Here is a 243,793-nt window from a genome sequence, read left to right on the forward strand (position 1 = left end):
TAGCACTATAAACTTCTCTCTTAACACTGCTTTTGTTTTCATTGCATTCCAGATATTTTGGTAGTTTATATGGCTATTTTGTACCAGCACCATGCTGTTTTGGTTTCTGTAGCCTTATATACTTTGAAGTTGGGTAATGTGATGCTTTCAGCTTTGTTCTTTTTGTTTAGGATTATCTTGGCTATTGAGGATCTTTTTTGGTTCCATATGAATTTTAGATAGTTTTTTCTAATTCTGTGAAAAATAACATTGGCAGTTTGATAGGAATAGCATTGACTCTGTAGATTGCTTTGTGCAGTTGGACCATTTTAATGATATTCTTTCAATCCATGAGCATGGAATGTCTTTCCATTTGGTAGTGTCATCTGTGATTTCTTTCAGCAGTGTTTTGGATTTCTCCTTGTAGATATATTTTATCTCCTTGGTTTTTGTATTTCTAAGTATTTTATTTTTGGGTGGCTATTGTAATTGAGATTGTATTCTTTATTTGGCTCTCAGCTTGAACATTATTGGTGTCTAGAAATGCTAATGCCTGTTGAAATTGATTTTGTAGCCTGAAACTTTAGTGAGGTCATTTATCGGTTATAGGAGCCTTTTGGTGGAATCTTTAGAGTTTTCTAGGTATAGAATCATATCATCAGCAAAGAGACATATTTTGACTTCTTTTTCTATTTGGATGCTTTTTATTTCTTTCTCTTGTCTTATTGCTCTGGCTAGGACTTCTATTACTATGTTGAATAGGAGTGGTGAGAGAGGGGAGCCTTGTCTTCTTCCTGTTCTTAAGGGGAGTACATTCAGCTTTTGCCCATCCAGTATGATGTTGGCAGTGGGTTTATCATAGATGGCTCTAATTATTTTGAGATAAGTTCCTTTGATGCCTAGTCTGTTGAGCATTCTTATTATGAAGGGATGTTGGATTTTATCAAAAACTTTTCCCTGCATCTATTGAGATAATCATATGGTTTTTGTTTTTAATTTTCTTTTTTTCTTTTTTTTTTTGAGACAGAGTCTCGCTCTGTCACCCAGACTGGAGTGCAGTGGTGCAATCTCAGCTCACTGCAAGCTCCGCCTCCTGGGTTCACGCCATTCTCCTGCCTCAGCCTCCCGAGTAGCTGGGACTACAGGCACCCGCCACCATGCCCAGCTAATGTTTTTGTATTTTTAGTAGAGACAGGGTTTCACTGGAGTGGTGAATCTCAGGCATATGTATAATGAAAACATTCCTCAGGTGATTCTGATGCAAAACTCATTAAAAATCACATTTCTAGAGGTAACAAAATAAACCCTCAGGAACACTCTTGGTCCTGTAGGGAAGTCAAAGATGGCTTCCATCCACCCTTCTTGGTTCTTAGGCTGAGCTGTGAATTAAATTGACATAACACAGATTCACAGGAAAAAAGGTATACAAATTCATTATGTGCAGAGGCGGGGGCACAGTGGGGCAGAGGCATCACATGAAAGAAAAAAGAATACCCAAAACTCAGTGGGATCTGGAAGCTTATATACCCTCTTCAGTGGGGTGAGGGGATGTAGGCAACTTAGAGTGGAGTAAATGAGTTTTGAGGAAGGTGAATGGGCCATCAGAAGTGTAGTTGCGGTCTGTGACCAAGTTTGTCTATGCATGGTTTGCCAACCCCAGTCTCCTCTGCTGTGATGTGAGCCAGTCTTCCCTGGTTGATGACAACTGAGTTCCTTCTGGAGGATCTCTCTGTAGGCCGATAAGGAAAGCAGATAGAGGGAGCTTAGAGACAGCCCCTCCCTGCATTTGCTGTTCTCCAAGTACCCTCAGTTTGAAGTAATCAGCATATGAAAGTGGCATATTTTGAGATGGCATTTCCTGCTCTCAGGTAATAAAAGTTGTTTTTGAGCATCCCTCTTCCTGATATAGGTACTTTATTAATGTAGATTTCCTTTATAGATGTAAATTTATTTTGCAATAGAACAGCTTTTCAAGGACTCCTGTGACTGCAGTTTCTCAGAATAACCAGTTTGAAATACGTCAAAGAAGTATATTTTCAGGTGGCATATTCTGGTCTCCTATAGTCATATTTTGTGGTGTTGTGTCTTAAGTCCCAGCAGTTCCCCATAACAAAGCTGAGAATTGGGATGCCACATTCAGTCCTGTTTTTAATCCTGTTCTTCACATTCCTGCTTCATTTACCTCACCAAAATGGAAAGGGTATAAGTTTCAAATTCTAGAACCATGAGTTCAGATTCTGGCTCTGCTGTTTACTACCTTTGTGACTGTGGGACATTACTCTCTCTCTTTAGTATACACTGGAGCTAATGAGAGAATTGTGTTAATCCATTTTGCATTGCTATAAAGGAATGCCTGAGACTGGGTAATTAATAAAGAAAAGTAGTTTGTTTGGCTCATGGTTCTGTGGGCTGTGCAAGCATGGCACCAGCATCTGCTCAGCTTCTGGTGAGGCCTCAGGAAGCTTTCACTCATTGCAGAGAGTGGAGGGGGAGCAAAGGTGTCACGTGGTGAGAGAGAGGGGGGCGGGAAATGCCAGCCTCCCTTAAAATACCATTCCTGCTTGAACTAATAGAATGAGAACTCATCATTAGTGCAGGGAGGGCACCAAGCCATTCATGAGGGATCTGCCCTCATGACCCAAACACCTCCCACTAGGCCCCACCTCCAACACTGGGGATCACATTTCAACATGAGATTTGGAAGGGATAAGCATCCAAACTGTATCAAGGATCTACCTCTTAAAGTTGTGGTGAGTATGAAATGAATGATGTACATACAGTGCCAGCACATGGCAGGTGCTCAGTAACATTTGCTCCCTTCCTTGGCAGGGAATGGTGTCTGGACCCAGAGAATAACTGGATCTTCAAGGAAGGAAGAGAAATCTTCAGAAGAACATGGATTTTCCCCACTGGTAGTTAGTTGTCTCTTCCATATCCAGAAATAACTTGAACACGTTAGACGGGGCCACTGTGCATAGGTAAATTTTGACTATCTATTGTCTGGCTCAGTGAAAAACATTTAATGTTAACTGTTTTTAAAATCTGAAAAGCCTATGGGGCAGAGGGTGTAACAATGACTGATTAAGATTATGTTAATAGAAACAGATCCCAATGAAGTCCCCAAGAGAGGGTTCTTGGATCTCACACAAGAAAGAATTTGAGGCGAATCCATACAGTAAAGTGAAAGCAAGTTTATTAAGAAGGTAGAGGAATAAAAGAATGGTGGCTGGGCGCAGTGGCTCATGCCTGAAATCCCAGCACTTTGGGAGACCAAGGTGGGCAGATCTCCTGAGGCCAGGAGTTCAGGACCAGCCTGGCCAACATGATGAAACTCTGTCTCCACTAAAAATACAAAAAATTAATTTTGGTGGGTGCCTATAATCCTCTCTACTTGGGAGGCTGAGGCACAAGAATCTCTTGAACCCGGGAGGTGGAGGCTGCAGTGAGCTGAGATCGTGCCACTGCACTCCAGCCTGGGCAAAAGAGTGAGACTTCATTTCCCCTCCCCCCCACCAAAAAAAAAAAAAGAGAGAGAGAGAGCTAGACTGTCTAAGATGCAGTCATCTAAGTGGCATTACCAGGGCTTCTAAGTGAAGGCAGATACTTCTTGATTATATGCTAAAAAATGGTGGTTTCTTGAGTTTTCTGGGAAAGGGGTGGGAAATTTCCAGAACTGAGGGTTCCTCCCTTTTTTAGACCATGTAGGGTAACTTCCTGATATTGCCATGGCGTTTGTAAATTGTCATGGTGCTGGTAGAAGTGTCTTTTAGCATGCTAACGCATTATAATTAGTGTATAATAAGCCATGAGGATGACCAGAGATCACTCTCATCGTCATCTTAGTTCTAGTGGGTTTTGGCTGGCTTCTTTTCTGCAACCTGTTTTATTGGCAAGGTCTTTATGACCTGTATCTTGTGCCGACCTCCTATTTCATCCTGTGACTTAGAATGCCTAACCTCCTGGAAATACAGCCCAGTAGGTCTCAGCTTTCTTTTACCCAGCCTCTATACAAGATGGAGTCACTCTGGTTTAAATGCCTCTGACAATTACATAGGGTTGTGTTTTTAATCCACTAGCTACTCTTGCTGGAGCTTTTTCTGCTGATTACTCAAATTGCTGACCTTTGAGCTGGATCTCACTCCTTTCCTTAAAGGTTCCACAGGGCAGGACTTTGTGTCCCATAAAAATACTAGGCAGCCTGGTGATGCTCTGTAACCAAAACGCCTACCCCAGGCTCTGGACAGGATTTGGCATGTGTGATAGAACCTAAATGTTCATTTTCTGAGAAGACCACAGGAAAGGAAATAACAAATGGTTCAACATGTTAATTTTGTTTTTTTCTTTTATTTATTTATTTTTGATTGTTTTCTTTTTATTTATTTATTTATTATTATTATACTTTAAGTTTTAGGGTACATGTGCACAATGTGCAGGTTAGTTACATATGTATACATGTGCCATGCTGGTGCACTGCACCCACCAACTCGTCATCTAGCATTAGGTAAATCTCCCAATGCTATCCCTCCCCCCTCCCCCCACCCCAAAAGAGACCCCAGAGTGTGATGTTCCCCTTCCTGTGTCCATGTGTTCCCATTGTTCAATTCCCACCTATGAGTGAGAATATGCAGTGTTTGGTTTTTTGTTCTTGCGATAGTTTACTGAGAATGATGATTTCCAATTTCATCCATGTCCCTACAAAGGACATGAACTCATCCTTTTTTATGGCTGCATAGTATTCCATGGTGTATATGTGCCACATTTTCTTAATCCAGTCTATCATTGTTGGACATTTGGGTTGGTTCCAAGTCTTTGCTATTGTGAATAATGCCGCAATAAACATACATGTGCATGTGTCTTTATAGCAGCATGATTTATAGTCCTTTGGGTATATACTCAGTAATGGGATGGCTGGGTCAAATGGTATTTCTAGTTCTAGATCCCTGAGGAATCGCCACACTGACTTGCACAATGGTTGAACTAGTTTACAGTCTCACCAACAGTGTAAAAGTGTTCCTATTTCTCCACATCCTCTCCAGCCCCTGTTGTTTCCTGACTTTTTAATGATTGCCATTCTAACTGGTGTGAGATGGTATCTCATTGTGGTTTTGATTTGCATTTCTCTGATGGCCAGTGATGGTGAGCATTTTTTCATGTGTTTTTTGGCTGCATAAATGTCTTCTTTTGAGAAGTGTCTGTTCATGTCCTTCGCCCACTTTTTGATGGGGTTGTTTGTTTTTTTCTTGTAAATTTGTTTGAGTTCTTTGTAGATTCTGGATATTAGCCCTTTGTCAGATGAGTAGGTTGCGAAAATTTTCTCCCATTTTGTAGGTAGCCTGTTCACTCTGATGGTAGTTTGTTTTGCTGTGCAGAAGCTCTTTAGTTTAATGAGATCCCATTTGTCAATTTTGTCTTTTGTTGCCATTGCTTTTGGTGTTTTAGACATGAAGTCCTTGCCCATGCCTATGTCCTGAATGGTAATGCCTAGGTTTTCTTCTAGGGTTTTTATGGTTTTAGGCCTAACGTTTAAGTCTTTAATCCATCTTGAATTGATTTTTGTATAAGGTGTAAGGAAGGGATCCAGTTTCAGCTTTCTACATATGGCTAGCCAGTTTTCCCAGCACCATTTATTAAATAGGGAATCCTTTCCCCATTGCTTGTTTTTCTCAGGTTTGTCAAAGATCAGATAGTTGTAGATATGCGGTGTTATTTCTGAGCGCTCTGTTCTGTTCCATTGATGTATATCTCTGTTTTGGTACCAGTACCATGCTGTTTAGGTTACTGTAGCCTTGTAGTATAGTTTGAAGTCAGGTAGTGTGATGCCTCCAGCTTTATTCTTTTGGCTTAGGATTGACTTGGTGATGCAGGCTCTTTTTTGGTTCCATATGAACTTTGAAGTAGTTTTTTCCAATTCTGTGAAGAAAGTCATTGGTAGCTTGATGGGGGTGGCATTGAATCTGTAAATTTCCTTGGGCAGTATGGCCATTTTCATGAGATTGATTCTTCCTACCCATGAGCATGGAATGTTCTTCCATTTGTTTGTATCCTCTTTTATTTCCTTGAGCAGTGGTTTGTAGTTCTCCTTGAAGAGGTCCTTCACATCCCTTGTAAGTTGGATTCCTAGGCATTTTATTCTCTTTGAAGCAATTGTGAATGGGAGTTCACTCATGATTTGGCTCTCTGTTTGTTTGTTGTTGGTGTATAATAATGCTTGTGATTTTTGTACATTGATTTTGTATCCTGAGACTTTGCTGAAGTTGCTTATCAGCTTAAGGAGATTTTGGGCTGAGACAATGGGGTTTTCTAGATATACAGTCATGTCGTCTGCAAACAGGGACAATTTGACTTCCTCTTTTCCTAATTGAATACCCTTTATTTCCTTCTCCTGCCTAATTGGCCTGGCCAGAACTTCCAACACTATGTTGAATAGGAGTGGTGAGAGAGGGCATCTCCATCTTGTGCCAGTTTTCAAAGGGAATGCTTCCAGTTTTTGCCCATTCAGTATGATATTGGCTGTGGGTTTGTCATAGATAGCTCTTACTATTTTGAGATATGTCCCATCAATACCTAATTTATTGAGAGTTTTTAGCATGAAGCGTTGTTGAATTTTGTCAAAGGCCTTTTCTGCATCTATTGAGATAATCATGTGGTTTTTGTCTGTGATTCTGTTTATATGCTGGATTACATTTATTGATTTGCGTATATTGAACCAGCCTTGCATCCCAGGGCTGAAGCCCACTTGATCATGGTGGATAAGCTTTTTTGATGTGCTGCTGGATTCAGTTTGCCAGTATTTTATTGAGGATTTTTGCATCAGTGTTCATCAAGGATGTTGGTCTAAAATTCCCTTTTTTGGTTGTGTCTCTGCCTGGCTTTGGTATCAGGATGATGCTGGCCTCAGAAAATGAGTTAGGGAGGATTCCCTCTTTTTCTATTGATTGGAATAGTTTCAGAAGGAATGGTACCAGTTCCTCCTTGTACCTCTGGTAGAATTTGGCTGTGAATCCATCTGGTCCTGGACTCTTTTTGGTTGGTAAGCTATTGATTATTGCCACAATTTCAGCTCCTGTTATTGGTCTATTCAGAGATGCAACTTCTTCCTGGTTTAGTCTTGGGAGAGTGTATGTGTCGAGGAATTTATCCATTTCTTCTAGATTTTCTAATTTATTTGCGTAGAGGTGTTTGTAGTATTCTCTGATGGTAGTTTGTATTTCTGTGGGATCGGTGGTGATATCCCCTTTATCATTTTTTATTGCGTCTATTTGATTCTTCTCTCTTTTTTTCTTTATTAGTCTTGCTAGTGGTCTATCTATTTTGTTGATCCTTTCAAAAAACCAGCTCCTGGATTCATTAATTTTTTGAAGGGTTTTTGTGTCTCTATTTCCTTCAGTTCTGCTCTGATATTAGTTATTTCTTGCCTTCTGCTAGCTTTTGAATGTGTTTGCTCTTGCTTTTCTAGTTCTTTTAATTGTCATGTTAGGGTGTCAATTTTAGATCTTTCCTGCTTTCTCTTATGGGCATTTAGTGCTATAAATTTCCCTCTACACACTGCTTTGTATGTGTCCCAGAGATTCTGGCATGTTGTGTCTTTGTTCTCGTTGGTTTCAAAGAACATCTTTATTTCTGCCTTCATTTCGTTATGTACCCAGTAGTCATTCAGGAGCAGGTTGTTCAGTTTCCATGTAGTTGAGCAATTTTGAGTGAGATTCTTAATCCTGAGTTCTAGTTTGATTGCACTGTGGTCTGAGAGATAGTTTGTTATAATTTCTGTTCTTTTACATTTGCTGAGGAGAGCTTTACTTCCAAGTATGTGATCAATTTTGGAATAGGTGTGGTGTGGTGCTGAAAAAAATGTATATTCTGTTGATTTGGGGTGGAGAGTTCTGTAGATGTCTATTAGGTCCACTTGGTGCTGAGCTGAGTTCAATTCCTGGGTATCCTTGTTGACTTCCTGTTTCGTTGATCTGTCTAATGTTGACAGTGGGGTGTTAAAGTCTCCCATTATTAATGTGTGGGAGTCTAAGTCTCTTTGTAGGTCACTCAGGACTTGCTTTATGAATCTGGGTGCTCCTGTATTGGGTGCATATATATTTAGGTTAGTTAGCTCTTCTTGTTGAATTGTTCCCTTTACCATTATGTAATGGCCTTCTTTGTCTCTTTTGATCTTTGTTGGTTTAAAGTCTGTTTTATCAGAGACTAGGATTGCAACCCCTGCCTTTTTTTGTTTTCCATTTGCTTGGTAGATCTTCCTCCATCCTTTTATTTGGAGCCTGTGTGTGTCTCTGCATGTGAGATGGGTTTCCTGAATACAGCACACTGATGGGTCTTGACTCTTTATCCAATTTGCCAGTCTGTGTCTTTTAATTGGAGCATTTAGTCCATTTACATTTAAAGTTAATATTGTTATGTGTGAATTTGATCCTGTCATTATGATGTTAGCTGGTTATTTTGCTCATTAGTTCATGCAGTTTCTTCCTAGTCTCAATGGTCTTTACAATTTGGCATGATTTTGCAGCGGCTGGTACCAGTTGTTCCTTTCCATGTTTAGCACTTCCTTCAGGAGCTCTTTTAGGGCAGGCCTGGTGGTGACAAAATCTCTCAGCATTTGCTTGTCTGTAAAGTATTTTATTTCTCCTTCACTTATGAAGCTTAGTTTGGCTGGATATGAAATTCTGGGTTGAAAATTCTTTTCTTTAAGAATGTTGAATATTGGCCCCCACTCTCTTCTGGCTTGTAGAGTTTCTGCCGAGAGATCCGCTGTTAGTCTGATGGGTTTCCCTTTGAGGGTAACCCGACCTTTCTCTCTGGCTGCCCTTAACATTTTTTCCTTCATTTCAACTTTGGTGAATCTGACAATTATGTGTCTTGGAGTTGCTCTTCTCGAGGAGTATCTTTGTGGCGTTCTCTGTACTTCCTGAATCTGAATGTTGGCCTGCCTTGCTAGATTGGGGAAGTTCTCCTGGATAATATCCTGCAGAGTGTTTTCCAACTTGGTTCCATTCTCCCCGTCACTTTCAGGTACACCAATCAGACGTAGATTTGGTCTTTTCACATAGTCCCATATGTCTTGGAGGGTTTGCTCATTTCTTTTTATTCTTTTTTCTCTAAACTTCCCTTCTCACTTCATTTCATTCACTTCATCTTCCATCGCTGATACCCTTTCTTCCAGTTGATTGCATCAGCTCCTGAGGCTTCTGCATTCTTCATGTAGTTCTCCAGCCTTGGTTTTCAGCTCCATCAGCTCCTTTAAGCACTTCTCTGTATTGGTTATTCTAGTTAAACATTCTTCTAAACTTTTTTCAAAGTTTTCAACTTCTTTGCCTTTGGTTTGAATTTCCTCCCGTAGCTCAGAGTAATTTGATCGTCTGAAGCCTTCTTCTCTCAGCTCGTCAAAGTCATTCTCCCTCCAGCTTTGTTCCGTTGCTGGTGAGGAACTGTGTTCCTTTGGAGGAGGAGAGGTGCTCTGCTTTTTAGAGTTTCCAGTTTTTCTGCTCTGTTTTTTCCCCATCTTTGTGGTTTTATCTACTTTTGGTCTTTGATGATGGTGATGTACAGATGGGTTTTTGGTGTGGATGTCCTTTCTGTTTGTTAGTTTTCCTTCTAACAGACAGGACCCTCAGCTGCAGGTCTGTTGGAGTACCCGGCCGTTTTTTTTTCTTTTAGACAGAGTCTTGCTCTGTTGCCCAGGCTGAAGTGCTGTGGCCCGATCTCTGCTCACTGCAACCTCTGCCTCTTGGGTTCAAGCGATTCTCCTGCCTCAGCCCCCCGAGTAGCTGGAATTACAGGCATGTGCCACCATACCCGGCAATTTTTTTTTGTATTTTTAGTAGAGACGGGGTTTCACCATATTGGTCAGGCTGGTCTTGAACTCCTGACCTCATGATCCACCCACCACGGCCTCCCAAAGTGCTGGGATTATAGGTGTGAACCACCTCACCTGGCCTAATTTCTTCTTTAGCTGGGGAAAAAGAAGTATTTAAAAACACTTGAATTGAATTGAATGGAATTTGGCCCATAGCCAAAGGGCCCTAGCACAGCTATTCCCATCTTTTTTGAGGCAATCAGAATTCAAATACAGTTGGGCCTCCACATTTGTGGGCTCTGCATCCACATCTACATCCAGGTATTCAACTGACTTTTGATTGAAAATAGTTGAGGAAAAAAAAAAAGGATTATTTTATCTGTCCTGAAAATGTACAAACTTTTTGTTGTCATTATTCCCTAAATAATACAATATAGCAACTATTTACATAGCATTTACTTTGTATTAGGCATTATAAGCAATCTAGAGATTATTTAAAGTATATGGGAGGATGTGTATAAGTTATATGCAAATACTATACTATTTTATATTGGAGACCTGAGCATCTGTAAATTTTGGTGCCTGTGAGGATCCTGGAACCAATCCTCTGTGGATACCGAGATACAACTGTGTAACTCAAGATATAAACCCTTCTTTCCCACAGGAGAAGCAGGACTATAAAGATCTATGAAGATGGGGAATATAGTATTAGGGAATAATTTGTTTCTAAAAACAGCAGCAACATAATCAATAGTCTAGACCAGAAGTGTTTAGTGAGATGTATCCCTAGACTTTTATTTCCTCTTGTGTAAGCTCAGTTTTAATTTTAAGCAAACCAATTTTTCAAATTATGTGGAGGCTTCTGTTTAATCTTTTATTTTGCAATTTAAAAATTGATGTATAAATTCTTAAAAGAAGATATACAAATGGCCAACAGACCTGTGAAAAAATGCTCAACATCACTAACGATCAGGGAAATGCTAATCGAAACCACAAGGTGATAACTCCTTACTCCTGCAAGAATGGCCATAATCAAAAAAAATCAAAAAACAGATGTTGGTGTGGATGTGGTGATCAGGGAACACTTCTACACTGCTGGTGGGAATGTAAACTAGTACAACCACTATGGAAAACAGTGTGGAGATTCCTTAAAGAATTTAAAAGTAGAGTTACCATTTGATCCAGCAATCCCACTACTGAGTATCTACCCAGAGGAAAAGAAGTCATTATACGAAAAAGATACTTGCACACTCATGTTTATAGCAGCACAATTTGCAATTGCAAAATCGTGGAACCAACCCAAATGCCCATCAATCGATGAGTGGATAAAGAAACTGTGGTATATATACTCGATGGAGTACTACTCAGCCATAAAAAGGAATGAATTAATGGCATTTGCAGCGATCTGGATGAGATTGGAGATTATTATTCTAAGTGAAGTAACACAGGACTGGAAAACCAAAACATTCTATGTTCTCACTGATATGTGGGAGCTAAGCTATGAGGACACAGTGGCATAAGAATGATGCAGTGGACTTTGGGAACTCAGTGGGAGAGGGTGGGAAGGGGATGAGGGATAAAAGACCACAAATTGGGTGCCGTGTATACTACTCAGGTGATGGATTCATCAAAATCTCACAAAGCACCACTAAAGAACTTACTTGTGTAACCAAATACCACCTGTACCCCAATAACCTATTGAATAAATAAATAAATAAATAAAAATAAATTCCAGATGGGAATTCCAGACACTTCTTAAAAATAAAATAAAATAAAATGAAATAAAATTGAAGTATAATCCACATAACATAAAATTAACCACTATAAAATAAACAATTCAGTGGCATTTAGTACACTCACAATGTTATGCAACCACCAATTACATCAAGTTCCAAAACATTTTCATCATCCCATTAAGCAGTGTCTTAGTCATCTTTCACTGCTATAACAAAATACCATAGACTGGGTGACATAAATGACAGACATTTATTTCTCACAGTTCTGGAGACTGGGAAGTTCAAGATCAGGGTGCTGGTGTGGTAAGGTTCTTGCTGAAGGCCCTCTTCCTGGCTTGCAGATGGCTGCCCTCTTGCTGTATGGGAGGAAAAATAATTTTCTTCTCCACCCTTCTGGAGATCTTAGCTGGACTCTGTAAAAAAGATAAATTAACAAGAGAAAAACAAACAAAGTTTAATAACATGTATACCTCCTGTATACTTAGGAGTTGACCCAGAATGATGAGTAAATCTCTAGAGATGATCTCAAAGAGTTGTCTTAGACTTTAGGCCTAAATACCATCATTCTCTGAGATAAAGAAAGAAGGGTGTGTGGGGCTGGGTGCAGTGGCTCATGTCTGTAACCTCAACACTTTGGGAGGCTGAGGCTGGAGGACCGCTTGAGCCCAGGAGTTTGAGATCAGCCTGGGCAACACAGGGAGACCCTGTTTCTACAAAAAATTAAAAAATATATTAGCCAGGCTTGGTGGCATATGCTTGTGGTTCCAGCTACTTAGGAGGCTGAGGTGGGAGAATTGCTTGTGCCCAGGAGGTTGAGGCTGCAGTGAGCCATGATCATGCTGCTACACTCTAGCCTGGGTAACAGAATGAGACCTTGTCTCAAAAAAATGAAGGAAGGAGGGAAGGAAGGAAGGAAGGAAGGAAGGAAGGAAGGAAGGAAGGAAGGAAGGAAATGCCTCATTAAGAGATGGCCAAAAAAGCATCTTAAAACAAGGGTAAAGTTTCTTACACAGATTTAAGTCAATACTTTCTCCATTGATTGAGTCTCTAGTGATTTAGTTTAGTCATATTTTTCCTGATACAGAGAGGGAGATACCCTTACCAATGGAGATTTCCTTTATACATGCAAACTTCTCTTACAAAAGGGTAACTTTTCAGAACTTCTCTTGTGTCTAGCTTATCAAAATAACCAGTCCATATAATCTTATGCCCAAAGTACATATTCTTATCTCCTGCAATCATATTTTGGGATGGCATGTCCTGAACCCCATATTGCTATGTCTTTATATGGCAAAGGGAAAGCAAATACCAGTCTCTTCCTAATCTTATAGGGACACTAAGCCAATCATAAGGGCCTGCTCTGGACTGAATGTTTGTGTCCCTCCAAAATTCATATGTTGAAACCCCAATTCCTAGTGCGATGGTATTTGGAGGTGGAAGAAGTAATTAGGTTATCAAGGTGCAGCCCTCATGGATGGGATTAATGCCCTTAGAAGAAGAAACACAAGAGAGATGGTCTCTATTTCTATCATGTGAGGATACTATAAGAAGAGAATCATTTGCACCAGACGGCAAATATGCCAGCACCTTTATCTTGGACTTTACAACCTCTAGAACGGTTGGTTGTTTAAGCCACTCAGTCTATGTTAATTTGTTTTAGCAGTCCTAGTAATTAAGAAAGGACTACCCTCATGTCCTCCTCTAAACCTTGTTACCTCCTAAAGGACCCATCTCCAAATACCGTCACATAGGGGGCTAAGGCTTCAATATGTGGATTTTGGGGGGACACAGACATTCAGTATATGACAAACAGTCATTCCCCATTCTCCCTTACTCCAGCAACCACCATTTGCTTTTTTGTATCTATGGATTTTCCTACTGGGGATATTTAATAAAAAAGGAATCATACAGTATGCGGCCTTTTGTGACTGTCTTCTTTCACTTAACGTAATGTTTTTAAGGGTTATCCGTGTTTTAGCATGTATCTGCAGTTCATTCTTTTTTATTGCCAAATAATATTCCATTCCTTCACTTCATCCGTTCATCATCAGTCAATAGACATTTTGATGTTTTTGGCTATTGTGAATAATGCAGTTATTAATATTCATGTACAAATTAATAAGTGTACATATATTTTAATTCTCTTGGGTATATATGTAAAAATGAAATTTCTGGGTCATATAATTCTATATTTAACTAGTTGAGGAAATGCCAATTTTTTTTCCTTAATGCCAAAATGGCTGCACCATTTTACATTCTTGCCATCACTGTATTATGAAGATTCTAGTTTCTCTACATCCTCATCAATGGTTGTTAGTCTCCTTTTTAAAAAAAAAATAGCTATTCTAGTGCATATAAAGTGGTATCTCATTGAGGTTTTGATTTGCATTTCCCCTGCTTTTTCTTTGTTTAAGTAGGGTCTTGCTCTGTTGCCCAGGCTGGTCTTGAACTACTGGCCTCGAGCAATCATCCTGCCATGGCCTCCCAAAGTGCTGGGAGTACAGGCATGAGGCATTGTGCCCACTCTGCATTTCCCATTGGCTAATGGTGTTAAGTATGTTTGTATGTGATTACTGGCCATTTGTATATCTCCTTTGGAGAAATGTCTATTCCAATCACTCGTGCATTTAAAAATAGGGTTATTTGTCATCTTGTTGTTGAAGAATTCTCTCTATATTTTATTTTACTTTCACTTAAAAAATTTTTTTTTGAGACAGGGCCTCACTCTATCACCCAGGTTCAAGTACAGTGGCATGATCATAGTTCCCTGCAGCCTCAAAAGGATTGTCCCACCTCAGCTTCCTGAGTAGCCGGGAGTACAGGCACATGCCACCACATACGCAACTAATTTTTAATTTTTTTATAGACATAGGGGCTTGCTATGTTGTCCAGGCTAGTCTGAAACTCCTGGCCTAAAGTGGTCCTTCTGACTTGGTCTCCCAAAATGCTGGGATTACAGGTGTGAGCCACTGTGCCTGGTTCTATATATTTTGGATACTAGACCCCTATTAGATATATGATTTGCGAATGTTTGTTCTCATTCTGTGGTTTGTCTTTTCACTTTCTTGAGATAGTGTCCTTCGGTGCCAAAAGCTTTTAATTTGATAAAGTCCAACCTATGTGTATTTTTTCTTTGGTTGCTTAGATGACTCGCTTTTGCTGCTTGTTGTACGTTGGGCCTTTCCTTTTTAAGTGACTTTTCTGAACGAATTCTGTAACGTCTGTATTCTTTGTCATGTGTGGTAACTGAAGTTTCTGTTCTATGAGCTTAGTGGTCACCTAATGATTGGACAGAGATTTTCTTAGACACCTGGAACTAAAAATTCTTCCATTTTTTTCTAAGGGCTCTGTGTGTGTTGAGGCATGCCTTCAAAACTCAGCCTAGCACAGCTTACAACTTTGCCTTGGGCTTCACTTTCTTTTTGTACAGAGTCTCAGGGTCAGCCAAAAGTAAGAGCCTTTTTACGTCTTTCTTGAGTATGTGCACAGCTCTGGGCAAGCATGTAGCTTTCTAGATTCCCAGAAATATGTGGAAGTGTTTTAAAGCTTTTCATTCCCCATTCTTTCTCTTCAAGTTTTGAGGTCAGTCTATTGTTTGCCCAACTATTATTCATTGCCTTTGGCAATAATGATTAAAACTTTTGCCTATAATTGTTTTTGACAAATGCCCCCCTGGTTAGCAGCTTTAGCTTTAACAGTAGGTAAGTATTGAGTCAAGTAAGATAAAGATAAGGCTTTCAAGCAGTCTTCCAGGAAGTCACCAGATAGGTTACATAATGACAAATTTTTTGTGAATACAGTTAATCCACTTCCAGTGGTGCTGGGAATATAGGCTATTATTTCCAAGACTACTGCTGGGCCTGGGAGAAGGGCTTGCACTAGGGTAAATTGAAACCCCACAATGCTTGTTGTTCTTACAGTTTTGTTTTGTTTTTTTTTTTTTCCGAGACGGAGTCTCACTCTGTCACCAGGCTGGAGTGCAGTGGTGCCATCTCAGCTCACTACAACCTCCGCCTCCTGGGTTCAAGCGATTCTCCTGCCTCAGCCTTCTGAGTAGCTGGGACTATGCCACATGCCACCACACCTGGTTAGTTTTTGTATTTTTAGTAGAGACGGGGTTTCACCATGTTAGCCAGGATGGTCTCGATCTCTTGACCTTGTGATCCACCTGCCTTGGCCTCCCAAAGTGCTGGGATTACAGGTGTGAGCCACCACGCCTGGCCCTTACCTAGTTTTTTTTGAATAAGTTCTTATATTACTCAATCTCTGGCTAATTTCCAGAGTTCCAAAAAAGTTAATGTTGAAAGATTTTGACAGTTTATTTTTTGTTGCTTTCATAGGGGGCAAAACTCCTGAGTTTCTTACTCTGCCATTTTTCCTGATGTTCTATTTAATCTTGAATAATCATACTCACACTGGATTTTTGAGGATGTTCTGCAGTATTTCAAACACTTTCATATCCATCTTCTCATTTTATTCTTATAGTAAACTTTGTAGCTGAGAAGTAAACATCCCTTTTATGGAGGAGAAATGTAAGGTGTCCTGCAGGCAGTTACTCTGTCTTCTGTGTGCCCCAGCTTCTCTATCATATCATCCCATTAATTTAGATTAATTTTTTATAGCTAGACAATAAACTCCAAACAGAATAGATAATGTTATTGTCTCCTTGAGACCAAGCACATAGCATAGCTTTTATTCTAGAACAGAGTACATGTTTTGGAATTTAAAAATGAATAAAAAATAAAGTTTAATGTTTAAGACCTCTTTCCTGATGAAATAATTTGTGTCCTGCAGTGTTAGACCTGAAAGTGTCCTCAGGGGCTACATGGGGAGGAAATAGATTGCACAGGACTTAGCTTCCTATCTCAATGTTTCAACAGAACCATTCCCCCTTTAGTCATCTCTCTCCTAATGTTCATTTGACAAATATTAATGGAGCTCCTACTATGAGTCTGGCCTGATAAAAGAAGTTACAAAGAGAAATTAGGAAAGCAGAGACCTTGTCATGGAATTTACATTGATGAGAGAGAAAATAAAAATGAAAAAACATATAATTTCAAGTGGAAATAAATGATAAAAAAATAAAGCAGAACAAGGTAGGAAGGCACTGGGGAACACAAAATGATTTTAGATAGGGTTATCAGAGGTGTCCTCTCTGAGGTGATATTTAAGCAAAGATATGAATGAAATGAAGGTCAGGTCATCTGAAGATATGGGGGAAATGTTCCAAGCAGGGGAAGCAGCAGGTGGCAAGACCCTGAGTTGGGAGTGAGTTAGCATGATTCAGGAATGACAAGACCACAGTGGCAGAGGTGGGATGAACAAGGGCAGAGTGCCATAGGAGAGAGTGGTAGAGATCAACATGGTGGGGCCATGCCGTATTTTGCAAGTCAGTGCTGCTACGTTAGATTTGTCTTGAACAAATAGTATTTTGGCTAAAGTAAAAGTTTGAAAAGCACAAATTTTATGTTAAAATTTATTATTATATATTTACTTGCTCCTTCCTTCCCTTTCTCCTTGTCTCCCTCCCTCTCACCTTTCCTTCCTTCCTCCCTCCCTTCCTCCCTCCTTCCCTCCCTCCCTTCCTTCCTTCTTTCCTTCCTTCCTTCTTTCCTTCCTTCCCTCCCTCCCTCCCTCCCTTCTGTTCTTTTCTTTCTTTTTATTTATCTTCCCTACCAACAGAGTCTAGATCATGTCTTCTTTACCTGTGATTAACACAGGACCTGGCACATAGAGGGTAATCAAATGATATTTTTCTGAATGAGTGAGAAAATTGAGACCCAGAGAGGCCAAGTAGCATTTTTAAGGCCACCCAGATAGTGACAGAACAAAATCCAGATTTGTGTTTAGCTCATCTTCTGTCACTTTACCACATCAGTTGCATGGAATTAAAAACAGATCCAAAGATTTTATAATTAGTGTATGTGGTTTGTTTTCTGTTACTGACTCCAAGTATAATCTAGTCACACAATCACACGGCTAAGACATTAGTGAAAGACGATTATTGTTTCATTGGGTTAAGGAGAAAGGTTTCCTGGTGACAGTTAGCATCAAAGATATACTGTGTTATAAAGAACCACAGGGTGTGATTGAGGTAGGATGGAGGAGGGACTGCTCTATTGGTACAGTGTCCTGTATCAGGGAGGGATAGTTTGGTTGCAGTCTTTCCTTAATTAGAGGAGGAGAGATAAGGGGAAAATATCATCAAGAAAATGAAAAGTTTTCAAAGTAGAAAATGCCACATTTTCTACTTTGCAGATGCAAAGGCCAGGAAGCAGACAGAGTCAGAAAACAAATTGTCTAGAATGACCCATAGTGCTCTGGAGTACTTTAATGTGATTGGCCAAGGCTTGAAGCATCTCTTCTGGCAGCAGCCCAAGAAGTCATCCATGTCTCCATGTGATGTGCAGAAAATTCAGGCAGATCCAGAACCTGAAATAGATCTGGAAAGCCAGAACACATGTGCTGAGACTGAGAGTAGCCCCACCTCCCACCCCACAGCTCTGAATCAGTTCCTGCAACAAATCCAAGTACCATTCAAGATGAAGACAAGACAAATTTTTATGGCAGGCAGGGCAAGCCAGAGGCCTCAAAGGAAAGTCTCAAAATCAGTAGGGTATACGGCCAGGATATGGCAGCTATCAAGCAGTCAAGCCAACCTAGGTTTTCTTCATCTGTGACTAATGCTCCTACCAGCTCAGCTGTGGTGGAAATAGCTTGTGCTGCTGCTACATGTCAATCAGGAGAGGAGGCAACTGCAGAATAGATGGAGCATTTGGAAGTAAGCACTCTTGCTCAGATCTCTAGTGCAGTGTCCACCAACACTGATGGCAACATCCACCCAGGTCTCATCGATGGAACACTAGGTGCTCAGTGCACAAAAGCTGCTATTGCTGCCCTGCAAGAGGAGATCCTGAAGCTGACAGAATAGATTGACATTGTACCAACAGCCCAAAGGATGACGTTGACAAGTACCTAATGCTTGCCAATAGTGCAGGCAAGCAACAGGTGGTCCACATCAAACAGGTCTCTGAGAAGAACCTGAAATCTTCCCAAACCATCTTTCATCTGCAAAAACAAGCTTGAGGACTACCACTGGAAGTTTCAGAAGGTGGAGCAGAATGGGTTCTGTGGCAACCAAAGGACATCTTCAGGAATATGCACCAGGGTCTAAAGCATATGGGAGCAAAGCTGATCGGCTTCAGTGAGAGTGTGGTTAATGGTGTCAAAGTAGGCTTTCTGGCTTCTCCTAGGCCACTCATTCAGTGATAGGGGCTGTGTCTCAAAGCCCAGGGAACTCACTTCATTGATTTGGAACAAATTTAGCAGTGCAGAAGACATCTCTAACCTGGTGTCACAAAGAATCATGCAGTTTTAGAGCTAGAAGGGACCTTAGAGATTATGCCAAAGCTGAATCTGAGAGAAGGTAAGCAAGTTTCACACCATCATACAGATAACGAGTAGAAATGTGAACTGTGTACTCTAGCCTTCCATGTTGGGTCCTCTTCATTTAAGTGAATATAGAATGGTGGAATGTAAAATGAGATGTAAATGATCATCCACTGGCAAGCTGAATTGATAAAGCACAGGCTTTAAAATAAGGCCAAGTATTGATCCAATGGACAAAATCTGGGCCACTGCTAGTGCTTAATATGTCTCTGTGCAAACTAGAAAAGGATGCCCCTTCTACTAGATGAACTCGGGCCACAGAAAGGCTATCTATCAGCATGGCATGAGGCACATGGGCTGAGCTTCAGTCCCCATTCATCTTCCTGTCTGCATTTTGTATGGGCTGCACTCTGCACTGCCTTACCCAGCAGACTGGCAGAATGGGGGCAGTTTCAGGGAAGCCTTAGCAGACTGGAGGAGAGTGCAGAGTGGTTCATTAGCAAGGAGTTAACTAATTTTCCAACTTCTGTAGCTCCAGGAAAGATCAGTCTGTTCCCCAAATATCTCTCCCACTCACCATCAGGCTACTACAATTCTACCATAGAAGGTCAATCCTAAGGCTTATAGCTTGATCAACGTAATAAATGAAAAACATCCTTTGTAAAATATCGGGGGAACCCGCCCCCAATATTTCAACTTAGGTTCTTTCTGTTTTCCATAAGTGTTGGCTGGCTGAGAAATAAAGAGAAAGAGTACAAAGAGAGGAATTTTACAGCTGGGCCTCCAGGGGTGACATCACGTATTGGTAGGACCATGTTGCCCACCTGAGCCTTAAATCCAGCAAGTTTTATTAAGGATTTCAAAAGAGGAGGGGGTGCAAGAACAGGGGGTAGGTCACAAGATCCCATGCTTCAAAGGGCAAAAAGGAGAACAAAGATCACATGCTTCTGAGGAAACAGGACAAAGGCAAATTCAGAACTACTGATAAGGGTCTATGTTCAGCTGTGCACATATTGTCTTGATAAACATCTTAAACAACGGAAAACAGGGCTCGAGAGCAGAGAACTGGTCTGACCTCAAATTTGCCAGGGTGGGGTTTTTTCCCCACCCTAATAAGCCTGAGGGTACTGCAGGAGACCAGGGCATATTTCATTCCTTATCTCAAACGCATAAGACAGACACTCCCAGAGCGGCCGTTTATAGAACTCCCCCCAGGAATGCATTCCTTTCCCAGGGTCTTAATTATTAATATTCCTTGCTAGGAAAAGAATTTAGTGATATCTTCCCTACTTGCACATCCGTTTATAGGCTCTCTGCAAGAAGAAAACCATGGCTTTATTCTGCTCAACCCTGCAGGCAGTCAGACCTTATGGTTGTCTTTCCTTGTTCCTTGAAAATTGCTGTTATTATATTTTTTTTCAAGATGCACTGATTTCATATTGTTCAAACACACATGTTTTACAATCAATTTGTACAGTTAACACAATAGTGATCCTGAGGTGAGGTACATTCTCAGCTTATGAAGATAACAGGATTAAGAGATTAAAGTAAAAACAGGCATAAGAAATTATAAAAGTATTAATTTTGGGAACTGATAAATGTCCATATTAAAATGAAATCTTCACAATTTATGTTCCTCTGCCGTGGCTCCAGCTGGTCCCTCCATTCGGGGTCCCTATCTTCCCACAACAGTAAAACAACTGGTAATAACAAGTATTAGAGAAGACGAGTTGTGGAGTCACAGTTGATAATCTTTAAAAACTGGCAGCAAATCAATATTTACCAGTAGGTAAGAAATTGAGGTATATCCATACAATGGAACACTACATTGAGCAACTAAAAAGAAAGAGGTAAATCCATTATATATGCAATGGTATAGACAGGATACACATTGATAAGTAAATAAAGCAAACTGCAGAAAATAATATAACATATATATTTATTTAAGACATGGTCTTGCTCTGTCACCCAGGCTGGAGTGCAGTGGTGTGATCAAGGCTCACTGCAGCCCCAACTTCCCAGGCTCAAGCAATCCTCCCACCTTAGCCTTCCAAGTAGCTAGTTTTTATTTTCAGTAGAGACAAGGTCTTGCTATGCTGCCCTGGCTGGTCTCAAGCTCCTGGGCTCAAACAACCAGGCCTTGGCTGCCCAAAGTGCTGGTATTACAGGTGTGAGCCACTGTGCCCAACCTACTTTTTTGTTTAATAGAAGTATATAACATATGTATATACAATCTCCCTGATATATATATATATATACACACACACACACAAAATCCCCCAATTTGTTCACTTCACTGACGTACAAAATGAGATCACATTCCTTTTACCATTTGGTGTCAATGCCACTGAGCCTGTAAGTCAACCCATTATAAGAACTACCTTCTTGTTTTCACAGTGTCCTCCCAGGAAAACGCCAAGATTCTCCAAGACACTTTCATATCCTAAGCCCTGTTCTGTTTGTTCTTGTGTAGTAAATTGGCAAATTTGGCAGTACAGAAGACATCTCTAACCTGATGTCACAAAGAATCATGTCTGGCCCATACAAAGTATTCTAACTAACCATGTAAGCCACTAGAATGTTAAACTAATGCTCTGGCACTGAGGTGGGTATCTTGAGCATTTGTGACTTTACAGTTTATTATCTGTATTGGTTAAAATATATATGAACATATGCTAATATCACATTAATGAATTCTGTAAAAGGTTATTTTAAGACACTCTGTATTTAGAAAAATACCTATACCAAAACTGCTAATAGTGGAATTAGTAATAAAGGTGTGAGAAATTTTGTTTTTTATATTTCATATGGTTTGAAATTGTTTTTACAATACATATGACTTTTGTGACTACAGACAAAACTTGAAGACATTGTGTGTGTGTGTGTGTGAAGCCATTCTTGCATTACTCTAAATAAATACCTGAGACTGGGTAATAAGAAAAGATGTTTAATTGGCTCACAGTTCTGCAGGCTCTATAGGGAACAGAGTGGCGTGTGCTCCTAGGGGGGCCTCAGGAGCTTCCAATCATGGCAGAAGGCAAAGGGGGAGCACTCTGGCACATCACATGGCAAAAGCAGGAGTAAGAGGGAGTGGGGAGATGCCACACAACTTTAAAGCACCAAATCTCACAAGAACAGCACCAAGAGAATGGTGCTAAACCATTCGTGAGAAATTCACCCCTATGATTCAGTTTCCTCCCACTAGGTCCCATTTCCAACATGGGGGATTACAATTTGACATGAGATTTAGAGAGGACACCTATCCAAATTATATCACATTGAAAATATATACATCATGTACTATGCCGAGTTAAACATTACACGCACACACACACACACACACATCCTTGTTCATGAAGATAGTATTTGATGCTGTGACAAAGAGAAAGAGAAAGAGAGAAAGCAGGCACAGGTGAGCAGGAGCCCTGGACACACCTGAGCTTGGATAAGATGACAGCATCGACAAGGAAAAAGCTGATGAAAAGGCCAGGGAGTTGAGGGCAAGGTGCTTCCATACAAAGTGGTATTTTTGTCTTAGCAATTTCAACTCTTTATTCAAACCCTTCTTACTAAGTGGTGGCTTCCATTCTACTTTACATACTTTACAGAAAGTCTTAGTCCTTTTTGTCTCAATATTCCCAGTCCTCTCGTTTTCACAGTGCTCTGTAATTACTGGTTAATAAACATTGAAGGTGGTTTCATTAGGCCAACTGTATTGCTACAGCCTGGCTTTTGGCCAGTAATAAAAGGGGCTTTGGCATGTATTTCACTCCTTCCCAATATACACATGCATGCACACACACACATACACATGCACATGCAACTTGAAAATGATCTGAATGTAAGACAAGTTTTGAAATTTATTCAATACACCACATGAAAGACTAATTACGCATTTTAAAGTAAAATCTCCTAGGTGTAATTTGAATTCATCCTTCTCCTGAGCATGTCTCTTTTCAAGTACAGGCGGTCAGCACAGAACTCAGACACTTGACTTGACTTCAAATGATGTCACCTTCTTGGCCCGGTACCTCTGACTGTTTTCCTGGCAGCAGCTCAAACAAATGTCAGGCAGATCTAAAATCAGAAAAGGGGAAAATGGTTGTGTGGAATCAACTGCATCAACCTAGATTTATTACAAAGCAACTCTAGGCAGAATGCAGTAAAGGCTGAAGAATCTGAAAAAGCTCAAGATACTTCCAAAGTTACAGTGTTTATTTGAATTCTTAATTCAATTCACTAATCCAGTTTCCATGTTTACAGTTTATGTTCTTGGCTAACTTGATAGACAAAATGGTATCTCATTGTTTTTAGGTGGCATTTCTTTGATTACTGGTAAAGATAAGCATTTTAAAATACATTGTATTGTTATTTGTATTTATTTTGTGTTAATTGTCTATTTGTGTATTTTGCCCATTGTCTTTTGAGATATGAGTGTTTTCCTTATTAGAATGTAACATTACTTCATATATTAAGGATGTTGACCTTTTGTTTGCTATATCCATCATATTTTTTTTGGGTTTGACATTTATCTTTTAGTTTTGTTTATGATTTTGCTGACTTCCAAATGTTTGCATTTTAATGCAGAAATATCTATCAATCTTCTCCTTTGGAATATAATCTATTGCTTTTTTTGTGCATAGTAAAGCCTTCACCACTCTGAAATCAGATAAATGTTTATCAATATTTTCTTTCAGTTTTTGACTTTTTTTTCAATTGCTTATTTCCTTTCCTCCATAGTAAGACCCTTGGATTCCAACTATAGATAATAATAGGAAGTATCATAATTATTTATTTGCTTTATTCAAAAATACATATACAATACTCCTGAAATACAAATATTAATACTATCAATCCCCATATGATTATTGAAAACAGTCTGAAATATTTTTGAATATGCCCTCTTCATTATCTCTCAGTTTTTAAATAGTTATTATCTATATTGACATAGTGTAAAGCTGTTACATACTCTACTTTCTCTCTCTCTCTTTTTCAATTTTTATTTTAGATTCAGGGGGTACATGGGCAGGTTTGTTACCTAGGTATTTTGTGTGATGCTGAGGTTTGGAGTATGAATGATCTCATCACCCAGGTACTGAGCATAGTATCCAACAGTTAGTTTTTCAATCCTTGTCCCCCTCTCTCCCTTCCCCTGAGTAGTCCCCCGTGTCTATTGTTGCCATCTTTATAGCCATCAGTATCCAATGTTTAGCTCCCCAGCTTTTGACTTTTGGAATTTAACCCTTTAATCTTTCCACATTGCATTTTGGACTATAGCATGAGAGAAAATCTAAATAAATAATTTTCCCTAAGAGTTGAGTCCTCTATTTATTATTAGTTACTTCATCCTTTTTTCATTTATGAGAGTTAAAGCATTACACAAATAATATAAGTTCATTTTAAAAATCAGAAAATGCAGATAGTTGAAAGGACGAGAAAAACACTTGCATTTTCTTTCCACTCTGAGTGAATGTTAGCAGTTTGCTTTGTCCCTCCAGACCTTTTCTTCTATGGATACATTTCCCTCCAAATGGAATCATATTGCAATATGGTTTTGCAACCTGATGTTTTTCCATCCCGTAATATATCGTGACTATCTTTCCATGCCAATCAATATACCTTTGCAGCACCGTGTCCTAATGAACGTTTCCTTGAGATCTACTATACTTTCAAAAAAGTACACATTTCATAAGTATACAGCAGGGTGAATTTTTACCAGCTGAATACCTCCTTGTCATGAGCTACCAGATCAAAAAACAGAATATTTTTAGCACCTGAAAAGCCTCCTGAATGTCTCTTTCTAGTCACCTTTCTCTCCCAAGAGTAGCCACTGTCCTCCTATACTGACATTTAATAGCATAGATCCCATTCTTTTAAAAACAATTTTGTAGAGATAGGCTCTCACTCTGTTGCCCAGGCTGGTCTTGAACTCCTGCTCAAGCGATCCTCCCACTTTGGCCTCCCAAGGTTCTGGGATTACAGGCATGAGTCACCCGCCCAGCCTCACAGCCCCATTTTTGATAGCTATGTGGTGTTCCATCACACATATATGTATCATAACATACTTGGCATAAGTTAAACTGTATTCCCCAAAAGACTATGTTGAAATCCTAACCCCTAGTACCTGTGAATGTAACCTTATTTAGAAATAGGGTATTTGCAGATGTAATTGGGTTAAGTTGAGGTCATTAGAGTGGGTCATAACTCAATATGACCCATGTCCTTGTAAGAGAAAGAGGCCATCTGAAGACAGGGGCGATGCAGCTGTACGCGGAGGAAGGCCACAGGTGGATGGCACCCCCAGGAGCTAGGAAGAGACAAAGAAGGGTTCTGCCCAGAGCTCAGAGGAAGCATGCCTTTGTTGATACCTTGATTTTGAACTTCAGCCTCTAGAAATATGCGAGAATACATTTCTGTTGTGTTAAGTCACTCCATTGTTATGGCAGCTCTAGGAAACTAATACACTATTTAACCCAATTCTGAATGATTTGGGGTTTTTCTAACATTTACAGTCTTATATATGAATACCTCTTTAATTTTTTTACTTAGAAGAAACTGTAAGCATGGACTATCCGTATCAAAGAATGATAGTGGGAAATATTACTCAAAAGACAATGGATATGAATCACCAAATTGCTACCTTTAAGTGTTGTACTCTGTGATACAGGTAGTATAGGCTGCTTCTTCTCTAATGCATTCTCCTGCAACTCCAGTCTCACCAGGATTCCCTGGACTGAGGGTACCACGGACCTACACACAGAGATAACTGACTCCTGCTTCCATCTACATAATGCAGAAAATCCCAATCCCTTATCACTGGGAGTCTCTGGGGAGTTTATATCCATGTTTTTAAATAATTCTGTTACATTCTTTCCCTCCTGCCCAACCCCTCAACACATCCTCTTATAAAGACTTTTGGGGGCCTGCTTGCGCTACTTTCCCTAAGACTGCACCAAGTCAGTAGCAAAGACCCATCTCATGCCTTCAAAAGCTGTGACCTCAAGGTGCCAGGGCACTGTGGCATTTCACGTGGCCTTCAGTGCATTAAAATCAGGCCATATTTCTCAAGGAGGGGACTTTCCTTCCCCCTCTGCACCAGAAGCCCCAAGCAGCACTACCTGTGTTCTCCTGTCTCCCAGAGTCCCACTGCCCATGACCCTGCCACCACTGGACTTAGTCAGGAAGACCAGAATCTGAGGCAGACACCATGTGTGGGCTCTGTCTCTGACCTTCACCTGTCTCCTCAACTGTCTCCATATAAAATACTCCAGAATGGCGATTCCACTGAGCTATCAGACTTCACGCCCAGGCATATCCGGATCTTGACACCAGGTACATCTTATATTTACACTCATTATTTCTTATATTTTGATATTAATAGGGCAAATTTCCTCCTAATGCTCTTCTTTTACAAAACATTCTTGTAAGCTATTACCTGTTTATTCTTGTTGATAAACATATGAATAGTTTGCCAACTTCCAAAATAATCCCATGGAAAATATGTTTGGGGCAGAATTAGGCGAGTGAAACTAATGAAAGAGTTAACATTGTTTAGGTGTTTGGGTCCCCATCAGGAAGGAGGGGCGTGTGTCTGTACCTATCTGAGTCTTCCTTCATACCTCCTCCTTGGGGTGTGGGGAAGTGGAGAGGACCAGCAGAGAGCGGCCCACCGGATCAGCTGAGTGGGCTTTGGGAGACCAGTCAAGCTTACTGGCTCGCACGCTGCAGAGGTAATTGGAAAAGGAAGCAGGATGAGTTCTAAGCCAGCTCTGGCATCTTCCAGGAATCCTTTATTTCTTTCATAGCATTAGATGAGTGTATGCTGGAGTTCAAATCTGATGAAAGCAGAAAATAAGCTGATTTAGTAAATTTGTCAGACAGGAGAAACTGTGGCTGGACTCTGGAGCCAAGGATCATGGAAAGGAGGGCAAAGTGAGGACAGGTAGATATGCATTGTGAGCATGGTGGGCCAGAGGAGTGCAGGGCGGGGGCTGGATTCTTATGGGAGCTCTGAGACTGGGATTCTTATGCGAGCTCTGAAATCCACCGGTACATTGGGCCGGTAGTTTCCCCGTTTGAAAATCTGTTGGCTCCTTTCTCAACATGCATGTTCACCGAATGACCTCTAAGGCCCTCCTTGAATCGAGTTTCTCTGAGGTATTAGAGTCGACACATGCAACAGGACTTGCATGGCTGAAGAAAAGCCCTAAGCCCTAAGATGTTAAAAATGTCCACGTCTGAACCCAAGGGGCATAATTATAGAATAAAATGATGAAAAAGCGAGAACTCAAAAGGCCTTTGGGATGATTCTTGCCAGTGGAATAGGAAAGAAAAAAATCCAAAGTAGCCCATGGACATCATTTAGAGTGGATGAACCTCTGCAAAGGAAGTACTTCCCAAACCAGTTATTTTGATCACGTGTGGCCAGGACTCCCTGGGATAGCAAATTCTCTCAGATATTATGGATCTCTCTGTGGGCAGGGTGAGGCAAGGCACTTCTGACTCTTGGGCCCACAGAATCTAATCACAGAGAAAATTTCCAGGCTTTTGGCATCCTTAGGGCAACAAGTTAAACAATTTTATCAATGGAGTTCCAGATTGTGTGTGTGTGGGGCGGGGGGAGAGAAAGACGGTTTTGCTCTGTCACCCAGGCAGGAGTGCAGTGATGCCATCACAGCTCACAGCAGCCTTGACCTCCCAAGCTCAAGTGATTCTCTTACCTCAGAGTAGCTGGGACTAAAGGCGTGCTCCACCACGCCTTACTAATTTTTGTATTTTTTTTAGAGACAGATCCTACTATGTTGCCTAGGCTGGTGTCAAACTCCTGGGCTCAAGCGAATCTCCTGCTTTGGCCTCCCCAAGGGTTGGATTAGAGGCATGTGCCAGGATCAGATTTTGTTTTCCTTTCTTAAAAAAAAAAAAAATGAGTGCCAGATTTTGCTTTAAGCCAAGTTAGCCCTGGTTTAACTCTGTCACAGAGACAAATCATTAAAATTCTAATAGGATTAACTCCTCAGAGGGCCCCAGACAGATGCTTGTTTCTCAGATAGAGGAGGAGGTGGGAGGGACAGAAAATAACATGCAGTCACCCAAACCGTTCTGAGTCCCCAGCAGGGCTTGCAGTGCAGAGAGCCTGACAGACTGCATCCACTCCCATTATTCCACTTCCCCTAAGGAGGTGCTAGGCCAATAAATCACCCCGGTTATGCCCTTCCTGACTCTGTCCCGAGAAGTTATCCACCACCTCCCTACACTGAAGGTCAAACGTATCTTCATTGTGGCTAAATTCATTGTTAGCCTCAACTACCATTTCCTGCCAGATCTTTGAAGTGGAAAAGGAAAATTCTAAGTTCTGTGTGGTAGTCAGCCTCCAAGATGACCTCCATGTTAGCCTCCAGTGGTTCCACCTCTTGGCATTCACACACCTGTGTGGCTCCCTTTCCACATTGTACCAGGGTTTGTTTTGTGATGAACAGCATATAGCACACGTAGGAGAGTTTCACTGCCGCATTGTGAAGTCACCCAGGAAACCTAGAGCTATGCCCACATGGTAAGGAACTAAAGTCTCCAGCAATAGCCAGTAAAACACTGAGGCCTGGCAACAACCACATAAGTAAGCTTTGAGGTGCATCCTCCCTCACTTGAACACTCAGATGAGACTGCAGCCCTGGCTGATAGCTTGACTCCAATATCATGACAGACCTAGAGGTTGGGATCACCCAACTCAGCCACTCCCAGATTCTTAACCCTCAGAATCTATGAGATAATATATTTGTTTTAAGTTGCTATGTTTTGGGATGATTTGTTATGCAGTATTAGATAGTGAATGCATTCCGTGATGCCTCATCAATTCTAGAGGCTATGAATTTTATCACAATCATTCATATCAAACCAGTATTGTTTTTTATTTTTGAGTAGAGACAAATGCAGTCAGGAAGACATATGCTACATGGAATGACAAATGAACGTTTTGTATCTTGTGCCTAGCTCTGTTGTAAGTTCTTAGATTCTCAAACTCACTTGATAATAATAATTGCCTGGAGCTGGGTGCAGTGGCTCACACCTGTAATCCCAGCACTTTGGGAGGCCAAGGTGGGAGGGTTGCTTAAAGCCAGGAGTTCGAGACCAGCCTGAGCAACATAATGAGGCCACATCTCTACAAAAAAACCTGAAAAACTTAGCTGGGCATAATGGCATGCACCTGCAGTCATAGCTACCCTGAAAGGCTGTGGTGGGAGGATGGCTTGAGCCCAGGAGGTTGAGGCTGCAGTGAGCTATGATTGTGCCACTGCACTCCAACCTGGGTGACAGAGTGAGACCCTGACTCTAAAGAAAGAAAATCACTTGGGGTGCTGCTTAAACATTTAGATTTCTAGGCCCCTTCCCTTGGTTTGAAGTGGGACTTAAGAATCAGTAGGTTCAACTACCACTCCAGATAATTCATATAATCAGGCAAGTCTGAAAAACATTGCAGAATAGGATGCAAAAATGAATGAGACATAGCTCCTTCTCAGAAAGAGTGCAAGATGGAAAGCAAATTGGTGCACAAAAGTGCATTTAAAGAGAACCAACAAGACGTAAGGAAGACATGAAAACCATTGGAGGAATTAAGGAGTGCCTCCTGGAAGAAATGACATGTGAGCAAAGTCTCAAGATTAGTTACGACCCCATACGAGGCCAGATATAGAAAGAATCACCAAGGAATAGTAATAGCTGGCATTTCTCAGGTGCCTGCTAGGTGCCAGGCATTGTGCTAAGCATTTAACCCACCATATTTTATTTAATCCTCACCACAACCTTATGAAGTAGAAGCTATTGTAATTCCTAATTTCAAAAGAGAAAGGCTAGGTTTTGGTTACCACACTGCCCAAGGTGACACCGTTCACATGTGCAGAGCTAGGTAGAAAGGAGGCGGTACTCCTTATCTTATGCTCTTTCCCACTGTCCTCTTCCACCTTCCAGGTGACATGAGCCTCAGAGATGTGTAACAGCTGTGACATTTTTGCAAATGACAGGAGAAAGTGTCCAGGGAGGTATATGGGCCAGGGGAAGAAACTGCATGAAGTATTGGAACTTGGCAGTGATTTCCTAGTGCAAGCTCAACTCATTCATTTTGTAAATGAGGAAAGAGAACCCCAGAGAAGGTATATGACTTGCCTAAAGTCATATACATTTTGTACCTTTAGTATATTTTGATAGTGGCAAAATGTACTAAAGATCCAGATCCCAGGCAGCACTCTCTTTCCACTACAGAAAACTGGAGGCCAACATCGTATAGGCCTTTGTGGATGCCTTGCTAAGGAAGTCCGAGCTATGCTATAGGAGATACATTCAGTCATGGGCTACATAATGACGTTTTGATCAAAGATGAACCACATATATGATGGTGGTGCCATAAGATTATAATACCATATTTTTACTGTACCTTTTCTATGTTTAGATATGTTTACCATTATATTACCATTGCCTATAGTATTCAGTATAGTAGCATACTGTTCCAATTTGTAGCCTAGGAGCACTAGGCTATACCATACAGACTAGGTGTATAGTAGGTTATACCATCTAGGTTTGTGTTAAGTACACTCTATGATAGTCACACAATGAAATTGCCTAATGATGCATTTCTCAGAACATATCCTCATTGCTAAGTGATGCATGGCTGCATATGTAAAATACACATAACATAAAATTCACCATGTTAACTGTTTAAGTTACAATTCAGTGACATTAATGCATTGACAATGTTGTGCAACCATCACCACTATCCATTGCCAGAACTTTTTCATCATCCCAAACGGAAACTCTGAACCCATCAGATAATAATCTCCTATTCCCCCTCCCCCTCATCCCTTGGTAACAATCATTCTACCTTCTGACTTTATGAATTTGCCTATTTTAGGTATCTTATATATGTGGAATCATTCAATATTTGTTTTTTATGATAGGCTTATTTAATTTAGCATCATGTTTTCAAGATTCACCCATGTTGTAGCATGTGTCAGTACACCATTCCTTTTTTCCCCATTTTCTCATTGTGGTAAAGTGAAAAAAAATATTTACCATTGTAACAGTTTTTACATATACAGTTCAGTGGTATTAAGTACATTCAGATTGTTGTGCAACCATTACCACTCTCCATCTTCATAATTATTTTCATTTTGCAAAACTGAAACTTTGTACCAATTAAACAATAGCTCCCCATTCCTTCTTCCCCAAGACCTAGGCAACCATCATCCTACTTTTTGTCTCTATGAATTTGACTACTCTAGCTACCTCATGTAAGTGGAATCATATAGTATTTGTCTTTTGTGACTGGCTTATTTCACTTAGCACAATGTCTTCAAGGTATATCCGTGTTGTAGCATGTGTCAGAATTTCATTCCATTTGAAGGCTGAATAATATTGCATTCTGTGTATATACGCACACACATACACATGAAGGGGCTTCAAAAATTTGGGGAGCATGCATATTATGAAAAAAGTAAGCATGGATTTCAATTTTTGTTTGCACCCAAATAAACTCGTACTCATTTGTTACAACATGTCTGAACAGGATCTAGTTTGAGTCACTAAGAAGGATAAGATATCAGTTTGAAAAGAGCCCCTCTCAGAGGAACATGAATTCTGAAAAATTGAAGCAACGGCAAACATGAAATTTATGGTGAAGCTTGGGTGGAAGAATGGTGAAATCACTGATACTTTACGAAGAGCTTTTTGTGGGCAATGACCCAAAGATATCAGCGGTTTACAAGTGGATACTCATTTCAGGAAGGGACGAGAGGATGTTGAAGATGAAGTCTGCAGCAGCAGACCATCCACATAATTTGTGAGAAAAAAATTAACCTTATTCATGCCCTAATTGAAGAGGACTGATGATTAACAGCATAAACATAACCAACACCACAGACACCTCAGTTGGTTGAACTTACTCATTTCTGACTGGCAGATTAAAGTTGAGCACACTTTCCACTTGATGGGTGCCAAAATTGTTGTGACCAGATCAGCTGTAGACAAGAATAGAGCTTTCAATGGAAATACGAAACAAGCGGGATCAAGATCATGAAAGATTTCTTTGAAGAACTGTAATAACAGAAAAAACAGGCTTTACAAGTGTGATCCAGAAGACAAAGCACAATCAAAGCAATGGCTACCAAGAGGTGGAAGTGGTTCAGACAAAGCAAAAGCAAACTAATCAAGAGCAAAGGTCATAGCAATAGTTTTTGGGGGATGCTCACAGTATTTTGCATGTGATTTTCTGTAGAGGGCCAAAGAATGAAATATCTGCTTATTATGAGGGTATTTTGAGAAATTAGCCAAAGCTTTAGCAGAAAAAATGCCTGAAAAAGCTCCACCAAAGAGTCCTTCTCCACCATGACAATACTACTGCTCATTCCTCTAATTGAACAAGGGCAATTATTAGCCATCCTTCTTACCATCCTGATTTGGCTCTTTCTGACTTCATTTCCTAATCTTAAAAAGTCTTTAAGGAGCAGCTATTTTTCTTACGTTAATAATGTAAAAAAAAAGGGCTTCATTGACATGGTTAAGTTCCCAGGACCCATGCCAGGCCTGGTGGCTCATGCTTGTAATCCCAGCATTTTGGGAGGCTGAGGTGAGAGGATTGCTTGAGGCCAGGAGTTTGAGACCAGCCTGAGCAACCTAGCCAGACCCTGTTTTAACAAAAAAATAAAAATAAATAAATAAAATAGAAAAATTCCCAGGATCCTTAGTCCTTTAGAGATGGACTAAATGTCTGCCATCATTACAAAAGCATCTTGAACGTGATGGAGCTTATGCTGAGAGCTAAAGTTTATGTATTTTTATCTTTTAATTCCATTTTCCCACAAACTTTTGGAAGTTCCCATGTGAGTGTATGTGTGTATGTGGAGCATTTTGTTTGTCCCTTCATCATTGATGGACATTTGGATTGTTTCCATGTTTTCGCTATGGTGAATAATGCTGCTATGAACATGGATGTACAAACATGCCTTTGAGACCCTGTGTATTAGTTCACTTGCACACTGCTGATAAAGACATACCGGAAACTGGGAACAAAAGGAGGTTTAATTGGACTTACAGTTCCACATGACTGGGGAGGCCTCAGAATCAAGGCAGGAGGTGAAAGGCATTCCTTACGTGGTAGCATCAAGAGGAAACTGAGGGAGAAGCAAAAGTGGAAACCCCTGATAAACCCACAGGATCTCGTCAGGCTTATTCACTATCACGAGAATAGCATGGGAAAAACAGGCTCCCATGATTCAATTACCTTCCCCTGGGTCCCTCCCACAATACGTGGGAATTCTGGGAGATACAATTCAAGTTGAGATTTGGGTGGGGACACAGCCAAACCGTATCACCCTGCTTTTAATTTTTTGGGTTAGACACCCGGAAGTGGAAACACTCGATCATATGGTAATTGTATTTTTTAACTTTTTGAGGAAACCCTATACTGTTTTCTACAGTGGCTTCACCATTTTACTTTCCTACCGACAGTGCACAGGGTTCCAGTTTCTCCACATTCTCACCAACACTTGTTATCATTTCTTTTTACAGCTGGATAATATTCTATTGCATGTATATACTATATGTATTTTGTTAATCCACTTAGCTGATGGACATTTGGGTTGTTTCTGTCTTTTGGCTACTGTGAATAGTGCTGCCATGAACATCAGTGTATGTGTGTCCCTGCTTTCAATAGTTTGGGGTTACATACCTTGGAGTGGGATTGCGGGACTATATGCCTCACGTTTTGAGGAATCTATGGGCTTGTAAAGGTAGACTGTGCTCTGTAAGTCAGCGCTGTCCGTCCCAGCCTTCTAAGCAGACATCCCTGGGCGGGGGTCCTTCCTCTCTCCAGTGTGCTACCCCGCCCCCTTGTTTGCTCTCCAGAAAGCACTTCTCTGAGCCTCTTTTACGGAGAGGTAGGGCAGCTGGCAACAAAGATGGCCCTGGTGTCCGTTCAGGCTGGCCCAGGGGACCAGGTTGGGGCCGGCCCCTGAGTGTCCCCTGAGGAGGTGTGTGAGCAGCGGGGGAGGCTCCTCGGTCCTTTGCAAGCTCGCGGCTGAGCGGGGCCGTGTCCGTCCACTCCGACGGCGCTGGGCTGCCAAGGTGAGCCGCCGAGGAGCCCCGTGCCCCGAGGCGGGCACAGCCGCCCTGCATGGGTGCCCCCGGCGCGGGATTGACGCAGAGCCCTGCCCGGAGCCCCAGCGACCCCGTTCCTGCCCCAGGCGGCCGTTCCGAAGCCTGAGCCGGGCAACGCGCAGCCCGCCTGGCCCGGCTCCCTCCCGCGCGTCCTCGTCGCGAGCTGCCGCCTGGGAGCTCCAGACGCTCCCGCCCAGGGCGATCCGGACGCTCCCGCCCAGGGCGATCCCGGCCTCTGCAGCCCAGCTGGCGACACGCCTCGCCAAGAGCCCGCACCTCGGCGCCTCACGGCCACCGGAGGCGGGGACAGGGAGTCCGGCGCGGGCCGGGTCGGGGGATCTGCAGCGGCGGCGCGAAGGTAACTCCCCCGCCAGAGCCGGGAAAGAGCCCCGAGCAGAGGAGGAAGGGAGCGGGGACCTGCCCTTCGCCTGCCGGCTTCTGGAAGAAGCGTCTCCTGATCCGGCCCCGGAATAAGAAACCCGGACCTTGCCTGCCGGGCTCCGCGATGCCGCAGGTACAGAGCGCGCCCTCCCGGGGAGGATGCTCCAGGGACCCCGCGCTGCACTGGCTGCGGCCGTGGGGTGCGGCGGCTTCTGAGTGAAGAGGGGACTTTGCCAGGGATTCACTCCTGTGAGTTTCTTCAGGAGAGCCAGGCTTCCCCTCCTCTGTCCTTAGGGGAAGCTGCCCAGGCTCCAGGGAGAAAGTTGGGAGCAGGCGGGGGACTTGCCAGCAGGGGTTTGTGAGAGAGGCTTCTAGCGATCGAGAGGTCACCAGGTGGGGGTAGGATTGGGGTTCCCCTCTGAACGGTGAGAATAAAGGAGAAAAGACCTCTGGACAATCATCCTTAATCTCGTGACGCCCTCCTCTCCACCCCCGAAGCTTCTGTATTCTTTGCTTTTAAACACTACTTTGACCCTTCAGGTAGCATGCTTGTAGGGGTACCCCTCCAGGAGTGGCATGCCTCTGCGACCCACGGGACCTGCAAGGAGTGGGGCTTGTCCCGCCTGGGTTCCAAGCCTGCCCCCCTCCTTCTTTTCAGCTGAGTTCTGCCTCTCCTCCCTGAGTGGGCAGAGGGCAAGGGCTGAGCCAGACAGAATTGAGAGCTCGGAGGAAGGAAAAAATCAGGGTAAGGAGTTAGGACAGAGAGGCAGCAATGGGGCTGAGCCTCACTGGGGCGCAGAGGGACTTTAAACTTGGCCCCAAGAAGACAGGCTCCAGATGTTTTGCCTCGGAGGAATATGGAGAGCAGGCTTTCCTGGGGGTGGGGAGGTGGGGTCCTGGGCATCTTCCTCATCTTCCTTTCCCAGGAAAACTCTGGCTTGCATTCTTCCCTCTGTTCTCCTGACATTTGTTTTAGGGTGCTCTCCAGACCTCAGCCCTCCTTCTACGTCCCACTCCCTGGTCTGATGTCTTCAGGGTTTGGGAGGGACTGCAGGGAGAGAGCAGGGGACAGGGGGACTCTGGCTGCCTCCCTGTCCCCACCAGGGCAGCTGACACCCCCCTAGACCCCTCACCCCAGCCCCATTATGTGGTGTGGTGGAGTCCCTGTATCAGGATTTCGCTCCCCTTCCTTGCAGCTGACAGAGGAGGCCTGAGAGCGCAGTAGTAACTCCTTGCAGTTCTAGGGTGTAACACTCTCCTCCAGGGAGCTCCAGGCTGTGCAGACATTATTGATCTCCTGCCTGGCAGAAGTTGAACCTCTGAGTGTTTAAGCTATTTACCCCTGGACACTCAACCAGCCAAGGAAAAATTTTGCTCTAGCGTCCCCATTCTCATCACTTGGTTAGTCACAGGCTGTGACTTTACCCTACAGCCTCTGTCTGGGGACAGGCCTTCATAAATGCTGTTCCCAGCTTCTAGGGTCATAGCAGGTTCTAATGTGGGAACAGGAAGTCCAGCAAATAGTGAGGAAGGTGGCTGCTCTATGGCTCTGTGATTTTAGAGCCATGTTCTGCCAGAAGAGCAAGGAGAGCAGACAGGCTTGTCTGAAAGCCCTCCCTCTTAAATAGCATTTAAAGAAATTTCTTTCTCTTCAGCCTCCCCACACTCCCAACTTTTGTCCTTGAGAAAAGGTGCAACACTTCTGAGTCTTCAGTGGAACAGAAATAAACTGAGCCAGTGCTTGATTGTCTCTATAGCAATCCACCCTTCCCTAATTGAGTATGTGGTTTTCATTCATTTTCTCTCATTGGTTCCTTTATTTCCACTCCATCACCCTATGTTCACTCTGGGCAGGGAGCTAATAGGTCTGCTTAGGTTACAGGGTGGTTTTGAATTTGGCCAGCTTTACTGCAACATATAGCCAACTGTTTGTATGTCTTTCAAAGGTTTAGAATGGAGCTCAGATACCATACCCCAAAGATGCTGGCAGAGACATTCTGACTCATTAAGGGAGAGCTGGCTGATAGCAGAGAGGGGTGACATCAGCCTTGCAGACATTGCCCTGGGGAATTCTGAGCAGTGTTGCTCACAGCACCACCTGGCCAGATGGAGACCACCATGGGGTTCATGGATGACAATGCCACCAACACTTCCACCAGCTTCCTTTCTGTGCTCAACCCTCATGGAGCCCATGCCACTTCCTTCCCATTCAACTTCAGCTACAGCGACTATGATATGCCTTTGGATGAAGATGAGGATGTGACCAATTCCAGGACGTTCTTTGCTGCCAAGATTGTCATTGGGATGGCCCTGGTGGGCATCATGCTGGTCTGCGGCATTGGAAACTTCATCTTTATCGCTGCCCTGGTCCGCTACAAGAAACTGCGCAACCTCACCAACCTGCTCATCGCCAACCTGGCCATCTCTGACTTCCTGGTGGCCATTGTCTGCTGCCCCTTTGAGATGGACTACTATGTGGTGCGCCAGCTCTCCTGGGAGCACGGCCACGTCCTGTGCACCTCTGTCAACTACCTGCGCACTGTCTCTCTCTATGTCTCCACCAATGCCCTGCTGGCCATCGCCATTGACAGGTGAGTGCAGCAGCAGTGGGGACAACAAAGGCGGTCAGGGAGGAAGGGGCATTGGAATTGCCCCCTCCTGTACTGCAGTTGCAGATTGATGAGAGGTGTCTCTATTCCCCCTAGATGTGGTTGCATGGGGGACTCAAAAGCTTGCCCATTGACTGACAGTGAGAAGAGTTCTCCTTTTCCAGCTTTGTTCAGACAGAAGACAGCAGAGCCCTCTAGAGTTGGGTGATGGGAAGCTTTTGATCTCCCTTGCTATGGATGTTTTCCTAGATATTACACCTTTCAAGGTCTAGAGTAGACAGGTAAGAGGAGATATCGAGGGAAACTTTAAGCGTCAGGCAGTTACCTCTTGAGTCAATGTGGAAATCTTGAAGGAGGTTTCTATCTCATCAAGACTTCCTCTACTAAAATATGACCTTCTAGCATCATCTGTTTTTAAATAAGATTCAAGGATTTATGACTGGCTGTGGTAAACAGTTCAAGCCTATAATCCCAGCAATTTGGGAGGCCGAGATAGGAGGAGCATTTGAGGCCAGGAGTTCGAGACCAGCATGGGCAACATATCCAGACCTCACCTTTTGAAAAAATTAAAAAATTAGCTGAGCGTGGTGGTGTGTGCCTGTAGTCCTAGCTAGTTGAGAGGCTGAGGCAGGAGGATCACTTGAGCCCAGGAATTCCAGGCTGCAGTGAGCTATGTTCATGCCACTGTGCTCCAGCCTGGGTGACAGAGGGAGACCTTGTCTCTAAAAAATAAATAAATAAATAAAAATAAAAAGATTGAGGGATTTGTTTTGAAAAAAAAGGGAACATATGTTTATTTACTTTTTGTTGTTGCATTAATCACTTTGCACCTTTTAGTCCATTTGCACAGATAGTGCAGAAGACCTGTTTCTGGTGATCGCAAATAAAATCAGTAAGAGCAGCCTCTGCATATCTTTCTTCAACTTAGTCTCTTCCTTTAGTGTAAACTTGTGCTAATGGGCCAGGCTGGTCTTTGTTCCTCGGGGGACAATCTTTGCTAGCTCCTCTGCCCACAGCTGGACTGTCATTACAAAGCACCTGGTTACAGTCTAGAGACAATTATCCTGAGGATCAAATCAGGCTTCTGTGTACTTGGATCTGAACAGCCTGTCTCTCTCCTTTAACCCAGAGAGCCTGAGGCATACATGCTCTCCCTGTTCTCTGGCCTCAAGGATCTGAGGGGGTTTGACCTGGCCCTCACAGTCAGGACAGTGTTCTAGGGAGGAGCACAGCTAAGAGAGCTTGTTTTCTGAGACCGTAGGCAGGGCGACCAGGGGTGGGATGACCGAAAAGGATAACCTGAAAAAAGGGGGTTACCAAGGAACCTCTGTCTATAAAACCGCTGAGGGGTGGAAACTCTGCCTCCCTTCTCTAGGGAAGGACATCAGGAAGTTAGCAGCTTACATAGCCCTTGGTCTGTCCCCGTAGATCCTTGCAGAGTGCTACTTCTTCTTGGCCAAATTCCCTCCACTGAATCACAGAGCCCTGCAGCTTTTCATTTACCTGGAGGCCAAATTCCCTCCACTGAATCAAAGAGCCCTGCAGCTTTTCATTTACCTGGACAAGGACCCCGCATGAACCCACTGAAGGAGCAGGAGGGGAGCAGTCAAGTAGAGTATCTACTTCGTAGGTTCCTTTCAAAGCTGCCAAGGAAGAGCTCCAGGGACTTTGTCTCTGAACTTTTTTGAAAGTAGAAGCCGCCACCTTCTCTCTTAGCCCATGAACAGGACAAAGCATACAGAGTCATTTCCTGAAGTTTCATACTAGCGAGAAACTACATGTGCTCAGCTACTAAAAGCAGGGTAGGGTGCCTCCTGTGGAGTGGGACCCTACTCCCCGGATGAGATCCATTTTACCACTTGAACGGAGTAACAATGGTAGGAGGAAGTAGCTTCAAGGGGAAAGGAAGCCAGGATACACTAAGGGGCATTGGGTTATTTGGAACATGTAAGAGTGATATCTATGTCAATCAGTCAGTCTCCATCTACTGAACTTCTTCAAGCTTATAACCTCCTTTCATACCAAACAGAGCTTGTCTGAAATACTGCAAGCATTTCTCTTGCAGTGTGAGTTTACACAAAGGAAATTAGATACAATAAGAAAGATGAATTAGAAAAAATGCTTTGCACCGTGGGAGCTTCTATGGTTGAGTGGGGTTATGATAGGAAGCTTGTACCCAGACCTCAAGGAAAGCACCATGTGCCTTCACAGGGCTGCCCAATGGTCTTGGTGGATGAATGGCTGCACCAATGCCCATTCTTTTATTGATGTTTGTGATCTTTGCTGCAATTATTTTTATTTGTATGTGTTGTTACCATCTAATTGTGGTCTAGGAATCATTAATTTTTCTCTGGTCTCACGTGTTGTTCAGGATTTGATCAGTTGGGAGCAACTAATTTTTATCTTGGTTTATAACAGATCTACTTAGTTGTAAAAATGTCTTTATTTTTGCTTAATGAAATTTCTGTAGCCATGTTGGCAGTTATTCTGCCTGGGTTTAAGTACCAGCTGTATTGTGTGTTGGGTATTATGTTAGTTATTTGACCTCTCTCTGCCTCAGTTTTCTCGCCTACAAAATGAGGATAAAAAGAAAGCCTATTGTATTGGGTTGCTTTGAGGATTGAATGAAATAAATATATTTAATTTCTTAGAACAATATTCAAAACAGTAAGCAATAAATAAACAGTGGATATGATAATTCTTAAATTAACCCTTATAGGAATGTCTACAACAAAAAAGCAGGTAAACTAATGAACATTTCTGACACACTAACCTTTTTGCTTTCATTGAAATTATTGTTTTTATGATGTGATTTAAAAAAAATACAAGATTTTTACAAAATGCCAGAACAGAACTATTTATCATCTACCTGCTTGTATTTGTCTATATTATTGGTTCCATTGTTCTCCGAGGCATCTAACCTAGAAGAAAGTCTCCTTTGTCCTGGCTGCTCTCCCTTCTTTACCAGCATTCATTCAACCTCCAGGTCTTGGCAATACCCGTTTGTTCATTCAGGGCTGGTATCCTAGTCTCCTCTTGGTCTTCCTGCCTTCAGTGTTTCTTGGATCTGCCCATCTGTCAACGCTACTCCCCTGACAATCCATCCTAAACTTTCATTCATTCATTCATTTAAACAATCCATTTTTATAGAGTAACTGTGATGTGACAGATGCTATTGCAAGCACTGGAGATACGACAGTGAATAAGACAAAAAAAACTCCTTGCTTTCCTGGAGCTTATAACCAAAGGATGGAGAGAGATCCAGTCAGGCAAACACAAAAGGAAGGTAATTTCAGAAGCAAGAAATACTCTGAACAAAAGAAGTACACAGGTAAAATGTCGAGGGTGGCTGAGGGTGGGACCTATTCTAGGTGAGTAGTCAAGAGAAGGGTCTCCGAGGAGAGGCCTTTGAACTGGCTTCTGAATGACACAGGGGGAAAGAGCCTGCCTTGGGAAGACAGGGAGCAAGCATCCCAGACAAGGGGGATTGTAAGTGAAAAGGCCCAGAGGCAGGAACAAACCAGATGGGTTCTACAAACAGAGGAACAGAGAGAAGCCTCCATGTGGCCCGAGGGAAGTAAGCAAGGCTGCAGCCAAATTAATCTTCTGTCTTGTACGTGTCTCCACTCTCCTGCTTAAAAACAAAAAACCAAACACCGCATATTCTCACTCATAGGTGGGAATTGAACAATGAGATCACATGGACACAGGAAGGGGAATATCACACTCTGGGGACTGTTGTGGGGTGGGGGGAGGGGGGAGGGATAGCATTGGGAGATATACCTAATGCTAGATGACGAGTTAGTGGGTGCAGTGCACCAGCATGGCACATGTATACATATGTAACTAACCTGCACAATGTGCACATGTACCCTAAAACTTAAAGTATAAAAAAAAAAGACCTCTAATAACTCCATTGTCTACAAAGTATGGCTCAAACTCTTTCACCTGTTCTTCCAAACTTTTATTATCTAGCCCCAGACTGCTTCCCAGTCTCATGGTTAAACATATTTATGTCCTGTTTTCCCAAAAATAGTTGCAATCTTTCTGAGAACTGTCCCCATGGCTTTTTATATATTAAAAATAAATTTTTTTAGAGATGAGATCTTGCTATGCTGCCCAGGCTAGTCTTGAACTAGTCTCAAGTAATTATTGTGCCCCGACCTCCCAAAGTGTTGGGATTACAGGTGTGAGCCACTGTGTCCAGCCAGCTTTTTACATGTCTATTCACCCAGCGCTAGGCACTCAATGAGGGTGAAGTTGCACCAAAATCCTGTTAGGTACTCAGAATTCACAGAGAGTAAAAGGTTATAAAAGAAGTAAGACATAATCACAGCTCTTGGGGGGCTGACCATCTAGAGTTGGGGGTAGGGTGGGACCAGGGAGAACTAACACTTACAAAACAGTTAAAGAATAAGTAAAGGATAAATTTTAAATAACATTTAGAGAAGGGTGAGATCATTTTGTGCCGGAGTAGTCAGAGGAGGCTTCATGGAGGAGGTGGATTTCTAACTGTCCTTCAACAAATGAAGATCAACAAAGGAGAGGAAAGTTTTCCCAAGAGAGTGGGTAGAACAGTGTGTGGAAAAGCCTAGAGGTGGGATTGCCTGAAGTGAATTTGAGGTACTTTAGAGAGGGATGTCAGGTATGGGTAAGAAACACAAGGACAGTAGAGATCAGAAAGAATAGAATCTATTCCAGAAGGTCTCAACAGCCAGGCAGAGGGAGTCAGACCTGAGGGCAGGAGGAAAATGAGGCCAGGTGTGGTGGCTCACGCCTGTAATCCTTGCACTTTGGGAGCCCTAGGCGGGAAGATCCCTTGAGCTCAGGAGTTCAAGATCAGCCTGGGCAACATAGGTAGATCCTGTCTCTACAAAAGAAAAAAAAAATTTACCGGGCATGGTGGCATGTGCCTGTAGTCCCAGCTACTCAGGAGGCTGGGGTGGGAGGAACCCTTGGGCCCAGGAGATAGAAGCTGCAGTGAGCTGTTATCATGCCACTGCACTCCAGCCAGCCTCGGTGACAGAGCAAGATCCTGTCTTTTAAAAAGACAAAACAAAACAAAAAAGGATCATGAGAGACCTCTGCCCCAGCCACAGGTATGGGTTTCCTTTTGATGTGGAGACACTAAGATCCCACAGCGTGTGGGGGCTCCAGAGAACTTCTCTTTTACCCAGAGTCCTGAGGAAACTGGCCAGAAAAGTACCTGTGAAGAAGCTCTCTTCTTCTGTCTTGATGAAGCTAAGGCCTGAGTAATCTCACCCAACCTTAGGAAGCACAGAAACCTCCTGGTGAGCTCATTAGTCAGGGCCACTGGCCTGAGGATCAGGTTGTGTTATCTCTGCCCATCCCATGACTAGCCTAGTAGCTGCTGAGACCACTGTTACCATGATTTGATCTGGGGCTTGGTCCTGGGAACGGAGACAGAGCCCAAATACTTCTTTTCCAGCCCATTATTATCACAGTTATTGCCTGGACCATCTCTTTGTCTAGCAGCCTTTATTCCTTGTTCTCTGGGAACTGTTAGCTCTACATGAATCTGGACCTAAGCCACTGTAGTGGCAGACACACAGGGCAAGCCAAGGGCATACATATAAGCAGAGAAAAGCAGCCGCCAGATGTCAGACCCCTTCTTAGAACACCAATAGTTAGAAACCAACTGTGATGGAGAGGAAAGAGGAGAAGGGCTGCTGGGATGCCAGGAAGGCAAGAGGAGGGGGCATCATTTTGCTCTTGGATGAAAGAAGAGGGGGTAAATAGCATTCAGAGAGGCCACTGGCTTTGCAGCAAGATGTGGGTCTGAGTCATTGTTCTGTTGATATCTAGTTGTATGGCTTTTTGGCAGGTTATTTAACTTCCCCAAGCCTCAGTTTTCTCATCTATAGAGTGGACATTGTCACTGTCTTACCTATTTAGTAGGGTTGGAATTATCTAGTGAAAAAGTGGATTTGAAAATGCTCTGTAAATTGTAAACTTCTTTACAAACATAAGCAAACACAACATTACTAATGCTAGAGTTCTGGAGTTCTGGTCCTAGCATTGACAAAGCTGATGGAAATTCTTGAAATCATTTTCTGCAATTTACCTATTTGTAAATATATCAGGAAGGCCTCTTGCACAGCTCATGGCACTAATTCTGCGGATGGAGTTGGGGTGATGTCAGAGAGACCCAGAATGAAATGACTATCTGATAGGTAGTCACAGATTACCCTGAAGATTAGTTTTGATGTGTAGAGTTTATCCTATAAAATAGAAAGGAGGAGAGGACTTGCAAATTGAGTGTTTGCCAATAACAGGTAAAAGAAAATTGCTGTGTATACAGAATAGCTCTGGGAAAAAATACATTTTAAAATGCTAGTAATTCCTTGTATATTAATAGCTTACTGTTGCTATGTGCAGTGTCTCACTGGCGCCTCATAGCATCTAGGTGATATTCCCATTTTACAGATGAGGGAAGTGAACCTACAGGGATAAGAAAAATGACTCAGATTCATAGAGCAACTTTCTGGCAAAGCTGGGATTAGATTTGTGGTCTTCTGAGTCTTAGGTGGTTGTTCCTTCCCACATTTATTGAAAACACACTCTGTGTTTGAAGCATCATAAAGGCTTAGGTAGCTACTATCGGGAAAAGGAATAGAATTATGTGGTGAAAATTCTTATAGTGAATAAATATGAAATAGGAAATTTCTTTCTCAGAGTAATCAGTGGAATGTGGTGGGGTAGACAGACAGCAATGGAGCCAGTGAGAGCAGAATGTCTTAACTCTCCATTTTCATTGTGAGTCAGGGCGAGTTTGAGGCTCTGGTTACATCAGGAGCACCGCGATCTTAATGAAGGGCCCACACTCGTGCATTGACAATGGCATTGCCAACACCCTGCAGACATTTCCCTTTTTTCCCTCTGGCACTCGGGAGATTGGCTAGAGTGCCAGGGATGGCAGTCGGCCGGGCGTCCAGAGTGGGCGCAACCCATCCTACTTTATTTAACATCTGGGGCTAGAAGAGCTGGAGCCTCACTCCTGTGAACTCTCTAAAGGATGCTCAATAGGCTTGACTGCCCAGGCTGTGGGGGAGGGACAGAAAGAGCAGAAATACAGTCAGGAAAAAAAAAAATAAGTAAGAATGAACCTTTCTTCAAATCAAAATTCCAAGGAAGATAACTTCATAGGGATTGGTTTCAAAGGAAACAACCGGTTTGGCTTTCCTTCAGGCCCCCTTCACGTTTGCTCTGGGCTCTACCTGGAATAAGTTCTGGACACGTGAGACTGTGTTTGTTTCCACTGTTGACCAGTCAATCCCCTCCCACTTCACTCCCCATCTCTCTCCTTCCCCAACTTCCACCCTCTGCCAGCCACGGGACGTCTTCCAGGAAACCGGAGCTCTCTGCATAAGCTGTGTGCGTTCTCTCTCGGAAAGAGGCTATCAGCTCTCATGCCGCACAATGACTCATTTCCCCCCTAGAAAGTGCTCTCTCTTTGTGTTCCTGGACCACTGTGGTAACAGCAATGTGGGTTTTTTTTTGAAAGGACAAAAGCAGTATCTTTTTACTGTCTGGTGCTTTGCGGTTAGAAAAAAAAATACATTCACGTATATTCTCAATTGATTTTCACATCAATCCTGTGAGGTAGGGTTAAATGTTTTCTATCAAGGAAGGGTCCTGTGGTCTGTGACCTTGAGAAAGTCACTCATCTCTCACTGCCTTCCATTTTTCCACCTGAAAATGACACACATGGCCACATGCTTTTCCTCCTCCTTTGCATGCAAAGCAACAATTTTTAGAATGTAGAATGAAGAAAAACCTTTGCCCACTGTTTCCATTGGAAAGGGCAGATTCTCCCAACTCTTTGAATTATCTTGCCCTTTTAGCTCTAAACTGAGAGGTAATTAGAATGAACAGCCCAAGAACAGGAAGGAGCTGGGAACAGTGCCAGGCTAGAAACCGATGGGAGGAATTATTATATTTAATACTAATTGTTATCATTTTGAGTACCTATTAGGCTTAAAACTGTGCCAGGCATAGTGCATACATTATCACATTTAATATTTAACAGCCAACAATACTTGTGCAGATAAGGAAACTAAGGGTCAGAGCATCAACAAAACTTGGCTGAGGTTGCATAGCTAATTAGAGATGACATTGGGGTTTGCTTCAAGTTGACCTTTTGCAGAAGCCCACGTACCATTGGGAGTTTCCTCCACACATACCATTTTGTTGCTCCTTAGAATGCTGCAAAATGAAATAGCAGGTTTGCTTGAGCCCAGGAGTTTGAGACTAGCCTGGGCAGCATACGGAGACTCTACCTCTACAAAAAATAAAAATAAAAAATTAGCGCGTGTGGTGCATTGCACCTCTAGTCCCAGCTACTTGGGAGGCTGAGGTGGGAGGATTGCTTGGGCCTAGGAGTTCGAGGCTGCAGTGAGCTATGATCATGCCACTGCACTCACTGCACTCCAGCCTGGGTGACAGAGCAAAACCCTGTTTCAAAAAAAAAAAAAAAAAGATTATCCAGCACTTCTTTCTCACAGTGGCTGCCTCCACTTGTGTTCTTGCCCTAGGTATCTGGCTATTGTCCATCCGCTGAGACCACGGATGAAGTGCCAAACAGCCACTGGCCTGATTGCCTTGGTGTGGACGGTGTCCATCCTGATCGCCATCCCTTCCGCCTACTTCACCACCGAGACGGTCCTCGTCATTGTCAAGAGCCAGGAAAAGATCTTCTGCGGCCAGATCTGGCCTGTGGACCAGCAGCTCTACTACAAGTCCTACTTCCTCTTTATCTTTGGCATAGAATTCGTGGGCCCCGTGGTCACCATGACCCTGTGCTATGCCAGGATCTCCCGGGAGCTCTGGTTCAAGGCGGTCCCTGGATTCCAGACAGAGCAGATCCGCAAGAGGCTGCGCTGCCGCAGGAAGACGGTCCTGGTGCTCATGTGCATCCTCACCGCCTACGTGCTATGCTGGGCGCCCTTCTACGGCTTCACCATCGTGCGCGACTTCTTCCCCACCGTGTTTGTGAAGGAGAAGCACTACCTCACTGCCTTCTACATCGTCGAGTGCATCGCCATGAGCAACAGCATGATCAACACTCTGTGCTTCGTGACCGTCAAGAACGACACCGTCAAGTACTTCAAAAAGATCATGTTGCTCCACTGGAAGGCTTCTTACAATGGCGGTAAGTCCAGTGCAGACCTGGACCTCAAGACAATTGGGATGCCTGCCACCGAAGAGGTGGACTGCATCAGACTAAAATAACCCCCTGGACTTTGCAAAGTTTAAACACAAAGCAGGGTCCTGTGGACACTGACTAGTGTGCTTGGATGCACATCAACCTGGAACTTTTTGTTTGCTGCAGAGGGTAAAGTAAATGGACCACTCTGTGAGCAATGTTTTCAAGGAGCTCAGAGTTTCTAAAATGCATGTGACCAGACACTATCAACAGTGGCATTTGCTGAATGTCTAATTTACACGCCAGTAGGTACTGGTAAAACCTATATATGTTGATGACATTTAGTTGGCAAAATGAAATTGGAATTAAACCAAGGAAAATGTGGTGGTGTAGATAGAAATAAGGGAGTTTCCACAAAAGAACTGGAGTAGGTATCTAGGATTGCAGTACATGTGTTCGTAGTGTGAGAGTATCTCTGGGACTATTCTTGCACTGGACTTCATGCCTAACATTTGCAAGGCTGGAGCAAGAATACGAAAGGGACTCTAGGCTCCTTCTGTAGCCCTTATCCTCTCATCTTTCATGGCGAGGGGCCTTGCATGCATGTGCACGGACATCCCAGTATTCATGGCCAAGTTCTGTGCAAACTCTTCCTCCCACACTGCTCTATGGCCACCCTCAGGCCCAGGGCTCTGCACATAGGTGGTAAGGCTCTTCATCAGAAGGACTGGCTTGGCGAAGAAGACACATAGACCCTGGATGCCATTTGGACAGGGAATTATGGGGTTCTGGGTACCTGGAGTAAGTCCAGAGGGGGAAGCCTGGATTCAGGGTAAGCATGTCCCCTGGCTCCATGGACTTTTTGCCTTCAGTGAGAAGGGAGATGCAAGTGGAGGAGACTCAGAACGGGAAGGCAAAACTGGAAGCATGCAGGGCTCAATGCAGCTCAGGTGTGGCAGGGGCTCAGGCTCTCCAGGTATACAGATGATACCGTTCCCACCTGTTATTTCATTTGGACCAATTAGGCTTCCCCTTAAGTCCTTCCCTTCCCTCTCACGCCTCCATGCTTGTGAAGCATAGAATCTTTGAAAATGGACACAATACCTCCTGGATGTGGCCTTCATTCATTTTTCTGTTTTCACCAGCTCTCAAATGTGAGTGATGAAGAGTTCCCTCCTAACCAGACAGCATGGTAAGGTATCCTCATCGATATGATTTGAGGGCAAGATATCCTTATTACTGGCACCTGAATCCCATCCTAGTCTTTGTTCCTTTGGATTAAGACTTGCTTTGCTTCTAAAATAGGGGTCCTCTTAGGAGGGATAAGCCACACGTTTCTAGTCCTCAGCGTGAATGAAGTCATGTGATCCAGTGGCAGGGGATGCAGGTCAGATGCATCTTCCAGAAGTCTGGGCACCCAGGAAAGAAGGGGACACACAGATAGGTAGTGTCAGACCAAACAATGAGCTTCAGTGACCCCATAGGTTGTTGAAGACTCATCCCACTTTCTAACCTGCCTCCTTTGTTTGATGTTTTGAGTTTTGGAGTTTGGTATTTTGGAGTTGGAAGATCTGAGAGCCAGACTTGACTCTGTCAACTGTGTAGCCCTGGGCAAAGCCTCTCCGAGGGGACAAAGGTAACACCTTTGTCCTTCTGTGGTACCTTCTGTGATACCTGTGATACCTTCTGACTGAGTGGCTATGAGAAGCCAATGAGACAATACGTGGGAGATGCCTTCAACCACACAAGTTATCAAAAGGATGGGCTAGGAACTACGTGTAGTGCGCCTGGACAAGAAAAACCTCTTACTTTGGCTTGTGTATCCAGAAACCTGGCCGTCTCCACTTTTATTTTTCTTTGTGTAAATTATTCCTTTGTGCTTCATAACAGTGCTGTATGCATTATGTGCCTAATGACATGGTTGTGCAAACAAGGTCATGAGATTTGCTGGTAGACGCATAAAGGAAAGGGTGGCTGAGTCTCCGGTTAGAAGATGAGTTTAGGGGTTTGGATACTCCAGAATCGGAGTATCTTTGTGATACTAGAAGTGCTGATCATCTTCCCATGACTGTTCCCAGCCAGCATGAATCTGGGCAATGGAATAGTTGTTTCTCAGTCTGTTTTTATTCTCACGAGTGTGTAGGCTACAGCGTGGACTTGTCTTTTTCTTATTTAACTCTAGAGCAGCGCACTTACAAGGTTATTTAAGTGGCACCTGTATGACATGTTCCCCTCCAAATATAGTCAACTCCTTATTTTGGGCAGCAAAGTTTATTTTGTATAGTTACTTTATTTCCCTGAAAGACACATTACAAAAACCTATTTATTTCTTCCCATTTATCACCCAGTAGACTTACCCTACAATTTAATCAGAATGCTCTTGGAGAGTAAAATTAATTAAAATATTAGCCTAAATCAAAAATGCATTGGAGGGCCATTTTTATTTTTTATATAAGATCATATATTGCATTCTAAAATCTGGAAGGTTAGCTTTTGTATTAAAAAGTTAAAAATGATACAATTTATTGTCATTATGTTCACCGCTTTCATTAAGAATGCTAAACAAGAGTTGATTGTATTAAACAGGAGCTTTTTATATGCGGCAACCAAAGCCCACTCTGCTTTTCAGCCTAAAATGTATCAATTTTTCACTCAACTATCTGTGTTACTTCCAAATATTAGTGTCTGCTTGTAATTTTGTAGTGAATGAGGGTGTTGTGTTGTTATCAAGTGAAATGAAAATACTTGGATATACAGAAAATCATGGAGCGTCATGTCCTGTGAATTCCACCTCCTTTCCTATCCTTTTCCTAGTTGTAGTGACACGGTTCTTTGAGCGAACACTAAGTAGTTTCCATGATCGTATGATTTGTGAGATCAGTGCTAACTCATGCTACAAACTTCCCCTCTCCATCCTAAAGAGATTTAACTGATTTATAGATCCGCTTCCTAGAAGTCTGCTCTGGTAAAGCCATTAATACTTTTTAGCATCTGAGTGCCAAGACTTGAAATTTGAGGACCTGTTTATGTCTATTACATAAGCTAAGGCTAAACCTGAACAGGCTTAATATCCACACGTGCAAAGTGAGCAAGAGACAAACCTATGATATACCGTGCCATGTTCAGATTCATCTAACTAGCTGCCCAGCTGATGGCTTCTCCAAAAACTTGTGGTAAGCCTCACAATATGACACTTGTGCTATGTGTATCTATTCTGTTCTCTAAATACTTTCAGTATGCAAACAGATAAGTATGTTGTCTTATACGGAAGGATAAAGATGTGATTTTGTAAAATCAAACTGTTTCCATAACTAAAGTATAAGGGCAGATTTACAGTAAAGCTTTTGGAGATTTTGTCTACTGAGTACAATTTAAAAAATAATTGGAATGACACTAAACAAGGCAATGTGGTGATCACTCCAGCAATACCTGAAGCATGAAACAAGTTCCAGGCTCCTTATGAAAAAGAATGCCAAAGAATTTGCAAGATGATCAGAAAATTATACATATGAGTCCTATTCTTGAAAAATATATGATATATTTTGGAATATATCCACAAACAATGAGTCCAATTCTCTTTCCTACAGTCAAAGTGAGAATATCAAATTCAAACCACTCATTTCACAGCTGATGAAACTGAAGTCCAGAATGGGGAAGATATTTGTTCATGGTCACACAGCTGGTCACTATGAGAGCCAGGGTTAGACCCCAAGGCTCCTGAAGCTGAGTCCAGGGCTCTTCTACCACAGTGTTCCTGGATGCAGGGAGCATCAGAGTCTTACAAAGGGCAGGATCCTTTTCAAGAATCCTTGAGGTGACTGTTCAACCCCTGTCTGGCCCTCTCTGGAGACCCCTTACTTAAGAAGTTTAGCAGAGACATTCCTAGTTCTTTTGCATGCCAAGTTTAGCTCATTCTACCCCCTGGGAACTCACAGCACAGGCATGGAGGCCAGGAGATTTTAAGGAAGAACTGCTAAAAAATGTTTACAGATACCCTTTCTTTACCTTGCCTAGTTGGGTGTTCCTAGGAATCTAAAAGGAATGACACTAGGCCCCTGTTCATGAGAACAGCTGCCCTCCCCAGGAAATCAGAGGAGAGAAATAAAGAAGCCACACTTGGCCGGGCGCGGTGGCTCATGCCTGTAATCCCAGCACTTTGGGAGGCTGAGGCGGGCGGATCACGAGGTCAAGGGATCGAGACCATCCTGGCCAAGATGGTGAAACCCCATCTCTACTAAAAATACAAAAATAGCTGGGCGTGGTGGCACATGCCTGTAATCCCAGCTACTCAGGAGGCTGAGGCAGGAGAATTGCTTGAACCTGGGAGGCCGAGGTTGCAGTGAGCCAAGATCACGCCACTGCACTCCAGCCTGGTGACAGAGCTTGACGCCGTCTCAGAAAAAAAAAAAAAGAAGAAGCCATACTTGGTTGAACGTCCAGAGGGGTGGGCAGACCCTGTGTGCTCAGAGTTTAGTCACATCAAGGGCCACCTCCTGCCCCTGCTGTTGAGGACAAGAGAGGCTGGGAGGCTTTTGGGAGGAGGTGAGACTTGAGCTGGACAGAAGAAAAAGGTGCAGAGAAGCAAAAGGATGAGTGTTTCACCTGGCAAGAGAAACATTTTCTTTCTTTCCTTTTTTTTTTTTTTTGAGACAAAGTCTCACTCTGTTGCCCAGACTGGAGTGCAGTAGTGCGATCTCTGCTCACTGCAACCTCTGCCTCTCAGGTTCAAGTGATCATCCTGCCTCAGCCTCCTGAGTAGCTGAGATTACAGGCACCCGCCACCACATCCAACTAATTTTTGTATTTTTAGTAGAAACGGGGTTCCACCATGTTGGCCAGGCTGGTCCTGAACTCCTGACCTCAAGTGATCCACCTGCCTTGGCCTCCCAAAGTGTTGGGATTACAGGCATGAGCCAGCCTGAAATACTTCTTTTATCTGCTTTTGGAGGCTGAAATTGCTCTTCCCTGGAGGGGAGGACCTCTCACACAATGATGGGATTGCTATTCCTGGAAGAGGTAGCTCAGAAACTAGAAAACACACAGAGACATAAGAAGGCAATACCAGAGCCTTATCTGAGAGTGGGTTTTGATGGGAGTGAGGCGGGGTCGGGGGGTGGGCCAAGGACAGAGAGAAACTGGCTGTATGAAACAGGTCTGTGTGATGGGGTGAGGGAGGCATTTCATAATTAGGAAAAAAAAGAATATGAAGGGAAAGGTTATTGGAAACAAATTTGGCTGACTTTAATACTAACAGCAAGGAGAATCTGCCATGTATTGGGCTGAGCTGAGCATGTTACAGGAATTGTCTCAGTCAGTCCTCGTACCATCCTCTGAGTCAGGGGCAAGTATCACTCCCACCTACAGATGAGGAAACAGCCTTAAGTCACAGAAGCTGCTCAAGGTCACACAAGCAGTGAATGGTGCGCTGAAATTTGAAGCCCAGTAGTTCAACTCCGGAGCTCAGGCTTTTAATTACTCTGTGCTGCAGCCTTTACATGAAGTGTTTAGCCCTTCCTTAGGCTTTCTAGTAAACCAAATAAACACCTCTCTCCTTAAATCCAATCATTAAGTGATAAATCATCATCTAGATTAACCAGATTTTCTCAAAAACTGAGAATAACACCACTCCCATCTTTATTTTTCCTTCTCTGAGAAGTTTCATTTACCCGTAACAACTGACCCTAATGCAAAAGTCCTTAACTTTTGAGTGTCTTGGGAGCTTCTGGCATCCAGTGAAGTTCACAGCTTCTTCTCAAAATAATGCTTTCAAATTTATTCAATAAAATACGTAAGAATATGGAAGAAATCAATTCTATTAAAATGCAATTCTCAAATTAGTTTAAGTTTGTGGTATAATTATATAAATATTTATATTTCATTTCTTTATATTAAATCTTTAATGTCTTACATAATAAGATTTAGCATCAGGGCTAAAAACTACCATGATTTTGAAGTAGCAATGAATGTAAACGATATTTTGAGACCTCTCTCCAAACTCTAATGAGATGTAAAATATCTCTTGGCGACAGTCTCAGGGACTGCTAATACCAGTGTGGTTGTTGCCTGCTTCATAATGGCAGGAAACGTAAAGTTCAGTTACAGGTTAGTGAGAATAACAAACATTTTTTTTCCCATCCAAGTTCACAGTCCCCTGAACTGGTTTTGAACACCTGCCCGGGGGGAGGCCAAAACACTGGAGTGAGCATTGGGAGAAATGGAGATGGCAGGAAGGAGCAGGCCCACAAATTTAAATGGAATTAAATCAATAGATCTTTACTGGACACTTTTCTTGTAAAGATGCCTGAGCGGGCATTGTGGTTCACTGACTTTCTATCTCTCTGCCTTCTCAACGGCCCCAGTTCTGATCTGCATGACGCGGATTCATCCAAGAAGCCAGGGAGGGTTTCTCCTGATAAACTGGAGTTCCAGGACTCTTTCACACAAGTATTTAACAGACATTTCTTGTCCTAGGCTCAGATGTTACAAAGGTGAATGACACGATTCCAGCTTATGTCCCTGAATGATTGCTCTTAAGAACAGAGGGTATTTTGGTTGCAGGGAAGCACAAAGAAACATCCTGTAAAAGCAGCATTGCAGATTTACTTACCAAAACTATTGCTTTACCCTCTTACTTATTGCTTTTTGTTCTCACATGAATTATTTTGCTTCCGCTGGCCTCATTTGGATTTTGCTGGCCTTTTCACATGTTCTTGAGTAGAGTGATAGACTTATTTTATTTTTATTTTTTCTCGTAGCTTAAGCAATTAAGGGAGTGAGTTTTCCTTTGAGCAGAGTTTTACGTTTGGACATGTAGAGTCTCTTTAGCTCTGACATGGCCCTTTTTATTCCATTATATTTGATATATGTATTGATTAGTTCATACTTTCCATATTCTCTTTATGTATTTAAGAGTTGAAACATTGTCATTTCTTTATTTTATTATTTCCTTTTGTTTTCCATGATTTTTTTTTCTTCCAGGGTAGACTGCTCATTTTTCTTTCTGTTCCTTTGTGTCTCTCTCTCTCTCATTGTTTGATTTCTTTTCGTTTGTCATAATTCTGCATAGCTTTCCTGTTGTGATTATTTTTATTTTATTCATCTTGGACAGACCCAGCTCTGTTCCCCAGTGTGTTGACCAAATCAGGGTGACTGAATTTCCCTTATTCTACTTCCTCTTTATCTGGTTGCTTCCTCTGTTTATAGCTTCAATTAGAGAGTTGGTGCTCCACATTTCATATTGCTGGGGATGGAAGTGAGAGAACTCTTTGTAGCCATGATTGGTGGGCTGTGTCTTCGTTGTGTTATTTTTTTAAAAGTTCTATTCTGGAATTCAGTTTTGCTGGCACTGCATATCCCATCCTTGGGGGTGATGCCCAGGGTTTTGGATTATTTTTTCAACTCAGAACTACTGAGCCTTCCATTCCATCAGTGATGATCTGCTCTAGATGAGTTATTCTTAGTTTTATCTACTTTTTTTTCCCCGGTCTACATCTCTTTCTACTCTCCCACTCATTTGGTGAGAAAATTTGAAGGCTTCTGGGTAGAGTATTTTACTCTTGCTTGTGTAGATCCCCTCTCTACCTTGCTGTATCACCTAGAGACTGACTTTTGGACTATACCATTGAGCAACGTTTCCCTCTAGTTTCTTTCTGGATTAGATCAATGGCAGGCACCAATGGGACATTAGAGGATAAAGCAGAGTGAGGTGAGGATTTGTTCAGTTGAGTCCCAACTTTCCAGATCATGAGGGCTGGCAGCCCCCACCACTACTGGGCAGCTAACAGCTATAGCTGTTGGTCTCTTTGGGTCCTGGTAGCTGTTCCTCCCCTTTGCCCTCAGGCCTAGGGCTGGTGGGCTCCCTTTTTAATGACCTCAGGGCACTCCCTGTCTCTTGTTGGTTCATCTTAGCTCTAGCCATACCATTGCAAACCTGTCTTTTATTAAAGTCTCCCCTCTATTTCCTAATAGTTCCCTGACTGGTGTAGTGCTGGTCATAGCACTATACATTGCAGTAGAAGAGGGTGATCTGGAGCTCCCCACGCATATCTCTTACGAGTCACTCACCCTAGAAAAGCCAAAATCAAGTTCTTGCCTTAGTTTTCTCTTTCAATTTTGCTAAATTAATACCAGCGGGGGTTTCCCGAACACAGGTGTCACCTCGACCCCAGCCAGTGTCCAGGCTGTTTATACCATCACCAGAAGGAATTCAAGGATGAGTCAGAAAATAGTGAAAGTATGGAGATTTATTACAAAGTGAAAAATACACACTTGAGAAAGGGGAGAGCAGGCATACTCAAGAGTTGTGCACGAGGGATTTGAGGCTGCTACCTTTATGGGTTTCTCTAACCATGGGGTGGAATATTCATGAAAACTCCTGGAAAAAGGTGAAGATTTGTATGAACTGTGGGGCCACCCATTTTTACACCAAATATGGGTGTTCCTGGAACTGTCATGGTGCTGTTGAGTATGTGATTGAGTATGTTAACGAGCATAAAATGAGGTCCTAAGTGAAACCTAGGTCAAATCCAGCACCATGTTGGGTCCAGTCAGTCTTAGCCAGCTTGGTTCACACCCTGTTTTTCAGGGATTTATCAGTCCCTAGATTCTGTGTCTATTTCAACAGTTTCCTTTTGCTAGTCATGTGAAACTGCTGCCTGGAATTTTCTGTTCTCCTGCAACCACTCTGTATTATTCCACTCTCAAAATCATTTTTTCTTTTTAGAAATATTAGCTTTGGGAGGTTATTTTTTCAAACATTTTCTTGTCTTCTTTCCAGTCAGTGAAAAACAAAATGGCAAATTCTGGCAGTTTCTCCCATTTCTGGTATGTCATTATCCATCGTGGTGGGAAGAAACTTTTAATCCATAAGGGAACCTTTAGTTTGTTCCTCTACGATGTCTACCTCCCACAACCAGTGTGCTTCCATCACAGTGAGGGGTATTCGCATGATTTTTTTTCAGCATTTTATCTACTCCCTTTCTTCATGGTGCCACTTTTAAAGGGTGGAGTTGGAACCATTTTCCATCATATGTGTATGAGATTGTGCTCCTTCCTTAATTTGAAAACAGCCTTGGATTTTATCTATCACATCTATTTGTATACCTATATAACTTATTGTTGCTTACTTCATAAGGTTTAATGATATATCTCTCTCTATATATTCCCTAGAAAACCATTGTGTGTATGTTTGTGTGTGTGTGTGCGTGTGTGTGTGTGTGTGTGTGTGTGTGTGTGTGTATAGAGAAGATAACTATGGGAAGATTAATATGTTGGAAGGATTAGTGGCCAGAAAGAATGGGATCAGAGAGACCAATTAAGAGGTAGTAAAAGTACAAAGGAAGACATGAATGGAGTGAAGGTCTTAAAGTGCTACTGGAGAAAAGGAAGGAAGAGTAGGAGGGGATGATGGTGACATTTGGAGGTTGGATGACTGGCAATTCAGGAGCAGGGACTGGCTTAGGAGGCAGATAAGATGTTTATTATTATATATGTTGATTTTGAGGTACTGATAAAATATTTAGATATATCCAGCAAGTGGTTAGAAATATTAATTACAAGTTTAGGAGAAAATTGGAAATTAGAGAGACTTGGCTACCATTCACTTTGAACTATCACAAAGACCAGATCATCAAATTAGACTCACAAATTAGAGCTCTTACTCAGTATCAAACTTCACTAATAATGTCAAGTCTAAAGAAATTAAGAAGTTTGGTAAAGCAGGAATGGTCTGAAGATAATTCATTGTCCCCATAGCTCCTCCTTTCCCACATTCAATATGGTCCTTGACCCAAAACAAATGATGAGGTCTCTATATGCAATTTTCAGTCACCTCACTAGGTGGGGAATATTTAGGTTATGAAACATTTCCTTTTTTCCCCTTTAAACACAGATCATTATAGGGATTTTGTGACTTTTTAAAAAGCAGTCATGAGTCATGAATCCATAGATTCTAGTTTTATTTTACATAAGTAATCCTGAATAGGGATATTTTGCTAAGTGGATTATCTGTACACAGATAAAGACTCTTGTCATATCAAACCACTAATCTATTTCAGGAGATGGAGCGACCTACAGGTTTCCAAGGAGATTTGGCTGAGCTACCTACCTTCTTACCTTAAGAGAATTCCTCTGGTAATGAATAAAAACTGACCACAGACTAGCTGCCTTAACATAATCCTTCCCTTGCATAAACTCAGTAATTGAAATATTTGGAATGAATAAGAAACTGAGAGGACAGAATCTATAGAGAAAATTAAACTAGCCACTTTACAAATAAAAGGAGAAATAGGAACCAGGAATGGGAAGGGAAAGAGAAAATTCAGATTATTCCAATTAAGAAAGTGAATTTAGTGTGACTGGGAAGTTTAGCTTTAATTTACTTTCCAGTATTCTCTTTTTACTTTGTAAAAGAATCAGAATGTCAAAATACCAATGTTACTTTTCAAAAAATTAAAAAATACAATCCTAAAGTTTATATGGAACCAAAAAAGAGCCCAAACAACCAAAGCAATCCTAAGCAAAAATAACAAAGCTGAAGGCATCATATTATCCAACTTCAAATTATACTGTAACACTATCATAACCCAAAAAGCACGATACTGGTATAAAAAAAGACACATAGATCAATGGAACAGAATCCAGAATCCAGAAATAAACCCAGAGAACCCACATATCTACAGCCAACTGATCTTTGACAAAGTCAACAAAGACATACACTGGGGAAATAACACCCTTTTCAACAAAAGGTACTGGCAAATTGGATTGTGATATGCAGAAGAATTAAATTGGACCCTTATCTCTCACCATATACAAAAATCAACCCAAGATGGATTAAAGACTTAAATGTAAGATCTGATACTAGAAAAATTCTAGAAGAAAATCTAGAGAAAACTCTTCTGGACATTGCTCTAGGCAAAAAAATCATGACTAAGACCTCAAAAGCACAGGCCACAAAACTAAAAATAGACAAATGGGACTTAATTAAACTAAATGCCTTCTGCACAGCCAAAGAAATAATCAGCAGAGAGAACAGACAGCCTGCAGGATGAGAGAAAATACTTGCAAACTGTAAATTCAACAGAGGGCTAATATCCAGAATTTACAAAGAACTCAACTCAACAACAACAAAAACAAATAACCCTATTAAAAAGTGGACAAAAGGTATGGATAGATATTTTTCAAAAGAAGACATAAAAATGGCCAACAAGCATATAAAAAAAATGCTCAACATTTCTAATCATTGGGGTATTGCAAATAAAAGCCACAATGAGACGTCATCTTATACCAGTCAGAATGGCTATTATTAAAATGTAAAAAACAAACAGATATTGGTGAGGATGCAGAGAAAAGGAAGCACTTATGTACTGTTACTAGGAATGTAAATTAGTACAACCTCTATGGAAAACAGTATGGAGATTTCTCAAAGAACTACAAATAGAACTATCATTTGCTCTAGCAATCCCACTACTGAATATCTACCCAAAGGAAAAGAAATCACTATTATCGAAGAGATACCTGCACTCATGTTTCTCACAGCACTATTCACAATAGTAAAGATATCGAATCGACCTAAGTATTCATCAACAGATGGTTGGAGAAAGAAAATGTAGTACATAGAACTACATTTTCTTTGTAGTATGTAGGAATGTGCTGCATAAGAATATTGTTCAGCCATAGAAAAGAATGTAATCATGTCTTTTGCAGCAACATGTTTGAAACTAGAAGCCATTAACTTAAGTAAAATAATTCAGAAATAGAGAGCCAAATACTGCATGTTCTTACTTATAAGTGGGAGCTAAATAATGTGTACACATGGACATACAGTGTGGAATAATAGACACTGGAGACTTGGAAAGATGGGAGGTTGGGAGGGAGATGAGGGATAATAAATGACCTAATATGTCCCGTGTGCATTATTTGAGTGATGGTTACACCAAAAGGCCAGATTTCACCACTACACAATATATCCATGTAGCAAAACTGCACTTGTGTCCCTTAAATTTATACCAAAAAAAGAAATCAAAATTTTACTTCAGAATAAAATTGTATTTCCCAGACTCCCTTGCTGCTAAGAATGATCATGTGACTAAGTGCCTATCAGTAAAACCTAAGAGGAAACTTAAGAAAGTAGAGAACTTGCTTCTCTAAAATGAGAAGTACTTTCTTTCCCTTCCAAAATTCTGCTGTTTAAAATGCGATGTAATGGCTGAAGCTCCAGGAGCCATATTTGATAATAAAACTCAGTCTTGCATTGTAGGCATGGTGGTCCAGAGAGCAGAAAAGATAATGGGCCCATGGTAACCTGTGGTGTCCATGCCAACACTGGACTGATTATCTCCCCTTCTCCTAGTGAGATACCAATAAGCTTCCACCTGGTTTAAGTCACTGTCTATGGAATTCTGTTCCTAGTTGCTACCCTAGGAAAAGTACCCTTAACTGGACACCCAGAATAACTCAGTATCAGTTAGCTCTGACTATGTTTTGTCTTCCACATAATCACCATCTTTTCAACAAAGATTGCATTGTCAAACTACATGGATGGGATATCAATATTCTCCAGCATATTAGGACCTTAATAAAAATAGAATCTAAACATTTTCAGTTTACCACACTTGTGAGGACTTTTTTTTTTTAACATGATCTTAAGGTGCATTCTCTTTATCATAGGCAAGTTTTTCTTTTTGAGGATAAGATCTACCTAAATGTTCATTTTGACTATTGCGATATGGGATATAACAATATATTACACTATTAATTCGAGTTAATCCAGTGTCTCTGTGCACTCTATTAAGTACTTTACAAGCATAATTTTATTTAATCCTTATAACCTTGTGACTGGGTGGTACTAGTGTTCCTGACAGTCACTTGTCCAGTAAGTGGTTAGCCTACAGTTCAGAAGCAGGATGTTTTGGTTTCAGAACATGAGGTCACTAGGCTACACTATTTTTTAGCTTCTAGGGTCTCTTTTATTTTTGCACTTAAAGAGATGAAACCAAGGATTGGAAAGAATACCTCTAAATGACACTGAGATGGAACACCTTATATGGTCTTTCCTTTGACCCTTCTATGTCTACTAACGTGCAGAGAGTGTTTGAGGACAAAGGCTCATTGTAATGAGAATTAACTCTAAGTGCACAATGTTTCTGAGGTTTTGCCCTTTGCCATAAAGTAAAAAGGCAACAGGTGGGACAGATAAATCCAATGGAGTTGTTAGCTTCCATGCACTGATAATTAGAAAAGACCCCCAAACTGGCCACCAAGATGGGAGTTCTGAGGCTATGGATAGTAGAGAAGCAGGTTCCTATGATGCTGTTTCAAAACTGAGCTCTCTGAAATGTCAATACCAGAAAGCTAAAATGAATAGATGATTAGGATTAGGCTTGGAGAAACTTGGGGTTAAAACAGTTCTCATGAGGCATTAAAATGTAGTCCTATAGCTCTCTGACCTTTTTATTTAAGAAGTGGGCCAACCAAAGTCTTCCATGAATTTCAAGGAAGAACAGTTTGAACATCAATAAACAGTAAACACACTAATGAGCACATTTTGCTTTTTAACAGCATTATAAAAATATGGGACAAAGAAGGTCATCTTCATCTGGACATACACAGAAATATATAGAATCCTTGAATTAGCACAGGCATTAGTGTCATTATTTTTGGAATCTACAAAGAAAAAATATCTAGAGTCTCAAAATGGCAGTTTGCAAAGGAAAGCATACCTCATTCCAGCTGTTAAGACGTTTAAAATAACTTTTTTTTTTTTGAGATGGAGTCTTGCTCTTGTCACCCAGGCTGGAGTGCAGTGGCATGATCTTGGCTCACTGCAACCTCCACCTCCCAGGTCCAAGCAATTCTCCTGCCTCAGCCTCCTAAGTAGCTGAGATTACAAGTGCCGACCACCACACCCGGCTAGTTTTTGTACTTTTAGTAGAGACAGGGTTTCACCATGTTGGCCAGGCTGCTCTTGAACTCCTGACCTCAGGTGATCCACCCACCTTGGCTTCCCAAAGTGCTGGGATTACAGGCGTGAGCCACCACACCCAATCTAAAAGAACTTTTTGACTGCTAGGAAGAGGTTGGGTCTTCAGATGAAATGTTCTCAGCAGTCAATCAGCGTATCCATGGAGACATATCACCAAACCAAGTAAGTACACCACCCACCTCAGCCTACCCCAGTAGGGTAGTTAGAGTACAGTGATATTGCATTGCTTAAGTCTTACTTGTCTATAATACAGCAGGAAGTTCTGGCATGATCCTCTTTCCAACTATTGCTGAGGCTTCTGAAGGTCTAGGTTTCACACATTCCTTTTTGATCTTTGCCCATCAGTTCAGCCAGTCAGCTCACTCTGGCTGTTGCTGAAGTCTGTGGGCTATGCCCCTCCACGAGGGGGCTCCCACCACCTGCATGGTGTAGGAGCTTGTCTACCTCTTCCAAAATTCCCCAACATAGGAGAGAGGAGAAAAACCTCCCACCTTCAGTTGAGGACCAGGCTTCGTGCATTTCCTTTGATCGGATTTCCCCATCTTTTATTCACTCATAATGGTTTACTATGAGTGAATCTCTTATTCACTCACAGCAGTTTACTATTCTCAAAATCTGAATATGTTCAGTATTTAATGGGTGGGACACCAGTAGCCCATCTCAGATAGACTTGTGCCCATGAAGCCTAATTCCTTCTTTCATCCAGTGTGAGGTGAGGAGTAGTTGGCCCTAATTCATGGTCTCTATAATGTGATCTTCACTGAGTAAATACTTGGGCAGAAATATACACATACATCTACTAAAAATAAACACTTCTTTTCAAGGATTGCTCACAATCCACATTTGGGGTGTGCCTGTGGTCGGGCAGGGGGTCTTTTCTCACTGCAGGGACACAATCTCACTAAAGATATAGCTAATTACATTATGAAAACCACAGTAGTCGTGGTCTCAAGCATCAGCAGTCAGGTAATGAACAATGAGTGAGTATTACATATACATATAAATACACACACACACACACACACACACACACACACACACACACACACAGAGGCTCCAGTTGCCAACCCTACACTGTTATGCTGAAGATACCTGCCAAGTCCTTCCCTGGGAAACAAGGCATTTTTGGGAAGTGAGGTTATTGTTTAGGGTAAGATGAACTTCTTGTATTACCACTGGATTTCTCCTCATTTGTTTCTCTACGTCCCTCTTATAAGTGGGGAATTCATAGGAGCTGACAGTGTAAATGGTCTTCTCAGAAAACCCTCCCTGTGGTTTAAAGAAAACCTATCCTACCTCACATTCTGGCATGGAGCTGAGAGAAACCTGCACAGCTGTGAAAGGTAGATCAGCATTGCTGAGCTTCCTCCAAAGAATTCTCTCTAAACCATCAGCCAAGAATCACTTTCTTGGAGAATTCAGCTCTTTGGGGACTGAGAACTCTTTTCCCTTTGCAGTGCCCCAGTGGAAGCATTTTCTTCACGCAGATAACAAGCCTAGGCATCCTGCTGGCTTGTTTACATACTTAATAGAAATGCTGTTTTGCTCCCCATCTGTGCTTGAGGCTTGGCCAGAAAGGAGTCATCTCTGGGACTAAGAGAAGAAATGTCAGAGCATACTGCTTAGCCCAGATACTATGCTTGCAGTTACCCCCTCCAGGGCTCATGGGTGGAACAAAAATGAAACCAGTTTCTTTTAGTTTATACAACCTTTATTATTTTTCAGATTGAAAATTCAGGAATTTTTTAAAACAGCCAGTGAAGTTGGTATCATTGTTTTCACCCAAAATTATTCATGCTACTATGTACCAGTACCATGTAGGTGTTTGGGAATTCAGCAAAGAACAAGACAAAGTTTCAGCCCTCATGGAACTTACAGTCTAGATCAATCAAACAAACAAACAAACAAAAAACCAAAAAAGAGTATTTCGTAAACATAATTTCTGATAGTGGTAAGTATTGTGAAAAAAAGGAGAGCCGGGTAAAGGGCCAGGAGGTGACAATTGAAGGAATGAGGCAGAAAGGAATTGAAGGTAGTTTAGATTGAGAGGTCAGGAATAGCTTGGCTTCTTGAACACGGAGACTGTTTTACCGGAAAGGGGTCCCGAACCAGACCCGAAGAGAGGGTTCTTGAACTTCACTCAAGAAAGAATTCAGGGTGACTCCCTAGAGCAAAGTGAAAGCAAGTTTATTAAGAAAGTAAAGGAATAAGGAATGGCTACTCCATAGGCAGAGCAGTGGCATGGGCTTCTCGACTGAGTATACTTATAGTTATTTCTTGATTATATGCTAAACGAGGGGTGGTTATTCATGAGGTTTCCAGGAAAAGGGGGTATTTACTGGAACTGAGAATTCCTCTCTTTTTAGACTATAAAGGGGAACTTGCAGACATTGCCGTGGCATTTGTAAACGGTCATGGCGCTGGTGGGACGTCTTTTAGCATGCTAATACATTATAATTAGTGTGTAATGAACTAAGCAGTGAGGATGACCAGAGGTCACTTTCATCACCATCTTGGTTTTGGTAGGTTTTGGCTGGTTTCTTTACTGCATCCTGTTTTACCAGCAGGGTCTTTGTGACCTGTATCTTTGGTTGACCTCCTATTTCATCTTGTGACTAGGAATGCCTAACCTCTTGGGAATGCAGGCCAGTAGGTCTCAGCCTTATTTTACCCAGCCCCTATTCAAGATGGAGTGACTCTGGTTCAAATGCCTCTGACAAGATGAAGAAGCCAGCCCTTCAAATATCTGGGAGAACTTTCCGAGCAGTGAACTTGCAAGTCCAGAGTCCCAAGACGGGAAGCTTGGAGAGATGAGGAACAGTAAGACGCTAGTGTGGCTGGAGTAAGGAGGGCATGAGCGGAGCTGACATTGGAGAAGAGGCCACACAGCAGATCACCCAATCCCTCACAGGTCATGGCAGAGTGTAAATTTTTTTCCTAAATGTGAGTGGAGTTTGATGGAGAGTTTTAAACAAGGAATTGACTTGGCTCTAAATTAGGGTTTAAAATTAAGCACTTGGCCCATTGCCATGAAAATTGCTGGGGAAGGCAGGGGAGTGGGCAAAGTTTGGAAGCTGGGAAACCACCTATGACTGGCTTTAATTTCTGGAAGCCTTCCATTCCATCAAGTTTTTCACTTCAGTTTCTATATTTTTAATTGCTAAGACTCTATTAGTGCTCCAAATATTCAATTTTTATAGCATTCTTTTCTTGTATCTTAGATGCAATTTTTTCTCTTATCTTTCAGGGGATATTATTGTTACTTTGTGAACTACTCTGTTCTTTGAATTGTCTCTATTGCTAACAAGTGTGTTGTATTTTATTAATTATTATCATTTTCTAGGCTTAGTGGTTAAGGACATAGACACGAGACAGATTGCCAGCTTAGAATGACAGCTTCTCAGCTTACAGTGTGACCTTGGGCAAGTTACTTAATGTCTCCATGCCTCAGTTCCTTCACTTTTTCCATGGATGTAATAATAGTATTTACTTAAATGGTGATTGTGAAGATTAAGTGTGTAAATATACATAAAGTACTTAGAATAGTACCTAGCTCACAGTATACGCTTAATAAGGGTTAACCCTTATTTTTTCTATTTGCTTTGGTCTGTCTTTTATATTAGATGCTTTCCTCAAGTTGCCTGGTAATTCTTGACTCTTCCTTCATATTTAATAATGAGGTACTGATAGGCTGTCTTGGAGCTCTGGGCATAAAGAGAAGGCTTGTTCACTATGGACATGATACTAGGGTCTGTAGCTGGGCTAGATCTTTTGGGAACAAGATTTATCTTCAATTCTTTTCTCTTGGGCTGGTTATGATTCAGAGAAGGATCTCCTAGTGTCCTTTTTGGGCTCTCTACATTCAGGTTGTCAACTTTAAACTCAATCCCCTATTTTCTGACGGTACCCCTTCCATCAACTGTGTTTTATGGCCCAAATCTTCAACATCTCTGTTTAATCCTCTTCAAAAAATAGCCTTCTGGTTTTATCTGAATAGGTCAGAGCAGATGTCCAGGTCAGTAATGATGGGAAGAGATCTGGAGTCAAAATTTTTTCCAACAGACTTTCTTTTCATCTCCCTGCTTTCAACCTTGTCTTTACCCTCACTTCCAAAGATGCCAAGTCCTACTAATTCCTGGAACTTCGGAGGGTTCAATGGTTCAAACATGGCTGCTTCTCAGCTTTCCTCACTGATTTTGGGGATTTAGCCTTCTTGGACAACTAAGTTCATTTGCTTTCCAGCTTCTAAATTTCATTATCTTATTTCCATTCCTGCTTTCATTTTCTTTGTTAAAAAAAATCTCTTTGCAGTCATTTTCATGAGGTTTAGGAAACATTAGAGACTCACGGGAGTCTTTAATCTGTCATGTGTAACTGAAGGCTGGAGGTTCAGCCCCTAATTTTAAAGGTTTGAGGTTTGAGGTCCAGAAAGGCCGCACAGCTGCTTGGAAATAACATGGAGTGGAGATTGGGGTCTTGATTTGTTGCCAAAAACTTATCCTGCTACTTCACTCTGCCCCTTAGAAGCCTCAGGAGACCTGATTTGATAACGTTGAGCAGGTTTTCTTCTCAATCTCAATGGCCAAGGGCAAAGAGTCTACTCTGGTCCCCAGCCTCGGTAAAGCCCCAGAGAGCAGGTAAAGTTGTGATTCTTCATGGTCTTTGAGTCCTCACCTATGGAGCCATGGTCTGTACTTGGGGGAGCAACTAGACGTTTTAACTTTCCCTCACAGTGGGCTAATGCCCAAGGGAGGCTCTTCATTCTAATAAGTTCTCATAAAAGGGTAAAATTTTCCTGTATTTTTGAATAACACGATGGATATTTTCTCTCAGGAAAATGCAACTAGGTTATGGGACAACATGCAGAAGATAAAGCAATGTATTGAAATATAGGGAGTGAGTTGGGAGGAAATGGCCTCAATGAGAACCTAACTAGGGCCAGGATCAAATGAAGCCAGTTAAGAGGAGAAGAGGAATGTTAGAGCAGGATGGGCCAGAACAAATTATTTGGAAGGTTTTATCTGCTATAAGCTTTTATAATTTTTGGTTGTGAATATCTTAATTATGAAAGAGAAGACTTTGCAAGAATATGTGTCAGAAGGCTTAACTCTTCATTTTGTTGCAATTTAGAAGAATATATGACTACAAGACTTGGCATCTTATCAGTTTCTCCTGCCAGCCCAAGTACACCTGTGTGTGACCCTGGTCAGAGCCATTCCTGATACATGATGAGTTGTAAGGAACCAAATCCCCAGTGGATCTGGACTTCCATTTCAGCAATTGTCACAGAGCCTCCCTCAAACCCAGGTTACACTCTTGCTACTCAGTCTAGTATTGATGCTCCCACCTAAAAATACCTCAATCGAAACTTTTACGGAACTTTTTTTCTTTTTCAACTTTTATTTTAGATTCAGAAGGTACATACGCAAATTTGTTGCCTGGGTATATTGTGTGATACTGAAATTCGGGATATGAATAATCCCATCACTCACATAGTAAGCATAGTACCCAACAACTGTTGGGTACTAGTTTTTCAACCCTTCTTCCCCCTCTTCCTCACTCTAGTCATCTCCAGTTTCTATTGTTTCCATCTTTATGTCCATAAGCACCCAATGGTTAGCTCCCACTTATCAATAAAAACATGCAGTATTTGGTTTTCTGTTCCTGTGTTAATTCACTTATGATAATGACCTCCAGGTGCATCCATGTTGCTGCAGAGGACATGATTTTGTTCTTTTGTATGACTGCATAGTATTTCATGGTGTATATGTACCATATTTTCTTTATCTAGTCCACCATTGATGGGCGCTTAAGTTAATTCCATATATTTGCTATTGTAAATAGTGTTGCAATGAACATACTAGTGCACATGTCTTTCTGGTTGGATGATTTCTTATCTTCTAACTATATACCCTGTAATGGGATTGCTGGGTCGAATGGTAGTTCTATTTTAAGTTCTTTAAGAAATCTCCAAACTGCTTTCCACAGTGGCTGAACTAATTTACATTTCCAACAACAGTGTATAAGCTTTCCCTTTTCTTTCAGCCTCACCAACATCTATTGTTTTTTGACTTTTTAATAATAGGCATTGTTACTGGTGCAAGATAGTATCTCAATGTGGTTTTGGTTTACATTTCTCTGATGATTAGTGATGACAAGCATGTTTTCATATATTTGTTGGCTGCTTGTATGTCTTCTTTTGAGAAGTGTTTGTTCATGTCTTTTGCCCATTTTTGATGGAGCTGTTTTTGGCTTGTTGAATTTTTTTTAGTTCTTTACAGATTCTGGATATTAGACCTTTGTCAGATGCATACTTTGTGAATGTTTTCTCCTATTATGTAGGTTGTCTGTTTGCTCTGTTGATAGTCTCCTTTGCTGTGCAGAAGCACTTCAGTTTAATTGTCAGTTTTTGTTTTTCTTGCAACTGCTTTTGAGGACTTAGTCATAAATTATTCCCCAAGGCCCATGTCGAGAATGGCATTTCCTAGGTTTTAGGATTCCTTTTTTTTTTTTTTTTTTTTTTTTAAAAAAAAAAACAGGGTCTCACTCTGTCACCCAGGCTGGAGTGCAGTGGCACAATCTTGACTCATTGCAGCCTCAACCTTCCTGGGCTCAGGTGATCCTCCCACCTCAGCCTTCTGAGTAGCTGGGACTACAGTTGCCTGCCACCATGCCTGGCTAATTTTTGTATTTCTTGTAAAGACAGAGATTTGCCATGTTGCCCAGTCCGGTCTTGAACTCTTGGGATCAAAGTATCTAACCACTTAGCCTCTCAAAGTGCTGGGATTACAGGTGTGAGCCACTGTGCCTGGCCTTATTCTAGGATTCTTATAATTTGAGGTGTTATACTAAATCTTTAATCCATCTTGAGTTAATTTTTTTTAATTAATTTATTATTATTATACTTTAAGTTTTAGGGTACATGTGCACAATGTGTAGGTTAGTTACATATGTATACATGTGTCATGCTGGTGTGCTGCACCCACTAACTCGTCATCTAGCATTAGGTATATCTCCCAATGCTATCCCTCCCCACTCCCTCACCCCACAACAGTCCCCAGAGTGTGATGTTCCCCTTCTTGTGTCAATGTGTTCTCATTGTTCAATTCCCACCTATAAGTGAGAATATGTGGTGTCTGGTTTTTTGTTCTTGCGATAGTTTACTGAGAATGATGATTTCCAGTTTCATCCATGTCCCTACAAAGGACATGAACTCATCATTTTTTATGGCTGCATAGTATTCCATGGTGTATATGTGCCACATTTTCTTAATCCAGTCTATCGTTGTTGGACATTCGGGTTGGTTCCAAGTCTTTGCTATTGTGAATAGTGCCGCAATAAACATACGTGTGCATGTGTCTTTATAGCAGCATGATTTATAGTCCTTTGGGTATATACCCAGTAATGGGATGGCTGGGTCAAATGGTATTTCTAGTTCTAGATCCCTGAGGAATTGCCACACTGACTTCCACACTGGCTGAACTAGTTTACAGTCCCAACAGTGTAAAAGTGTTCCTATTTCTCCACATCCTCTCCGGCCCCTGTTGTTTCCTGACTTTTTAATGATTGCTATTCTAACTGGTGTGAGATGGTATCTCATTGTGGTTTTGATTTGCATTTCTCTGATGGCCAGTGATGATGAGCATTTTTTCATGTGTTTTTTGGCTGCATAAATGTCTTCTTTTGAGAAGTGTCAGTTCATGTCCTTTGCCCACTTTTTGATGGGGTTGTTTGTTTGTTTCTTGTAAATTTGTTTGAGTTCATTGTAGATTCTGGATATTAGCCCTTTGTCAGATGAGTAGGTTGCGAAAATTTTCTCCCATTTTGTAGGTTGCCTGTTCACTCTGATGGTAGTTTGTTTTGCTGTGCAGAAGCTCTTTAGTTTAATGAGATCCCATTTGTCAATTTTGGCTTTTGTTGACATTGCTTTTGGTGTTTTAGACATGAAGTCCTTGCCCATGCCTATGTCCTGAATGGTAATGCCTAGGTTTTCTTCCAGGGTTTTTATGGTTTTAGGCCTAACGTTTAAGTCTTTAATCCATCTTGAATTGATTTTTGTATAAGGTGTAAGGAAGGGATCCAGTTTCAGCTTTCTACATATGGCTAGCCAGTTTTCCCAGCACCATTTATTAAATAGGGAATCCTTTCCCCATTGCTTGTTTTTCTCAGGTTTGTCAAAGATCAGATAGTTGTAGATATGTGGCGTTATTTCTGAGGGCTCTGTCCTGTTCCATTGATGTATATCTCTGTTTTGGTACCAGTACCATGCTGTTTTGGTTACTGTAGCCTTGTAGTATAGTTTGAAGTCAGGTAGTGTGATGCCTCCAGCTTTGTTCTTTTGGCTTAGGATTGACTTGGCGATGCGGGCTCTTTTTTGGTTCCATATGAACTTTCAACCCCTGCCTTTTTTTGTTTTCCATTTGCTTGGTAGATCTTCCTCCATCCTTTTATTTGGAGCCTATGTGTGTCTCTGCACGTGAGATGGGTTTCCTGAATACAGCACACTGATGGGTCTTGACTCTTTATCCAATTTGCCAGTCTGTGTCTTTTAATTGGAGCATTTAGTCCATTTACATTTAAAGTTAATATTGTTATGTGTGTATTTGATCCTGTCGTTATGATGTTAGCTGGTTATTTTGCTCATTAGTTCATGCAGTTTCTTCCTACTCTCGATGGTCTTTACATTTTGGCATGATTTTGCAGTGGCTGGTACCAGTTGTTCCTTTCCATGTTTAGCACTTCCTTCAGGAGCTCTTTTAGGGCAGGCCTGGTGGTGACAAAATCTCTCAGCATTTGCTTGTCTGTAAAGTATTTTATTTCTCCTTCACTTATGAAGCTTAGTTTGGCTGGATATGAAATTCTGGGTTGAAAATTCTTTTCTTTAAGAATGTTGAATATTGGCCCCCACTCTCTTCTGGCTTGTAGAGTTTCTGCCGAGAGATCAGCTGTTAGTCTGATGGGTTTCCCTTTGAGGGTAACCCGACCTTTCTCTCTGGCTGCCCTTAACATTTTTTCCTTCATTTCAACTTTGGTGAATCTGACAATTATGTGTCTTGGAGTTGCTCTTCTCGAGGAGTATCTTTGTGGCGTTCTCTGTATTTCCTGAATCTGAATGTTGGCCTGCCTTGCTAGATTGGGGAAGTTCTCCTGGATAATATCCTGCAGAGTGTTTTCCAACTTGGTTCCATTCTCCCCGTCACTTTCAGGTACACCAATCAGACGTAGATTTGGTCTTTTCACATAGTCCCATATGTCTTGGAGGGTTTGCTCATTTCTTTTTATTCTTTTTTCTCTAAACTTCCCTTCTCACTTCATTTCATTCACTTCATCTTCCATCGCTGATACCCTTTCTTCCAGTTGATTGCGTCAGCTCCTGAGGCTTCTGCATTCTTCACATAGTTCTCCAGCCTTGGTTTTCAGCTCCATCAGCTCCTTTAAACACTTCTCTGTATTTGTTATTCTAGTTATACATTCTTCTAAACTTTTTTCAAAGTTTTCAACTTCTTTGCCTTTGGTTTGAATTTTCTCCCGTAGCTCGGAGTAATTTGATCGTCTGAAGCCTTCTTCTCTCAGCTCGTCAAAGTCATTCTCCCTCCAGCTTTGTTCCGTTGCTGGTGAGGAACTGTGTTCCTTTGGAGGAGGAGAGGCGCTCTGCTTTTTAGAGTTTCCAGTTTTTCCTGCTCTGTTTTTTCCCCATCTTTGTGGTTTTATCTACTTTTGGTCTTTGATGATGGTGATGTACAGATGGGTTTTTGGTGTGGATGTCCTTTCTGTTTGTTAGTTTTCCTTCTAACAGACAGGACCCTCAGCTGCAGGTCTGTTGGAGTGCCTGGCTGTGTGAGGTGTCAGTCTGCCCCTGCTGGGCGGTGCCTCCCTGTTAGGCTGCTTGGGGGTCAGGGGTCAGGGACCCACTTGAGGAGGCAGTCTGCCCATTCTCACATCTCCAGCTGCGTGCTGGGAGAACCACTGCTCTCTTCAAAGCTGTCAGACAGGGACATTTAAGTCTGCAGCGGTTACTGCTGTCTTTTTGTTTGTCTGTGCCCTGCCCCCAGAGGCGGAGCCTACAGAGGCAAGCAGGCCTCCTTGAGCTGTGGTGGGCTCCACCCAGTTCGAGCTTCCCGGCTGCTTTGTTTACCTAAGCTAGCCTGGGCAATGGCGGGCGCCCCTCCCCCAGCTTCTCTGCGGCCTTGCAGTTTGATCTCAGACTGCTGTGCTAGCAATCAGCGAGACTCCGCGGGCGTAGGACCCTCCGAGCCAGGTGCGGCAGATAATCTCCTAGTGCGCCGTTTTTTAAGCCCGTCAGAAAAGCGCAGTATTCGGGTGGGAGTGACCTGATTTTCCAGGTGCCGTCTGTCACCACTTTCTTTGACTAGGAAAGGGAACTCCCTGACCCCTTGCGCTTCCCAAGTGAGGCAATGCCTCGCCCTGCTTTGGCTCGCGCACAGTGCGCGCACCCACTGACCTGCGCCCACTGTCTGGCACTCCCTAGTGAGATGAACCCGGTACCTCAGATGGAAATGCAGAAATCACCCATCTTCTGCGTCGCTCACGCTGGTAGCTGTAGACCGGAGCTGTTCCTATTCGGCCATCTTGGCTCCTCCTCAATTTTTGTATATAGTGAAAGGTAAGGGTCCAGTTTCATTCTTCTGCATATGGCTAGCAAGCTATTCCAGTACTATTTATTGAATAGGGGATACTTTCCCCATTGCTTATTTTGGTCAATTTTGTCAAAGATTTGATGGCTATAGGTGTACAGCTTTATTTCTGCATTCTCTATTTTTCTACAGAAATTTTAGGGTTTATAAAGTGAACATATACAAGCTGGAAAACAATGTAGCAATTATTTAATCTAAACTCTTTGTTTTATAGAAAAGAAAGTTTGGCTCTAGGAATTTGCTGAAGATTGCATAACTAATTGGTAGTAGGATTTTAGAAAAATTGTTTTCCCATTCAGTTAGGGTTGCAGTGTAAGTTCAAAGTTGTTACTTCATGCATTCACTTAACAAATACTTATTACAGGCCTACTATGTGGCAAGCAGTGCTCTAAACACTAGAAGTCTGGTGGGTGGGAAAATCAGAAAAAGCTTTGGCTTCTGGAGTTTATATCCTTGTGGGGATAGACAGGGAATAAACAAATGAATATATACTGTAGAAAATGAAGAAAATGAAGACCAACAGCAATTGGGGATGATGGTTATTTTAGATTGATGGCTGTTTTAGATTTAGTTTTCTTGAAAGAGGTGGCATGTGAGCAGACACCTCAATAAGGTAAAGGAAAAAGCTGTTGGCATATCTGGGCAGAAAATTCCAGGTTGAAGAAAAAGTGCAAAGGCCCTGAAATGGGAAAAAGACTGGAGTGTTTAAGGAATAGTGAGAAGGCCGGGGTAGGTGGTGCAGAGTGAATAGAATGGAGGAAAATTAGTGATAGAAACTGGGGAGCCAGAAGCCAAATTACACAAGACCATGTAGTCCGTGGAAGGACTTTGTATTTTATTCTAAGTGTTTGAGAAGACATAGGGGAATTTCGAGTGGAGGAGTAATCAATACGAAGTGCCTTTAACATGTGCATTCTCCCTATCATGTGTAGAATAGACTGTGGTTGCAGGGGTGGGACAAGGAGGCCAGTTAGGAAGCGCTAGTCCTGGTGAGATATAAATGTGTCCTAGGCAAGTGTATTAGTCTGTTCTCATACTGCTAATAAAGATGTACCAAAGACTGGGTAATTTATAAAGGAAGAGGTTTAATGGACTCACAGTTCCACATGGTTGGGGAGGCCTCACAATCATGGTGGAAGATGAAGGAAGAGCAAAGGAATGTCTTACATGGCAGCAAGCAAAGAGAGCATGTACAGGGGAACTCCTCTTTATGAAACCATCAGATCTCCTGAGACTTATTCACTATTTATAAGAACAGCACCTGAAAGACCCGTCCCACCCCCATGATTCAATTACCTCCCACTGGGTCCCTCCCATGACATGTGGGAATTATAGGAACTACAATTCTAGATGAGATTTGGATGGGGACACAGCCAAACCATATCAGTAAGGTAGTCATATTCAGCTTCACTTAAAAATTGATGCCATAAATGTAGTTAGGTTTTAATGGAAAGTTCACATTTTTCTAGCAAATCCACAGTCATTAAGATGTTCTTTCCTGCATGTGTGGTGGGCCAGGGGCAGAACACACATGCACAGGTATGTGCCCATACGTGTTTGACAGCTCAAATGGGACATTGGATCTATTTGGGAGGACTATTTCAATGGGAAAAGTGGATGGATTCAGGCTATATTTTGAATTTGAAACTAATAGGACTTTACCAGTATTAAATATAGGAAGACAGAAGAGTTGGGGTGCTTCCAAGGTTTTTCCTGAAAAACGGGGCAAAGAGTGGTAACATTTCATGTATTGGGAGTGCTGGGGATAACCAGGCTTTGGGAGAGTAGTAAGATATTCAAAAAGAGTAAGTTTAAGTGTTAAGTTAGAATGAAGGAATTGAGAAGGTACTCAGATATACCATTCTGGAAATCTTGAGAAAAACGGGGACTGGAAATCGAGCCATCAATGTCTAGACAATATTTAATGCCATTGGATCACATGAGATTGTCTAGAAGGTATGCATAGAAAGAAGAGATGGCCAATGATTAAGTCCTGGAACACTAGCAAACAGAGGCTGTGTGAAAGAAGAGGATGCATTAAATGTTACCGAGAGGGAAGGAGTTAAGAATTAAACAAATGAGTCCTGTGTACTAACATACACCAGGTTGTTCAGCATACACCAGGTTGTATGCTGGAAGCGGCACATAAACATTAGTTGTTTCATGTATTCATTTACTTAAATACTTATTTAGAGAGAAAAGGTCCTTTCCTTTCCCACATGGAACTTAGTCTTTCATGGTGGAAGGTATGCCACAGCTTAGTAAACAAAAATTTAGAAATCAGAAATTAGTAACACAGAAAACAATAAAAATTAAAATGTGGATGGTCAATGAAACCAGTAAAGTTTGTTCTTTAAAAAGACTTGTAGAAGAGGGAAATCCCTGTCAAAATTGACAAAGGACACAAGAAGAAAAGGCAGGAAAAAAAAATTATGAAAGTACGATATAAGTACAAATAGAGTAGCTCTTTTAAAAATCATAAGACATTATCATGAACAACTTTATGCCAATATATTTAAAAAGCTTAAGTATCCAACAACTACAAAATACACATTGATTTTCCAAGATAGATTATCGGCTGGGTCATAAAACAAGTTTTAATAAATATCAAAGAATTGACATTATACAGAGTATGTTCTCTGACAAATGTGATTGGATAATAAATCAATATCAATTATACAGCTAAAATAATTCTTCAGAGTTTAGAAATTAGCACATTTAAAAATAATCCAATGATTCAAAGAAGAAATTATAAGGAAAAAATATTTTGAACTGGATGATAATAAAACATAATATATCAGTATTTGTGGGACAGTTCTTAGAAAAAATTTATAGTTTTAAATGCTTATACTTAAAGGAAAATGGTTTAAAATTAATGACCTAAGTTTTCACATGAATACGCCAGAAATGAAAGAAAAAGGTAAATCTAAAGGAAGTAGAAGAAAGTAAATAATAAATATAAAAACAAATTTTAAAATAAAAAGAAGGCTGAAAAATGGACACATTTAAAGTTTGTTCCTTGAAAAGATTAATAAATTGATACATCCTCAGCAAGACAGAGAAGAAAAATACAAATAACCAATACCAGGATTGAAACAAGAGATATCAGTGAAGATTCTATATTTATTAAAAAGAGGGGGTAATATGAACAATTTTATGCTAATAAAATTTAAAATTCAGATAAAATGAATGAATTTCTAGCAAGATACAACTTAACAAACTTACACACACAAAAAATGGAAAATCTTAGTAGCTTGCCTTCCTTCCTTCCTTTCTTTTTTTTTTTCTGAGACAGTGACATTCTCTATTGTCCAAGTTGGAGTGCAGTGGCAAGATCATAGCCCACCATAGCCTTCACCTCTTGGGTTCAAGCAAACTTCCCACCTTAGCCTCCTGAGTAGCTGGGACTAAGGTGTGCACCAACACACTTGGCTAATTTTTAAAATTTTTTTGTAGAGATGCAGTCTCACTATGTTGCCCAAGCCAGTCTTGAACTTCTAGGCTCAAGTGATCCTCCTGCCTCAGCCTTCCAAAGTGCTAGGATTACAGGTGTGAACCACTACACCCAGCTGAAAATCTTAATAACTTCATATCTATTTAGAACACTAGGTTTGCAATCAAAACTCATTCGCCCCCTCCCTCATAAAAACAACCACCACCAATAGCAGTAACAAAATCTCTGTCTCAAATAGTTTTATGAGGCTAGAATAACATTGATACCAAAACCTGACAAAGATATTACAATGAAAGGAAATTATAGACTAATATTCTTAATTAATTTAGATGAAAAATTTCTTCATAAGATCTAAGAAAACTGGATACAGTAATATATTCAATTGTATTAAAATATATTTGAATGTATATATGTATTACATGTAATCCAGTAATATATATGTGTGTGTGTGTGCATGTGTATGCATATGTAAAATCACAACAATGACATTTAGCCTGGGATGGCAAGATTGGCAAAACACTTGGAAAACAACCAGCATAATTCACCACATTAACGAATAAATAATTAGTAATTGAAGTAATTGAAGTGAGCATCCTTAACCTGATAAGGAGTGCCTACTAAAAACCTAGATAAAATATAAATGTTTTTCCTTTAAATCTGGATCATGACAAGGCTGCCTGCTCTTACCACTTCCATTCAACATTATGCTACAGTTCTGCTAGTTTAATAAGGCAATAACGATATTTAAAAAGGCATAAAGATTGGAAAAGAAGAAGTAAAAAGGTTTTGCTCTGTTTCCCAGGTTTGAGTGCAGTGATGCGATCATGGCTTACTGCAGCCTCAACCTCCTGTGTTCAAGCAATCTTCCTGTCTCAGTCTCCCAAGTAGCTGGGACTATAGTGCATGCCACCACACCCAGCTAATTTATTAATATTTCTTTTGTAGAGATGGGGGTCTCACTCTACTGACCAGGCTTGTCTTGAACTCCTGGCCTCACATGATCCTCCCACATTGGTCTCCGAAAGTGCTGGGATTACAGGTGTGAGCCACCACATCTGGCTGGAAAATACAATTTTAAAGCAATACTATTTACAATAGTATTAAAACCCATTTGTTACTTAGGAAGGAAAGATGTGCAAGACCTCTGTACTTGAAACTCCAAATCCTGTTGTTATTAAATTAAAGAAGACACTGAGTTAACTTTTTAAGAATTAAGTGGATCATCCAATCAACCATCCAATGTTTGTGGATTGGAAAACTCAGTTTTGTTATGATACTTATTCTTCTCAAATTTATAGATTTAACAAAATTCCAATTAAAATTCCAGCAAGCTCTTTTCTGTAGAAATTGACATGCTGATTCTAAGATGTATATAAAATGTGAAGGATCTAGAAATTTAAAAAGAAGAACAGAGTTGGAGGACACCTACCACTTGATTTCAAAACTTACCATAAAACTATGGTAATCAATATGGTGTGGTATTGGCATAGGACAGACAACTTAATCAAAGGACCAGAAACGAAGGTCCGGAATCAGACCCGCACATATACGGGCAATGAATTTTTGACAAAGGCACCAAAACAATTCAATGTGAAAAAGCAACTTGTGTTTGTTTGTTTGTTTGTTTGTTTGTTTTTCAACAAATGGTCCTGGAACAATTGAATAGCTAAATGGCAAGAAAAGAACCTCAAACCTTCTTTCTATAGATACACCAAAATTAATTTCAGATGGCTCAAAGGTTTAAAAATATAAGCAAGAACTAAAGGGCTTGTAGAAGAAAACATAGGAGAGTATCTTCACAGTCTTAGGGGCAGAAATAGATTTATTGGACAGAACATAAAAACATAATATAAAATAAAATTTTATAGATTAGAATTCATCGAAATGAAAATGTTCAGCTCATATGAAGACACCAGTAAGTAAATAAGTAGGCAAGCCACGAACCAGGAGGAAAAATTTGTAATACGTATATCTAACAAGAACTTTAATCCAGAATAAAGAATTACTAAAAATTAACAATGAAATGCCAACCCAATAAAAAGTAGCAAAAGCCTTGAACAGATATTTCACAAAAGAAAATGTATGAATGGCTAATTAGCACATGAAAAGTTTCTCTCTCATTATACTATAATCTCCACAAGGACAGAGAATATATTTGTTTTGTTGGTATTCTTTTTTTAAATTTTATTTTACTTTAAGTTCTGGGATACATGTGCTGAACCTGCAGGTTTGTTACATATGTATACATGTGCCATTGTGGTTTGCTGCACCTATCAACCCATCATCTAGGTTTTAAGTCCTGCATGCATTAGGTATTTGTCTTAATGCTCTCCCTCCCCTTTCCCCCCATCCCCCAACAGGCCCTTGTGTGTGATGACTTAAAGGTGAGCAGAACTTAGTCTGGTGTCTTAGTTTATTCAGTCTGCTATAACAAAATACCTTAGACTGTGTAGTTCATAAATGAAACTCACAGTTCTGCAGGGTGGGAAGTTCAAGACCAATGCACTGTCAGATTCAGTGTCTGGTGAGGACCTGTGTCTCATAGATAGCACCTTCCATGTGTCCTTATGTGGCAGAAGGGGAAACACGCCTCCTCAAGCCTCTTTTATAAGGGCAGTAATGCCATTCATGAAGGCTGCCCTCATAACCCTATCACCTCTCAACGGCCCCACTTCTTCACGCCATCACCTTGGGCCTTAGGTTTCAACATAAGAATTTTGTTGGGGGCACAAACATTCAGTTCACAGCTCCTGGTATGGGATATGCAAAGGTCCAGGGAAGGAAGCAGGCCCTCCCACAGAGAGGCGTCTGAATGGAAACAGAGCAAGCTAGGGTAGGAGAGAAGCATTCTACTTAGATGGAACTCGACTGGTTAAGAATCTATTAGACAGAACTGGATTTTTACATGCCAAACAAAAGGGCCTATGTGATTATTTCTAGAGTACCCAGAAAGCGAGTAGCACATGCCTGAGATTTCATCCAGAAATGGAGAAAAGAGTAAGTCCAGAAATGTTGGTTTAAATGTCCATGGGAGAAGGAATAAAATTGCTTAATGTTTTCACACTAAAAAAAAGAAAAGAAAAAAAAAAGAAAAGGTTCTCAACATCATTAGTTATTAGAGAAATGAAAAATAAAACCACAGTGAGATGGCAATTTCCACCAACTCGAACGTCTAAAATTTAAAAAATATTGGCAATACTATATTAGCAAGAATGTGGAGAAGACTGCAACTCTCATACATTGCTAGTGGGAACACAAAATGGTACAACCCCTACCACAAGATGCCGACTTCTGTGGTCCTTCTTTATAGTTTTCCATTGAAACAGTCCTCCCAAATAGATCCGATGTCCCACCTGGGCCGTCGAACACGTATGGGCACATACCTGTCCATGTGTGTTCTGCCCCTGGCCCACCACACATGCAGGAAAGAACATCTTAATGACTGTGGATTTGCTAGAAAAATGTGAACTTTCCATTAAAACCTAACCACATTTATGGCATCAATTTTTTTTTTTTCTATAGCAGTGTTTAGTTTAATTTACAAAATGCTCAAGTAGAATACACATGACAATGTTAAGCACTGTATACAGTTAAGTGTCAAATTATGTTTCACTATAGAAGTGTGACGGCTTCACAACACATGATTGATATGATGCTATTAAAGAATCAGAGCAGACATGCTACATGATTTTTATTTTAAACCAGGCAGGCATTTCCTTCTCTATATTCTTTGTTGCAGTCTACTGTATAAAAGTCAGTTGGAAGTTTTTGTGTTTTAGTAATTTTGCTGAATTTACCATTGTCAATTTGAGATTATTCTTTTAAATGTTGTTAAGTCCTTTTCTTCCCATTTACAATTTCAACTCAGTTTACTAAAATTCAAAATAACCAGTGAAAATACATTTTCAAAGATGCTTTAATATATTTTATAGTACATTTATTTGTCATTCTGTATGAAAACTTCCTTTTTTTTTTTTTTGAGACAGAGTCTTGCTGTGTCACCCAGGCTGGAGTGCAGTGGCGCAGTCTCAGCCCACTGCAAGCTTCGCCTCCCGGGTTCACGCCATTCTCCTGCCTCAGCCTCCCGAGTAGCTGGGACCGCAGGCGCCCACCACCACGCCCAGCCAATTTTTTTGTATTATTAGTAGAGACGGGGTTTCACCGTGTTAGCCAGGATGGTCTCGATCTCCTGACCTCGTGATCTGCCCGCCTCGGCCTCCCAAAGTGCTGGGATTACAGGTGTGAGCCACCGCGTTATGGCATCAATTTTAAAGTGAAGCTGAATATGACTACCTTACTGATATGGTTTGGCTGTGTCCCCACCCAAATCTCATCTTGAATTGTAGCTCCCATAATTCCCATGTGTTATGGGAGGGACCCTGTGGGAGATCATTGAATCATAGTGTTGATTAAGTCTCACAAGATCTGATGGTTTTATAAGAGGAAACCCCTTTTGCTTGGCTCTCAATTCTCTCTTGTCTGCTGCCACGTAAGACATGTCTTTTGCCTTCTGCCATGATTGTGAGGCCTTCCCAGGCACATGGAACTGTAAGTCCATTAAACCTCTTTTTCTTTATAAATTCCCCAATCTTGGGTATGTCTTTATCAGCAGCATGAAAATGGACTAATACACTTACCTTTCACCATTTACTCTATTTTCTCTTTTCAAACTAAATAATAATCTCTTAATTTCTGTATCTCCAGAACCTATTATTATAGTTTCTGGACTATGATGAGGTGCAATAACCATGAATTTAGTCACTTTCATGTGGAACATAAATGGCAGGAAATAAATTGTTTGGAAAGTATTACATGTTTTACTATTCATTTACTCAAAAGTATTTTTGAGCTCTTATTTTCTCCTTCTTAATTTAAAAAACCTCAGGCTGTTGAAGGAGAGATCATGTATTCATTTATTTCTTAGCTACTGGGCAGAGCAAAAATCAATAATTAGAAGAAGTGTGTTTTCCATGAAATTTTACACTCAAATCAACATTATAACTGTAGTGAAATTGGCATCACATTCTAAATAAGGGACCGAGCTATTCTTGTAGGAAATATAAACCTGGTATGAAAAGTAAGTGCTTATCAATAACACTTCCAGGAAGCAATTTTTACTCCGGGGCAATTTGCTGTGCATGCTGGGTCACTGCTGAGTTCAATGCTTCAGAACTTTAGATGATGAAAATGCCTTTCTTCCACATTACGTGCACTGCTGAGTTTCAGTTGGAAGGGTCCTTAGAGACCACCTGGTCCAACCCCCTTTTGCTTTTTATTTTCTTTCTTTTTTTTTTTTTTTAGGGGACAGGGTCTCACTCCATTGCCCAAGCTGGAGTGCAATGGCATGAGCACAGCTCACTGCAGCCTTGAACTCCTGGTTCAAGCAATCCCACCACCTCAGCCTCACACACAGCTGGGACTTGTCAATGAAAAGAGTCAAACTCAGTAAAATATTTGAAAAAAACGTATTCTGAGCCAGGTTTGAGTGACCCATAGCCCATGACGCAGCCCTCAGGAGATGCTGAGAATATGTGTCCAAGGTGGTTGGGCCACAACTTGGTTTCACACATTTTAGGGAGACATAAGGCATCAATCCATACATGTAACATATACATTGGTTTGGTTCAGAAAGGCAGGTTAAATGGAAGCTGCGGGCTTTCAGATCATAGGTAGAACCAAAGATTTTCTGATTGGCAATTGATTGAAATAGTTATTATCTAAAGACTTAGAAAGAGTGTTTTGGTTAAGATAAAGGGTTGTGGAGACTAAGGTTTTATTACACAAGCGAAGCCTCTAGGTAGCAGGATTTAGAGAGAATAGATTGCAAATGTTTCCTGTCAGACTCAAAAAGTCTTTTCTATGAGTAATTCCAAAAGGGAGGAGGGTATAATGGAGCATGTCTAGCACCCCCTTCCCATCATGGACTGAACTGGATTTTCAGGTTAACTTTGGAATGCCCTTGGCCAAGAGAAGAGGCCCATTCAGATGGTTGGGGGGCCTTAGAATTTTATTTTTGGTTTACAGACTATAGGTATGCACCACCATGCCTGGATCCCCCTTATTTTTCAATTAAGAAAGCACTCCAGGGTGGTTAACTACTTACGCAAATATTACAGAGTTATTTGAGATTTGTGATAAGAATCTGGTCTTGCAATTCTTGGTTCATTATTCTTTCCTTTACTGCAAGTAGGTAAGAAGATAAATCATGGGTATGGTTTATTGTCAGTGTCCTAGGGTGACAGAGAATCAGTTTTGGGGAAAATAGGTTAATTACAAAGCTTTCCAGAAGACTTGTTCCTCAGAAACTAAATTACATATCTTCTTTTCCTGCTCCCAATCATTGCCTCTCATGCAGGATTAGGCCAAGCAGGTGGGAAGAGAACTGAATACTAGAGGGTCTTAGAGAAAATGAAGTTTAGCCAGTCATTCATAGAAGAGGAACTGAAACTTATTTCACAGAGAGGTTAAGCAACCTTCATTCTCCCTTTAGTGAAAGAGGCAAATATTCTTTAGAAACCCATGTGACAGCTTCGTTCTCTTGCAGCTGATTTTGAATCTTGCAGTTAATCATGATCTCTGGGCCATGGGCCTTATTGTCTTGAGGCTCTCATTTTACTGATTGATAAAGCAGAAAAACAGAGAAGTGGTGTGATGTGGCGAGAAAGTGCTAGCAGGAAATGAGATAGCTATTACCACCCAGGGCTCTCCTGTTTCTCTCTGCAAGACTCCTTTGGAAATCTTGCATTGCCTTCCCCTTTCTGAGTAATTCCGCGGGGCTTCATTTAGATTGTGCTCATTTGCATTAACTCTCATAACGAAGAGGTGTATTACCAACTGAAATGGAAAAAGGCCTGTGGTTACTTTGTGTCTTCTCTGCTGTCTCTGGTCTCTGGGACCAGAACTCATCCTCAGTACCGAGAGCCAAAGAGGAGCTGACCATGGATTAGATGAAATAAGGTACTGTGTACCTGACACCCAGGAAATAGTCAGTGTTTCTTACCTCCTAGTATTGTTGCAAAATGAAGCAGAATACAGTATATCTTTTGATTCAAAGGTGTCATTAGGCCTTATAACTATTAACCAATTAACAGGTTAATATTTTAGCTTGCACTTTTGCTTTAAAATCTGAATATTGCATGTTAATTTAAAATATGGTTTGTTAGGAGTGTGGTAGGAATATAACTTGTTTGAAATTGACATCAATGTCTAAAATGAAAAACCATGCATCCCAAAACATGGTGATTACCAGCGGAAGGTCAGGAAAACATGCTTCTCTTCTGCAGATGGAGGTACAATGAGGTGTTTGACAGGGGCTTATGTTCCCAACACACCTGGCCTGGACTCTGCATGGAGAAAAAGGTTTGTTCACTAGACTGAGATTTCGAAGGGTAGAGTATTTGTAGAGAGAAGCCAGGTCTCCAGTGTTGCTGGGTTTGGGGAAAGCCTGTAATGGATTCAGGTGTCCAGGTGAGAACAGCTTTCTGACAAATGTGCTGCTGAGGGTGATGTTCTCTCAGCACGTGGCCTGTGAGCTCTCAGTGATGCTCCAGCCAGCAGGAGTACACCAATAAGCCTGACTCTCTGCCAATAGCTGGGGCCAGAGGTCTCGTCCTCATTTTTCACTGGTACCTGGCAGGCAAAATTCCTATCCAGGAGGGAATGGTAGCTCTGGACAGTTGTATAAATATGCTATCAAAATTTGAGAGGCAGAAAGCAAATGACAGGAGGCCAGACCCTCCTTGGAGTCATCAGTCCACTCAAAGTCCCTAGACCCCTTGCTCAATAATTTCACTTTAGTCCACATAATTCCAAGAGGACTAACTAAGGTTTTCATTACAGTGGTCTCTTCTGGCAGTAAGGGTCTGCTCAAATAGCTCTAGTGGACAGAGGCCACAGACATCTGTTAGTGCCAACCTCAGAAAATCCCACTATAAGTTTCTGTTATATTTTTATTTTTTCAATGAAGCTCTTTACCTAGACACAAAGGTGATGGAGAAGTGTTTCCTCCCTATCAAAAAATACTTTGAATTTTTCAAAGAAATTTCATTTTCCTTGAACAATACAGACAAAATCAAATAATGCATAAGCACTCATAATCTCTGACCCTCCCTTTGCCCATAAAGAACATTCTGGAAATTCTAGCATTGTTAACTTGGTACTTCCCTTACACTATCCTATCCTTCCTACCTTCCTTCTCTCTCCTCTATTCTACTCTCCTTGGTGGTCATTTTTATTATTATGAGGTCTAGTTTATTGGACAAGAGGAGAAGTGTTAGCTAGAGAATTTATACTGGAAATGAAAGAAAAATTACAATAAATCTAGGAATGAGATGGAGTCCAGAAGAACCCAGTAGGATAGATTTCAGGGAGTATTAACTTAGGAGTTGAGAATGCAAAAGAGAATAGTCTCAAGTCACTTCCATCTACATGGAAGATATTGAGAAGGGATAAACTAGAAGAGAGGACAAGACATTTGACTATGGGTTGAGTAGGTGAATCCTTAAGAAATGGAATATGGCCGGGCATGGTGGCTCATGCCTGTAATCCTAGCACTTTGGGAGGCTGAGATGGGTGGATCATGAGGTCAAGAGATCGAGACCATCCTGGCTAACATGGTGAAACCCCGTCTCTACTAAAAATACAAAAGATTAGCTGGGTATGGTGGTGGGTGCCTGTAGTCCCAGCTACTCGGGAGGCTGAGGAAGAAGAATGGTGTGAACCTGGGAGGCGGAGCTTGCAGTGAGCTGAGATTGCACCACTGCACTCCAGCCTGGGCAACAGTGCAAGACTCCGTCTCAAAAAAAAAAAAAAAAGAGAGATGGAATGTAGTTGAATTATCTTAAATTGTTTTTAATGACTATTAAGTTGTCTGTTTTTCTTTAAGTCAGGAGGCATTATTTAGAGTTTATGCCACAGAGCAGAGGCAATTATAATATTCATGTTCTTCAAAAATAAAAACAGTGAAGCTATCTTTGCACCTATGCCAAAATCCTGCACTAAGAGAGAAGGTGCACTTCTTCCAATAAACAGATGTGTGACCAGTGCCAGTGTGGGCTGACTTCATCTCATCCTTCCAAATCTCTCATCTTAGGGAGCTGGGTGAATTGACTATTGTAGCTGCTCCTTCCTCCTGCAGTAACACTTCCCTTTTTGCTGCTGACAGTGCTTCAGAGGTACAGTCCTTTTCCAAGAACCACCGCCATGCCATTGCCACTGGTACCTCTCCTCACTCAACTCCTCTCCTGGTGGTGCTTTGAAGATGGCTGGAACTCTAGTCTTTACTCAGCTACTAAAGTTGGCTGTCTTCCAGCAGCCTTCCCAACTCCTGCTGAAAGAAGGAAAAAGGTAGAAAGGAACATGTGAGATGGTAGAGAGACGTGCACTGTTCAATGTAACTCCACATCTTCAGCAAATCCTGTTAAACTAAAAAAAAATGATGCTGACTTCTAAGTCCAGGTGAATGCACGACAGAGACAACACATGCAGATTCAGGAGCCATTGGCGGGGAATACCAGGAGAATAACTCCTGGAAATGCACAAAAATCATAAGGAGGGCTTTGGATTTCAAGGCTTTGGAATTGGAAGTTTTGCATCAAGTTTACATGTATCTCCAGGACAGCTGATATTGGATACTCATTTAAAAGAAGACTTTTCAGTACCCAGTTGGAAATAAAGCTTTAGAATCCAAGTATCCCTGAGGGAGATGACTCTGGCAAAAATGCACACTGAGGTATAAAGAACTCATGCCATTCAAAAGCCTTATTCAAAAGTACATGTGGGAGGGCAGCAGGAATCTGAAGTAGAAGAGGAGAAGAGATGCTGGTATGGGAAGGGAGGTGGTGAGAAGGAAGGCATATCTGCAACTGGGCCAATTAAAATGTGCAGCATGTACAGGAGGTGGGAGAATAATCAAATGAATAACAAGTATTAACTTTTCTGTATTGCTAAGTTGTAAACTTAAAGGAGACATTTTAAAAGGATCTTAAATTCTGTTCCTCAATCTCAGTGACATGAGATAATATGCATATTGCTACATCTTTTCTTTTTAATGACCTATAAAAGCAATCAGGTGTGAGAACTTGAAATTTTGTGATCTGTTACAGTATGCGCGTTATGAAGCTCACACTCATTTTCACTTTTAAGTGTCTCTGTTGTTTCTTTAGTTTTCATTTTTAACATTGTACCCATAAAAAATAACATATGTTGTTGTAAAATGCTTTTATTTTCTCTTCAGGTTCATTAAATTACTTCCAAAAAAATGATTTCTTAGTTAAATTGTTTGACCTTTTCTGTTCTTGACATTGGATACATATGGCCCTCCACCATCTCACTGCTCCCGAAGATAAGAACCTATAAATGTCAGTTTGTATGATTAAAATGCAACAATTCCAACTGCACTGTGAATGTTTGAAGCTGCTTTGCATTTTTCTAAGTTCCTCTGGGGGAAAAGCACCTTTGCTAATGAAAAACATATTTTCAATATGGAAATTGCAACTGGAGGCACAGCCTACTGTGAAGAGTTCAGACATATTTGGTTAATTGGTGAACAGATTTGACAGATGGCTATTTGCATTGGGGACAAAGGAGTCTTCTAATTTGTGCTGTGTGTCCCTGTGTGGGATTCAAGCTGTGCACACTGCTGGAGTACAGACATAACTTGATTTTTCTGGTGGGCTGATGGGATGGCCTACTTCACTCCGCTTTGTGAAGTCGTAGCCTGAGGCAAGAGGGAGCCAAGCATGAAGAGTTTGAACCAGTGAAAAGATATATTTCCCAGGGGGATTAGGGATTCAGAGAACATAAAGACTATTCCTTAAATCTTCCCTTAGCTTAGATCCCCACATGTCCATGGGGGAATAAGATTGAAGGGAAAACTGGAAATTCTGTAATACACCAGGATCCAGCAATCCTGCTTTGGGATTCCTCATTCAGCACATAACACAAAATGGAGTGAACCATTCTCAGTCATTCCTCTTCAGAACATTGCACAGATGGGTGCCCTGTGGCTCGCTCACTGTTTGCAGCAGGATAGCCCGGGCAGCAGAGATGGTCAACCCGGATGAGCTGTGCTGGAGCAGAGGCAGGATCTTCTTGGCAATGTGATGGTGACCACAAGTCAGGAAACTGCTGTTGAAATTGCCTTTGCAAACATTGTATCAGTGAGAAAACTATGACAGTGAAATAGATCTGATCTAATCAACCCCCATCTTGCCCTTAACTTCCAAACTTCCCTTGGTCATTCCTGGGCTTGGGCTAACTTTGGGAGAAATTTAGTTTATAGTTCAAATGATAATAGCCCTCCCCAAAACTAAACCACCATAGCAAAACTAATGAAAGACCACCAGGTTAGGAGGATGAGATGAGGCTAAATTCTGCTAAGATATAGGCATAAATGATTACCAGCCATTATTCCATACACAAGATTTGCAGCATCCCTAATTACTCCTGCAGATAACATCATTGTTATAGAACACACTGGCCTTTTGAAATGTCTTTTCAGGGTTTTGTATTTCTGATGACCAGATGGCCCCATCCAAACCAGATACTCTTGACTCAACAGGCCCTGTGGCCCCACCCAGAACCTGACTCAGTGCACAGGGACTGTTTTCCACAATCCTAGGATTGCATCCTCAACCAATCAGCAGCACCCATTTCCCTGCCCACCAAACTATCCTTGAGAAACCATAGCCTCAGAATTTTCAGAGACACTGATTTGAGTAACAAAACTCCAGTCTCCTGTTCAGAAATTAAACTCTTTCTTTTCCGCAATTCCCTCCCCCATCTTGATAACCTGGCTGCATCTGGACAGTGGGCAAGGAGAACCCCACTGGGCAGTTACACTGTGTGCAGTGGAGATTTGAAGGAAGACACAGCTAATGGCAGTGTCTATGGAACTATACAGATACCATGAGAGTGAAACTTCCCTATGTACACAGCCCACGAATACTACCTGCTCTTACCTGCTCACACTGTTACTCCAGAAATACCTAGACTAGAGTAACAGTGTAGGCAGGTAAGAGCCAGGCTATTTGTTTTTTATATACAATTTAACTGAAATTAATATTAGAATAGCTTAAAGCTAAAATATGAAGATACAGGATATTAGAAGTATGAATACATTCAGAATATTGGTTACTGAGTTTTATTTTTAGGTAGCAGGTCACCTTGATTGAGGTCATTAGGGAGTGCAGAATCCAATAACAGTAAAACATCAATGTAAAAGTTTTGCTTCTGTTTAGAATATAGAAAACAGAAAGGGAATGTCACTCTACTAACAGGACAAAGAGCCAGATAATCTATGGAATTCTTGAGTCCATCAAGATCTAAGGTTGTAAAATGATTAGGTGACATGAATTTGAAAGGGTTACAGGCCCCAGTGAGGAGAGATAAGACATACAAATTGGGTTTTAGCATGGCGAGAGCATGGAAGGAAGTGGTAGGAACCTTGAAGGCAAATAAAAAGAAAACTAAAATTTTAAGGAATTCTTAATGGCCAAAGGGTTCCTACCACTTCCTTCCACTTAGCATGAATGAATACATACTCTTTTGTGCCTGGGCTCCCAGAATACTAAACTGTCATGCTAGGAGTCATGCAGCTAGAGGCCACAAGATTCTGAACCTCGCCAATTGCTCCTAAGGATAATATAACTATTGTAAAACCTAACATTGGCGTTCGAGATATTTTTCAGACCCCACATTCTGATGCATTAGCTGGTTCCACCCAGACTGGTTATCTGGCTTAGTCAGTTCTGTGATACCACTTAGGAACCCACTTTGACCAGACAGCCAGAAGAAACCACTTTGACCCCCTACAATTTAATCTTTGACCTGGCTAATCAGCACTCTCCATTCCCTGGTCTCCTAAACACCAAATTATTATTTTAAAAATTCCAGTCTCCAAATTTTTGAGGAGACTGATTTGAGTAATAAAACTCTGGTCTCCCATTCTGCTGGCTCTGCATGAATTAAACTCCTTTGCTATTGCAATTCTCCTGTCTTGATAAGTTGGCTGTATCTGGGCAGTAGGCAAGAAGAACCCATTTTGAGGCTAGAGAAAGAATGGGGGCTAGATTCTGCTAAAACAGGTTATGAGAGGTGGGGGAAGAGACTTGGCTAGCAAAGGTGGCCTTGTTATGTAGATGAAGGCTGTCTCAGAGAGAATAGCTGGTAAACGGAGTCAGACTCTCAATCTCTGCTGGATACAGGGAAAGAAATAGAAAGGGAAGGGGCGTGGCTGCATTAACAGAGATTCTTTACAGATGTAAAACTTCCCCACTTGAGACAGCTTTGCAAGGCCACTTCTGTCAGCCAAGTGGCAGCCATTTCAAAATAAGTCAAAGAAATATATTTTGGGGTAAAATATTTAATTTCCCTCAATATTCATACAAATATAGAGTCAATTCTCATTATTCATGGTAATTATGCTCTATAAAGTCACTCTAAACACTGAATTAGTGAATTAAAGAACCATCGGTCCTAGAGAAAATATAGAGTTAGGTTCCTATGAGTCTTTGGCTATAACATGTTTGTCAACTGATCAATATATAACCTTGTTTTATATATGTTTCTATTTAAAGGCATCTTATTTAATATATATTGTTGATTTTAACATTGAATTCATGGTCAATAGCACTGTAACTCATGCTCAAACAAAGCTTATTTAACATATATTTTCTCCACAAGGCACATTACCATAACCACCCAGTGGGTCCTTGCCTGCTGCCTAGACAGAGCTGATTTATCAATATAGGCGAATTGCAATAAAGAAAGTATTTAATTCACACAGAGTCAGCTGTACGGAAAACTGGAGTTTTATTATTACTCAAACAAGTCTCCCTGAAAACTTGGAAATAGGGGTTTTTAAGAATAATTTGGTGGGTAGGGGGTCAGAAAGGGGAGAGTGCTGATTGGTTGGGTCAGAGATGAAACCATATGGAGTTGAAGCCGTCCTGTTGCACTGAATCAGTTCCTGGGTGGGACCACAAGACCAGATGAACCAGCTTATGGATCTCGGTGCTGCTAAGCTGAACCATAGAGTATGGCTCCGTAAAAATCTCTCAAGCACTGGTCTTAGGTTTAACAATAGTGACGTTATCCCCAGGAGCAATGTGGGGAGATTCAGGATCTTGGAGCCACCTGCTGTATGACTACTAAACCATAATTTCTAATCTTGTGGCTAATTTGTCAGTCCCCACAAAGGCAGTCTGGTCCCCTAGCAAGAAAGGGGTTTGTTTTGGGAAAGGGCTATTATCATCTTTGATTCAAAGTTAAACTATAAACTAAGTTTCTCCTAAATTAGTTCAGCATATGCTCAGGAATGAACAAGGACATCTTGGAGGTTCAAAGCAAGATGGAATCAGATATGTCAGAGCTCTTTCACTGTCAAAATTTTCTGTTATAATTTTTGCCAAGGTGGTTTCATTACTGTGAGAAACACACTCACCCGTCCACACTCAAAGAATGGACCCAGAGGCATGAAGAACAGCGAAAGTGAGACTTTTAATGGCGGTCTTGCAAGATGGGGTGTCTGGTAGGCAGACACACTGGGGGCAGCTACAGCAGGTAATTTATCTCCTAGCACACAAGTCCTTCTCCCAGTTCGTCACTGGTTGAGTACTATGGGGTTACAAACTTCCTGGATGCCGCCTAAGTTTTATGATTCCCCTTATAAGGTTATACCCCAGTCCCCTTCCCCACTTGAGTTTCAACTTCCCAATAATGAACGTTTCTTCCCTTTTATGGGCTGACCGCTCCTCTACATTCTGTTCGCTTATCATGACTTTCTAGGAGCATGAGCCATGCCGTTGGTTACATCCACAGGCTGGCTGCCAGTCCTTAGATTTATCATGCCTTGAAAATGGACCATTCAAAATATTTTCTCACAATTACAGCCTTCTTGTGCTTAGGAATGACAGGTAGCATTTCAGAACTACACTTGGGGATCATTTAAAAAAATGATACCACCAATAAAAATGCAAAAACATAGCATTAAACAGATCGTGGAAAGGACATGAGATCGCGCTGAGAAAAGAAGGCAGAGCATTGCTTTATTTAACCTTAGTGAGACAGCCTATTTTAATGGTGCAGGTGTGCAGAGTTTGCCAAGGCTTGAGGGTAAGGCAAGAGTACCTAGTAAAGGTTATTTAATCTCTTGGCTCTGTATGAATACAAGGTAGTAATTATCTGCCACTCAGAGAGTCAAGATAATCTGTATGCTTTCACAATAAGAAACAAAACCCATCTGCTTCTGGGAATAGGGAGGGAAATAAAACTGCCTACATCCTGGACTTCACTTTATTTGATGTGAGGTGAAGTCATCTGCTGCCAGAGTTGCATCTCCCCCATCCCTATTACTTCCACCTACTTTCCTCTTCCCACATCCCCTGGCTGGCCATCTCATCCCAGGCTTAAGTTGGCTGTTGCTGAAGAGGGTAAAAAAGACTCCTGCTCTTCCACCTTGCCTGGACACTAGGAAAAAAATCTTTCTCCTCCTGGGGAAGGAACAGAAAATTTGCTTGGAGTGACATCATTCACTGATACAAAAACTGAAGTATGCTGCCACTGAAGGAGAGGCAAGAAACTGGTTTGCCCAAAACCTCCCTGCCAATACAAGCCAGAGTTTTGTTGCTATAAGGAGGAGTAGCAGGAAACCTACCTGTGTGTTAGGCCCTGGACTTCGTAGAAGACAAAGGTTATCTGGCACTGGAGGAAGACAGACAAAGAGAAAGCCATATTCTGTGATTCAGGAAGACAGAGACTGCCTAAAACTGAGGCTGAAGCAGAACAGAGAAACAGCCCCTGCTGCCACCATGAGCCTCAACTGAAGAACCAGCAACTACCACTGAGTAAAAGTGAGTACAGAGACCATCTCTGTGACACAAGAGGCCAGGCCTGGCTAAAAACTGAAGGCAGGGTGGCATTATTAACAAAAACCATCTGGAACTCAAGACTGCTTACCACAAGGTAGCAATGATCTACCACTGAAGGAATAGGAAGCCAGTGCAGTGGTACACTAAAACTATAGCACCAAAAAGAAAAAGAAAATCCAAACTAAGCTCAATTATTGGCTAGATCAACTCACTCCTTTACACACACATCTACACACACACACAAACACACTTGGTCTGAAAAAATAACTGTGTCAATTTTCCAACATAAACATTATTTAATTTACTCTCTACCATTCTTTAACATTCATTGTTTGGCATTCAATTAAATATTATAAGACAGAGAAAAAAAAGGAAAAACATATTATCAAGAGATAAAGAGAACAGAACAAGACTCAGAAATGGCCAAGATGTTGAAACTATCAGCCAAAGGATTTAAAATAACTATGATTAATATAATACAGAATATAGTAAAAAAGGTGGTCAGCTTGTATAGGCAGATGAGAAATTTCAGCAGAAAAAAAATAAAACTGTAAAAAAGTGTCAGCTGGGTACAGTGGCTCATGCCTGTAATTCCAGCACTCTGGGAGGATGAGGCAGGAGGATCACTCGAGACTTGGAGTTTAAGAGAAGCCTGAGCGACATGGCAAAACCCCAGTTCTACAAAAATATTTTTTAAAAAATTAGCCAGGCATAGTGGCTGTGCCTATAGTCCCAGCTAATCAGGAAGCTGAGGCAGGAGGATTGATTGAGCCCAGGAGATTGAGGCTGCAGTGAGCTGTGCTCATACTACTGCACTCCAGCCTGGGTGACAGAGCAAGACCCTGTCTCAAAAAAAAGTGTCACATCAAATGTTATAGATTTTAAAATCTGTGATGCTAAAGAAATATACTTCTTTTGGTTAGAATGTCATAGAGAAGCAGGAGAGAAAATAACCAGCAAATTTGAAGATATATCATTAGGAATTACTCAAAATAAGACACAAAGAAAATAAAGCAACAGAAAATAAACAATTAAAGAACTCAAGATTTCTGAACAATATCAAACATCTAACAAAGGCAGTCTGCTAAGCTGAAGAGAAAGACAATATAGCAGAAGAACTATTGGAAGAGATAGTGGTCAAAATTTTTTCAAAATTAATAAAATATAACAAACCACAGATCCAAACAGCTCAAAGAACAACAATACAATGAAAAAAGCCAAACTGTTGAAAACTAAATAGAAAGAGAAAGTCTTGAAGAGAAGATAGAAGGAGGGGCAAACCCATCGCATACAGAAAAACAAATACAAGAATAACAGCCAACTCCTCACTGGGATCGATGCAAGCCAGAAGACAATGGACACTGTCTTAAATAAAAAAAAAAAAAAACAAAAAAACCTGTCTTCCTAGAATTATATACCTAGTGAAAATATATTTCAACAATAAAGGTGAAATGAATATTTTTTAGGTGAACAAATCCTGAGAAAACTCATTGCCAGCACATCAGCACTATGATAGAGGTTAAAAATTTTTTTTTTAGGTAGCAGAATATAATACTAGATGGAAATAAAATTTGGATATACACAGAGGATTGAAGGGTGATAGAAATGGCAAATATGGTAGGAAATCTTAAATGACTTTTATTCTTCTAAATTTCTTGAAAAGATAATGGACTGCTTAAAGCAAAAATTAAACTTTTTGTTGTATTTATAATATATATAAATTAAAATGTATGACAGTGATAGCACAGTGACAGAGCAAGGGAAAATAAGAGTATACTGTTGAAAGGAGTTTATGCTACATGTAAAGTGGCATAATATTACTTGAAGGTAGACAGTGATAAGTTTAAGTACTGTAGTCCTATAACAACTACTAACCAATACATAAATAAATAAAAGAGTTATAGCTAATAATCCAATAAATAAAATAAAATAGATTTATAAAAATAGCAAATTAATTAAAAAGTGCAGGAAAAAAGGAACAAAGACCCTAATAACAGAATTTCAAAATATAATTTTTAAAAACCCAACCTGATAAAACAGAAAACAGACAAAGGCAAATTCAAAATTACAGCTAAAGGTTTTAATACTTTACCCTTAGAAATAAATAAAATGAGTAGAGGAAAAGTAAGTAAGGATATAGAAATCTGAACAAAGCTATCAACCAGTTTTATCTACTTTACAATTATAGAAAAATCCACTTACAACGCTAGAATACATATTCTTTTCAAGTGCACATACATCATTTATCAAGATAGGCAATATTTAAAATAATTTTTAAATGATTCAAATTATATAACGTATACTCCTTGAACATATGCTTCCATTAAAGTTTTAATATCTAGGATTTATAAGGAACTTAAACAATTGAACAAGTAAAAGACAACCCCATTAAAAAATGGGCAGAAGATATAAACAGACATTTCTCCAAAGAAGACAGACAAGCAGCCAATAAACATGACAAAATGCTCAACATCACTAATCATCAAAGAAATGCAAACCAAAACCACAGTGAGATACCATCTCACACAAATCACAATGGCTATTATTTAAAAGTCAAAAAACAACAGATGCTGGTGAGGCTGCAGAGAAAAGGGAACATTTATACACTGTTGGTGGAAATGTAAATTTAGCTCAGCCACTATGGAAAGGATTTTGGAGATTTCTCAAATAACTTAAAACAGAACTATCACTCAACCCAGCAATCCCATTACTGAGTATATATCCAAAAGAAAATAAATTGTTCTACCAAAGAGACACACATACTCTTATGTTCATTGCAGCACTATTCACAATGGCAAAGATATGGAATCTACCTAGCTATCCATCAATAGTGAATTGGATAAAGAAAATGTGGTACATATATACCATAGAATACTGCCCAGCCGTGAAAAAGAATGAAATCATGTCTTCTGTAGCAGTATGGATGCAGCTGGAGGCCATTATCCTAAATGAATTAACACAGGAATAGAAAATCAAATACTGCATGTTTGTACTTACAAGTGGGAGCTAAACATTGAGTATTCATGGACATTAAGATGGCAGCAACAGACCCTGGGGACTACTAGGAGGAGCAGGGAGGCGGTGGGGCAAGGGGTGAAAAGCTAAGTGTTGGATACTATGCTTACTACCTGGATGAAGGGATTATTCATATCCCAAACCTCCGCATCATGCACTATACTCATGTAACAAGTGTGCACATGTATCCACTAAATCTACAAGTTGAAATTATTTTTTAAAAATAGAAATGTGTCAGAAACATCCTCAAATAACTGAAGATGAAACAACACATTTTAATTTATGATCAAAGAAGAAATCAAAAGTGAAATTAGAAAATGTTTTGAATGAAATGAAAATAAAAAGGCAACATATCAAAATTTGCAAGCTAGACTTCAAGTAATGCTTAGAGGGAATCTTATAGCATTAAAATCTTTTTTCAGAAAAAGAATAAAAGGTCTTAAGTCACTTATTTAACTCTCCATTGTAAGAAACCAGAAAAAGAAGAGTAAATGTAATAATAGTAGAAAATAATGAAGAGTAGGAAATGATAACAACGAGAGCAGAAAACAAAAGCACAATAGAGGAAAAATCAACAAAAATGTAATAAAAATTTCATTATCTGAAAAGATCAATGAAATTAAAAAAACTCTAGCTAGAAAAAAATAGAAGAGACTAGGTAAACTAGTAAAGTTCACTTAAGAAGACATAGGTAATCTGATTAGCCCATATATATCTATTAAATAAACTAAATCTGTGGTTAAACACTTTCTCACAAAGCAAACTCCAGTCATAGGTAAGTTTATTGGCAAATTCTATCAAGCATTTAAAGGAAAAATAATACAAGTCTTGTACAAACTTTTCCTGAAAGTATTAGAGAAGCAAATAGTTCCCAAGTTATATGAGGCCAGTATACAGTACAGACTATAACCCTCATGAAGTTAGACACAAAATCTTCAGTAAAATATTAGCAAATCAAATCCAACAATAAATAATAAGGAAACTATATCATAATCAAATGGAGTTTATCTCAAGAGCACAAAGTTGGTTTAGCATTCAAAACTAAATCAATATAACTAACTCTGTCAATGGAATAGAAAAGAAAAATCGCATGATCATCTTGATAGATGCCAAAAAGGCATTTGACAAAACTCAATATTCATTCATGATCAAAGCTGTAAGAAAACCAGGCCAGAAGGAAAGTTTCTCAACTTGATATAACACATCTGCAAAAACAAACAAAAACTATATCTAAATTGTGATGAAAATGTGAATGTTTTTCCCTTATGACTGGGAAGAAGGCAGGGATGTCCAATTTCACCACTTTTTAAAAATATATGTAGAAAGAGACAGAGTCTCACTATTGCTGCCCAGGCTGGTCTCAAACTCCTGGACTCAAGTGATCTGCCTGGCTTAATCTCCCAAAGCGCTGGGATTACAGGTGTGAACCACTGCTGCGCAGTGAATTTCACCACTTGTATTCAACATTGTCCTGGAGGTCTGAGCTAGTGCAATAGTCAAACAAAAGAAATAAAAGGTGTAAAGCTTAGAAAGGGGAAAGCAAAAGGCATTTTTATTCTCGGATGTGATCATCTGTGTAGAAAATCCTAAGGAACCTACAAAATGTTAGCAGAATTAATACATGAGTTACGCAAGGTCTCAGGATACATGGTCAATATATAAAAGTTATAATTGTATATACTAGCAATGAAAAATTGGAAATTGGCTGGGCACAGTGGCTCATGCCTGTAATTCCAGCACTTTGGGAGGCCAAGGCAGGCAGATCCCTTGAGCCCAGGAGCCTGGGCAACATGGTGAAAACCTATCTCTACAAAAAAATACAAAAATTAGCTGGGTGTGGTAGCACATGCCTGTAGTCCTAGCTACTCGGGAGGCTGGGGTGAAAGGATCTCTTGAGCCTGGGATGCAGAAGTTGCAGTGAGCCAAGATGGTACCACTGTAATCCAGCCTGGGCAGCAGAGCCAGACCTTGTTTCAAAAAGGAAAAATATTTAAAAAAAAGAAACAAGGCTGGGCGCGGTGGCTCACACCTATAATCCCACCACTTTGGGAGGCCGAGGCAGATTGATCACGAGGTCAGGAGATTGAGACCATCCTGGCTAACACAGTGAAACCCCGTCTCTATTTAAAAAAATACAAAAAATTAGCTGGGTGTGGTGGGCGTGCGTGTAGTCCCAGCTACTCGGGAGGCTGAGGCAGGAGCATTGCTTGAACCCGGGAGGCGGAGGTTGCAGTGAGCCAAGATCGCACCACTGCACTCCAGCCTGGTGACAGAATGAGACTCCATCTCAAAAAACAAAACAAAACAAAAAAAAGAGAAAGAAACAAAAATTGGAAATTGAAACTCCAAAAAGTACCACTTACGATAGCATACAACATAAAATATTTTAAAATGTGTAAGACCTGTATAAAGAAATCTATAAAACATTGCTAACAGAAATCAAAGAAGTCCTCTATTAAAAGACAGCAAGTCCCTGAGCACTGACCTAGAGCTCTCTCTTAAAGAAAGCCAAATCCAGTTTCAGAGATAAGCCTGCAGATGGAGGCTAAATAGCTGTGATTGATGAATAGAAAGATGATAAATTAGTTAAGGTAGCTACAAGTCAGAGGAAAAAAACTGACTCATGTCTTAGCCTGGTTTCCCTAAAGGGAAGCCTTTGGCAAAGGCTTGTGTCAATATTTCACTAGGGATTCCAGTTCCAGGGAATACGAGTGAAGTTAGTGAGACAGGAAAGGAGAGTCAAAATGAGGGTGCATTACCTGGGTAGCCATTACTTGCAATCAAGCTGACTGATTGCTTGATAACATGAAACTCTCTTTGAAGAAGCCATATACATGACTATTTCTCAGAACTTTCCAATTGAGGTAGAAAGGGAGAATTTGTTAGCTGATTTCTGTCTCCCTCCACTCAAATTTCTGCCCTACAGGGTATTAATTCACCCATCTGTCTGAGTTGCACATGCCTAAATATGAGAGCAGTCACACTGTCTCTCTTGACTTATTGCCAACAGGCAAGCTCTGGGACACCTGAAGAAATCGGTGGTCACGAGGCAAGATGGTTTTGAGTTGTGCCTCCATAGAGTTGTTTTGGCTCCACGCTGAGTTGGCCCACCATCTTTTCACTCTGCTTTCCTCATTCTCATTGTGTCAGATTTTATCTCAGACCAGACCCTTCATGCTTGCAAGAGGCTGCAGCAGTTCCAAGGATTGTATCTAGAAGGTTTCTTTCTGCATTGTCTTCCTTATTGAGGAAATCCTTTCAAAATATTTCCAGAAGGCTTCTAATTGGGTACCCTTGGCCAGAATTGAGTCACATGCCCATCTCTAAATAACAAGTAAGAGAAATGAGATTACTGTAACTGAATTACTAGAACCAGGGTATATTCCCTGAGGCTTGTGGTAGGAGCAGTTTTCCCTGAAATGCATGATAGGTTGTAGAGGGGATGGTAAACTGCATATAATTAGGGTTCTATTAGGAAGGAAGAAAGGAGGATTAAGAGGATAGATAGACAACACAGAGTATCTGCCATAGATTTAAAGGCAAAGATCGAAGATCACATGGATTATGCCTGTATTCTATTTTCAATAGAAAACCAGGAACATTTTTCTTCTTGAAAAATCTTCCTGACTTTAATATAAACCATCCATCTATCCATCCATCCATCCATCCATCCATCCATCCATCCATCCATCCATCCATTTATCCATCCACCTATTTATCCATTTTTTTCCACTTGTATTATTTTTTACACATATTAATTGCCTTGATGCTGTGAATAAGCACAGAATCACCTAGAATCTGATTTATGTGTATCTGTTGTAAGTAGACTTTCATAGACGTTTCATTTTGTTACTAATCTTCTTTCAGATTCTGTGCCTAAGGGATCTGTCACACGAAGTGCAACTAGTTTAGTTGTTAGAAGGCTATTCCTTTTCTCTGTGTGCCAATCAATTTAGTATCAGCATCCCTGCACGATACTGGCCAAGCAAAGTCAGACACTGGCGAAGCTTAGCCTCTTTATCAATCTGAAGGATAGTCCTGAATGCTCATATTAAGTAGGTCGCTTTAGAAGTTACCAAACATCCAAACTTAATGACTTCCTTTTAAAGAAATGACATGTAAAATTTGCTCATTTGATATTCCTTCAATGACCTTGTGGACTTTTCAAACTGAAAAGTTTCAAACTGAAAAGTCCAGGATGCAACTCTGGACCTCCACCCCTCCCCGACAAATGTGTTCCTCTTCCCAGTCTTCATCCTCTCAGTCAATGGCATTGAACACTTATTGCCCACTGTAAGAAAGGGGCAAGCATCTTATTCTCCTTCTTCCTCATCTTTCTCTTTTAGTCCAACAGCAAGACCTATGACTCCTATTTCCAAAAATAGATCTGGAATCTGTCCCTCCGTTCCTATTGTGGCCACTGTGGTCCTCCTCCAGGATCTCTCCCCTGAGCTACTGCAGTAGCTTCCTCGGTGGACTTTTTATACTCCTTCTCTTCTTCCAGTGTATTCCCTTCACAGCAATCAGGGTAATCTTTTGAACATACAAATCAGGTAATGCTACTCTCTGCTTAAATCCCCTCATGGCTATACAATACACTTTAAATAAACTTCAAACTCCTAATTACCTAGGAAGCCCTAAATGATCTGACATTTGCCTATCCCTACAAATCCATCTCAACCTGTATTCCCTCTAGCCAACTGGAGTCTAGCATTGCTGGCCTTCTGTATTAGTCCATTTTCACACTGCTATAAGTGTATGTAATTTATAAAGAAAAGAGGTTTAATTGACTCACAGTTCTGCATGGCTGGGGAGGCCTCAGGAAACTTACAATCATGGTGGAAGGCAAAGGAGAAGCAATCACCTTCTTCACAAGGTGGCAGGAGAGAGAGAAAGAGTGAAGAAAGCCACATGCTTTTAAACCAACAGATCTTGAGAAAACTCACTCACTCTCATGAGAACAGCAAGGGGGAAATCCGGTCCTATGATCCAACAGGCTCCCACCACATCCCTACCCTGACACATGGGGATTACAATTTGACAGGAGATTTGGGTGGGGACACTGAGTCAAACCATATCACCTTCTCTCTTCCTGGAGCACATCAACTGATCTTCCAAGGACTCTGAGAATACCCTTCTCTTTGCCATTTTAACTAAGTCAGCTTCATTCCCACCCTCAGATCCCTCCGTTGGACTCTTCCCCCCAGAGTTTATAAGTGCATGACAGTGAGAGTTCATGCCCATGTTGTCTACCATTATATATCTAGTTCTAATACAATGCCTGAAACCTAGAAGGCATTCAATAATGACCTCAAGGCCTTCATATCTGTGTTTTCTGTTCTGAAGTACCCTTCCTCCACATATTCACACCACTTGCTCCTTCATATCAGTTCCCTGAGCTCCTCTCCCCTGTCACCTCTTCCAAGAGACCTTCCCATCACACTCACCCATAGCTCTCTTTACCTTTAGGTAAGCCTTCATTATGTGAACTATTTTATATATTCCCTTAAGGAACATGAGCTCCATGAAGGCAGTGGCTTTGTTCATTGCTTTATGTCCAACACTGAAAGTAGCACTTAGAACATAGTGATACTTCATAGACATTTGTTGAATGAATGAATGTAGAAAGCCAGGGAATGTAACATTAAAATCCAAAGTGAAATTGCTGTGAAGAAGACTAGAAAATAAGTTTGCATTAATTGCCAATTATTAGCAGCGTGAGAACAGACTAATACAAATGCAAACTCATTTTTCAAAAAACTCCCTGATTTAAAAATTACAGGTATATGTATAAATATATGTGTATGTGTCCATATGTAGACACAGACACATAGTAACAAATTATAACAAACCAGTGTAACAAATCAGTATGGTTTTGTAGTGTGACAGTTGACTGTAAAACAGTATTAATATGCTTTGTAAAGAACGAAGGGTTGCCGGAAGGTATTATATTATGTGTTTATAATATCTTCCTAGATAGAAAAAACTATGTAAATCTTTTGTTCCCTTGTCCTATGTGTGCTTTGACTGACCCATGACTACTTGGGCAAATTTTGGACTGCTTCCTTTGGTAGGAAATAACTGAGACCATACATTTGTAAGGCATCTATCTGGCCAAGGTCATGGACATAGCCTAGAGCCTTGAAATCATTTTTCTTGGGGAGCTCTAACTAGTGTAAATAGTGCTCTGGCCAATGACAACCAACCTTTTAGTCTCTGAATCGACATGAAAAAATCTCTTCTTTTGCCAGGGATGGATTTGATCCATAGACCTCAGGACTATGGGCTCAGTGTGCTCTGTGTGTCATTCAGCACTGTGCCCTGGCTTCCCTGCCATCATGCACAATGAATGGCTGTGAACAGGTTGGGAGTTGTTGGGAAAGGCTAAGACCTGTCTTCCCAGTTGATGTGGACCGGACTTTCCTACCAGCTCACATTTGGCAAGAAGATGGCCCTCGATGTGTACAAAGCTCAGATGCAATTTTGTCACTGGGTGGGTCAGCTGGCTGCTCACCAGCTTCAGAAAGAATGCAGTGGAACTAGGAAAATCTTTAGGGACAAGAAATAAGAAAGCTCAAGATGAGAAAGCAGCAAGATCTTTGGAAATTTGGGTATATTGCTGAAAATCTCTCGGAATTGCTGTTATTGGTTCCTGAAAATCTTTTAGGAGAATAGGAACCATGAAGAAAAGATAACATAATTAATAACATTTTTGTTGTTGTTCGAGGAAACAAAGCTATAGGTCCCATTTAAATAACCAAACATATTGAGTCAGGTTGATCAACCGTTCTCCATTTCTTTCCCTACTAAGCCTGAATAAGTGATATAGGTTTAAACTATGGCAGTCAGAGTTTGCATTAAACCTAACACATAGCTTCGGGACCAGAGTAAACATGCCTCAGTCTTATTTCTTTGTGGGGTGGGCTGGAGAATCTGTGTTTGAATTTGGACTTGCCACGGGGAGGCCCCTCTTCCGTTCTCATCTTTTGAATCACCAGGTTCCTTGAGAAGCCAAGATCTGTCTTCCTAGTTGATGTGGACCGGACTTTCCTACCAGCTCACATTTGGCAGGAAGCTGGCCCTCCATGTGTACAAAGCTCAGGATGGGATCCTGAGGGGACAGGTGGTTTTCTGAAAGACCAGCAGAGGGAGCTAAGAAACAAGAGTTTTTTCCTTTTGTCAACTATTCCCAGTGGTTACCGATGTGGATAAACAGTCTTTTCTCTACCAGGTTATGATCTGGAACATATTAAACCAAGATCCAAACACCCCGTAATTTGGCAAGTGAGTGTGCCTTGTGTATCAGTCACTCTGTGCCTCCCTGAGCCAGCCATGTGGTCTTTGTCTCTGAGTGCTAGGAGGACAAATGCAACACAGGCCAGTCTATGTGGATGTCTGCACTGCTTTATGATCCTCCTGGGGTGGAGGCAAAGAGAGCAGAACCCAATCGCATTTTGGATTATGAGACTGTTTCGCCAATAGATTTCTCCTCAATTCTTTTGTTCTAATAAATTAAAGAATGGCTTTCCTTAAGGTAATAGTGTTAACCCTTCTGAGATGCTTTATAAAAGAGTCTGATGACAATCTCTTCATAAAGGAAGCAGCCAATTACCCAGGGCAGATAGCACGGGGTTGATTTTATGTTAGGTCAGTCAGCAAATGGACCAATCAGGTAATTTACAAATTAAAAAAAAATAGCCATAGAAAGGCAGGAAAAAAATAATAATTCAACCCAGAATTGCAATTGTAAAGAGAAAAAGAAATGCTTTTTAAAAAGTACATAAATTTGAATTCTCGAAGAAATTCATCTATGAACAGAATCCATTAAATCTCCAAACAAATGGACTAATAACAATAATTTTGCACTAATGGAAGACCTCCAGATTATTTCCTGGGCATTAGTGGGGAATGATGACTAGAACCAAATGGAACATAAGTATTATTTGAATCAGTCTTTATTCTTCAGATGTGAATGAAATAATGATTATGGACTGAATTGGGCTAAAAATAACTACAGAGCTTTTATTTATTTACTTACAGAGTCTCCTGCAATGATTCAGACTTGGCTTTACTGGCTTCTTCCATAGATAAGCACCAGCCTAGGAGCTCTCAAAGTTGTTCCAGCTAAAGGACACACTCAGCTTTTGGTCTACAGTGACTTCCAGCCTAAGTGGCTCTGGACACTGCTGGAACCCCCCGCTCCATCTCCCTCCATAAATATGTCTCTGCAGCAGGTGAGTGACAGCTCCTTCTCAGAAGGTCAGAGTCCTCAGTCATCTGGTGATTTCACAAGGCTCAAATATTTGGTCCCTGACATAAACTTGGTGGCTTTTTCTAGTTCTTATATAACTGAGAGTTAGCTAGGGGGCTGCCTGCTGCTTGAGATGGAGGCAAAATTGGCTTCAACTCTCTAATAAATGGGCCTATGGAAAGTGAAAACCAAGATCTCTGCTACATCTCTCTAGTGTGGACTCACCTTATATGGTTCTCAGAGTCTTTTCTGCCTCCTTGGACTTCCACTTCCTCCCTGGTTGTCTAGGTCATCCTATGTCAAACTTGAACTTGGCCTTTTAAGTTTCCACCACAACAAAATCATTCATACAGAATGCAGCCCCCTCCCTCTCAATGGCACCCATTTAACTTGCCTTCTTTTCTGTGCTGAATTTGCCGAGGAAATCCAATGTCTTCTCCTTTTATTTGTAGTGCATTCAGCTGCTTTCTCTTCAGCCTTGGTGCTGACCTTCATGAACATCCATGGTGCTGGTTGTGGTGGATGGGGGAGGAATGGAGGTGAATTTTCCCATAAGTCCTTCTCAAAGTATTTCCAAAGGGGAAGAGTGACTTTGCTAAGATAAATTTTGGTGCAAACCACAGGTTGATATTTTGCCAACCTCATTATGATGATTTTAACTCAATTATTAGTATTTATTTTCATTTTGAGATGGAGTCTTGCTCTGTCACCCAGGCTGGAGTGCAATGGCATGAATTATTAGTATTCTTGAAAGAATAGCTACTCTCACCTCCATTAAGCTCCATTCACAACCTCCATCTTTTTAAAAAATTTTTTTAATATACTTTAAGTTCTGGGATACATATGCAGAACGTGTAGGTTTGTTACATAGGTATACATGTGTCATGGTGATTTGCTGCACCCATCAACCCGTCATCTACATTAGGTATTTCTCCGAATGCTATCCCTCCCCCAGCCACCCACCCCCCGCAGGCCCCAGTGTGTGATGTTCCCCTCCCTGTGTCCATGTGTTCTCATTGTTCAACTCCCATTTATGAGCAAGAACATGAGATGTTTGGTTTTCTGTTACTGTGTTAGTTTGCTTAGAATGATGGTTTCCAGCTTCATCCATGTCTCTGCAAAGGACATGAACTCATCCTTTTTTACGGATGAATAGTATTCCATGATATATATGTGCCACATTTCTTTATCCAGTCTATCATTGTGCATTTGGGTTGGTTCCAAGTCTTTGGTATTGTGAATAGTGCTGCAATAAACATACATTAGCATGTGTCTTTATAGTAGAATGATTTATAATCCTTTGGTTATATACCCAGTAATGGGAATCCTGGGTCAAATGGTATTTCTGGTTCTAGATCCTTGAGGAATTTCCACACTGTCTTCCACAATGGTTGAACTAATTTACACTCCCACCAACAGTGTAAAAGCATTCCTATTTCTCCACATCCTCTCTAGCATCTGTTGTTTCCTGACTTTTTAATAATCACCATTCTAACTGGCGTGAGATGGTATCTCATTGCGGTTTTGATTTGCATTTTTCTAATGGCCAGTGATGATGAGCTTCTTTTCATATGTTCGTTGGCCACATAAATGTCTTCTTTTGATAAGTGTCTGTTCATATCCTTCACCCACTTTTTGACGGGTTTCTTTCTTTGTAAATTTGTTTAAGTTTCTTGTATATTTTGGATATTAGCCCTTTGTCAGATGGATAGATTGCAAAAATTTTCTCCCATTTTGTAGGTTGCCTGTTCATTCTGAAGATAGTTTCTTTTTCTGTACAGAAGCTCTTTAGTTTAATTAGATCCCATCTGTCTATTTTGGCTTTTGTTGCCATTGCTTTTGGTATTTTAGTCATGAAGTCTTTGTCCATGCCTATGTCCTGAATGGTATTGCCTAGGTTTTCTTCTAGGGTTTTTACAGTTTTAGGTCTTATGTTTAAGTTTTTAATCCATCTTGAGTTAACTTTTGTATAAAGTGTAAGGAAGGGGTCCAGTTTCAGGTTTCTGCATATAGCTAGCCAGTTTTCCCAGCACCATTTATTAAATAGGGAATCCTTTCCCTATTGCTCGTTTTTGTCAGGTTTGTCAAAGATCAGATGGTTGTAGATGTGTAGCATTATTCCTGAGGACTCTGTTCTGTTCCATTCGTCTATATATCTGTTTTGGTACCAGTACCATGTTGTTTTGGTTACTGTAGCCTTGTAGTATAGTTTGAAGTCAGGTAGCGTGATGCCTCCAGCTTTGTTCTTTTGGCTTAGGATTGTCTGGGCTATACAGGCTCTTTTTTCATTCCATATGAAATTCAAAGTAGTTTTTTCTAATTCTGTGAAGAAAGGCAATGGTAGCTTGATAGGGATGGCATTGAATCTATAAATTACTTTGGGCAGTATGGTCATTTTCACAATATTGATTCTTCCTATCCATGAGCACAGAATGTTCTTCCATTTGTTTGTGTCCTCTTTTATTTCCTTGAGCAGTGGTTTGTAGTTCTCCTTGAAGAGGTCCTTCCCATCCCTTGTAAGTTGTATTCCTAGGTATTTTATTCTCTGCAGCAATTGTGAATGGGAGTTCACTCATGATTTGGTCCTCCATCTGTTATTGGTGTATAGGAATGCTTGTGATTTTTGCACATTGATTTTATATCCTGAGATTTTGCTGAAGTTGCTTATCAGCTTAAGGAGATTTGGGGCTGAGACGATGGGGTTTTCTAAATATACAATCATGTCATTTGCAAACAGAGACAATTTGACTTCCTCTCTTCCTATTTGATTATTTCTTTCTCTTGCCTGATTGCCCTGGCCAGAACCTCCGATACTATGTTGAATCGGAGTGGTGAGAGAGGACATCCTTGTTTTGTGCTGGTTTTCAAAGGGAATGCTTCTAGCTTTTGCCCATTCAGTATGATATTGGCTGTGGATTTGTCATAAATAGCTCTTATTATTTTGAGATACATTCCATCAATACCTAGTTTATTGAGAGTTTTTAGCATGAAGGGCTGTTGAATTTTATTGAAGGCCTTTTCTGCATCTATTGAGATGATCATGTGGTTTTTGTCATTGGTTCTGTTTAAGTGATGGATCACATTTATTGATTTGTTGATGTTGAACCCAGGAATGAAGCCAACTTGATCATGGTGGATAAGTTTTTTGATGTGCTGCTGGATTCAGTTTGCTACTATTTTATTGAGGATTTTTGCATTGATGTTCATCAGGGATATTGGCCTGAAATTTTCTTTTTTTGTTGTGTCTCTGCCAGGTTTTGGTATCAGGATGATGCTAGCCTCATCAAATGAATTAGGGAGGAGTCCCTCTTTTTGTATTGTTTGAAATAGTTTCAGAAGGAATGGTACCAGCTCCTCTTTGTACCTCTGGTAGAGTTTGGCTGTGAATCCGTCTGGTCCTTGGCTTTTTTTTTGATAGGTAGGCTATTAATTACTGCCTCAATTTCAGAACTTATTGTTCTATTCAGGGATTTGACTTCTTCCTGGTTTAGTCTTGGGAGGGTGTATGTGTCCAGGAATTTATCCATTTCTTCTAGATTTTCTAGTTTATTTGCATAGAGGTGTTTATAGTATTCTCTGATGGTAGTTTGTATTTCTGTGGGATCAGTGGTGATATCCCCTTTTTCATTTTTTATTGCATCTATTTGATTTTTCTCTCTTTTCTTCTTTATTAGTCTGGTTAGTGGTCTATGTATTTTGTTAATCTTTTCAAAAAACCAGCTCCTGGATTCACTGATTTGTTGAAGGGTTTCTCCTGTATCTATCTCTTTCTTCTGCTCTGATCTTAGTTATTTCTTGTCTTCTGCTAGCTTTTGAATGCGTTTGCTCTTGCTTCTCTAGTTCTTTTAATTGTGATGTTTAGGGTGCCAATTTTAGATCTTTCCTGCTTTCTCCTTTGGGCATTTAGTGCTATACATTTCCCTCTAAACACTACTTTATCCGTGTCCCAGAGATTCTGGTATGTTGTGTCTTTGTTCTCTTTGGTTTCAAATACCTTATTTATTTCTGCCTTAATTTCGTTATTTACCCAGTAGTCATTCAGGAGCAGGCACAGCCTTCATCCTGATACACAGAAATGCCTGGTTGGAGAAGGGCAAAAAGTTGAAAATATTCCTTAGTAGAAAAAAAATGTGCACTAAAAAGTATTTTTTATTAAAATACGGAAGGAAAGAAAAATACAATGGGTTCAGATGGGCATATGACAATAATAAAATGTCTCACTTCCCTTCCTCCCCTTCTCTCCCAGCACTCCCCTGAGGTTGCCACTTTTGGACATTTCTGCTTTTAGCTCTTCTGGTGGTTAGAATCATGACTTCCCTGACTGAGAGGCATGACTAGCCCTGAGCATGAGGGTGGGGCTTGTGCGCTGGAAGGCTTAACTTGAACCTTGTGAGCAGGAAGTCAGGCTAGAACCACTCCTAAAGTGCCTGGGGAGGATGGGACTTTTCACTGTTGGTTGCTTCCTCAAATCCAGTGGTTCTCGAACTGGAATCCTCAGCACTGCCTGAAAAGTTGGTAGAAATGCAAATTCTTGGGCCCTACCCCAGACTTATGGAATCAGAACCTTTGGAGGTGGCGCCCAGCAACCCATGTGCTATTTTAACAAATTCTCCAGGCCATTCTGATGCCTGCTCAAGTTTGAGAAGCCCCGTTCTAAGACAGCCAATCAAACAACCAAACACCACCACCAACAACAACAAAGAGACAAAACTCATTTCTTCTTCCAGTGATTGGTTTGGGGTGGGCACGTGACCCTGCTCTGGCTAATGCAGTGCAATGGGAGGCTTGTTTAGGGGCTTCCGGGAGGCGGTCGTGCTCTTGAAAAAGATGCTTGGGAAGAGTAAGAGGCATTGCACCGGGTGCTTTCCCGTGTAGGTGAGAGGCATGGGGCTGCTACTGCCATCTTGTGGACACACTGAGTGGAGGAGGTGAACCGAGGGAAGAACCTGGATGCCTGAGGAATGAATGCCAGAGCCCCAAGAGTAACCATCTGGGAGCCATCCTACTGTGGACTTCTTGTATGATATGTATTATTTTTTAAAGTTAAGAACATGTTGAGTTTGGTTTAGCAGTGAGGCACCCGAACACAGTTCCATTCTGGAACTGTATCTCCTCCCAGACATAGATAAGTGGCTGCCAAGAACAGCTCTCTGGGTAGGCTGGGCCATAAAAGCCACTATTACATGAACAGGTGAGGGCGGTTGGGAGGAGAAATGAATCTACTTCACTCTTTATTCCATAGGTATTTTCAGTCGTTTTCACACCTGCCATTTCTGAGTCCGGGGCCCTTCTGGCGCCCTGCCCTCTTTCATCCTTCTCTGGGCCATGTTCTGAGCTGTTGTTCCCTCTGCTAATGTTACTTCCTGAGTGTAATTCCATCCACTGACAGGCTTCCAGAAGTTAATGAAAATCCTTGGCCTGCCCATCCTTTCCTGTGCCCGCCATTCTTCCTATCTTCCTTACTGCCATCTATTTGGGGAAAGCAGAGAGATAAAGGAGTGTTTGGCTTGCCAACTTGAATGGGAAGGCCCAGATTGTTTCATTGTTTGCTTTTACTGAGACTTGGTTATCATTCTCCCTTTTCAAAAGAAGAAAGAAAGATGAAATAGTGGAGGAGGAGAGCTGCCCAGCAAGATTCCCTCTGGGACATCCATGTAACCCTCTTGGAACATACGCTAATGCTATGGAAATGATTCTTAACTCTTCATTTTGTGGCTTCTTCCAAAATGCAGACCATTCAAGGTAGATGGGGACACTGTGGTGAGTCAACTTGATGGGGAGGGGCTCTCAGAGCTCCTGAGTTTGCCCTAGATTATATCTATCCTTCCCTGAAGCTTGGGTGGACATCTTTCTCTCTAAGAAGATGAAGAACATGGGTCCCTTTGCCTTCATAAGTTTGTGAAACTGAAATTTCAGTTGTCCAGCACAAGCAGATTGAGAATGTATATACATCGTTTTATTCAAACCTTCAACCACATGATGTTATCTTGAGGTAGCACTTACACTGGTGAGAAACCACCGTGGGATCTTAGGGTCATCTCAGATAGGCGTCCTTATTCTACTGTATAAGTTTTCTGAACCAAACTTCCTTCATTGTGACATGGTTTTGCCACAGCTGGTCGTTCTCTTTACTCTTTGATCCTGGTTGAACGATTCATGTAGATTCTATCTCTCTTTAAATGTCAGAATGTGACATTCAATATTTTTCGCAGTATTTGTTTTATGTGTATTCCTTAATGTTTCTGTTTTAGTTAAATACAGTCACACATCATTTAACAATGAAGATATGTTCTGAGAAATAGGTTGTTAGGTGATTTCAGGTGATTTCATTGTGCAAATGTCATAGAATATACTTACACAAAACTAGGTGGTACACACCTAGGCCATATGGTACGGGCTATTGCTCCTAGACTACAAATCTGTATAGCGTGTTACTGTACTGTAGGCAATTGTAACACAGTGGTAAGTATTTGTGCATCTAAACATATCTAAACATAGAAAAGGTACAGTAAAATACAATATTATTATCTTATGAAACCACTACTGTATATGGGATCTGTCATCAACAGAAATGTCTTTATGTGGCACATGACTGAATACATCAAACCTTAGGTTCATTGCTGTGTGAATCAGGGACCTCTATGTTAAAAGGCACAGTATGGGAGAAGCATTGTGATCTGGCCCAGGGTCAGGATGTTGAGGCTTTTACTGGCTCTAGAACTGAGTCAATTCAATCTTTTCTTTTTAAGCTTTAGACACTTCCTCTGCAAAAGACGATAACTTAATCACAGCCTCTGACAGGTTTGTGGAGTTGAGGCTTGACAAGGGTGTTAGGTAAAAACTGCAGTCTTGCATATGTGAAGCCAAAGGTCTGAGCTGTGAGCAAACCTATCATCACCGCTATTGAGTGACAGCAGTCACTCGGCCTTTCACATTCCAACTTAAAAAGCAGATGCATATTCCTATGGCTTTTCTTTGTATAAACACTATCCATAAAGCAATGGCAGAAAAGTTCTGGTTTCTTTAAAGTGGGAGTGAAAACTAAGACATATTTTAAGGTGTTCCAAGTGTAGGGGTTTTTATGAGTCCCCCTTCCACTTACCCACATGTGAATTGACATATTTTTGCCAATATAAATTTATTCTTCCTTTCCAAAGCCATTAACTTAATATTCATAAAAAGAGCTCTGTTTTTTCTTTTGCACTCATATTTCATTGGTTTAAGTAACCCACTTTATCATATAATTAGAATAGTAAGTACGGTTTATATCATCTTGGAATGCATTAGCTGGGCAACAGATAATTCACTTGGTGGGAGTAGAAGTAAATGGTGTACTACCAGCTGTGAACACTCAGCAGCTACTATGCACTCATCAAAGAGTGTTATAAAGGGTTACAGAGAATTGGGAACTTAGTTAAGGGCAGATTTGTTAAAAAAAAAAAAAAGTATCTTCTTTGCCAATCAAATGTGTCCCCTCAAAGTAGACCTCTAGAGCCTGGCTACTCAAAGTCTGATCCAGAGACCAGCAGCATCACATCACATTTTCTTTTTCTGGAGGATCTAAGGGGAGAATCATTTTCTCACCTTTCCCAGCTTCTAGAGGCTTCCAGCATTGCCTGATGGCCCCTTTCTTCCATCTTTCTGAACTTTGTTTTGTACTCACACTTTCTACTTCTACAGTCAAATCTCTTCTTACCTCCTTCTTATAAGGGCACACTTGGATAATCCAGCATGGCATCCCCATCTCAATATCCTTGACTTAATCGCATCTGCAAAGTACTTTTACCATATTGTGAAATAATAAGAAATATATAAGTGTGTGTGTGTGTGTGTGTATGTATAGATAGATAAATAGATAGATACCTAGACAGATAGATAGGTACATAGATACCTAGATAGATACATAGATAGAGATATTTGTCTCTGACCCTGGTTCCTGACATAGAGCTCCTAAACTTTTCTAATTCCCTAAGTGGTACGGGTACTAGCAGCATCATTTGTTCTAACATTTGGTCTTTGAGTCCAGTTCCTGACACAGAGCTCTTAAATTTCTTGGTATTTTCTGGGTGATAAGAGTGTCTTTTATTCAAATGAAACAACTCTTGATGAGGCCTTGGATAGCTTTAGGATAGGGGCTTGTCATCAGAAAGACAAGGCCATGATTAGAAGCTTAGCACTTTTAATTCCCAACCTTCATTCTCTGGGGAGGGCAGAAGAGCTAGAGATTGAGTTAGTAATAGATCAAGCCTACATGATGAAGCCTCCAAGAAAAAAAAATTTCCCTCAAGTATGGGTTTTGGAGAGCTCTGGGGTTGGTAAACACATCCATGTACCAGAAGTGTGGTGCACCCCAGCTCCACAGGAATAGAAGCTCCTGCACTCAGAGCCCTTCCAGACCTCATCCTATATACCTCTTTATGTCCTTTATTATAAAAGAAAATGGCAAACACAATAAGTGTCTCCCTGAGTTTTTTAAACTATTCTAGCAAATTATCAACCCCAAGGAGAGGGTCATGGGAGCCCCAGTTTATGGCCAGTCTGTTAGAAGCACAAGTGAGAACCCTGGACTTTTGACTGGTGTCTGAAGTGGGGGCAGTTTTGAAAGACTGCGCCCTTCGTCTGTGGCACCTGATGCTAACTCCAGGTAGATAGTGTCAGAACCGAATTGAATTGTAGGACACCCAGCTGGTATCAGGGAATTGGTCGACATGGCAAAAAAAAAAAAAAAGAAAAAAAACCCCACAAAACAAACAAACAAATAAGAACAACGCCCACATTTTGGTGACCAGATGCAAAGTGTTGAAAATGTAGAGGAAAAAAATAACTTTTTTTTTTCTATATACATGTAAAGGAACACATTCTCATGTTCTAGGGATTAGGATGTGGATATCCTCGGGGGCTGTTATTCAGCCTACCACAACTTTGCTGTCAGATACCATTTTAAGGTAACTTAATGATTATTAACACTACTGTTTAACAAGTGCCTGCTATGACCCAGGCACTTTACATATACATGAAACCTACTTCTTATAAGAATACCCCACAGTAGATATTATCACCCTATCCATGTAGATGAGAAGTCTGGGGTTCAGAAATCCCAGTAATGACAGAGCAGGGGTTGGTACCCAGACCCCCATGGGTCCCAGCCTCTGACCTTCTCTTGGTACCTGACTCATGCCACCATCATAATCACCTGTTTTATTCCCAAACTCAGAATAAGGTACGCCTATGTCCAGGTTTGTCCAGTGACCTGTCGCGTTCACTGATCTAAAGTCCATGCTTAAAGATTTCCTTTTGAAAAGGAATCTTTAATGTTACATGAAGACCAAATTGATGGTTTCGGTAAAAAGCCAGAGCAACTTCCTGTGCACTATCAGCTGACTGATCAGGGTTCTTTTCTAGAAATCACACACCCAGTCAGGGAAGGTCTCCATCTTCAAAATTACAGGAGTTAGACAGAAATGCTGTCCCTTGGCAGGAAGTGGCTTGAGAGATGCCACTCTAATGGGCTTCCTTGATAAACTGTGCCTTAAGGGTTTAGTGGAGCCATGGGATGAAACTGGGAAAAAACAGGAATTGCAGACATAGAAACATTTCAGTCAAAAAAAAAAAAAAAAAGAAAAGAAAAGAAAAGAAAAAAGAAAAAAAAAAGCTCCTATACTTGCTCTGGAAACTTTACTCTGTACAGAGATTAACTTCTTCTTAATTATGTAGCCATTATGTAGCCATAATCACTTTGTTGTTGGTATCATCCAAAAGGACAAGTTCTGGATGCATAATGGCTGCAGTCTGTTTTTTGCCTTTTCTTCACCTTCCTGATTCCCAAAGTCCTACAGTAAGGTGGGCAAAAATCTATGTAGTTTTAAAATTTGTAGGCTATTTTCTAATAGACTTTCTCTACGCTAGATGTTTTGGGGCATTTGAAGGTGATCCCAGTAGATTCCTCTGCTTGACCAAAATTATCTTTCAAAACTGAAATCGATTTTTATCTGGTGTCAGGATTATAACTCCCCCCTCTCCTACCTACCCCTTACCACAACACAACTTCCTTTCACCTGGGGAGTCTAAGCTGATCAAACTGCATGTGCCATTGTTTGCACACGTACTGGGCCACTGGGCAGGCAAGGAGGGGCTCCTTAAACCACACCAGAGGTTTTTGGTCCAGAACTGGTCACCACCCTCAGCATGTCACCATGCAGTGCTTTGTGGACTGAAATCCATCTGTACTCACAGATGTGGCTGAACGCAGAAACACTCAAAGCACCCCCAGACTCCAAAGCCTTACTGTGGCATAATATCCTCATTGCTTTTTCCCTCCTTATGTCCCTGGAGCTACACATGAAACTTCTTGGGGGCAACTTCAACTAATGCCAACTTGATTAACATTGGAAATAGTTATGTTTCAAATAAAAATGTACACAAGTTTTAATTGCACTGGCTACCTCAAATTTTCTGAACAAAGCTTTTTTGCATAAGAGATAAAGGTTGGTGACGCCTTTTATGAAATTGGTCCAAACTCATCAGAACTAGCAATCAAAAATTAATTCCTTGTTTTATTTTGAATTTTATACTTCATTGTAATGATCGTATTGTATATTTCTGAGCATTAGGTTTGCAACAACTCATGGATAAAGTATGGATTTCTGACCTGACCTGTAAGCAAATTACTCCTCCATTCCACACCTCTTTTCTGTGAAAAGGGATGACTTAATCTCTGCCCTATTTACATACAAAGTCATGATGACAGTCATGAGAAGGAATTGGATTTGAAATGGCAATGAAAGTCAAAGTGTTATCTTTGCCAGTGTGTGGACTCAGTTTACATTAAAGTTACAGGTTCCCACCAGCTCCTCCTCTCCCCAGGAGGTCTGGTGTTCTACGTGTAATCACTCAAGGTGAACCATGACTTTCATATCAGCAGTGAAATCAGCTGCTCTAGTTATTTCCTGTTCTGGCAGCACCCTGCTGAGCATCTCGTGATTTCAGGAGAGTAGAAGCTGGGTGGTGGAGCAGTCCAGGTTTGTCTTAAAAATACAGTTCTCCAGCTGTTGTATTGGATTTCCTCTCACAGAAACCTAAGGTCGACAGAGGATTACAAATTTGCCTTTCCATAACTTGGATCCCTTGCTCTTCTCTAGGTGTCGAGATTATAACTCTCTCCTTTCCTACCTACTCCTTCCCACGACACCACTTCCTCTCACCCAGTGTGTCCAAGCTGATCAAACTGGGTGTGTCATTGTTCGCACACTTGCTGGGCCATGGGGCAGGCAAGGAGCGGCTCCTTAAACCACACCAAAGGTTTGTGGTCCAGAATTGGTCACCACCCTCAGCACCTCAGCATGCAGTGCTTTGTGGACAGACAGCGTCCTTTCTCACTCTTTTGAGTGACCCTCCCCAGCTGGCTCAAGTTGGCCTTGCAGCCTGATAGGCCTTTTAAACAAGGAAAGGAAGGTCTCTCAGCACACTTTAACTTACTAGTTATTCAGCTTATTTTCTTAATAAGCCACAAGCTCTAAGGGCTCTTCAGAACTCCTAATTTCAACACTGGAAATTATTTTCTTCTCTTTATTAAGAATTTGCAGCCAGGCGTGGTGGCTCACATCTGTAATCCCAGCACTTTGGGAGGCCAAGGCAGGTGAATCACTTGAGGTCAGGGGTTCAAGACCAGCCTGGCCAACATGTTAAAACCCTGACTCTACTAAAAATGCAAAAATCAGCCAGGCATGGTGGCACATACCTGTAATCCCAGCTATTCGGGAGGCTGAGGCAGGAGAATCGCTTGAACCAGGGAGGCGGAGGCTGCAGTAAGCAGAGATTGCACCACTGCACTCCAGCTTGGATGACAGAGCGAGACCCTGTCTGAAAAAAAAAAAAAAAGAATTTGCTACATTCCAGACACTATATTGAGTGCTTTTTATATATAAGAAGTAAAGCTTAAAGAGGTTAAGCAACATGCCCAGGGTCACCCAGGCAGTGAGCTGAAGAGGTAGGATTTGAACCCACTCTGGCTCGAGGGCCCATGTCTCACCCTAGCTCAGGCTCCTGAACCTCCCAATTTTTCCCCATCAAGCTGGGCACATGAGCCCTCAAGGACAGCTTTGCAAAGCACCATGCAAAGTGCTTGAGGCAAATACGAGTGTCACTTGGTGCAGACACCCTCAGGCCAAGGTCAACAGCCACATAGGCTCCCCACTCTCCAAACGGGAGAGGTGCGCTAGGTCTGGAGTTCAGCTGGAAACACGTGGGCCTGTGCTCCAGCAGAGGGCTCCCATCACCTCTCTGCTCTCTTTTTTTATGAAGCAAGGGTGACAGCGCCTCTGTTTTGCTTCTTGAACCGGCCATTCCAGTGCTCATTTAGATGCACCGGTAATGGTTCATAGGAGTGTAGAATATCCAGCAAATTCCACGATGCTGGGTGTGGTCATGGGAGGCAGTGGTCATAAATGAAGTTCTTGCTGTGGGATTGTCAGGGAATCCAGCACATGACAAAGGGAGTTATCCATGATCATAGTAGTCTGTGATCATTCCCTTGGAAGAGACAGACAACTTCATGCCTTGAGAATGTTTTCAAGAAAGTGAAGTTCCCTAATCGGGGGCAGGGAGCCTATAAAGTTAGCCTTCTAGTTGTGGGCCATGCCACATCCTGGTGGGATGCAGCCCAGCTCACTCAAACCACATGCCGCTTAGCTGGTAAGCAGTCCATCTCTGTGTCACATAGATTCCCTGTTGGGCTTCCCAGTCCTTGGTGGCTGTTTCATGACTGTGCTGAGTCCTGCAGGCCTCTATGGTCTGTTGTATAATATTATGGCTCCTGCATCCAGAGGCTTCTTGGGCTTCTTCATTCCAAATGCTTTTCTCAGAAGCTGTCTTTTCTGTGCGGCACAGTCCCACACTGCTAGCTGAGAGGATGGGGACTGTGAGCACCTGCTAACTCTTCTATCCCTAGTCCCAGCCTGTGGAAGTGATGGCCCTGGTGTTTTCTCTAGCAGAGTATACCAACGTGGAATGAATGATGCCTGACTAGGCCTGCAGAAGGGGTCAACCAGGCCCTTCAGGGTGGTTTATTTCATTTTGGAAGGAGGAGGAGAGACCCTAATTGTTCAGGTGTAGACACATCTGATACTGGGAAATGGGTGATGTGGGAGTAAATCTCTCTCTCTCTCTCTTTCTCTCTCGGTGGGGCAGGCTCTCACTCGGTTGCCTTGCTGGGGTGCAGTGGCACCATCTCAGCTCACTGCAGCCTGGACCTTCGGGCTCAAGTGATTCTCCCACCTCGGCTACCTGAGTAGCTGGGACTACAGGTGTGCCACCACGCCCAGCTAATTTTTGTCAAATCTCTCTCTTCTTTGAGGTCTGAGTATGACAGGACAATGGCCTCCATTGATGAGCCACTGGGGCCAGAGAGCAGAACCATGCAGCTGAGAAGGACCGTCAGATGAGTGACCTCTGGAGCTCTCTGGACAGCCTGGAAGAGTGGCTTCTTTCTTCCAGGGAGAAAGCCTCAGTCTCTCCTGGACTGGGCCCCAAACTCTCTGCACTTCACACTGGACTGGCCCTGAACTCTCCAGGTGTTAAGGAGCTGACATTTTCCCCCAACTCTCTAAACATCTGGTCTCTAAGCTTAGACTACCTGACACCTAAATCTATAATGTTTATTTATCCTGAGCAAAACCTCTCTCATACTAGCCCCTCTGCAACAGCAGACAGCTGCCTCACTGGGGAAGCTCCACAGTGCATGACCTCTGTGGGATGCTAAGAGGATGGGACTATAGCCACCTGCTGACCCTCAGACCATTACCAATTGTATTTGCTGATGTTCTTCCTGAGCCACTCTGAGTGACAAAAAATATTTAAGGTTGAGGAAAGAAGCCTTTGACATTATTTAACTATGCTCCAATGGACCTCTGCCCTAAACACCAGACTCAGACCCAGCTGCCTACTGGGTGGCAGTAGGATCTCCATTTGGAGATGTTTACTGGGCATCTTTGGCCTAATGCAGGCCTATCTCCAGCCTCTGTCCAGCCTGCTCCTTCCCTGTCTTTCCCATCTCAGCAAACGGGACCTTCTCCTTTCCATTTTCTCAGGCCGTGCTCGACCTTGTCATTTTTCCCTTGACTTCTCTCATTCTGTCACGCCTGTCATCCAACCCGTTGGGAGAGCAGATAAGATTGATCCAGGATATATATGAAGTATTGGCCACTTCTCATCACCTTCTGGCTACCAGCAGAGCCTTTGCTGGTCTATATTGTGTTGCTTTTCTACAATTTAGAAAAACATCACCCCCATGACTGAATGGGTGGCAGAGCCTTTGAGTAGAGAACGATACTCCTTCCTTGGATGGCTGAAGCCCCACAGTTAGACTCTGGGCTGATGCTCAGTGCCCTGACTAGACTCCAGCCCCACCTATCCATGAGGCTGGTGCCTTGCTCCCTGCATCACCTGCACAATCATGCGCAGTGAGCTGAGCAGGCCACGCTGGTGCAGACCTGCTGTCTCACTCACCTAGACCATTGCAGTCAGCTCTAAGGTCTCCGCTTTTACCCTTGCCCTACCACCTTTCAGTCTGTTCTCAATGCGAGGCCACAGCGATCTTTTATTATTTTATTATAATAATAATAATAATTATTGAAACAGAGTCTCTCTCTGACACCCAGGCTGGAGTACAGTGATGTGATTGTGGCTCACTGTAGCCTCAAACTCTTGGGCTCACACATTCCCCCCATCTCAGCCTCCTGAGTAGCGGCGATTACAGGTGTATGCCATCCTACCTGGCCAATTTTTTTCTTTTCTTTTCTTTTAGAGATGGGGCCTCAACTGTGTTGACCAAGCTGTTTAGAATTCCTGGGCTCAAGTCATCCTCCTCAGCCTCCCAAAGTGCTGGGATTACAGGCATGAGCCACCATGCCCAGCCTGATTATTTAAAAGTATACATCAAATCAAGGCACTCCTCTGCTGTAAACCTCACTCTAAGCAAAAGCCAAAGTTCCAGCAAAGTCCTATGAAGCCCCATACAATTCGTCCCCTATTACCTTGTTGACCCATCTCTTGTTATCTTCCCCTTCCTCCTTTTGCTGTGAACACAAGACCTCCTTGGGGTCTCTTGAAGTGCTAGGCCTCCTCTCACCTCTGGCAGAGCTCTTGCACTCACACCTCCATCTGCTGGAAGGTTCTCCCACATAGGTTTACCTGGCTCATTCTCAACCTGGCTTAGGTCTTTACTCAAATGTCACCTATTCTGTGAAATGTCACCTTCGCTGTCCAACTATTTAAAAATGCAATCTCCCTCCCCTCTCCCCTCAATCTGACATTTCTTTCACCCCTTCCCGTAGCACTTTTTCTTTTTCTCCACAGCCCTTACCACCATCTAACACGTTACATTTATTTCACTTATTTATTTTCTTGTCTCTTTCCTCATTAGAACAAGCTCCACAAAAGCAGGCGTTTTCATCTGTCTTCTTGTTGGCTGTGTTCTCAGCACCTAGAGCACTGCCTGATCCCTAATAGGTGAACGGTTCCTTTATATTTGTTGAATGAATGAGTGGCAGGAGGCAGAGTGGGTCTATTATGTGGAAATATATGAGATTGTTCTTGCCAGTCAAAAGCTGTCAAATATTGGCAGCTTCACGTGGTTCAAATTAATGTAACGTAATACAGAACAATGGCCAAAAGGAGGTGTTACGTGAGGGACATTTGCTCCTGATTTGCTCAGTGTGCTCCTTCCTGTTGGAAAACATGAGATTCTTTTATAATCCCCTGGGAACGAATTTCCCATATAAATAGACATTTCCCTTCCTGAGCCCATCATTCACAGAGCAGCCTTCTTCCAGGTAGAGCACCAGCAGTAATAATGCCCGTCTTGGCCTTCAGGCCTCCAGATATAAATTTTTTGGCTATGGGACAATTTTTTTTGGCTATGGGACACTTAGAAAAAATAAAGATCAATAGACTATCAAACTGTAGCCAGACATCAGATCCAATGCCAGGGACCTTGGCAAAGGTGACATCAGTAACGAGAGGAGGTGCCTCCAACTGACTGCTCAGGGCTGGGAGGAACAAGCCTCTGTGGTCTGAGCCCAGGAGCCTGCACCCCATCCACTGGGCTCACACAGAGTGTTCAGAGCCCAGAAATCTCTTCCTCTGCCAGGTCTGCCTCTGCTGAGCTTGCAAAAAGGCATAGTCCTATTGCACAAATCTTTTTTTTTTCTTTTCCTTTCTGTTTTTTTTCCATATACCCAAGGGAATGGGAATAAAACCTTAATTTTGTGCCTTGTAAATACAGCTTTTAAAAAGATATAGACTATTAAAATCCAAATAAAAAAGATCTTTACGTTTGGTGTCTCCAAATGCTATATTCCAGGACGTACATGCTGAGGCATCTGTCAGTCAAGACCACAAGATACAGCCATCCGGCCTATGCACTTAGTATTTGCTAAAAGCGTGGTTACTGGTTGAGTGCGTCTGCAACACGGGGGCCCACGTTCAAATGCCTGCACGAGCCAGGTGGGAAATACAAGCGAGTGAAACTGGCTGACTCACGGCCACAAAGAAATGTGTTTCCTCCCAATCTGCTTGACTTCAGGCCATCTTTTTTTCCCCTCACTTTTGGTTAAGATGTGGGTACAAAAAGTATTATGCTTTTCTTCTTAAATCTATTAGAAGGAAAATATCAATACAAGTGTGACCACAATAGCACCTGGCACAGTCTCCCAGGAATGTAAAGGTTTGTGCCAATTTAGGGCACTTGATCTGCCTCAGAGGGTCTGCCTCTGCGGAGCTTCCATCTGCTGATTAACAGGGCATCACCCTACTTCACAAAGGCCTGTGTTCAGAGAAACCTCCCCCGGCTTTGTGCCATGGCCAGGGACCTCCTGACAAAGGTAGACCCTCACCTTCTGACTCTCCTGGAGTCTGTTCTTCACTCTGACCCAAACTATGTCAAGTTCAGAAAACTGATTTCTGCCTCTCCCTCCATCCATTTATCTGATGCTCATCCGTGAGGCAGCTGGAATAGGATTGCTCCATTCCCCTGCCCAGGCATTGTTTTAAATCCCTGCAGAAAACAACAGCTACAACCATCATGGTAATGAGGGATGACGGTGACAACCACAACCTGGAGAGCTCGATGGAGAAGGAGAGGGAGAGATCTGGTGACAAGTGACTCTCTTCAGCAGATCTAATCACTCCTAGAAAGATGTGACTGCCTTTTCATGCACAGCATCACTTAAAAGTTCTAGAGAACTAGGCAAGGGGTAGGGGAAATGCAGCTGAAGTACATAGAAAAAAGTCTGCTGGAAATTTGAAATGATACTGAGTACAATGTACATCAGAAAGATTAAATGGAAATAAGGCAAAAGTAGGAAAGTTTCAGTCAAAGTTGAAGGCTTGAGTTTTAGCTGGATGTGGTCTTGAGGAAATGCAGGTTCAGTGGGACTACATCATCGGATGTTTCACGAAGCAGGAATTCTGCTTTGGAAAACCAAACCAGCCAATAAGCAAATGAAAAGATGCTTAACATCATTAGTCATCAGGGAAATGCAAATCAAAACCCCAATGAGATAATAACATTTCATCCTAACCATCCACTAGAATGGCTAAAATAAAAAAAGACTGATGATAACAAGTGTTGGGGAATACGTGGAAAAAAATGAAACCCTCATACATTTCTGGTGGAAATGTAAAATGGTGCAGCTACTTTGTAAAACATTTTGGTGGTTCCTCAAAAATTTAAACATAAAGTCACCATATAACCCAGAAATTCCACTGCTATGCCCATACCCAAGAGAGATGATTTTTTAATAAAAAAAAAACTTGCTTATTCAATTGAAAATAATTTTTAATAAAAGCAATGATAATGCCATTTTGTCAGGGGAAGATAATAGTTTATAAAACTTGTGCACAAGGCCAGGCATGGTGGCTCACACCTGTAATTCCAGCACTTTGAGAGGCTGAGGCAGGAGAATCACTTGAGCCCAGAAGTTTGAGACCAGCCTGGGCAACATAGTGAGACTCCAATCTTTATAAGTAATATAAGTAAACATAAGTAAATAAATAAATAAATAAAATTTAAAAAACTTGTGCACAAATGTTCATAGCATCATTTTTCATAATAGCCAAAACCTGGAAACAATCCAAATGTCCATCCACTAAATGAACAGATAAACAAAATTTGATCTATCCACACAATGGAATATTATTTGGCCATGAAAAGAAATAAAGTTCTGATACATGCTGCAATATGAATGAAACTTCAAAACATGCAAAGGGAAAGAAGCCGGTCACAAAAGACCACATATTACAGTATATGACTTCATTATGTGAAATGTCCAGAACAGACACCTTTGTCCATACACAAATCTATAGAGACATAAAGTGGTTGCCTAGTGCTGGGGAAAATGAGGAGGGTCTGCTAATGGGTATGGAGTTTCTTTTGTGGAAGATGAAAGTGTTCTACAGTTGATTGTGGCAATGGTTGCACAACTCTGAATGTACTAGATCACTGAATTGTACACTTTGATGGGTGAATTGCATGGTATGTGAATTATGTATCAATACAGCTCATAAAAAACAAGCAGTCAGGTGAAGAACAAACATGAGAAACTGTCTTCAAATGCAGATAACAGTAACAGAGATGACAAAATGAAAGACAAGGAAGTGACAGAGTGGAGAGCTAACATGCAGATAACTGATGCTCCTGAAGAAGATCCTAGAGCCAGTGGGCTGCAAATCAGAAATAAAGATATAAGAAACTCCCCCTGCACTGATTCCTTGCAAAATCACTCAGACACATCGACACCTAGACACATCCAACCCTTACAAATGCCCAATAAACACATTAAAAAATAACTTTAGTTCCACTATTTAATAAAAAAAGTATTTGCTTATTCAACTGAAAATGATTTATAATAAAAGCAATGATAATGCCAACTGTTAGTGAGGCTCTGAGGGAACTGGGCCCTACATATATTGTTAATGGAAACATAAACCGTAGAACTTTTTCATGTTTGTTCTTCACCTGACTGCTTGTTTTTTTATGAGCTTTATTGATACATAATTCACATACCATGCAATTCACCCATCAAAGTGTACAATTCAGTGATTTAGCAATTTGAGAGCACATAGCAAACCTTAGTATAAGTATATTCTTATTCACTTTCCCAGCATTTCTATCTCTAAGAATTCCCCCTGAGGGGGGAAAAGGACTAGATTTATCCAGATATTTAGCTATAAGAATATTATGAAAATTTATGCATATCTCCAATGCTCAATGACACAGGGATTTGTTAAATTAATTTTGCTCTCATCATATAATTAAAAATCATGAGGCCACTGATGATGTTTTGGAAAAATGCTTAATGACAGATACTTTTTCATGACTTTTTTTTGTTAAAGGAAGATAACGGTTTATAAGACAGCATATGCACCATTTAAAAAATTTACAATACATGCATACATACATATATTACATGTACACATGAGTAGAAGGTGAGGGAGAAGTAGGAAACCAAGAATGGGAAAAGTTCTTATTACACATTAAGTGGTAACAATGATTTTTATTTTCTTTTTGCTTTTAAAACACTTGTATGGTGATTATGCACGGACTTCTGTAATGGTAAAAATAATAACGAAAGATGTTTTAAGAGTTCTCCAGGCTGGACACAGTGGCTTATGTCTGTAATCTCAGCACTTTGGAGGCCAAGGCAGAAGGATCACTTGAACCCAGGAGCTTGAGACCAGCCTGGGCAACATAGTGAGACCCCCATCTCTACAGAACGAGTTTTTAAAAAATTAGCCGGGCATGGTAGTGAAAGCTTGCAGTCCCACCTGCTCCATAGGCCAAGGCGTGAGGATTGCTTAAGCCCAGGAGGTTGAGGCTGCAGTGAGCCATGATTGTGTCACTGCACTCCAGCCTGGTTGACAGAGTGAGACCCTGTCTCAGAAAAAAAAAAAAAAAAAGTTCTCCTCAGGCTAGAGTCCAACCCTTCAGCAAGTGCATCAGACCCTGGCCCCAGCAGCTCCTGCAACTTCAACTAGTGGGTATGGGGCATCTTTGGGGGCCATACATCATTTCTGATACTTCCCTAAATGGGGGCCGTATTTGTGTTTTCACAGCGATCTGCCATTTCATTTGCCTGGAGCGTTCTCCTCTCACTCCCCCACCTGGCTTCCTGACTATTGTCTCATGGGTCGCCTTTCCTGGGATGCCACCCAAGCAGAGGGAACCATTTCCTGCTCCCACTTTACCCTGTGCATGCACTATTTTTGTATCTTGCACGGCAAGTTTACACTTCTCTCTCATGACTCATTGGAGGATTAGGCTGGGTTCTTAATCATCCTTCTTGTTTAATCAGCATCCAACGCAGGCCTGTACAAATGTTTATGGAGTAAACGAGTGAATGAATGAATGAGTCTGTTTGAGCTCTAGGCTCACATGAGCCTTGAGTGCAGAAGATCTGCACTCAAGTGCCCCTTGGGTCCCTAAATCAACATGCCCCAAACTAAGCCCACCGTTTTCTCCTTGTTCCTCATTACCAATCCTCACTGTTTTTGTGCGTGCCCCATCTCTGTGATTGGAACTACACCCTTCCAGTGACGAGCTGGGATCTTGGGTGCCTCTTTTTTCTGCTGTAATAATTCTCCTGGGGCTATCAATTCTGTCACTCACATGACTCCTGTGTTGTTTTCCCTTCTTTCCATGCCCATGCTGCCGACCTCTCTCCCTCACTCTTCCTCTCTCTTAGATATCTGCCACAGCCTCCTCACCCCTATCCTGTTGAAAACTCCCTAGTGACCTCCGTTTTCCCCAGGATACAGTCAGAACTCTTTGTCAAGGTTTACCTGCCCTGTGTGATCCAGCCCTGCTCAGCCCTGACTATCTCTCCAGCTTCGTTTCTCCTCAGCCCCACCCCTTTCATCCTTCTTAGGAGCGACCTGAAGAACTTTCTTCTCTCCGTGCCTCATTCATATTGTTGGTTTTGTCTGGAATCCTTTTTCCAACCCCCTTGCCTCCCTAACTCATTTGTCAAGCCTTACTTTAAAAGACACTTCTTCCAGGAACCCTTCCTTCACTCCCCAAGTCCAGTTAGGCCCCTCGCATATACACCCCCCCTAGCTCCCTACACTTTCCCCAACATAGCTCTCTCACACTGTATTTAATCGTTCACTTAATTGTTCTTCTCCCCCAACAGACTGTAAGAGACAACAGCCGGTGTCAGGGCGGTGAGGTGGGGAAGCAGAAAACACGTCTGCTTGTTCACGAACGTTCTTCCAATGTCCAGCAAAAATTTGGTCCTTAATAAATCCGCTTATCATTCAACAAGCCAACAGATGGAACAATGTTTGCTTGCGCTACTGCAGATGCTAATTCAAACTTTGGGACCAGGCAAGGCATTTGGCTCTTCATTTTATGAAGATCAGAGAGAGGGAGCGCAGTACCCAGTTGACTGACCGAGAGAGAGCTCTGTGGTGGGGGAAGGCTGCTGTGTTGGGCCCTTGTGGGGAGTGTGCTTTCCATCTGATTGCCTTTCCGCATCTGCACAACTAACTTCCCCCATGGGTCACGAGTTTTTCCAAGACTGACAGGAACCTACCCTGAAAAGTAAAGGAAGTTCCCTGCGTGTTTCTTAATGACACCTTCAAAATATTTTCAACATTCCTCAGTTTAAAGGTCCCAGGACTGAAATTTTAGATGGTGTCGAATTCCCCCGTGGAGATGCTGCTGGGCCGGGCCAGACAGCTACCTCTCTCACACCCGCTTAATTAAGTTGGGATACGAAAAAGAGCAGTGGTGTTTGGGTCAGGCAGGCAGTAGTGCAATGTCTCCAAGTAGCTGAGTCAAGTTCAGCGGAATCCAGCTCCCTGGGGAGGCTGGAGGGTAGCTGGGTAGACTGGGTGAGTGTGGTGGATTGGAGTCTTGATCAGCAAACACTCCGGCCCTTCTTCCACCCCTCCGGCCCTTCTCCCTCCCCACTGCTGCTGAGGACTGGGTGTACTTCCGGCCTCACTGACTTTGAGCTTGGCCATGTGACCTGTGTTGGCCAATGGAATGTGAGCAGACAGGGTGTGCGCAGAGGCGTTAAATGCGCTTGCAAGGTTCTTCTCTCTTGTGCTCCTTTCATTCCTGAAGACAGGAGTATACACCAGGTCACCACTGTTCCTTCAGCCTCGTTCTCTGGATATACAGTTTGGATACATTTAGTTTGAGATGGCTACTATAGATCTAAGCAGAGATCCATGTGATTTGGAGTTCAGGGGGTCTGGGCTGGAAATACACATTGGAATCATCTGCAAATATGTGACATTTAAAGCCTTGAGACAGATGAGCTCACCAAGGTGTGAGTGTGGATGGAAAAAGAGTCCAGTCGAGTCTTGGTTTCCTTCAATATTTAGAGGTCAGAGAGATGAGAAGGAATCAGCAAGAAAACAGACACGGAAAAGCCAGAAAGGCAGGCAGACAGCCAGGCCAACCATGGGCCGTGGGAGCCCCATGGACAGAGGGCTCAGAGTTGGAGAGAGCTATCAAATGTGTCCGACACTGCTGATGGGCCCGTGAGATGAAGATGAAGCCCTGACCTGTGAGTTTAGTGACAGGGAAGTCGTAGGTATCCTTGATGAGAATATATTTTGTGGAGTCATAGGGGCAAAAACATCAACCAAGGGATTCGGGAGAGAATAAGAGGAGAGATATTTGCAAGTTAGACAATTCTTACTAAAGCTTGGTTCAGAAATGAAGGAGAGAAATGGGACTCTAGCCCAAGGGGGTGGTGGCATCCAGAGAGATTTTTTATGGGATAAAAAATAGTAAGTTTGAACGCTGACAGGAAGGATCAAAGAGAGAGAAGAAATTGATGATGCAATAGGGATGGGAGAGTGTTAACAGCCAGTTCACCCATTGTACCAAGAATAAGGTCAGGGATACAGCTTGCATGCAGGTAGGTGAGCAGATAGAGTGAGGGAAGCTTGTGGACATTCTCTTTCAGTTACATTGATTTTCTCAATGAAACGGGAACCCAGGTCGTCAGTAAGAGTAAGCAAGTGGCAGGTGAAGAAGAAAGTATGACAGAGTCATCTAGGAGAGTTGGAGAATGAATGGAGCAAGGCGTGCAGCTTAGATGCTGGCTAGCAGTGACTGTTCTGAGCACTTTGTACTGGCTTTTCTACTAAAGCCTCACAACAGCCTATGAAGTAAGCCCTATTATTTGCCCCATCTACAGATAAGAATTGAAGCACAAAGTGGTCAAGAAACTTGTCCATAGTCCCACAGCAGGAAAGCCAGGATTTGACTACCAGTGATCTGTTTCCAGGGCCCAAATGCTTAAGCACTAGGTTAGGCTGACCCAGTTAAACATGAAAGCTTGTCACAGAACTGAACTAAATAGAATAGAATAAAGGTTGAATTAATGTGTGTGGTGCAACCACTCTGTGTCAAGCTCTGCACTAGATTCCTCTGCAAAAACCCTTTGAGTTGTGGTTATTATCAACCCCATTTTACTGATGAGGACATTAAGGTCTGGAAAGATTCAGTTGCTTGTTCAAAAGTTGAAGAGCTAGCAAATGGAAGCCCACACCATGTATACAGCCCACACACCCTGATTCTAAAGCCCACACCCTGTGTACAATGCCAAAGAACCCTTAGGATATGTGAGTGGGTCGACCTAGCTTAAGTTGCTTCATTAAGCCAAATACATCAAAACCCTCCCTACATCAGGCTGAGATCACTTGCAAACTTTATCCTGAGCACCTGGAGAGCTTGCGACATGGTCCTTACAGCAGGAAGAATTTAAAAGAAGATAACTTTGGGGGAATGCTTGTTGTTTTTCTGACCATTTTTGGATGCTTGATCCGTTAGGTGAGGAAGAGGAGAGCTTAGAGTTGAAGTAGATGATGGGAGTTTCGACATTTTCTTCTAATTAAAACTGTAATCTTTTATAACAGAAGCAACCATTCTGGTTTTTCAAGCATTTCCAAAAACCATTTTCTCAAGAAAGAGTGCTCATAATGTATCATCTTCACTGAACAGCCACCCACTTCCTCAAATGCAAGGAAGCAGACAGTTAAAAAAGAAACACACACACACACACACAAAACCAAGAGGCAGCAGTTGTTTATCACGACCTCAACTCAGTAAGGCCTGAGATTCTTTCGAAAAGGAGCTTTGCTTCCCATGACGCAGAGGGAAGTGTCAACTGGGATATTTCTGGTAAAACTGAAAGCAAGAAAAGCAGGGTGCTAGCCCCTGTGGGACTGAGGGTGGAGGCTGGGGGAGTTTGGGTGCCATCCTCCAGTGACAGATGGATGGACCTTTCATCTAAGAGAAAGGAGGAGACACGTTGGCAAATCAGCCTCAAGCCTAAGATTGCTTGTGAAGCAATCATAAGGAGGAACAAAAACAGACACAAAAACAGAGGGAAAGAGTGAAAAGACAAGAAGGGCGCAAACTGTGACAGACTCACCGCTTCACTAACTACTCACTTAAACTGGAAGCAAAATGTCCCTAAAATTGCCAAGGAACTGGGATTTCAACCTGAAAGTGGAGGCTGCGAAAATAGGTATGGTTGGTGTCTTTTCGTTGCCTCTGTGATTCTTACGTATACTCGAGCACCATTTGCATGTTGGTCTGCAGGGAGCATAGTCTACTTAAAAATGGATCTCGCAGCAAATCTGAGTTTGAGGGACCATTTGCATTTAAGTTGGCATGCCAGGTCCAAGTTCTAAAATGCTGGGAGGGGGTTCTCTTTCATTTGGACAAAACAGTGGGATGGCACTCCTTGGTGTGCAGGATCTGGGGTACTTCGGATGATTTAAGGCTACAGACTACACACAAAACTGTGAGTTTTTAGCATATTCCATTTCCTTCCTGTTTGGAAACTCATCCATATTTTGAATGGTTCTGAACAGGAGCACAAAGACTAGAGTCTTTTGAAGTGCTCAATCTGTAAGTAAATTCAATGGGTGTTCTGTTTTGTGAGCCCAGGAGTCAAGGTGTATTAAAAGGTAGTAGCAAAAGGTAGACAACAAAAACAAGACAGGAACATAAAAACGTACTAAAGTATAATAAAGACCTTACTTAATAAAAATATAATTAAAGGAACAGAATGGGAGGGAATTCTTAGATGAGTTGGAAAAGAGATGTATTTTTTATTATTTTAAGGGAGACTGGCATATTTTCTGAGATAGTCTGGCCTTTAATCCATACCCTGTCCTTCTAATGATGATAGTGATACATTAAGTTTAATCTATATATTCGTTATGAAGTTCTTTACATAGATTTCTTCTATTGCTAAATTGGTCACAGTAATTCACATCAGAGCAATCGGGCTGAAAACTATTGCCTACATTTATGTATCTCACCCATACATGAGATAACTTCCTTGATATTAGATATAGATAAGTATTAAGGTGTTTCTAACAGCTTGGAGGAATTTTGCTTGGAAAAAGGTTTAGATTTGAACCTCTAATGGGGTTAAGTGTGCTACTAAAATAAGTGCTCCATTGAAAAGTCACAAGCGGAGCATTAATGATGTAGGTCTGAGAAAGGGTTTGAAAGAAAACAGAGTAATCAGAGAAGCCATTTATCTTGATAACTAGGGGAGATTAGCGTTCCCTAATCAAGCTGTGAATGATTGTATGCTGAGGTCAGTTCAGAGAAAAGGTAATGTTCATACCTCTTACAAAAGCAAGAGATTTTCCTCCTAACTATCATTGATACAAATGTACTTGGCTAATGCTCAATCTATGTCATACAAATTATATGGTTCTGTTCCTTTGAAAGTGTCCTGCTTCTACATAAATAAGGTCATTCTGCCTTCTCTCCACCTATGTTTGAACACAGGTTATTAGGGTCTTACTCTCCTTTGGTTTAAAAAACAAGAAAGTTGAGACAATTAATAGTTAAATGATTTTTTTCACAGATATAGGAAATTACCACACTAGAGCTCAAGACTGCATATACTCAGGTCTGGGATTTGATTGAGTGAATTTCATGATTTTTACCAATGTTTCTTAAAGCATGGTCCCATAGATAACCTATATCAGACTCACATCAAGTGCTGGCTAAAAATGCAGATTTCTGGGCACCATCCTTACAAAATCAGAATCTCTGGAGGAAGGCCCAGGATCCTGCATTTTGACAAGCACCCCCCACTTTCATCCTCACCTGAGGAAGAATTCCTGCTGTAGGTACTGTGGTCTATGTTCACTAGCCCCAGCAGACAGTTTTCACCCATTTAGTATAGGGCACAGTGCTTGTTCTTAACTGGGCACACAATAAATATTTGTTGGCTGAATGAATGCTTCAGCCAACAAAAACAAGCAGATGATGTTATTTAGTATTACTTAATGAAAAAATAATAATAAGGACATAATGAAATACAGAGGAGCCCTTGTCATTATCCATGCTATCTATAAGTTTGTCACCCTGAAGGACTGGACTACAGTAGGATGCATTTATAAGTGTCACATGAACTAGAATTCAGATCATAATCTGAGTCCTCTGATGGGGGAGAGCCCTTGACTCAGTCACAGGACTTCCAGTCCCCTCTCCAGCATCCTGTGTCCAGGTGTAACTGTAGGAACTGGCTTACCAATATATCAAAGAAACTTACCTCTATTGGGAAGACCTGTGGAACTGGGAGTTATGTCAGGAAAGCTGACAATCTGTGGTTTTAACGTTTTCTCAACCTAGATACCATTGACATTTGGGGTTGGATAGTTTTTTGTTGTGGGGCCTGTCCTGTGAATTATAGGATGTTTAGCAGAATCCTTGGCCTCTACCTTCTAGGTGATGGTAACACCCCCCTACCACTACCAGTTGTGACAAATAAAACTGTCTTTACATATAGCCAAGTGTTCCTTGGGGATGGGGGTGAGGGTAATATCTTCTCTAATTGAGAACTCCTGGAGTAGATGATCACCAAAAGGGTGGAATATAAGGTCATTTGGGACTAGAACCCAAATATTAACTCATGATTCACTCTGTAGCTCAATTTTTTGGAGGCTTTTATTGAGATCTGTCCTCAGGGAGCCAGGCCATAGCTTAGGAAGGACACTAGAATGGGCCCTTGGTGAAATAGCAAGACACTGACCCAGAATGTGACCCAGGAAAGGGGCCCTAGCTTTTTTTGATGAGCTATGCTTCCAGTTTCCCCAGAATCTTGTGAGCTGGAGTGAAAGTGAAAGTCTCTGAGAGCGAGGGGAGGGACTCTCCACTGTACTTCCATCTCAGAGCTGAAGAGGGTCTTGCTGGATGGCAGACTCACCTGAGTCCACTACCATGAGTCTGACAGATTTTCATGCAGTGATGAAGAAAAGTCACAGAACTTCCTGAATCTGACCTATTGATCCTGGCAGGAATAGGGGTTGGAAGAAAAAGGAAAATGCAGAACAAACAGTCTTGACTTGAGGTGGAGCCAAGAGCACACACTTCTTCCTGTGATCCTTTATCATTTTCAATTTTAGAATCATGACAGCCTTTCACTGCCTTCACGCAGTTACTCAAATATTTTGCCTTTTTAACTGAATTGTCATCACTGGAGGACAGGTCCAGACTTTCTGGACCTCCAGCCCCAGGTTACAGGGCTTTCTTGAAAGAGTTACATGGCTTCCCAATGACCAGGCCAGTCTACTTGAGCACATTTTGTACCTTATTTGAACACTGAAATGCTGGTTCCCCAGTTTCAGGAGAATCCTGAAACTATATAGCCCATGGTGAACTGATTTGTGTTTGTTTGATGTTCAGCTTTCTGAACATCAGAAAGTGGTGAGTGCTTTCTTTACAATTCATTACCAAACTTACTATATGCTAACCAGACCAGCCTGGGTTATGGACTGAATGTGGTCTGTTTGCTGTGCCCAAAGTATTTGCTTTCCATGAGTAGCCTCCGGTCCCTGATAGATAAAGGTCCCCGATAGATAAAGGTCCCCACACATGCAAGTAGAGTCACTGCTAAAAATACAAAAAATTAGCTGGGCATGGTGGCGGGCACCTGTAATCCCAGCTACTTGGGAGGCTGAGGCAGGATAATTGCTTGAATCCGGGAGGCGGAGGTTGTAGTGAGCCACGATCATGCCACTGCACTCCAGCTTGGGCGACAGAGCAAGACTCTGTCTCAAGAAAAAAAAAAAAAAAAGAATATGAACATGGCCTTCTGTAGACAGTGAACAGCTACACAAGGGAGCTGTTCCTTCCAGGGCCCACTCTATTTTTATGCAGAGGTTACATTGCCATTGGTTATTTAAGTAAAAATGTCTGTCCGTAATGTTGCTGTTGACTTAACATTTAGGCATAAATTAAATTCTCTCCACGAAGTGCATGCTTCCTGTTGCCCAGGCCAACAGCCTTCTGGCCATTTGAGGAAAAAGGACTGATGTCACCTCTGGGCCTTCTGCAGCAGCAGCAGAGTGGGGACCAACCTAAGTGGTGATGGGAAAACAGGACCTGGTTTTATATCCACTCATGCACAAAATTCCCCCTGTACATGCCAGATGAGGTCAGCTTAGATTCTGTACTTTGTCTGAGACTGTGCACTTGGATTGGCAGAGGCTAGCTTGATGGTTCTTATTGCCTATGTGTCTGAAACTAGGCCAGGGTTAAGATGCCCAATGGCCCTGGCGTGGGTATACATCACTATAAGTCACTTCATTAATGGTAGTGCTGCCATCTCCCTGTCTCTCACCTCACAGTTATGAAGCATCTTCATGTAGCATCCAATGGGAGAACTCTGTGGAGACTCCACCAGCTGGAATGTGATCCTTTTGAGTAAGGCCCACTATGGGGGTGTTGGAAAGATGCTGGGACCAATTGAGAGAAGTAAGTTGATGAAAATGGTCCTATCACACACAAGGCAGCTTGAGGAAAGAATCTGGCATGAAGGTGCACCCCAGTCGAGTGGTCTGAACTTGTGTTAAGATACAAGACATGGGAGGGAGTGAAGAGCAGAAGCAAAGTCCCACTGGTGGCCACAGCAATTGAGACCAAATAGTACCGGAAGAGCATGACGGAGAGCCACAGCGAGGCACAGGCAGATTGTGGGGATTCTGTCACAGAGGATGGCATGGAAATTTTGTAGAGTCCCCAGACAGGAACTGAGATACAAAAGTTACAAAGAGAGAAAATAATTGACATTTTTTGTGTTATGCTTTACTCATCATCCTTTTTCTCTTTGAAAGCTTGTTTAAAAACCAAAAGTCACTTTGCAAAGAAAAAAAAAATGATACCCATAGGTCTGGCAGACCTAGAATATAACTTTGTCTTCTTTGAGGGACTGCAGTGCTTCCTCATTTCTAGTAAGACAGGAGTGCAACTTACTGTGTTCTCTTTGTCTTGGCTGCCAGGAAGCTGAGCTAAATATGAAATATGAAGACAGTCCTGTAGGGCATACAGTTCAGTGGGGGCAGAGACAAGGAAACAACTGCAAAGCGGTGAGACAGGTGCTGTGATGATGAGAACAGCTATGGGAGTCCCAGATGGTGCCTAAGAGGAATTCTGGCCCCACCACCCCTGTTCCCATCACTGCCATTCACCTTCTTTAAGATCTAGGTGCAGATGTTCTTGAGGGGGCCCCAGACTCGCTGTCTTTCTCACAGTGATTTTCCTGCACATTGTATCTACTTTTTTGGAGAAACAGAAGGCTTTATACTATGTATAGACCCTCTGCATGAAGGAATTAAATGGAAAGTCTTTATGATCTGGCCCTTCTTACCTGCCCACCTCTCTCTTGCCACCTTCCCTTCTCCTGCTGCACACTGGAGACTTCAGCCACATCCTCCCTTCTGTAGCTTCCAGCTCTTTCTCATCTGCCTGGAGCCCTCTCTCCATCTGGGTCTCCCTTACCACCACCAGTTCCTACCCATGCTTTGGTCACAATGTAAACATCTTGTCCACGGGGAGTCTCTAGGTCTTCTGATCACTGGAGAGAGAGTATAAAAATCCTTTCCCAGGCCATTTAAACAGAGAAGTTTACAGCTCTCAATACTATGGACTTCCTTTTAGATAAGAGCCATGAACATTTCTGAACATGCATATATGAGTCAACCCCACAAGTAACTGATCCTTTGGCTTTTGAACAAAATGAGTTGTTCTTAATACGGTATGTAACACCAGCACTCTAGGCCCTCACTGGGGAGAATAACCTCAGATTGCCCAAAGAAAGGGGCTAAATTGTCCATTGACTCTTCTTGATAAAAATTGTGAAAGAAAGGAGGACGTGTGATATAGGAAAGTGTGCATGAGCTTGGGACTCTGCTTTAAGCAGTAGTGAATCTGGGGCAAGTTGCTTAGCTTCTACAAATGAGAGAGTAACACATATGCTGAGAGGAAGAAAATATTTCATGCGTATGACATATATTAGGTGCTCAGCAAACATCTCTTTCCTTTCTTTATAGGCAGTCTCATTTCCAACCTCAGATCAGACTAGAAGCTGTACTTGGATTACATTATCTTGCTACCCTCGCAGAATAGGGCTCACTGAGTTGTCTTTTAATGTTATATCTTCAGTTTATAGCTTCCCTGCAAGTAATGATTTCATGAAATCTGCTCCTAATTGTACTGGAAAAATGAGAATGAAGAATGGAGAACGCCAGCAACTTCTATGTATAACTCTATGTGAGAAAGTTGCTTGGGAATTCAGTGCTCAGAAAATAACTTTGTCTTCTTTGAGGGACTGCAGTGCTTCCTCCTTTCTAGTAAGACAGGAGTGCAACTTACTGTGTTCTCCTCTTTGTCTTGGCTGCCAGGAAGCAGAGCTAAATTTGAAGCTGAGTCACAACTTCTAACGCCCATTTGATTAGCATACTTTTAGTCTTTGTCTTTGATCAGAGTTTATGTGTTCATTGCAAATAATTTCCATACTTTAAAAAATGTTATTATTTAAAAATATAGATGGGGGAGTCTCACTATGTTGCCCAGGCTGGTCTCGAACTCCTGGGCCCAAGCAGTCCTCCTGCCTCAGTCTCCCAAAGTGCTGGGATTATATGCATGAGCCACCACACTCAGCTTCAGATTTCCTACTTTTTAGTAGTGACTGAGCATTGCAATTTATCTAAGAAAGGTTCAAGGAATATTAAAATGTTGAAAGTTATTTCTTTTAGTTCATAAAGTAAAACGCAATTCCATGACCACTCATATTCTTTACCTAGAGTTACATAAAATTATGCAATCTTCAGTACATTCAGACCAGTCATTTCATTTCATGCACTCATTGAGTCACTCATCATAAAACATGTATTTGCTCACTTGTATGTGAGAGGTACTTAAGCAGCATTGCCCTGCTGTGCCTCTCATGCTGCAAGCACCCCTCACCACCCCTCCACCTTTCTAAAAGTGATGCTCAACTTTGCTACTACCATCTATTCTCCTTAAGCTGTGACTGACTAAGGTGACAGCTGCCGCACTGTCTCCTTTCCACGCCGTACTATCCATCCACCCCCAAAATATGCACACATGGATCTCAGCTCTGGATGGGGCTGCGATACCCCACTGCTGGAATTTTGGCCTATGGTGGCTGAACCATTTGCTTCCTTGTTGGTTTGGAGTTTCAAAGTGAAAGAGGAAGCAGTAAGATATAGAGTTCCTGAGTGTGATGTGAATACTTTTTAATATTTTAAAATAATTTTATAAAGTTGACAAAAAGAATTTTCTGACAAAGTGTAAACTAACCATAATGGAATGAGCCAGCTATCATACAGTGGTTAAAAAGCTGGCTTTGGGGCCAGAATGCCTGAATTTGAATCCCAGTATCATCGATCGGTCACTGTGTGACGTTGGACCTCAGGTTTTCCAACTGTAAAATGAGTGCAATCCTAGTGCTAACTCATGCAGTTATTGTGAGGGTAAGAGAAGATGATCTATGTCAAACTTTAGCATAAGAGCTGGTGTCTAGTAAGTGCTTCATAAACACTAGTAATTATCATTATTGTTATGGACATTAGCTATAATGGAGATCTGATATCAGCTCCTTTGAATCAAGTCATTGGTGAAAACCACAGCCAGCAGTGCCAAGGTTTTGTTTGTCTTGATTAGGTTTAGTTCTTCATTCTTTTCTTTAGACATATGGTCTTTACAACATCTGCAGATATCTCCTTTCCTGCCCAGTGTCTGCTCCTGGCTCACAGCACACATGCTGATCTGCAGTTGACTGGTTATGTTCTGCTTCTTACTCTTTATGCTTCCAAATGCCATGTACTCACTTCCTTCTCAATTTGCATGAATTGTGTCAATTTTGTCTGCATGGCTATTCTTGTTTTCTTCCTTTTTGCTTTGTTTTGTTTGTCTATTTTTGCCAGTTATTTTCCAAATAAGTAAAATGCCTGAGTTGTGACTTTCTAATAAGGATAATGATAGCTTCTGGTAAGTTTCCTGCAGAATTCCTGCTGTAGAAATGTCATTGTCTCTGTGCTATGACAGGAGCAGTTCCTCAAACTTTCCTTGCTTTGGGTAGGCAAAGAGTGACTCTGGGTTGTTTGCTGTGTGGAAGACCCTCCTCCATGACTTAGTGCTTCCTCCTCCAGAGCTGCCCACCATCTCCTACTGTCATGCGTACCTCTGGCCACTGAAGTGAGGTTGGAAGTTGTTAGTGTGGGCTTCAGGGGCTCAGTGTTTAACTGCTTGTGATCACTTACATGTGGGTTACAGCAATGGCAGAGCAGTTTTTCCTATTAGCTCTAAGAGTCCTGTACCTGGCCTACCATTCTCTTTCAGATCATTATTTGTAGATATAATTGTGGGGGAAGAGCAGGACCTTCAAAATGAGGCTCCCGCCTTTCTTGTCCTCAATTCTGCTGTTGCTACCCAAAGATTCTTGTGCATGCATTCTTCCTCTTTGACTGTCATTCTGCATTTGATTCCATGCACCTGGTCATTCAGAAGCCAGAAATCCACTTTATTAGTGAGTGAGGAATCTCCTTATGCAGACATCTCAGAGTAAAAATGATAGCAGATGTAGAGTTGTCACCTCCAGTCCATTCTCAGCCCAGCCCTTGTGCTCTGTCCTGAGACCAATCTGTTTGATCTTGATTTTGGCACTGATCTTCTTCCTGTGAGCGTTCCTCATTCTCTTTCCCAGGTAGAGTGACAGCTGGCCTGATTTGTCTGGGACTCAGGGGGCTCGTGGGACATGGAACTCAGTGTGAAAACCAGGAAAGTAACCCTAGAATCAGGTCGCTAGGCCCAGGGAAACAAAGCTGTAATTGTGTTAGGTGCTTTGTATGTTTCTTGAATTGAATTTCCTGAGAAGCCACACAATTTATGGCAAAAATTGATTTAGGAGAAAATATCTTTAAACCTGGAGTCATTATTCTTTCTTTTTAGTACTCATGGTTAGAAATCCTTCCAAATTCATTTTTCAGCCTCCTTGAAACTGTCATGCTAGCTTCCTCCATCTGTTTTTATGAAATCTTTTAGTCTTGCTCACATTTTCTCCAGAAAGATCGGGAGCCACATCTGTCAGTGTATTGCAAGGTACTTCTTTCTAAAATCACACAAAAATTCCTACCCTTGTGGGTCCTATATCTGGCCCGTAAGTTTGCTATTCTGCTTTCTGGATATATATATATTTTTTCCAACTCTATCTCTCCCTCCCCATTACCAGGGCCACCACCCAGCTTGTCCTGGGAAGGCTTCCTGAATTACCCAGGTACAATTAGTCCCTCTCCCTTCTGCGAGATTGTACCGTTTTGCTCATTTTTCTTCTATTCTGATTGACACATATTTATTGGACACCTACTATGTGCTGGACACTTTACTAGGCTCAGAATTAAGAAGATGAAAAAGATTAAGATTCTGACAGTCTCATTAGAGACACTCTGAGGAAGCAGGGCTCTCCCACTAAAGGGAATTAGACATATGCAGTGTGACTGTGACTGTGACATTTAAAAAGCTGACACAGGGTTTGTTCTGTAACAAAAGCTTTTCTTGCCCCACTTGAGCCATAGCCCCTAGATATCTACAAGGGGCAAGTTTTTACATGTTCATTCAAGTCTATATGCTCCTTCCAAAAAGCCACAAATCAAGCTTCTAATGCCACATTGTTATTCTGATTTAGAGCCAGTAGAGAGTGCCCGCGGACAATGCAGTTGCATTTCCACCAATAAATGTGGTCTATTTTCATTATTTCTCCCCAGAAAACCCTGGATTTAACCAGTTTTCTGGCCAGCACAAAATTATCCCAATCTCATTCTTCTGTGGCCTGAAATGCCCAGCATGGTAATGAAAGTGATTGATAATGTAGTCAACTTTGTGTCTTCACAGATAAAAAATAAGATTCCAGATAAAAATCACTTCCTGAAAGAAAAACAAAAAAGGACACTTGACTTAACTACGAAGACATACCTGAATGTAGTAGGCAGTCTTTGAGAATGAGGCCCCTAAAGGCAGATGAGCCTGGGTTTGATTTCCAGCTCAACCTTTTCTCACTTCTTTGACTTTGGGCAAGTCACTTTAATGTCTCTGTGTCTCAGTTTTCTCATCTGAAAAATGGGGCCGGTAGTTCCACCTCCTTTGCAGAGCTGTTAGGTAATACTTCCTCCAACCAGCTCAGCCACTCATAGTCATAAATAAACCATGTCACCTCCTACAATTGTACCACCTCTGAAATCTCACTTTCAGACTTCCCACTCTGTGCCCACCACATCCTATGTGCCCAGCTCACCCACTCCAGCAATTCTCTGACATTACCTCAGTGAGCCACCATTCCATTGGTCCCACCATTTTTTCACTATCAGTCACCCCATTAGGTCCTCCTTACCATAGATTCATAACTAGCATTAAATCTACTACTGAATATGCACCCTTAAATTCTCTGGCCATTTTTCCTCATCATAACCCCTAACCCTATTTAAACCTAATAATCCACCTTCTTAGTGCCTGTAACTGGACAGCTGAACATCGCTGGAGAAGATCACCCCTGAGCTGCCTGGATTCACTTTGAGTTTGTGACCAGTCATTTGAGGTGGGCACTCAACAGAGCCAGACAAACTTACTACGTCTACTGTCTTAAGAGTCCACTAGTGCTGCTGTAACTAAATAGCTGAGACTGGATAATTTATACAGAACAGACATTTATTTATTACAGTTCTGGAGGCTGGCAAGTCCAAGATCAAGGTGCTTTCAAGATCCATGTCTGGTGAAGGCTCATTCTTTGTAGATGATGCTGACTTGGTGGTCTCACACGGCAGAAAGGGATGGGAGGGCAAAAGGGAGGAGTGCCGTGACCTCACATTATGGAAGAGCAGAAGAGGGTGAACCCACTCCTTCAAGCCCTTTTACGAGGATCTTAATACCATCCATCAGAGCAGAGCTGTCATGACCTAATCACCTCCCAAGGGCCATACCTCTTAATACTGTTGCATTGGAGATGAAGTTTCAACATGAATTTTGGAGGGGGCACCATCATTTAAACTATAGCACATAGCTAGTAAATTCACTTTCATTTTCCCCAAAGCTTTTATGCCTACTTTTTAATTTTCTCCTCAAGGTCTTAACACTTCCTTCTGCCGTCACTCTCACTGATAACATTCATAGAGAAAAATATGTACAACTAAGTGAGAATTACTCAATTTTCCTACCACCAAAAGTTTTCGTCTACCCACATCTTTATCTCCATTGCTGCCCATAGGCCTGGACAACAGGGGCCTCCATTGGAAACATGTATTTTAGAGGGTCCTGCTCTTTTCTTGCTCCATCTGTACTCCTTCCTCCTCACAGGGCAAGGAGTCTGGTCAAGCGGACATGCCCACCTAGACCCTGTGCCCTGCCTGCCTTCTAGACCATCTGAGATTGTGAAATTCCCTACGCAGATGGCCAGGAGCTGCAAGAATGTTTTCTAGGTCCTCCCAGTGGTTTTTCTGCAGACGGTTGATTGCAGAGAGGCCCAGAACAAAGTTCGGATGTCTGGGCTGGGGTGTCCACATTCATGTGTGTAAGGCCCCTGACTGTGAAAAATGGAAATGGAGATGGAGGGAGAAGGGGCATGGGCATGGGTTTAAAGACAGGGACCACCCCCCTCCCCATCCCCACAGGGCCGGGCGCGGTGGCTCACGCTTGTAATCCCAGTACTTTGGGAGGCCGAGGCAGGAGGATCACCTGAGGTTGGGCGTTCGAGACCAGACTGACCAACATGGAGAAACCCCATCTCTACTAAAAATACAAAAAATTAGCTGGGTGTAGTGACGCACGCCTGTAATCCCACCTACTCGGGAGGCTGAGGCAGGAGAATCGCTTGAACCCGGGAGGCAGAGGTTGTGGTGAGCCGAGATTGGGCCACTGTACTCCAGCCCAGGCAACAAGAGCGAAACTCCATCTCAAAAAAAAAAAAAAAAAAAAGACAGGTGTCCCCATGTATCTTCTTGACACAGGCTTTCAAATATAAGTGATAGACTGATTCCTTCTCACTCATCAGTCAGCCCAATTAAGCATCTGTCCTCGTCTTACTCAACTGTCCTGCAGCATTTGACACAATCAGGCATTTTCTCCTTGAAAAAAAATTTTTTAGACTTCCTTGACACTGTGCCCCCTGGCTTTCCCTTACCTCATTAGTTACTCTTCCTGAGTCTGCTTTCATGAAGTCTCCTTCTCTACCAGATCTCTTAACAATGAAGTGTCCCAAGCAGGACTGGCCACATCATTCGTGGAGCCTAGTACAAAATGAAAATGTGGGGTCCCTTGATCAAAAATTATTAAGAATTTCAACATAGTGACAGCAAAGCATTACACCAAGTGCAGGGACCATCTAAGCATGGAGTGCTGTATGAGTGTACAGGTTTTCTGTGAAGCTGGCTCCGGTCCCAGGGCTCAGTCCCCCGTCCTCTTCCGTTTATCCAACCTTAAAACCTTTAAAGCCCTTTCCATGGCTTTAAGTCCTACCTTAACTTTCATACATTAGCTCCAACGTCTCTTCTGGGTTCTGGATGGCCCCACATCTCCACCTGAATATCTCACGGGCTTCCCTCCCCCAGTGTGTCCAACACAGAATTCTGAATCATCCCTCTTCCCACCCCTCCACACCCAGTTCACCTGCCCTTTGCAAAAGGCTCTACTATTCACCGAGTTGCTCAGGCTAAAAACCTAGAGTCATCTTCATTCATGTTTTCCCCTTCCACTCCAGATCTAATCCACCAGAAAAGACTTTTGGATTCACCACCAATTTATGTCCTTAATCTGACTATTTCCGTTATCTCCAATGCTGTAAACACTGCCATTTCTTGCCTAGTCTAGGAAATAGTTAGCTGACTTGGCTTCCTGCCTCCACTCTTGTCCTGGACCATGTATTTTCTGCACAGTGGCCAGACTCGACATCTTTTAAAAGTGGAAATCAAATGTGTCAGTTCCTCATTAAAATTTTCAGTATACTTAGGATTAAATTCAAACTCATGATCTATGCCCGTGGGATCAGGCCCCTTCCCCTCTGTCTCCACCCACCTGTAGTCCTCTGCTCCTCCCACACTGTGTCCCAGCCACACCCTCCTTCTATTAACAGTTTTCTGAACATCCAGTGCTCATAGCCACCATCTCAAGGCCTGTCTGCTGTTCTCCCTGAAATGTGCTTCCCAGATCTTACCATGGCCTTTCCTCCACTCCATCCAGTTTTAGTTCAAATATTATCTCTTCAAAGAGGTCTTTCCTGACCCTAGCATATAATTAGCTGTAATTAGCCCCTGCAAATCCAATCTCTCTTTATCCCATTATCTTACATTTTTTCTTTATACTGTTATTTGTGCCTGAAACGATCTCATTCCTTTGCATGTTTGCACTAGATCATAAGCTTCTGAAGGCAGGGCTTTGCCTGTTTCATGCACTTTTAGATAGTCACTGCCAAGAACAGTTTCTGTCACATTACAGGTATCAAAGAGATTTTTGTGGAATAGCCTGTGGCCTGTTAACTTTTCTGCAGCCCAGTGAAATTAAGTAAGTTAAAATGAGTCCAAAGCATTTTTTTTTCCTGTCCTTATTAGTGATTGAACAACAGTTTGGTCCAGAGAGAGATATTTCTGACTTTCTTATGGAGAGGGAAGTGGGGCTTTTGGTTTCTGAAGCTAATTTGGAACAGCATGTGGGTGACTGAGCATTTAGCTATCCCTGAGGGCGGTCAGGTCTTAAGTCATTAAGGCTTAGACTACTGAACAGAGCTACAAGGGGTATGTCTTGCTCCTATAATCAAAGTCTTCTTGATGATTGAAACTCAAGTGTGGGCAGAGAAATCCTTCAGACTCAGGGGCCCTGGGAAAAGTAGCTCTGCTCAGGAATCCAAACATGAGAATTAAACCTCAGTTTTGTAGTATGGGCAGTTAGGTTTAGTGGGTAACTGTGATTAGAGGCGAGGATGGGCAAGGGAGAGGAAGAAAGAAAGACAGAGAAGCTTAGAGAGAGAGGGAGAGAGATACCAGCATACAGGGGTGAGGGAGAGGCAGATGGAAGGAAGAAGGAGGAAGAACAAGTGGAGGATGGATGTGGGTGGAAGAGAGGACCAATTACATTGGGCCCTATGCTTAGAAGGGTTCCACACTGAATTTGTTATTTTGTTGTGACCATCCTAAAATTCTTAATGATTTTTGAACAAGGGGCTCTACATTTTCATTTTGCACTGGGCTCTGCAAATTATGTAACTGACTGACATTCTGCCACCTTGTATCACAGGAACTAGGTCATCTTTGAGCCATCCCTTGGCCTCATGACCTCCTCCTTCCCCAACTGACTGCACCGTCAGTCCTGTCCACCTCCTACCTAGATCTCACATTCATCCACTTCTCTTACCTCCCTTTCAAGCCTAGATTCCACTGTAAGCCTCTTAACCATTTCCCGTCTTGCAGTTTTCATGGCCTTTAATTTATTCTCTGTGAGCACCCCAGTGCTTGCGAGTGTCGATAGCTTTGTCGATCAGAGCAGTCACCCTGAGGCTAAAGGGAATCATGCAAAGGCAGCCTCAGTGCTTGAGCTGAACATTCTCAACTCCTGCACTAAGTTAGTGGTTACCAAACGTGGCTGTCCTGGGGAGGTTTAAAAAAATTCACCTGCTCAGGTTCCACTCCAGAGACATGGATTTAAGTAACAAGGGCTGTGGTCTAGGTATTCGAACTTTTCTAAGCTCCCAAGTGACTGGATATGCAGCAAAGTTTGTGATCTGTGCCATAAGTGTTGCTAAGACCCAGAGCCACAGCACAATGGCAACACATTCCCAAAATGTTTGCAATTTTGTTACTTTATCATAGTGGTTTTGAGTTTTGCAAAATTTTCTTCTCTAAAAATATACATTAAAACATTATTTAATATTCCAGAGTACAGCTTTGAGTAACCTGGCCCTTTTTTAAATTTTATTTTTTAAAGAGACAGGGTCTTGCTCTGTCGCCCAGTCTGGAGTACAGCTGTGTGATCACAGCTCACTGCAGCCTCAACATCCTGGGCTCAAACAATCCTCCCACCCCAGCCTCCCAAGTAGCTGGGACCACAGGCGTGCACCGCCATGCCCGGCTGATTTTTTTTTTTTTCTTTTTGTAGAGATGAGGTCTTGCTCTATTGCCCAGCTGGTCTTGGACTCCTGGCCCCAAGTGATTCTCCCACCTTGGCCTCCCCAAGTGGTGGGATGACAGACATGAGCCACTGCGCCCAGCCCCATGAAGCCACTTTTTTTTTTTTTTTTTGAGATAGAGTTTTATTCTTGTCACCCAGGCTGGAGTGCAATGACATGATCTTGGCTCACTGCAACCTCTGCCTCCCTAGTTCAAGCGATTCTCCTGCTTCAGCCTCCCAAGTAGCTGGGACTACAGGCACCTGTCACCATGCTCGGCGTATTTGTATTTTTAGTAGAGACTGGGTTTTGCTATGTCGGCCAGGCTGCTCTCAAACTCCTGACCTCAGGTGATCCTCCCGCCTCGGCCTCCCAAAGTGCTGGGATTGCAGGCACGAGCCACCGCACCGGGCCGAGCACTTTTTAATTTTTGGAAAATGTGTACCTCCACTGTGAGAGGCGTCTGTGTGTGTGTGTTGTGGTTTGAGTGCCCTGAATTAGTTAAAGGCATTCCTTCTTCTCTGAGGTTCCCTGCAGACCGGACTGTCTGTGATTCTGCAGATGTCAGGGCTGCACAGAAGAGGGTGGAGGCCGGGCCGGCCCCAGATCCTGCTCACACAGGGAATTAGTGTCAGAAGTGACGTGTTAAGGGGTTACTGAAACCAAAGGTGAAAGCTTTTTGCTTATAATGTGAGTAGTGAGGAGGAGGCACTAATAATAGTTATTAATGCCACTTGTCAACAGACCCCTGGAAAATAGGACAATACATCCTTTCTCTCCCAGCAAGTCCAGCTGACATTTATTTCACCCGCTTTAAGCACGAATTACCTGTGGAGTATCCTAGAAGGACTTGTTTTTGGAATAACATTGCAGACTCCAAAAATTGTCTACCATTTCTGACTCTTTCAATGTCTTTCACTTGTACACAGTGTCTCATTCCATCCTAAGAGGGGTTAAAGGATGCTCATCCTCACGCTGAGCCCAGGGAGGGTGCAGGACTTGCTCACTCACCCAGCCAATGGGGGGTGCTGGCCTAATCCCAGGCAGTATTCTGACTCCCAACCCAAACCTATTGTTGGTCCACTAGAGACTTTGGATAGAAACCAGAGGAGAATAGGAAGGGCCAGGAAAAACTCAGGCATGTAAAACAAGGAACCAATTTTAAGGGTGGAAAGCTAAGGTGGAGATACATAGCATGTATAAATACAACTAAAGAGCCACGGGCATTTGGCACATTTTAGAGGACAGTTAAGACTCTTACTATCCTCCAGTTAGCAGTAGATTTCCTCCTATTCGCACACCTGCCATTGCCATTTTCCCTTTCTGTTCCAAACGACTTCAGAATGGCTTACAATTACACCCAGCTAACATCTGTATCAGGTTTATATTCAGTGTCTTTCCCTTTGTGTCCATGGATTAGCTTCAGTAAGCCCAAAACCCTCTAGAAATTGTGTGAAAAATTATATGCATATAGGCAGATTCTCAAAGGGGCCTGTAATCTCACAAAGGTTAAAACCATTGCTTTATGTTTCCAAGTACAGAAAATCTCCTCATTAAGTAATCCTGTAATAATTAGTCTTCCTGGTCTGGACCAATCCAAGAGCGACAGCTAACCGGGAAAATCCTAGAATGGCCTGCTGAAGGCTGGTCCTGGCCAGCCACAGGCCTGCTTCCTGTTCATTGCGAGGTGTAAACTGACGCTGGGAGTGGCCACTAGATGGCGGCAAACTCAGCCAAGTTTGGCATGGGCTTCCGTTGGCGCTACCAACTGGCAAGCTGTGCAGGTTCCTGGCATCCATTTCATTAGCTTCAAAATAACGCGACCACGAATAGTTGATTGAATTTTAGACCCCACGTAAAATTCTTCTGGACCTCACTTATTGTGTTGGGGCAGGGATTTACTGTTCTTTCAATTCACTTGGTCTTTAAAGCATAGAGGGCAGGCAGCAAAATTACCCTCCACGTCCTGACATCTCTAAGGGAATAAAGCTTGGGACTGCTATAAATAAGGAAAACTTGTTAAAGTTCATGAAATCAGCTATGGAAATTGTGGAACATAAGTCATGGTTCCATTTGTTTTATAGAAGTGTAAAAAATGAAATCTGTTCTTCAAGATAGAAAAAAAAGAGAAATATTATGAATGCCATTTAAAGGAGACACCTGCCATTTCTGTTTCCAAGTTCCCCTGGGGCCCACAACCTTTTATTTGATAGTAGGTCTCCAGAAGAGCAGTGGCATTATTGTTATCTCATAGATAAATGTAATAGGCCTCCTTAGGGCTGTTTTCCCAACTCCACCTTTCTAAGGGCTCCTGACCCAGTCTCCAAGGATGGTCACTGGCTTGAACTTTGGCTTGAACATTCCCCCTTGGACATAGCCAACTAGAGCAGAATGAACAGCTGACTCAAGCTGTGTCTATTTCATTTCTCCTCAGTCTGAGGTTCACAGAGAATGGGCATTTGTAAGTGAGTCCTGGAAATCAGAGGGCACTAAGAGGAAGGCCTTTGAACTCTGTTGAGAACTCAAAACCTGCAAAATGTGCTTGATTTCTACTCTTCCTGAGCCATGATTTCCAACCCCCCAAATTTCCCTAGATTTTGTGAAATAATATACTATGCTTTAAAAATTACACACACATAAATATTATATACATAGTATATATACAAAGAGAGAGAGAGAGAAAGAGAGAGAGATATCAGGGATTCCCAATCTCATCACTATTTTGATCCAGATAATTCTTTATTGTTGGGGGCCATCCTATGCATTGTAGGGTAGTCCCTGGACTTTACCCAGTTGATGACAGCATCAATCCTCCCAGTTATGACAACCAAAAATACCTCTAGACATAGCAAAATGTCCACTTGGGGTGGATGGGGGGGGTGATAAAACCACCCCCCAGTTGAGAACTATTAGCTATCTATCCTTCTATTTATCTGTATCTAGATTAAACCAACTTGATTTGGTACCTGTTTCTTGCAACCAAGATATTAACTGAGACAATGGGAAAATAAAGACGTAGAGAAATTATCTGAAATGCTCATATAGTAACACAGCAAGTTGCTGTATGGCGGAATCAAGACTAGATCCCAGAGCTCCTGAACATTAGTGGGTTTTCTGCTACTTTCCACAAGAGAACTCCTGTGCAGGGTCTTTAACCACACCAACTTGCCCAGCATCTTGCTTTCCTTTGTATTAAAACCCAGTACTACTTGAATTATGGAAGGAAACACTCCTGGCTACATTTTCTTATTTGTTTGGGTCATCAAAATAAATAATGTGGGTGGGGATCATGGTAGGGCTTTCTTCACAGGAAGTTGAAGCAGTGTGGGTTTGTTGCCAGGCGTGGCATCGCATGGCTTTCCTTAGCACCTGTGAAAAGAACAAAGCTAAATGATGGGGTGCTATCTGTCCACTCTGAAATGTTACTCCCGGATCACTGGGGTAGATTTAGCTTGATGTTGCTCTTGAATGTAGTCTTTCCCACGTTCTCATGTTTTTTCAGGTTACTTACCTCAACAAGTCGCTGTAGAATAGTAAATATCACTTAATTTTTTTCATTCAGAACTTCAGAACTTGCATTATCTGTGGAAACATTTGAAGGTCAGGAGGAGGTGAGAATGTCAGCTCTGTGTAACAAATGTGCAATAAATGTGAGCAAATGAAAACAATGTTTTTAAATGGTCATTCGGTAAGATGTATTTTTTTTTTTTTTTTGAGATGGAGTCTCGCTCTGTCACCCAGGCTGGAGAGCAGTGGCCCAATCTCGGCTCACTGTAAGCTCTGCCTCCCAGGTTCACGCCATTCTCCTGCCTCAGCCTCCCAAGCAGCTGGGACTACAGGCGCCCGCCACCATGCCCAGCTAATTTTTTTGTATTTTTAGTAGAGACGGGGTTTCACCATGTTAGCCTGGATGGTCTCGATCTCCTGACCATTTTGAACTGCAATCAGGTGGGTTTTGTTAAATACATACAGCCACGTAACAACCACCACAATCAAGAGTTCCATCACTGTAAAAAAATTTTCTCCTCTCATCTATTTCTAGTCAGCCCCTCTCACCCAGCCCAAACCTTGGACAACCACTCATTTGTTATCTGTTCCTATGCTTTTGCTTTTTTCAAAATGTCATATAAATGAAATGATAATGTGTGTTTTTTGAAGCCTGGTTGCTTTTATTCAGCACAATGCATTTGAGATTCACCCATGTTATGACTTGTATAGATAGTTTTGTCCTTTTTATTGTTGAGTGGTATTCTATTGTATGAATGTATCTATTCATCACTTGAAAGATATTGGGATTGTCTCTAACTTTTAGACATTACGAATAAACTGTTGTAAATATTTGCTTATAAGTTTGTGTGAGCATAACGTTTTATCTCTTTTGGGTAAATATTGAGGAGTGCTACTGCTGGATCATATGATAGGTATATATTTAACTTTATAAGAAGCTACCAAATTGTTTCCCAGAGGGGCTGTATCATTTTATGTTCCTACTGGCCATGTATAGAAATTCTGGCTGTTTCTAATTCTCACTGATCCTTGATATTGTTAGTTTTTTAAAAATTTATGTTAGTTATTCTAATATATTTGTAGTAGTATCTCATCTTGATTTTAATTTACATTTTCCTAATGACTAAGGCTGTTTGGCCTCATTTCATTTGGTAAAGTCTCAGATCAAAATTTTGCTCATTAAAAAATTTTCTTGTTTTCTTATTGTTGAGTTTTGTCCTTTTTCAGATATGTGATCTGCAAATATTTTCTCCTAACATGTGGCTTGCTTTTCACTCTCTTAGTGTTTGCTTTTCATTCTCTTAGTTTTAATTTTGATGAAGTCAAATATCATGTTTTTCTTTTATGGATTGTGCTTTTGGTGTCAAGAGTTGTTTTTGATAACCTCAATCCAGTATATTCTGTAAATATTGAATACATTTCATAAATATTACAGACTCTTTGAGTCTTTTGTTCAACTCCTGCTTGCAATGGTTTGCAAACATTTTCTTTTATTTTTTCTCTCCAGCACTGCCCACATGAACACACCCACACACTTAAGCATTATAAACACAGATTTCCTGTGTTACTCTGAACTCTCAACCCTCCTTTTCCAGGCCTCCTCCCAAAGATCATAAAAGCCACATTTTCCAAAATATCTTTTATCACTCAGAGAAAAGTGCTGGAAGATTGTAATGACCAGTGCTATTTTTATGGCAGAACACTCCAAAATAAAAAAATATATATCATACTGGATTCTCTTTTTCAAAATTATACAAGTTAATTCAAAATGGCATTCTGAAAACTCACCGCCCGCCAATCCATCAATCCCAGGTATAGCATAATACATGCTATGTATTAACTGAATTTAATGTTAAAGTCAATTAATTAGCTACATTTATCTATTTGCATTTTGAAACCTCTTCCCATATATTAAAAGGAACAGAAATTTTTGCATGCTTTTTTCTTGAGTCTGAGTACAACTTCTACCTACCGCTCTTGCGTCTGATTTTAAGTTGGCTTGTTTCACAGTTGATACAATAAGAAAATGCTAAGAAAGAGGAGTGGGGGTAATGGTTGAGTTAAAAAGTTGAAAGAGGAAAAATTTGATTTGTTCTTGAGCACACGGAGCAAATCCCTTTCTTTTGTTTCTACAATTTTACGTTAAGATATTTACTATTTCTTTTCTAAATGTATCCTAAACAAGCTTATTATAAAACATGTTATTTTATGTTTGATGAATCTCTATTTGGTATATGCATTAAATTTAATGAAATTATACCCTTAAAATATAGCTCATAGAGGATTATGTGTACATGGCAGAATCTATCCCGCCACCTAGACAACAATTACTCTTTCCAAGTCTGTCTGATGTATCTATTTTGGGACCCTGGTGTCTAATCAAAATTGGCAACTTCCAGAAGGAGGCTTGGACAGTGAGTTGTACTTAATTTCAGTGAGTTTCAGCTCTTAACACAATAGTGGCTGCACATCCTCTACCCCTAGCCCTGTGGCAGGCTTTCCAGATGTGCATACATTCCAGTAGCAGCTTGTGCTCAACGTGCAGGGGCCGAATGGGAAAAAATGAACCCTGTCCTACAAATAACAGGGATCTATGTTGTGATCACTGATGCCTGCCTCTGAACACAAAGGTACAGACAAAGAAATGGCAACCATGTGTTTGCAACTCTCCCTATTGTTGTAAGCACCTCCCCCTCTGGCTGAAGTGACTTCCAGGGGATTTAAAGAGCTTGTGCCTTTTCCTGTGTCTCCTTCATTTTTCTCCTTTTCCCTTTTTGGGAGCCAGACATTGAAGACTAAGACATTCAAAAGCAACCACATATATGGGGTAAGTTGGAAAGACATTGAACTTGCCCAGGGGAAGGTGCAGCCTCAGAAAAGACCTAAGAAGACTCTTAAGTGTGCAGTTCAGGCTGATCCTTGGCAACCTACAACAATTACAATAAACAAACAAAATCCAGCAAATCCTTGAGGAAGGGAGACAATCTGATTTCCAGAGTTACCATATCATTAGATTCAGATATCCAGTTGTTAGCAAAAAATTATGAGGCATAAAAAGAAACAAAAACGTATGGCCCACTCAAAGGGGAAAACAAAGACCAACAGAAACAGTGCCTGATGAAGACCTGATGGCACATCTACTAGACAAAGACTTTTAAAAAAATCTTAAAGATGCTTAAAAAACTGAAGGAAAATTTGGAGAAAGTCAAGAAAATGGTGTATGCATTAAATGAAAATATCAAAAAAGAGATAGAAAACATAAGAAAGAAACTAAAAAGAAATGCGGGAGCTGAAAAGTACAATAACTGAAATGAAAATTTTAAAAGAGGGATTCAAAGGCAGATTTGAGCAGGCAGAAGAAAGAATCAACAAACTTGTAGATAAGACAGTGAAAATTATCAAGTATGAGAAATACAAAGAAAAAAATATAAGAAAAGTGATCAGAGCCTAAGAGACATCTGGGTTACCATTAAGTGGACCAGCTTACTCATTGTGGGAGTCCTAAAAGGAAAAGAGAGAAGGGTGCAGAGAGAATATTTGAAGAAATAATGATGGAAAACTTCCCAAATTTGATGAAAGACATGAATATAAACATCCAAGAAGTTCAATGACAGCTGATGAACTGAAAGAGACCCACATCGAGATACACTATAATCAAACTATCCAAAGTCAAAGAGAATTTTGAAAACAGTGAGGGAAAACTGATTTGTCTCATACAAGGAATTTTCAATAAGATTATGGGCAAATTTATCGTCAGAAACTTTGAAGGCCAGAAGTAGTGGTCTGATATATTTAAAGTGCTATTTTTTTCAGCTGTCAACTAGAAATTTTATACGCAGAAAAAATATTCTCCAAAAGCAAGGGAGAAATTAAGACATTCTCAGATAAACAGAAGCTGAAGGAGTTTTTTACTTGTCTTTGCAGTAAATGCTAAAGGGAGTCCTTCCTGCAGGTTGATATAAAAGGACACTAAACAATAACTTGATGCCATATGAAGAAAAAAAGATCTCAGCAAAGGTAAATACATCTATGATTTTAAAAGTCAGAATTGCTATAATGATGGTATGTAACTCCACCTTTGTTTTCTGCATGATTTAAGGGGCAATCATTTTAAAAACAATTATTAGTCTGGAAGCTAGCATTATTGTCAGTCTGGTTTGTAATTTCACATTTTGTTTTCTACACAATTGTGGAGACATGAAAAATTATTAGTATATAAAGATGTAATTCTGAGACATCTGCAACTTAAAGGGGTGGGGTGCAGAGCTGTTAAAGGAGCAGAGTATTTGTATGTTATTAAAGTTAAGTTCATATAAATTTAAATTAGAATATCATCACTTTAGGATAGTAAGTGTAATCCCAATTGTAACCAAAAGAAAGTAGCTAAATAATATAGACGTACACAAACACGAAGGAAGAAAGTTAAATCTTTCACTACAAAAAAATCAACTAACACAAAAGAAGATAGTAATGCAGGGAATGGAGGACAAAAAAGCTGTAAGGTATGTAGAAAATAAATAGCAAATTACAGAAGTAAGTTGCTGCTTGCCAGTAATTACATTAAATGTAAATTAGACTAAGCTCACCATTAAAAAGACAAAGATTGGCAGAATGGATAAGAAAACAGCCCACCTATACGCTGTCTACAAGAGACTCACTTTAGACCCAAAGATACAAATAGATTGAAAGTGAAGATAGAGAAGGATATTTCATGTAAATAGTAACCAAAAGAGAATGAGTGACTATACTAATATCAAAGAAAATGAACTTTAAATTTAAAAAATGCTACAAGAAACAAAGAAAAACATTATACATTAATAGATTGCTCAGTACAATGAGAAGATATAACAATAATAAACATTTACACATCAAATAACAGACCATAAAAATATATAAAGCAAGCATTGATAAAATTGAAGGGAGAAATAGGCAGTTCTATAATAATGTTGGAGACTTCAATACTCCACTCCAATAATGAATAGAACAACCAGACAGAAGATAAGTGAAGAAATAGAGGACTTGAACAACACAATAAACCAACTAGATCTAAGAGACATATACAGAACACTCTATCCAACAACAAAATACACATTCTTGTCAAGTGCACATGGATATTTTCTAGGATAGACCATATATTAGGACACAATTTAAGTCTCAATCGATTTTAAAAGGTAGGTATCGTACAAAGTATCTTCTCCAGCCACAATGGGATAAAATTAGAAATTAATAAAAGAAGGAATAGTAGAAAATTCTGAAAATTGTGGAAATTAAACAATACACTATTAAACAAACAATAGATCAAGGAAGAAGTCACAAAGATGGTTAGAAAATACTTAGAGGTGAATGAAAACAAAAACACTACATGTCAAAACTATGGAAAACAGAGAAAGCAGGAGTAAGAGGGAAATTGATGGAAGAAAGATCCCAAATCAACAACTGAACTTTATAATTTAAGAAACTAGAAAAAGAAAGGATAAACTGAACCCAGAGCTAGCAGAAGGAAGGAAATAATAAAGATCAGAACAGAGACAAATGAAATATAGAATATAAAAATAAGAGAGAAAGTTAACAAAACAAAAACTTAGCTCTTCAAAAAGGTCGACAAAATTTACAAGCCTTTTGGTAGATGGATAATGAAAAAAAAAAGAAGATTCAAATTACTAAATTCAGAAATGAAAGTGAGGGTATTACCACCTATTCTACAGAAATAAAAAGAAATATAAAAGTACTATAAGCAATTGTACACCAACAAATTTGATAACCTAGATTCAATGGAAAAATTCTTAGAAACACAAAACCTATCAAGCCTAAACTAAAAGAATAGTTTTAGTTTAGAAAAGAATAAAATCTGAATATGCCTCTAACCAAGGCAATTCAGTCAATAATCAAAAATCTCCTAATGAATTAAAGACCTGATGTCCTCACCAGTGTGTTCTACCAAACGTCTAAAGAAGAACTAATACCAGTCGCTTTGAAACTTCTCAAAAGAATTGAAAAACAAGGGAAACTTCCTAACTCATTCTACATTACCTTGATATTAAAGCCAGACAACAACATATCTAAAGAAGAACTAATACCAGTCTCTTTGAAAATTTTCAAAAGAATTGAAAAAGAAGGGAAACTTCCCAACTCATTCTACATTACCTTGATATTAAAGCCAGACAACATTACAAGAAAACTGCAGACCAATATCCCTTATTACATTGATGCAAAAATCCTCAACAAAATGCTACAACAGAAAAATGACGCAACTGCACAATAAAAGATTATAAATCCAGACCAAATGGGATTTATTCTTGAAATGCAAGGGTGATTCAACGTAGAAGAATCAGTCAATTTCATTAATACATCTCATTAACAGAATGAAGGGGAAAAACATATGATCATCTCAAATGATAGTCATGTATTCGACAAGATTCAACATTCTTTCATGATAAAAACACTCAATAAACCAGGAATAGAAGGAATCTACCTCAATGTAATAAAAGTCATATGTAAATAACCCACAGTGAACATCATACTCAACGTTGAAAGACTCCAAGCTTTTACTCTGAGATCAAGAACAAGGCAAGGATGTCCACTTTTGCAACTTCGATGCAATGTAATACTTGAAGCCCTAGACAGAGGAACTAGGTGAGGGAGAGAAATAAAAAGCATCCACATTAGAAAAGAAAAAGTACACTTATCTCTATTTAGAGATAATATAATCTTATATGCAGAAAATCCTAAGGATTCGACCAAAAAGCTGTTAGAACTAATAAACCCAGCAAAGTAGCAGGATACAAAGTCAAAGCTCAAAAATCAGTTGCACTTCTATACACTAACAGTGATCAATCTGAAAAGAAAATTAAGAGAATAGTTTCATTTACAATACCATCAAAAAGAATAAATTAATTAGGAATTAACTTAACCACCAGAAGGTGAAATACTTGCACTACAAAACTACAAAACTGCAAAACATTTCTGAAAGAAATTAAAGAAGAACAGAATAATGGGAAGACATCCCAGGCTCCCTAGGTTGGAAGACTTAATACTATCCAAACCAACCTACAGATTTAATGCAATTCCTATCAAAATCCCAATGACTTTTTGTAGAAATAGAAAAACTCATCCTAAAGTTCATATGGAAACTCAAGGGATCCTGAATAGCAAAAAAAAAAAAAAAAAATTTTTGAAAAAGAACATTGTTGGATAACTCACATTTCCTATTTGAATCACATAATTCAAAAATTATATGATTAGTTACAAAATTTAGAGTAAACCAAAACAGTGTAGTAATGGCATAAAGACAGAAACAGATGAATGGAATAGAATAGATTGTCTGGAATAGAATAGATGTAGAGGTCACATACACATATATGACCTCACATATATGTGTATGGTCAAATGATTTTCAACAAGGGTGCCACGATAATTTAATGGGGAAAAGATTGTCTTTTCAAAAATGATGCTAGGAAAACTGGATATCCACATGCAAAATAATAAAGTTAGGCCCTTACCTAATACCATATACAAAAATTAACTCAAAATGGACCTATGAACTAAATTTAAGACCCCAAACTGTAAAACTCTTAGAAGAAGACGTGGGGCAAAAACTTCACAACACTGAATTTGGCAATGATTTCTTGGCTTCAACATCAAAGGCACAGGTAACAGAAGAAAAAATAGTCAAATTAGACTTCTGAAAATTTAAAAAATTACGTATCAAAAGATACTACCAACAGAGTAAAAAATCAACAGAATAGGGGAAAATATTTGCAAATCATATATCTAACAAGGGATTAATATCCAGAATGTATAAAAAGCTCCTAAACTCTACAAAAAAAAACCCCACAAACAACTCAGTTCAAAAATGGGCAAAGGACTCAAATAGACATTTCTCCAAAGAAGATATGCAAATGGACAATAAATGAAATGATGCTATCAATATTAGTAATCATTAGGGAAATGCAACACGAACTACAGCGAGATAGCAACTCACACCCATTATGATGGCTGCTATTAAAAAACTGGAAGATAACAAATGTTGGTGAGGATGTGGAGATATTGAAACCCTTTTGCACTGTTGGTGGAAATGTTAAATGTTACAGCTACTATGGAAAACAGTATAGCAGTTCCACAAAAAATTAAAAATAGAATTACTATCTGATCCCACAATTCCGCATCTAAATATATACTCAAAGAATTGAAAACAGAGTCTTGAAGAGATATTTGTACATCACGTTCATAGCAGCATCATTTGTAATAACTAAAACATGGAGGCAACCCAGGTGTCCATTGACAAATGAACTGACAAACAAAATGTGGTATATACATTCAATAGAATGTATTCAGCCTTAAAAAGGAAGGACATTCTGCAATATGCTATAGCACCGATGAATCTTGAGGACATTATGCTAAGTGAAATAAGCTGCTTCAAAAAAGACAAATGCTGTATAATTCCACTTATGTGAGGTGCTTAGAGGAGACAAATTCATAGAGACAGAAAGTAGAATGGTGGTTACCAGGGCTAGGGAAAGAAGGAAAAGGAAGTTAACTCTGTAATGGGTACAGAATTTCAGTTTTTCAAGATGAAAAGAGTTCTGAAAATGGATGGTGATGGTTGTGCAATAATGTGAATGTACTTAATACTACTGAACTGTACAATCAAAAATAAGATAGTAAATTTTATGTGTGTTTTACTGGAATAAAAATAATTGGGAAAAAATAAATCACGCAAGTTATAATTTGAGAAAAATAGCCCAAGTCAAATATTACAACTCATTTTTCATCTTCAAAAGCTCTCGTATGCTATTAGATGTGCTAAGCCAGAGGGATTTGGAATTAGGACCGCATCCTGGGGTCCCGGTGTTAGCCTGTTGAGTCACCCCCTCATGGTTCTCCTTCTTTTACCTCCTGTTTGTGCATCTCTGGTTCCTGCTTCTTCAGCCTTTGCACAAAAGCTTAGTTGGTCCTTCAGTGACTACTGGCTAAAAACAAACAGAAAAAGAAAAAAGAAACAAAAATGGTGTTCTTCTAGTTCTTCCATGAGAACTGTGAAGGAGTGGCCAGCCAAAAAGAAATGTCAAGCAGAGGCTAGTGTGTGGGCCAAGAAAGTCCAGGTCAGACAGAAACACTACAGTTGCTCACAGATACATACAAAATAAGTCCTGACATTTTTGTGAGGACCTTGGGTGATAAAAGGGAAACCCCCTAACACATTTTTCAGGCAGCTGATAATGTTTGACAGCTTTGAAGAGGAAACAGAACTACCAGATGTCAGTGGCTGAATCACAGGGAAAATACTGCATTCTGCAAAGCCTTACTCAAGCATCATGAAGTGTAGCCCAAAGTTGATAGAAATGCTGATAAATAATAAAATTTTATGAAAAAGTAAAATCTCGATACTTTTTCACAAGTCACTAGCTGTAACCAAGACAATGATGTTGGCTTTTTTGTATTTGATCATCTTTCATGAATTTTAGAATGCTTTCTTTATCAAACTCTAAAAAATCTTTAACAAAATTGCAAAGTGTCACAGCAGTGAAAATTTTCATAAACTTCACAGCTCTCAATTATATGACACAGTAGAAGTATCAGAAGTATTCTGCTGTGTCATTTTCTGTTTCTTTGAAGATTCTCTGCTGTACTTCATCATTTTTCCATATACAGTTAAAACACCAAGCAAATATTTGGCCTGAATCCTAAAAATGTTTAATTCTTCCAATTTTCTGTAGTTGCATTTTCAGCAATACAGAGCGTTCCTTCAATTCTTCCCTCCCCTTTTTTCGGTTTGAGATACACTTTAACACCTAAGAATGTGATCTTCTGTTCTTTATAACTAACATTTAATATAAACTAATGTTGAATTTATCAAAAGCAAGTTCATAATCTTTGAAAACATAAGACTTTTTAAATTATTGATGGGCTAAACCATTTACTAGTTTTTTAAATATTGAAGTATTCTTGCATTCCTGGAATATTCCAGACATTTGAGTGACAAAACAGTCAAAAATCTCTAACTCTGCAGAGTTTCTGGCATGTTTCACCACATAAAAAGTGTAGAAAATTATTCTCATTTTTTCTGCAGAAACTGTTCTACTCTTCACTGTTTCCATGGTGGGTTTTTTGTGTGTATGGCAGTTATATATATTATTTAGTTTCTAATCTTTCTTTTAAAAACTTTACTGAGGTATAATTTATATGCCATAAAATTCCTTCATTGTAAGTATACAATTCAATGATTTTTAGTAAATTTATAGGGTTGTGTGATGATTACCATAGTCCAGTTTTAGGACATTTTTATTACCCCAAAAAGTTCTCTCCAGCCGTTTTGCAATCAATCCCTGCTCTCACCCTCAGTCCTGGCAACCACTGTCTCTACAGAATTGCCTTTTCTGGATATTTCTTATGCACAGACTCATATAATTTGTTGTCTTTTGCATTCAGGTTCTTTCACTTAGCTGAATGTTTTTGAGGTTCTTTGTGTGGCATGAATCAGTCCTTTGCTCCTTGGTGTTGCCAAGTAGTATTGCGCTGTTTGGCTTTCCCACATTTTGTTTATCCAGTAACCTGTTTGTGGCTTCTGGATTGTTTTCAGTTTTGACCATCATCTATAATACTGCTAGAAACATTCACATTCAAAAACTGTTATGGACGTGTGCCTTCACATCCCCTGAATAGATTCCCAGGAGTGGAATTGCTGGGTGCTATGGCAAGCTTATGTGTAACTTTTTAAGACGCATCCAGTTAAGGGGTTAAGGGAGGGTAGCTACCCTCTCTGTTGAAGGAAAGTTCATTTTCTTCTTGTTTTTCTTCTTGTGTAGCTCCAGGTTAGGTGGACAGGCACCCTCTGTTCTCACTGGTATCGTGACCTGGTTGAGGAGCCAGCAGGACAGAGCTGTTACTTTTTGTCTGGCCTGACTTTGGGCACCCAGGGTAAACTGGAAATAACATGCCCCAGCCAGACCTCTGTGCGCACTTGGAAGGAGCTCTCAGGTCTCCATCTGTTCCCTGCCTCCATGCTGCTGCTGTTCCTCTCTAGGTGTTGTTAGTGCAGGATTTTCTTGGGCCCTTTCCGCTCCCTCTGGGGCAGGCTGTTCCATATGCATTGAGTTGTGAGACCAACAGCTTTCTTCAGTTTAGCCTTGCCTATCCTACATCTTGCAGAAATCCGTCTTCCCCCCAAATGGCATGCAGATAGAATCCTTCTTTACTTTTACTTTCATTTTAGATCTCCCCTTGTTATTATTGAGCTAGTCCCTTTGTCATTTTAATGGAAATTTGGAAATGGAAGCTCTTGCCATGAGGTCACCTAGAATTCTAGGTGGTCATTCCTTCCTGAGTTCCCTCACAGACCACCCTTGGGCTCCCTCCGGTTTCTGCTGCCCTTTCTCTCTCTCTGCCAGTAAGTGTTGGGGTAAAAGCTGACTTTACAGGAAATACTATCCATACTGGCAGCCTCAGTAAGTCCCTCAGTTCTTCCCATTCATCAGCTGATAAAGTGACAGTGCAGGGATATGGAGGCGGATCTGTCTGGGAGGGAATGTGTACGTAAGTGGTATAACATCTGTGTAGTGTCATTCCGCTGTGCTCTGAGGAGTAACAGGTCTGAAATGCAGACCTTGGAAAATAGACAAGTTGAAGTTTAGAGCAATAGTTGACATGTAAAAAAAAAAAAACCCAACAAGCCTATTGAATTTATTTTTAAGCCTAATAAAATATTTAAAAAGATCATTTATTATATCAACATTCCAAACACAACAGAGAAAATATAATGAACCCCCATGTAGACCCACTACTGAAGTTCAACAGAATATTTCGTCACATTGTTTTATCTATCCCTTTCTTTTTCTTTTATTCCCTTTTATGCTAAGATATTTTAAAACAAATCCCAGACACATTTTCCCCATGCTTAAGTATGCATCCTTAAAAATATGGAAATTTTATTTTCTAGCCACATTGTCCTGATCACGCCTAACAAAACTAATCAATAATTCATTGGTATCATCTATCCTTTATCCATGATCAAATTGTCTCAGTTTTTAATGAAATCTTTTTATCAGGTTGTAGAATAGGAGAAACATATTATGACTCGTTTCCTGGGCCCACCCCACTGCTAGCATTATTCATTGGTCACTTTAACTCTCAGTAGTGTTAAAGTTTAAAATCACTGTTCCCTAAGACCTGTAGAGGCCCCAGAAACTGACTGGAGTGACGTCTGTTAGGCTGTAATGGCTTGTAGCCTCCTCAAGGGCCAGTGCTTGATGGTAGTTGCCAGTACTTGAGCATTGCCCTGGAAGGGTCCTTCCTGTGAATTACTCAGGCCATATAATTCATCCATGCTTATGCAATACAAATATTTCAAGCATCCTAATGCACTTATTTATTTATGAATGCTAGTGACTAGTGAACCAAAACCTCTTACCTAAAATAAATGACTAGCTTTGGCAATGGAGGGGTCAGTACTTCGATTGCTCTTCCTAATGTAACACACCACTAGGGTGTTGGGCAGAGCTTACTGCACTAATTATCCTGCAGTCCTACCTGATGAGAATTGTTCTTCCTTACACTAACGCCTGGGAAAGCAGGTAGCTTGCATATGCAGTTAACCAGCTACATTGTCAAAGAATTTTCTACAGAGAAAATTTGCCCTCTGATTGCCAAATCTCCACTTTGCCTTGTGCTGAGGAAGAGGCAGCTCTGGGGCAGTGTTCTTCCGCAAGCTTCTTGTTATTACACGTGGCTTCCTGTTATGCAGAGACAGGCGGAGAGGGCTGGGTAAGGTGTTGCAACTGATGGAGACACACAGACCCACAAGAGGCAACTGCACTCTAAATTCCTAAGAAACACGAAAGCCACAAAACATGAACACTGGAGGGGTGGCCCTGGAGAGGCACCCTAGGTGAAACAAATTTGCTGGCGTGCAAAAAAACCTTGCAATATTTGTTGCTGGCTCAGGTTTCCAGAGCTGCTGATAAGAAAGAAGTAACAGAAAGCCAGTACTCCTCTCTCTCTCCCCTTCTCTCTCTCTCTCTCTCTTGTTCTCACTCTCTGTCATTCTCTCTCCCTCTCTCTTGTTCTCACTCTCTGTCATTCTCTCTCCCTCTCTCTTTTTCTCTCTCTCACACACACAGATAATTTCTCTCCCTCTGTCTCATATTGCTACCAAGACAGCATTTTTTACCTCTTCCTGCAGAACACATAGTTATTGGTGCCAAGCCCCTTTCCAAAGCAGATTCTTTTCCTTTAGGTTGACATAGTCACTTGTCAAACAATAAAGGGCATTTCTAGAATCCATAGAACATGGGAAAATGAAATCTGCCCAATTCCGGAGTATTGAGGCAGGCATTTAGGGAACAACTTTTAGATATTTCTATGAATTCGGTTATACAAATTTGTCTCAAGGGTGAGTGCCCTGGGAAGACCCGTGTGGTTTAATTTCAGGGTACAGAGAGAAGGCTCCTTTGCTGTCATCAGTCTCACAGTAAAGATGCCTTTTGAAGGGGCAGTGCTTTTCATACTAAAGTTAAAAACGAAACTCAAAAGAATGATGGGTGCTTTTCAATGGGGGGGTGGCGTTTGCTTTGAAGACAGAAAAGGGATACAGAAAGCGAGCCTGAAGTTTCTGAAGTCACATGTCCTAATTTCCTTCTGGGTGGAAACTGAGGGCCATCATCCCGCAGTCTGATAACAGGATAGGTGGGGGGTCTGCATGTATGTATGTGTGAATGTGGCAGGGGCGTTGCGTGTGTGTATGTGTGCGGGGTGTGGGCAGGGACGTATGAATCTGTTTATCATTTTCAGGTGGTAGCAATGCCAGGTCTGCTGTTTCAGAGAGCTCCCCAGTCGGCTCCTTCCTCAGCTGTGGTGTGGGCCTGACTGCCGGCCCACGGTAGCTTAGCTCACTCTCTCTCCCTCCCATGCCTCGGCCACGTGGGACCTTGCTCAGAATCCCTAGGTCTCTCCACATGAGCTTGGGTAGCAGCTGGTAAGACGTGGCAGGATTACCTAATATGTCCGTTTTCTTGTTGGGGTATCAGCACAGCCTCAGTGGTGGGCTTGAGGTTTCAGTACCATTTCTCTGTCACTGTGTTTTCGAGGCCTGCTGAGCCTTGCAGAGCATACACTGGCGGAAATAGCACAAAATTGTTTGTGCACAATCTAGAGGCAAAATGGGTGGGGCTGAGGCAGCTGCTTCACATGATAGGTTAGGAGTAGTGGCTTTGTTCCCAGCTCAGTGAAAGGTGGCATGGTCTCTCCTGTCCACTTCACTCTGGATTCTTTAACCCTGTGAATTACTAGACATGGATTCCATCTCCAATGTGGATGCCTCTCTTCACCACAAGAATACATGCTCCTTTCTGGGCTGTGGCTTAGGTATGGATATTGGGCTTTGAAATCAGATTTCTAGTTGTTAACTGGAGCAGATCATTTCACCTCTGTGAGCTTTGGTTCCTGGTCTGAAAAATGAGGGTGACAGTATGGTACTTACATAAAGAGCATGAGCATTAAATGACACAGCTCTATAAAGTGCTTGCACTGTGGCTGGCTCGTGGTAAGTACTCAATACATAAGTAACTTGATATTCATTATTGTTAGATCAGGGATTATATCTTCCATCGTCCACTCTGCTCAAGTGGATGCAGTGAACATATCCAGAAATCCCGCCAATAGGTAAATTGGCCAATATTTCTCGCAAATACAAAATGCCTGCATGGTGGCTCACATTTCGTTCTAAAACATTTATTTTATTAACTCAGCAAATATTTATCAAGATGCTTCAATTGCCAGATGCTTTTCTAGGAAGTGTGGAGCTTTACTAAAAATCCCAAGGAAAACAGCACCCTTTTCTGTCTTGCATCTCAGTTTATCCCCACAGCCTCAAGTTAGAAATGCTTCCCTCTGTGCTGGTTTCCTCTATGCCATCTTTTCTTTGGTTCCTGAACGTCTATGCAAATAACTTTTCTGGTCTGAGATTTTCACGTCACTCAAATCTTCTGGCTTTCACTTGCACCTCTTTTCTCCCCCTAGTCTCTTTCTTAATTCATAAGCCTTACTTATCAAAAGCAAAACTCTCGGGAAGCTTGAAGCTCTCAGTCCACCCTCACACTTTATCATGTCCAGAACTGGACTCACCTGCCTGTTCAAACTGGCCTTGTTCTCTGATTTCCTTTCTTGCTTCCATGAATGGGTCTCCCAGATCCATCAGGGCTGTGTCTGGCTGATCTCATATCCTCAGGACCCAAAATTGTTCTGGTGCATGTCAAGTCCTCAATCTTGAATGAATGAATGAATGAATGGGGAAGGCTACCTTACCAGAGCCACTCAAACCCCAGACCTCACAAAAATCTTTGTCTCCTGCTCCTCCTTGTTCAGCAGGGGGCTGAGTCCTCTCAGTATTAGCCTCTCATATTGTTTCCTCTTCCATCCTAATCCAGGCTTCTGGCTTTGCACCTGGAATATTGTGCAATGTCCAGCCAATCTCCCTCTATACCATCTCTCTCCCTCTTTTCATCCCTCCCCTCTGTAATATTCTCTTTCTTTTCTCTCATTTAGAATAAAATTGAGTCCATACTATAATAATAATGTTAATAATAATAGCTTTCATTTAATTTCTATGTTTTAAGAAGCAGGCACTGGCTGGGACCTGTCCACTTACCCTTACTAATCCCTATGGATTTATCACCCCATAAGATGCATGTTATTATCACAGCTTTACAGAGGAGGAAACTGGCCCTCAGAGATAGAATACGGCTTACCCAAGGCTGCGTATGTAGAAGCCTGTGCACTTCTGCTACTTTCTCCTTCCTTCTCTCTGTTAGGCACTGTGTTAGGTGCACGATACAAGGATGAGCAAGGCCAAACATCAAGGGAGTACCCCTGTCTTCTTAGAGTGCAAGTGGAGAGGGAAGACAGGAAAAGAAAAAAGTACCAAGCAAGGCGACAAAGGCTACGATACACAGGTGTCTCCACTGACAAGGGTCCAGAGCCAGGGAGCAACTAAGTCTGGCAGGGCCAGGAAGGCTTCTCACAGGAAGTGGGGCCTGAAGGGATTCTTGAAGGATAAGTAAGAGTTTTCCAAGAGGTCAAATTGGATGTAGGTGGGGGTGGGTAGGGAGGACATTCCAGCAGAGAGAATAGCATACTGTCCTGGATAAAGAGCAGGATGGGCATGGAGAAAGAGCAGGAAATGCAGCAGAAAAAGCCGCAAAGGACTCCAACTCCATGGCAGTTTAGACTTCATCGTTTAGGAGGGAGATGCTGGGGGTCATCAGAGGCTTTTAGGCAGGAAGGTAACATGATCAGAATTCTGTTTGAGAAGGCTCACGTCATAAGCAATGCTGTCAGTGCTGAATATAAGGAACAGGCAGCCTTCTGTGTTGATTGGTTGGCTGGGAGAATGTCACTCAAGTACATCAGAGAGACCAGCGGAGGTAAAGCAGGTTTGGGCATGTGTGTCAGTGTTAGCCAGAGGAATGGTAGAGGTGAGAAGGGGAAAGGTGGTAAGTTTGATGAGGTGGTAAGCATGATGAGCTTGACATTCTCATGGAGGTGTGTTAGGAAGCTGGATGGATGGGTCTACAGCTCAGAAAGGAGGGCTGGGGGAAGCCATGCAAATTCTACTCCCTTTTCAAATCCATTTAAACATGGTTCCCAAACTAATGCACAGCTCATATCAACATACTGGGAAAATACCTGAAATTGTTTCCCCAGCTCTGAAAGAACTATTCACACCTCACCCACACATTTACAGCCATCCAAAGTGGAATCTAGACTGAGTCAGAATTGAGAGCAGATTATTTTGAGGGTTCAGCGGCAGAAGATGAAGAAAGGAAGTGATAACGTTTCTCAGCTGACTTCTCTGTTCGTACTTCCTTCTTTAATTTTCCTTTGCCCCATCTTGGGGCAAAAAGCAGCTAACTTCTACAGCAGAAACAACATCCCTAGGCATGTGGCACTTCTTCTATTTCTCTTCTTTCCTTTCCAGTACTCTCTCACACCTGCAGACTAAAATTCAGCACCAACAGTCCAGTCATACAACTATATTTTATCATGGGCCTCCCTTGCTCAGGAATATGAAATAGCTCCCTACTACCTCTCTAATCAAGTTGAATGCCTCACTCTGTCATCTAAAGCATCTTCTTCTCTGGGCCCTCCAGCTTGATTTCTCTATTTGATAAAATGCTGCCTCACTTTTATGGCCCATTTCCACCCCACGCTTTGTAATGATAGCACTCAGGTTCTGGGAAGTGCTGACCAGCAGAACTTTCTGTGATAGTGGAAATGTTCTCTATCTGTTGTCCAGTACTGTAGCCACGAAACACACAGGCTTACTGAGTACTTAAAACATGGCTAGTATGACGGAGGAACTCAATTGTAACTTAATGTAACCTATTTAATTCATTTAAATGTACACAGCCACTTATGGTTAGTGGCTACTGTACTAGACAATGCAGTGCTAGGGGCTTGCTCATCCTCTCTCTACTAGAATAATGTGAGGTTTCTAACCTTATTGAGGCCCTCATTTCTCACTTGCCCCAAGGTGTTCTGTAAACACTGAGCAACTGCCTTCCCACCTTTCCCCGCCCTGGTCTGCCTGCAGCCCCCTCTCCAACCCTCCGCCTGGTTCAGACCTGCTTCCTGAAGGGCTGGGAATGTGCACTCAGGGTACAATGACTGGCTCACAAGTGAAGCTTATCATGGTTATTATTTTCATTATGAGAAACAGCTCCATTAATAGTAACAGATCTCTTTGTTTACTTTATCCGGAACAAGTCCCACCCACAAAGAAGAGAGACTGTTCAAAGAACCTAACAAGGAAAGTTGGTCAAAACCATGACAAACTCAAGGCCCCCAGACTTTCTTCTCTGCTATTTTAATGATCTCATGCTAGGCCTGGCTGGTGAGCAACACTGTGGGCTATGGAGGGAGATGGCTCTGCACTTGGGATGGAAAGTGCCCCTGCTTAATCCCCAGCTCATCTGAGACCCCAGCTGTCTCCCTACCCTCAGGGTTTGGGCCTAATTCCAGCAGTGTGGAACTTTGTACTGAGCTATCCCCACTCTCTAACTTATAACAGGTGGCCCAGTGCTCATAGTTACACAAACTATGGTGGGATGTTAACAGGCACTAAAGAAACACTGGTTGGATGTAGAGTGAGTGGTATCCTTTATGGATATAAAACATGGCCAGGCAGAGCCTTGTTCATATGTAAGCAGACAAGCTGGTTGCCTTTCTGCTACAAGGGCATCAAAGGTCCCCTTGGCCAGGTCTGGGAACATAAGATCCTCGCACTTACTCCTGCCTTTGCCAGGTCATTCTGCAACGCACACGTGCTCCTAGGAGGGTTTTTTGTTTGTTTGTTTTTCTTATAGTTGTTTTTGCCACAACAAAGCATGAAAAATTTCACAGAACTGTGAACAAAATACCAGCAACTAATTTCTTCTATGCTGAGTGAATTCTTTCCAATCTGTAGTATCTTTTTCTCTTCTGCTAACCGCTTCCCACTTCTTCAATGCTGTTGGAGACCTTCAGTTTCCCCTAACCCCCACTGTGGTCCTAATGATGTCTGTGGGCCTCTGGGGGTGGCCCAAGGGGCCTGAGTCCTTCTAGCCACCATGTGGCACTTCCCCTCACTCCTGAGTTGGCTCCATTTGATGGCATCACCTCAGAAGCCAAGTAAAGGTTCCTCATATGCCACTGCTAGAAGGGGGTCCTCCCTATCATGTCTGATGTTGCTACAGTTGGATGGTCACAAAAGCCACACCGGGATAGACTTCACTGAGGCTACTGAAGTGGGGGAGAATGCCTCTGCATCTGCTGGAATGCCTCACTCTTCGATTTTCTCCAAAAGTTTTGTGTGTAAACTATCTTTTTCATTTTTGCCTACTCTCTGCCCTCTTTCTAGGACAGATAAGAGTCCTTGCAAGGTATAGTCTCTGACTTAGAGAGATACAGAACTGTATACAGTCCTTCAAATTCCCTCCTCCCCATTGTATTCTGCCAAAATCTTTCTGTAGTTCTTTGGGGATCATTTCCACAGCCTTAGAGCAAGTGATCAGCCCACACTGGCTGCTTTTTAATTACAGATAGAAGGCCTTGAAGATAGCAAGTAACTGAGGAGCAAGATCTCAGATAAAGTTCTTAACTGGGATGCTAAGACACACTGATATAAAGCAAATCCTTTGTAAGCAAGCTACCAAATTGTCATCAAAATATCAAATTATCTTTTCTACATCTGAGCATAAGCACTCTTGTGATGATGTCTGTCCAATGGGAAGCTGAATCAAATATGTCTTGCAACGTGGGATACAACCTAGTATGACCTCACCAGGTCCCTGGTGGGAGGTAAGAAGTGACTGCCAGATGGAACCAGGTATAAGGGCATATTATGGGAACTCAGACCCCTTGTGAGGGTCAAGGGAGCCCAGTTACAGTGGAGTCCTCTTCAGACAGCAATATTGGACCGAAGGATGAAATGTGGAAATAGGGTGATAACTCCAGATACAATTGGAGATAGCTACAGAAAGACTCTGTAATGCCATATAAAACTCTGGTGTTTGAAAGTATGCCATGATTATAAATAAAGATTGAGAATCACAGGCGTAGAAGGAGATAGAAATAAGAGAATCAGAAAGAATGAAATTCTGTCCTTTGCAGCAACATGGATGGAGCTGGAGGCTATTTATCCTAACTAACTCAGAAACAGAAAATCAAATATCCCATGTTCTTATTTATAAGTGGGAGCTAAACAATAGGTATACGTGGACATAAATATGGGAATAATAGGCACTGAGGACTCCAAAAGTGGGGAAGGCAGGAGGAAGGTGAGGATTGAAAAATTACCTGTTGGTTACAATGTTCAATATTTGGGTGATGGATACACTAGAAACCCAATCCCCACCATTAGGCGATGGACTCATGTAACAAACCAGCACGTATACCCCCTGAATATATTTTTCAAAATCAATGAGGAGATGTTGGCAATTTAATGCATTAAAGATAGGAAAGAAGAAAGAGAGGAAGCTTGATGATGGAATGACATTTTGAAGTGAAGAGGGAAGTTGAAGAAGCTCTCAGTGATGACTCCCATCCTTTTAGTAGGAAGTAAAGTCACCTGTTGATAAAAACAGCAAGAGTAACATATACTTACCTTTGACCAGGGACTGTGCTAAGTGGTTTGCGTATGTTTGTTTAATCTCTACAACAATTCCATAAACAAGGAAGTATTATTATCCTAATTTAGCAAGTGAGGAAGCCGAGGCTCAGAGAAGCATAATTTATCCACCGTCAAAAAGTCAGGAAAGGTAGAACTAGTCTCCAATCAGGTGAAATGAAATGGGTCGGGAGCAGAGTTGATAGCTTAGTTTAGCTGTGTCATGAGTGGTCCAGGGATGGACAAAAGCTGAAAAAGGGGGTTGGAAGATGGAGCCTTCCTCCAGCAACACTTGGCAGAAGGAGAGGGGTGCAGACACTGGGTATTAGCAAGTGTGGAGGGCAGTGCAGGCCAAGGAGACAAGGGCATCATTGAACTGGCTGGGAAATAAGATGGGGCTCAGAAGGAAGTGTTGAATGGGGACCAGGGTGATCGATGGAGCGCTGTGGAGGGAAGGAAAGGAGAGCATGGTCCTGGGTGGGGGTTACCATGGAGACAAGATGTGGAGGTACAGGCTGGACTTACTCGAATGACAGGCAGAACTCCTGTGTGAAAACAAAAGCCAAATATACCATGCTGAGTGCATGCAGGTTCAAGGGGCTCTGGCTTCAAATCCTGCTTCTGAGTTCTATTGGCAGTGACGATCTAACTGTAAAGGTCATAGGAAGGCAGCAGCAGTGAGCGCCTTGTACAGCATAAAGGGCTGGGATACTCTCCGTGGGCAGGGGACAGAATGGCACTGGGCAGGAGAATTCAGAAGGTGCCAACTCCCTGCAGGCTGGCCCTGTGGCCGGGGGCTGGGGTTTGAGTGGGGTCCGCTGGAGGGGGCCTGCGTTCCACAGCGAGGTTGGAGCTAACAGCTTCTGTCTTGCGGCCCCTCCTCTAGCCGGCCGCTGTGGAAGAGTGCCCAGGCAGCTTCCGGCGGCCTCTGCAGCTGCGTGGGACTCACCCCGAGCCTTCAGAGTGAGGCATTATTTTCTCCTCTCTCTTGTCAGATACTGACTCCCACGCAGGAAAAAGGAAGCACCTTTTGTCAGATGCTGTGGCCACTTCCTCTTCAGAAGGCTCCAGCCAACCTTTCGGTTTGCAGAATGACGGGGCCCGCCGCGGTGCCGGACTGCCTGTGCACGGGGCCACCGACTGCAGCCTGGGTTTTATTCTTGGCCTGGCCCTGACCGGGAGCTGGCCCCTCGGCTGCTTCTCTGGCTCGGGGGGGACTTTCTCTGGCTCAGATCCGGACCCCTGAACTGGACCTGGTTGTCGTCCCCCCGCTTCTCAGCCCCCTCTGGGGTTCCTCTCTCCTCTCCGCCCACTCTTTGCTCACTGCCCCATGTCCCTCGGTCAGTCGGCCTGTCTGTTCCTCTCTATAGCTCGGTCAAGGAGTGTGATGACTGGCGAGCAGATGGCTGCCTTCCATCCATCGTCCACCCCCAACCCGCTGGAGAGGCCCATCAAGATGGGCTGGCTGAAGAAGCAGAGGTCCATCGTGAAGAACTGGCAGCAGAGGTACTTTGTGCTGAGGGCGCAGCAGCTCTACTACTACAAGGATGAAGAGGACACGAAGCCCCAGGTACCAGCCAGGCTGTTTGTCCCGTTCATAAGGCACGGAGGAGGCGGGCCTGGAGCCCGCTGGGATTTCACTTAAACTCACAGGGGCCTTCTCAATAGGACCAGACACACCCATTGGAAAGGAAATTGCTTTTCCCTTTACACCATTTTCTAGATACATAAACTGAGTTGCAAAGATGACAGAGTGGTCCTCCAGGAAGCACCAGGACGGGCACTGTGGAGTTTCCTACACATGGCTCTGAGTCAAGACTGGCAACAGGGCGGTGATGGTAGTGACACTCAGTCAAGGGCTCAGAGAGAGTGGATTTGGGTTCAGGAAAACCGATTTTGGGACTCATTGATTTGTTTGTTCAGTAAGTATTTATTGAGCGTTTATTATATGCCACACACTGTTCTAGGTACTTGAAATAAACTATGAGCAAAACAGATAAAAATCTCTTCCATATGCAGCTTAGAATGTGGAGGAAAAGACACATAAACATAACAAATAAGAAAAGTATGTAGTTTGTTAGAGAAAAGATTAGTTCTATGAGGAAAAAATAGGATGAGCTAGCAGATGTCACGAGTTAAGGGAAGATGTAATTTTAAAAAGGATGGTCAAATGACCTCATGAAGAGGGTGACACTGGGGCCGAGACTAAAGAGGAGAGGGAATAAGCTGGGTAGATCTCTGGGGAAAGAGTGTTCCAGGCAGAGAGAACGGCCGGTGCTAAGGCACCAAAGGGAGCATGTCTGGCCTGGCTGCGGAATAGCAAGGAGGGCACTGTGGTGGGAGCAGAACTAGCAGGTAGGAATCAGAGGGGATGAGGTCTGAGAAGCAAGAGGGTAGTCAGGGGTCAGGGGCACAGACTGCTGGGGCACTGCAGGCCACTGTAAGGACCTGAGCATTCACACTGAGGGCCACAGGGAGGCATTGCAGGGCTCTGAGCAGAGAGTGACAGTTTTTGGTTTAAATTGTAAAAAGACAGCTGTGGCTACTGTGCTCAAAAATAGAGCCAGAGGAGACGCAAGTAATCTAGGTAAGGGGTTATGATGTTTAGGGGCTCAGTAGGAGTTGTGGGCTGGAGGAAAATGGTCAGCTTCTGGATATACTTTGAAAGTAGAGCAAACAGGATTTCCTGATGCAGTGGATAAGGCTGTGAGAATGGGCTTTAATCCTAAATCTTGGGCCTAGGTCTCTTCGGCCAACCTCATTGCTTTTTTGGCCATTGTGGTGTGTGAGAATAAAAGAGGATGCTCTGAACAATTACGCCAGGACCCCAGGTGCAAACTGGATGTCTCAGGGCATCCAGCACAGCTGTCACCCACCTAGAACTCATGTGTGTGGAGATGGAAGTATGGGCTTGGCCAGAAGGAGCTTATTTGGGATGACAGACTCTAGAACCTTCTGGAGCCAGAACAAAATCCCGAGAAAGGCAAGGACAAGAAGTGTGTAGATATTGGGGGTGGGTGGGACCAAAATGAAAAGCTCATTTTGGAAGAGGACTGTTTTCTTTAAGGGCAGGCTTGAGGATCCATTGCACATCAGCAGGACTTGGTTAACCAGTTCCTCCACTTAAGGGCTCTGAACTCTGGAGTCTCTGTCACTGCAGAGGCCAGGGAAGGATCGCAGGGACCCCACCACAGATGGGGCTCTTGCCTCATGTTCTGTGCATGGTAACCAGCCTTCCTTCTCTTTATAAACACCCCAGACCTTATTAAAGCCAAGCAATTCCAGGCTAAGATGGCGGTTGATATGTTAAGACGATGGAGGAAGTCCTCCTATCTGCAGAGTGTAAGGGAGACGGCAGTAACGCTTTGGCCACCCCAGATCAATGAAAGGGGCAGCTGAGTGTGTTTCCATGAAGTGTAGAGGGTGAGAGGTAGTTTATATAAAAGGATGTGTTCTTTTCCTGGTTCCACCACTATTTGGCCCTGTAATTATTTCATTTTTCCGGACCCCGCTTTATTCTTTTATAAAATTAGACAATACTACCTGGCCTGCATTTGTCACAGGATCAAATGATATAAAGCAGGTATAAAAAACTGTTTTGTTAAAACATAAACTAATGTCAAAGGGTAAAATAAATATCTGAAGGTTCTTGCTTCTCCTCCTTACTTCTGGGAGGAAGAAACCCAAAGCCTTCTCAGGACTAAATTAGCCTGAGATAATTAGGTAACACTTCTAGGATGACAAGGATAATTTATTTTGAGGAAATCTATTGATATAATACATCGGATCAATAGGTCAAGTAAGCAAAACCACACAACCCTTCAATAGATGGCTGAAAAATGCATTGATAAAATCCAACACTCATTTCAGATATGAAAAATAGAAAAATAAAACCTTTAGGAATACAATAATAATTTCTTAGAAAGAATAGTGTATTTTACCACATGTTGATATGTATCATTTGATTATAAAAGCTTTAAAAATTATTCACAATCCCATTAGTAAGAAATAGCCACCTATATCCCCTCCACTTTCAGCCTTCCCTATACATATGTATTTAGGAACTCATCTATTGTAAATGCAAAATTAGTATAATAAATATTATTTAATGAAAAAATTAACAATATATCATGAATTTTGCCCCAACACTAAATATGATTCTACAATATAATTCTTAGTTATGTCAAAGCAATCTATTATATGAATGTTCCATAATTTATTTAATTAATTTTCCACTGTTAGGAATTTGGGCTGATGTTTATACTATTATCACAAACAATAATTAAGTAGATTCCCCACAGCATTGTTTATATTAGTGATATGACAACAATGCCCAGTGGTAGGGGCTAACTTATATTAGGCTACATTTATATATCTATACAATAAAATACAATTCAGACATTGATGCTCCTAATTAATACTTTTTGAAATGGAAAAATGTCCATAACATTACTGTCTTTAAAAAGCAGTTTACAACAGAAGATGATGTATATACTAATCCCATTCTTGAAAAAAAAAGCATGAATCTGTATTTATAGAAAAAGGCCTAGAAAGACATACACAGAAGTATTAACCGTGGTTATCTCTGAATACTGGGGTTACACATACAATTTCTAATGTCTCTTTAAAAATATTTTTATAATTGAAGTGTAATCATTGTAAATTTAAAAAGAATGCACACAAACATCCTATCCCCCAAGATACCAAAAAGCAGAAACATCACAATAATCTTGGAGCCATCAGGCGTAAGGGCCCTCACATACACTGATGATGTGTGTGTTGGTTGGTACAACCTTTCTAGAAAGTCATCTGGCCAGATTTACTAAACACCAAAAAATTGTCATACCCTTAGACACAGTAATTCTGGGTCTACGAAGTTCCAAAAGAAATAATAAGAATATTCAATGCTATTTATAATGAGAAACATTGGACCTAGCGTCCGGCAAAGGAGAATGTAAATAAATTATGGAGCCGTGTATGATAGACTTTCCTGTATGTGCTTCTGGAGAATCCTGTGGCCCTACACAAGGCAGTCTGTGCATTTTTTCTTTGAGTTCTCAGAAAGATCCTGTCCAGTTTTAACGGTTTAAGGCTGTGTAAGTCCATGAACTAGCTTTATATAAACCATTCTAGAGAGTTGTTTGTCAGGGAAATTGTTTCAAACAGAATCTCAGCTTATCGCCCTCAAGTTTCTGTTACAATGATGGTCTCAGACAATCCTAGTAGTAGGGTAGACCCGTGGTCCCATTGTCTCATCTGCCTGTTTTCTGAGGCATCGCCACAAGTGGTTGTCTACCAGCGGTGTGCTGGTAGATAGTTAACAACTGGCCCTCTGATGGGAGAGCCGATTGAAGGGCAACATTTGCTAATTTCTGTGTGGCAGATACTCCCATCATGACTGATGCAAGCTACCAACATTATACCACTGAACTCAGAGTTGAGAAGAGACATGCAATAGCACCACATTATATAGGATTTCCACCACACAGATAGAATAGATGGAAATAACCACAACAGCAGAAATGATAGCAAAATAATCAGAAAGGTGTACAATTTAAGTATCTTCACCTTTTTAATAGAAAATATTTCATTGTAAGCTTATAGAATTTAAATTTTAGTAATAGCTGTATTTAACTGGCTTAAAACTTAACAGTTAAGTTCTCATGAGCCAATATAAGCATTTTGAAAAATGCTTTAACAAGGAGTTGGGCTAAAATGTAGTTCTAGATGAACTACAAATTGGATTTAAAAGTTATAGCTAGAGAATTCTAGATATTCTGGCACCTCACTGCCACAGCTGTCTCCATTGCTTTACTGCTGAAGGACTTGTGGCCTCCTGCATAAACATTTCTGTCCTTCCATCTTTATACAGAGCCCACCCCAGTCAACTTGCTAAGTACAAGTGGCTCTGGGCAACTTGGGCCCTTCCCTTCCTGGAACAATTCTTCCTTCCCTATCAGTGTCCCCACCCTCACCCCTACTGGTGTCTCTTCCTCTTACCTGCTTTCTTCTTGCCATTTATGAAGTTCAAGCCTCTCATGCTGAGCTTGAGGAAAGGGCCTGCAATTAGTCATTTACACCTTGGTGTGAACATGTTTAACTCTCATTGTTACTTCTCTCAGCAAGTGGGACTTGTAAGTAAAGCCTTATTTGTAATTCTGGAATCACACTGACTGATGCTGGAATCGTAGATTTCTTATTATCTAGCTTTTGTGATCCTGGGTCAGCTAATTAACTTCCTTGAGCTTTACTTCTTCCTTTCTCCAATGGGGAAGAATAACAGTCCTTCCCTCCTAGACTTCTTATGAAGATTAGATGTGCTGATACATTCAGGGCAATTAGCATAGAGTCAGACACCTAGGGAATGCTCAATAAATGGCATGTATATTTTTAGTATTTTATTGTTACTATTTCTGATGAAATGATTTTGGGTGTCAAAAGACAGTTTGGAGAGGTACTTAGGGGAGGCAGACACCTCTGTGTTTGCCCTTTCCTTCTCTCCTTACCAGACAGTGCTCCATCCTGCCTAAAAGCAACAAGGCCTTTTATTCTGGTGCCATAACTCATCCAAAGTAGCTCAGCAGCACAACCTCAGGGTCATTTTTTCTGAAGGCATGGATGTGATTTATTAAAGATGGTGAGGACTGTGTAGGTGGAGGTTATTTTTAAATAATAAAATTAGAGGAATGTAGAGGAATTGCAGAATTCCACTTTCTAGACCGATTTTCTTTTTCTTCTCCTCCTTCCCCTTCCCCCTTCTCCCCTTCCTTGTCTTTCATCCTCATTCTCCTCCTCCATTTGTTCTTTCTCCTCTTCCTTCTCCTGCCCTTTCTGTTCCTTCCCCTCCTCCTCCTCTTCCTTCTTGTCTTGTTCTCTCTCAGTCTTAGGCATTTTTATTTCTAGATCCTCAAGAAACATTTATTCTCTTAGGCTCCTGAGTGGATCTTACTTCTGAGATTTCCTTAAGACTCTTTTGCCTTTATAGTGTTCTCTGCCACCAGTCATCTCCATCGGTACTTTGTTTTGAAATAAAGACACGTGTGTTTACTCAACTCAGAATCAGGCCTGCTACCTTCAACAGCCAGCGAGGTGTAAATTATGAATAACTAGATCCAGTGCGCACTAACGATGTTACTTTGTGCAGTCACTTAGACATTCAAAGTGTCAGTTTCCTCATCTGCAAAGTGGCAGTGATAAATCTTGCTATGCTCTGGATATGGAGTTGTTGTGGGGGTCTAATGAATTATCTCAAGTGGGCCAGGCACGGTGGCTCATGCCTGTAATCCCAGCACTTTGGGAGGCTGAGGTGGGTGGATCATGAAGTCAGGAGATCTAGACCATCCTGGCTAACACTGTGAAACCCCATCTCCACTAAAAAAAATACAAAAAATTAGCCAGACGCAGTGGTGAGCGCCTGTAGTGCCAGATACTCAAGAGGCTGAGACAGGAGAATAACTTGAACCCAGGAGGCAGAGGTTGCAATGAGCTGAGATCACGCCACTGCACTCCAGCCTGGGCAACAGAGCGAGACTCCGTCTCAAAAAGAAACCAAAAGAATTATCCCAAGTGAAATGCACTGTAAGTGATAAAGCACCATGCACACACATGGTGGAAGTGGCTTGTTTTTCTGATAATATATCTGTGTGTAAGAGGTCACAAATCCTACTAAACCCTCAGACCCCTTCATAGATCTGGGCTTGGTGGTGGGACCATTTCCCACCACCTCAGCTTTGATGGTGAAGAGCACTGGCTTTGGACTGACTTCTGAGATGAACTACTATTCTGGCACTTACTAGCTCTATGACTTTGGGTAGATTATAGAAGCTTTCTGATCTCTTTTCTTCACCTATAAAATTTACATAATGATACTTTCCTTAGAGGACTGCTGGAAGGACTACATGAATAATACATTCAAGGTGGTTAGTGAAGGTGCGAGCACCTTCTACTCAATACCCCATCCCCTCCAATGGTCACCTGAGTGGTTCAGTCCTCCCTGAACCCCTCTGGCAGCTTGGCAGGTAGTATGGTCTCCACAGCCTCAGCATTGCCTTCACAAAGACCAAGTGTCTCATTTGGCCATCAAGTTGGGTCCTTGGAAAAGTGGGAAGAGGCAAGTATTGGTGATGACACCCTCTTAGCTCATTCTTATATCAGAACCTTGTCTTTCTCTGGGCACCTGATTTGCTCTGGAATAGCTGCCCTTTGATTTGCCCAAGGCCTGAGTAGCAGAAGGGGCCCCATTAAAACTGGGAGGCTAGCTTCCCATGTCCCTATCCTCCTACTCTCCTCCCCATCCCATCATTATCCTATCTGTTGTCCAACCCAATTTTAGTTTATATTAAATTGCTGCTTATCCTTAAGGCCTGACTTTTCATCTTTCAGGGCTGCATGTATCTACCAGGATGTACAATCAAGGAGATCGCCACAAACCCAGAAGAAGCTGGGAAGTTTGTCTTTGAAATCATTCCAGGTAGGCCACCACAGGTAGGACAGAGGTGCAGTGCAGAAGTAAAATTCCCATTTTACTTCTGGACCCTAGAAGTCAAAGCTATATTCGGAGAGTAATTCAACTAACTAACCAACCAGCCTATTGAGAGCCCACAATGGTTCTTTATACAGTTAATGAAGCTATTGTAGTTTATTAACTAGTATCAAGTGCTTGAATAATGCCCATGAAAGAAGTAGGTGAGCATTTTGTTCAACTCTGTAAGCATTTCATGAGCGTGTGCTAGGAGCCAGTTACTGTACAAGGCTCTGAGCCACTGACATGAAAAGTGCACCTTCTCTACTCACTAAAATGAACTCATTGTAGAAGGAGAGTAGGTCATCAAATTTAACAGTTAAAATATAAATGGAACCACGTGAAATTGCCATTTTGATGGGTCAAAAATTATAAAAATTCAGCAGCCTCAGATGGTTCCACCCATTGCATCTCACCCATTGCACATGATTGGCACATTGGAGGTGCCTCTTTCAAATCAAGAGTTTCCTTCCTTGAATGCATTTGGAACAAGGGGAGTTTGGGTCATGCTCCTGGATCTGCCACACTGAGATGCTTCTACTCTTCTCCCTGTCTCTTGCTCCTCTGCTAGCCCTAGCCCTGCCAGGGGCTCCAGGACTAGAGGCTAATCTGGCTGTGTAGCCTTGCTGCTACTGCTGTACTGACCACAGCGGAGGAGGCCACATGGCCCCTGAGTGCCTCTTTTCTTCACCCCCTCCTTCCCACTCACACAAGGTGACTGTGTGCATAAGAAAGTTGATGGAGAAGGCAGCGTAGCATAGAGGTTAGAAGTGTCCAGTCTGGAGCTAGCCTGCCCTGACCCTGGCACTTACTATTTGTGTAAGAGGTTACTTAATTTCTCCCTGCCTTTTGATTTTTTGTCTATAAAATGGGGACAATAATGATAATAGTAAAGATTTAATAAGGAAATAAATATGAAGCATTTGATACAGTGCATGTCATATCAGTGTTTGATATTTGGGAATAATCTAGAGATAATTATAATGCAGAAAAAAAATCCTAAACTTGGCTATGACTGTTTATAGAATACAAATTTACAAAAATTTTTAAGTTTCTAGATGCTTGCTTGTTTGTTTTTTTTGTTTTTTGTTTTTGTTTTTTTTTTTGAGTTGGGACAGTCTTGCTCTGTTGCCCAAGCTGGAGTGCAGTGGCGTGATCTGGGCTCACTGCAGCCTCTGCCTCCCCAGTTCAAGCAATTCTCCTTGCCTCAGCCTCCTGAGTAGCTGGAACTAGAGGTGTGTGCCGCCATGCCCAGTTAATTTTTGTATTTTTAGTAGAGACAGGGTTTCACATGTTGGCCGGGCTGCTCTCGAACTTCTGACCTCAGGCAATCCACCTGCCTCAGCTTCCTGAAGTGCTGGGATTACAGATGTGAGCCACCATTCCTAGCCTCCCTTGCTTTTTCATCTGAAGGTCTAACTTCCTCTCTTTCTCTTCAGAGGAAAAGCAGGAAAGCCTGCTTTTTCAGTCTCTCCTCACTAGAAATATCTCTCTCCCTTTCCACAAAGGTTATTCTGTTCTTAGGATGCTTCTCCCAGTGCAATTCATGGGACACAACCATCCATGGTAACATGTGTGTCCCAAAGCCTGGGTTTTCAATCTAGAGTAACCCTACTGAGAGATCCAGCTGAAGATTCACTGTGGGCTTTGCACCAAAAATACCTACTCTTCAACATTGCTATACCAGTGCAGGAGGAAGGTTTGTTCTCTCATTATCACTTATGTTTGCAGCAGTCTCCTGGCCTGCTAGAGGAATTCACAAACAGATCCTTTTTCTCTCTCTCTTTCGCTCTCTCTCTCTCTTTCTCTCTCTCTCTCTCACACACACACACACACACCACATCTCATAAGGACAAATAATACTAAAGTAATAATAAGATAGGAAACCATTTTCATAAAGATACCATCATCTTCCAAGGTTCCACCCAACCCTAAAGTGAGATATCCTTCATGTTATAACATAGAGAATTTTTAGTTCCTCTTTTTATCATCCTCTTTTGCAAGATGATTCTCCGGAGCTAATGCTGGTGTAAGAAATGGGCTTCCCAGATAGGATCCTCTCTCTGTGATCACCAGTTTTAGTTGCACAAACGTCACATAGAAACTTTTAATTGTAGGCATGCTAGTTTTTTTTTTAATTGGGGGCAGGCAACAATTTAGGGTAGGCTTCCCTCTCCCTACTGATCTCTCATAGCATAACTATCTATTCTTCTATTCTCCTCCTACCCCAGGGAATCACCAGGAAGGGGTTGTTCCTTCTGTTGCATATGTTATCTCATTTAGTTCTCATACCACTTTATGATCTGTTGTTACTCATTTGTACGACAAATTCATTGAGCACCTCCTATGAGCCAAGTACTATTGCAGGACTGGGAATGTGGCAAAGAACAAAGCAGCCTGCATGCACGTTACGTGGGAAGAGACTAGCAGCAAACCAAATATATGGGCAAATTATGTAGTTTTTCTGATAGGATAGCAATTATGGGGAAAATTAAACCAAAGAGAGAGAAGGTGCTGGCTGAGGTGGTTGATTGATTATTGTGAACAGAGCCGGCAGAGTTTGTGTTATTAAGAAGGTGACCTTTGGGCACAGATCTGAAGGCAATGAGGGAGTCAGCTAAGAGCACAGCTGGAGGAAGAGCATTCCAGGAAGTGGAAATTGCCAGTACAAAGTCTCTGAGCCTATTTCATATGTTCAAGGAAGGTCAAGGAGGCCAGTGTGGTTACAGTGAAGTGATGGCAGGAGACAAGAATAGGACATTTTCTCAGGGGTGGGCACAGATTTCATAGGCACTTGCAGGCAATGTGAGAACTTTAGCTTTTCTGCTAGAAGGATGGGGAGCCACTGGAAAGTTTTGAGCAGAGGTGTGACATGACATAACTCATGTTTTAAAATTCTTTTGAATTGAAAACAAAAGTAAGTAGTGGGGGCAAGGGCAGAACAAGGAGATCAGTGAGGAGGCTTTTGCAAGAATCCAAGTCAGAGATAGCAGTGATGAAGGGGCTGTGAAGTAAGCAGTTTCTGATCACATTTTGAAGGTAGGGAGGGCTTCATTTGCTAATGAATTGGATGTGGGAAAAAGAAATCGATGTTGACTCCAAAAGTTTTGGCCTAAACAATGGAAAAGATGGATTTGCTGAGATTTGTGCATGTAGCAAGCAAGTTTTTTTTCGGGGGTTTGGGGGTAAGGGCATCAGTTTTGGACATATTAAATAATATCTCCATTGTACTGGTAAGGAAACTATTGCTCAAGATAATTTAGCTACTGTAGTGATAGAGGTAAGAACAAGATATTAAGGGATTATAGAATAAGGACTCCCCACTCAACTTGGAGTAGGGGGAAGAAAGGTCCCTAGAAAAGGTAACATTTGAGTTGGGTTTTAAAGAATGGGTAGGAGTTCTTTAGGCAGATTAAGAAAAGAAGAGAGGTCCATTTCCAACAAGAGAAATAGCCCAAAGGGTAACACATGTTGAACAGGCTGTGTTTAAGTCAGATAAATTATGTGCCTGAGGTCAGAGGTGCTGTTCGTGAGCTTTGTATTAATGTCAGGCAATTCCTGTTAATGAAAGTCTGTTCTAGCACCCCAATTATGCCCAAATATTTACTTTTTTTTAGGACAACAGAAACCTTTCAAACCCCCTTTGGTTCTTGTCTCTTGGACCTATCTTAATATCATCAAGCTTCACATTATTTCACCCTTTGGGACAACCTGATTTTCAATCATCCTGTCATCAGGTCATCAGCTCTCCTAACCAGAAGAGTTAGTCCATGGAAGTCCTCTTCATTCAGGAACATCTTGAGAGCTGCGTGTTTCCCAGTGGGGTTGCTCATGACAGAACAAAAAGACCTCCCAGGAATCAGGGTAAACTGAGAAGACATGTTTTAACAACATAGTAGACTGGAGTTGAGGCATGGTGGAGACGGAGCGGGGAAAGACACCAGATAAATTTTGTCCAAGGTCAAATTTAGGAGCAATATGGGCCAGCGGAATCTTTCATGGGAGGAAGGACACCGACAGACTTGCCCTGTGTTTGGCAGCAACTCACTGGATACTGACGAACTGGTGCTTTTGCATCCCTGGGATTCAGTTCTATTATCTATAAAATGGAAATAATACTAACTCCTTATTCTATTTCAAAGGGATATTGCAATTCCTAGAGGGTCTTTTTGTTCTGCCCTGAGTATTTTTAACTTACCATTTTACTTCTGAAAACATCCAGTTCTCAGGATACTCTCAATGCCCAGTGCTTTAATGGTCAGAAAAGCTGATGACCTAATGACAAGATGGAGTCAGAATCAGGTTATCACAAAGGGTGAAAGAAGGTGAGGCTCAGTGATATTAAGATAGGTCCAAGAGACCAGAACCAAAGGGGATTTGAAAGTCTTTTCCTGCCCTGCAGGGAAATACAGGTTTAGGCACAACTACTCAGCTAGAACAAGCTCTCTGAGGGAGATGGCCTGCCATTGTGAGAAGAATGGATTGCTGCTTACGAAGGCACTTTGAAATTTAATATCCCATAATTGAAAGGGATCACTATTGTTTTCTTGTCCCCGCTAAGACCTTTTTATTTTAACCAACTAAAGAAAATACCAACTTTGAGGATTTCCATTTGCAAGCAGGTCCACGGATGAAGTTAGAGTTCAAGTCTCAGATCTGATACTAACTAACTGCATGGTCCAAGACCTGTGTTTGATACTCTCCTTTTCCCTCTCTTGCTTCTTTCTTCCTTTTTCACTTTCCCACATTCTTTCTCTTCGTCTCCTTCTCCCTGCTTTCTGTTCCCTTCAATTTCTCCCACCTTTTTGGTCCATTTGAGAACACCAACCGAGGAAACACTACACCTATCTATAATCTTAGGTTTGAAGTGAAAATGGTAAAGAAAGTTCTAACAAGTTTCATGTATCCATTAACTGAGTATTGAGAACCTACATTTGAAAGGTGTTGTGTGGCCAGGAGAGCAGAAATATGATCACCAAGCACCAATTTTGTGAAAAAAGCACACATCTATTCACTGTCACTCCCACCTGAGGTTGTCATCTCCTACCCTACCCCCACAACTGAGCTCAGGACTAGCTTAGGAAAGTATCCACGGTTGGCGTGATGATCTAAAGTCTTCTAACTTTTATGGGCTGACCCTGTCTCATCTATGCTGAAACTGCACCATGAACTTCCTTTTCCTTTTGGTAGGAAATGACTTCTGTCCTCTTAAATGAAAGCAGCTCTCAGCCCAAGCTATGCCAATTGCAAACCATTGTGTTCAATGATTTGTCTGTTGAGTTAGAGCTTCAGTAAGAGTGCCCGGATATCCAGTTCCACTGAGGATAATTCGACAATGCATTTGTGTTGTTTGGCTGGTAGTGCTTCATTGAACCAAGACATCAATTTAGGTCTGGTTCCCTTCTCTTCCCCTTGCTCTCATGTTCTTATCACTCTAAGACCTTCACAAGTGCTAATTCTTCCTCCAGCCTCATGGGACCAGAATCGCATGGGACAGGACTCCTATGTCCTCATGGCCAGCTCTCAGGCGGAGATGGAGGAGTGGGTTAAATTCCTCAGGAGAGTTGCTGGCACACCCTGTGGAGGTAAGGACCCCTGCAGGCTTTCCTGGGCAGGTGCCTATGACATCTCAGAAAGTAGGAAGTAGCTCCAATGTGATAGCTCCTTGAGCAGTGCTCAAGGGAGACAACCAGAAAGCAGTTCTCTGCATGCCCATGGCCAAGTGCTCTGTCAAATGTGGAGGAAAAGTGGGCTCAGAGCTTCTAGCTTCCCACCCCCTGCGGCACCTGGGTCATCTCAAAGAGCCATCTCCAAATTAACTGGAGGGAAGGCAAGTCTTTTGCAGTGAGTAAATGTGTATGATATCTGGAAGTAGTGCTTTCTCCTCTCTGGGCCAAAGTACTCTCATCTGTAAAATGAATGGGTTGGATAAGCTGACCCCGGGTACCCAGCAGCACTGGCTCATGCAGCACCACGAGTCTGCCTGGTTCTGGGAACTGATGGCAACAGCTATGCTGAAAGCATAAGTTAGACTGCATAAGTCAGCACATGAAAATAAAGCTACTGTCCAAAAGAGGGATGATCAGACTGGGGAAGGTTCAGGAATTGTGTCTGAAGTCTTGCAGGTGTACAGTGAGTTCAGCATTCAACACTTTTCTGGGTTTCACAACTCAAGAATTTGAGCTCTCTGGGAATCCTGGTGATGTTTCCACATTTGAGGAGGGTCCTGACTAAAGAAAACGGATGCAAAAACTATCTGAAATTAACAAACACGTGAATCTAGTAAGTTTCCCTGCCTTTATAAAAATATGAAAAAACCGACAGGTATGAGTTCTCAAGTTAACATTTTCCTTCAACTTTTTAGGAGCACGCCTACTTGTGTCAACTCCAGATAACCTTAAATATATAGTTATGTATTGACTGTGTGGCCTGTTATTTTGGAAATTATTTAGGGAGGCTTTCGTAGTTTGAATATTAAATATTTATTTCATTGGCCTACAGCTTCCTTCAGAAATTTCAAGAATATCACAATAATTTTGTGGAAAGTAAAGAAAAAATATTCCACCAGAGGCATTTTATGTTTATCTTTCATCTACTGTTTACATCTACACACTTTTTTCAGAATGGCTTAAGCATTTTCCCCAAGTTGCTATGGAATCTTTTTCTTTTTTTTTTTTCCGAGACGGAGTCTTGGTCTGTCGCCCAGGATGGAGTGCAGTGGCGTGATCTCGGCTCACTGCAAGCTCCACCTCCCAGGTTCACACCATTCTCCTGTCTCAGCCTCCTGAGTAGCTGGGACTACAGGCGCCTGCCACCATGCCTGGCTAATCTTTTTTTGTATTTTTTTTAGTAGAGACGGGGTTTCACCATGTTGGCCAGGATGGTCTCGATCTCCTGGCCTCGTGATCCACCCGCCTCGGCCTCCCAAAGTGCTGGGATTACAGGCGTGAGCCACCGTGCCCGGCCTGGAATCTTAATTGATACATTTCAGCATTTATTTGGTTACAAATAGAAATTGTATCCAATGATGTTAAACAACCAAGAAAGATTTGCTGGTTAGATACATTAGCTTCTCAAAGCAACCAAGAGCAGGAACTGCCAAGAGGTTTTATAAGAGTCTGGGACCAAGAAAGGGGACATTAGCATTGATTTTATCCTGTCTGTTTCTCTGGGAGCACATGACCTGCAGGTACATAATTAGGCCACATGCTGGAAAATCTTAGCTGTGACCATCCTTATTGCGCTGGATTATGAGATTGTGAGCCACCCTTTTCTGTTTTCTCCAGTCCAGTGCTTTAAGCTATCTGCATAGACAAGGGTAGTGGATGTTGCCTAATCATGCACCTGCTCTCTGAGTCAAAATGGTATCCGTGTACTTTCACTAGGTTCTGTGGCTACTGTGATGCTTGGCTGAGCCTTGCCGTAGTGAACTGCTGTACTCTGTCATGATACACATGGGGATTTCACCCTCACCGCACCCCGAGACCACCACCCTGAGAAGCAAGTCAAGCATGAGTCCTGTAGGCGGTGGAAAGTCCAGCGAAGGGGAAATCAGAGTGCAACAGCACTTATTTATTCAAAGAACAGTGTTGCCTCTGATACAGCATCTCAGATTATTATTATTATTATTATTTTGAGATGGAGTCTCACTCTGTCTCCCAGACTGGAGTGCACTGGCATGATCTCGGCTCACTGCAACCTCCGCTTCCAGGGTTTGAGCGATTCTCCTACCTCAGCCTTCTGAACAGCTGGGATTACAGGCATGTGCCACCACACCCAGCTAATTTTTGTATATTTAGTAAAGACAGGGTTTCACCTTGTTTTGGCCAGGCTGGTCTCGAACTCCTGACCTTAGGTGATCCACCACCTCGGCTTCCCAAAGTGCTGGGATTACAGGCATGAGCCACCGTGCCCAGCCACGTTTAAAGTTACTAACCAAAATCATAGATCCCGGAATGTGAGGGCATTTTTAAGACAGTATAGAGTCTCATTTGAGGCCACTGGACAAATCAGACATTTGTTCTTCCTATTTGTAAGTTAGGGAATGTTGGCCTTAAAGGGACAAATGACGTGTCCCGTGGGCCCAGGAGGTGAGGGGCAGGGCCAGGGCTCTTTTGCCACAGCACATTACCACTTGGAAAGAATCTCTAACGTGGGTTGACTAGATGGGAAAGACATGCCTCCCAAATATTGTGAAGTCACTGAGACATGTGGCTGCCACCTCTTTCTAGCCCTTTGTGAAACTTTCTTTTTCCAACCAGAGCCTGCCCCCTTCCCACCACCTTCACTACTACCACCCCAAAGGAGATGGAATCCTTTCTTGTCAAATTACAGCACTAACCTTGAAACTCATCTCCACACGTTCACCCCTGCCTTCTTACAGTCTGTTTTCGACAGAGCGGCCAGAGTGAGCCTGTTAAACCTGTCTTATCAAGATTCTTCTCAGCTCAACATTCTCTGATAGCTTCCTTTCTCACTCAGAGTAAAAGTCAAGGCTTTATAATGATCTTACAGTGCACAGTCTGCCCACCGCCTCCCCTCCCGCATTTCCCTTCTGACCTTCTCCCGTGCTCATTTCACTCTAGCTTCACCAGCCTCCTCAAACATCCTACCCGTGTTCCTGCCTCCAGGCCCTTGCACTTGCTGTTTCCTTCGCTGGGAATCCTCTTTCCCCAGGTAGCTGCATGGCTTGGTCCCTTACCGTCTTCAGGTCTTTGATCAAACATCACCTTAGTAGGCCTTCCTCTATGATTCTGTTTAACGTTGGACCCCTTCCTTACCCCTCAGTTCTGCCTCGCTTTGCTCCTTGGCACATAACCTCTTCTAACATGCTAAATATTTCACTCATTTGTTTTGTTCCTAGCTAGACTCCCCTCACTGGAATGAAAGCTTCAATCTACTTGGCAGGAATTGTTTTTCTCTTTTTTGTGCAGTACCATATCCTAGAATCTAAACAGTGCTCAATAAAGATTTATTAATCGAATGGGTGAAAGAATCAAGTCATTTTCCCATAGCAGCACTATGTTCAGCTCCCTCAGTAGGCTCTTCTCTGTTAGATGATGATCAGCTTATCTGAGAGATTATTCAGTAAATGGGTTGTGTCCTCTATAATTATAATATCTTCCTCCAAGTATGTCGGTGGTGAGTCTCGGTGGAGCTCTTTATGGTGCAAAGACCTCCCTTGGAGAATCTGATGAAAGCTATAGAGACTCTCCCCAGAAAAATACCTAGACACAAACAATTTTGCTTCTGACAGCAAAACATTTTCAGACACCTGTAGCCCGTCTGTACACCCTAGGGAATGAATCCCAATTTTAAATTTTAGAAGTTACTCTGGTGACAATTGTGCAGAGCCGATGCCTCTTCTGGCTTGCCGTCCCCTTTTGGGCTCCTTTTCTCCCTTGACTGGAGAGATGGCCCACATAGTCTTCACGGCATTCCCAACTTCTTCCTCAGGGCTCCTCCTGCCTGTAGCTGGCTCTGAGTGTTCCTCTCACTTTAGAGGGCAGCACATTGGTGTTTCAGCCTTTTTCTTATCAGTGGGCTAATTTCTTGCCACCCTTCTCTAAGGGCTTGTGACTTCTGACAACTCATTCTCAGCTTACTCCTGCCCATTTCCTCTAAACTACTCCTTCCTTTTAGTAAGGCAGGCATGCCTTCTCTGGATCTCCACACTGAAACCTGGTCCCTGTCCCGTCTCCAGGGAGCAAGCAGTCCAAATTGCAAATCATCACACTCTGTCCAGACCTGCTTTTGTCCTCTTCCTCCAGAGATGAGCCATCTGAAGTTTTGCTCAGGCTATTGCTGAGTGAGGAAACAATGCATTACATTGTTCTCCTTTACCCAACCCAGTTTTAAAGTCCTGAAACAGGTCCTATGTTTTTGAAATTATTATTATTAGTATAAATTTATGGAGTACAGGTGCAAATTTGTTACATGCATAGATTATGTAGTAGTGGCCAGGTCTTTTAGGGTACCCATCATCCAGATAACACATATTGTACCTATTAAGTGATTTCTCATCATACACCGCCTTCCATCCCCTCATCCTTCTGAGTTTCTGTTGTCCATAATTCCATACTCTATGTCTGTGTGTACACGTTACTTAGCTCCCACTTATAAGTCAGAACATGTGATATCTTTCTGTGTCTGCCTTGTTTCACTTAAAAATGGCTTCTAGTTCTATCGATGTTGCTGCAAAAGACATGATTTCATTCTTTGAAATGTCATATTTACTATTCTTTGGCTGAACAGTAAGTATACCATTGTGTATTTATACCATATTTTCTTCATCCGATCATCTGTTGATGGACAGTTAGGTTGATTCCATATCTTTGCCATTGTAATAATCATGTGAGAAACATTCAAGTGCAGGTATCTTTTTGTTATAATGATTTCCTTTCCTTTTGGTGTATACCCAGTAGTGGGATTGCTGGATCAAATGATAGTTTTATTTTTAGTTTTCTGAGAAATCTCCATACTGTTTTCCATAGAGGTTGAGCTAATTTGCATTCCCACCAACAGTGTATGTGTTTTCTTTTCTCTGCATCTTGACCGACATCTGTTATTTTTTTACTTTTTGGTAATTGCCATTCAGAGTGGCGTAAGGTGCGATCTCATTGTGGTTTTTATTTGCATTTCTCTGATGATTATTAATGTTGAGGATTTTTTTCATATGCATGTTTGTCATTTGTATGTCTTCTTTCGCAAATTGTCTGCTCATGTCCTTTACCCACTTTTTAATGGGGTTATTTTGTTTATTGTTGTTGAGTTATTTGAGCTCCTTGTAGATTCTGGATATTAGTCTTTTATCATATGCATAGTTTGCAGCTATTTTCTCCCATTTAGTAGGTTGTCTGTTCACTCTGTTGATTCTTTTGCTGTACAGAAGCTTTTTAGCTTAATTAAGTCCTATTTGTTTATTTTTATTTTTGCGGCCTGTGCTTTTGAGGCCTTAGTCATGAATTCTTTGCCTAGACCAATGTCCAGAAGAGTTTTCCCTTGATTTTATTCTAGCTTTACTCTAGGTTTTACAGTTTCAGATCTTACATTTAAGTTTTTAATCATCTTGATTTTTGTATATGGTGAGAGATAGGGCTCCAGTTTCATTCTTCAGCATTTGGCAATCAGATTTTCCCAGAACCACTTATTGAAAAGGGTGTCTTTTCTCCAGGGTATGTTCTTATAGACTTTGTCAAAGATCAGTTGACTATAAATATGTGGCTTTATTGCTGGGTTCTCTATTCTGTTCCATTGATCTGTGTGTCTGTTTTTATACCAGTGACATGCTGTTTTGGTTACCATAGCCTTGTAGTATAATTTGAAGTCAAGTAATATGATGCCTCCAGCCTTGTTCTTTTTGCTTAGGGTTTCTTTGGCTATTTGAGCCCTTTTTTGGTTAAATATAAATTTTAGGTTTTTTTTCTAGTTCTGTGAAGAAATGACGTTGGTATTTTGATAGAAATTGCATTGAATCTGTAGATTGCTTTGGGTAGTATGATTATTTTAATGATAATGATTTTCCCAATGCATGAGCATGGGATTTTTTTTATTTGTGTCATTTACAATTTCTTTTGTCAGTGATTCTGTAGTTTTCCTTGCAGAGATCTTTCATCTCCTTGGTTAAATATATTCCTAGGTATTTTATTTTCTATAGCTATTGTAAATCAGAATGCCTTCTTGATTTTGTTTTCAGCTAGATCGTTACTGGTGTATAGAAATGCTACTGATTTTTGTATGTTGATTTTATATCCTGAAACTTTACTGAAAGCATTTATCAGATCTAAGAGTTTTTTGGTGGAGTCTTTAGGTTTTTCTAGATATAAGATCACATCATCAGCGAATAGGGATAATTTGACCTCCTCTTTTCCAATTTGGATACCACTTATTCCTTTCTCTTGCCTGATTACTCTGGGTAGGACTTCCAGTACTCTATTGAGTAGGAATGGTGAAAGTTGGCATCCCTGTTTTGTTCCAGTTCTTAGAGGGAATACTTTTGACTTTCTCCCATTCAGTATGATGTTGGCTGTGCATTTGTTGCATATGACCTATATTATTTTGAGGCACGTTCCTCCTATGCCTAGTTTGTTGAGAATTTTTATTATGAACAGATGCTGAATTTTATCATATGCTTTTTCTGTGTCTGTTGAGATGATCATATGGCTTTTGCCTTAATTCTGTTTGTGTGATGTATCACATTTATTGATTTGTGTATATTGAATCATCCTTACATTCCTGATATAAAACTTATTTGATCATGGTGTGTTATCTTTTTGATGTGCTGTTGGATTTGGTTTGTTAGTATTTTGTTGAGGATTTTTGAGTCTATATTCATCAGGGATATTGGTCTGTAGTTTTCTTTTTTGTTGTTGTTATGTCCTTGTCTGGTTTTGGTATCACGGTGATACTGACCCTGCAGAGTGAGTTAGGGAGAATTCTCTCCTTCTCAGTTTTTTGGAACAGTTTCAGGAGGGTTGGTATTAGAACTTCTTTGTATGTTTGGTACAATTCAACTGTAAATCCATCTGGTCCTGGGTTTTTCTTTTTTGGAAGATTTATTGTTACTGATTCAATCTCACTACTCACTGTTGGTCTCTTCAGACTTTCTATTTCTTTCTGCTTCAGTCTTGGGAGGTATATGTTTCTAGGAATTTATCCATTTCCTCTAGGTTTTCTAGTTTGTGGGCATCTAGTTGTTAATAATAATCTCTGATGATCTTTTGTATTTCGATGGTATTAGTTGTAATGTCTCCTTTTTCATTTCTGATTTGTTTGTTTGGATCTCTTTTTTTCTTGGTTAGTCTAGCTAGAAGTCTAACAATTTTGTTTATCTTTTTGAAAAGCCAACTTTTCATTTTGTTGATCCCTTGTATTGTTTCTTTGGTTTCTGTTTCATTTAGTTCTGCTCTGACCTTTGTTATTTCTTTTCTTCTGCTTATTTTGAGTTTGGTCTGTTCTTGCTTTTCTAGTTTCTTGAGGTTTGAAGTTAGGTTGTTAATTTGTACTCTTTCTACTTTTTGATGTAGGCATTTAATGCTATTAACATCCCTCTTTGCACTGCTTTTGCAGTAGCCTACAAGTTTTGGTATGTTTTTGTATTTTCATTTGTTTAAAAAATTTTTAGATTTCTATCTTAATTTCTTCATTGACCCAATGATCATTCGGTAGCATGTTATTTAGTTTCCATGTATTTGTGTAGTTTTTGAAGTTCCTCTTGGTATTGATTTCTAGTTTTATTCCACTGTGGTCTGAGAAGATACTTGATATGATTTCAGTTTTTAAAAATTTTTTGGGACTTGTTTTGTGGCCTGACATATGGCCTGTCTTGGAGACTGTTCCCTGTGTTGTTGAGAAGAATGTGTATTTTGCAATTGTTATATAGAATGTTCTGTAAAAGTCTATTCATCCCATTTGGTATAAAGTCTAATTTAAGACTTTTAAATTTATTTTCTGTCTAGATGATCTGGGTAATGCTGAGAATGGGGTGTTGAGTTCCCACTATTACTGTGTTGCTGTCAATCTCTTTTTTAGTTTTAGGTCAGTAATATTTGTTTCATGAATCTGGATGCTCCGTGTTGAGTGCATATGTATTTAGAATTGTTATATCAGTTCATTTATATAGTTCCAAATGACTCACTTTGTTCATTCCTTTTTATTCTTTTTTCTTTATTTTTGCCTGGCTGGATTATTTCAAAATACTTGTATTCAGGTTCTGAAATTCTGCCTTTTGCTTGGTCTAGTCTGCTGTTGCAGCTTTTGAATGTTTTCTGTAATTCCTCCAATAAATGTATTTTGTTCTAGAATTCCTGTTTGGATTTTTAAAAAGATATCTATCTTCTTGGTAAATTTATCATTCATATCCTGAACTGATTTTCTTATTTCTTTGTATTGATTTTAGATTTCTCTTGCATCTAATTAGGCTTCCTTAAAATCAATATTTTGGATTCTTTATCTGGGATTTTGAGGAGTTTTTTTGGTTAGGAGCTATTGCTAGAGAATTATTGTTTTCCTTTGAGGGTGTCATATTACATTGCTTTTTCGTGCTTCCTGTATTGTTACATTGATTTCTGCACATCTGAAGCAATAGTCACTTCCTCTTATTTTTGAATTTACATTCATTATGGGGTGGGGACATTTTTTCTTGAAGATGTGACTATGATGTTGGTTGGGTAGGGCCATTTGACTTTGCTTCTTAGTGTGTGCAGTGGTGAAGATGCTGTATGATTTCCTTGGTCATAAATAGCCTTAGTGGTATCTATGGATTCCTTAGTGTGTTAGGGTGCAGTTATTGGTTACTTTTTCAGGTTTCAGTGGTAGCAGTGGTGGGCCAAGTGTGTTTCTCCTTGAGACCTCAGGCAGCATATGCTGGCACCTGTACTGGCAGTTCCAGGCAAGTCGATTCTTGGGCCTGTGGGGGGCTTTTTTGGATGCTGATTGTAGTAGTGGTGTACTGGGCAGGTGAGTGGGCTTTTGACCTTTTGGGCAGCGAGGATGGTGGGGGCAGTGGGTATAAAGGTGGTCATGAAATGTTCTTCTAGTTCTCAAGCACAGTGCTTTTGTGTTAGCCGTTGTTTCAAGTTTCAATGGGCTGTGTGGGCCAGCCTCCAGGCTAGTAGATGGTGCTTGCAGGTAACAACGAGCGGTGGGGGTAGCATGGAGATTTATGCCCGACCTCTGTTCCCCAGAAGAGGTATTTGGGTAACCCAGGTGGTAGTTGGGTTGTGGAACACCCAGGAGCCTGGATCCCACACTCTGTCTTGGAGTAGGGGGCAAAGTTGGGCAGAGCTGGACCAAGCAAGCTTGTATTCAGGCCCTCCAATGGCATATGCATGCACCAGCCTTGATTAGGGGGTAGAGGAAGTCCTTAGGCCGCTTGTGAAATGCTTGGTGAGGGGCAACCTTTGCTGTCCTGAAGTCTTAGGATAGGGAGGATAGGGCTGTCCCAGTGGCCACTGCTTTGGCCCACAGGAATGAGACTTGCTTTCGTCTCACACCCCAGTCCCAGCAAAGTTCCCTCCTCCATCCTGGCTATGGCAGCCAACTTGGCCACCCAGTCAGTCCTGGCAGGCTGCACCTAGTCCACAACTCAGTCCTAGGCCATAGGAGATGCCATTCAGCTTAAGGCCAAGCCTCCACAACAACTCTCCTCTTGCTTAGGACCTGGGATGGTGGTGTGCCTGGTTGCAATGCCAGTGGCTGGAGCCCACTCCACACTTGCTTCTCAGAACGGGCCGCAAGGGTTCATCCCCCGCTCAAGCCCCAGTCCTGCAAGCACCACCCAAGTTCTCCCATGCACAGCCTGTAAGAGCTCCGATCCAGAATGTTGTCCCACAGCAGCCAGCCAGGTTTCAAAAAGGGTGTAGGACATTCCCTGGAGCAGTTCCATATCATAGTCTTCTTGCCACTCCCCAGGTTAAGATTCGTGGTGTGGGAGAGTCAAGGTGCTCTCCTACGGCCTGGATTGTATAATTCCCCAGTGGGAAAGTGGACAGCAGAAAGGCACTCACTCACCCTCTCCCATTTGGGGGATTCGCTCCCCTTTCCCAGCTGGCCTCAGCCACACAGCTTTCCTGTTTTCTTTCTTCCTGGATTTCAAAGCTTCCTCTCACTTTTTTGTTGAACTCCCAAGTTCTTTCTTGAACACTGCATTTAAAGTGCAGTTGTCTGCACACTTGCTTGGTTTCTCTAAGCGGATGAGATTACTGGAAATGCTTGTAGTCAGCCATCTTGAAAAAAAAGATCTTGTGTTTTAAGCATCATTGTGTGTTTGCCAACAGGAAGCATACTGTATGTAAATATTGAATTGTTATATACCTTGGATTTCTTTTCTCCTTTCATTCTTTTAAGTTCTCTGCACCCTTATGAGCATGATTTCCTAATCCACAGCACAATTTAGCCTGGAGGGGTGTGCAATCATTGTTATTCCATGTGTTCTGGTCTTTCTCACCAGCTACATTTGATATTAAAATAGATGATATTTACTTATTTCCATGAATTCCCTCATCTCTCCTGCCCTCAGCTCCTAACAACAGACAGATACTTATTTATTCATTTGGTCAACAACTCTTTCTTTAATATGTGCTATGTGCCCAGTTCTATGCTAACACTGGGGCACAACAGTGAGAAAGAGAGAGAAAGAGGAGAGAGAAAAAAAAAAAGCCAAAGTCTTTTCTCTCAAAGAGCTCACAAGCTAGGAGAAGACACAGCAATTACTTTTAAAGAGCCAAGGGAAAACATAGTTACAACTGTGAAAAGAGCCATGTGGGAAAAACACATGACACTATATGAGGAAAAAATATCTTTGTCAAGTAGGTCAAGGAAGGCTTCCTTGAAATAGTGATGATTAAGCTTAACTCTGGAAGGCCAGCAGAAGCTAACTAGACAGAAAAGGGGGAAGCAGAATGGTGTCTTAGTCACAGGGAATAGCATGTGCAAAGGTCCTGTGACAGAAAGAAGAACAGGCTCTGGAGTGAGGGGAGGGTAATAAAAGGGGAGATAGCTTTGTTAAGGATGTTGGTCTTCATCCTAACAGCAATAGGTAGTCATTGGGGATTTCAAGGAAAAAGGTGAAAAAAATCAGATTCTATTTAAAAGATCATTCTACTTGCTGTGTGGAAAATGGATTGGGCTGGAGGTGGCAGATCAGAATGAAAGCAGGAGACCAGATATGAAACTCAAGCCATTGTCCAGGCAGAAAGGACAGATGGTGGGTTGGACACGGGTGGTGGCAGTGGAGATGCAGAAAAGCAAACAGGTTTGCACAATGTTTTGGAGGCAACATTGCCAGGGGGTGGGAGTGAATTTGATATGCAGAGAGAATGTGGAGTCAGATGAGTCCGTGATTCCTGGCCTATTAATGAATGGAGAATAAACACTGGGTTGGCAGCATGAGACAGCCCCGGGGCCCTTCCTGACAACCTTGCCTGTCTCTCTGTAATGCTGAGAGCCTGTTTGCCATCTCCTGGGTATGTCTGATAGGGTTGCTGCACTATTTACTGTATCTGCTCATCAGGAGGACAAAATCATCTCAGTCTACCCAACAAACTGCCTTCAAGATCATTATCTCTGAAGGCCCCCATGGAGCCATGTGCAACTCTGAAAGCATTTCCAGGGAATGGTGGGCTGGCTTCATAAACGCTAAGTGAAATTCTGTGTTTCTGCCAGACACATTGATATATAGAACAATGCTGGTAAGGGTTCCCGCGTGGGATTTTTTTTAACCCACCTGGGAGGTATCCCCTGAACGGCAGTTGACAATTAGCTGCTAAGTAAAAGGAGGCACTTATTTTTATTGCGGTCCTTGACAGCTTTATGTTCACTGTTTAAAAGCTGGAGAGTCCTGTGTGTAAAGGTGAGTGGCGAGGGGAAGTGCTGGGGGAAGAAGGGCCGGGAGGGCTGGGGCAGGTGCAGACAGATCCCATGGTTTCCTTTTTGGAGTCAGAACCTGAGCAGTATTTGCAAGCATGTGCTGATCTGGAAGTGAGAGAAGAGGGTTCTTCCAGTCTGGGGAGGAGGGAAGGCCTGAGGCTGGCTCATCGGAGGCGTGAGTCTTCGGCCCTGCCATGCCTCACATCCCCAGGATGCCGCGGTGGGAACTGGGCTGTGGCTTTCCTGCCCTGGCACTGCTTGTTTGCTGGGATTTCAGGAGGAAAACCCCCAAGCTCCGAAAGAAAGGTATTTCTTTTTTATTTTGTAGTTCACTTCTTCCACTAGAAGACTCGTTTCCCAGAGCCTCTACCCTCTCCTGTCAGGGGTGGGGAGCGCTTCTGGAACTGATACCCTGGGAAGGAGGTATCAGTGCTGAGCGGGCAGGCACAGTGTGTATGGGGGTGGGGAGCTCTCCCTGAGGCCTGGGCTGGGCTAGAGGCAGGGTGGGGAGGGGCTCTTGTCCTGATCTTAGGAGTGTTTCAGTGATGACAAAGGAGGACCAAGGTAGGGAGGGAGGTGACAGTTGCTCTTTCTATTTCCACTTCCCCAAAGCAACCCAGTTTCCTGGAGTTTTCCAGCAAATCTAAGGAAGGGGTTGAGGGTTAAGGGGTGGAGATGGATTGTGGGGAGAGCTAGGGCAGTTACTAGTGTGGTAGTGAGGCCTCACCCTTCTGTGGTTGTTCAGGATGGGGTCCAAAATTTTAGGTCTGAGGACTGGAGACAAGGCGAACATGGTATGAGGGGAGGTGGGGCTGGCATGGGCTGGCATGGTCTGGCATTAGAGGAACTCCCTTGAGACTTTATGATCTCTGAACTTTTATTCCATTAGCTTTAAACTCTAAAGGGAAATAAAGCACTGAATATAGAATCACAGGGTAAATATGACCTCGGAAAAATTCCTGACTCAAATCTCAGTTTTCTCATCTGTAAAATGGAACAATAATATTTACTTTGTAGAGTTCTCATGAGGACTAAATGAGATAGCACATGTGAAAGTATCTGGGGTCAGTTCTCAGCATAAAATTAATGTCATTAATTACATTGGTTAATAGTTATAATTATCATATTACATATATTATAATTACATTATGGTAATTATATTACTTATAATTATTATAATAAATTCATGAAAATTTATACCTATTAAGATGGAAATGCTCTGCTAATGGCCAAAGGGGTGACAATTAGGACCCAGAGGTCAGACACTGGTATAACTCAGGACCAGGTCTTTGGAGTTCCAGGGATGTTTCTGATTCCAAACTCCTCATGTGATCTGAGATTAAGAGTGACAAAACCTGACTTAGCCAAGCTAAAAAAAAACAAAGATGATTTTTCTCTCATGTAAGAAGTGACACTGTTGGTCCTGATGTCTCCAGAGCATCCAGTGGTTGGTTCTTGTTGAGAGAATAGCTTTGACGGATTTCTAGGCTGCAGATGTCAAGTTCAAAGTCTTCATCATATGGGTGATATTTAAAGTGGTGAGACTCTGAGAAAGTGTGCAGATGAGGGAGGGAGGCCCTGGGACCCTCCAACATGTAGAGGACAGCAAGGACAGGAAGAATCCTCAGAGGAGGCTAAAAGCATCTGATGAGACACACGGAGAACCAAGAGGGACTGGTGTGCCAAAAGCCACATGAGAAAGTGTCCCAAGAAGAAGGAGGTGGCTTGCTGTATCACTTGCTGCTGATAGAGTAGTTAAGATGAAGACAGAGAATTTCATCTCAGATTTTAAAATGTAAAGGCCATTGGTCTCCTTGACAAGAATAGGTTTGGGGAAGTACTGAGTAGAGAAAAGGGGCAGAGAATGGGAGGAATGGGAGGCAGCAGGTAGTGACAGCTCTCTGAGGTCCATCACATACCAGGTTCTGAAAACAGATGCTGAGCCAGATGGACTGTCTGCCTTTGAGGGGTCCACAGTCCAGTGGAAGAGAGGGATGTTTAAGTGAATCATCATAAAATTACATGACAGTGATAACATCGAGGAACACACAGGGAGCTCTATGAGTAGAGGAAAGAGTGACCAGTTTTCTCTGAGAAGACATCCAAATTCAGAAGACTGGGTTTCCAGGTGGAGAGTAGGAGGAAGGGCATTCTCTTGAGAATTTTTTAAAAGCAAAAACCATTTTTCATTCTTCCTTTCATACTCTCTAACTATCAAAGAGCCTGGCCCACAGCAAATGCTCAGCCTACATTTGTTGAATGACTTTGTGAATTCTGGTGGAAGGAATTTGCAAGAAACAGAGTTGCAAAAGAAACCATTATAACGATATAGGCAGCAGCAGTGGGAATAGGGAGCTTGTTTAAAGCATATTTGGAATGTACCAACCTAGGCCGGGCGCGGTGGCTCATGCCTGTAATCCAGCACTTTGAGAGGCCAAGGTGGGCAGATCACGAGGTCAGGAGATCGAGACCTTCCTGGCTAACACGGAGAAACCCCGTCTCTACTAAAAATACAAAATATCATCCAGGTGTGGTGGCACGTGCCTGTAGTCCCAGCTACTCGGGAGGCTTAGGCAGGAGAATCTCTTGAACCCGGGAGAAGGAAGTTTCAGTGAGCCAAGATTGCGCCACTGCACCCTAGCCTGGATGACAAAGCAAGACTCCATCTCAAAAAAAAAAAAAAAAAAAAAAGAATGTGCCAACCTATTTGGGGAGAGTGAAGAGTGTTGCGGATAATTCTAATGCTCACAATTTTGCTAATTGGGTTAGTTAAGTGCAGGTACCTTGTATTAATGGCTTTGTATTTTCAGTGCCTAGGAGAGTACCTGGCACTTGATGATGGAATGAAGCTATTGCCTTTGAGGAAGGCTACAGGAGAAGCAGTGATTTAGGGATGGGATGATAGTGAGATTAGAGAAGATACTGGGAGAATTGCCATTAGACATTGAACTTATGGGAATAGAGGAGAAAGAGAGAGAGAGAGAGAGAGAGAGAAAAGATGGAAATAGATATGATATAACTACATATACAATGATAAAATAAAACACTTTTTTTATGAGTATAATACTAAAGAGAGAAAAGCAAATGTTGGTCATTTGCATGAGAGCTGAGGTGGGGGATTATTCTTTCATAAATTATATCTATCAATCCATATGTACACACACATATATCCATATATACACATATATCCATATATACACATATGTGTGTGTATATATATACACACACATATATACACATATATATACACACATATACATACATACATATATATATATATAGAGAGAGAGATCTGGACCAGATATGCAGATTAATAAGTTATAAGTTTATAGGTGATATCTAAATGTGTGGAATCATATGCACTTTCCTAAGGAGAATACTAGAGTGAGAAGAAAAGAAGCCTGAGTTGGAATCCCAGGAAATGATGCACCAAACGAGCAGGTGGAAGATGGAGCACAGTCAAAGACACTTGAAAGGAGTCATCAGTGACATGAGCATAGAACAGGAATGATTGGATTTATTGCAATGTAGGGAGAAAGTATTGAAGAGGAAGGAGAATTAACAACATCAGTCTTCAGAGAAGATCAGTAAGTAGGGTGTGGAATGAACATTAGGAGAGCACTAGAAATCTTAGTGAGCAGATTTAGTGAAGAAGTGCAGGCTAATGAAACCAGATTGTGATGGGTTGAGAGGCTGAGTAGTGAGTGATAAGTGAGGAAGTGGGGCAGACATCTCTCTAGAAGTAGACATTTTTATTACAAGTATATGGTAAAGAGAAGGAAGGCAAATGTTGGTCATTTGCATGAGAACTGAGGTGGGAGATTATTCTTTCATAAATGGCAAAGACTTAGACCCACGTGGGATCTTTCAATTGAAAGAGAAAATTTCAACATACAAAGAGAAACAGTAAGTACTGGAAGAGATGGAAGGAATGGAACCCACAGTTCAAGAAGGCATCATCCTAGATGAAAGGTAGGGCCCTTTTCTTCCTCTGGGAGAAGACAGGAACACAGAGGAGAAAGGATGGGAAAGGCAGGGACTGGAGATGAGGGAGTTCACTCGTAACCCTCCATTTGATAATGGAAGGAAAGAGGAGCCAAGATCACCTGTTGAGACAGAGAAGGGAGGGAATGGGTGGGGAGCTCAACAGGAGTGGCAAAAATTTGGAACCAGTGTCTTGCAGAGATTGGAAGGATAAATTTCCACAATATGGTTGTGCATGGTCTTTTGTAGTTCTCAGTGGCCTGATGAAGACACGCAAAGGGTAGTAGGAAGCAGCAGGGCGGGGATGTTGAAGAAAAAAGTATGGGTCAGATTAATATTGAAAGGGCTGCATTTGAGGCATGAGAGAAATAGAGGATGAAGGCAGGACAAGGCTGATAGACTGGGATGAGGAGAAAAGCTAGAGAACTAGACATATATTAAGGTGCAAGAAGGAGCTTGGCCCCAAATCATCTGCAAGGTGGAGCATCTCCTATAAGACCTCAGAAATGGAGCTTGAATTTGAAAGCTTTGACTTCTCTGTGCACATCCTTACATTGTGTTTGTGCTATCTTTCCCCATCAAGTCCAGTGGACCTCTGGAGCCTGAGTTTCAACTGTTCCAAGAGACATCTGCCTCTCTCATTGAAGGGCCCCTCTCTGGACCTCTCAAAAGAGAATTTTCCTGATGCTATCTGGTCTGTTTTAAGTCGGAATATTTCAATCATGTCCTATCAATTTGGTGAAAAGATCTGTCCAGCTCCTTTTACAGACAAATAGAAACCTAATTCCATATGGTTATTGAAATTTTCTAATTGTTTCTCACCATGTTTTGTGTGACCCCTCAAAGGCAGACAGTCCATCTGTTATGTTATTTTCATAACTTGTTGGCAAACTCATTAAAAGCAGGAACAAGGTCTTCCATGTCCCTTGTCTGTACAACCCATTCCATGGAACCTGGTGCTGGCACATGGCAGGGCACTCAATGCATGCTAGTGGGAAGCTGAATTCATATATCAAGGAGATTCCTATTAGTGTTTAAACTAAAGAAATGCCGAATAACCATTAGTCATGTGAAATACTTGCTTAAAGACAAATTGATTCATTAAATCCTTCAGCAAAATTTGTTGACTGTCTACCTTTTGCCAGGGGTTACACTAGACATTGGGGATGAAAACAGCCTTTCCTCCTATTCTCAGTAGCAGGGAGCTTACAATCATGCAGATGACACAGGTACATACAAATCATGATCACAGAGTGCGGGAAGGATTGGGATATTCAAGAAACAATACGGTGCACAGAGTAGGATGTAGTCCCTCCATCTGGATGTCAGGAAGGCATGGCAGATATGATGATATTTGAGAGGGGCCAAGGAGGAGAAAAAGAATTTTGTCCTCTTTGTCCTCCTGGTGCAGCCAGGGAAGGGGGAGAGCAGACTGGACAGGGAGGAGACTGTTCAAGGACATGGAGACTGCAGAGCATTACGTTTTGGAAACGTCAGTGTGAGTTGCTTCTTGGGGCATGGCAGGACATCAGGCCAGGAAAGCAGGTGGGTGCCAAGCCTTGAGGAATGCCAGCCTTGATTCTCAAACTTTAGCCACAGAAGTATCTAATCACAGTCTCACCGCAATGCAATAAGTGAAACGAACAACAGCCAAGCAGATTTGGTGGTAGTGGGGAATACAGAGGCCACCTATTCAGCTCCTTCTAGATTCCACACTCTCACCTCCCAACACCTGATGTGATGAAAGAGGAGTCCCTGATGAACTGCCAGGGCTTTAAATGTCTATTTGAAAACCATCACTGTGGCAGTTGGGAGAGAAGCAGATGAGTACTGAAAACCAAGAGAAAGGCGCTCAAGCAGAATGATGCTTTAGAAAGGCAAGCAGCAGGAGGGTTTCGAACATGATAGAGAGAAGAGACTGTAGCGGTTACAGGTGAGAGAGGAGGCTGGCCTACGCTGGGTAGTGGGTAGGAGCGGAAAAGAACATGAGGGTCAAGAGCCTGGTACAGCTCTATACAGGTGGAATCCACAGGAACTCGAGGTGGGATGGAGGGGACCAACGTGAGAGAGAGAATCATGGGGAGAGTCAAGTGACTTTGCAAACGGATGTCCTAGGGATTGAAGTGCTGGGTGCAGCAGAGCCCTGATTATGGCAGAGGGAAAGTCACGCAGGACAGGACAGAAGCCACGGCCTGTCTTCTGAACCTCCAGGGTATGGAAGCCTGGTGGGAGAATGGATAGGCAGTGGTTGTCCTGATTTGTAAATTTGTCTTCTCACACTGCCGGTGCGGGGAAACTGTGGAGCAAAGTTTCTCCACGCAGACAGAGCTGGGGTGGAGCTGGCCCACACTTGCTTTGCTGGAGGCAGGGTAATTTGGGAAAATATTTTTGGAAAGCAATTTGCATGCCATCAAGTTATAAAAATGTTCAAACCTCTTGACCCAGTAATTCTACACTTGGGAATTTGTCCTAAGGAAATAGTTCAAAAGAATGAAACGCTTTTGTTCATGCATCCAAATGTTAATTAATTAGAAATTATGCATTGTACTGCATACATTCCAGGATCTCTGCCAGGTGAATGAACGTGTTTGCTGTGGCAATGTTTATAATTAGGACATAGTAAACAACCTAAATTATTTTAAATGCCACAGTGGTTTAGTGAGATGAAACATCTATGTGATAGACTACAGTAGTCCCTCTTTATCCTTGGGGGGATACATTTCAAGACCGCAGTGGATGCCTGAGATCTCAGGTAGTACTGAACCCTATACACATTATGTCTTTTCAGTCTTATAACTGAGACAACTACTAAGTATAACTGAGACAACTACTACGCGACTCCTGGGCAAGTAGTGTATATAACGTGGATACACTGGACAAAGGGATGACTCACATCTTAGGCTGGACCGAGCGGGACCGCGAGAGATTTCATCATGCTACTCAGAATGACATGCAATTTAAAACTTATGAACTGTTTGTTTCTGGAATTTTGCATTTAATATTTTCAGACTGCAGTTGACCGTGGATAAGGGAGGATGCCATACTGTGTTATGCTTTACTACTCTGTGACGCCAGTGGAACTCAAAACGGCCTGCTTGCTGCCGTGGTTAAGGCATATTGTTGGGAGTTCACTGCCTAGGCCTGAATCCCAACTGTGTCATGCTCTGAGCTGCCTGACTTTGGCAAGTGTCTAAGGCTCAGTGTCTTTAACAGTAAGGTGCGTGTGACATTAATACCATCTCATGGGGTTGCTGTCAAGGTTAAAGGACAAAAAGTGTGCAATTCCTAGCAAAAGAATTCAGTAAAAGCCAACCATTATTTTAAATATGTAAGAAATGTGGGTCAATATAAAAAGACTGATAAAGACTGCCTCAAATTTACAGGCCCCTATTTATAGCTTCAGGAAATATTCTGAGTGATTTATCTCCCATATTTTGTCTAGTATCATTGCAATAAAACCTGTGAAGACACAGGTGACACAGAAAGTCAAGAAATAGTTCATCCAAGGAAGCACAGAATGACGGGCAGGTTCTGTTTGCTCTCTCCTCAGCAGTGTTTGGCCAGCGCTTGGATGAGACTGTGGCCTATGAACAGAAATTCGGCCCCCATCTGGTGCCCATCCTGGTGGAGAAATGTGCAGAGTTCATCCTGGAGCACGGCCGGAATGAAGAGGGCATCTTCCGTCTGCCTGGGCAGGACAACCTGGTGAAGCAGCTGAGAGACGCTTTTGATGCTGGGGAGCGGCCCTCCTTTGACAGGTACATTGCCCCACTGCAGTGTCCCACCTCTGCCCTCCCCTCTGCTTGGCTTGGCTGGGAGGGCCTCTCCATTCCAGTTGAGCTATGGGACTTGCATAGAGACTTCTAAGAGCCCTGGCTTACAACAGAAAGAGCCTTTGTTTCGCCCATGATTGGGAATTTGGGAGACGGGAGCACAGTTAGGAGAGTGTGCAGATAGTTTATGTGACAGATGATGTGAACCAGAACTGGAACCCTGCTGGGCAGATTCAGGTGATGTTTAAGGCACAGGAGAAGGTGATGTGCAGAGGAGGGGAGAAAGATGGGACGTTGCCTGAGGCTCACCCTTCAGGACAGATGAGGAACATGGAAGAGCTGAGCTGTACAAACACTCAGTGTAGTGGAGAATGCACCAGATCTATATCCAAGGGCACCAGCGGCTTTCGTTAGCATTCCAGAAGTGGCTAGAACCAGGACTTCTTGTTAGTTTCCTGGATCACAGTACTACGTGATTCTGACTCAGTTCTGAGCCCTTTTGCAGGAGCACATCCTGATATCTTGGCCGCCTGGCATTCCTAAGTGTGGAGGTCTCCCAGCCCTGTTTGGGGCATATCAGGCATAGTGACATTTCCTCCCACCACCCCCTTCCTCCCCACCTTCTCCAGCCACTCAGCTGAGGTTTCCTTCTCTGCCACACTCAGCTAGTAAAATCCCCACCCGATGTTGTGCAATCTCCACCCCAGTTGCCTGCGTGAACTTGTCCTGCTGGCATAAGATTGACTGCTCTTTCCAAATTAGCAGCCCATAAACCAAGGTTTAATAAGATGGGCCTGAACTCTACCCAGTTTCCAAAAATGAAAGTTGCTAAGCTTATTTTGGACAATGGGGTTGGGTTGATTCTGAGAAAATTGTGAAGACCTAAGTGTCATCTTGTGTAGAAGCTCCCTCACCCCTCACTCTAATCACCAACGCCGCCCATTTTTCCTCCAAAGCTTCTCTGAGGTCTATATGTTTCTCTCCATGCTTATGGCCACAGTTGTAGTTTGGACAACCATAGGGGTGTCTTTCTTGCCCTTAATAAGTTAATTTCCCATGGGTGCTATATTTTAGCACCCTAGGAAGCAAGAGATGGGGTTCTTATTGGAACAATAGCCCGTTATTGGCATCAAACACAGGGACCTTTCAGCAGCACCATAAACTGCACCTTGTTATCAGGCACTTGTTCCATTATGCTCACCACCTTTATATTCAGTTTCTTTTTATGTTTTCAGTTAACCTTGGCCTGAAGAAAGATACAGGTGGGTTGTTGCTAGAGCAATGCCATATAGTGTGCCAAAAGGAATAGAGGTGATTGCTGGGATATGCCAAATAACTGCCTTAGGCTCTAGCCTATGCACTATGGAGTTGGCATGGGTGGTGGTGTGGGAATCTTTGATTATTTTGAAATATTTGAGGCTGGAAGAAGGAAAATTACCTTACCTTGCGACATCTCCACCCCTAGAAGTGAGGGGTAGGGTTTTTACACATCCAGAAATAGGAAAGGTCATCGGGGGCTTTTCAGGGGCTTCGCAGGGGCAACTCTTAGGTCCACATAACCCTTGAGAGGACAAGTCTGATTTGGGAGGTATGACTGACTCTTATTTGATTCTTATTATTTAGTTACATTTGGGCATATTTAGGAGAGACCAGGTCTTCTCTCTCCTATTCCACTCATGATTCTGAAAACCCTCTTTTCCCCTTTTTCTGCCCTCTCTCCACCCCCTTTTATACTCCCCTACTTCTCATTCCATGGTGTGTTTTGGTGTTGAGGGCTGTGCCCCGCAATGGGCAGAGCATAGAATGCCGGATGCATAGGGTAGGGAAAGGAGGGGAGGGGCTTACAGGGATCAGGCTGACTTTGGGATCATAGAATTGACAAAACCAATAACTCAAGACAGGTCAACAAAACTGGCAAATTAACTCTGAAGTGAAAGTGACCAGTGTTAGATGATTTCCTGAGAGTGATTCTGGCCTGGGAGTGGGAGAGGAAGAGACCAGCCTTGAGACAGTGTTAACCTGAATTGTGTGTGGGAGTTCTGAAGAGGGGCAGTGTGAAAGGGGGTGGAAAGAGGGCAGGAAAGGGGGAAAGGGAGGGTTTTCAGAGTCAAGAGCAGACCAGGAGTGAGAAGCTATGGTTGTAGCTTTTTCTGCCTCCTATAAAAGGAATTCTAGGAGTCAGTGGGTGGAAGAAGGGGTATTTGGGAGAGCAAGGAGCTCCCTCTTGCTGTCCCCAACTTCACGGCTGTGGGAACTCACCCAGATCCTCTGCATTGGTTATGTGCTGGATTCCACCCCAAGATGCCCCCATTACCTCACTAGAATGAAGGTGAGCAAAGTTGCTGTTTGGTGAGACTAGTGCAGGTCTTTCTGGTCTCCTTAGACACAAAAATGTGAACTTTAAAATCTCCTTGCCAAGTTTCTACCAGGATGGACACTGCCTGGCTACAAAGCTAACACACTTCTCACCCCTATGTGTCTGTGAGAAATGCACTTACAGACATGCCACATTACAAGCATCAATGCCCCCAGGGAAGGGCTGGCAGAACCATCTGAGTCTTGGGTAATCCCTAGTGCATCAGCCGTTGAACCCAGAAGCCACCTGGCTCCTGACTTACTCTTAGCCCTTGATTAAAAAAAAAAAAAAAAAAAGAATCATTTAAGGGTGCTCTATTGGGTTAGAGGAACAGCAAACTCAGAAAAAATAATGCTACAAATTTAGACCATAAAATAGACATCTGAGTTAGCCCTAGTACAATGGGGTGCTCACATTAAAATAAAAATTTATAGAAATAATTGTTTAAGTTCCATGGTGTTAAGTGCTAAAAAGGAAACTCAACACTATGAAAACTTAGAACAGGGGCTTTTCACATGGTCTTGTGTATTTAGGGAGGTCCCCAAGAAAATGACATTTAAGCTGAGACCCAATAAACAAGAATGAGAGTTAGCAAGGCCCAGCAGTGGGCATGGCTTGTCAGGATTATTTTTGGTGAAATGAACTGGGAAGCTTTCTGTAAGTTTCAGTGTTGTAAGATGATTTATATAGCTAATTTTGCTCTTTTATTATAACTTTGAAGTATCCATGGTGTAGCTGTATTTATAATCCCTTTCTCTTTTCTAATGATGGATGCTTTTGCTGTCTAAATTTCTCCTGATTAAACTGTCTAGGTGTCTTTTTTATTGTTGTTGTTTCTCTTCAAAAGTTCAAAAGATCCAATTTCTTTTCTTTTCTTCTCTTTTTTTTTTTTTTTTTTTTTGAGACCAAGGCTAGAGTGCAGTGGTTTCACCCAGGCTAGAGTTCAGTGGTGTGATCTTGGCTCACTGCAACCTCTGCCTCCTGGATTCAAGTTATTCTCCTGCCTCAGCCTCCTGAGTAGCTGGGATTAAAGGCACCTGCCACCACGCCCAGCCAATTTTTGTATTTTTAGTAGAGATGGGGTTTTGTCCTGTTGGCTAGGCTGGTCTCGAACTCCTGACCTCAAGTTCTCCACCCGCCTTGGCCTCCCGAAGTGCTGGGACTACAGACATAAGCCACTGTTCCCAGCCAGGATCCAGTTTCTTGAATTATCCTTTACACTGTTTCTTCCCTTTCAAACTCTGTTTTCTTCACTCATTCCATTGGTGTGTTTTGGTGTTGAGGACTGTGCCCTAGAGTGGGCAGAGTATAGAATGCTGGAGGCATAGGGTAGTGAAAGGAGGGGAGAGGCTTACAAGGATCAGTGTGACTTTAGGATAATAGAATTGAAGGGATTTGGAAGACTGATTGGATGGGGGTGAAGGAGAGGTCCCAATCAAACAGGAGTCCCAGGATGCTGATAGAGACAAATGGGTGGATTGCAGTGTAGGGACTTTAGGAAGATGCAACTTTTGGACTTTGGGAGAATTCTGCTCCTGCAAATTGTCAGCTGACTGTCTTTCTGCCACTTTCTCGGGAACTTCTCATAACATATTTTGACAAAAGTACTTTTTCTAGCCTGGCTTTGCCTTGGGTATTTTTGGGCAGTGACTCAGCAGGGAAGGATTTTCCAGAATCCCCATGTTAAATGAATGGTTCCTACCCCAGATTTCCTGAGGGCAGCCATGGAGCATAGAGTGGGCTCTGTGCCAGCCCGTGTTCTCCTATTGAGGTAGAGTTCACAGGCTGCAAAGGGGAAGCCTTTTCAGAGACAGCTACAACAACTGGCTGTCAAAACCAAAGTAAAATGCACACAAAGCACCAAGACAGAGCTTTACAATCAAGCCCCAGTATTCTTGCTTCTGTTGCCTCACATGCCTCCCTTCTCCTCCTCTTGTCCAGATCCACCCCTCCCTTCCCTCCTAGGACCAGGAGACATGTTCTCCAGCCTATTCTATATTTCTCATCACTGAAATCAAGGAGATTCCAAGGTTATTCTGGACCTCTTGCCACATCACAGCTTTTCACGATGCTACCAGGGCTGCTACCTAAGAATGCCAGGTTTTATCAATATGAAATAAACAAACATTTCTTCAATAATCAGCTTCAGGAATATGGTAGTGAATCTTATTTTCCCTTGTAGTGTTGCAGAATCAATGCAATCGCCTTGTAAGCCAGGGGTCAACAAACTTTTCTTAATGGGCCACATATTAAATATTTAGGCTTTGCAGGCCAGATGGTCTTTATTGCAACTATAATACTCTGCTCAGTACATAAATGAACAAGTGTGGTGGTGTTCTTCTATAATTTTACTTACAGATGCTGACATCTGAATTTCCTGTAATTTTTACATCACGACACACTCTTCTTCTTGTGAGTGTTTTTTCCCCCAGCTATTTAAAAATGTAAAAATAATTCTTAGCTCCCAGGCTGTACAAATAGAGGCAGTGGGACAGATTTGGCTCCTGGCCCGTGGCTTGCCAAGCCCTCCTGTAAATGGAGAAGCTGAACTGAACAGCCGTGCCTCTTTCAGTCAATCAGGCCCACGGGGAGGCGTCCTCTCCTCATGCTCCAGGCTGACACACATGCTGCCTGCCTCATGCCCTAACTCCTCACCGCCTTTCAGAGTTCATCTGAGGTACTCTTTCATCTGACAAGTCACCTATGTGTTCCCATCTCTGCCTTGGGTGTTCTTTTTCCATACTTCCATAGGATCCTGGGTCCTGGGCTTCCCATATCATGGCATTAGCCGCACAGTATTGTAAGGACATTTTAATACTTGAGTCCCCAGAGTTCTGTGGCTCGATGGGGCCAGGGCTCCATCCCTGGATTGGATGGCTACTGATGTCCCTTGGATTGGCTACTGAAATCCCAGTGCTTGACAAGTATCTTGCAGTATCTTGCACCTAATAGGTTTTCTTGATGCTTATTGATTGAGTGAATTATTGAGTAAATACGTGAGTGAACCTCAGAACTATTTTAAGCACTCTGGAAGATTAAAGAGAAGAATGGACCAAGGATATAAAGGAGTTAACACAAGCAATATTAGAGACTAATTAGACAATGCTAATTGTGAGGCACTAAATGACTTGAAGAAAGAAGAAAGCAATAAAGACGAAAATCATTAAGGAACGTTTAGTAAAAATGTAGACCTTGAACTTACCTTTGAGGTAGTTGGGTGGAAGAGACAGAGGAACATTTATTCAAGAATGTTGTTCCAGAAGGGCGAATTAACAAAAATGTTTTGGTCTGATTCTTCTTTATCAGACTACTCCTCTGCAAAATTTCCCTTTGTAATTTATGGTTCTATTCACTGAATCATCAGAATGGAAGAGAGGAACATCCTAAAGTTTTTCTTTCAAAGAGTTTCACAGAGCGTTGCTTATTTTCTTCCAGAGACACAGATGTGCACACTGTGGCTTCCCTGTTAAAGCTCTACCTCCGAGACCTCCCAGAGCCCGTGGTTCCCTGGAGCCAGTACGAAGGGTTCCTGCTCTGTGGGCAGCTCACGAATGCGGATGAGGCAAAGGTTTGCATCTTAGAGTTAGTTGTCCTGCCTTAGAAGAAAGTGATTGGTTTTCTGGACACTAATCCAGTAGGCAACAGTGGGTCAAGGGGCCTGTACTTTTTGGTAAGATAGTCAAATGCAACTTCCTCAGCAACAAAAGGTATATGAACTCAATCATAATGACTGGCAAACCACAGCCTTCATGAGATGCAATAATCCAATAAAGAATTGGACCATAATCAAATACTGCTAGATCACATTAAAAGTAGTGAGAAAAGGAGGATACATCGGAGGACGGTTTCAAGCATGATGGCCTTGCTGAGACTTGCTGGGACACAAGGACAGGCTGGAAGGCAGGTGTGAGGTCACATAGCTCAAGCTCTACAGCAGCTGTGAGTGTCAGGCGTGGTCATCCAAGGAATGCATGTGCCAGGGAGAAGAAGGACAGGGAGGGTTTTTTGATTGTTTTTCTTTTCAGCCACAGCTGCCTGTAGGGTCTGTAACCACCATCTGCAATATGCTTGTGAGAGTGCACAAGTTCACTAACAAGATTTTTGATCCTGTATAAATTTATTTCTAGAGAGGCCTTATAGTCAACAATGACCACACTGTAGTCATGTTATTATAATCAACCAACCAACCAAACAACCAAAGAAACTGATGAAACCCAACCAACAACAATAAACCTTGATGATTTTTAAACAAGATTTTCAAATCCAAGTGATCCATGAAGAAGTTGATGTTTATATCGACTATGTTAAAAGCCCTCTCTGGCAAAATGGTGCACAGAAAAATCTATAATGAGACCTAGATTTAACCTTGATTTTGCCATTAGACAAATTATGCATCTTTTATAAGACTCAGTTTATTTACTTAGACCAATAGAACTTTCTATGGTAATGGAACTTTTATATATCTGCACCGTTCAATATGGTGACCACCAGCCACACATGGCTATTGGGCATCTAAAATGTGGCTAGTGCACCTGGGAAGCCAAATTCCTAATTTTATTTAATTTTGATTTAGTTAAATTTAAGTAGTTACATGTGGCAAGTAACTGCTATATTAGACACCACAAACTTAGATAATTTTCATAGTAATATCAGCCATGCCTAGGATTGTTTTGAGGACCCAGGGATATGATACTGGTGGGTGACTTTAAAATTTTTTTCAATATAAGGGAAGGTTTATTATCTTCCACACTTCAAAATTTATTAGATAGTCTGCTTCATAGAATATATTTATTTAAAACGAATGAAGAAATAGCACCCTAGCCCTGCAAGAAAACACAGCTGTGAGAACTTCCATCCCTGACTAAGGGTGGGGAGAGCATCATGATTTGAATAGATCCTGACATAAGAGAAAAGCTGACTTTATATTTCAAAATTAAGAAAGGAAGAGAACATGATACAGGTTTTGTAGCTCTTTTCCAAACAAAAATTAGATTGCATGGATCTGAGGTACGATATTTTGTGCGTAACTTAAGAATTTTATTGGGGGAGGGAGAAAGGGATATGAAAAGTCTTAACTTATACTGGTATATCTGCTCACCATTGTGAAAGTAATAAAATTTTATGGAATAAGGTTTAAAAGGCAGCTAAAAAGATAAACGTTTCAGATCGCATCTCACCCCTGGGTTCTGGGGAAAGTAAAGGAGGCAGCTAGATGCTGTTCTGACAATAAGATTCCCACCCCTGCACTCACTTTAGACTTGCTTCTCCCAGCTTTCTTAATCTCAGCATCTTTGAGAGTTTCCACATCTGTGGCAATGCATGTCTACACACAGGGACCAAGGTCCTTCTCACTGGTGAAAACATGGCAGAGGTGGCAGCTAGGAGGGGTGAGTCTGTAGCAACCTTTGCAATGAATTTACTCGACTCAACTGAAGAAGGGATCTCAGCATGAAGCTGATGCTACGCTAAGAAGGTCTATATCTACGGAAGCTGCTGCGTGTAGGCTGACAAGGCTGGAGGGTGCGTTTTCTGCAGGAGAGCTGCTCAGGTTTGAGGAGTGCCTGCACACCGGCATGTGAATTGTGTACTCTCTTTTTTTTTTTTTTTTTTTTTTTTTGAGATGGAGTTTGGCTCTTTCGCCCAGGCTGGAGTGCAGTGGCGCGATCTCAGCTCACTGCAATCTCCGCCTTCCGGTTTCAAGCGATTCTTCTGCCTCAGCCTCCCGAGTAGCTGGGGTTACAGCCGTCCGCCACCACGCCCGGCTAGTGAATTGTGTACTCTCACAAGCACCATGTTGCAGATGGTGATTACAGACCCTACAGGCAGCTGTGGTTGAAAAGAACACGGAAAAGCTCGCTGTCCCTCTTCTCTCCAGCACATGCATTCCTAGTAGACCTTGCCTGACATCCACGGCCATCCATTGCAGAGCTTGAACAGTCTGACCTTGCACCGTCCTCCAGCGTGGTCTGCCTGTCTCTGTGTCCCGGCATGTCTCAGATAGGCCACAGTGCTTGAAATCCTTCTCAGAAGAATCCTCCTTTTCTCACCAGTCTTAAAGTGATTCTGAGATATCTTATTGTGGTCTTATTCTTTATTGGATTGTTACCTCTCAAGCATTCATTCAGCAAACAATTAACGTATGAGTTGTTAAACAGTCCTTCCTTAGAGTAGCTCAGGGTCAAGGGTGGGGTGCAGTGGCATAATTACATATAAATAAAAGTATACATAACAAAAACTATGACCCTTTTAAAAAAAATTCTGTGAGAATTGAGTTATTTCCCTTTTTTTTTTTAAACCCACAGAACTACAGGAACAGGAATGACTGCCAAAGTGTTGTTTCTGCACAGATACACCAATTCTGTCCCAGGGTCTCCTTGCTGGCACATGGGCAGGCTCATTTACTGGTAAATGATTTACTTGTGTAAATCTCTTCCCAGGCTCAGCAGGAGTTGATGAAGCAGCTCTCCATCCTTCCTCGTGACAACTATAGTCTCCTGAGCTACATCTGCAGGTGAGAGGCCCCTGGTATCAACTCTGCAGTTTTCAACCCCATCAGAAAGAAGCTCCTAGTTAGAAGAGGAGGGACCACGTCTGTGAACAGAGAGATTCTGGTCTAGCACTTTGGAAGATCAGCTGTATTCACATAGCACTGAAGTAGCTTCCTGTATAATTTCAAGGATTCTGAAAACCTGGTTGAACCAAAAAATGAACGTGCTCCCCCATTTAGGCCTGCCTCAGCACTGCCCAGAGTCCTGGTACATGCAAGAGAACCCAGAATCCTTATAATGTTTCTAGAATGATCTCCCATCTTTGTGATTCTGAGCCGTAGCTTAGCTCCAGGGAGACATTCATTCTGGGCCACCCTGGTTATTTTCCTTCAGCCCTTTCTGGGGACCTGCTGTGCGCCACCCCTGTGGCAACTCTAGCTGTGGATTGACCCAGATCTGGCTCGGCTGGGAACTGGGATCTTCATCCCAGACTGACCTGAATTTTGTCTTTTATTTTTTAAAAATAATTTGTTGTAGTTCCTAGATTATAAAAGTCATGCTTGCTTGACTTGGAAACCAGGAAGATATAGCAAACAGTAAATGAGAAATAAAAAGGACCCACAATCCCTTCACCAGCAACAAGCACTATTAACACTTTGGCATTTTTCCTTCTGGGTGTTTTCTCTCTGTGATAAATCTTTACATACCTTAATGTAAATATAGGGGAATAATATTTTATACTAAATCAAAATTATATAAAGGATTGTGTCCTTTTTTTTGGTTTAATGTTTTATTATGAGCATTTCCCTATGTCATAAAATTGGATTATAAATAACTTCATAATATTTCATAATGTTTCATCATTTGGACACGTCACCAATATTTAATAATTGCTCTGTATTTGAAATTGTGTTGCTTCATTCTATCCATTTTTAAATGGTTCTTTGAGAGAGTATTTAGAAATTCCCTGTTTTTACAGTGAATCTGAGAGCTTTGTGCCTCAAAGGGGTAGAATTTTAACAAAAATTCAGTATTAGTTATGGAGAACCTGCTGAGAATTAGCAATGCTTGTGCTCTAATCAGAGGATGAGAGCAAGGAGGCACCATGGATTCCCCAGGCCTGAGATCTTCTTACCAATAAAGTTTTCCTCTCTGGAGACTTGGGTGGGATGAGTGCTGAGAGCTGGGAGATAAGCCTATCAAGGCAGACATGGGTATGGGCAGATACCCATTTTACCTTTTCTAGTCCAGTCTGAGCTCCTGGAAGTGGATCTTGCCTCCTGCTTATGTGATTCCATTCACCTCCCCATCCCCCACCCCAGCAGCTGGGCAGGACCCTCCTGATTTCTCTTCCTTCCTTGGTCTTGGGTCTTTCAGGATGAGGCTAAATTCTTGTGGGCAGAGCAGGCTGGTCTCATTCCTGAGTCTGGGAGGAAAGCATTGGATCCATCCCTGAGTTCTCATTGGAACCCTGTAGTGCTTCCTCCTGGCTACTTCCTGCTTTCTACCATGGGATTTCTTGGCTGTCTGTAGGTTCCTACATGAAATACAGCTGAACTGTGCTGTTAACAAGATGAGTGTGGACAACCTGGCTACTGTGATTGGTGTGAATCTCATCAGGTCGAAGGTCGAAGACCCTGCCGTGATCATGAGAGGTATGGCTGGTCCCGTAGTGAAAGCAGGTACCCAGGAAATAACAATTACAACATTCCCCCTGATATTTGTGCACTGCTCTGTAGTTTCCCAAGCATTTTAAGCTGGTTATCAATCTCATCTGAATCATGCAATAGCCTTGTGAGGTAGGCAGGGCAGGAATTGTGTCCATTTTTCAGATCACAACAAAGGACAGAGGTCAAGGGTTTGCCCAATGGTCCCACAGTGCAGTAGACTAGTACAATAATAGCTAGCTAGTGTTTGTCAGTCTTTTATTACTTTTAAATACCCTTAGCCAGATTGAGCAAGCAGGTTTCATTTTATTTTATTTTATTTTTATTTAGGTATTTATTGAGTTGGAGCCTCACTCTGTTGCCTAGGCTGGAGTGCAGTGGTGCAAACTTAGCTCACTGTAATCTCTGCCTCCAGGGTTCAAGTGATTCTCCTGCCTCAGCCTCCCAAGTAGCTGGGACTACAGGCATAAACCCCCACACCCAGATAATTTTTGTAATTTTAGTAGAGACAGGGTTTTACCATGTTGGCCAGGCTGGTCTCGAACTCCTGACCTCAAGTGATCTTCCCACCTCGGCCTCCCAAAGTGCTGGGATTACAGGCGTGAGCCGCTGTGCCCAGCCAGCTTTCATTTTACAAGCCAGCCCACAAAAAGGCTGCTTAAAAAGCTGTGCTGTGCAGGCTTCTGAGGCTGTGTCCTGACACAGAGTACTGATATCTGCCATGGGCATGGGGGCAGAAAGCCTGGCACATATTTGCTCTGTGTCTGATAAGAAACCAGATATCATATTGAGGACCACATCAGGAGAGAAAGATATCTTCATTTTCTCTGCTGTTTTATTGCCTACTTTCCTGATCAAAAACTAATCCAGTGGACTATTGGCTCCCTCTGAAACAGCTCCCTCTTTTATTCTACTCCCGTGTCCTTCTGTTCCATCCCTTTCAACATAATCTCCAACTCCAAGCAATTAAAAAGGGTCTTTTGAGAAGCAAAATGAGGCCCTTCTGGGCCCTATAGTTTTAGAACCGAGTTTGGAGACATCCACGGGTGGGGATCCTTGAGGACTGACTACCTGCCTCCTACACTACACAACAGATCTTTTTCTTCTGTCTTTCAGGGACTCCTCAGATCCAAAGAGTGATGACTATGATGATCAGAGACCATGAAGTCCTCTTCCCCAAGTCCAAGGATATACCCCTGTCACCCCCTGCCCAGAAAAATGACCCCAAGAAAGCTCCAGTGGCCCGAAGCTCTGTAGGCTGGGATGCCACTGAAGACCTCCGAATTTCTAGGACAGACAGCTTCAGTAGCATGGTAAGGTGCAGAGAACCTTCCTGCTTCCATTGGGTTCTTCCTTTAGTCCAGGCCATCCCATGTAAGGCCTGCTCTCGGGTGGCAATTTGGGGAGTTTTAGGTGATGCAGTGGCAGTGGGCGCTGCTGCTACAGACTCATCTGAACACACCTTGAAAGCCTGGCCTCTTTCCAAATCTAGTTTCTATTGGCATCTTTGAGGGGGGTGAGTGACAAGTGTGCCAATCACCCAGTGACTGAGCAATGAGGTCCTCACTGAAGCCCACTCTGAAAGAGAGACTCAAATACAGTCCAGAGAAGTTCAGTGGGAAAAATGTATACAACATTGTAAATGTTTTGGTCAGAATTGTTGAAAATTCTGGGTGAACGTCCAGAGAAAACTGGTTTCCTGCTAACCCATGAAACGTGATTCCTTTCTCAGAGTATGTGATGTGTTTGTGTAATATTTCTCATTCCTCGATAAGCCGTCTCAGCCATGTCAGCCCCCACATTTGTGCTGAAGGGTTGAAACTCACGTTCCCAATGTCCAAAAGCTCTGCTGACTCTGAAATGTAGACCTCGTGAGGACAATAATTTACAAAGGTCAAATATTTTTATATATTTATAGGAACAAATATTTTTACAAAGAACATGTGAACTTTATATAGTAGCTTGATCTTTATGTGTGGCCAAAAAATGGATTTCAAATTTCTAGTTGACCAGATGATTCAAGTTACCTACAGTACTGTTAGCCCTGAAGATTGTTTTTAAAAGGCAGGTAGTGGGTAGTGGTTGTAGTTTTTCTTAGGATAGGTCTTTCTGAAGGCAATGCATTCTACTAACACTCTAAAACTAAAATAAAATTTAAAAATGCTCATACTTCATGTAACAAGATCATCCCACAGTCCTTGAGAATAGCTATTATTTTACTCATTTAATAGGTTTCTGCCATTTACTGATTTCTGTGGGCAGGCACTATGCTGGGAAATTTACACTGATCACCTCTAGAGTCCTCATATTACATAACATTGTAGGGCAGAATTTATCATTCGTATTGTGTTATTGAGGAGCAGAAACTCAGAGAGGTTGAGCAGCTGGCCCAATGTAGTAGCACTAGCTTGTTATAGAGGAGGACTCAGATCCAGTCCTCCCTTCAGAACCCAGGTACCTCTAACTCCGGGTGGGGTTTCTGAAGCAAGCAATTGGCTGCAAAGGTTAAAGGGAGGGCTCGAACCTGATTGTCTGATTTTATGTTTAGGTCTCACTTGATCTTAGCCAAAAGGCCGAGAAGTGATTGATTTTGTGTTTAGGTCTCATATTCTCTCTCCTTTTTCTTTATAATTTCATTAAAAAATATATAATATATGCACATGGTTCAAGTAATCAAAAAGATAGAAAAAGGTATACGTTGAGAAGTTCTGCTCCCTCCCGTATCCCCACCCACCCCATCCCTCACTGCCTTAGTTTCTTATTTATCCTTCCAATGTTCCTTTATGAAAATATAAGAAGACATGAGTGTAAATTATTTACCTCCTTTTTTACACAAAATGTAGTATAATTCTCTCTCTCTCTACAGTCACACACATACACATACAGTCACACACAAACTCCCACACAAAACTATGTATCTTGCATTTTTGTACTTAGCAGTATATTCTGGAGACTTTTTCATGTCAATACATAAACAGCTACCTCATATGACCTCATGTTTTCTAGAGGTGTATAGTGTCCCATTCTGTAGATGTACCAGTCCCTATAGATGAACACACTGCCTTCAGTTCTTTTCTTTTTCTTTCTTTTTTTTTTTTTTTTTTTTTTGTGACAGGGTCTCACTTTATTGCTTAAGCTGGAGTGCGGTGGTGCGATCACAGCTTACTGCAGCCTTGACCTCCTGCTGAGGCAATCCTTCGGCCTCGGCCTCCCAAGTAGCTGGGACTACAGGTGCATACTACCATGCTGGGCTAAATTGTTTTGCGTATTTTTTGTAGAGACAAGGTTTCAACATGTTGCCCAGCCTGGCCTTGAACTCCTGAGCTCAAGTGATCCACCCTCCTCAGCCTCCCAAAGTGCTGGGATTACAGGCATCAGCCGCTGCACCCAGCCTTTCAGTTCTTCATACTACAAAAGAAGCTGCAATAAATAACTCTGGGACCTCCTTTTGTACTCAGGCAGATGTATTTCTCAAATGCATTTTCAGAAGTGGGCTTGATGGGTCAGAGGGTAAATAGATTTGATTGTATGATTTTGAGACAAATTATTGGAGTTTGTGTCATTTTACACTTCCAGAAGCAATGCATGAAAGAACTGTTTTCCTACAGTTTCACCAACAGAGTTTGTTGTCAAATTTTGGGGGTTTGCTCATCTGATAAGTGAGAACTGGCATTTCAGTAATTTTAATTTTAATTTGAGTTTCTTGTATTATGAGAGAGGCTGAACATCTTTTCCTATGTACAAGGACTAGTTTCATTTTTTCCTCTGTGAGCTGCCTGATCTTGTCCTTTGCCCATAATTACATTGGTTGTTGATCTCTTTCTTCACAATTTTTATGAACTTTATCTATTAAGGAGAGTAACCAATTGTCTGATATGCATTGCAAATACTTTTTGCTAGTTTTTTTTTTTTTTTTTTTTTTGGTTTGGCATGTGGTGATTTGTTCTTTTGTTTTTATTTTTGTTCTTTTTAATTTTTTAGGTCATGGAAATCAAAAGGTCAAATTTATCAAACTTTTACGGCTTCTGGGTTTTCAGTCATAGTTATAAAGACCACCCATTCTAAGATTACATAAGGATCCTACTTTAGGACTCTTTAACCACAAACAAACACTTGATTTTGGTGAGACTTCATCTCTAGAACATGGTTCCTTTACTGCAATATCCTTTTGGAAAAAAATGCTAATGCAGATAATCAAGTAATGTGATACATTAAGAATTTCATAGGTATGCTACCAGGAAACTTTTGTTTTGGGGTCTCTAATCCATACCTTGGGAGCATGACACACAGAGGTGAAAACCCCATGTGACATCCATGGCCATTTCTTTTCTAGACAAGCGACTCTGATACAACCAGCCCCACCGGACAGCAGCCGAGCGATGCGTTTCCGGAGGACAGCAGCAAAGTACCCAGGGAAAAGCCAGGAGACTGGAAAATGCAATCTCGTAAAAGGACTCAAACACTCCCTAACCGGAAATGTTTCTTGACATCAGCTTTTCAGGGTGCCAACAGCAGCAAAATGGAGATCTTTAAAAATGAATTCTGGTCGCCTTCCTCAGAGGCTAAGGCAGGGGAAGGGCACAGGAGAACGATGTCTCAAGACTTGCGCCAACTTTCTGACTCCCAACGGACTTCCACCTACGATAACGTCCCTTCCCTGCCAGGGTCCCCTGGGGAGGAAGCCAGTGCACTCTCTTCCCAAGCCTGTGACTCCAAGGGAGATACTCTTGCCAGTCCAAACTCTGAAACTGGGCCTGGAAAAAAGAACTCTGGAGAAGAGGAAATTGATTCTTTGCAGAGGATGGTCCAAGAGCTACGAAAGGAAATAGAAACACAGAAGCAAATGTATGAGGAACAGATTAAAAAGTAAGTCAGACAGAGGGGCACTGAGAGGCACTTGGCTTCCATCTTTAGAGACAAGAGGGATTGTTCCCATCCGCCAGAGAAGTCACATCATAAAGCTTCAATTTGGGGAAGACAGTAATCTATAGCAGGCCTAGAAAGAAAAGAGTAAAGGGAACAATGAGATAGCTAAATTGGTGAACACTCTAAACTTTAAACTAGATTTAGGAAATGTAAATATCTAGCTTAAGTAGTTTAATCAATAATTTCCAAACAGTGGTTCAAGAATCAACATGCTTTAATTAATTTAAAGGAAATTAATTTTTTTTATGTTAAGGTCATTCATTGATTCTGCAAATATTCCTCGAGCCCCTCCTCTGTGCCAGGCACATTCCAGTTGTTAGGGTATAGCACTGAACAAAAGAGACAAAAGTCCCTGCACTTACAGAACTTCTAGTGGGGACAGATGGACAATACAAATATATAATAAAATATATGTTATGTCAGCTGATGGCAAGTGCTGTGGAGAAAAATAAAGTGGGTCAGGAGGTTGGAAAGTTCAAGGAATGGGTTCCAATGTAAAATAGGGGGGTCAGGGAAGGCCTCCGTGAGAAGGCAGCAGGTAAGTAAAGGCCTGAAGGAGATGAGGAGCAAGTCAGGTGTGTAGATGGGAGATGACTATGGCCAGTGCCGAGCCATGAGAAAAGAGCAGTCCCCCATGGTCCCACCCAGGAAGAGTGGAAGCTGCCTGGGGCCAGGGAGAGTGATTAGAGGAGATGAGGGTGGAGAAGTACAGGAGGCCAGGACGCAGTAGGGTTTTGTCAGCCACTGCAAAGCCTGAGTAAGAAGCTTCGGGGTGGTTTCAACCTGGTTTATGCTTCATTGGCTCACTGGCTTCCCATTGAGCACCGGCTGCAGGGGGCAAACAGAAGCGGGAGGCCAGTTAGGCAGCTATTGCCTCTGTCACATGCAAATTCCCAAGATCTGTGCACACAATTTGTTCTCTTGGGTAGATAGAGTATTTTCTTGAAATATTTTTCACACTACTGATTGGCTGGCAAATTTGTTTTCAGGAGAGAAAGCCTTGATCCAGCTGTTCCCATATCAGCACTAGTCATGAGGCAGTGAAATGTGAATTCGTGGGCTCTTAGATTTATGGCTACGTCTTAGTCCATGCAGACTCAGGTATCTGAAGGGAAGACTACTTTGAACCCTCATTCATTGTTCCACACAGAGAGCTGCCATCCAGAAGCAAAATGTAGCTTGTTTGTCTAAGAACCTGAAACCAATCATTTGTAGAATTAAAGACTTCTGTGACATCTTGGCAGTGATCAAAGCAGTCCCATAGAAGGCACACACTGCCCTCACATATGAGTATCTTCAACAGGGTAGAAAAAGAACTGGCTGCCACAGATGTGTCAGAGTCCTCTGAATCCATCAGTTGGGGAAGCCTCCCATCCCAGGCTCCTGAGCCCACACAGATTCTACCTTCCACTGGAACCCATGGTCAGGATCTAGCACAGTGCCTCACTTGGAATTTCTTCCAGAACCAGAGGGGTACAGAGAACTTGGAGAAGAAAAGTAGATTTGTAATGAGAGGGTCAGAAGGAATGGCCGGGCGTGGTGGCTCACGCTTGTAATCCCAGCACTTTGGGAGGCCAAGGTGGGTGAATCACGAGGTCAGGAGATCGAGACCATCCTGGCTAACACGGTGAAACCATGTCTCTCCTAAAAATATAAAACATTAGCCAGGCATGATGGTGGGTGCCTGTAGTCCCAGCTACTCAGGAGGCTGAGGCAGGAGAATGGTGTGAACCTGGGAGGCGGAGCTTGCAGTGAGCCGAGATCATGCCACTGCACTCCAGCCTGGGCAACAGAGCGAGACTCCGTCTCAAAAAAAACAAAAGGAAAAAAAAAAGATGGAATGAGATCAATTTAGCTTTAAGAAGAGATAGGTGGGGGTAAGCAAAGTTCTGAAGATGGATTGTTACCCACAGAATAGGCCAAGGCCCTTGAAGATAGAACCCAAGTTTTGGGCTCACATGGGAGCTCAAGTCTCCCTTGTGCAAATGGGCAGGCCATTTGGGGAGAAGGGAGGCACACTCTACAGAATGAAATTCTGAAACAAATTTCCAGTCACACAATCGGCATGTGTACACTCATTCCTAAGGGTTAATTCAGCACAGCCTGGCAGGGGGCCACCTGGCACTACATTAGGATTTGGGCCAGTAACGATTAAAATCCTAGCAATTCAGGAATCCCACAGATTTTTCACCTGGCATGGGATTCAGAAGTGAGGGTGAGACTGCCAGGACCACAGCTCCCCAAAGGGCAGTTCCCTCTGTTTCTCCAAATCTTGGTCCCCAGGAGATCCTTAATAAGAAAGGGTGCTGATCTATGCTCTCCATTGACACAGGATGAGGAGGCACTCATGAGCACAGAGGTGTGAGAAATTTGAAATATGGATGGGGCTTCCAGGACTGATACAAGGTGCTGTGGGAGTGAATATATAGATCTGTTAGAACTGGTCCCTCCTTTCAAAGACTTTGTTATCCGGTTGAAGATACAAAACATTAAACGACATGAGAAAAAACACAATAGATGTCACAAGATGGTGTTAAATGACAAATGAGGGGGCTGGGTGTGGTGGTTCATGCCTGTAATCTCAGCACTTTGGGAGGCCAAGGCAGGCGGATCACGAGGTCAGGAGATCAAGACCATCCTGGCTAACATGGTGAAACCCTGTCTCTACTAAAAATACAAAAAAAAAGAAAAAATTAGCTGGGTATGGTGGCGGGCATCTGCAGTCCCAGCTACTAGGGAGGCTGAGGAAGGAGAATGGTGTGAACCTGGGAGGCGGAGCTTGCAGTGAGCCGAGATCGCGTCACTGCACTCCATCCAGCCTGGGCAACAGAGCGAGACTCCATCCAAAAAAAAATGACAAATGAGGGGCTCAGAAGTACTGTGGGGATTCAGGTTTTCTGGGACATCTTCATGTGGGAAGAGGGACATAGCTGAGAGGTTGGATAAGGGTCTTGTGATTTGAAAGGAAAATGAGCAGCAGGTTGTGAGCAAGGGGGAAGGAAGAGTCTAGAATGAATGCCACATTCTTTCATTCTTTTCTTTCCTTCCTTGTAGCCTTGAGAAGGAAAATTATGACGTTTGGGCTAAAGTGGTGAGGCTCAATGAAGAACTGGAGAAGGAAAAGAAGAAGTCTGCAGCCCTAGAGATCAGCCTCCGCAACATGGAGCGCTCCCGGGAGGATGTTGAGAAGAGGAACAAGGCCTTGGAAGAAGAAGTCAAGGAATTTGTCAAATCCATGAAGGAACCCAAGACCGAGGCTTAAGGGTCCCAGGAGTACTGCAGGGACAGCCCCAGAGAGGCCCAACTCTGGCCCCTTTCTCAGTGCTATCTGATGACGGGGAAACAAAATTATTCTCTGAGAGGGAAAGGACATTTGAGGGAAACATCAAATTTCCCCATAAATAAATGAATGGAGTTTGCAGGAAGGTGAGGGTGAGCAGAGATGTGTGTGGACATCTCTGACCATCCATCGCTGTATTCAAATGGATTGTTTTATTCCATTCTGGTCTCAGGCATGACCACGTCCAGTGAAGACATTTGAGGCAGCACATCTCAGGACCCAGGCAATAGACTGGCCCCAACTCAGGCTGGACTAAGGTGTGATTAATTCTTTGTTTTTTGTGTGGAACAGCTCACCTTGTCAGACAGCCTCAGGGCATCTCTGAGACACAGGGGCAGAAAATGACATTCATCTTTTGAGTCCTCATCCATGGAGTGCTGTGTTTGGGGGGCTGCATCTGCTGAAGCGAGAACCCCATTCTGCCACCCCACCAGGATGCCCATTCTCCAGGACTTCTCCAACTTACTATTAGACTAAACCAGAACAAGCAACAAACTGTATTTATGCAAGCAAAATTGATGAGAAAATTATATTCAAATAAAGCAAAAATTAAAAAAAAAAGGCTATTGCTAATCCATACGGCACCTTTGTGAGAATTAGCAAAAGACACTCCTTCCTTGGGGCAGGTGGCTTGCTGAGCAGGGCATGGGCTGAATTTCAGTCCTGACTTGCCTTTCAGGGACAGGTGTTTCTATACTTGCGGAGCCCCCATTTCTTCTGTATTTCACACAATTGCTGTGGGAATTACATGAGAAGAGGTAATCTAGTCCCTACTTGCTTTTTAATTGTGTATGGAGGGCCTGGGAACAAACGCTTCCTACTATGATAGGATTTGTTGTGGTTTTAGACAGTAATTTTCATGATAATAGTTTCTTTTTTCCTGTTTCACCAAAATGCAAGTGATTTTACCCTTAAAGGGACAACAGGCACTAGATGATAGGTGGGAGAGGGGCTTTCCCAGTGGACAGCTGATTCTTCCCCTTCTATGTCAAGCCAGCTTGGCAGAGGCCCTGGTCAGGCCCCGGACCTCTAGGTAGGTTGGTTGAGTCTTTTTTTGTTGTTATCATTCTAATTGGATGGTCTCCAAGCTCTTTTGACTGGGTAACTCATCAACAGAAAATGTTTGAGCATACACCCCCCAATATATTTATTTATTTATAAATTATATATATGTACTACTATAGTACTCCATAATGTATATTATAAAATTCACAGAACAGTAACTGAATAATGATGAGATAAAAACAAAGATCAATAGATGTTCCCAAGTGTGCTTTCAGCTCCGGAGACCCCTGACCCAGTTGCCCAGGAGGTATTACCTGTACCAAATTTATATCTTTCATCCCACTGCTCCCATAAATGTGCTTGAACTCTTGAAGCCCCGTGGCTTAATCAGTGGTTTGGAATCTATGGTTGCTGCAGTGAGAGTTTAGCCTTCCCAGCACATGGGCCTCCTCTGTCATTCCTTTTTCTCTCTGTCTTCTTCACTCTGGTTAGTCCTCCCTTCCTATGGCCAGGACTTATTACCCACAGAGTGAAAGTACAGACAGTAGCATCAGCATTTCTTGGTCCTGCTACTCAGGCCCTGCTCTACCAACGCCAGCCCCTTTGAGGACCAGATTGATGGAGAAGGAGGGCGACTCCTACGGCATTCCTATCTAGGCCTGCTTGCAGAAGATTGAGGGGAAACTCATCTGGAACATTCGTAAGAAAAGCAATAAAATATTGGGATTCCTGAGTTTTAGGTGTTTTTAAATAACAGGATAGCAAACATGGAAACACTTATTGACCACCTGACTTACGTTGGCGAGTGCCTGCATTTCTGCCAGGCACATATCCTTGTGTTCTCCCACGGATTCCTCACACTGACTCTTTGGGGGCTAAAACAGAGTTGAATATGGAAGTGGCTGCTGTCACAATTTCCAAAGAAAACATTTGTCTGAAGATGCAAAGAGGAGGCTCTCAAGTCTGTTTTGAGGCCCGTGTCATTGGCCCTTACTGGGTCCGGGAGCCAGAGCTCGTGCTGAGTGGAAGTGCCACGTTTGAATCCCAACTACCTCCTGGTCTGGCAGTGTCTCTCATTCTACTTTTTTCCACCAGTATTATGAGACAACAGAGCAGCTGTTGGCCTCAGAAGCACTAGACAGCCTAGCCTGCAAGTGTCAATCCCTCTTCACAATCAAGAGAAGAGTTTGGCTCGCTTAAGTTGCTACTATTTGCTCCTGTGCCACCTTGCATACAAGGAGAAGACAAGAAACAGGGTTTTTTTTTAGGACCCTGGGACCTTATGAGTGCAAGGGTCACACAAACCCCTTCATCCTGCTGAAAAAGGCTGGGAGGAGGGAGCCCCTGAGGGCCAGAAAAGAAGATCTGGAGTCTGATGGCACTGTTTTAATGCCCTCAAAAGGCATGCATGTGATTGCATGACAGGGTAGCTCCAGGTCTCACCTGGACCAAAGGACCAGGTTCTAGAAGGCAATATCTGGAGACTGACCTGTGTCAAGGGGTGCTGTTGGACTCTGCAGCTCCTACCTGTACTTTCAGAGCCCTTCCATGGAAAGGACTCCATCAACTTTGCCTTTTTCCCAGCCACACCCTCACCTTTATGTTAGCCGCTCTCCTCTTTGCTCATGAGCTGAGAACCCAGAAAGGTCATCAATGTGCATTTGAAAACCCCTTGCCCTCTTCCCTCCCAAACTCCTTTTCTGTCACAGCCTCAAGCATGTCCCTTATCAGGGTACTCTTATCTTAAGTTTGGGGCAGATATGATGCTTTTCCAGTAAGTCTGTACACTGGATAGGACAATTTGTACTAGGGTATTGGCTGGGATGATCCCCTTCCAGTGGATTCTGTTCAGAGCCTGCAGTCTGGAGAGACCATGTGTGGCATTCCTAGTGCATAGACAGCTGCAAAGGATGTAAACTATAAACATTTTGTTGTTGTTGTTGTTTTGACCAACTTCCTAAAACTCTGCTCAAAGGCCTGTCCCCTCAGAAAAGCACGAAGCCGGAGATTCCCAGGCTGCCCAAGGCCGCTGAGAGGGGGAGGCCAGAGAACACAGTGGCACAGCAACTGCTGGCTGGATTCCACGGGCTCTGGGCCAGAAGATGCGTGTACACGAACGCCCTGTAAACTTCCACATTCCACCACTTCCTTTCCAGATAGCAGCAGTGGTCAGGTCACGTGCTTGCCGGAGAGCAGAGAAAACACTTGGAGGCTGCTTCTGCAATTAAAATGGGCTGCATTTACAAGAATTACACAAAACCTTTCATCCTGCCAGAGAATGATGGGAGGGAGGCCCTGAGGGTGGAGCTCCAGCTGCCACTCAGAAGCTCAGGGTGGCATCTGGCCAGCAGCAGCAGAGAGGCTGGAGCCAGGGGGCTTGTGGCTCAGATGATGTCCCAGGAGAGAATATCGACACAGCTGTGTAACTGTAGCTTCTATTTCTTCTGATGCTGGAAACTCTCTTAGAATCATAGGATAAAAACTGGAAAACACTCTGATTGTATTTAATTCAACCTGTTTATTTAACGGACAGGGGAACTGAGGCCCAGAAACATAAATTAAATGGCCAGTGCTCACACAGAAATTAGGAAGAGGATTGAAGGAGGTGATTTTGGAGGGCTCCTCTAACCCATGATTCAGTGATTCTTGTGGTTCTTGCTTTCTCTCCAAGGGTTCTTTCCCCCAAACTGCAACCATGGTGTGAACCCCATTGAACATCCGTTGCTGAGTGCTTCCAGAATATAGAGCTCTCCTCAGCTCATGATCACAACCAAGACCCACCTAATATGATGCCAGTTTTTCACCTACTGTGTATTCCCAATACTATTTTAAAACACTGGTTCTCAGTCTTGGTGGCACAAGAGAATTACCTTAGGAACTGTAAACAAAAATTCTGATGCTCAGATCTTACTTCATATCAATTGAATCAGAATCTTTCGGGATGGGGCCTAAGAATTGGTAGTTAAAAGAAAAATTCCCAGTTGATTCCAATATACAATCAGGATGGTTAAATAGTTTTAAAACTGCTAAGTTTGGCTTTAGTCATGACTAATGGTAATATTAATTCTACCTGCTCCCCTTTCCCATCTCCAGTTAACACAGCTACATTCTCTGATTTACAGGCTGATTTTTCATGTGTTTATTCATCTAGGATAAGACATGATTAAGTGATACAGAATGGATTTATGTTATATGCCCATTATGCAGATGGTGAAAAGTGAGCCCAAAATTTTTTTAAAAAATGAGTATAACAGTAGCTTAGTATGAACAAATCCAAGGATTTTGAGAATTCCTAAATATATGGGGACACTGTTTACTTGCTTTAAGGATTGACTCTAAACATAGGCAAAGAAGATAAGCACTTGAGGGCCTGATTTAAAGAGTCCCGAGAATAGCTCTGATGAAAATCATCTCTTTTTCAGACTCATGTTAGATTGAGAAATCCCTACCAGTAGCCTTTGGAATATTAACCACAAACGTGATATTTCTGGGAGACTCCATGAAGCCTCCATTAATCGTTAGTATCATCTTTATATTAGTTATCTGCTTCCCAGCAGAAAGCTGTGTAATGAAGGAACGAGAGCCTGGCCAGATAAGCAGTGCTGTGGGTGGAGGAACAGATCAAGAGTATGGATGTTGGCCAGGCACAGTGGCTCACGCCTGTAATCCCAGCACTTTGGGAGGCCGAGGCGGGCAGATCACGAGGTCAGGAGTTCGACGCCAGTCTGGCCAACATAGTGAAACCCTGTCTCTACCAAAAATACAAAAAATTAGCCGGGTATGGTGGTGTGCGCCTGTAATCCCAGCTACTCTGGAGGCTGAGGCAGGAGAATCACGTGAACCTGAGAGGCGGAGGTTGCAGTGAGCCGAGATCTCGCCATTGCACTCCAACCTGGGTGACAGTGGGAGACTCTATCTCAAAAAAAAAAAAAAAGTATGGATGTTACCTAGGAGTATTGCAGTGTGGGCCCCTGGCTGCCTTAGGTGGGGTGAGGGTGCAAAAATCAGGCCTTAAAAAGGGAAACGGGGACTCATCATCAGGGTGGACGGAGAAATGGTTTGCCCCCACATACACCTGATACCTGCTCAAAGTTGGCACTTGTCCTCCTTCCTTCTCTCTGTTCTCCCTTATTGATGTCCTTTCAGTCCTGCTGAGGCCAGCCCATGCTAAACATCACCCTGGTTCTTGGGTCTTTGTTCAGCATCAGTAGCAATATCATGACAATAACTACCAATAATAAGCAACAAATACCATTTTAATACTTTCTGGTGAGCACTGTATCCATGTCATTTCCTTTAAATCTCAAATCAACTCTTTTCTGATTGCAATCAAACCTGTTTTACTGAGGTCTCAATGTGGCTTAGCTAGGAACTGAAGCGTATATACAGTCTACACAAGGCTACATTATCCTTGCCCTCACATAGGGAGGAAGTACAACATAGAAAATGACCCCTTGGCAGAGATGGACTAAAGCAAAATCTGCAAAGACTTTTTCTTTAAAAGGCTGGCAGGGATTCTGGAAAGAACCACTAACTGCCTTGTCTGACTCAGCATCAAGATGGAAAAATATACAGAGGCTGTTGCCTTCCCCACAGCCTAAGTCAAATCCACCTGCTTGCTCTGAGGCTGTCTGGGAGGCCACACATCACCATGCCCTTTCCTGGAGTCAATTCTTGGTCCCATGTCATTAGCCCCACCCTCGAAAGAACTCTGGGAATGGGGTTGCCTTGGAGTCCCCGGTTCCGTGTGGCTAAAGAGTGAGCCTCTCATATCTCCATGCTGAATTTCCTCACTCATTCACAACCCTCCTTTCCATTTCAAGAAATCTTTCTGTTCCCACAAGCCTGGGAGGGCCTTTGAGTGGGGCATATTGGGTAAGTTTGAAGGAGTACTGCCAGTGAGACCTTCAAAAGACTCTGTGTGAATGGGCTGGTGTTGGTGGGAGGAAACAGGGTCACAGATTCCCCTTCCCTTCCCCCTTGTAAGATGTGTCATCAGTTAAATATAGGCTCTGGCCCTGTGGACGTTTACAGGCTAAGACAGCCCGCCCTGACTGGGGCTCACAGCTTCTGAGAGGAGGACACTGGGATGTCTTCAGCCCATTTCACGTGGGCTGACTGTTTCCAAAACACTCCTGGTGGGTCAGCGAGCAGAGGAAGTGTTACCATGTGATCACTTTAGAAACACCCACCTAATGACGCACTAACACGGATTTGCCCTCTGTTTTTCACATTTGATCATTCCTGACACTTTGGCGAGGAAACAAAACCCTATTTCTCTTAGAAGTCACTCCTTCCCTGGATGTGAAAGAGGGCAGTGGTTTCCCTGTCAGTCCTCTTTTAGGGAAAGATCTGGGTGAGCACATGACCCAGCTCAGCTGGTCTGGGGCTGGACACAGACACAATTGTGAGAACTTGAACTGACTCACCAGGAAGCAGGTGGTTGGGACTAGGTACTGTTGTCTATTTCAGTGCTAGATATTGCCTTTAATGAAAAACTAGCCCCAATCAGAAAAAAGCCAACACCACGCTCTGCAATACTAAGTTGACTCACCTGTTGAAATGCTGTTTATTAAGCAAAACCAGTATCCTCAGAATTCCAGCTTTCACTTTCAAGTTTCTTATGTGGGATTTCATAGTATTGGGCCCAGTGATGTGTACATCAATGGTTTGGCTTGCTGTTTATGCTACTTATTTACTCGAGCAGTCACTCTGGTGTGTTCCCATGGCTTTTCTGAAAGTATTAGAATACAGCTCCCAAAGAATGTGAGTGCTATTGGAGAAATAAAATACATGGAAATCATATGGCATCCAGCAATTGCTATGCCTATCTTGAGATAGCTGATCCCTAGATAAGCTTGGTAGTTGTGTTACCAATGATGTCTTTTCTTAGTACACATAGATTGTACTCAAGGAATAGCAAAATGTTACAACACTGATTCTTCCTCCTATAGTTAATGGCATTTTAAAAGAGTTATGCTTGACTAAAGACATAGTTTTTAAAAATGCAAATATTGAGTGCTTTCAATTCCCTAAGCATGGTGTTTTCTGCTTTACCTGCAATGTATTAATTAATTTTCACAGAAAACTATGAGGCAGCGGCTACTATCATCCCCATTTTACAGATGAGAAAACCGAGACTTAGAAAGGTTAAGTAATCTGCTCAGGCTCACAGTTCATATCCCATTTCTAAGAGACATTTTTTTTTCATTCTAATACTTTTGAAATTCAGTATGTATTTTATAGTTGATTGGTGCATTTAAAATGGAACATCTTACAAATTGATGGCTACTTAGAACTGAGAAAATATAACTGACAGAAGCAAGCATCAAAACCACGTCTACCTGATTCTAGTATTGGATCATCCAACCACAGTGGCTTGAGTGTCAAAGGAAACAACCTGTGTCTAAGTAATGACCATAAAAGTAATAACTAGTCCACATTCACATTGAAGATAATGGTTCATATTCTTCCTATTTGATACTATTTACTCTATTAGAAAAATTGTCTGGTTTGGTCCGTTCAATTAGATTTATCTATTTATTTTTTGTAGAGTATCATCAGTTAAACCTCCTAACCTCTGGGCCACCCCACCCAGTATAAGCCATAAGATATGGCTCATATTCTTCCTACCTATTTGATACTATTTATTCTATTAGAACAATTGACTGGTTTGGTTGGTTCAATTAGATTGATGTATTTATTCTTTGTAGAGTATCATCAGTTAAACCTTTTTTGCTGAGAAAGCTTCAGGCTTTTCATTTCTATAATGAGAGTTGTTTTCAAAACACATTTAAATAGTCAAGAGCCCAGGCATGGGTATGGTCACAAGCAGGAGGGTCTGAAGCTCCCTGAAGTTTGAGTTCACAGCGCCATGGCTCCTGCCGTCCTTCCAAGGAGAGAGCAGTCACGTCAGTTGCCTTTGGTTCTTGTCTGACTGAGGAGAGATGCTCTATACGTGGTTTTGGTAATGACAGCATGTCTCTAACTCGAGATTAAGTTTCTGTCCTCTGAAGATCTCAATGTAATTCATTACAGAAGTGCTTCCCAAAGCTTCTCCTTGGAAGGCTTTTCTTTACACGATATACTCTTTGAACAATGGATGCTATGCTTAAATAAGTTTATAACACCCTCTTCCCCCTCAAAGATTCAGAAGTCAGGGCAACCACATCATATTGGGAGTCTAATTTGTAAGTCGATAAGATAAAAATCCCTTTGGTCAAAATTATCCTTGAAAATCACCAGAAATTGTATATAAGGTCCCCCAATTTATAGCTTTATGTGTACACCCTGGTCACTAAGGTGTGAGTGTAGTTATAAATTACTGTTAATGATGAGACTAAGAATACGGACCACTAGGATTGCTATTTTCTTTCCCTGGCATCCTCATTTAAATTGTTATTTTTATTTTTCATCTAGTGTATAGTTTGATTCATAGAATTTAAATGCATATATTAAATTAAAAGTAGTAATTATTATAGTACTAATAATAGTAATAATCATTGACATTTATTGGGGGCTAGCTATTGCCTGCCAGACTGCTCTAAGTGCTTTATTTGCATGAACTGAGTTAATCTGAACAGAAACTTCAGGGCTGGACACTATATTCCCTTTTTACAACAAAGTCACTTGCTTCTGCTTTTACTCGTGCCTTTGGCGACACAATGACTCTGCAAATTGTCCTGTGCCCAGAGGAAACATTTTTCTGAAAACTTCTGCGCTGGGGCAGATTTAGGGCAAAGTTAACACTTCAAAAATATCTCCAGTAATTGAGTAAATTGCTCATCTGTCAAATTGGCTCTTTGGCAAATTACTCTGCTTGCACATATTAATAGCCAAGCTTAGCCAACTTGAAATATGGAGATTTACTGGAAATCACAGTGAAGTGAAGAGAGAGGCAAGAGCAGAATTGAAATTCCCACCTGGCAGCAAAAGAGAGTTATGCAGAGCCTATCAGGTAAGGCAGAAGCACTTCCTGGACCGCTCAACTGAAGGGCACAGCCAGCAGTGAGGTGGGGTGGCCCAGAGGTTAGAAACCCCACAGAGAGAATCAGAGGGAAGCTGGAGGCAGAGGGAGTGCGCCATTCGGAATTCCAGGGGTTGAGGACCTCTAGGTCCCAGGTACAGTTGTAAGGCTGGGGGCAAAAAGTTGCTCCTGCCAGGCACTGTGGCTCACGCTTGTAATCCCAGCACTTCGGGAGGCCAAGGCAGGCAGATCACTTGAGGGAGTTTGAGACCAGCCTGGTCAACGTGGTGAAACCCTGTCTCTACTAAAAATACAAAAATTAGCTAGGCGTGGTGGCACATGTCTGTAATCCCAACTACTCAGGAGGCTGAGGCAGGAGAATCACTTGAACCTGAGAGGAGAAGGTTGCAGTGAGCCAATATTGTGCCACTGGATAATCTTGGCTGTGGGGTCAGAGTGAGACTCTGTCAAAAAAAAAAAAAAAAAAAAAAAAAGAAGAAGCAAAGCAGCTCCAGGCCAGCTTTCTTCCCTGCCAAGGCACAGTCAGCTTCCTAAACCTGCAAGGCTGCATCAGTCTAGAGTAGGCACTATTTTCAGCTCGCATCAAGGAGCCATAGAGGCAGCTGAATGATTCTCCAACAGATGGTCTCAGTAGAGTAGAAATGACAGTGTAGCACATTGACAATGAGGAAGTTAAGGTGTGCCACAGTTGTTAATGGAACCTAAGTAAAAACTCAGAGACAGAGGAGTTTAAGGGAGTCTTAGCTCCCCAGAGATTTCTAAGAAGCCCACCTAAAAAAATCTCTTGATTAGTAAATGAAACTATTATTATTGTTATTATTACTAATGGTAGATGAGAAGATATTTTTGTAGATAATGAAGTCAATATCAGAAAGATTTAGTAGTGGACAGATTCAGTAGGCTGCAAAATTATAAGGTCAGACTTCCAATTCTAAAATGACTTCCTTAGCCTAGTCCAGGTGGAGGGTGGTGCTGGTTAAGTTTAAACACAGTATTACCTTGTGAGAAGTGTTCCAAGTTTTTAATTGTCTACTTCCAGGTGTACTACACATCTAATAGAACTACCACACTCCTCTCTGCCTTATAAACCTTTGCCTACCAACAATACAAGCTCAGATTCCTTCCCTGAGTGTAGTGGGTACTTACAGAATGGTCGGTCCAGGTTCCTTTAGTAGAACCTGCTACCACGTGCATATCTACATACACCCTTTGTCCTTGTGTTACTGTGGAAGCTGCTTTGTCAACTCAGTCTGTTCCTCAGCCACAGATTTGTTTTCTTTCCTTGGGACCCCAGGACAAATGCCATGATGATACTGTTGCAGGAGCCAGCAGTCAGCTGCTTAAGGTTGTCTCTTCTGTCCACATCTTTGTGCCATTCTTTGGCTAGCAATGTAGGTGCCAGTCAGGGTCATCCTATGAAATATCACATTCCTTGCCTGTAAACTGTGGTAGTGGGGAGGCCTGGCCTACTCACTGCACAAGACCGTCTTTAGGACAAAATAGGCTACTATGGATGAAAGGGCCACATCAGGGGTGTCCAGTCTTTTGGCTTCTCTGGGCCACATTGGAAAAGAAGGATTGTCTTGAGTCACAAATAACATACACTCACACTGATGATAGCTGATGAGAAAAAAAAATCTCATAATGTTTTAGAAAGTTTACAAATTTGCGTTGGGCCACATTCAGAGCTGTCCTGGGCCATACACAGCCCGCGGGCTGCAGGTTAGACAAGCTTGGGCTACATGGTACCAGTGTTAGCGTGAGGATGAGGGTGTATTGCACTTCATAACCCCCAATATAAGGATTCTCCTTAAAGCAGTCTTTCTGCCCTGTTTGCCTGGTGGCACTCCGCTCTCACAGTGAGACTTGCCACTAGGAAGGGTGGAAATTCTTCCCAGCTCCTCTGAGTAGTGGGGCTCGAGGATGAGGGTCCATGCCATAGTGAGAGCCTCTAGGCCTCTGACGCAGACTGAGAAAATGGGCTGTGACGACACAAAGCCACTACGGGAAGTCTCAAGTCCTTGACCCAATGTGCACATTCCGAGCTTCCGGTGCAGCAATGAGCTGACACAAACCGTGGCGGCCTGAAGACCTGGACCTTCCATTTTGCCTTTCAGGACCCGTGTTCACACCAGCACTTAGTTTGGAGGAAGCACCTGGAGGAGATGCAGAGTCCAGATGTGCGCCCTCTGCCGGAAGCCTACTGCACCAGGACGTAGGCCTGGAGTGGCCCTTAACGCATTTGGAAATCAGTCTTCACTAAAAAAACTTCCTCCAAAATGTTCTTTAACAGCCCTTTAAAAGCCATTGTTTCAAAACAGTCCAAGGTGGTGAACAATTAATATTTTCGATTTACATGAAGACTCTGGAGTAGGAATTACCTGAGTTGGAAACTCAGTTCTACTCTATTGGTATCAGGTTGCATTCTGTATCATCATTAAAATTTTCAGAAAAACTCTCAACCTCGGTGCATTAGTTTTCTAGGACTGTCATAATGAAGTATATCACAGATTCTATGGCTTGAGCAATAGAAATTTATTTCCTTGCCATTCTGAGTCTAGAAATCTGAGATCAGGGTGTTAGCAGGATTGGTTTCTTCTGAGGCCTCTCTCCTTGGCTTGCAGAAGAAGCATAGTTGACCTCTCCCTGTGTGTTCACATGGTCAAACCACTGTGTACATCTGAATCCCAATCTCTTCTTGTAAGGGTGCCAGTCATATTGGATTGGAGCCCACTAATGAGATCATGACCACATCTTACCTTAATTACCTCTGAAGGCTCTATGTCTAAATACAGTCACATTCTGAGACATTGGGGGTTAGGACTTCAACATATGAATTTTTGGGTGACACAATTCAGCCCATAACAGTAACCCTTTTAAGACTGTCACTTATTTCTCTAGTGAAAAGGCAGAACTTTCGGAATCTTTTAGAATCTCCCCTGCAGCTGAGTAAACATCTTAGTGTCTTCATAACTAGAAACCACAGGTGGTTGTTTCATTTTGTTTTAAATTTTCTATCACTGAAGATAAGTAAGATCAGAACTCGAAAGTCTTGCTAACCCATCGATGTCATGAGAAAGGCCCAGGATCAGGGTCAGAAAACCTGGTTTTTCTTTGTAATAGTTAATTATGAGATTATTTATTCAGCTATTATTATTATTATTATTATATTATTGAGACGGAGTCTCGCTGTCTCCCAGGCTGGAGTGCAGTGGCGCGATCTCGGCTAACTGCAAGCTCCGCCCCCCGGGTTCACGCCATTCTCCTGCCTCAGCCTCCCGAGTAGCTGGGACCACAGGCGCCCACCACCACGCCCAGCTAATTTTTTTTTTTTTTTTTTGTATTTTTAGTAGAGACGGGGTTTCACCGTGTTGGCCAGGATGGTCGCAATCTCCTGACCTCGTGATCCACCCGCCCCGGCCTCCCAAAGTGCTGGGATTACAGGCCTGAGCCACCGTGCCCGGCCTCAGCTATTATTATTAACAATAATATTTTTATTAGCTGGATGTGATGAGGCAGTATTTAACTTGACCCGGCAACCCTGAATGCCTGATTCTATACTCATCCACCTATTACTACGATGGGTTTGCAGAGATATGCCAGACAAGCACATTCCTTATTACTGTAATGATTTTGCTCCCAACGACAGTTCAGTTCTCCCAGGACCTGGACTGGACCTCGAGGGGTCTAGCACAGGGGCCCATTGCACCTGGGCTCCAGGTGGATCTGCAGCCTACACTGCAGCAGCTGAGGAGTCTCTCCTGCCCCTTCATGCTGGACTCCCCCAGTCTCACCATTCTGACACTAAGGAAGCATCACTGAGGAAAGGAAAAGAAGAGCATGCTTTTCTTAATCCTTGCTGTAGAGCTTTTCTAAGCCACTCACTCCAGACCTTCCCAGTCTTCCTACCCAGCTTTAAACTTCCCTCCTGCTAACTGAGGCTTTGGGGGCCAACAATGAAAGGATGTTCCTAAGTCCTGGAGGCATCCATGGCTCCCTGCAAGTCTGTGGAAAATTTCCAGTGTATGGAGAAAAGCCCCTGCAATGTGGAGACAGCATTTTGGGATACTTCTGGTATACTATAAGCCTGGCTGTTGATCCCATATGTGGAAGGGAAGAAACAAATGAAAAGGCAGAAAATGTTGGTGGCCCACTTCCTGCCACTAGTGGGAGCTCTAGGTTCATGCCACTCCATCAACCCAAGGATGGGGTAGAATACCAGGTGAGGATGGAGCCTGGGACGAGGGGATGAGAGACTGAGGTCAAAACTCTCCCCTGCAATATTATCTTTCCAGAGTCCTGTTACTCCACACAACTAGTTTGGCAAGAGAGGCCTGGGGCCTTTCCCTGCCTCTTGAGCCCCAGTGTGAGTTTGAAAAACAGGGCTCTAGAGATGAAGATGGGGACCCAGGGGACAGAGGCTCAAGAAGCCAGGCAGCCTGCTTCCAGGTTGCAAGCAGCCTGGGACCTGGACAAAAGGCATTCATCCTAAAAGCCCCAGGTGTTGGACTGGGCATGGTGGCTAACACCTGTAATCCCAGCACATTGGGAGACCAAGGCAGGCGGGTCACTTGAGGTCAGGAGTTTGAGACCAGCCCGGCCAACATGGTGAAACCCCATCTCCACTAAAAATACGAAAATTAGCTGGACATGGTGGCATGCACCTGTAATCCCAGCTACTCGGGAGGCTGAGGCAGGAGAATCACTTGAACACGGGAGGTGGAGGTTGTAGTGAGCGGAGATCATCTCATTAACACAAACATTGTTGGCTGGGCACAGTGCCTCATGCCTGTAATCCCAGCACTTTGGGAGGCAGAGGCGGGTGGATCACGAGGTCAGGAGATTGAGAGACCATCCTGGCTAACACGGTGAAACCCCGTCTCTTCTAAAAGTACAAAAAATTAGCTGGGCGTGGTGGCGGGTGCCTGTAGTCCCAGCCACTTGGGAGGCTGAGGCGGGAGAATTGCGTGAACCCAGGAGGCGGAGCTTGCAGTGAGCCGAGATCGCGCCACTGCACCCCATCCAGCCTGGGCGACAGAGTGAGACTCCGTCTCAAAAGAAAAAAAAGAAAAGAAAAAAAAGACAAACATCGTTAGTTTTAATTCCACTATTCTGTACCTACCAGTTTTCTTCTCTGTGCAAGTCATTATTTTAGGAAGGATGGTGTTTACAATCATAGGTTTGCTTCTGCCAAAAGAAACACCTGCTGAGAACCAAATGAAGATAGATTCTTCTCTCAGGCCTAAGAACAAGACCCGTCTAGCAACACCCTGGCTTCACTTCACTGCATTTATCACAGTTTGTGATCATGAATTTATTGGTAAGATTATTTTATTAATGTTGGTCTCATCCACTAACTTGTTAGGCTCATGGAGAACAGACTGTGTCCATCTGCTTCACTGCATTAGGCCACATGCCTAGCAGAATTCTTGGTACGTGAAAATTGACAGTCTGGTGGTTCTCAAACTATGTCCTGGTGGTTCTCCCACACCAGGAGCTGCAGCAAACTCAGAAGGGCACCATGATATTTTACATTTTTTAGGTAAAAGCACAGCGATCCTCAATATCTTGGGGACCCAGAGCAGATGACCAGTTTGAGTTAGTTAGTAACTTCAACATCAGTTCATCCACATTCCTTTCAATTACATCAAGGCTTTTGAAACTGGGCTTCTGGTTGTTGCTGTGATAAAATGCAAGTGTCTCACAAAAATGAATGTGAAACAGGAAAGGAGGGTGGTGGTGTCCAATCTAATTCCAAGGTTTGAGAAACCAGGCAGTACCCAATAAAAGCACATATCCCATTAGTAATTGTGGTTATTTACACATGACAAAAAAGTAGCATTGTTTTTCTTCCTATTTATGTGTATTCTTTTTCAAACAGCTACTAAGTTATTGAGACAGAAATGCTTAGCAAATCGTGTGGGATTTACCTAAGAAATGGCACAGTTAGGTATTTCTTTTAGCCCAGGGGCACTGTGAAATGTTCACTGAGAAACTAAGGGCACCGTGAACTGAGGTTTGAGAGCTTCTGGCCTAGTCAATACTTGTTGATGGATCGATGGATTCAGGATCCCATGCCTTTGATTATGTCCTTGATCACTTTACCCACAAAATATTATAAATCAGAATAAACAAAAAAACACCCTTAGAGAAAAAACATCACTGTATCTTTGTTTTTCCTCACAGAGGAGAGGAGAGCTCTACCACTGTGCTCTCTTTTTGAAGACTTACCATTTACTGTTTGTTGAATACTTACTATTAGTCAGGCCGTAGGCTTGGTTTTTTCCCCGCTTTTCTCCCCACTTCAATAAGATGGTCTAAGCTGGAATTTATTTATTTATTTTTAACACAAGAGTCAAAGGAGGTTTGCTTTAATACTAATAACCATTCTTTTCATGATGATGATACATTTTTATAATCCATCACGATTAGTTATAATTTTAACAAATCATATCTTTATTGCTATTGTGAAAGTTTAAGCTTTAACAACCTGCCAAACATTGTTTAAGCAATTTACTTAGGCTAGTTTATTAAATGAGAGTAAAATCTTAAAGAAGTGGGTGTTATTAGGATGATGACTCTTATTTCATGAAATAAGTAAACAAGCAAATAAATAAAGGTTTGGCAAGGTCACATGACTAGCCCAAAGTCTCACTGCTATTGGTGGGGGAAACAGGTTTTGAATTGACCGTGCTCCATGCTAATAATGCCTGCAAAATATGAGAAGTTACTTGGTTACTAGTAATCACTTGGTTACTAGATAGAAATGACTTGTTACTGATGTGAAAATTAGGGGTAGAGAAGGCTCCTTACATTCTGGTGTGTTTTATGTAGTTCAGTGTGCTACCATTCTGAGTGAGCTGGAAGTTTTAAGAAATGCAAAGGGACAGAGAACCAAACTTCTCTCCTGAAGATTCAGTAGCTCTTTTTATAGAAGTGTACCCATTGCGGGGGAAGGTGGGCCTCTCAGATTTAGGGTACTTATTCTAAGTTGAAATGTAATTGCCCTTGGAGAGTGATATGTGTTGAAGTGGTGGGGTGGCCAGGTGAACAGTGGATCAGGCATTCTCGGTGCCCCTCCCCAATCTGACCGTCTCTTCTACAATCACCTGTACTGAAGGTACACTGAAGGTCAGATATGCCAGGAAATCTAATACAAAGAAAAAGAAGATCATATCTTCTCTATGTCATGGTGACAAACAATACAAGGAGACTTCTAAAAGTTTGTGAAAAAATGACATTAAAAGATAACATGAAAAACATAATCTTTATTTCTCAATATAGGCTCCATCAAGGTCAAGACACTTTTGTAAGCCATGATACCAGCCATTTAGTTAGTCCATCCCTAAAGAACTGAGGGTCCTGGGAACTTAACCATGTCATTGCAGTCTTTTTTACATTATTAACTGAAGAAAAATGGCTACCCTTTAAAGATTTTTTTAAAATTAGAAGATAAAAGGAAGTCAGGAAGAGCCAAATCAAGACAGTAAGATGAATGCCTAATCTCATTGAAACTCTTGCAAAATTGCCATTGTTGTGTGAAAGGAATGAGCAGGAGCATTGTCCTGGTGGAGAAGGACTCTCTGGTTGAAGCTTTCCATGGCATTTTTCTGCTAATGCTTTGACTTTCTCAAAATACTTTCATAATAAGCAGATTTTATTACTCTCTGGCTCTCCAGAAAGCCAACAAGCAAAATGCCTTGAGCATTCCCGAAAACTGTTGCCATGACCGTTGCTCTTGAATGGTCCACTTTTGCTTTGACTGGACCACTTCCACATCTTGGTAGCCATTACTTTGGTTATGCTTCGTCTTCAGGATCATACTGATAAAGCCATGTTTCATCTACTGTTACAATTCGTCAGATAAATGCTTCAGGATTTTGATCCCACTTACTTAGTTTCCATGGAAGTTCTACTCTTGTCTGCAGCTGATCTGGGTGCAATGGTTTTGGTACCCATCAAATGGAACGTTTGATGAGCTTTAATTTTCCAGTCAGAATTATATATGCTGAATCAATTAAGATGTCTATGGTGTTGGTTATTTTGTGTGCTGTTAATCTTCTGTCCTTTTCAGTTAGGGCACAAACAAGTTGAATTTTTTCCTTGCAAATTGATGTGGATGATCTCTGCTGTGGTCTTCATCTTGAATATCATCTTGTTTCTTCTTAAAAAGAGTTATCTATCTATCTGTAAACTGCTGATTTCTTTGGGCATTGTCCTCACAAATGTTTTGTAAAGCATTAATGACTTCACCATTCTTCCACCCAAGCTTCATCATAAATTCAGTATTATTGCTTGCTTCAATTTTATCATAATTCATGTTGCTCTGATACGGGCTCTTTTCAAACTGATGTGTTATCCTTCTTATTGCCTCAAGCTAGATACTGTTCAGACATGTTATAATAAGTTAGTATGAGTTTATTTTGGTGCAGAAAAATTTTTGAAATCCATGTATAGTTTTTTCATAATACACATTTTCCATGAACTTTTTGCAGACTCCCGGTATTTCTCTTTTTTGCATGAATTGTGGAGGAAACAGTATTTTCTGAATTTGTCACCCCACCTGAATAGGTAAGTTGAGTTGATAACAAGTGAGATACCAGAATTCTAGGCTGGAGCTAACATCACACGTATCCAACACTGGCTATAGGGCAGTCCCTTCTGGTCTGGCCCCTGCTCTGTTACTACCTGCAAGGGAATGTTCGAGTGCTACCAGCAGTTTCAAAAGGAATAGTTTTAAAAGAGAATATGTGTTGGCTAAAGCTCATAAAGAACCAACAGTCTCAGAGAAGGATGTAGTCCTTGTCACAAGGAGACACTATCCCACAGGAAAAAAAAATATCTTTTGCATGTTTTCTACCTACACATTTTGTTTTTTGCATTATCATATTAATAATACTTGTCCTCATAAAATAAAAATTTTCAACAACAAAATATAGAGATAATTAGCTTCTGGAAAGATATGCAGTAAAGCAGCCCCAGGTTCAATTTTAGGTAGTAGATTTTACTATTTCGTGCCAGACATATTATTTCTTATAACAAATATTTTTAGAGCACCTAGTGAATGCCAGGCTCCATGATAGATACAAGAAAACAATAGTCATTGCCTTCACACCATGGTTCTTCTAGAATGAGAACCAGATATGAGAAAGCAAATAAATAAAAGACCTGTAGATTGTGATTAATACTACTAAAGAAATAAATAAAGAGCTTTGCTAGAGAATGAGAACAAGAGCCCTAAGAAGAATATTTTGGCAGAGGGAATGGTAGAGGTAACGTTCCTAGTAGGTATTGGGATTAAATTATTTAAAACACAGTTCTTGTAAGTAGATACTTCCGTATCAATAAAACCAGTGCTGTAATAGGGGCATGTACAGGTTACTATTGGAACACAAAAAAGGGCCACTTAGTACCAAATGTAGGGGGAGCTACTTCAAAAGATGGCACTTGAGCAGTACTATGGTGAGCAGGGACTGGTCAAGGAATGATTCTGAGGAGGGAAGAAAATGGTTCAGATCAGAGGAGGCAGCACATGCAAAGTGGTGCCATCAATAATTCAGAAACCCATAATCAATCTGGCTAAATGGAACCAGGTCCCAGAAAAGGTTAGAAAAGATAGGATTGAAATTAAAGTTGGCAAGATTTTATACTAATTGTTCAAAGTTCACAGATAATATTGCTATTAACAATTTTATGTCCTTAGCTCCAGCTCAAACTTTTAAAAATTTGCTGCAGAGCACATTGGTGTAACTCAAGATTTTAAGAACTTGCCTATCCTTTAATAAATACCCTGCAAATTTACCTGGTGCCAGCTGTTTCTCATCTCTTTCTTTGACTCCATTGTCGTCTCTTCATTCCACTCCATAGGGTGGCAGCTGGAAGAGTTATACAATTGGACTAGGAATGCTGAAGTATACAGTGTGACCTAAGAAAGGTTCATCTGTTGTACAGAAGCTATGAGGTATTTATTATTGCATAATAACCTATAGCTCCGGGCCCACATGGGCCATTCTGTGTAACTTCCCTAGTCATTGTATAGTATCAAAGACAGCATGGAGAGATCAGAACTTTTTTTTTTTTAGGAGATGGATTCTTGTATTTTACTTGTGTCTTTTGAAACACTCCCAGCTGGAACTGTCCTTAGCTCCAGCCTTTTATATGCCTCTCTCAATGGAGTGTCAAACTCATTTTCTCCACCCTCACCCCAGATGTTCTGTCAATTTGTGTGTTTAATCTTGGTCTCCCTGCCACTTCTCTTACATAGGTCTAGCTTCTCTTACTTTGTTCTCTCCTTGTTACTCCCCTCTATCTGGTTCTGTCTTCCTTTGCCCATCATCCAACTGTACATTACCAAAGTTTAGTACCTGGAACCTGGCAGGCAGAGACAGAACCCAGAAAGCAGGCCCTGGAATCAGTCTGTGTGTGTTTCATGTGAGACTCCCTCCCCACTGACCAGCCTTAGCAAAATAATTTACCTTCTTCAAGTCTTAGTTTCTTCAACAAAAGGGGGCTAATGATGGTAATGACCTGATTCAGTAAAGAGTGTTTGACTGCAAATAATAGGACACAGAACTAAACATGAGCCAGGCAGTCCAGCTGGACAACTCTCTCTCCTAATGAGAAATCGAGAAATAGGAGGTACAGATGCGGGAGGGCAGCTCCGCAATATCTTAGAGACTCAGGGTCTTCCCTTTCCCAGCTCCCCCTCCACCATCCTTGGTCCTTTGGCTTGTGTCATGCTGGTCATGCTGGTCACCTCATGTTTCTAAGGTGACCCCCACAGCCCCAGGCCATTTGACAACTTTCAAAGTCAAGGAGTGGAGGACAAATGCCTTCCACTTTTTGAGGCACTGTTCTTTCATCTGCAAAAAGAAACATCCCAGAAAACTTCCCCTGACCTCCCATTGCTCAGAACACAGCCACGTGGCCACCTCTTGCTGGACAGGGAGCTGAGGACATGCCTATCTTGCAAAGCAGGGCAGAACACAGTGGTGCATTCAGGTCAATTATGAGCCACACCATGGGTGTGAACTAAATTGGGGTTCTCTTAGCAAAGAAGCATGAGTAAACAGGGATCTGTTTTTACCCACTTCACGATGTTGTCATGAGGATTAAATGAGGTGACATCCTTGGAACACTGCCTGGGACTTCGTAAGAGCTTAGTAAGTGTTAGCTACTATTTTTTATTTTTATCTTAATTATTTTTGATTCTGCCTCATCACCCCTTGCTGTAGCAGCCTGGAGTCTTATGTGCAGCCATTTCACATTCACTCTGAGGTGTGCACACCTGTACTGTAAGCAGCATAGACAAAGGCAGCTCATGTTTATGGGTGAAGCTGCAGTGGTAGCTGAGATCCACGGGAAGGACAGGGGCCGAGAGCAAGGAAAGAGAGTTAGGAGTCTAGAATAATCTTTAACCAAATGGAGCACGGAGACCAGTGGTGACACTTGGAAGTATTGTTAGGCAGTCTGTGGTCTGGACGCTATGAGACTAGAGAGAATCTGCATCAATCTCTTGACTACATGGTTTCCCCCAAAGCAGTCCCAGAACCGGAGTGAAGAAGGCAGGAAGTAGTACAAATCCAGGCTTGGAGCTTTGCCTTGTGGATGAGCTGAAAGGACAAGGAGACTTGAGAACATAAGCCAGAGAGTGGATAGACTGATGGATGGTGGATCCATGACAGTAGACATGGGAGTGAAACTTGGAGGGGCTGATAAATTAGGATAAAAATGAAGAGACTGGTCAAGGGACCGAGTGTCTTTTTAAGTCAAATAACTGGTACAGTCAGTGAGAGTGAAGAGAGAGCCAGAAGAGGAAAAACTTGCAAAATGAGAACTGAATAAATCTATTCCTGTCTGCCTGTACCACACATCACAGGTCTACCCACAGGTTTGACATATGTTTCCACAAAATTGTTCCCAAGTTTCTATTTTTCTGTGAAGAGTTTCAAATCCCCACATATTTCTATTACACTTCCACTGATGTGTTCTATCTCCCAAAGCATCCCCAGCGGTGCCAAGACTCACAGTGCCCACAAGACTTCCCTGCCTCCTCTGAGATCATGCCCAAGGGTGAACATTCAACCAGGGCTGGGACAATCCTAGTGCCTTGACCCACGTCTCCCTTGGTGGCTGCCACAGCCACTGCCACTTTGTCATGGTCACCCAAAGGCAACAGCTATGCTGGCCACTTACTCACAGAAAGGGTAGATTCAATAGGGGTCTTGGGTAGAGAGATGGGTAGTCCTGTGAAGAGGACAGTCTTCTGGTGGTGACTGGCAGACCAAGGTCAGCTACCATCTTCCCAGTATGGGTCTTCATCTCTGACCTTTTTCCCGTCTCCATATTCATATTTCTAACTGCCGGACACATCCACCATGGGAGTGGGCATCTCACACTCAGTATTTTCAAACTAGAAACCTTGTTTTTTCCCTTCAGTCATGCTCCTCTCCTTTGCAATTCTTAGGTAATATGTCACCATTCAACCAGTCACTGCTGCTAGAAAACACAGAATCATCTGGAGTTTTCCATGGCCTCCACTCTGTTCCTGTCACATCTGTTTTCCCACCAAGCTCAGGCAATTCTATTTCTGAAAATATCTCTAACCCATCCTCTCCCAGCCTCAAGCATTTATATTGACTCAGACCAGTATCAACTTCCCTGATGGACTTTCTACCTCCAATAGCTCTGAACAAGGAAACAGGACAACTCTGGTAAACAATGATCCTGGTGGAAGGAGGTGGACAAAAAACCTGAGTGACAGTGAGTGGCCACTGATCAGAAGACTCAGGGACCTGTAGCTGTTTTAGCTCCTGGAAATAAGGCAGTGAGAGATATTGTCTAGTATCTGGTATGAAGTGAGCTGCTGATACTGTGGCAGGCAGAGCACCATTGTTTGCAGACTGCAGCAGGATCCACCAGGTCCCTCCAATTGCTACTATAATTAGCTCAGGAGATTAAATTCTGTTTTGTTAAATGCTATTCATTCATTACCTACCATGTTTCAGGTCCTGGTTGAGACCATAGGGGTATCAGGCAATGCATGAGAACAGCATGTGCCATGCCTCATGAAGGAAACTTACAGTCTAGCTGGGAAGACAGATATTAATCAAGTGTGTTGAGTGTTATGAAGAAGAAAGTCAGGGTCCAGTGGAGCATATACCTGGAAGACTTAACCTAGTCTAGGGGTTCATGGAAGGCTTCCCTGTGGAAGTGATAAGAAAAGATCATGCAAGTAGTTAAAAAAGAATGAATTAACAGCATTTGCAGTGACCTGGACGAGACTGGAGACTATTATTCTAAGTGAAGTAACTCAGGTGTGGAAAACCAAACATCACATATTCTCACTGATATGTGGGAGCTAAGCTATGAGGATGTGAAGGCATAAGAATGATACAATGGACTTTGGAGGTTTCGGGGAGGAATGGTGGGGGGCCGAGGGATAAAAATCTATAAATATGGTGCAGTGTATACTGCTCAAGTGATGGATGCACCAAAATCTCACAAATCACCACTAAAGAACTTACTTATGTAACCAAATGCCGCCTGTATCCCCATAACTTCTGGAAAAATAAAATAAAATAATTAAAAAAAGAAAAGATTATGCAAGTAGGGAATACCCACAATGGGTGGGAAGGGGGGGAATTGCATTCCAGAGAGAGAAACAAAAGATGAAATTTTATTAGTTGTCCAATTTCAAAATACATTGATTCTTGGAAATGAGTGAGAGATTTTCAAATGAGGCATGTGGTCACAGTATAGCTGCTTCTTGGAGACCCTTGGTTTTAGCACCACTATGATTTTCTCAAATATATCTGCTAATGTCTGTAATGGCAGAATATCCCATTGCAAGCTAAAGTCTTCGATGAAATCATCATATTTTATTTTTAACACTCATGTATTCATTCATTCAATAAATATTTATTGATTACCTACTATGCCAGGTACTGTTCGGGGAGCTAGGGAATCAGTGATATGAAAATTATCTTTCATATCAGTGATATGAAAATTATCTTTCATATCAGTGATATGAAATATCTTAGTGTAAAATGGAAGCTGTAAGAACATGCCTCAAATTGTGTTCTGTAACTTTTGTGTGCCTTGTATACATGATCATTCCAGGGGAGCACATGGACCCCAATTTCAAAAACCTTAGAGTAAGTCATGGAAAGTCAAGGTTTGGGAGTTCTCAACCTAGTCCTGCCTGAAAGTGTTTTCTGATCTCAGAAGTTCATTTAGCCTCTCTGGTTTCTGAAAATAAGAGGACTCAGCTAGATGAATTCTGAAGCCATTTCCAGTTCTACACATATATAAATTTGTACACTCACATGGTTGGAAGCGACCCTAAAGCCATCTTGCCAATTACACTAAACCCTTAAATCAGTCATTAGTAGAATCTTAAGGAAAGAGCAGCAAGTGTCAGGAACACTTAGGAAGAAAAATGAGAAACTCCGACCAAGAAGGGCCACTGGAGAGTGTTTATTCAGAGACACACAAACATACGGAAGCTTTGCCATGAGGTCACCTCCACTTATCTCTGCACTGCTGATGGACTATACACATTTGTTGGAATTCTTCTCTCAGAAGCTGTGAGTCAGCCGGAAGCCAAGTCACAAATAGGTCCACAATTAACTCAAGAAGTAGGAGCCCTTGCTTTCTTATCTTCCTACCACCCTCATTTTTCTGGTGATGTGAAAGTGAAAATTCTTTGGAGCTCAGAAGGAGGTTCTGCAAAAGGCAGAATTCACAAATGTAAAGCATTTTTTTTTAGGACAAGACAGAAGACATGACATTCGTGGGAACCACCACATTTACAAGAGGCAGCACTCCTCCAGGATTCACCTCCAAACTTTTTCGAATGCTTCCTGTGGAAAAGTCTTGTCAAGGATGGTCTTATTTTTTTAATCAGGAATTATTTTCTCACTGATCATTGCCAAACTAAAAATCTTGGGAATTTCATTTTAGCCTTTTACTGTGGGACACTCATTGCTAAAGGAGACCATTTCAGACAAACCACATTTAATAATGTGTGTTCCAATCCTCCAAATTTCTGGTGTGCCAGCTCTGTTGGACTCTACTAGGCTTTGGGAAATGTCTTTGCCTTCACTGGGAATGGCATCAGGAGGGCTCCCTGAGAGCTCTTTGCTGACGCCCTGCAGGTTTATAAAATGATGCTTCCCCAGATCATAACCAGTAACTCATGTGTACACAGAAGAGTAAGGTAAAAATCAATCAGCCTCATATTCAGCCTTCTGGGAAAAGAAGTAAAATATGTAGCAGGGAAAGGTGAACCGGGGTTTTCAGTGGAGGGGGCAGGGCTTCCCACCTTCACTTAGGAATGCTATTCATTGACATTTATTGCTTCCTTACACATTGACACACATTGTTCCAAGTACCTTGAATGCATCAACACATTTAATCTTCATAGTAAGTCATAAGGCCAGTGCTTTTGTTCTTTTCAGTAGGCAAATGAGGGAACTCAGACACAGAGACGGGAAGTGACGTTCTAAGGAAATGTAGCCAGGAAGTGGCAAAGCTGGAATTCAAACCCAGGCAGGCTGGGTCCAGCTCAGGCTTTTACCCTCTGAGCTACACAGCCCCTTCAGGAGCAAAAGGAACCAGGGCTGAGGGACCAGCTCATGGCCATCTAGGTTTCCTGAAGCTTGGCGTGCTAGGGAGACCTTAGCTCTTCCTTTCCACACCTCTGGTCAGCTGAACAAGGGAATGTGCAAAGCACTATCAACTAGTAAAGATTTCAAGATTTCTTAATTTGCAACAAGGTGGCCAGGAAAATATGAGGGTTGTTTCCTATGTCTGTTTTATTTTCCCTGCTCCAACCCCCAGCTCTTCTAATTTCTCCATGTGGTCACAAACATTTGTCTAATCCAACATATTTAAGGACATCTGTAATACCTAAGTAGATGTACACACACACACACACACACACACACACACACACACGGCAAAAGAGAAATTCAAAGTGTGTTCAATAGTTTCAAAAGTAGTCATTTACCCTATTTTAATAGAATTGGCTTCAGAATTGAAAAGAAACTTAAAATTCCTTTTGTCCAATAGGTCTCAACTAGAGGCAATAGCTCCCTCCAAAAGATTCTCTCGAGGGCTCTGGGTTTTTACAATGGCTGAGGGTGGAGTATCGTGCTACTCATATTTAGGGAGGCCAGGAATAATACATATAATGTAACGTGAGGGATAGTCTCTCTCAACAGCAACTTTTTCTGCCTCAATTGCTAATGGTACTCCCTTAATAAACACCAACTGAGGTTCAACACTTTTATTTTACAGTTGAGAAAATTAGTCATAGAAAGATAAAGAATCTTTCTTAAGGTCTCTTAGCTAGTTAATAGCACAGCCTGAAGCTGAATCTAGTTTTATACATGTATAGGAAAGAACTGTGTTGTTGTTTTTGTTGTTGTTTTTTCCTAGAGAAGGCTCTGTGGACCAGAGAGTCCATAGAAGTCAAAACTATTTACATAATAACACCAGGACATTATTTGCTTGTATCAATATCATTCTCTCACCAAGCGTACAACAGTTTTCCAGAAGCCACATGATATGTGATAATATTGTTTAATGAAATATGTCAACATGTAGAAGGTCTGATGACAAATATTTTCCAAATAACAAATATATAATGTTATAGAATTATGTGTAGGTAAAAGGTCCATTAAAAGTACAGGACAAATGGCTTTTAATATAACTAAGTACAAAGAGTTTACTAAAAGATTTAAGATTTTCCCTTGCAACTAACATTGAAGAAACTACCATTCATTAAGTTTTAGTGTAGTGTCAAAGAACAATAGGCACAATTATCTGAACAGACGATTAAAATATGTTTTCCTTTTTCAACTATAAATTTGTGTGAAGCCAAGTGTTTTTCACATATTTCAACCAAAACGACATATTGCAATGGATTGAATGCAAAGCAGATAGGGAAATACAGGTGTCTTTTTTTTTTTTTTTTTTTTTTTTTGAGATAGGGTCTCGCTCTGTCGCATAGGCTGGAGTGCAGTGGCATGATCTCAGCTCGCTGCAACATCCGCCTCGCGGGTTCAAGCAATTCTCCTGCCTCAGCCTCCTGAGTAGCTGGGCCTACAAGCATGCCCCACCACGCCCGGCTAATTTTTTGTATTTTTATTAGAGACGAGGTTTCACCATGCTGGCCAGGCTGGTCTCAAACTCCTGATCTCATGATCTGCCCACCTCAGCCTCCCAAAGTGCTGGGATTTCAAGTATGAGCCACGGCGCCTGGCCCCCAGGTGTTTTACATTAAGTCAGACACTGATGAGATTTACAAAATTGTAAAGCAATGCCAATCTTCTCATGAAACTAATTTTGTTTTGAAAAACATTTATTATTCAAACAAATATAAATAACAACTGTTATTTATATTAATGTGCAATGAGTTTGTTAGTTTTAGAATGAATTAATACATATATATTTTAATTTTCAGTTTTAATTCCTAATATGGTAAATATCAATAGATAAAACCCACATGAACACAAGCTCTTTGGAGTCAGTGATTTTTTAAGGTGATAAAGAGCTTCTGAGAATAAAATATTAGGGAATTGCTGCCGTATATCATACCCATTTGACTAAATCTCATTCTCCTGGGTGAGACCAGGGAATCTATTTTTTAAATTACTCTTCAGAAGATTCTGATGCACAAACTAGCTTGAAAACCATTGAAACAGAGTGCATCTTTGTTGAAGAAAGTCCCATTCTAATGTTGGGCTATAGGAACAATGTTAGGATCAAGGGCAGTTCTTTGAGAACTTCAAGGATGCTGTTGGCTATGTGTC

The 243,793-nt window shown here is 41.9% G+C and overlaps 2 protein-coding genes, 3 long non-coding RNA genes and 1 pseudogene across 25 annotated transcripts, besides 15 other annotated features; 4 read left to right on the top strand and 2 right to left on the bottom strand.

Annotated features, from left to right (window-relative positions):
* Positions 17,771 to 18,903, top strand: LOC100379290 (transmembrane and coiled-coil domain family 1 pseudogene; annotated as a pseudogene).
* Positions 34,289 to 48,961, top strand: PROKR1 (prokineticin receptor 1). The gene is made up of 3 exons (NM_138964.4): positions 34,289 to 34,558; positions 36,372 to 37,016; positions 45,590 to 48,961. The coding sequence occupies exons 2-3, from the start codon at positions 36,532 to 36,534 to the stop codon at positions 46,284 to 46,286; spliced, it is 1,182 nt and encodes a 393-aa protein (NP_620414.1). The 5' UTR covers positions 34,289 to 34,558; positions 36,372 to 36,531; the 3' UTR covers positions 46,287 to 48,961.
* Positions 69,842 to 70,466: an enhancer, noted in NCBI's record as "NANOG-H3K27ac-H3K4me1 hESC enhancer chr2:68906264-68906888 (GRCh37/hg19 assembly coordinates)". NCBI's record gives its function as "activates a minimal SCP1, AML or CMV promoter by ChIP-STARR-seq in naive H9 embryonic stem cells {active_cell/tissue: H9 hESC(naive)}" and the evidence as "EXISTENCE:reporter gene assay evidence [ECO:0000049][PMID:30033119]".
* Positions 70,467 to 71,091: an enhancer, noted in NCBI's record as "NANOG-H3K27ac-H3K4me1 hESC enhancer chr2:68906889-68907513 (GRCh37/hg19 assembly coordinates)". NCBI's record gives its function as "activates a minimal SCP1, AML or CMV promoter by ChIP-STARR-seq in naive H9 embryonic stem cells {active_cell/tissue: H9 hESC(naive)}" and the evidence as "EXISTENCE:reporter gene assay evidence [ECO:0000049][PMID:30033119]".
* ARHGAP25 (Rho GTPase activating protein 25) lies at positions 101,254 to 217,543 on the top strand. 11 transcript variants are annotated; one of them, XM_011533207.4, is made up of 11 exons: positions 101,254 to 101,408; positions 165,931 to 166,130; positions 172,943 to 173,030; positions 178,550 to 178,666; positions 197,983 to 198,190; positions 203,997 to 204,129; positions 206,999 to 207,072; positions 208,583 to 208,704; positions 209,833 to 210,029; positions 213,050 to 213,582; positions 216,697 to 217,543. In XM_011533207.4, exons 2-11 carry the CDS (start codon positions 165,948 to 165,950, stop codon positions 216,902 to 216,904), a joined length of 1,863 nt encoding a protein of 620 aa, XP_011531509.1. In that variant the 5' UTR covers positions 101,254 to 101,408; positions 165,931 to 165,947; the 3' UTR covers positions 216,905 to 217,543. The 11 variants fall into 11 exon arrangements, with proteins under 11 accessions (XP_011531509.1, NP_001007232.2, NP_001351748.1 ...); NM_001007231.3 differs by lacking the exon at positions 101,254 to 101,408 and adding an exon at positions 125,521 to 125,970; NM_001364819.1 differs by lacking the exon at positions 101,254 to 101,408 and adding an exon at positions 125,521 to 125,970 and having other exon boundaries at positions 197,986 to 198,190.
* Positions 105,647 to 105,941: an enhancer, noted in NCBI's record as "tiled region #5025; HepG2 Activating non-DNase unmatched - State 21:Repr, and K562 Activating DNase matched - State 8:EnhW". NCBI's record gives its function as "activates a minimal TATA promoter and a strong SV40 promoter by Sharpr-MPRA in HepG2 and K562 cells {active_cell/tissue: HepG2 | K562}" and the evidence as "EXISTENCE:reporter gene assay evidence [ECO:0000049][PMID:27701403]".
* Positions 106,210 to 106,289: an enhancer, noted in NCBI's record as "active region_15958". NCBI's record gives its function as "activates an Ori minimal core promoter by ATAC-STARR-seq in GM12878 lymphoblastoid cells {active_cell/tissue: GM12878}" and the evidence as "EXISTENCE:reporter gene assay evidence [ECO:0000049][PMID:35858748]".
* Positions 130,286 to 130,515: an enhancer, noted in NCBI's record as "active region_15959". NCBI's record gives its function as "activates an Ori minimal core promoter by ATAC-STARR-seq in GM12878 lymphoblastoid cells {active_cell/tissue: GM12878}" and the evidence as "EXISTENCE:reporter gene assay evidence [ECO:0000049][PMID:35858748]".
* Positions 135,223 to 135,724: an enhancer, noted in NCBI's record as "NANOG hESC enhancer chr2:68971645-68972146 (GRCh37/hg19 assembly coordinates)". NCBI's record gives its function as "activates a minimal SCP1, AML or CMV promoter by ChIP-STARR-seq in naive H9 embryonic stem cells {active_cell/tissue: H9 hESC(naive)}" and the evidence as "EXISTENCE:reporter gene assay evidence [ECO:0000049][PMID:30033119]".
* On the bottom strand, positions 144,197 to 153,380 carry LOC105374790 (uncharacterized). The gene is made up of 3 exons (XR_940225.3): positions 153,316 to 153,380; positions 144,428 to 144,498; positions 144,197 to 144,285 (listed from the first exon to the last, which is right to left on the bottom strand). It is a non-coding gene; the product is annotated as an uncharacterized LOC105374790 (long non-coding RNA).
* Positions 162,141 to 162,190: an enhancer, noted in NCBI's record as "active region_15960". NCBI's record gives its function as "activates an Ori minimal core promoter by ATAC-STARR-seq in GM12878 lymphoblastoid cells {active_cell/tissue: GM12878}" and the evidence as "EXISTENCE:reporter gene assay evidence [ECO:0000049][PMID:35858748]".
* Positions 165,443 to 165,542: an enhancer, noted in NCBI's record as "active region_15961". NCBI's record gives its function as "activates an Ori minimal core promoter by ATAC-STARR-seq in GM12878 lymphoblastoid cells {active_cell/tissue: GM12878}" and the evidence as "EXISTENCE:reporter gene assay evidence [ECO:0000049][PMID:35858748]".
* Positions 165,573 to 165,662: an enhancer, noted in NCBI's record as "active region_15962". NCBI's record gives its function as "activates an Ori minimal core promoter by ATAC-STARR-seq in GM12878 lymphoblastoid cells {active_cell/tissue: GM12878}" and the evidence as "EXISTENCE:reporter gene assay evidence [ECO:0000049][PMID:35858748]".
* Positions 165,683 to 165,732: an enhancer, noted in NCBI's record as "active region_15963". NCBI's record gives its function as "activates an Ori minimal core promoter by ATAC-STARR-seq in GM12878 lymphoblastoid cells {active_cell/tissue: GM12878}" and the evidence as "EXISTENCE:reporter gene assay evidence [ECO:0000049][PMID:35858748]".
* Positions 180,585 to 180,644: an enhancer, noted in NCBI's record as "active region_15964". NCBI's record gives its function as "activates an Ori minimal core promoter by ATAC-STARR-seq in GM12878 lymphoblastoid cells {active_cell/tissue: GM12878}" and the evidence as "EXISTENCE:reporter gene assay evidence [ECO:0000049][PMID:35858748]".
* Positions 206,247 to 206,747: an enhancer, noted in NCBI's record as "H3K4me1 hESC enhancer chr2:69042669-69043169 (GRCh37/hg19 assembly coordinates)". NCBI's record gives its function as "activates a minimal SCP1, AML or CMV promoter by ChIP-STARR-seq in primed H9 embryonic stem cells {active_cell/tissue: H9 hESC(primed)}" and the evidence as "EXISTENCE:reporter gene assay evidence [ECO:0000049][PMID:30033119]".
* Positions 213,565 to 227,917, bottom strand: LINC01890 (long intergenic non-protein coding RNA 1890). 10 transcript variants are annotated; one of them, NR_183884.1, is made up of 4 exons: positions 227,121 to 227,917; positions 223,542 to 223,760; positions 222,070 to 222,215; positions 213,565 to 213,712 (listed from the first exon to the last, which is right to left on the bottom strand). It is a non-coding gene; the product is annotated as a long intergenic non-protein coding RNA 1890 (long non-coding RNA). The 10 variants fall into 10 exon arrangements; NR_183885.1 differs by lacking the exon at positions 213,565 to 213,712 and adding an exon at positions 219,914 to 220,205; NR_183886.1 differs by lacking the exon at positions 213,565 to 213,712 and adding an exon at positions 220,486 to 220,718.
* Positions 219,812 to 220,443: a transcriptional cis regulatory region, noted in NCBI's record as "candidate enhancer chr2.2482 targeted for multiplex CRISPR interference". NCBI's record gives its function as "positively regulates AAK1 gene expression with high confidence in K562 cells {active_cell/tissue: K562}" and the evidence as "EXISTENCE:mutant phenotype evidence [ECO:0000015][PMID:30612741]".
* Positions 219,812 to 220,628: a biological region, named in NCBI's record as "CRISPRi-validated cis-regulatory element chr2.2482". NCBI's record gives its function as "regulatory_interactions: AAK1".
* Positions 220,129 to 220,628: an enhancer, noted in NCBI's record as "H3K4me1 hESC enhancer chr2:69056551-69057050 (GRCh37/hg19 assembly coordinates)". NCBI's record gives its function as "activates a minimal SCP1, AML or CMV promoter by ChIP-STARR-seq in naive H9 embryonic stem cells {active_cell/tissue: H9 hESC(naive)}" and the evidence as "EXISTENCE:reporter gene assay evidence [ECO:0000049][PMID:30033119]".
* Positions 222,718 to 228,436, top strand: LINC01888 (long intergenic non-protein coding RNA 1888). Of its 2 annotated transcripts, none has more exons than NR_183895.1 (2): positions 222,718 to 222,862; positions 228,092 to 228,436. It is a non-coding gene; the product is annotated as a long intergenic non-protein coding RNA 1888 (long non-coding RNA). The 2 variants fall into 2 exon arrangements; NR_183894.1 differs by lacking the exon at positions 222,718 to 222,862 and adding an exon at positions 225,631 to 225,944.
* The last annotated feature ends 15,357 nt before the right edge of the window (positions 228,437 to 243,793 follow it).

The sequence above is a fragment of the Homo sapiens genome, chromosome 2 (assembly GCF_000001405.40).
Source record: "Homo sapiens chromosome 2, GRCh38.p14 Primary Assembly".
Taxonomy (NCBI): Eukaryota; Metazoa; Chordata; class Mammalia; order Primates; family Hominidae; genus Homo; species Homo sapiens.

Excerpts from the sequence above, each read along its gene's own strand:
- PROKR1 (NM_138964.4), top strand. The coding sequence starts at position 36,532 with ATGGAGACCACCATGGGGTTCATGGATGACAATGCCACCAACACTTCC. Across the intron at positions 37,017-45,589 it reads CTGGCCATCGCCATTGACAG|GTATCTGGCTATTGTCCATC; the intron begins GTGAGTGCAGCA and ends TTCTTGCCCTAG.
- ARHGAP25 (NM_001007231.3), top strand. The coding sequence starts at position 125,910 with ATGTCCCTAAAATTGCCAAGGAACTGGGATTTCAACCTGAAAGTGGAG. Across the intron at positions 166,131-172,942 it reads AAGAGGACACGAAGCCCCAG|GGCTGCATGTATCTACCAGG; the intron begins GTACCAGCCAGG and ends TTCATCTTTCAG. Across the intron at positions 178,667-197,982 it reads TGCTGGCACACCCTGTGGAG|CAGTGTTTGGCCAGCGCTTG; the intron begins GTAAGGACCCCT and ends CTCTCTCCTCAG.